General features: G+C 41.7%; 2 protein-coding genes, 1 long non-coding RNA gene and 1 other non-coding gene across 6 annotated transcripts; 1 reads left to right on the top strand and 3 right to left on the bottom strand.

Annotated features, from left to right (window-relative positions):
- Positions 1–27355: 27355 nt before the first annotated feature.
- On the bottom strand, positions 27356–28499 carry LOC133084576 (tropomyosin alpha-3 chain-like). Its single transcript, XM_061181409.1, has 2 exons — positions 27900–28499; positions 27356–27586 (listed from the first exon to the last, which is right to left on the bottom strand). The coding sequence occupies exons 1-2, from the start codon at positions 28455–28457 to the stop codon at positions 27356–27358; spliced, it is 789 nt and encodes a 262-aa protein (XP_061037392.1). The 5' UTR covers positions 28458–28499.
- Positions 28500–82896: 54397 nt separating this feature from the next.
- PRKCQ (protein kinase C theta) lies at positions 82897–228839 on the bottom strand. 3 transcript variants are annotated; one of them, XM_061181650.1, is made up of 18 exons: positions 228811–228839; positions 182024–182150; positions 178514–178713; positions 174909–174969; positions 164775–164937; positions 163295–163326; positions 163113–163198; positions 160178–160307; positions 156504–156613; positions 155605–155722; positions 153887–154047; positions 150115–150288; positions 117386–117477; positions 115406–115468; positions 107897–108035; positions 101470–101658; positions 86028–86156; positions 82897–83803 (listed from the first exon to the last, which is right to left on the bottom strand). In XM_061181650.1, the coding sequence occupies exons 2-18, from the start codon at positions 182139–182141 to the stop codon at positions 83648–83650; spliced, it is 2121 nt and encodes a 706-aa protein (XP_061037633.1). In that variant the 5' UTR covers positions 182142–182150; positions 228811–228839; the 3' UTR covers positions 82897–83647. The 3 variants fall into 3 exon arrangements, with proteins under 3 accessions (XP_061037633.1, XP_061037634.1, XP_061037635.1); XM_061181651.1 differs by lacking the exon at positions 228811–228839 and having other exon boundaries at positions 178514–178711; positions 182024–182128; XM_061181652.1 differs by lacking the exons at positions 182024–182150; positions 228811–228839 and having other exon boundaries at positions 174909–174965; positions 178514–178553.
- On the top strand, positions 97948–263546 carry LOC133084863 (uncharacterized). Its single transcript, XR_009699478.1, has 3 exons — positions 97948–98006; positions 131389–131500; positions 263504–263546. It is a non-coding gene; the product is annotated as an uncharacterized LOC133084863 (long non-coding RNA).
- On the bottom strand, positions 166062–166166 carry LOC133086104 (U6 spliceosomal RNA). The gene has a single exon (XR_009699881.1). It is a non-coding gene; the product is annotated as a U6 spliceosomal RNA (small nuclear RNA).
- Positions 263547–288358: the final 24812 nt, after the last annotated feature.

The raw sequence follows: 288358 nt of genomic DNA, 5'->3' as shown, positions 1-288358 counted from the left end.
GTGTCCTGGTGACCTTTGGTAGGATGGATTTTGAGAGATGCCAAGTGGGAGACTGGTCTGAGGTTATCGCGGTGATTCAGACAAGGCAACAATGAGGGTTTTAAAATCCCAGTGGACCCCAAACTCCCCTCTGTTTGGGGTTAGCAGATGCAAACTATTATATATTATATTATATAGGATGGATAAACAACAAGGTCCTACTGTATAGCACAGGGAACTCTACACAATTTCCTGTGATAAACCATAATGGAAAAGAATATGATAAAGAATATATATACGTATAACTGAGTCACTTTGCTGTACAGCAGAAACTAACACAGCATTGTAAATCCACTATACGTCAATAAAAAATTTAAAAAAAAATCCTACTGAAAGCACAGCTATGGTGAATGTGATGCTTCTGTGGGTGTGGGAACAGCTGTTGGAGTTGGGGGCATGCAGAGTATGTTGATGGTAAAAATAATGATTCCAAAGGTTTTCCAGGTCACAGGATACTTTCACGTAAATGATCTCAGAATGGCTATGAGAGGGCGGTTGTAATATCATCCACATTTTACAAATGTGTCCACAGAGGCTTGGCAAGGCCCAGGCAGTATGTGGCAGAGGCGGGACCCAGACGCCTGGGCTGTGAGACTGCAGCCTGGAGATGGTACGCAGGGTGTGCACACTGTTCACCCAGCAAACCCTTTTCCTGGAGCTGAACCAGGTGAGTTCACCATTTCCTTACAGTCCAGGTGGGGGGGGGGGGGATTCTTAAACTGTCCTCCAAAGCCATGTGTGAAATGGATGGAAATGCATCCCTCCAATTTGCTCTTCTTCTCTGCCCTTTTAAATAAAACTGTCCGCAGGGCAGTCTTAGTGATGACACACCTTGATGCCTTCTGAGCCAACCTTTAGCTGTCACAGGTGATCATCACTTTCCTTCCCACCTCAGACTTCTCTTTCCTCCTTCTTCCACACCCTCCTCACTCTCCCAGCTTCGTCTCAGTCCTCCTGAGGAATCTGTCCCCAGTGATGACAAGAATCCTTGTCAGGTGTTGCTGCTGGAACCCAGGCTCCTCACCAATTTGGCCTCAAGCCCCAGGAGCGCTGACGGCTGCAACAGCGCCCTCTGGTGGCTCCAGGGACTATGGTGGAGGCCAACCCTCCTCAGGGGCTGGGTTGGGGGTGGAGGGTAATGTCCTGGAGGAGGAGTGGTCTCTTAAAAGCTCAGGCTACTTCCCTTACGTTTTAAAATCTTTTTGAAAAATGCACTTTATTTTTTAGAGCAGTTTTGGTTTCACAGCAAAATTGAGGGGAAAGTATAGAGATTTCCTACGTACCCCCTGTCCCTACACATGCACTGCTTCCCCCCTTATCAACTTCCTCTACCGGGTGGTGCATCTGTTACAACTGATGAACCTACATGGACACGTCATCATCACCCGAAGTCTGTAGCTGACATTAGGGCTCACTTTTGCTGTTGTACATTCTGTGGGTTTGGACAAATATATAATGATATGTATCCACCATTATAACATCATATGGGTTAGCTTCACTGCCCTAAAAATCCTCTGTGCCCCACCTGTTCCTCTCTCTCCCCACCAGCCCCTGGCAACCACCGATCCTTTTACTGTCTCCATAGCTTTTCCCTTTCCAGCATGTTACATAGTTGGAATCATATAGTGTGTAGCATTTTCAGATTGGCTTCTTAAGTTTCCTCTATGTCTTTTCTTGTCTGATGGCTCATTTCTTTTTAGTGCTGAATAATATTCCATTGTCTGGATGCACCACAGTTTATTTATCCATCATCTACTGAAGGACATCTTGGCTGCTTCCAAGTTTTGGCAATTATGCATAAAGCTGCTATAAACATCTGTGTGCTGGTTTATGTGTGGACATAAGTTTTCAGCTCATTGGGGTAAATACCAAGGAGCACAATTACTGGATTGTATGGTAGGGGTGTGTTTAGTTTTGTAAGAAACTGGCAAACTGTCTTCCAAAGTGGCTGCACCATGTTGCATCCCCACCAGCCATGAAGGAGAATTCCTGTTGCTCAACGTCCTCACCAGCATTTAGTGTTACCAGTGTTGTGGATTTTGGCCATTTTAATGTGATGGTCTTTGTGCTAATTTTTTTTTTTTTAAAGACTTTTTCATGTGGACCATTTTTTTTAAGTCTTTATTGAATTTGTTACAATATTGCTTCTGTTTTATATTTTGGTTTTTTTGGCCACGAAGCATGTGGGATCTTAGCTTCCCAACCAAGGATCGAACCTGTACCCCCTGCATGGGAGGGTGAAGTCTTAACCACTGGACTGCCAGGGAAGTCCCTGTGCTAATTTTTAAACCATAATTTAAACCATAAAAAACAGAATTCCTCCGCTCACTATTTGTGTTATTGGGGAGAAGGAAGGGAATAAATAGTGCTTTTTAAGGAAGGAATTTCTCACCTGGGGGTGGTACTGATAAAGTACCACTGTAAACTCGGGGAAATTGACACTCTGCTTAGCATCTGAACTAAAGACAGATACACCCCCCCCCCCCGCCCCTTACAATTTGCGGACACGTAGAAGGTGTGGTTTTTCTGTGCAACTTCATTCAGTGTTCTTCTTCACATGTCAGATCTACCATGGGGGCTCCAAGGACGGGAAGGAAAGAAGAGAGAGGTGTCAGTCTTTTCTCCCCAGCTAAGCTGAGCTGCCCAGCTCCACGCTGATGATGCTGATGGCAATGTCTGCTCCACCCTCCCGTCCTTCCTCCCCACCCCTCCCCCCAACGCATCTGCCAAAGACCCATCTATTCTTTAAAGCCCAGTAGACTTTCCTGGGTAGCACAACAGATTGTATTGGTTTCCTTCTCTGAATCCCTAGAACTTTTTAAATGAGAAACTTCTGTGCCTCTACTTATGTTATGCTTTCTGGAATTGTTGTTCCTCTCTTGCTGCCTGGTGAAATCTTACTCAGCTTGAAATGCACAACCAGTACGCCATCTCCTATGTAAAAGCCTCACCCCATCCATTAAAGCAGAAAAATGTGCTCTCTGCTCTAGCCCTTCAATCGTGCCATCGATGCAGTGATGTTCTGGCTAACGACCTCAAACAAACACAAACAAAACACACAACAGAAACCGAAGGAGCAATAACAAAACCCTGAAGTGGTTGCCAATTTCTGGAGTGTAAATTCTCCCACATGGCTGATGTCAAGCTGCCAATGTGACAACTTCTGAATGCAGAGTTGGGAAGGGATGTAATAGTTGCTACCTAGACTGTCAGAGTCTTTAGGACACAGAGGCAGGGAGCACGTCTTGTTCTCTTTGGTGACTTGTGTCTGGTCCCGTGTTCGGCATACAGCCAGAGCTCAGTGTATATCTGCCAATAGATATTTATTGTGTGAATAAATGGGGGGTCACCACATCTCTCCATGGACCGGCTGGATGGCTGAATCTTTGGAGGGGGAGATCGTGACTGTCCTGTAGCAGTTGTTATGCAGAGAGAGCACCCGAAAGAAAGCCACTTCCCCAGTGAGATGCAGGACAAGTATTCTACACACGCCTGTCTTTATTCTGGAAGCAGGGACAGGGGTCTGCAGACTTCTACATCAGGACCCTCCCACGTCTCCACTAGTTTGCTTCTCAGGCTCTAAGATGAACATCCATCTGAAACATAGCTACAGCTGACACGGTGGGTGCAGGGAGGTGCCGTTGGCACCGTGGAAGTTTGTGCAAAGGAGGGGACAGGAAGGCAGTGGCCACAGCCGCAAAAATGAGTTGCCTAAAAACATATTAGGCCAAAACTAAGCTTTAGCTCTCCGTGGAGTTGATGTGACATTATTACCCTGCAGTGCAGCTGAAGATTATGGTTTTTTAATGGGAAGGCCCTCGGGGAATGGCACACACACCACATGTCAGCGCTTGTGGGCACGAGGAGGAAGGGCAGCAGACTGGGCCCCGCAGAGGATGTCCACACAGCTGCAGCCCATTTTGTTCTTCCCTATCCTTCGTTCCTTTCCATTCCTGTTTGGCTTTGGCTCTGGCTCTGGCTCAGGGTTTAGGGCTGGGACTAAGGTTTCATGGTGCTTGTCAGCTGAGCAGACATTAAACAATAAGCTGCTTCTCCCTGTGCACGTGGCTTTGCCTGAAGCTCTATTGAGGGCAAGTTGGCCTCGGGCTGTTGATTTTTTCTTCCCGGGGAACTCTGACTGGGGAGGACTTGGTCAGAATTGGTCACTAGGGACAAGGGGCTGCTTTGGACAAATGCCTCAAAGAGGATGAGGCTGGACATTCTGGCAGGTGAGGTAAGAAAAGAGACCTAGAATTAGGTCCTTGTAACTTGTCATGGGGCACAATGAACCTGACAGTCATTGAGGCTCTGTCTGCCTCTGTTTTCCTTTTTACCCTGAGCCCCTTTCCCTCCATCTCTGTCAACACATTTTTCTCCTGTGGCTTCAATCTCTCCTTATTTCAGGAGCCCAGTCCTCTCCAGATGTTCCCATGAAACTTCCTTTCTCTATCAACCATCTACATGCTAGTATGAATTGCAATCAGTCATCTACATGCTAGTATGAATTGCAGCTAATGTTCTACCTCCATATGTGACACTACATTGAAAATCTCCAAGCTGGGCACTTTTCCAGGTGCTTCCCTGGAAGCAACAAGATAAAACCCAGCCACGTGCAGGTTCTCTGACCCTGTCCCTATATAAACACAAGGGGTAGGAAGGTGTTATTTCCTGGTGACCATGTGAGACCCCTTGTTCCTTTTACATTATAGGAAGATACGTTATTCTCCAACTCCTACTCTTTGTAACTCAAAAAACACCAGCATCTTCTTCCTTGAACATTTGAGAGTCTGAGGAGTGGGAAGCTGGGATTTTAGCACAGATGTCTCTGCAGCTAGAACTAAGTTTCTAAAAATGTGCCATGTTATATAATCCAGGGGAAGGGACGGAAAAGTACCAGCTGGGGTGGGGCTGGAGACTTTCCTGCTTCTGACTCACTCAGGCAAAAGCTCTTGAATTAAGATGCATCTCAGAAAAGCCAAACAAAACCCATTCATTCTGCAGGGCGACTGTTGGGGGAACTGGAGTGTCACCAGGGGACGGAGCCCTCGGGCACAGCTCTGAACGTTTAGGAGGATTTTTCTCATGACCCTCCAGGTCCGCTCCCAGGGCCTCCTGCTCACTTTTGGATGTCAATACCCGACACCCCTACCAGCCCGACCTCCTCCAGCAGCCCCACCTGGCTGCCCTGGTCAGCCCTTGCCTCCTCTCTGTCCTGTGGCCTCAGGCCCCGCTCCGGGTCACACTCGGATGTGTTGTTATTCATTAAGCAGTTAGATGGATCCTTGCCAGTGTGTCAGCTCACCAAGTAGAGCACCTTTTAAAAAATAACGTTTTACTCTGTATGACAGACTCTACTCCATCCACCTCACTACAAATAACTCCATTTCGTTTCTTTTTTTTTTTTTTTAAATTATTTATTTATTTATTTTTATTTATGGCTGTGTTGGGTCTTCGTTTCTGTGCGAGGGCTTTCTCCAGTTGCGGCGAGCGGGGGCCACTCTTCATCGCGGTGCGCGGGCCTCTCACTATCGCGGCCTCTCTTGTTGCGGAGCACAGGCTCCAGACGCGCAGGCTCAGTAATTGTGGCTCACGGGCCTAGTTACTCCGCGGCATGTGGGATCTTCCCAGACCAGGGCTCGAACCCGTGTCCCCTGCATTGGCAGGCAGATTCTCAACCACTGCGCCACCAGGGAAGCCCCTCATTTCTTTTTATGGCTGAGTAATATTCCATTGTATATATGTGCCACATCTTCTTTATCCATTCATCTGTTGATGGACACTTAGGTTGCTTCCATGTCCTGGCTATTGTAAATAGAGCTGCAATGAACATTTTGGTACATGACTCTTTTTGAATTATGTAAGTCAGAAAGAGAAAAATAAATACAGTATGCTAACACATATATATGGAATCTAAGGAAAAAAAAAAAAAAAGGTCATGAAGAACCTAGTGGCAAGATGGGAATAAAGACACAGACCTACTAGAGAATGGACTTGAGGATATGGGGAGGGGGAAGGGTAAGATGTGACAAAGAGAGAGAGTGGCATGGACATATATACACTACCAAACGTAAAATAGATAGCTAGTGGGAAGCAACCGCATAGCACAGGGAGATCAGCTCTGTGCTTTGTGACCACCTAGAGGTGTGGGATAGGGAGGGCGGGAGGGAGGGAGATGCAAGAGGGAAGAGATATGGGAACATATGTATATGTATAACTGATGTACTTTGTTATAAAGCAGAAACTAACACACCATTGTAAAGCAATTATACTCCAATAAAGATGTTAAAAAAAAAAATAACGTTTTAGGTACTTCTGCAGTGACATCACTGAGAATCTAGCATTGTTTAATGAGACCCAGGTCTCATATTAGTTTATAACACAAATTCTTCAGTTTTATGTCATCTATAGAGACTGGTGAGTGTTTTGATTTGAAGAGCTATAGAGAACCGTGGGAAAGCTTTCCATGCTCACCTGTAAGAAAATCTAAGCTTTATCCAGGTTGCCTCTTTCCTTCAAGTTTGGCTGAGCCATTTATAGCTGGTACTATACTTAATACTTGCAAGACGGGACCTACCTTACATGGAAGTGAATGACATTTTAGTGACCAACCCTCCAAGTCCACATTTCCCGAATGGGATGGGCTTACATCTCCCAGATTTAGCATTCTGTTCCTTGCTAACGACTCCTGAATCTCAGGGGGGTGAACTCCATTTCCACGCTCTTTGCATCGCGTGTATCACATCCTGTCCTGTCCCTCCCACACGGCTCACAAGCCTACTTTTGTGCCTCTGGTCCATGCAGCCCAGGCTTCTCGTTCTTGTTTTATCTGATCTTTGATTCTTCCTGTTTGGTTGTGATGTTTTTCTTATGGTGAGCTGATGGGCTGAACTAGCAGAATTCCAGACATTTTAAGATGAACACTTTGTGGATACACATTTGAGGGGTAGCCCTCCCCTCCCCCAAGCCCCAGAGTCCCCCCTGGGAGGTTTCAGAAGGCACCATTCAGCCTGTTTTTAGACAGACAACCTGATGCCCAGAAGGCAGGAGGATTCCTGTGTTTCTGTGGGAAAAGCCAGTCCAGGTAACCAGACTTTCAGACTCTAATCACACGGCTATAGGAGTCGTTAGAATCAAAGGAAACTCCATATTATGATTGCCAAGCCCCCTGGACCCTGGTGAGAATGTTTTTTACTCTGTCGGAAAGAACAGAAGTGCTAGGCTCTATGCCTCTCAGTTTTGAACCTGAGGAGTCCTAGATTTTTTTTTTTTTATTAAGATTTTATTTTTTAGAGCAGTTTTAGGTTCACAGGAAAATCGAGCAGAAAGTACAGAGAGTCCCCCCTCCCCGTCCCCCCCATGCACATCCTCTCCCATGATCGGCATCTCCCACTGTTGTGGTACATTCGTTACAGCTGATGAATCTACACTGACACATCATTATCTCCTGGAGTTCATAGTTTACATTATGGTGCACCCTTGGTGTTGTACATTCTATGGGTTTTGACAAATACATAAAGACATGCATCTACAACTGTAGTATCATACAAAGTAGTTTCACCACCCTAAAAGTCCTCTGTGCTCTGCCTTTTCATCCCGCTCCACTCCAGCCCCTGGCAACCACTGATCTTTTTACTGTCTCCATAGTTTTTCCTCTTCCAGAGTGTCATTTGGTTGTAATTATACAGGATGTAGCCTTTTCAGATGGGCTTCTTTCACTTAGTAACATGTGTTTGTCTCCTCCATGTCTTTTCCTGGCTTGATAGCTCATTTCTTTTTAGCACTGAATAATATTCCATAGTCTCAGGTACCATAGTTTATTTATCCATTCACCTGCTGAAGGGCATCTTGGTGGATTCCAAGTTCTGGCAATTATGATAACAGATTGGAGTCCTAGATTTTTGAAAGTTGGAGTCATAGCCTTTGAAAATAAAGTGCTTTCTTTGGCTCAGTCGTGGTAAAATAGCATCACAGGAGGCTGGCACTGTGGAGATCTGTTCTTACTCCCTCCTCTCTGCAGGAGGATGCTCACGGGTACCTGCCACATCACACAGACTGTTAGTGCCCAAGCAGGACTAGAAACCAATCACCCTAACTTCTTGTGGAAATTTCCCCACCACACCACACAGCACATCCTCATGCGACTTGATGCAATGAAGTGTATTGTGTTTTATGTATCATTGCCCAAGATGCGTACTTTGAAGTATTAAAAAAGAAAGGGCATAATATAGATCGTGTAAACATCCCTCAACAACGATGTGAAGGTTCTGGGCTTGGGGAAATCTCTGCCTTTGGCAAACCGTAGTACTATGGTGCTAGCCGCCATATTTTCCAGATAAAATGATTGGGGCACATAGTTTCACCGTGAATGCTCTGCCTCTGGATGGAATATTCGGTCTTTGGCTGTGGAAATGTTGGATTAAGGGAAGTGTTGGTGCTATAATAAGACGACTTGAATCTGGGAGGTGTGAAGCTGTAATAGATTTCTACTTGAGCTGATTTGGGAAGTGATTGTAGCTGGTGCTGAGGAGAGGAGGCGTGAGGAGGGTGGCGCTAACACAGTGTAAATTTTGACTTAGGCTTTTTTTAACCGTAAGAAAGGAAAACTCATGACTCCAAAGGGGATGCACTGGGCTGAATGCAGGCACTCACCTCCCCAGTTTCACCTGGTCCCACCTGCCTTCCCCAGGGCCCTCAGCTGCTTGATCAGTCGGGGGGCGCTGCAGCCGCTCTGGCCCCTAACCACCCCCGTCCCAGCCCTGTGGTCTCGCGGTGGCCCTGGTTGCTCCCGACACATCCAGACCCAGATGGAGGGGCCAGACTGTGGGGTGTGAGATCTGGGTTCCCAGGTGCAACTGGACCGACTCAACTAGAAGTGTAGGTGAGTTCACACTCCACAGGGTGAAAACAGCCTGAAGGTGTCGGGGCGGGGGGGGGGGGCCGTGCTTAATGCCCCGTGTAATGAGCTCTGACCATTAGACAGGGGATGGGAAGCAGCTGGCACATAAACTCCTCTCCCTCCCTCCTGCCCTGTGCACAAGATGTCCAGGGGGCAGTGATGCCTTTTGACCTTCCCCGAAACGTCCCACGTGACTGAACCACCAGCTGTGTTTTCTTTTGAAGCCCTGACCACTGGGTAGCACACCCCTTGGGTGTATTTGCTTTTCCCACCTTCTCACTTACCTTTTCCCTCACTCTTGCTGCCCTGGGATTGCACCCACCTCTCCAAAAAGCATCACAGGTAAGATTTGCCTCAGGTTGTGTTTTTGAGGGAGCACAGCCCATGTAGGTGTTTATTGTAAAGTTTCTCAAGGTTTGTAAGTGTAACCAGGAAGCTGACCATGCCACACCCACTTTCTCTTTCCAACTCAGTTTGCTTATGAATATCCAAAGCGGCCTAGAGAGTGAATACTGATTTTCTTTAATGTGATGTATCTGCTTCTCTATATGTATTTGCTCTGGGTTCCTCTTCTTCCTGATTAGCCAATTATTCCCATATTATTCAGACCAGATCTCATAAGGAGCCAGGCTAATTGGTTTAGCCAATGACTGTCATACTTACTGGACAAATATTTTGTACTGAGTCAAGTCACTTCACGGGTTGCTGGCCAGCTGACAGCTAGGCGATCTTTGGGTTTGTGGCTCTCTCAGCCACAAAGAACAGCTGGTCCTGCTTCCTGAAATCAGACTCACAGATACAGAGAAAAATTAGTGGTTACCAGTGGGGAGAGGGGAGGGGGAAGGGGCATTATAGGGGCAGGGGATTAAGAGGTACAAACTATGAGGTATAAAATAAACTATAAGGATATACTGTACAACACAGGGAATATAGTCAACATTTTATAATAACTATAAATGGAGTATAACCTTTAAAAATTGTGAATCACTATATTGTACACCTGTAGCATATTGTACAGCAACTATACTTCAATTAAAAAATGCGTTTGACAATAAATGCTGGAGAGGGTGTGGAGAAAAGGGAACCCTCTCGCACTGTTGGTGGGAATGTAAATTGATACAGCCGCTATGGAGAACAGTATGGAGGTTCCTTAAAAAACTAAAAATAGAACTACCATATGACCCAGCAATCCCACTACTGGGCATATACCCTGAGAAAACCGTAATTCAAAAAGAGTCATGTACCACAATGTTCATTTCAGCTGTATCTACAATAGCCAGGACATGGAAGCAACCTAAGTGTCCATTGACAGATGAATGGATAAAGAAGATGTGGCACATATATAATGGAATATTACTCAGCCATAAAAAGAAACGAAATTGAGTTATTTGTAGTGAGGTGGAAGGACCTAGAGTCTGTCATACAGAGTGAAGTAAGTCAGAAAGAGAAAAACAAATACCATATGCTAACACATATATATGGAATCTAAAAAAAAAAAAAAAAAAGGTTCTGAAGAACCTAGGGGCAGGACAGGAATAAAGATGCAGATGTAGAGAAGGGACTTGAGGACACAGGGAGGGGGAAGGGTAAGCTGGGACGAAGTGAGACGTGGACATATATACACTACCAAACGTAAAATAGCTAGCTAGTGGGAAGCAGCCACATAGCACAGGGAGATCAGCTCGGTGCTTTGTGACCACCTAGAGGGGTGGGATAGGGAGGGTGGGAGGGAGACGCAAGAGGGAGGGGATATATGTATACGTATATTTGATTCATTCTGTTATACAGCAGAAACTAACACAACATTGTAAAGCAATTATACTCCAATAAAGATGTTAAAAAAAATGCATTTGAAAAAAAGCTAGAGTCTGTTGGAAGAACAGAGTCAGAGGAAAGGAGATGTTGGGTACAGCTTGTTCAGTAGAAATTCCGGTGAAACAAAGGCGTGGTTTCAGTTATCATGGACGAGCTTTTTGGGTGCCTTTCACAGGCTGGTGATGTGTGTCCTTAGCTACCTGGCCTCTCACTTAGCTCCCCTGTGGCTATTGTCCTGTGTGTGGTCCAGCCCCCCATCCTCAGGGACCATTTAGGCTCTTGCACTATGACGGGTGATGCACTTCAGTGATGGCTAAGGTGTGCTTTGTGTAGAGGAGAATAAGGACGCAGGTGAGAGGATGTCATCTGTCCTCTTCTTCAAGAATTTGATAGCAAATCAAGGGAGAACTTACACTCTCTGGACGCTGAGCCACGATGTCTCTAGGCAGGTGGTGACATGGAGGTAGTTTGGGGGGTTACCTGGCTAGTGAAAAAGAAGTTGTCTCAGAGCTGAGGAGCAAAGTGCAAAAGACAAAGGGGAAAAGATCACATGTTGGCAGGTAGAGCAATGAAGGAGGATGAAGAAAAGAGGAAGTGAATGCCGAGGAAACTGTTTAGGCGTGAGGCCCCGTGGCTGCGTTGCCCTGAAGTTCTAATTTGCAGCAGGGGGAAGGGGAGAGGTGATGCGGGGCCTTGGAGGACGCAGAGGAAGAAGCAAAGATGCCCACACTTAGAGTGCCTGCTCTATGTCAGACCTTGCCCTAAGGACTTCATTTGGATTCTTTTTGTTAAAAAAGTATAGTTAATTTACAATGTTGTGTTTCAGGTGTACAGCAAAATGATTCAGTTATACATACATATATATGTTCTTTTTCAGATTCTTTTCCATTATAGTTTATTACAGGATATAGTTTCCTGTGCTATTCAGTAGAACCTTGTTGTTTATCTATTTTATATATAGTCTTGTGTATCTGTTAATCCCAAACCCCTAACTTTTCGCCCTTCCCCACCCCCCTTTCCCCTTTGGTAACTGTAAGTTTGTTTTCTATGTCTGTGAGTCTGTTTCTGTTTCGTAAGTAAGTTCATTTGTGTCATATTTTAGGTTCCATATATAAGTGATATCAGCAACCTAATGAGGTTTTACAGATGAGGAAGCTGAGATATAAAAAGATGAAGTCATTTACCTAAGGTCTCACAGCTGGAGGGAGACAGGGTTAGGGTTCAAACTTTCTCAGGTGTACCCCTGCTCTCCCCTCCCAAACCTCCAAAGATGGGAGAATTCGACAGGTATTGAAAAGAACCCAGGTCACGCTAGAACATGTTTTTGGCAAACACTTTTATTGTTTCCACCATACTGAAGCCTGTTACTTTTGTGTCTAGAAACACAGTGATGACACAGTGATGACAATGACATTGCCCACTTACCAGATCTTGGTGAATCTGCTGGTCCATGTAGCCCATTTCACAGGTAGGACCCGAGGTTTAATGTTTTGTATCAACTATGCATTTGGAATCCCATTCATTCGTTCATCCATCCAATCATCCAGTACATACTTATTAAGCTCCTTCTGTATACCAGGTTCTATAATGACCTTGTGCTGGGCCCTGAGGTTACAACGGTGAACGGGCCAGACAAGATTCCTACCCTTTAGGGGCTCTTAGAGATGTGCTCTGGGGGCCACTGGCCACTTCTGGCTTTTGAGCGCTTGTTATGTGGTGAGTCCCTATTGAGACGGACTGGAGTATAAAATATACACCGATTTCAAAGACTTAGTACTAAAATAAAAGGTAAAATATCTCATCAATAATTTTTACATTGATTACTTGTTGGACCAATAGTAGAGTGGACATAATTGGTTACATAGAATGTATTATGGAAATTAATATTACTTGTTCTTTTTACTTTTATAACTATGGCTACTAGAAAATTTATGATTATAAATGTGCCTTGCATGATATTTCTATTGAACAACGCTGGTCTGGAGACAAAGCAAGGTCCCGGGCAAGCAATCAGAACCCTGTTCCCTCGAGGGGAGCAAATTGTGTTTCTGGGGCAGGGGACACTGGCATGGAATCGTCTACTCTAGACAGTCAAGGAAGGACGTGTGGAAAGACACTTGACACTTGTGTCTCCGATAAATGGTGGGTTTTGTTATTTTCAGTGTCATTCCTAAGAGCAGCAATCTTAATCGTGCAGCTCATGTAAGGTATAAAGCGTTCATTTGTTTAACTGCTAGACTCGGTCTTGCGTAGTGATTAGATGAGCTCAGCCCTTGTGTTAATCAGGGCCTGACTGCGTTTCGAGGGTAAGCTATGAATGGTGTTAACTCTGGGGGGTGTGTGTGTGTGTGTGTGTGTGTGCACGTGTGTGAAAGGGACAGCACCATTTTCAATAATGATAGTTAACATTTATGGAGAAATTACTTTGTGCCTGAGATATTCATCTAAGTGCTATTCCTGTATTAGCTCACCTCCTCCCAGGAATGACTCTCTGCATAGGTATCATGATTATCTCCTTCCGGATGGGGGGTAAGAGTCGGGGAGGGTGAGTGGCTGCTTTAGTTATATTACCAGTACGTGGTGGAATCCAGGATTCAAACCGAGAGGATCTGTCGGGAGTGTCACGTCTCTCCCCCTGTTTTGAATTCCAGTCCTGCCACCTACTGACTGAGATTTGGGTCAAACACTCAACTCCACTGAACCTGAGTTCCATCCTTTATAAAACGAGGGGGGTACCTTTCTTGCAGTGAGATTTAGAGATAACCCGTGTATGATACACACACCTAGCGCAGTACCTGGCATTTAGTATGTACTCAGTGAATTGTGCTTCTTATTCCATGAAGAGCCTCCTATTAGAGTGAATTGTTGCATTAAAATCTCCTATTTTTGTAAACCCCAGACTAGTTAGTTGGGTAGCCACGCAGAGCGTGACACACAGGGTCACGTCACAGTGTTGAAAGGAGGGGACACATCTACCTCCTATTCAGTCCCAAATGTGTACCAGGTGGACTACCTCACAGGGCGATCAGCCATTTGTTTACCAGCTTTTTTCTCTCCTGAGATCTCTCTCGGGGTCTGGCATCACAAGAATTGGACCAGTTTTCTTTAGGGTGGGCAGCTCAGGCTGGTGACAAACATAATTGATTTAATAACAGATGGAGTGCAGTTTCAGCCAACAGAGAGAAAACACAGAGGGATGTCCCCTGGGCTGGGGGGCACGACCCAGGACACACCGAGGCTTCAGTGGGAGGTGGTCCAGGGTGGAGGGTTTCACACTTCCAGCCTGAGTCATCTCCCAACATCGGATCCCATGGGGGAGGAGCCAAGGAACGCCGGAGCAAGGGAAATGAGGGAGGTTTTACTCTCTTCCTGTCAAAAATTAAGAAGACAGTCTTCTCCCAAACTCAAAACATCCAGCCAGGATTCCTACCAACAAACACAGATCAGCTTTTTTTTTTTTTTTTTTTCAGGAAATTATTTTTTATTTTATACTGGTATATAGTTGATTAACAATGTTGTGTTAGTTTCAGGTGTACAGCAAAGTGATTCAGTTATACGTATACATGTATCTATTCTTTTTCAAATTCTTTTCCCATTTAGGTTGTTACAGAATATTGAGCAGAGTTCCCTGTGCTTTCAACAAGGACTTACTGTATAGCACGGGTCAGTTTTGTGTTTGACTAATTTCTGTGGATTCTGCAGAGAAACAGAACCAGTACATACACACACACACACATATATTTATATTTATATATACACAGACTGATGGGGAGAGAGAGAGATTTATTATGAGGAATTGGCTCACACAGTCGGGGAGGCTGAGAAGTCGCATGATGGATGGATCTGTAAGTGGAGACCTGGGGAAGCCAGAGGTGTGATTCAGTCCAAGTCTGAAGGTCTGATGCCCAGGGGGCCTGATGGTGTTATCACCCAGTCTGAGGACCAGAGAGGATGAGATGAGAGGTCCCAGCTCAGTGAGGCAGGAAAATAAGGGTGAATTCGTCCTTCCTCCCCTGTTGTTCTATTCAGGCCCTCAATGGATTGGATGAGGCTCCCCACATTGGGCCCACTGATTCAAATGCTAATTTCATCCAGAAAGAGCCTCACAGACACACGCAGAAATAATGTTTGATCTGGGTGCCCTGTGGCCTGGCCAAGTGGACACATAAAATTAACCATCACAAGCTCTCAGGGATGCCATTCACTCATTCACTCATTCATTCATCCAATATCTACTGCTTATTATGTTCCAGACATAATCACCGAGTGTGATGTTCAGGATTCGATGGGGAGCAAAAGCAGACCAGCCTCTGCACCCCTGGGGCTTGTGGCTCAGCGGGACCAGCAAACATTAATCAAATAATCTGGTTTCTAAAATTAAATAGTTCTCTTCAGGCTCTGAACGTTGTAACTCATAAAGATGAGTCACCAGTTCCTGGTAGCCCAAGGGCCTGAGTCAACAGGAATCTGCCTGGCTTGCTGGGGGACTTCCCTTGACCTGGCTTTGATCAACAGCACCAGCCCAAGCAGAAGTCAACTCCTGTCGTGTGGGAGGCTCCTTCCTCCACACCATGGCTGCCCTCCCTCATCCTGGTTTGTTCTGTGTTGGTTTTGGGGAGTGGATTCCATCTTTAGTGATGAGCACTGCTCCCCCTGTGACACTGCGGAGCTGGTTACTGGCCTGTGTAGAACACGGCATCTCTTTGGGGGCAGCCCTGGCTCCTCTTCTGCTCTTTTTGGTCATCAGCTTGCTGTAACCTTGCTGCTGCCTGGTGCTGCCACTGAGCCACACCCTCATGGCCACAGCCCCTCACAGGGTGTGAGTGGGTTTCTGAGCCAAGGGCCTTCCCTCACCCCTTCTCTTTCAGCTCCACCAATTCTTGCATTTTCCAGGCCTTTTTGGTGGATTTAATGCTCAATTTGGAGTCTCATTTATTTACATAACATGTACCGGGTGCCTTCTATGTGCCAGGCACTGGCTAGATGCTGAGACTCTACAAATCCAACTGTGGGACTTTCTATTTCATTATGTAGAAGGAAAAAGTGGAAAGGACCCCTCACCCCTGACATACACATACACACACACATATACATACACACATATATGTACGCACATATATATACACACATATACACACACATATACTTACATACATATACACATATATACATAGACATAATACACATATACATACGCACATATACATACTCACATATACACACATATGCACATATACACACATAACACACCCACATATATACACATAATACACACATACACATGCATACACACATATATACATATACATACATACACACATAGACATAATACACATATACACACATACACATATACAACATACACACATATACACACATAACACATATACACACATATATACACAATACACGCATACACATGCATACACACATATATACATATACATACATACACACATAGACATGATACACATATACACACAAAACATTTACATGCACACATATATATATATACACATACATACACACATATATACACACATACACACATCATAAACACACAAAGAAAAGAAAAAACAGTGAAAGGATTAGGGATTTAGGGAAATAGAAGTTTTGATACTGAGTGAAAATATTTGAGGTTGTAAAAACTAGAAAAGACTGAATGAAGGCTCAAGGGTCAAAACATAGTATTAAGGACTACTTATTAGAGGAAAGCTGCCCGAGGCTTTTCACTCTGTGAAGGGCAGAAGAAAGGAGTTTAGGTGAGACAAAAAGAAAAAAAAAAAAGGAATCGCATCTGAATCGTGTGATGAGGAAATCGTTAAGCTTAAATTTTTATCAAAGTTACACGTGCACCAAGTTAAAAAAAGTCGCATAGTTATATAAGATTCATGATAAAACCAGCATTTCCCCATCCCAGCCTTCTCTCCTTCGCAGAGGCAATCACTTTTATTGCTTTTACTACTTATTTCTGCTTCTTTGTGTTTTAGGCATCAACCCCATTTTTTACTTCCTTCCTTAAAGCTGAGGCTTCAGCTGTCCTTCCCACCCATTCCCATCAGGCATTCACAGTCTCCTTGTCCTGTATCCTCTCAAGTTCTGGATGGATTAATTTTTACCGTTTACTAGGCTTGATACAGGTGACCCTGAATAACACAAGTTTGAATGGCACCAACTTGTACTCGGATCTCTTTCACTAAATGCATACAACAGTACTACACGATCCCTGATTGGTTGAATCCTTGGATGAGGAGCCATAGATGCAGAGGGCGGACTGTAAAGTTATACTTGGATTTTCCACTGTGAGGAGGGTTGGCGTCACTAACTCCCGAGTTCCGAGTTGTGTTCCGAGTTGTTCGGGGCAACTGTACATGCAGAGCCATGTAGTGTATCGATACTGTATAAGTTATCAATTTCTATGTAACCATTCTAGCCTAAATTTAGCAGCTGAAAACAATAAACGTTTATCCTCTCACCATTTCAGTGGTCAGGAGGCCAGGTGTGGCTTAGCTGGGACCTTTGGCTCAGGGTCTCTCAAGAAGGCCGTTGGCTGGAGCTGTGGTCATCTTGAGGATCAACTCAAGGTGGGGGGATCCCTTTCCAAACTCACTCATGTGGCTGTTGGCTGGAGAGGTCAACTCCCTGCCACCTGGGCCTCTCCATAGGGCAGCTCACAGCACGTAGCTGCTTTCCCTCAGAGAGCGAGGAGAGAACAAGACCATTTTAGAGACCGTCTGTTACATGCACCATGATTACTTTTTCTTCTAAATGGATTTTAGATGTATAAAAGAGTTGCAAAAATAGTACAGAACTCACATATACTCTTCCGCTAATGTTAAAGCTTAGGTATTTCTCCTTTTGACGCAACTTTTTGTTTCCTTTGAAGTTAAATCAAGCTTGTTATTTGCTTGGCTTTCTATGCACCTGTCACTAATAAAACTCCAAAGTCTTTCCTCGAAATCTCCCCTTAGGACATTGAAAGACTTCAGGTGTTCTATCTATTTCATCTTCCTAAAGAGCTCTCTCCTGGGGCTTTCTGATGACCTGCTCCACCCCCTTGACCAGCTGAACCCGATGCCTGGGGGACAGCAATCATCTTGCGATTTCTCTTCAACACTTCAGGGATTTTCTTACTCCCTTAAATGTAGGATCATCTGTTTCTTATTTTTCCTGATTTCCTGTTTCTCAGCTTTTCCTCTCAGTTTGGTGGAGTGTCTTCTGATGCTTTCTTGAGAACGGTGCCTGGGAGGTACGTTTCTTTTTTCTTTTTGTAACCTTGCATGTCCAAAAGTGAATGTATTCTATCCTAATAATTTGAATGATGTTTTATGTGGATATACTGGTCTAGTTGGGAATCTTTTCCCATCAGGAGTTTGAAGACATTGCTCTGTTGCTTTCTAGCTTCCAGGGATGTCAGTGAGAGATCTGACGCCATTCTGATTCCTGAGCCTTTGAAAATAACCTGTTCCCCACCCCACTTCAAAGGCTGTAGGATCTTCTCTTGTTCCTGGTGTTTTACAATGATGGGGTATTTCTTCGGCTGAGACTGTGTTCTTTCATCTTTCTGGATATTCATTGATACCTTTTAATCTTCAAATTTATGTCCTTCAGTTCTGATAAATGTCCTGGAATTACTTCACTGATGATTCCCCTCTGCTCCGTTTTTTCTGAGGTTGCTTTCTGTATTCCTATTATTCAGGTGTGGGACACCCTGGACTGATCTTCTAATTGTTTTCTCTCTTCTTTCCTATCATCCATCTCTTTATTTGCTGTACTTTGTAGAATGTTTCCTCAATTTTATGTTCTAATTCTTCTATTGTTTTTTAATTTCTGCACTCATGTTTTTAATTTTCAAGGATTCTTTTTTTTTTTTTTTGGTCATTCTTTAAGTGTATTTTTCACAGTACATTTTCTTGTTTCTTCTTTTAGCTCTCCAAATCTACTAGGGATAGCTTCTCTTCTGGAAGTTTATTTCCCCTTCCTATATAGACTCTGTTTTCTCAGATTACTTTCTTTCCCCTATTTATTTGATTTGGCCTCTTTCTCATCAGAGATTTTCTTCACTTGTCTGGTAATCTGTGGTTGTTTCCTCATATTTTAGAGTGGGCATCCGTAACGCTGGAGGAGGTGAGTGCACGTGGATGCAGTGTGCTAAGTGAGCTTTTTTATTTATTTAATTTACTTATTTAATTTATTTATTTTTGTCTGTGTTGGGTCTTCGTTGATGCGCGCGGGCTTTCTCTAGTTGCAGCGAGTGGGGGCTACTCTTCGTTGCAGTGAGCGGGCTTCTCATTGCGGTGGCTTCTCTTGTTGTGGAGCACGGGCTCTAGGCTCACGGGCTTCAGTAGTTGTGGCTTGTGGGCTTCAGTAGCTGTGGCTCGCGGGCTCTAGAGCGCAGGCTCAGTAGTTGTGGCGCACGGGCTTAGTTGCTCCGCGGCATGTGGGATCTTCCCGGACCAGGGCTCGAACCTGTGTCCCCTGCATTGGCAGGCGGATTCTTAACCACTGCGCCACCAGGGAAGCCTGGTGAGCTATTGCTGTTGGCTGAGCTGTTGAGTTTGGGAAGCCCCCTTGGCCGTCCTGCTCTCCTGCCTTCTTGGCTGGAGCAGAGCTGGGAAAACTCAACTGATCTCTTGCCTGTGCGGGGGACGGGTGGTTAAGGCCTGACTATGAGTTCTGAGAGCCAAATAGGGACAGAGGGCTGGGATGGGGGCGGGGAGGTGGCGCATGGGTATATATCCACTGAATCCCCTTCACCCACGCCTCTGTGTCCCCTACATACTAAGATGCAAGGAGAAGTGATTCCTTAGAATACATGTGAAAGGAAGCTGCTATTACCATGTGTGTGGGACTGTTAAGTCTGATTAGTTCATCTGTGAAGGCTCCTTTCCCTCTGGTCCTTATCTTTGGTGGTAGGTGGGGTTTAGCACAGACCTGAGTGATTTTGACTTTGACACTAGTCCTTCCCCCATCTGCCTCCTGTCTTACGTTTGGAGGCCTGATCTCCAGATAAGATGCACTGTGTCTCCATGCTCCAATTGCTGATTCACAGGGCAAACAGCATACCTTGGATGGCCTGGGGTCTTCAACTAGACCAGTCATTTTTCTAACCTGCCATTTGTCTCCTGGAGTAGAGGGGGGAAGAATTATGACACACATATGTAAAAATGCAGGAAGGACCTACCACGCCATCTGCATTCCGGTTGTCAGCTCCAATGAGCCATACCGTTCCTCTTTCTGACTATGGACACGGCTTGGCGATGCTGGTGGTTTGTACCAGGGAACTGCTTCCTCACACGCATGTTATAAATACACGCACCAGGTTGTTGCAACTGGAAAACACACTGGAGAGCGCTGAATTTGTTGAAGTAAATGACTTTAGCTCAACAGCTGATTCAGAAAAGAGGAAATTACAACTGAAAACGCAACAGGAGAAGGAGAATCCATGTTGCTTCCAAGAACATGGGCAATTTTATCAGCTGTTTTCTCAAAAACAGGTGATGAGTATGTCAGGATAAGGTTGGTTGAATACTTGAGAATTTTTTTTTTCTCCAGAAATACCTCTTTCATTTCATGAATATCTCCTGAAGGTCTTCCATGGGCCAGGTCAGTGCTGCTGTCAGTATTGTCAGCGTCCCTGAGATCCTGGCTGTCAGTGCGCTATGCTGAGTGTATTTTTCAGAAGTTGTCTTTTCGTTTCCCCTGCTCCTACTTTTTTTTCAGCTATCGTGACAGGTCTGAATAAACCACTGTGATGTTTCTGTAATTTTCTCTATCAGTAAGATACATGCAGAGTTAATGGAATCCCCAAGTAGTAAGACCTTCCAGATCAAGGGACAAAAAATTTAGCAGATATTGAAACTGCCCAATATCACATAGCCGTTGATAGTGATATCATTTTTGCTCTGGGAACGTAAATGCTAATGTCACACTTCAATGGATAGTACATTTAAAAAATCACCTCTAAGCGCTAGAGCTCCCAAATCAATCCCCCTTGTCATTTACTAGACTTTAACACCTTAGCTAAAAACAAGTCTATTGTCCATAAAAGTTATTTTTAAACAACCTTTATTGAGCTATAATTCATATACCATACAGTGTACCATTTTAAAGTATAAAGTTCAATTTTGGGGGTATATTCACAGAGTGGTGCAACCACAACCATAATATAATTTTAGGACGTTTTCATCACCCTCAAAAGAATCTCTGAATCCACTTGCTGTTACTCCCCATTCCCCCAATCCCTAGCCCTAGGCAACTGTTAATCTACTATCTGTTGCTATAGATTTGCTTAGGCTGGACATTTCCTAAGAATGGAATCATATAATAAGTGGTCTTTTGTGACTGGCTTCTTCCACTTAGCTTAGTGTGTTTGAGTTTCATCCGTATTGTAGCACGTATTAGCACGTCATTCCTTTTTATTGCTGAATGTTATTCTGTTGTACGGATAGACCATGTGGTATATCCATTCATCCTTGGATGAACATTTGGATTGTTTACGCTTTTTGGCTATTATGAACCACACTTTGTGTACAAATCTATGTGTGGACATATGTTTTCATTTCTTTTGGGTAGATACCTATGAGAGGGATTGAGTCATTTGGAAACTGTATGTTTAACATTTAACTGCCAATCTGTTTTACAAAGTCATTGCACCATCTTAAATTCATATCAACAGTGTATGGTGATTCTAGTTTCTCCACGTTCTTGTCAACATTTGTGACTGTCTATCTTTTTATTTATTTGGCTGCACTGGGTCTTAGTTGCAGCATGCAGGATCTAGTTCCCAGACCAGGGATCGAACCCAGGCTCCCTGAATTGGGAGCTCAGAGTCTTAACCACTGGACCACCAGCGAAGTGCCTGTCTATCTTTTTAATTTCAGCCATTCGAGTGTGAAGTAGCATCTCATTGTGGATGATTGAGCATCTTTTCATGTGCTTATTGACTGTGTATATTTTTTTAGAGAACTGTCTATTCAAATGCTTCACCCATTTTATTTTTTAATTATTTAATACATGTTTTTAAAAATTTTTTATTTATTTTAATAAAGGCTGTGTTGGGTCTTCGTTGCTGCCCACGGGCTTTCTCTAGTTGCCGAGAGCAGGGGCTACTCTTCGTTGTGGTGCGCGGGCTTCTCATTGTGGTGGCTTCTCTTGTTGCAGAGCATGGGTTCTAGGCGCATGGGCTTCAGTAGTTGTGGCATGTGGGCTCAATAGTTGTGGCTCGCAGGCTCTAGAGCCCAGGCTCAGTAGTTGTGGTGCATGGGCTTAGTTGTTCTGCGGCATGTGGAATCTTCCTGGACCAGGGCTTGAACCCGTGTTCCCTGCATTGGCAGGTGGATTCTTAACCACTGTGCCACCAGGGAAGTCCCCATCCATTTTAAAATTAGGTTATTTGTCTTTTTCTTGTTGAGTCATAACAGTTATTTATATATTCTGGATACTAGGCTCTTATTGGATATATGACTTGCAAATATTTTCTCCAAGTCTGCTTCTTGTTTTTTTTTTTTTTACTTTCTTGGTGATGTGGTTTGAAGTGCAAACATTTTTAATTTTGATGAAGTCCAGTTTATCTATTTTTTTCTTTCATCATCTGTGTTTTTGGTGTCATGTCTAAGAAATCATTGCTTAACTCAAGGTCATGAAGATTTACTCTCATGTTTCTTTCTGAGTTTTATAGTTTAATTTCTTTCATTTAGGTCTGTGATCATTTTGAGTTAATTTTTGTGTATGGTGTGAGGTGGGGGGTTCAGATTCATTCTTTTGCATGTTGGTATCCAGTTGTTTCCAACACCAGTTATTGAAAAGACTGTTCTTTCTGCATTGAATTACCTTGACATCTTTGCTGAAAATCAGTGACCACTAATGAAAGGCTTATGTCTGAATTCTCTATTCTGTTCCATTGATCTGTATGTCTATCTGGATGCTAGTACTGCACAGTTTGATGATTGTAGCCATGTAGTTAAGTTTTGAGATCGGGGAGTATAAGTCCTCTAACTTAGTAATTCTTCAAAACAATGATGCCTCTTTTTAAATAAAGGGTTGTTTGCCCTACAGTTGATTTTGAAGGGTTTGGAGAAATCAGTTGATATTCTTTAGTGGAAGTCAAGAGCTTTATGTGCCCAGATGTCCAACAGTAAGAATACTGTTGTATGACGTGTTTTCTCATACATCTGCGATAGCACATGAGTCAGCCTTTGGCTAGTCATGGAGACCTTCTTGAAGAGCCTTATTTCAGAAGTGTGATTTGTTCCACAGATATGTACCCAGCATCTCCCACACGTCATGGCCTGTGCTGGAAGCTGGGGAGAGAAAAGTAAACGGGGCTCAGTCCCTGCATTCAGAATGCTCACAATCTGGCAAAGAACTGGCCAGAATTTTATTGTTGCCTTTCTGGAGACTGCCAACTTAAACCCCTTTACTTTATAGGTATGAAAAGGAAGCCTAGAAAAGAGATTTGCATGAAAGCTACAGTGTCCACAAAAGTAAATAACTGTGAACACAGTGCCTTGCACATAGTAGGCTCTCAAAAAATATTTGCCATGATTTGCTTACTAGATGGTGTGAAGGCTGGTGTCTGGGACAGCTCACCACGGAGGGACAGACTCAGAAGGCTGAGAAAGTGCTCAAGCTCCTTCTGGGGTGGGGGGAACGTTCACATTTAAAGATTCCTTTGTGCTCACTGCCCGGCCTTGGGCTACTGACAGTACTCTTGGCAGCCAGCTTTGCCCTGGAGCCTGCACTTACCCTTTCTTTCTTTTTTGGCCCAGGGTGTCTGGAGACAGGTTGAATAACCACCCTGGAGTTCTGCCAGAGTCACAAGATGAGGAAGGGCAAGAAGCACAGCAGGAGACAGAGAGCAGGGTGGCGAGGTGGGGGTGGGGATGCAGAAGAAGTTCAGCATCATGTGGCTTCAATGGCTCAACTCTGCTCAGGGGCCAGAATTAGTTCAAGCAATTGAGACTCGTGGAAAACCTGACCCTTCCCCTCAGGGTTATTTGTTTCCTCCTGTCTGGTGGGTTTGTCTGGCTGTTTCCCCAAACCTACAAACACAGAGTTCTCTAGGCAGAGCCTTCATTCAGGTAGGCAATTCCAGGGGCCCCATGTGCAGTGTAAACTCAGCTGTGACCCAAACCAAGTCATCAGTCGTGGCCAATGTCTGGTATGGATGGGGGCTACCGAGCTGAGTTCCAGAGAAGGAGGACCAGATTTTGTGTGCTCCTCTCCACCACTTATGGAGGAAATAAATGTGAATGCAGAGCAAGGCTAGGGGCACATCAGAACTGAAAGAGAGAACAGCGCTGAGGTTGAAAGCAAGAACTGGAGACAGATTGCTTTAGGTGGAATTGTGACTACTTGTGTGATATTTCTGTACCCAAATGTTCTCATTCAAAACTCCCAAAATCTCTTTCTTTTATCCACAGCACTGTTACCTTCTAGTATGGCTGTAATGTATTTATTTATTACATTTATTGTTTACTGTCTTTCTCATCGCCCACCCATAAAGGACAGAAATCACTGCTTTTGTTGTGGTTGTCTTTTGATGTATCCTCAGAATCTAGAAGACTTGGGACATGTAGAAGGTACTCATTAAATATTTGTTGAATATGGTTAGTAATGGTACCAACCTCAATTGGATTGCTATGAAGTTAGATGAGAACATACTATAATATGTTCAGGGCAGTGTCCACCTCATAGTAAGTGTCACATAAGTAGAGTGACTGTGTGTCCCATGTCCAGTTGGCCCAGGGCAGACCTGCTTTTGACCTGTTTCCTGGAGAAATTACTAACAGTGCTCCCTTTCATAAGAAGAAGAAGAAAAAAGACTTGTTTTAGATGTTAAATTATATGGTTTTCCTACATGTAAGTGTTTTTACTCATTCATTTAAGAAGTTAAAAAAAATTATGTACTATTTACCAGGTACCATGTTAGATGCTAAGAGCAGTAGCCATAGTTCCTTTCCTTCTATTATAGAACTTAACAGTCTGTGGACTCTCACGGGGGAACTTTAAGAACAGGATTAGGTAGACAACCTCATGGCTTGAACACACGGGTCATAATAATAATTGGATCTACAGCCATGTAGTTCTTTGCTGTTTTATGAAGAAGTTTTTCATTTATCAGTTTTTACAGCAACCCAACAAGGCAGAAATGATGACTCTTACCCTTTTACTGATGAAAATCTGGGGCTCTGAGAAGACAAATAACTTGGTGAAGTTTGCATAACTAGAGAGCGCAGGTCCCAGGCTCTGATTCCTACACATTTTCCTGCTGCCTCGCATCAGCTGCTGAGAGGGTCAACAAGATCACCTGACAGCCCTTTTATGACATGAACTCAGTAATTCTGCATTGCTCTATGATATGTAGCTCTTTTCTTACTAATTCTTTAAAATTATATAGATTACACTGATTAAAGGTGGGATATACATTTTCAAGGCAGAAGAACCGATTCTTCTGATTTCTAATCTTGCCTGGTCCATGAAGTACCAAGTCTAAGACAGCCCTGTGTGTGGTGGCTAACTGCAGCTTTTCTCATGTTCCTCTGCCTCCCTCTAGAGACTCAAGTCCAGAATTACAATCATATATTTTATATATTATTATATATATATAAAAAATAGTAATATGTAATATAGTAATATATATTATATACATATATAAATAAAACAGTAATGTAAATATATATATTATATATATATATTCTTTGCAGTAGGGAGTTATTGTAAGAACACAGAAGCTACAAAAAAAGCCAAGTCTTATCTACTCCTTCCTTCCTTGTCTCCCTCATGCCTAATGCATGGGAAACTCTAGTAACTACCAAGGACGTGAAGATAAAAGCCTGGCTCAGGTTTTTACCTTTGTGTTCTTTTTTCCCATTTAGGACACTTTGGCAACCCCTCTTTGTACAAAAAAAAAAAAAAAAAATCAACCCCCCCCCAAAAAAACAAAAAAAAGAGGATTTAAAACATCAAAGGAAGAGTGGAAGTAAAATTTCAAAGGAAGGGGAATTCCCTGGTGGTTCAGTGGATAGGACTCCGTACTTTCATTGCAGGCAGCATGGGTTTGATCCCTGGTCGGGGAACTAACATCCTGCAAGCTGTGCGGTGTGGCAAAAAAAAAAAAAAAAAAAATCAAAGGAAGAGTGGAAGTAACCACTCTTTCCTTTTCCGACCTTTCTCATATGAGGTTAAGCATAGTGTGGTTTTGCACTTGAGACTCCTTTAAGGGGCTGGGACCACTTTTTGCTGTGTATCTGTACATTATATCCTGACCACTTTCACCCTACTTTTCTTCCCTCCTTCTGGCTCCTTCCCTTCCTCTCTCTAATCCTTCGCTATTGCTTTTGTATTTTGTGTTTTTTTTTTTTTTTGGAGGGACTGGTTCTTTATTTCAAAAAGACATTTATCAATGTTCAGTATCAAAACAGTTACACTGTTGTTTTTTCTTTCTCCCAATCAGCCCCCAAAGAGACCACACCAAAGGGGAGTACATTTTAAGCCAGTTAAGCTGTAGGATGCACACCTAACTGACCTCACTGAAACCTCACCAGAAAGGGGGGATTGCGTAGGGAAAGAAACTTTAAAAGATCAGCACACTGCCAGCCCAGACTGTAGAGAGCTCTCACAGCCAGATGGGGTGACCAGTGTGCCCCAACCCCAAAGAAGCGAAGTTTCAAAATAATATAAAATTTAAAAACAATTTTGTACATAAGCTATTCAGGATTTCTCCAGCACTCACTGATACAATGCACAATGAGACGGCACTTTTAGAGACAGCAGCTTCAGACCCAGAAAGGGTGATGAGATGAGTTTCATATGGCTAAATCAGTGGTAAAATATAATTTTCTTTCCTTTCTTTCAAGGAGGCGGGAGAGCAAATAAGTGGTCGCCTCAAAATAAGGGGCAGATGATCCATTCTGTGAGCGGCTGGGAACAGGGTAGAGCTGGGACAAGGATTTGGGCTCAGAGGTCTCACCATCTTGATTTCATCTGGTCACTTGTGGTGGAAAAAAAAGTTGCCCAAAGATACCGTAAAGCTGAAAACCTGAACAGCGCTTTTTTTTTTTTTTTTTTTTTTTTTGGCTAACTCCTTCTGGAATCACCTTTCTGGTTTGGCGGGGACTTTTTGCAGAGCAATGAGGTTTCCCAAAATGGAGTCCTTCTCCGGGCTGTTTGGCTCTCAGGAAGGCAGGCCCATACCTTTTCCCCTCCTCTACGGAGAGGGCAGTATGCATTAAGCTGAAAAGTTACCTTCCAAAAGTGAGAAAGGGATTAGACTGCTGCTTCAGAACTATGGAATTATCTGGAATGTTTTACATATGGCTGCTACATCAACAGCAACAGAAAAGGCAATTGCAAAATGTGTCCATCACAGCATGCTTTTCAAGACACCTGGCATTGTGCTCACGTTCCCTTAAATGTTGTTCCCAAAGATGCTCAGCCTCTAGCCCACATGGAATCTCTGGGGAGAGGCAGAGACAGTTTGGCGAAAAGGACCCAGGGGTGGGGATGGGAGAGGTGGCGAAAGGAGAAAGCAGCCGTCCAGTTAAAGATCAGCCCTCAGCTTAAAGATCAGCTTCAGGCAGGCTGGCCTCAGTGGAGTTGGGGTCAGAGGGAGGAGCGGCGGCAGGGTGGGCCTGGCGTGCTCTGCATCTCATCCAGGTCAAGCAGAGCCTGGTCCAGCAGCATCCTTTGTGTACAGAGGTGCTCCTCTTTGGTGCATTTCAGTCCATCTTCCAAATCATCAATTGTCTTTTCCAGCTTGGCTACCGATCTCTCAGCAAACTCAGCACGGGTCTCTGCCTCCTTGAGTGTATCAGTAAGAATCTTTATCTCCTTCTCATATCTGTCTTTTTTTTTTTTTTTAAAGATTGATTGATTGATTGATTGATTGCTATGTTGGGTCTTCGATTCTGTGCGAGGGCTTTCTCTAGTTGAGGCGAGCGGGGGCCACTCTTCATCACGGTGCGCGGGCCTCTCACTATCGCGGCCTCTCTTGTTGCGGAGCACAGGCTCCAGACGTGCAGGCTCAGTAGTTGTGGCTCACGGGCCTAGTTGCTCCGCGGCATGTGGGATCTTCCCAGACCAGGGCTCGAACCCGTGTCCCCTGCATTAGCAGGCAGATTCTCAACCACTGCGCCACCAGGGAAGCCCCATATCTGTCTGCTTTTTGAGAGTACTTTGCTTCAGCAGCGCTCAGACACTTCAGGTTCTGGTCCATCTGTCTGACCTGCTCATCCATCTCTTGGCACCGGGACTCTGCCAGCTCAGCTCGCTCCTCTGTGCGTTCCAAGTCTCCCTCAATAATCACCAACTTACGAGCCACCTCTTCATACTTCCTATCTGCCTCTTCTGCAATGTGCTTAGCTTCTTTGAGTTGGATTTCCTGGAGTTCCATTTTTTCTTCATCTTTTAAGGCTCGGTTTTCAATAACCTTCATACCTCTCTCGCTCTCATCAGCAGCTTTCTCAGCTTCCTCCAGCTTTTGCAGGGCAGTGGCCAGGCACTCTTGAGCGCGGTCCAGCTCCTCTTCAGCCAGCTGGATCCTGCGGTTCAAGGAGGCCACCTCAGCCTCAGCCTGTTCCCGGGCCCGCCTTTCTCCCTCCACTTCCCGCTGGAGGCGCTCGGCCCTCTCCTCTGCATCATCACCCTGCTGCTGCAGAACCTGGATCTTGTGCTTCACCGCCTCGATGGTGGCGATCCCGGCCATGGTCCCCACCCAGCCCCTGCTTGCCTTCGGGTTCCTGCCTCCTCCGCTCGGCGTTGCAGCCGCTTCTCCTGTATTTTGTGTTTTATCTGCTCTGCCAACCAATATTCTAGGCAAGGAAGCCAGGGACACCATCAGTATGGCTCAGCCCTGAGGGTTGCTCTCTCTCCTACGGAGATCACTCACCTCTGTGCTAGAACATTTTGTTTCTAGCAACTGGCAGACAGTAAACACTCAGAGGCAGGGTGGGGCGGGAGTCAGACTTCTCAATGATACTGTCACCAAACAAACACTAAGGAATTTGCTACCAGCCAAAATAAGGCAAGACTCAGTCTAGGTGATGCCTTCCACTTGGAAACCAGGAAAGGTGGGAAGGGGTTCTAGCATGTTCTCTTTACAGCAGGATCCAAGTAGCTTGATTCTACCATCTACTACCCGGAGTCTAGCTTAGCATCCAGGTCTCCATCACTGGCGTGTTGTCCCCCGGAGCTGCCCAGTGTCACTGCACCAAGAGTTCCTAGATCTTTCCTAGCTTACAGCTGACATTGGTGGGTCTCAGATGAGATGTTTGATAGCCACAGAAACAGTGCTTCTCCCCATGCTAGGGGCTTTAGGGGACTTGGGAAAGGTATTATATAGATGTTTCATATAGAATATGGGGTGATTTTTATCTGCGTACCTCTTGTGATTGTACCCAAGGACACTGTACTGCAATTCAGTGTTTCTGACTATAGCTACAGGGCTTGAATTATGTGAATTTATTTTTGTGTCCCCAATGCCTGGGGCATGGTTAATGCTCAATAATTGCTTATTTCAAGAATGAATGAATGTACTATAAAACTCTTACAGGAAAACACGGGCAGAACACTGACATAAATTGCAGCAATATATTTTTGGATCTGCCTCGTCTCCTAGAGTAATGGAAAATAAAGCAAAAATAAACAAATGGGACCTAATTAAACTTGAAAGCTTTTGCACAGCAAAGGAAATCATAAATAAAACAAAAGACAACCTAAGGACTGGAAGAAAATGTTTGCAAATGATGCAACCGATAAAGGCTTAATTTCCAAAATATACAAGCAGCTCATACAGCTCAGTATCAAAAAAACAAACGAACTGATCAAAAAATGGGCAGATCTAAATAGACACTTATCCAAAGAAGACATACAGATGGCCAAAAAGCACATGAAAAGATGCTCAACATCGCTAATTATCAGAGAAATGCAAATCCAAACTACAGTGAGGTGTGTCACCTCACACTGGTGAGAATGGCCATCATCAAAAAATCTACAACAGTATATGCTGGAGAGGGTATGGAGAAAAGGGAACCCTCCTACACTGTTGGTGGGAATGTAAATTGGTGCAGCCACAATGGAAAACACTATGGAGGATCCTTAAAAACTAAATATAGAACTACCAAATGATCCAGCAATCCCACTCCTGGGCATATATCTGGAGAAAACTCTAATTCAAAAAGATACATGCACCCCAATGTTCACAGCAGCACTATTTACAATAGCCAGGACATGGAAGCAACCTAAATGTCCTTGGACAGATGAATGAATAAAGAAGATGTGGTACATATATACAATGGAATATTACTCAGCCATAAAAAAGAATGAAATAATGCCATTTACAGCAACATGGATGGGCATATAAGTCAGAAAAAGACAAATATGATATCATTTATATGTGGAATCTAAAAAAATGATACAAATGAACTTATTTACAATATAGAAATAGACTCACAGATATAGAAAATGAACTTATGGTTACCAAAGGGGAGGGGGAAGGGATACATTAGGAATGAGATTAACAGATACACACTCCTATATATAAAATAGATAAACAACAAGGACCTATTGTATAGAACAGGAAACTATATTCAATATCTTATAATAACCCATAATGGAAAAGAATCTGAAAAAGAAGAAAAAAATGTATAACCGAATCACTTTGCTGTATACCTGAAACATTGTAAATCAACTATACTTCAATAAAAATTTTAAAAAAGAATGAATGAATAAGTAATGATTAGCCTGAGCATTACTTTGTTCTTAAAATCAGACACAAATATTTATTTTTTCCTGAGTAGAATTTCTAGGCCAACAGCTATGTGTAATATGAAGGCTTTTGAGAAAGGTCTTCATGATCTTATCATGTTCATGGTGAGAAGACATTAAGGTACATACGAAGAAAAGACAGAAGATACTAGGCTACAGGCAGGAAAAAAGAAAAAAACCCCAAAGTCAAACTTTCTAATAAAAAATACCCATGGATCTGATAGCCGAGAGACAGTTTTCAGCCGTTATGGTCATAGTTTTAGTAGTAAGAATAAAAAATAGAGAATTCGACTCTTTCTTTGCCAAGGTTAGTTAAAGGCAAAATCTTTACTATTATTAGGGAGAGAGAGCATGATACTGTAGGGAAACTGAGGCAGGAAATAGCTAGAGGACTTATGCAAATTCCCACATAAAATTTAGATTAAAAATTCCCTTTAGTGCCAGACTCTTTGACAATGGATTCCATTTGCCATATTTATACCTGAGTAATGAGCAGATCTGCTTGTTCTGGGCAGTAGTTTTCCTTCTGGCAACTCTGTGCGCTAGGCAATCCTGTGTTTGACATTTTCTCAATTGGGCTTTCACGAGCTGTTCTTCTTGTTTGTGTAGTGCTCACCCCACATCCCCCGGAGCCTGACCCAGGGCTTTGCCTGTTCTCTTTCTGGCAGGTCTTCCAATTACACGTGATTGGCATTTCAACCATGGGACTCCTGAGCGCTCAAATTCTTTCCGATCTAGGATGTTAACTAAACCATTGTGGTGATCATTTTGCAGTATACACACATATCAAGTTGTTATGCTGTACAACTAACATGGATACAATGTTATATGTCCATTATATCTCAGTAGAAAAAACAAACAAAAAAGATTTTTAATAGTAAAATGTTAACCTGGGTGGGTGGAAAGGCAGAAATTTTGGAGGAGGGAATTTTCCTGGTGTCTTCCAAACCGCTCCGAGTAGGTGACTCAGTTTTTTGTCCTGCTTTTTCCAGAAGGACATTTACATGATTCTGGATAAAGGGTTGGGGGCGAGGCAGACCCCTACTCCTGGGAGTACCAGGCTCTGAACTGAGTACCAGCTACTTCCCCAAACTGCCCATGTTCCCCATTGAGCCCACGGGAACAGTGACAGTCCCAACACCTAAGGCATCTGTTGCCAAGGAGACCATCTGGCTGGAATGATGATTTCAGCTTGGTGGAGTTCTAGGTCAGGCATGTTGGCTGGCTGGAGCTGGCACAGCCAGGGTCCATCTCTGAGGGCAGCTTGGCCATTTGTTTTGGGCCTGTGTCATAACCAACACTGTTCATATTTTATCAAAGTGGAGAAAAAGCATAATGAGAACCGTGCCCTTTGAAACTGAGACTGGTTTGTAAAAGAGCAAAGTCTAAAGCATGGTGTGGATTTAAAATGTGCAGCATTTCAGAAAATCCTTGGTTTAGAATTAATTTATGTTAGAACTGGAAAGACCTTAGAAGATACTTATATCAAACATCACCCTAAGATTATTCTTTTAAGACTCAGAATTGTGTTCTAGTTCAGTCTCCGCCACCCACTAAGCAGGTTATTATTATTATTATTATTATTATTATTATTATTATTATTATTATTTTGGCATCTCTAAAAGGAAAAGTTTGGGAGACAATGCTTTGGGAAATATCCTTGTTCTCCTTACTTGCTGCAAGTAATAAATGCTTCCTTCTCCCACGGGGGGAGAAAAAAGGGAAAAGTTTGCACAGTGGGGCCCCATGTTCTTTTCAGCACAAACCTGTGATTCCAGAATTTGGTTGTGAAATTAATGTTAATGTAAGTTGTCCCCTAGTGGCTAACATTAAAATTGCAGATTATATCAACGTGGAATTTCTGGATGCAATAAGAAACCTAAATTCTACAGTAACACAGTGATTACCCTTTTAAATGAAATAACAGGTACAACAATTGGCACCCAAGCTCTCAGTAAACGGTGGGGATTATTTCCATGTACAGCTCATGTTCACCGTGCTTCAGAGGAACTTTCACACGAGTGTGAAAAGAAACCTCGACCATTGTTGACTGCCATATCGTAATAGTAAAAATTAGAAACAGCCTAAATGCCTATCAGTAGGATGGTAGCATGCTTGCCCCGTGAAATACTATACAAAGTGAAAATTAGTTATCTAGAGTTACATCTGACCACCTAAGTCACAGCATAAGTACACCTTTAATGCAAATTACCCTCCTCAATAATTTTACCCATTTATACTCTTTGGAACAGTGTATGAGGGTTCCCATTTCCTCATATACTCACCAATACTCGTATTTGTCTGATTTAATTCTTTGGGGCAGTCTGATGTGAAATGATATTTTATTTTTTAAAATAAGTTTCCTCCTCCTTAGTAGAGAGGTTAAGCATGTTTTCATATTTCTGTCATTTGATTTTCCTCTCTGTGAATAGCTAGTTCAAATCATTGTTCTAGTTTTCTACTGATTTGAGAGTCTTTTTATTATTTATTTGTATGATTTCTTTACAATAGATAAGAACTTTTCAGTGACTGTACACTTTCCTCCAGTGTATGGCTTGTCTTTTCACTTTTAAAATATCCTTTTTTTCATATACAAGTTTTACATTTTAATGTAGTCAAATATGTATTATATATGTGTGTGTGTGTATATATATATATATATTTTTTTCCCTTTATGGCTTGTTTTATCTTGTGGTGTTGTGTTTAAGCAATCCTTTTTCACTCTTAAGACAAATATTCTACTATATGTTCTTGAAAGTTAAAAAGTTTTTCAACTAAGTCTTTAATTTACCTACAATTGATTTTTGTGTATGGTGTGAGGTAGGGAACTAATTACATTTTTATATGGATAATCAATTTTCCTAGCTCCATTTATTGAATAACAAATTCTTCCCTGTCTAAGGCAATGGACTGTGGGATCAGAGTGCCTGGGTTCAAATGACAGCTTCACTTTTGATTAGTGGTATGATCTTGAGACAGTTACTCAATCTCTCTGGGTTTCGATTTCTTCATCTGTAAAACGGAAATAATAATACTAGCAGCTGTTATAGGATTATTGGCGGTATTAAGCAAATTAAATCTAACAAAAATTATTTTTATTTTTTATTTTTGGTTGCATTGGGCCTTTGTTGCTGCGTGTGGGCTTTCTCTAGTTGCAGCGAGCGGGGGCTACTCTTCATTTTGGCGCACTGGCTTCTCATTGCGGTGGCTTGTCTTTTTGTGGAGCACGGGCTCTAGGTGCGCGGGCTTCAGTGGTTGTGGCACACAGGCTCAGTAGTTGTGGTGCATGGGCTTAGTTGCTCCACGAAATGTGGAATCTTCCCGCACTAGGGCTCAAACCAGTGTCCCCTGCATTGGCAGGTGGATTCTTAACCACTGTGCCAAAAGGGAAGTCCCAAACGAGTTAAATCTAAAACACTTAGGGCCTGTCACAAAGTTAAGACTCAATAAATGTGAGTTATTATTATTTTTATTGCGAATATATTATGCTGCCTCTGTCATAGACCCTCTACACAGTTGAAAATCCACGTATAACTTACCTCCATATATGTGAGTCCTCCATATCCGAGGTTCCTCCATATCTGTGGTTTGGCATCCATGTATTCCACCAACTGGGGTCATGTACTGTAGTATTTACTATTTACCCCAACTGGGGTCATGTATTATAGTATTTACTACTGAAAAAAATCTGCTTATATGTGGTCTCGCGAAATTCAAACCTGTGTTGTTTGAGGGTCAACTGTATACGGGAGGCTTTCCTGCTCTTTTGCAGATTGTGTAACTTTTCAGCTTCTATAATCTCATGAGCCAATCTCTTGTAATAAATCTCTTTCTGTATATCTGTACATATCCTATTGGTCCTGTTTCTCTGGAGAACCCTGGCTAATACAAGTGCAATGACACTAATAGATATCTCTGTGCAAGTCTAATAATAATATGTTCACCCTGAAGACCAACCATCCCAGGCATCATTATTAGAAAGGCTATTCATTCATCACTGCCAAAGCGATGAGAAACTAGAGGTTTTTTTTAACAGCACTTTTTTAGTACAATATGCAAATCGTTGGTTGACTTAGTATAAGATTAATGAGGATGTCTCATGTGAGTGGGGAGATATTCATTTTAGGTTTGATGATTTAATCACAGTTAATTACTTAATTAACATGTAAAACCCTGGTGCAACTAAAAGGTGGAATGAACAAGAAACTGGAATAATTGTTTTGCTGAGATGACAGTCATACAGTTGAAAGGGACTAATACACATTGAACATGCAAAATGGTGTAACTTTTATTTTCTTGGAGGTAAAATAAAAACCCTTTGAAAAGATAAATGAGCAAAGTTTAAAAACCACAGAAACCATTTCTTTTTTTCACAAGTCCAAAAAGCGTTATAATTTCTAGTAGATCGGTCTAAAGGATTTAAAATTCACCCATCCAACTGTTCATTCCACACATATTCACCGAGCACTCCATTGTATCAGGCATTCTGTTGATCCCCAAATGCATATGCATATTCAGGCCAAGAATGGCAAGACAAAATTAAAATTAAATAAAAGGACAGAGTGGGGCAAGGGATGATATTTGTGAAACTAGACATCAGGACACATTTATAAAAGTGTGTGTGTTTGTGTGTGTGTGAAAGAGAGAGAGAGAGAGAGAAACAAGGAACAAAGAAGAGAACTAGGATGGATCTGTGTATGTATGGAAACTTGGTAAATGATAGAATGGCATTATAAAGCAGTAGGGAAAGGACCATCCATTCAATAAATTGTCCTGATTCAATTGGTTATCCAAATAGAAAAAAGAAGTAAAATTATATCACTATATCACACAAAGTAAATTCCAGTTGGATAAGAATTTTGAAGTCAAAGTAAAATGTAGAAGCATATCATCATATCCTCAGCCATAAAAGAAAAGACTGGTAAATTTGGCTACACTAATATTAAAAATTTTTCTAAACAAAAGAGATCAGACAAATTTAAAAGCCAAGCTGTAAGATAGTAGATAATGTTTGTAACATACATACTTGACATGGGTATTGCATCAGAAGTATTGATCAAAGAGGGAAATCAATTGCATGGGAATAAGGAAAGGCACCACATACAAACACTAGAAATTGGGGTGAGGTATAAAGCAATGATAGAAAATAGGCAGAAGGATGGAATAGCTTATTTACTTCAAGCCACAAAAATGAAAGGACACAAGAACACATAAGAATCTGATCAAAGGCATCTGCCCTAGTTGTCCTTGCCCACTCCGTTGCCCACTGTTCACGCAGTGAGTCTTTCATGGTAATAGTATTAAAATGAGGAAACCACATGCAAATGAGGCAAACAGTAATTGAAGAAATATTGACCAACAATTTTCCCCAAATGGCAAAAAATATCAAATTACAGATTGAAGAAACTCAACAAACATCAAGCAGAATAAATTCAAAGAAAATCATACCAAGGCACAGGTAAAATTGCTGAAAGCCAAAGATAAAGTCTTAAATGTAGCCAGGAAAAACAAACACCCCCCAAAAAACACCCCAAAACAGAATACGTATAGGGAAAAACAATGATAACAGATGATTTTTCATCTGAAACAATGCAAGCTAGGAGACCATGGAAGGACATCTTTAAAATGTTAAAAGAAAACACAATCCTTGCACTTAGCCTCTTCCCTCCAACACCTTCTCTATAGGTTATATTATCCTTCCTGATGACTTCAGACAGTTTCCATATGCTCAGACTCCCAATTTTAAAATTTTCACCCCAAATCTTTAATCTCCAGGATCATATGCTAACTATCTATTAACACCACCACCTGGACATCTTGCTTTTCACCCCAGACCTCTTTTTTTCCCTATTTAAGTAATGATCCCTAACAGCTGCTCATGCCAGAAACTTGGGACTTGTTCATGGCACCTCTCTTTTCTGCCTTCGCATGTAATCTATCACCAAATTCTATTCTACATTTAAGACTTTATCCTTTATCTTTGGCTTTCAGCAATTTTACCTGTTCCTTGGTAACAAATTTGTTTCTTTCTATTTTTACAGTTGCCTCCCCTCTTGTCTGGAAATTTGCAGCAGCTTCCTGTCTGATTCCCCAGTTTCACTCCTCTCCACTCCAGACTATTCTCCCCATATCACATGGAGTGACCTTTTATATATAGATATAAATCTGATCACATTATTCCCATGTTAAAACTTTCAGTAGCTTCCCATTGCAATGAGAAACAATGTTAACTTAATACCACCTACAAGCCTCTACGTGGTATGCCCTATCTATATCTCTTAACTCAAGCTCCAGCCACACTGACCCTCCTCCAGATTCGTCAATGTGCCAAACTTTTTCCTACTTCAGTAGCTTTACATTTATTCTTTCTTCTGCTGGACAAACTGTTATTCTCTTTTTTAAAAAAATCTGATAAATGCCTACTTATTCATCAAGTCTCAGTTTAAATATCACTGACTTGGAGAAAATTTACTTGACCTGCTATCTAAAAATTTGTTTCTCTTGTTATTGCTTCTCATAAATCCCTCTTTCTTCTCCTCTTTTTCCTCCTTCTTTACAAAGCCCTTGACGTGATCACTCACTATACATTTGTCTGTTTACTTTATCAGACTGTAAGCTCCATACGGACAGAAACCGATGTCTGTTTTGTTTAAGGTGTGTCCCTAGCATAATGCCTCATTGTGGACACTTGTATTAGTTAGTGCTAGCTGTTGTAAGAGAAGAACTCTTAGTGCCAACATAATAGAACTTCATTTTTTGCTCATGTTAAGTTCAAAATGTATGTTCTTTGTTTAAAATTGAAGTATAGTTGATTTACAATGTTGTGTTAATTTCTGCTGTACAGCAAAGTGATTCAGTTATACGTATATACACATTCTTTTTTATATTCTTTTCCATTATGGTTTATCACAAAATATTGAATATAGTTCCCTGTGCTGTATAGTAGGACCTTTTGGTTTATCTATTCTATGTATAATAGTTTGCATCTGCTAACCCCAAACTCCCACTCCATCCCTCCCCCATCCGCCTCCTCCTTGGCAACCACAAGTCTGTTCTCTATGTCTGTGAATCTGTTTCTGTTTCATGGATAAGTTCATTTGTGTCATATTTTAGATTCCACATATAAGTGATGTCATATGGTATTTGTCCTTCTCTTTCTGACTTACTTCACTTAGTATGATAATCTCTCATTACATCCATGTTGCTGCAAATGGCATTATTTCATTCTTTTTTATTTATTTTTAAAATTTAAAATTTTATATTTAAAAAATTTTTGGCTTCATTGGGTGTTTGTTGCTGCTTGTGGGCTTTCTCTAGTTGCATTGAGCGGGGACTACTCTTCGTTGCGGTGCATGGGCTTCTCATTGAGGTGGCTTCTCTTGTTGCGGAGCATGGGCTCTAGGTGCATGGGCTTCAGTAGTTGTGGCACGCGGGCTCAGTAGTTGTGGCACACAGGCTTAGTTGCTCCCCAGCATGTGGGATCTTCCCAGACCAGGGATTGAACCCGTGTCCCCTGCATTGGCAGGTGGATTCTTAACCACTGCACCACCAGGGAAGTCCCTTCGTTCTTTTTTAATGTCTGAGTAGTATTCCATTGTGTGTTTGTGTGTGTGTGTGTGTGTGTGTGTGTATACACCACGTCTTCTTTATCCATTCGTCTGTCAGTGGACATTTAGGTTGTTTCCATGTCTTGGCTATTGTGAATAGTACTGCTATGAACATTAGGCTGCATGTATCTTTTTGAATTATAGTTCTGTCTATAAAATATGCCCAGGAGTGGGATTGCTGGATAATATGGTAACTATACAAAATGTATGTTCTTGATGGATAGTTGGGTGGCTGGAGAATTCTGCTCCATGCGGTATCCAAAGAACCAGGCCAACAGAGGCACTGCCACATTCAATATGTGACTTCCATAGTATCCCTAGATGTAAATATCCTGTTAGACAGAAAAAGGAGAGTGGAGAGTCTTATGGGAGGTTTTTATGAGCCAGGCTTAGAGGAAACTTGCATTATCTTCTCCCACATTTTATTGGCGAGGACTTAGGCACACGGCCCCATCTAACTGCAAGGAGCACTGTGAAATCCAGCCTAGTTGTGTGCTCAGGAATAAAGGAAAAAGGATATTGAAGAATGGATAGCCAGCCCTGCCATGACACTCACTACATTTTGTTGAATAAATTAGTAATCAAAACTTCACACATAAACATGGGATTTCTTTTCTTCTTTTGTTTTTTTAAATGAAGTTGAGAACTACCATGGGAGGCAGTAGTCTTTCAGTCAGTAATCCTCAGTGTAGACATGACTTATAATTCCTTTGGAAGTATCTTCATTCTGATGCTTACCCTGAGTCAGTAAGACAAACTGAATCTTAATTTAGGGAACTGCACAGTACAACTTACAGATATTTCTGTCAAAAACAATTATAATGTTTCTGGTACTTGTATAATTAACTCTCAGGAATCAGTAGGGCTCTGTTTACTGGTGCGAATTATTCCCTGAAGGTTCTGAATAGGATATGAATTGTAAACCATAAAAAAAAAAAAACCCCAAACCTAAGGATGCTAATCTTTAGGCAGTCTTATTTAAATTTGGCAAGCTATACACCTAGTTCTCAGTTAACATATGATGTTATAAGGCTACTAGTGTTGGTGATGTGTTGGTGGTAAAATATTTTCTTTAAAAATTTAAAAAAATATAGTATATATAACGAGGAGCATATAAACTGCAAATGTACAGTTTAGAGAAAAATAACAAAGTAAATATCCATGTATCCACAAAAAAGACCAATAAGTGAGGTATAACTGTATCTAAGGAACCCTCTGTGTCCCTCCCTACTCTCCCAGAGGTGACCACTATCTGAGTTTTGTTTTCATTTCTTTCCTTTCCTTTTATTTTTTAAATTAACTTTTTATTTCTTTTTACTTTTGTTTATGAGCTTTACATTTATGGAATCAAAGTGTATATATTCACCCACCCATAACTTAGTTCTTTAACTCATCTTTATGTCTTTGTGATTCAAACATGCTGATACATGAAATGTACGTCATTTTAGCTGCTATATTTATATTTCATTGAATGAATATACTATACATAATTGTCTGTTTCATGCAACCTTTTATTACATGGAGAATTCCAACCATACACACATGCAGAATGGTATAATGAATCTCCATGTACCCATTATCTAGATTCAATAATTACCATTTCATGGCCAATCCTGTTTCATCTATGTTCCCCCCTAATCCATTCTCACCAGTATTATTTTGAAGCAAATCCCATATATCATATCATTGCACTGTATCTCTAAATACATAAAATATTGTATATGTATTTCTAAATTTCTGTAAAGAATTAAAAAAAATAATGATACCATTATCATGCCAAGTTTAACAATAATTCTTTGTACCATCAGCTCTTCAGTGTTCAAATTTCCAATGACTCATGTCACTTTTGATTGTGTTTTTTATGGTTTAAAAAAAGTCAGTATCCAGATAAGATCCACACACTGTGATTAGTTGATGTCTTTTACATCTTCTTAAATCTATAGTTTTATCTCCACTCTGCCCCTTACAATTTATTTATTGAAGAAAAGTTTTGTTTTATAGAATTGCCCACTTTGGATCTTGCTGGTGATATCCATGGGGGTATACTTTGACACATTATTCTGTGTTCTGTATTTCCTATGAATTAGTACTTGGATATAGAGTTTCAACTAGACTCGGAATTACTTATTTATTTATTTTTGGCAAGGCTACGTTAGAGACAGTGTTATGTTTTGCATGACACAAATAAAATCTGGTGGTCTTTCCTGTGTAGATGTTAGAAGCTATTGCTTCTCAACACTTAGGTGTATTCATTCATTAGGTATTACTATATATTCATTCAAATGTTGATGTGTATTTAGGTTGTTTCTAGGTTTTTGCTATTATGAATGATTTTGCTATACTTACACTTTTTATAATATATATTACATATAATATATTGTTATATATTATATATATTCTTATAATATGAGATATATTCTTATTCTTTCTGGTTAATAACTTGAGCAAGAATTTCTCAAGAAATGGAATGGCTGAGTTGTAGGACATATTCAAGTTTAACTTTATAGCCAATGCTAAACTCTTTTCCAAAGCAATTGTTCTAATTTACACTCCCATCAAGAGTGGGCGAGAATTCTTGTAGCTTCATTGCCTTGTCCAACTTAATTTTTGTCCATCTGGTGGATGTGTAACAGAATTTCATTGTGGTTTTCATTTTCACGGTAATGGAGAGGGGTAAAAGGAAATTTGGTGTAAGGGTTTTACGTGACCAAGGACATTTCTCATCACACAGTCTGAGCTGGCTTGAAGAGGACTTATGGAAGAAAGATTAAATCCAGATGTTTGTTGCTTCTTAGAACCTCATAAAACAGGATTTAATACTGGTGTTCTCCACCCCTCCCCAGAAGCTGGAATATTTATTTCTTGTTCATTTTACATATGTTTTTGGAATTTCTAATTGGAATTCCACTTTAGCTATTCCTGAAAGAACTTTCCAACACCACAGTTTTGATAACTGTAATATATTCTCCTCCATTTAGGTTAAAGTGAGTAAACCTACAGAAGACTATTTCCAAGTTTGTAGCATGGAGGATATTATAGCAAGAATGTTAATCTACTGAAAAGCTATAATTTTCAAGGAAGGGGTGAAATAGCTAGGATTAAGGTAACAGAACAAGATGGAAGTTTCTTTGTTCATGCAGTTCCTCCAATGGAAAAATTACTAGTCTTTTGATGTAGAAAGGTTAGTTCATCATGCCTTCGGTGAAATGTGTTAAAAAGGCTGGGTGATGCCATGACAAACACAAAATTTGAGAGACCTCATTTAACTTCGGACTACTGTCCATTAGAAGAAGTCTGGCAGTAGCTCATTAACTGTATGGGAAAAGCTCGTGGGGACAGAGCACAGCCTGGCCCCTTAACACTTTTTGGGTACTCACTCCTCAATAAACGTCTTCATGTATGAATTGGTTGATTTTGAGATGATTTGCAGTTTGTTCTTATGAAGGGATATTTATGGGATTATTCAATATGTTACCACTTTGGCAGGATATGTGCTTTTAATTTTTATTTTTTTTAATTTTTTTAAATTTATGGCTGTGTTGGGTCCTCGTTTCTGTGCGAGGGCTTTCTCCAGTTGTGGCAAGTGGGGGCCACTCTTCATCGCAGCGTGCGGGCCTCTCACCACCGCGCCCTCACTTGTTGCGGAGCACAGGCTCCAGACGCGCAGGCTCAGTAACTGTGGCTCACGGGCCCAGCTGCTCTGCGGCATGTAGGATCCTCCCAGACCAGGGCTCGAACCCGTGTCCCCTGCATCGGCAGGCAGACTCTCAACCACTGCGCCACCAGGGAAGCCCATATGTGCTTTTAAAGTGATGTAAACCCTTAAGTAAATGAACAAAGCTCCTAAATTGGAATTTCAAGTGCCAGAGACCACAGCCGGTTCTCTGTTTGGGACTCTTCAGCATACTGTCTGAGTGAGGCCGACAAGAAAATACCTTTTTCTTCAATGCCTGTCGCCTTCATGGGATGAAATCTAGGGCAGAGGGTGGAGCTTTATTTCTAGGTCCACAGCTGCCAAGGTTGACCCCAAACAGCTTCACAACCAGGGCTTTAATTAGCAGTGGTATTTGGAAATGCGTAAGGGCATTTCTGGTTTTTGAAAATGGCCCTAGGAATGGTGGTCTTGGGCATTATTGGCACTTAGTGCTTGGGGGCCAGGGGGCAAAATGTCTTACAATAAGTTGAGCTGCTCTACCTATCAAATAATGGTCCTTCCCCAAAGGCCAATAACTCCTTTTGAGAAACATTACAGGCTTATTAGAGTAACTTTGGTCTTTGGTCTTTGCGTTTTATGGGAAAATCCAAAGGTTTTTAGGCAATAAGTACTGTTTTTTGTCTCTAGCATAGTGAGAGAGGAGTCTGGAGTTCATAGCCCAATTCTCTAAGAGTGATGTCACCTTGGCCTAGTTACTTAGCCTTTCTGTACTTCAATTTCTCATCAGTTAATTGAGGATAATCTTAGTACCTATCTTTTGTAGTAGTTGTGAAGATTAAATTAATTAATGCATTTAATGCATGTAGAAGGTTCCCTAGCCCATAAGAAGCACTCAAAGATGTTAGCTGTGGTTATTCTTTCTCTCATTCCTCTTGGGAAAACTTGCCATTGCCCAGAAGTTATTGCAGAAACATCACTCTGACATGGGAAATCTCTAAGAGCAATATTTTCCTGAGGGTGAAACAAATTCCTGTGATACAAAGTTGCTGCAAAAAACAGACAAAAGGGATCACTGTAAGACAATAGAGGGACATCATAAACAGACATAATTGACTTCCTGATTTTGTCTGCGGATTGGCAAATTCTAGTCTTGAGAGAAATTCTGTTTTGTAAATAAAGTTATAGTGGAACTCCTATTTGTTTTCATATTGGATATGACCGCTTTCCTACAGCAGAGTTGAGTAGCTGCCACAGAGACTCTATGGCCTGCAAAGACTAAAATATTTGCTATCTAGTCCTTTACAGAAAATGTTTCCTGACCTCCCTGGTCTAGCACATAATTTACCTTATGATATGGCTACTTATCAGTGTCACCCAGTGGCCATTTCTTAACATAGTGCAGAAAGATACAAACAAAGGATTTATATAGTGATAATAATACTGATGATAATAGCTAACATGTATTTGCTTACTATGGCCACACATGCTTCTAAGTACTTTACAGGTATTAACACTTTTAACTAAGCACCTACAATAATGCCTGGCATCTCAGTATCTTCCTCAAGTGTATTCAGTTAGTCACTGGCAAAATTGGCCTATGAACCCAGGCAATAGCTGGATGTTGAGGAGAGGCTTTTAAATGTGATAAACTTACGGTAAGAAGAATTTAAGAAGCCATGTTAGGTAAAGGAGAGTTTAGTCATCTTGGAATTTGCTTGACGATGTGAAAGAAATTCCCTATCCTCAAATCAGTTTATTTCAGTGCAATCCCAATAAAAGTGGCAGTTTGAAAAGGGCAGTTTAAGCTAATTTTAAAGTTAATTTGTAATGGAAAATGTGTAAGAATGGACAAGAAGTTTTTGAAAAAGAGTGATTGCCTTGCAAGATATCAGCATATTATAAAGTGACAATAATCAAAACAGTTGGTTCTTGGTAGAAGAATAAATAGCTCACTATACTACAACAGACAATATTCCAAGATACGTGTGGCAAGATAATACATGACACAGATAGACTTTTTTTGTTTGTTTTGTTTTGTTTTGTTTTGTTTTGTTTTTTAAACATCTTTATTGAAGTATAATTGCTTTACAATGGTGTGTTAGCTTCTGCTTTATAACAAAGTGAATCAGTTATACATATACATATGTTCCCATATCTCTTCCCTCTTGCATCTCCCTCCCTCCCACCCTCCCTATCCCACCCCTCTAGGTGGTCACAAAGCACCGAGCTGATCTCCCTGTGCTATGCGGCTGCTTCCCACTAGCTATTTTACATTTGGTAGTGTATATATGTCCATGACACTCTCTCACCCTGTCACATCTCACCCCTCCCCCTCCCCATATCCTCAAGTCCATTCTCTAGTAGGTCTGTGTCTTTATTCCCATCTTGCCACTAGGTTCTTCATGACCTTTTTTTTTTTTTTCTTAGATTCCATATATATGTGTTAGCATACTGTATTTCTTTTTCTCTTTCTGACTTACTTCACTCTGTATGACAGACTCTAACTCCATCCACCTCATTACAAATACCTCCATTTCATTTCTTTTTATGGCTGAGTAATATTCCATTGTATATATGTGCCACATCTTCTTTATCCATTCATCCGATGATGGACACCTAGGTTGCTTCCATGTCCTGGCTATTGTAAACAGAGCTGCAATGAATATTTTGGTACATGACTCTTTCTGAATTATGGTTTTCTCAGGGTATATGCCCAGTAGTGGGATTGCTGGGTCGTATGGTAGTTCTATTTTTAGTTTTTTAAGGAACCTCCATACTGTTCTCCATAGTGGCTGTATCCATTTACATTCCCACCAACAGTACAGGAGTGTTCCCTTTTCTCCACACCCTCTCCAGCATTTATTGTTTCTAGATTTTTTGATGATGGCCATTCTGACCGGTGTGAGATGATACCTCATTGTAGTTTTGATTTGCATTTCTCTAATGATTAATGATGTTGAGCATTCTTTCATGTGTCTGTTGGCAATCTGTATATCTTCTTTGGAGAAATGTCTGTTTAGGTCTTCTGCCCATTTTTGGATTGGGTTGTTTGTTTTTTTGTTATTGAGCTGCATGAGCTGCTTGTAAATCTTGGAGATTAATCCTTTGTCAGTTGCTTCATTTGCAAATATTTTCTCCCATTCTGAGGGTTGTCTTTTGGTCTTGTTTATGGTTTCCTTTGCTGTGCAAAAGCTTTTAAGTTTCATTAGGTCCCATTTGTTTATTTGTGTTTTTATTTCCATTTCTCTAGGAGCTGGGTCAAAAAGGATCTTGCTGTGATTTATGTCATAGAGTGTTCTGCCTATGTTTTCCTCTAAGAGTTTGATAGTGTCTGGCCTTACACTTAGGTCTTTAATCCATTTTGAGTTTATTTTTGTGTATGGTGTCAGGGAGTGTTCTAATTTCATACTTTTACATGTACCTGTCCAATTTTCCCAGCACCACTTATTGAAGAGGCTGTCTTTTCTCCACTGTATATGCTTGCCTCCTTTATCAAAGATAAGGTGACCATATGTGCGTGGGCTTATCTCTGGGCTTTCTATCCTGTTCCATTGATCTATATTTCTGTTTTTGTGCCAGTACCAAACTGTCTTGATTACTGTAGCTTTGTAATATAGTCTGAAGTCAGGGAGCCTGATTCCTCCAGCTCCATTTTTCGTTCTCAAGATTGCTTTGGCTATTTGGGGTCTTTTGTGTTTCCATACAAATTGTGAAATTTTTTGTTCTAGTTCTGTGAAAAATGCCAGTGGTAGTTTGATAGGGATTGCATTGAATCTGTAGATTGCTTTGTGTAGCAGAGTCATTTTCACAATGTTGATTCTTCCAATCCAAGAACATGGTATATCTCTCCATCTATTTGTATCATCTTAATTTCTTTCATCAGTGTCCTATAATTTTCTGCATACAGGTCTTTTGTCTCCTTAGGTAGGTTTATTCCTAGATATTTTATTCTTTTTTTGCAGTGGTAAACGGGAGTGTTTTCTTAATTTCACTTTCAGATTTTTCATCATTAGTATACAGGAATGCAAGAGATTTCTGTGCATTAATTGTATATCCTGCTACTTTACCAAATTCATTGATTAGCTCTAGTAGTTTTCTGGTAGCATCTTTTGGATTCTCTATGTATAGTATCATGTCATCTGCAAACAGTGACAGCTTTACTTCTTCTTTTCCGATTTGGATTCCTTTTATTTCTTTTTCTTCTCTGATTGCTGTGGCTAACACTTCCAAAACTATGTTGAATAATAGTGGTGAGAGTGGGCAACCTTGTCTTGTTCCTGATCTTAGTGGAAATGGTTTCAGTTTTTCACCATTGAGGACAATGTTGGCTGTGGGTTTGTCATATACGGCCTTTATTATGTTGAGGAAAGTTCCCTCTGTGCCTACTTTCTGCAGGACTTTTATCATAAATGGGTGTTGAATTTTGTCGAAAGCTTTCTCTGCATCTATTGAGATGATCATATGGTTTTTCTCCTTCAATTTGTTAATATGATGTATCACGTTGATTGATTTGCGTATATTGAAGAATCCTTGCATTCCTGGAATAAACCCCACTTGATCATGGTGTATAATCCTTTTAATGTGCTGTTGGATTCTGTTTGCTAGTATTTTGTTGAGGATTTTTGCATCTATGTTCATCAGTGATCTTGGCCTGTAGTTTTCTTTCTTTGTGACATCTTTGTCTGGTTTTGGTATCAGGGTGATGGTGGCCTCGTAGAATGAGTTGGGGAGTGTTCCTCCCTCTGCAATATTTTGGAAGAGTTTGAGAAGGATAGGTGTTAGCTCTTCTCTAAATGTTTGATAGAATTCGCCTGTGAAGCCATCTGGTCCTGGGCTTTTGTGTGTTGGAAGATTTTTAATCACAGTTTCAATTTCAGTGCTTGTGATTGGTCTGTTCATATTTTCTATTTCTTCCTGGTTCAGTCTTGGCAGGTTGTGCATTTCTAAGAATCTGTCCATTTCTTCCAGGTTGTCCATTTTATTGGCATATAGTTGCTTGTAGTAATCTCTCATGATCGTTTGTATTTCTGCAGTGTCAGTGGTTACTTCTCCTTTTTCATTTCTAATTCTATTAATTTGAGTCTTCTCCCTTTTTCTCTTGATGAGTCTGGCTAATGGTTTATCAATTTTGTTTATCTTCTCAAAGAACCAGCTTTTAGTTTCATTGATTTTTGCTATTGTTTCCTTCATTTCTTTTTCATTTATTTCTGATCTGATCTTTATGATTTCTTTCCTTCTGCTAGCTTTGGGGTTTTTTTGTTCTTCTTTCTCTAATTGCTTTAGGTGCAAGGTTAGGTTGTTTATTCGAGATGTTTCCTGTTTCTTGATGTAGGCTTGTATTGCTATAAACTTCCCTCTTAGAACTGCTTTTGCTGCATCCCATAAGTTTTGGATCGTCGTGTCTCCATTGTCATTTGTTTCTAGGTATTTTTTGATTTCCCCTTTGATTTCTTCAGTGATCACTTCGTTATTAAGTAGTGTATTGTGTAGCCTCCATGTGTTTGTATTTTTTACAGATCTTTTCCCGTAATTGATATCTAGTCTCATAGCGTTGTGGTCGGAAAAGATACTTGATACGATTTCAATTTTTTTAAATTTACCAAGGCTTGATTTGTGACCCAAGATATGATCTATCCTGGAGAATGTTCCATGAGCACTTGAGAAAAATGTGTATTCTGTTGTTTTTGGGTGGAATGTCCTATAAATATCAATTAAGTCCATCTTGTTTAATGTATCATTTAAAGCTTGTGTTTCCTTATTTATTTTCATTTTGGATGATCTGTCCATGGGTGAAAGTGGGGTGTTAAAGTCCCCTACTATGATTGTGTTACTGTCGATTTCCCCTTTTATGGCTGTTAGTATTTGCCTTATGTATTGAGGTGCTCCTATGTTGGGTGCATAAATATTTACAATTGTTATACCTTCCTCTTGGATCGATCCCTTGATCATTATATAGTGTCCTTCTTTGTCTCTTGTAATAGTCTTTATTTTAAAGTCTATTTTGTCTGATATGAGAATTGCTACTCCAGCTTTCTTTTGATTTCCATTTGCATGGAATATCTTTTTCCATCCCCTCACTTTCAGTCTGTATGTGTCCCTAGGTCTGAAGTGGGTCTCTTGTAGACAGCATATATACGGGTCTTGTTTTTGTGTCCATTCAGCCAGTCTATGTCTTTTGGTGGGAGCATTTAATCCATTTACATTTAAGGTAATTATCGATATGTATGTTCCTATTCCCATTTTCTTAAATGTTTTGGGTTTGTTATTGTAGGTGTTTTCCTTCTCTTGTGTTTCTTGCCTAGAGAAGTTCCTTTAGCATTTGGTGTAAAGCTGGTTTGGTGGTGCTGAACTCTCTCAGCTTTTGCTTGTCTGTAAAGGTTTTAATTTCTCCATCAAATCTGAATGAGATCCTTGCTGGGTAGAGTAATCTTGGTTGTAGGTTTTTCTCCTTCATCACTTTAAGTATATCCTGCCACTCCCTTCTGGCTTGCAGAGTTTCTGCTGAAAGATCAGCTGTTAACCTTATGGGGATTCCCTTGTATGTTATTTGTTGTTTTTCCCTTGCTGCTTTTAATATGTTTTCTTTATATTTAATTTTTGATAGTTTGATCAATATGTGTCTTGGTGTGTTTCTCCTTGGATTTATCCTGTATGGGACTCTCTGTGCTTCCAGGACTTGATTAACTATTTCCTTTCCCATATTAGGGAAGTTTTCAACTATAATCTCTTCAAATATTTTCTCAGTCCCTTTCTTTTTCTCTTCTTCTTCTGGGACCCCTATAATTCGAATGTTGGTGTGTTTAATGTTGTCCCAGAGGTCTCTGAGACTGTCCTCAGTTCTTTTCATTCTTTTTTCTTTATTCTGCTCTGCAGTAGTTATTTCCACGATTTTATCTTCCAGGTCACTTATCCGTTCTTCTGCCTCAGTTATTCTGCTATTGATCCCATCTAGAGTATTTTTTATTTCATTTATTGTGCTTTTCATCGTTGCTTGGTTCCTCTTTAGTTCTTCTACATCCTTGTTAAATGTTTCTTGCATTTTGTCTATTCTATTTCCAAGATTTTGGATCATCCTTACTATCATTATTCTGAATTCTTTTTCAGGTAGACTACCTATTTCCTCTTCATTTGTTAGGTCTGGTGTGTTTTGACCCTGCTCCTTCATCTGCTGTGTGTTTTTCTGTCTTCTCATTTTGCTTAACTTACTGTGTTTGGGGTCTCCTTTTCACAGGCTGCAGGTTCGTAGTTCCCGTTGTTTTTGGTATCTGTCCCCAGTGGCTAAGGTTGGTTCAGTGGGTTGTGTAGGTTTCCTGGTGGAGGGAACTAGTGCCTGTGTTCTGGTGGATGAGGCTGGATCTTGTCTTTCTGGTGGGCTCGTCCACGTCTGGTGGTGTGTTTTGGGGTGTCTGTGGCCTTATTATGAATTTAGGCAGCCTCTCTGTTAATGGATGGGGCTGTGTTCCTGTCTTGCTAGTTGTTTGGCATAGGGTGTCCAGCACTGTAGCTTGCTGGTCGTTGAGTGAAGCTGGGTCTTGATGTTGAGATGGAGATCTCTGAGAGATTTTCGCCGTTTGGTATTACGTGGAGCTGGGAGGTCTCTTGTGGACCAGTGTCCTGAAGTTGGCTCTCCCACCTCAGAGGCACAGCCCTGATGCCTGGCTGGAGCACCAAGAGCCTTTCATCCACATGGCTCAGAATAAAAGGGAGAAAAAATGGAAAGAAAGAAAGAAAGAGGATAAAATAAAATAAAATAAAGCAATTATAATAAAAAATAAGAAAAAAAATTATTAAGAAAAAAAATTTTTTTTAATTTTTAAAAATAGATTTATTAATTTTTTATACTAAAAATAATTAAAAAAATTATTAAGAAAAAATTTATTAAGAAAAAAAATTTTTTAATTTTTTAAAATAAAAAATATGAGAAAACTTATTAAAAAAATTTTTTTTAATTTTTTAAAAATAGAAAATAAGGAAAAAATTATTAAGAAAACATTTATTAGGGAAAAAAAATTTTTTTTTAAGTTAAAAAAAAAAACAAAACGGACGGACCTAACCCTAGGACTAATGGTGAGAGCAAAGCTATACAGACAAAATCTTACCCAGAAGCATACACATATACACTCACAAAAAAAGGAAAAGGGGAAAAGTTAATATATCCTGCTCCCAAAGTCCACCTCCTAAATTTGGGATGATTCGTTGTCTATTCAGGTATTCAACAGATGCAGGCACATCAAGTTGTTTGTGGAGCTTTAATCCGCTGCTTCTGAGGCTGCTGGGAGAGAGTTCCCTTTCTCTTCTTTGTTCGTACAGCTCCCGGGGTTCAGCTTTGGATTTGGACCCGCCTCTGCATGTAGGTCGCCTGAGGGCGTCTGTTCCCCGCCCAGACAGAACGGGGTTAAAGGAGCAGCTGATTCGGGGGCTCTGGCTCAGTCAGGCCGGGGGGAGGGAGCGGTACGGAGGAGGCGGGGCGAGCCTGCGGCGGCAGAAGCCGGCGTGACGTTGCAGCAGCCTGTAGGCGCGCCGTGCGCTCTCCTGGGGAAGTTGTCCCCAGTTTACGGGAGCCTGGCCGTGGCGGGCTGCACAGGCTCCCGGGAGGGGCGGTGTGGAGAGTGACCTGTGCTCGCCCACAGGCTTTTTGGTGGCGGCAGCAGCAGCCTTAGCGTCTCATGCCCGTCTCTGGGGTCCGCGCTGATAGCCGCGGCTCGCGCCTGTCTCTGGAGTTCGTTTAAGTGGCGCTCTGAATCCCCTCTCCTTGCACGCCGCGAAACAAAGAGGCAAGAAAAAGTCTCTTGCCTCTTCGGCAGCTGCAGACTTTTTCTCGGGCACCCTCCCAGCTAGTTGTGGTGCGCTAGACCCTTCAGGCTGTGTTCACGCAGCCAACCCCAGTCCTCTCCCTGGGATCCGACCGAAGCCCGAGCCTCAGCTCCCAGCCCCCGCCCGCCCCGGCGGGTGAGCAGACAAGCCTCTCGGGCTGGTGAGTGCTGCTCGGCGCCGAGGCTCTGTGCGGGAATCTCTCCGTTTTTCCCTCTGCGTCCCTGTTGCTGTGGGATCCGCGCTGATAGCCACGGCTCGCGCCCGTCTCTGGAGCTCGTTTAGGCGGCACTCTGAATCCCCTCTCCTTGCGCGCCGCAAAACAAAGAGGCAAGAAAAAGTCTCTTGCCTCTTCGGCAGCTGCAGTCTTTTTCCCGGACTCCCTCCCGGCTAGCACCGAAGCCCGAGCCCCAGCTCCCAGGCCCCGCCCGCCCCGGCGGCTGAGCAGACAAGCCTCTCGGGCTGGTGAGTGCTGGTCGGCACCGCTCCTCTGTGCGGGAATCTCCGCTTTGCCCTCCGCACCAATGTGGCTGCGCTCTCCTCCGTGGCTCCGAAGCTTCCCCCCTCTGCTACCCGCAGTCTCTGCCCACGAAGGGGCTTCCTAGTGTGTGGAAACCTTTCCTCCTTCACAGCTCCCTCCCACTGGTGCAGGTCCCGTCCCTATTCTTTTGTCTCTGTTATTTCTTTTTTCTTTTGCCCTACCCAAGTACGTGGGGATTTTCTTGCCTTTTGGGAGGTCTGACGTCTTCTGCCAGCGTTCAGTGGGTGTTCTGTAGGAGCAGTTCCACGTGTAGATGTATTTCTCATGTATCTGTGGGGAGGAAGGTGATCTCCGCGTCTTACTCTTCCGCCATCTTGCCCCCCCTCCCATAGATAGACTTTTAAGGCAGTAGGGAAAGGACAAATTATCCATTAAGTAGACAGTATTGAGTCCCTTGGTTACCCATTTGAAAATCTTGTACTGGGATTGGTGGGGTCACAGTATGGGTGGAGCTACGTTGTTGGCAGTTGTCTAATGTTTTTCTCTTTTGAAAAAGGATTGGACCAGTTTATAGTCTACTTGGCAAATATACCTTTTGGGGGAGTCAAATATTCACCATGATAAAGCAAGTTGGACTCTTGATATGGTTAACCAGACATATCATGAATGAAAAATATGAAAGATTCTTATTTTTATTCCACTCTGGGGTTCAGCCATTTTAGGATCAAATCCAGCTAGTAGAGTTAACTTTCCTCTTGATAAAATCACCATCACAAATGCCAACAGTGTAATTTATTTTTGGAGGAATTACAATCTGGGGACACCAGAGGTCTCCACCTTACCATACAACAAATGACATCTCAGAGGAAAACCTTAAAAATCACAATTTCTGTGGCAACATTGAGTCGGTATCTTGTCCCTGGTTGGGGGGGGGGGGGTTGGTGGGATGGGCAATCTGTGTGACCCGTGAGGGCAGTTCATAATGAGTAGTTTCTAGTTTCTCTTGGGTGGATATCATCTGTTGATGTTTTGAAATACTGACTGAAATCTGAGTGGGCTTTGCTGGACTTAGATTTTCCACTTGTTTTTCAGATTTATATCTTTGGTTGGGCACCCAAAGCTTCTTAAAGCCTGCAGCTCTGGAAAAAAACGTGTGGTCATTACTACGAACACTGGCAGGGAAATTCTCTCCCCTTTGGATTTTAAACAGACTTTTTCCAAATAACAACATCCCTGTTTTGAAATTAATTACATGCTGCTGTTTGCATTGTAAAGGACCACATGTGAATTCAGAGAAACTTTGGGTTTATTAAAAAGAAAGGAAAAGATGCAGCCCTACAATCTGTGAGGCATAATCAGACTTCAAGTATGAAAAATTTTTAGATTGGTAAAATTTCTTGATGTTTGTTTCTTGCTAGAGGATGCTACGACCTAAATAAAAGCTGACAGGGATGCGTAGAATACTGTCTGGTGTAAACCCCCATGTACTCCCTCCTCTCTGAGGTCAGTTGGGGCTTCGCTGACTCCCTCAAGGAGACAGGAAGAGAGCTAAGCGTGCTTCCTTCTTTGTTGCCACCCTCTCCTCCTCTTCTTTCCCCAGCCCCTGGGCTGCTACAGTCAGGGGGACGGGAACCTGTCTGCTCCTCCTTGTGGAACGCTCCCCACCGCTCACCCACTCTTGGCACTCAATCCAGGAACTGTCAATGGCCCTCTGCATCCAAACTCTGATGACTCCTTGTAGAATCTTAGAGGTTAGAGGGAGACGTGGTGACTGATTCCATTATAACTAGAATCTAATGTTTGAAAACCCTCTCAGTGCCTCTGACAAAGTGGTTATACATTCTGTGCTTGATTAGTTCCAGCTCCAGGGAACTTCCTACCTCCCAAGGAGCGTTCTTCCTGCCTTCCTCCCTTTCTCCCTTCCCTTCCCATCCCATTTTTTCTTCTTCCTTCTTTCTTTCATCTGTCTGTGATCTATCTATCTATCCATCCATCCATTATCTATCTATCCATATGCATCACATCTATCTATCTATCTATCTGGCATCTTTCTCTCTCCCCCTCCATCTGTATGTGTGTATATGTTAGATGTGTGTTCAGTGTAATAAATGCACATAATTTAAAAACTCTTCAGCTGTTTTTCCTTAATATATCTCAAGTAGATTTGTATGCTGATCCTTCTTAATTTAAAAATTTTGAGATTGTTTTTTGGCTTCCCACTGATAAAGGTGAGGATTTATTTCACCTACTCCCACATTCACAGACCCTCTGCTGCTGTCCCCCTGTTCTTCCAATTAGGTGATAACTCTCAGTTTGATTCATTTTGAATTTACATAATTATTGGCAAGTGACTATTAGTCACAGTGGATCTATTTAATGTGTTATGATTACCTTTGCATTTTTGAACACATTTTAATTTTATCTAGAATTGGTAATTACCTTGTTTATTGATAAGTTTCGTTTCCTCTGTATCCCTAATTCACCCTCAGATCGCGGACAGAACTGAATCTCTTTTTTTTTTCCGCCACACTGCGTGGCATGTGAGATCTTAGTTCCCTGACCAGGGATCAGAACCCACACCCTATGCAGTGGAAGCACGGAGTCTTAACCACTGGACCACCAGGGAAGTCCCAGAACTGAATCTCTTTTTAATGCACTTCAACACAGCAGGTATTCCACGTGTGTCCTTGGTTTTTTCCCTTCAGGATGAACCTTCCTGTAGCCCTCGTCGTCCTGCTGTGGTCGGAGCTGGCTACTCTCTGGGCCTGCACTACAGCATAGCTATGTGTCACGATTCTTTCTAGAATTACTCTGGGAATTCCCTTTCCTTCATGCTCTCTTCAGCTGGGCCCTCTGTTCCAAGTTCCTCCGTCTTTGTCTTCCTTGCTTAAGTTCCCTCCCCTGGCGTAAACCCCTCCCCACCCCCCAACCCCCCACATACCTATTTTGGGTGAGATAGGTCCTCTAGATAAAGGGTGCATGGGAGAGGAATTTTTTGAGAACTAAATTGTTGGGAAATTTTTTATTGTATCCTAACACCTGAATGATAGTTTGGTGAGTTATGGAATTTTATGTTCAAATTTGTTAATCTCCCACTTTTTGTTATAATGACTTATCTCTTTGGGTTTTGAAGACATTGTTCCATTGTCTTGCAGCTTTCAGTGTTATGATGGACAGTTGGCTATTGTAGGTGACCTCTTTTTTCTCTATGGAAGGTTTTTGGATCAACTTCTCTCTCTCTCTCTCTCTCTCAGTCACCAGTGTTGTGAAATTTCTTTATTATGTGCTTTGATGAGGATCTCTTTTTTCATTCATTTTACGGGGTGTCAAAATAGTCTGTTCGAACTGAAAACAGTATTTCAGTTCTGAGTCGTTTTCTTGCACTGTTTCTTTCAGAACTTCCTCCCGTTTGATCTCTTTATTTTTCCTTTTGAAACTCCTTTATTTGGACGTTGAACCTCAGGACTGAAACTTTTTTCTAACATTTTCTAAATTCTCCTTTTGACCTATTTTCTAGGAGATTTAACCTTATTTTTCAACCTATTGAGTTTTTTTACTTTTTTTTAATCAATGTTTTAAATTTCCCAATTAGTTTTTTCTTCTCTGAATGCCCTCTGCATTTTTATAGCATCCATGTCTTGTTCATGGATATAATATGGATGCAATGCTTCCTTTTGTGTTTCTGAAGATAATAATTATTTTTATTATTATTTAGTTTTCTTCTGTTCCTCATATTTTCTCTGTTGTTTTTGTTTTCTCTCAGTTCTTTTTTTTTCCCCACTGTGTTATTTTGGTTTCTGTGTTTTAGGCTAGAGCTTTTCTTCAAGTGCTTGGAGATTCTTGGTTATCTGTTTATATGTTGGTGAGACAGTAAGATGATGATTGGGAAGTTTGAGTTCTTGGAATGGGCTTACGTTGACACATTAGTGGGACTCACTTAAGGGTAAAGAGGTGGGAACCCAGCCATTTCCATGGAGGCCCCTAAATAACTGGGTCTCTTGGCCTTTTCTCTTGGGCTGACCAGCTTCCTCGGAAAGGAATCCTATAATCTCCAGCCATGGGAGAAATAATTATTCTGGAAATGAAGGGAGGGAAGGAGACTGGGGTGGGGGAAGGTCTCCCCATTAAATACGGGGACTTTAACTTTATCTCCCACTTTTTGTTATAATGACTTATCTGCACCCTCCACTGGGGGTTCCTGAGTCCAGCTCTTCTCAACCAAGGTTACCCTTTCTAGAGAGCAAATCTTTAGTTCTCTGCTGGCTATCAGGGTGGTATCTTGGCTGCATGGAGAAGCTCTCCAGAAAGTCTTACCTACCTCTAAAGAGTTTCAACCTGTCCCCCCAGCTTCAGCTCAACTGTACACCATTGCCTTCTAGGGTCTCTCATGCAACTCACATTTCTGTTCCTTTCTGAGATTCTAGGAAATAAATAGATCTCAGGCTTAGGATTGCTCTCTCCACTGTGCCAAGTCTTCTTCAACTGCTTTCCAGCTTCCAAATTTGTTAACATCTCTCACCTCTGTTGTCTCTTTCCTTGTTCACTTTGTTCTTTTAAATAATATATTTTTCTTAAAAAAATTAAGTGAGGTTGGGAAGGCAGTGGATGGAAGGCTGTGTTCAATGCACTGTTTCTTTATTCACTGAGACAACATGGTCGCTAGAAGAGTCTTTCTTTTTAATTTTGATTTAGATACAATTCACATGTGTCTTTCTTCTGTTAATGACAGTCAATCTCATTTTTTTCTTGTGCCAGTGTTCCGTTTTCTCTAACTTCAAGTGAATTGAAACAAGTGTCATCTCTCTTTCCCATAACTGCAGCCTCCAAATATTTGTCCACAGGACCATAGCTTCTCTTTTCCTTCTTTGTAGTGTCTTCTCCAAGACAAACATCGCCAATTCTTTTGACCATTATGGTCTGACTTAATTTGGTTTCCCTTTATTTTTTTGATAACCCTCCTCTCAAAGAGCTTTAGTTCTTTGAGGTCTCTTGTAAAATGTAACACCCAAACTCTTGGCATGGCCTGGTAGATGCAGAATATGGCAATATTATCCCTAGATTCTCTACCTTTTACCCACTACTAGGTCTGCTCTGGGGGCGTAGAGACCTTGGCATTTAGGACTGGACCTGAGTGAATCTTCCCAACAGAAAGAATGCAGTGTACTGTAATATAGTATCCCGCAAATTGTGAAATTATCAGTAGTCTGAAGATTCTTGCTACACATTTGAAAGTTTTGTGTCTATACACACACATATGCTTGTATGTTATTTTGGTATATATATATAATTTTTATGGATCATATAGATGACTGCCGATAACTGAGTACCATCCTGAGATTTCAAAGCTCTGCTATCCAACGTGGTAGCCATATGTGACTGTTTAATACTAAAATAAAGTAATTAATATGAAAAATATTTAAATCCAGTTTCTCAGTCTCAGTCACATTTCAAGCAATAGCCACTTATGGCTATTGGCTATCCTTTTGTACAGCACAGATATCGTACATTTCTAAGACTGCAGAAAGTTCTATTGGGTAGTGTTGAAGCGCAGATCTTGTGGTACATTTTGTTCATGGCTGTGTCGGCACTAGTGGAATTACTTTGTCATGTGCTATCAGAAGAGAGCTGAGGCATACTTAAGCATTTACGACAAATGAAGGTCAAATGCATCAAGACACATAACTGATTCCTCTTTGATAATTACAATAGAGAAAAGTAGTGGATGGGTTGAGTCATCACATTGTATGTACATTGAGTCATCACACTGTATGTACATGGTCATCTAACCACGATAAACTCAAAAGAATTTATACTGTGGTCATCAGGACACGTTTACACTGGGATTGCTGGCTTAATTTCAGCCTCTCAGTGTCATCGTCACATAAAATTAATATTGTTAATTTTAATGTTATTATTTTTGTAGTTTTATTGCATTAACTTTTTTAAAAAATTTATTTTATTTATTTATTTTTGGCTGCACTGGGTCTTCGTTGCTGTGCGCGGGCTTTCTCTAGCTGCGGTGAGTGGGGGCTACTCTTCATTGTGGTGCACAGGCTTCTCGTTGCGGTGGCTGCTCTTGTTGCGGAGCACAGGCTCTAAGTGCGCAGGCTTCAGTAGTTGTGGTGCGCAGGCTCAGTAGTTGTGGCGTGTGGACTCAGTAGTTGTGGCACATGGGCTTAGTTGCTCTGTGGCATGTGAGACCTTCCTGGACCAGGGCTCGAACCCGTGTCCCCTGCATTGGCAGGCGGATTCTCAACCACTGTGCCACCAGGGAAACCCTATTGCATTAACTTTTACAAACTATATCTATACTTTGGTTTTATAGCTGAATAAGATCAATGAGGTAGAGTTTATGTATTTTTTTCTGCTTGTTCGTATTTAAGTTTGGTCCCCTCCTTTGGTGATAGAATTCAGATAGAATCAATTCAGACAGAAATAATTCAGAAAGAATTATTTTTCCTATCAAAGAGGTCTCTAAATTATTTGTTGGGAATATTAGTATACTAACAATGCTGATAGGTTAGTGGGTGCCTGTTACACATTAGGTGGTCTTCTAAGTGCTTTGCATGTCATCCCTTATTTACTTCTCATAATGTCCCTATGAGCATTGGCCCTATTATTGTCCTCATTCTAGAACTGAGGGGACTGAGGCACAGTGTTTAAGTGACTAGTCCAAGGTCATGTAGTGGTGAAACTGGGCTGTGAATTGGACAGTCTAACTCCAGAACCCACCTGCTCAGCCGTGATGCTGTTTGCGACACAGGCATTGCAATCAAATGCTCTTTTTTTCTTAAAGACTCTGGGCAAGATATATAATCTTTCTAAGCCTCAGTGTCCTTGTTTATAAAAAGGGGGCAGTTATGCTGTCCTCAAAGGGTTGCTCTAAGGAATAAGTGAAAAAATATACATAAAGGCCCTAGCACAGTGCCAGTACTTGGCAAGGTTTTTCCCTAAGGAAACGTTTTACTCCCCGCTTGCCACCCAGGGGCTCACCCAGCAACCCCTTCAGTTAGAATGCATTCTAACAATGGATTCTATTCACGAAGCTTCATCAACAACAGAAGTGATACAGAAGGCAGAGGACTTTGAGGCAGAGAATAGGTTCTTTCCTGTCTCCCTGGGGGATATCACCCCACCTCCCAGATGGGTCCCGGGAGCAACTCCCACCCTCCAAGGGCCCTTCTCTGACAGTGAGTCAAGAGCTATACACAAAACACCTCAGGGGGTGCCTACTCCAGCTCCAAGCATCTTTGGGCTCTGGTTATTTGAGCCTGCTTTTAACTCCTGTATTTTATTTTATTATTATTTTAAAAATTTATTTATTATTTTTGGCTTCATTGGGTCTTCGTTGCTGCGCGCGGGCTTTCTCTAGTTGCGGCGAGAGGGGGCTGCTCTTCGTTGCGGTGCGCAGGCTTCTCATTGCGGTGGCTTCTCTTGTTGCGGAGCACAGGCTCTAGGCGCGCGGGCTTCAGTAGTTGTGGCTTGCGGGCTCTAGAGTGCAGGCTCAGCCGTTGTGGCTCACGGGCTTAGTTGCTCTGTGGCATGAGGGATCTTCCCGGACCAGGGCTTGAACCCGTGTACCCTGCATTGGCAGGCAGATTCTTAACCACTGCACCACCAGGGAAGCCTGAACACCTGTATTTTTAAAAGACAGGATGTGAAGGGAAGCATCCCTGAGCAGGGTCTCCTGACCCAGCCACAAAGGCCTCACGCAGGAGGTTGGAGGTTCAGCTGGGCCTTGGGGGGATTGGTTGGTTGGTTTTGGGGTTGTTTACAAGATATGGGAGGGCCTTTCAGGCTGGTAGGAGAACATGAGTCAAAGTTCTGGGACAGGAATACATATCAGGTATGCAGGGAACAATGAGTCAACCAGTCTGATGCCAATAGCTGTGCGGTATATTTTGTAATGATTTAGTCAATTTCTCTCTCTCTCTCTCTCTCTCACACACACACACACACACACACACACACACACACTCAAGACTCTTTGGGCTCAGGGCTTTGGGGGATCCATGGAGAAACAAGGCAGCCAGGATTCTGCCTCATTGCCAACCTTCATGGAGATTGGACAGCATCATTGCAGGAAAGGCTGCATCCAGGAGACTTAAGTTCCTGGGCCCTACTTCTGATCGGGGGGCTCCCACCTCTGTCAGGATGGCTCCCTGAGTGAATTAGAGTGAGTTCTGTGAGTTAGAGGACCGACACAGGGCTGACTTCAGGGTTGCCTACAAAACTCCCAGCAGCCTGTGGACCCCTCAGAAACTCCAGGATGTTAGAGCGACTCTAGGTACCCCCAGGACTGCTTAGCTCTTGGTCACTACTCTAGCGGTTCCTGGTTATAGTGACAGACTACGTACCCCATCACTGATTCTTCGGCTCTTCTCTGCCTCCTGGCTTCCGCTATTCATCCCCTTTGCTGCCTCATGGCCTCTGGTTTGATGCCGTCTCTCTTGGTCAACTTGTTTTTGCCTCTTCCTAAAACGCCCCAAGACAGAGAATCTGATACCATATTTTCGTCGATCACTGTTGGACAAAATACTTCCCACGAGGCCTTCTTATCAATCAGCCCCACGCACTGATGGATGATCATAGTTGGGCTTCTTACCCACAGTCCAATGCGTGCATTCATTCAACAAATATTTATCAAGCACCTGCCAGGGTGGCAGGGTCAGTGATATAAGGCAGGTGACCGATGCATCCGAAATCTCTCATGAATGCTGTGGCACCAAAATCTTGGCTCCAATACATGTTTGTGTGTAAACAAGCAGAACTCTTAGGGTACAACAAAACCAAACAAAAATGGTTATTATTTTTTTTACCTACTGTCCATTCAGACCTGCTTTGTGGGGCTAATTCTTCCAGCCTCTGAAATCTCATAGGTCCTGTGACTTTTCCGTTTATTTTTAGGTGATTGAATATGTCCTCCTGTCATTTCTAGTCTTCCCCTCAAGTCTCATTTCAGCAACTTAAATGTGCGTTGCATTGGAATTATCCAAAATCCATTCAGAGTAAGTCTTGTCCCCCCTCTGGTTCAGATGGGCTGCGTGCTGGCTGCTTGGGTGAGAAGGAGAGAAACAGACAGGCTTCCTCTTCAGGTTTCCTCACTTCCGCAGGCTCTAGTCTTCTCTTCTGGCTCGGTAACCGTGGTTTCTGCCCACTGCCCTCTCTCCCAAGTCAGGAGAGGAGAGGTAAAGAGGAAGGACTGGCCGGAGAAATCTTCCTTGTCTTGGACTGTTTGAATGGATTCTGGCGTTTTCTGGGCTTGGTAGGTGATGAGAGCTGTTGCTTCTTCTCATGAGGGTCTTTGGTGAGTCAGCTGAAGACAGACGCTCTGAATGCTGAGATCTATGTCTGTACTTTTTGGACACGTGCAAAGGCACCTCTCCTCTCGCTGGCTGTGTCTGGCTGCTCCCTCCACACCTAAGCATCGGTGGGCAAAGCCCCAGCAGAGCAGCTGCGCCAGGTGGTCTTGCTAACAAGCGAGTTCAGAAACTGGCACTACATCACCAGCCCTGGACCAAGATTCTTAAAGCACTTAACAAAAAATACCAAAGCTCCACAACTTCTAAAACCAAGGACCAAACCTTAAAGAGTAACTTCTTTAAGAACCGTTTCTCTTGGTGTACCACAGGTGTAAAGCTTTTTAAACTGAATGTTAATAAAACTTTCCACACTTAAAAAAAACAACCCTTAATGGCCCACATCTTGTGCCTGGGAAGTACTCATGCCTTCTCATTTGTCTGCACGTACAGTGAAGGGTCCATTAGAACAGCCAAACTCTGAGTTCACATCTTCCTAAATGAAACCCCGATCTCTCTTTTCCCAATACCTTCGACTGGGGCCTGAGGAAAGGCTCTCATTTCTATTGGCAAGATTGAGTCCAGGCAGAAGTACAGTGTGGGAGAGAATTGGGGGTGGTGGTGAGAGGGCCAGGCTTCCATGAGAATGTCTCCCTGTGCTGATTTCCCTAGAGATGGGACAGGTAAGGCCAGGTGTGAACCTGAACGGGTGAGTCAGTGTAAAAGTCTTTCTACCACTGTTGGGTAGATGCACCAGGGATGCTGTAGATAGTCTGGAACGAAGCAGGATCTGATGCTGAGAGATCTGGGTTCAGGTCTCCACTTGGTGACTTTCTGTGTCCCTGAGTTTCAGCTTCCTCACCTATTAAATAGATACATTCATAATCAAATTTCAGAAGGCCCCTGTAAGAATAGAGTTTGACGCGTAAGTACTCGGTACACTCTAAAATAGGAAGCTAATATTAATATTGTTAATCATCCAACAGATTCACATAGGCACCACTTATTAAAAGCCGATTACGAATTAAACATGATTTTGGGCACTGCGGAGGGGAATGCAGATTTGGATGTCATTATTTCTAAGAGCCAGCTCTCAGGAGTATCTCCTGCTGGGGGTCCTGGTGGGGTCTCGGGGCAGCATGAGAACACTGGGTGCCTGGGTGGGGTGTGTGTAGGGGCCCAGGACGAGGAAGAGGGGTGCTGAGAGGGGGCCCGCAGGTGCCCTCGGGTCTGCGAAGTGTGGAATCGGCGAGTGCCTGTGTGTGTGGAAAGTATTGCTCACCAAACTTTGCAGCTGCTCAGGACTTTGATTCAGATTAGAACCAGAAAATGCTCAGGCTAAAAGGGCCCCGAGATACCATCTTTGCTGACCCCTCCTTATTTTGTGGCCCCCAGAGACTAAATGACTTGTTCAGAGTTTCACAGTGAACCAGAGGCAGAGCCATTTCAGAACAAATGACCCGAACGCTTCCCATCCTCTGTCTGCAGCCCTTGCCTTCCCTCAGCTGTTCCCTGCAGGCCTCGCCCACCCTCTTCCTCCTTCAAGTGGGTGCGTTTGGTAAACGTCTGTGAGCTTTTCATCAGGAGTCAGGGAAGGAGCAGTGCTGCCTTTCCATAATCTAGAGATCTGTAGTCAATAATATTTTCAGAACAAACGACCCCGATGTCTGAATCAGTGCATCTGAGGATAGGCACCTATTTTTACCTTGTTAGGTGCGGTTCTCAGTGTTCCTTACAGCAGTGTCTATTTTTTAAAAAATACCACAATAGCCTCAATGTGGTCATGATCATTTCATAGCACACCTGTCAGACTGTCAACCTGCTTTTATTTATATTTTTATTATTTTTTTTAAAGATAAGTGCATATGTAGTTGTTTTTTTTAAATTATTAGCACCTTTAATTATAATTTATTTATTTATTTATTTTTGGCTGTGTTGGGTCTTCGTTTCTGTGCGAGGGCTTCCTCCAGTTGCGGCAAGCGGGGGACACTCCTCATTGCGGTGCGCGGGCCTCCCACTATCGTGGCCTCTCTTGCTGCGGAGCACAGGCTCCAGACGCGCAGGCTCAGTAGTTGTGGCTCACGGGCCCAGCTGCTCCACGGCATGTGGGATCCTCCCAGACCAGGGCTCGAACCCGTGTCCCCTGCATTAGCAGGCAGATTCCCAACCACTGCGCCACCAGGGAAGCCCAACCTGCTTTTATTATTGCCTTAAGGTAACACGCATCCCTAGCCCTTTGGACCACTACAATATTTTATTTTCCTCATCAGGCTTTTCATATCTGGAACAGTTCAGTTTCATGTGCATTTGTAGATTACTCTTTACGTAGGTCATTGTGGTACCAAAAATGAAAAAAATAAGAAAGCAGGCAAGCCAACAGAGAAGCTCCACTGTAGGTTAATTTGAAGCTTGAGACACTGACTTTACCTGGTTTTTCTTTCATGCTAAACACTTTTTTAGGTTTTGACCCCCACTGCAAAATTAACACGGCTTTCTCTACTTATTTTTTCCCCCGCCCAAGCTCAGACAGATTTCACACAGTTTCCCACCTCACTCCACCTTCCTGGCCGAGGAGGGGGCAGGAGCATCCAAGTCAGGGATAAACAAATGTTTTCAATGTCCTCTTTACTATTCTGAAATGAAACCGTAAATAAATAATTGATCCCCTGGAGACTTCCTCATTTCCTCCAATTTGATGGTCTGCCACTGTCTTGGCAAGTTATTTCACTTTTAATTAAGTTTATTTCCTTCTTTGTTTCATCATATTCAAGACTGGTCTGATTTAGAAATGTAAGATGCTGGACTTTATTTTTTTTATTTTATTTTTTTAATGTTTTTTGGGGGGGGATATTGTTGCTTTACAATGTTGTGTTAGTTTCTGCTGTACAGTGAAGTGAATCAGCTATACGTATACACATATCCCCTATTTTTGGATTTCCTTCCCATTTAGGTCACCCCAGAGCATTGAGTAGAGTTCCCTGTGCTATACAGCAGGTTCTCATTAGTTATCTATTTTATACATAGTAGTGTATATATGTCAATCCCAATCTCCCAATTCATCCCACCCTACCCCTCCCCCCTTGGTGTCCATATGTTTGTTCTCTACATTTGTGTCTCTATTTCTGCTTTGCAGATAGGTTCATCTGTACCATTTTTCTAGATTCCACATATACGTGTTAATATACGATATTTGTTTTTCTGACTTACTTCACTCTGTATGACAGTCTCTAGGTCTATCCTGGACCTTATTTTAAATAGAGTGTCAGAAGAATTTACAGTTGCATGATGAGTTAGGGTAGCAACTAAGAATCATGGGAAACACATCTTGTATCACAAAATCCTACCATGTATCTAGATGTACTTCACATTCTAAGACAACATAATTGGCAGGAAATAGAGACTTGATTGGTGAAAGAAATAGTGGTATAATAATATCTAGACTCCAATAAAGATGTTAAAAAAAATAAAATGGAATAAAGATAATTTAAAAGTGAAAAAAAATAATATCTAGAGAAATTGGGTGGTGGACTTCTGGTGGGAAAAAATCTGAGTGAAAACAATGTATAGACTCTCCACCCCACACTTGTAATGGATAATTTGGTGGCATCGGTTTTTATTATTGTGATGCACAAATTTTTATAACAAGACATGGGGCAGAATCATATGAAATATTTTGATAACAGCCAAGATAATGACATTGACTTCCTCCTCTACTGGTATACGTGTAAGCAGGTTCTTGATTCCATGTGTCGCCCTTTTGACGTGGCCTGTGTTTGGCAGGGCAGTGGTGTACCCTCTGAGTGGCATAGCACAGTGGTTTTGGAGGAGAATGGTAGAGTAGATTCAAAACAGGATTAGTAATTACAGGACTGCTGGTTCTATGCTCGTTTTTAAAAACAGCTATGTAATCTACTTTTACATGGTTTGTTAGATGCTGAATTTTAACGGTGGAAGAAAGGGAACGTACAGGTCTTTATTGCCAAGTAGGTATCATTTCCCCATCCCATTTACCCACATTTGGGATTGAGGTTCAAAATATCTAAACACCCTGATAGCGTTGGCACCAGCCAACCAGAACGGATGCCAGTTTGCAAACAGCCCTTGTGGACTTATGGGTAATTATCGACTGAGAACCAACCCCACACTAGGTAATGCGCTCCCCTCTGTAATAGATAAGCTTGGGTGCAAAAACCCCAAAAGACACATAAAATGGGGGACTGTCTTATTAGGCTCAGTTGCTGCCCGGAGCCATCTGTGGGCATGCGATCGGGTAAAAGTGAACAACAGCAAAACTAGCTTTCAAAGAACGTATAACAGTGTTATTGATTGGTTCTGCCCCTGGAGAGTTGGCTCTGACAGTGTATTGATGGTTGTATTGTTGAGTTTTTGGTTTTAGTGGGAGTAGCTGGTACTTCCCTCCTGCCTGGAGCACGTTTGGAGACCAGGACAAGCCCCCCCATATTTCATAGGGTAGCAGATGGTTCCCCTGAACCTGGGAGACACCTGGGCAGCATCTCTTCTCACTGCTCGGAGTTCAATTTGTGCATTTACAAGGAAGGCCAGGAGACTAAACCCATTTACAAAGCACAGATGGAGGTGTTCACACAGCCCGGCCACATGTGCCACTCAACCCAGGCCATTTGGCTTTTCAAAAGAGAGTGTTTTAAGTCATCCGTCTGTACTCTTTCCTACAAGACCCTCTGCCAACACAGTCCCCCGACAATTGTTTTAGATATCTGGGACTTCTTTTTCTTTTTAAAAAAAATTTTATTATTTTTTAAATTGAAGTATAGTTGATTTACAATGTGTTAATTACTTCTGTACAGCAAAGTGACTCACTTATACATATATATACATTCTTTTTCACAGGATATTGAATATAGTTCCCTGTGTTATACAGGAGGACCTTGATGCTTATCCATCCTGTATATACCAGTTTGCATCTGCTAATCCCAAACTCCCAATCCATCACTCTTCCACCCCCCTCCCCCTTGGCAACCACCAGTCTCTTCTCTATGTGGGACTTTTTCTTTTTTTTCTGGCCGCACCATGCGGCATGAGGCATCTTAGTTCCCCAATCAGGGATCGAACCTGTGCCCCCTGCAGTGGAAGTGCAGAGTCTTAACCACTGGACTGCCAGGCAAGTCCCGGGACTTCTTTTTCTTAATTCCAGTTGTTGCAGGAGCCAAAGGACCGTGGCGGCTACCTTGTTGAACCTTTGGAGCAAGTGTCAATCACAAGTGTTTTTTTGTGTCCCCTTTGACTCTGAAAACTTTTAAAGGGATTAGCCAATATATAGCCCAAGGAGTTGAATTCTGATAAAGGTATAAAAGCTTTAAAATAAATAAGCTTCTGATCTCATGCTGGACTTGAGCTCAAAAGAAATAGTGACTCTGAAACAGATGTCTTTTTCTTTTTAAGCCAGAAGGGAACAGCTAAGCCAGGCTCTGACTGCTTGCTGAACAGGGCACATGTGTCTAGGTTTTTTGCTGAATAAGTGCCAAGTGTCAAGAGATCTGGGTAAGTCCCTGAGGGCAGTAAGGATGGCTCTCCCATGTGCTGTGAAGGTACGATGGGCTGAGAAGGTGGGACGTAGGTTCAGGAAAGGAATATTGATGGTGTAGCATGGAGGCAGAGGGGAAATGCCTCCACGTGGAAAGAATATGTATACTACTCAGCCAGAAAAAAGAGCAAAATAATGCCATTTGCAGCAACATGGATGCAACTAGAGATTATCGTATCAAGTGAAGTAAGCCAGAAAGAGAAAGACAAATACCATATGATATCACTTATATGTGGAATCTAAAATATGACACAAATGAACTTATCTACGAAACAGAAACAGACTCACAGACATAGAGAACAGAGTGGTGGTTGCCAAGGGGGAGTGGGGGAGGGATGGAGTGGGAGTTTGGGATTAGCAGATGTAAACTATTGTATATAGAATGGATAAACAACAAGGTACTGCTGTATAGCGCAGGCAACTATATTCAGTATCCTGTGATAAACCATAATGCAGAAGAATATTAAAAAATGTATATATATGTGTAACTGAATTACTTTGCTGCACAGCAGTAATTAACACAACATTGTAAATCAACTAAATTTCAATTAAAGGTATTAAAACAAAAAAGAAGGAATATGTACAGTTCAACTTCAAAAGAGAGAGAATTGGGAAAAGCATATTGTCAGGGTAAAAGTTGGAGCTTTGGAATTAGAAAGACCTGGGTTCACGTTCTACCTTGGCTGATTGCTAGCGGTGTGACTTTGAGCTGTAAATTGGGGCAGTGAGATGGAAGCATAACACCCAGCTGGTGGGGTTGTTGAGTGTACCTACCTCCTTCTGGCACAAAAGGAGTTTGATAGGTGTTGGTTCTTTATTCAGCTTCCCATTTCTAGGGCAAAGCTCTGATATGGAACATTTGGAATCCTTAACTACTCTTAGTTGTCAAGGAAGCAATGAACTGAGTCATGAAGACCCATTAGGAGGAGCTCAGGAATGGGTTTCCCCCTCAGTCACTCTCCAGCTGTGACTTCACAGGAGCCACTTCTCCTCAGAAGCTTCTGTTTCCTCAAATGCAAACTGAGGGGTTTGAAAGTTAAGCATCTTCCAGGTTAGAAACTTAAAGGAGCATTACCTTTGTTATTTCAGGAGACCAGGGCCACTTGCCTTCATGTCTTTCTTTTGGGGAAGGTGATGGAAGACCCAGAGAAGAAGTGAAGCTCAGTGATCAAAGCTGGAAATTAGAATCTGTATAAAATTAGTAAAATACTTTCATCTCATTTAAAAATGAGACCATCGTACACTGCTATAGACTATAGACGTATATTTAAATTAATTTTTATTGGAGTATAGTTGATTTACGATGTGTTAGTTTCTGCTGTACAGCAAAGTGAATCAGTTATACATATACATATATCCACTCTTTTTTAGACTCTTTTCCCATATGACAATCTCTGGGTCCATCCATGTCACTGGAAATAGCATTATTTTGTTCTCTCTATGGCTGAGTAATATTCCATTGTATATATATACACCACATCTTCTTTATCCATTCCTCCATCGATGGACATTTAGTTTGCTTCCACGTCTTGGCGATTGTAAATAGTGCTGCTGTGAACATAGGGGTGCACGTATCTTTTCGAATTATGATATTGTCTGGGTATAAGCCCAGGTGTCACTCCATCTTCTTGGTCTTAGCATCTTCCATCAGTAAAAGGTGACTCGACCTTTCTAGCACTGGTGCCTCAGGGACCTGCTGGTGCAAAGAGTTTAGGAGATGCATGTGCTCCTTCATTCATTAAATAAAACTCGCTCACACAAAATAAGCAACCGTATGAAACATGTATAAGGCTAGTTTAATATATAGAGGTTATTGTAATTATACTTTGAGTTCTTTTTTTCAGATAAAAAAATTTCCCCTAGCTTTATGGAGGTATAATTGACAAATATTGTATATCTCTTGCGCGTACAACTTGATGTTTTGATACACATATACCTTGTGAAATTATCACCAGTTGAGCTAATTAACATCCATTTCCTCATTCTTTTTTTTGTGGCGAGAACACTTAAGATCTACTGTCTTGGCAAATTTCAAGTGTACAATATGGTATTGTTAACTATAGTCGCATTGCTGTACATTAGATTTCCAGAGTGTATTCATCTTGCGTACCTGCAACTCTGTACCCCATTCTGTATCTCCCCATTCCCCGCCCCCCACCCCAGCCCCCTGGCAACCATGCTACTCTCTGCTTCTATGAGTTTTGACTATTTTAGATTCCACAGCTAAGTGAGACCATGGAGTATTTGTCTTTGTCCGGCTTATTTCATTTATCATAATGTCCTCCAGCTTCATCCATGTTGTCTCAAATGGCAGGATTTCATTTTTTAAGGTTGACTAATATTCCCTTATATATTTACACCATACTTTCTTCATCCACTATGGGCATTTAGGTTGCTTCCATATCTAGGCCATCATCAACAGTGCTGCAATGAACACAGGAGTTCAAATATCTCTTCAAGATTCTGATTTCATTTCCTTTGGGTATATACCCAGAAGTGGAATTGCTGGATCACAGGGTAGTTCTATTTTTAATTTTTTGAGGAACCCCCATACTGTTTTCCATAGTGGCTGCACCAATTTACATTCCCACCAACAGTGTACAAGGGCTTCCTTTTCTCCACGTCCTCGCCAACATTTATTTCTTGTCTTTTTGATAATAGCCCTTCTCACAGGTGTGAGGTGGTATCTCATTGTGGTTTTGATTTGCATTTCCCTGATGATGAGTGATGTTGAGCATCTTTTCACGTACCTGTTGGCCATCTGTATGTCTTCTTCTGGGGAATGTCTATTTAGATACATTGCCCATTTAAAAATTGTTTTTGTTTGTTTTCTGGCTATTGAGTTGTATGAGTTCCTTACATACGTTGGATATTAACGCCTTATCCACCCCTGCAGTGGTGGAGTGGGCTGCTAGGGCCCTCCTGCTCTCCTTTTCCCCCACAGAGAGAATTTGTGGCCGAGGTGATTCCTCTTGGTGCTGAACTGTACCAGTCTGAAGGATGGGAGACACAGTTAAACACGTTCTATAGCTTTCTATGAGGCCTTCTTTGGTTTTTCCCCTCTACTGGGTTGTTACAGCTTCTTAACTGCACCCTGAGACTCTCCCAGAGCTATTTTCCTCCATGACTAGTTGTTAAATTATTGTTTTGTGGGGTACAAAGGCTGAGACCTCTCAGTTCTCCATCTTACTAATGCTCTCCAACTCGGTCATATGATCTTTTTAAAAAAATTTTTATTTTATTTTATTTATTTATTTCTTAACATCTTTATTGGAGTATAATTGCTTTACAATGGTGTGTTAGTTTCTGCTTTATAACAAAGTGAATCAGTTATACATATACATATATCCCCATATCTCTTTCCTCTTGTGTCTCCCTCCCTCCCACCCTCCCTATCCCACCCTTCTAGCTGGTCACAGAGCACAGAGCTGAACTCCCTGTGCTATGCAACTGCTTCCCACTAGCTATCTATTTTACATTTGGTAGTGTATAAATGTCCATATATACACTACCACTCTCACTTTGTCCCAGCTTACCCTTCCCCCTCCCCGTGTCCTCAAGTCCATTCTCTAGTAGGTCTGTGTCTTTATTCCCGTCTTGCCCCTAGGTTCTTCAGAACCTTTTTTTTTTTTTTAGATTCCATATATATGTGTTAGCATATGGTATTTGTTTTTCTCTTTCTGACTTACTTCACTCTGTATGACAGACTCTAACTCCATCCACCTCATTACAAACACCTCCATTTCATTTCTTTTTATGGCTGAGTAATATTCCATTGTATATATATGCCACATCTTCTTTATCCATTCATCTGTCGATGGACACTTAGGTTGCTTCTGTGTCCTGGCTATTGTAAATAGAGCTGCAGTGAACATTGTGGTACATGACTCTTTTTGAATTATGGTTTTCTCAGGGTATATGCCCAGTAGTGGGATTGCTCCATACTGTTCTCCATAGTGGCTGTATCAGTTTACATTCCCACCAACAGTGTATGAGGGTTCCCTTTTCTCCACACCCTCTCCAGCATTTATTGTTTGTAGATTTTGTGATGATGGCCATTCTGACTGGTGTGAGATGATATCGCACTGTAGTTTTGATTTGCATTTCTCTAATGATTAATGATGTTGAGCATTCTTTCATGTGTTTGTTGGCAATCTGTATATCTTCTTTGGAGAAATGTCTATTTAGGTCTTCTGCCCATTTTTGGATTGGGTTGTTTGTGTTTTGGATATTGAGCTGCATGAGTTTCTTGTATGTTTTGGAGATGAATCCTTTGTCAGTTGCTTCATGTGCAAATATTTTCTCCCATTCTGAGGGTTGCCTTTTCATCTTGTTTATGGTTTCCTTTGCTGTGCAAAAGCTTTTAAGTTTCATTAGGTCCCATTTGTTTATTTTTCTATTTATTTCCGTTTCTCTAGGACATGGGTCAAAAAGGATCTTGTGATTTATGTCATAGAGTGTTCTGCCTATGTTTTCCTCTAAGAGTTGGATGGTGTCTGGCCTTACATTTAGGTCTTTAATCCATTTTGAGTTTATTTTTGTGTATGGTGTCAGGGAGTGTTCTAATTTCCTTCTTTTACATGTAGCTGTCCAGTTTTCCTAGCACCACTTATTGAAGAGGCTGTCTTTTCTCCATTGTATATTCGTGCCTCCTTTATCAAAGATAAGGTGACCATATGTGTGTGGGTTTATCTCTGGGCTTTCTATCCTGTTCCATTGATCTGTATTTCTGTTTTTGTGCCAGTACCATACTGTCTTGATTACTGTAGCTTTGTAGTATAGTCTGAAGTCCTGGAGACTGATTCCTCCAGCTCCGTTTTTCTTTCTCAAGATTGCTTTGGCTATTCGGGGTCTTTTGTGTTTCCATACAAATTGTGCAATTTTTTGTTCTAGTTCTGTGAAAAATGCCAGTGGTAGTTTGATAGGGATTACATTGAATCTGTAGATTGCTTTGGGTAGTAGAGTCATTTTCACAGTATTGATTCTTCCAATCCAAGAACATGGCATATCTGTCCATCTATTTGTATCATCTTTAATTTCTTTCATCAGTGTCTTATAATTTTCTGCATACAGGTCTTTTGTCTCCTTAGGTAGGTTTATTCCTAGGTATTTTATTCTTTTTGTTGCAATGGTAAATGGGAGTGTTTTCTTAATTTCACTTTCAGATTTCTCATCATTAGTGTATAGGAATGCAGGAGATTTCTGTGCATTAATTTTGTATCCTGATACTTTACCAAATTCTTTGATTAGCTCTAGTAGTTTTCTGGTAGCATTTTTAGGATTCTCTACGTATAGTATCATGTCATCTGCAAACAGTGACAGTTTTACTTCTTCTTTTCCGATTTGGATTCCTTTTATTTCTTTTTCTTCTCTGATTGCTGTGGCTAAAACTTCCAAAACATGTTGAATAATAGTGGTGGGAATGAGCAACCTTGTCTTGTTCCTGATCTTAGTGGAAATGGTTTCAGTTTTTCACCATTGAGGACGATGTTGGCTGTGGGTTTGTCATATATGGCCTTTATTATGTTGAGGTAAGTTCCCTCTATGCCTACTTTCTGGAGGGTTTTTATCATAAATGGGTGTTGAATTTTGTCAAAAGCTTTCTCTGCATCTATTGAGATGATCATATGGTTTTTATTCTTCAATTTGTTAATATGGTGTATCACATTGATCGATTTGCGTATATTGAAGAATCCTTGCATTCCTGGGATAAACCCCACTTGATCATGGTGTATGATCCTTTTAATGTGCTTTGGATTCTGTTTGCTAGTATTTTATTGAGGATTTTTGCATCTATGTTCATCAGTGATATTGGTCTGTAGTTTTCTTTTTTGGGGACATCTTTGTCTGGTTTTGGTATCAGGGTGATGGTGGCCTCATAGAATGAGTTTGGGAGTGTTCCTCCCTCTGCTATATTTTGGAAGAATTTGAGAAGGATAGGCATTAGCTCTTCTCTAAATGTTTGATAGAATTCGCCTGTGAAGCCATCTGGTCCTGGGCTTTTGTTTGTTGGAAGATTTTAATCACAGTTTCAATTTCATTACTTGTGATTGGTCTGTTCATATTTTCTATTTCTTCCTGGTTCAGTCTTGGAAGGTTATACCTTTCTAAGAATTTGTCCATTTCTTCCAGGTTGTCCATTTTATTGGCATATAGTTGCTTGTAGTAATCTCTCATGATCCTTTGCATTTCTTCAGTGTCAGTTGTTACTTCCCCTTTTTCATTTCTAATTGTATTGATTTGAGTCTTCTCCCTTTTTTTTCTTGATGAGTCTGGCTAATGGTTTATCAATTTTGTTTATCTTCTCAAAGAACCAGCTTTTAGTTTTATTGATCTTTGCTATTGTTTCCTTCATTTCTTTTTCATTTATTTCTGATCTGATCTTTATGATTTCTTTCCTTCTGCTAACTTGGGGGTTTTTTTTTGTTCTTCTTTCTCTAATTGCTTTAGGTGTAAGGTTAGGTTGTTTATTTCAGATGTTTCTTGTTTCTTAAGGTAGGATTGTATTGCTATAAAGTTCCCTCTTAGAACTGCTTTTGCTGCATCCCATAGGTTTTGGGTCGTCGTGTTTTCATTGTCATTTGTTTCTAGGTATTTTTTGATTTCCTCTTTGATTTCTTCAGTGATCTCTTGGTTATTCAGTAGTGTATTGTTTAGCCTCCGTGTGCTTATACTTTTTACAGTTTTCTTCCTGTAACTGATATCTAGTCTCATAGTGTTGTGGTCAGAAAAGATACTTGATACGATTTCAGTTTTCTTAAATTTACCAAGGCTTGATTTGTGACCCAAGATATGATCTATCCTGGAGAATGTTCCATAAGCACTTGAGAAGAATGTGTGTTCTGTTGTTTTTGGAGGGAATGTCCTATAAATATCAATTAAGTTCATCTTGTTTAATGTATCATTTAAAGCTTGTGTTTCCTTATTTATTTTCATTTTTGATGATCTGTCCATTGGTGAAAGTGGGGTATTAAAGTCCCCTACTGTGATTGTGTTACTGTCGATTTCCCCTTTTATGGCTGTTAGTATTTGCCTTATGTATTGAGGTGCTCCTATGTTGGGTGCATAAATATTTACAATTGTTATATCTTCTTCTTGGATTGATCCCTTGATCATTATGTAGTGTCCTTCTTTGTCTCTTGTAATAGTCTTTGTTTTAAAGTCTATTTTGTCTGATATGAGAATTGCTACTCCAGCTTTCTTTTGATTTCCATTTGCATGGAATATCTTTTTCCATCCCCTCACTTTCAGTCTGTATGTGTCCCTAGGTCTGAAGTGGGTCTCTTGTAGACAGCATATATACGGGTCTTGTTTTTGTATCCATTCAGCCAGTCTACGTCTTTTGGTTGGAGCATTTAATCCATTTACATTTAAGGTAATTATCGATATGTATGTTCCTATTACCATTTTCTTAATTGTTTTGGGTTTGTTATTGTAGGTCTTTTCCTTCTCTCGTGTTTCCTGCCTAGAGACGTTCCTTTAGCATTTGTTGTAAAGCTGGTTTGGTGGTGCTGAATTCTCTTAGCTTTTGCTTGTCTGTAAAGGTTTTAATTTCTCCGTCGAATCTGAATGACATCTTGCTGGATAGAGTAACCTTGGTTGTAGGTTTTCCCCTTTCATCACTTTAAATATGTCCTGCCACTCCCTTCTGGCTTGCAGAGTTTCTGCTGAAAGATCAGTTGTTAACCTTATGGGGATTCCCTTGTATGTTATTTGTTGTTTTTCCCTTGATGCTTTTAATATTTTTTCTTTGTATTTAATTTTTGATAGTTTGATTAATATGTGTCTTGGTGTGTTTCTCCTTGGAATTATCCTGTATGGGAGTCTCTGTGCTTCCTGGACTTGATTGACTATTTCCTATTTCCTTACCCATATTAGGGAAGTTTTCAACTATAATCTCTTCAAATATTTTCTCAGTCCCTTTCTTTTTCTCTTCTTCTTCTGGGACCCCTATAATTTGAATGTTGGTGAGTTTAATATTGTCCCAGAGGTCTCTGAGACTGTCCTCAATTCTTTTCATTCTTTTTTCTTTATTCTGCTCTGCAGTAGTTATTTCCACCATTTTATCTTCCAGGTCACTTATCCGTTCTTCTGCCTCAGTTATTCTGCTATTGATCCCTTCTAGAGAATTTTTAATTTCATTTATTGTGTTGTTCATGATTGTTTGTTTGCTCTTTAGTTCTTCTACGTCCTTGTTAAACATTTCTTTTATTTTCTCCATTCTATTTCCAAGATTTTGGATCATCTTTACTATCATTATTCTGAATTCTTTTTCAGGTAGACTGCCTATTTCCTCTTCATTTGTTAGGTCTGGTGTGTTTTGACCCTGCTCCTTCATCTGCTGTGTGTTTTTCTGTCTTCTCATTTTGCTTAACTTACTGTGTTTGGGGTCTCCTTTTTGCAGGCTGCAGGTTCGTAGTTCCCATTGTTTTTGTTGTCTGCCCCCAGTGGCTAAGGTTGGTTCAGTGGGTTGTGTAGGCTTCTTGGTGGAGGGGACTAGTGCCTGTGTTCTGGTGGATGAGGCTGGATCTTGTCTTTCTGGTGGGCAGGTCCACGTCTGGTGGTGTGTTTTGGGGTGTCTGTGACCTTATTATGATCTTAGGCAGCCTCTCTGCTCATGGGTATGGTTGTGTTCCTGTCTTGCTAGTTGTTTGGCATAGGGTGTCCAGCACTGTAGCTTGCTGGTCATTGAGTGGAGCTGGGTCTTGGCGTTGAGATGGAGATCTCTGGGAGATTTTCACCGTTTGGTATTACATGGAACTGGGAGGTCTCTGGTGGATCAGTGTCCTGAAGTTGGCTCTCCCACCTCAGAGGCACAGCCCTGACGCCTGGCTGGAGCACCAAGAGCCTGTCATCCACACAGCTCAGAATAAAAGGGAGAAAAAAAGAAAGAAAGAAGGAGATAAAATAAATAAAATAAAAATGTTATTAAAATAAAAAATACTATTAAAAAATTGCAAAAAGTAATAAAAAAAAAGAAAGAAGAGAACAACCAAACCAAAAAACAAATCCACCAATGATACCAAACACTGAAAATTATACTAAAAAAAAAAAAAAGAAAGAAAAAACAAAAACGGACAGACAGAACACTAGGACAAATGCTAAAAGCAAAGCTATACAGACAAAATCACACACAGAAGCACACACATACACACTCACAAAAAGAGAAAAAGGGAAAAAAAAATATATATATATCGTTGCTCCCAAAGTCCTCCTCCTCAAATCATCCCACCTCCTCCTTGGGATGATTCGTTGTCTATTCAGGTATTCCACAGATGCAGGTACATCAAGTTGTTTGTGGAGCTTTAATCCGCTGCTTCTGAGGCTGCTGGGAGAGATTTCCCTTCCTCTTCTTTGTTTGCACAGCTCCCGGGGTTCAGCTTTGGATCTGGCCCCGCCTCTGTGTGTAGGTCGCCTGAGGGCGTCTGTTCTTCGCTCAGACAGGACGGGGTTAAAGGAGCAGCTGCTTCAGGGGCTCTGGCTCACTCAGGCTGGGGGGAGGGAGGGGTACGGATGCGGGGCGAGCCTGCGGCGGCAGAAGCCAGCGTGACGTTGCACCAGCCTGAGGCGCGCCGTGCGCTCTCCCGGGGAAGTTGTCCCTGGATCACGGGAGCCTGGCCGAGGCGGGCTGCACAGGCTCCCGGGCGGGGCGGTGTGGATAGTGACCTGTGCTCGCACAAAGGCTTGTTGGTGGCGGCAGCAGCAGCCTTACCGTCTAATGCCCGTCTCTGGGGTCCGCGCTGATAGCCGCGGCTTGCGCCCGTCTATGGAGCTCCTTTAAGCGGCGCTCTGAATCCCCTCTCCCCGCGCACCAGGAAACAAAAGACGCAAGAAAAAGTCTCTTGCCTGTTCCGCAGGTCCAGACTTTTTCCCGGACTCCCTCCCAGCTTGCTGTGGTGAGCTAACCCCTTCAGGCTGTGTTCACACCGCCAACCCCAGTCCTCTCCCTGCGATCCGACCGAAGCCCGAGCCTCAGCTCCCAGCCCCCGCCCGCCCCGGCGGGTGAGCAGACAAGCCTCTCGGGCTGGTGAGTGCTGCTCGGCACCGCTCCTCTGTGCGGGAATCTCTCCGCTTTGCCCTCCGCACCCCTGTGGCTGCGCTCTCCTCCGTGGCTCCGAAGCTTCCCCCCTCCGCCACCCGCAGTCTCCGCCCGCGAAGGGGCTTCCTAGTGTGTGGAAACCTTTCCTCCTTCACAGCTCCCTCCCACTGCTGCAGGTCCCGTCCCTATTCTTTTGTCTCTGTTTTTTCTTTTTTCTTTTGCCCTACCCAGGTACATGAGGAGTTTCTTGCCTTTTGGGAGGTCTGAGGTCTTCTGCCAGCGTTCAGTGGGTGTTCTGTAGGAGCAGTTCCACGTGTAGATGTATTTCTGCTGTATTTGTGGGGAGGAAGGTGATCTCCGCGTCTTACTCTTCCGCCCTCTTGAAGCTCCTCCGGTCATATGATCTTATATGTAGAAAACTCTGAGTGGGTCTTTGCTCCAGAAAATGCACTTCCCAGTTGGCATGAAACTCTTTTATTTGTTTTAATTAAAAAATTTGAAATGTATGCTTCTGGTGGTTAGGCTTTGAGGATTTTGTTGTACTTCGTTGGCAGAATTTGTGTCTTCACCTTGCCTATGGAATGACTTTCAAACTTTATCCAAATGTTTGCAGCAATGGAAATCTGGCTCTAATGTACTTTCCTGTCTGGAAACTTCTGTTCTCTGTGTACTTCAGCTAGTCCATTGATTTGCTTACTTTCCCCAGAAGGCCCAGCCCCAGGTGTGCAGTCTTTGCAGGAGTGTGGGATCTTGTCTCCAGGAAAAGGACAGCTGATTCTGAGTACAAACTAATCCACCACCTTGCCTTGAAGTGCCTTAGTCAGAACTCAGAGCAAAGGGTGCTCTCTGGAAGGAAACAGCAAGACTAGCCCTAAAGACAGATTCAGGGAGATGCTCAAGGAATGCTGTCCCCATTTAAGAGAAAAGGTTTTAGTCTGTGGGAGAGAAATTCATGAATTAAAAGAAATCAGTCACGTCTCATAACTGCAGTTACCAAATTTTGGCTGGTGTTTTGAGTAGCACACATCTTAGATGAAATAGGGAGCAGAGAGGAAAATTCACAAAGTTCTTTGGGAGAATCCCAAAAGACAAGCCAGGTACTTCTAGGCACATAGTAGGTGCACAATAAACACTGTTGAATGATTTTCTGATTGAGGAGCAAAAAAAGAAAAAAAAAAAGTCGAATGAATAATAGACTGAATGGTTTTCTAAGCTCTCATTACAGTGTTTTAGAAGGAAGCACAGAAGTGTGCCTTTAAATAGAGTATTAGAGTTGTTTTATGCCAGGCTATCTTTAGGAGAAATTGGGCTGACCAAGGCAGGGGTCAAAATAATGCTTGTATTTTCCCAAATCCCTTCCTTCTCTTGAGAGCTAGGAGAAGCTGGTGTTGGAGAAACATAATTTAAAAAACCCAAATCTTCCCTCAATCCAGAAAACCTCTCCACAAAGGTAGTAGAGAAAGAAAGCCATTGTATTTACTGTGGGAGGGCAGGGGCATTAAACCAGACTGTGATGTGTGTCACAGTCAACCCGCTGAGAGTTTGCAAAGACAGAAAGGAGTTTCACCCCCTTAGGTAGCCAAGCAGACACAACCTGTGAGAGACCTGTTCTCAAGAGAAACAATCACTGGTCCTCAAGTGAGGCAACTTTACATCGTCTATTCCCACACATAGTCCATCCTCACTTTCTCATGGTAACTGGGGCACCACCTGCATTGGCTTTATTTCCAAGGAGAAACAAAACTCTCATATATTTAAGACAGGAGGTAGTTCTGCAAATCGAAGCCAGGTGCCCATGAGGTCAGGCTCCTATGCTCCCAAGGGAACCGGGAGAGAGGAGCTCTATCTCCCTTGATGTGTGCGCTTCAAAAAGGTGGCTCCCAGGTCCCCGAGAAGACATTCCTGAGTGGTGAGACCTCCAAAAAAAAAAAAAAAAACGGTATGTAAAGTTTAACATACATTTGAGAAAGACAGAGAAAGAAATTTTGGAAGAAAAGGGAGAGGAGAGGGAGAAGTTTCTTCTCTCATTTTCAACAGGGAGAATTAGCCTCCTGTTTTCAATTGGTATTTGTCCTTACCCTGGCCAGGGCTGGAATCATTCTGGACCAGACATAGTCTGTTTCCAAAAATCTTCTTTTGTCAGGTAGCAGGATGGGAAACTAAATTGACTCTACCTAGAAGACATTCTGAACTTGAAGACCATATGTGAACTAGGAGATGTGCATTTAAAAAATAATTCCCTGCCACTAATGGTGCTCAGTCTTCTTTTGTCCACACTGTAAAGGCCCAGGTGGCTGGACACAGCACTCTCGGTTAATGTCAGAGAGGCTGTTTCTGAGCTACTTCTCAGAGACAATCAAGAATTATTCCTCTTGTTGCTGATTTGACTTATAAGACACACTAGACTACCTATCTGTCTATCTATCTACCCATCCATCTCCCTACCTACCCATCCATCATTATCTATCATCTATCTATCTATCTATCTATCATCTATCGATATATTGATATAGTTATATCAATAGCTAGAGATATAGATAGATATAGTTGATAGATAGATAGGTAGGTATGATGGATGGGTGGATATTTAGATAGATAGATAGATAAATAATCTTCCCTCAGGCTCATGATCAACTTGAAAATATCAAGTGACTCTCATTAGGAAGCATCCACTAATTCCCCGCACTGTGCTGGAGCATCTCTTATTCTCATAATGGACAATGGGCTCCATTTTATAGGTGAGAAAATCTCATCCAGGAAGGTAAGTGATGCTGCAAAGCTCATCATGGCTGAGCTGGGACTGGACCTCAGGTCTGTGGTTTCCAAACCCACAGTCTCTCCGCAGCTCCCCATGTCCCCAGGGCCCCAGCACATCTCAGCTTACATATGGGATCAAAGGAAGTGATTTTTTTCAACCAGTGTGTTCACAGTAGGGAGGACAGCAAGCTCTCAGGATTGTATGGAAGTAGTTCTGGCACCAAGAGGAAAGCTTAACTAGCTGTAATCCCAAAGCCCTCGCAATGCTGCAGCTGGGAGCTCTGTTCTAAATACTGTCAAAGATTCTCTCCTTGACCAAACTCTACTCAGCCTTCCTGAACTCTTTTTCAACTAAGCGTGACTTTTGGGCTTCTGTGTTTGTCTCTGCATTGTCCAATTTTAGCAAGAATCTTGCTAAGTCAGTTTAACCAGAACCCTCACTCTGGACACCTGATTGGTTTCCTCATCCCCCCAGGTGAGGTCCGATCACCTGGCTTGCCTTCAGCAAGAATCCTGATAGGTCGGTTCAGCCAGAATCCACCTTCCTGCTGCTGTTTCCTCTTAGTAATCTTCCCTCCACTGCCCTGCCCCTCACCGCCACCCCACACCCCGTCCCTTCTCTATAAACCCCCGCTTTCCCATCCAGACTCCCCCCTACTGCAATACCCATCGCCACGGTCCCCCTTGAATAGTCATCCTTCCTGTGCTTTCACAAGTGTCACTGGGTGTTTTCTTTAACCATGTTGACACGTTTATAAACCGCGGTGTGGGTGTTCCACTGGCAGGAAGAAACAGCTGCCAACTCACAAAGAGCCGGAGAGAGGCTTTCTTCCTGTGTGTGTGGAAAAACCGTGAGCTCTGCAGTCAGAGAGGATATTGAAGGCCGGTGAGGGAAGAAGCAGGCGAGGGAAATGAGGTGACAGGACAAAAATGGAGAGAAGAGTAAGAACCGCGATGGAGAATTCACGTGGACAAGAAACTGGGCGATGGTGGGAGGTTTGGCCACGGGAGGAGGGCGGTGAAGGCCTGGCAGGGATGGAATGGCCCGCCTGCACGTGTGGGGGCCGGATGGGCAGGACGGCACAAAGCTCACTGCCGCCTTCTCCTAGCGCACCGCTGGCTTCATAGAGTAGTGTGTATCAATTTCCCGAGGCTGCTGTCATAAATTCCCAGAAGCTGGATGACTTGAAAACAACAGAAACGTATTTTCTCTCAGTTTTGGAGGCCAGAAGTTCAAAGTCAAGGTGTTGGCAGGACCACGCTCCCTCTGCAGGCTCTAGGGGAGGACCCGTCCTGGCCTCTCCCAGCTTCTTCTGGCCCCAGGTGTTCCTGGGCTTGGGGCTGCCTCACTCCAATCTCGGTCTCCATTTTCACCTGGCCTTCTCTTCTCCCTGTTGTCTCTTGTAAGGACGCTCGAGGTTGGATTTAGGGTCCAGCCATAAAATCTAGGATGCTCTCACCTCTAGATCTTTAACTTAATGACATCTGCCGAGACCCCTTTACCAAATAAGGTCATATTCGCAGGTGCCAGGTGGACACACCTCTGGAGGGGCCACCATTTAAACACCTCACAGTGCATTCATTTACCTCCTCACCTGCCCAACGACTCATTTTGAGCCCGAATATACCAAGGAACCGTGGCAAGGACAGAGACAAACTAGAGAGTCTGCCCTCAGGGATTTACAGTCTAGAAAGAGGGGCAAAGCAGATGCTTGTAGAGCTTGATGAAAAAATGGTGAGTGCCGTGGGAGATGTACAGAGAAATACAATAGGATGGGAACTTAACAAGGTGAGAGATACATCAGCTCAAGTCGGGAGTATTTCGTGGCGGACTTGATATTTGAAGTGGATCTCGGGAGACGGGAAGACATGAACTTGTGGGAATGCGGCATCCTAGGCAGAAAAAGTAGCTTCCCGAAGGCCTGGAGGCAGGAAACGATGGGGGTTCACGGGCAGTGCTAAGAAATCCGGATCAGTGGGAGCACAGGTGAGTGAAAGGCAGAGATGAAAGGCGATGGTAGAGAGGTTGTCTGGGGACAAGATGGGGTGCCCTGGATGGGGTTCAGCCAGGGAAGATTACACAGCGTTTCGAACATGAGGGTGTGGGATAATAACCTTGATTTCTGAAGATAATATTTTTATATTTCATAAACAGTAAAAATTATTTTAAGCTAGAGATATTTGAGATTCAATAGATGCAGAGAGAGGCCTTCCTGGAGCTTTCTTTATCTAACTAAAAGCAGACACTTAAGAGAAATAAGGACCACCATGAATTCCTTCTTTGGGGTGGGTGTGATCCCAGGAGTGAGGCTAAGAGTAAACCTACTTCCATAAATCTCCATTTTGGGGCAGTTTTTGGCCCTGAAGCAAACAAGACAGGAAGACCACTCATACCTATGTGGACAAACATTATCACAAACTTTCTTGTCTCCTGAAACCCCTATTTGCTCTTTGCATTGGAGCCTTTTCTTTTTCCTCTCTTTCCTCTGGTAAGTTAGCTATTTAAGCCCCAAATTCTAACCACTCCTTTGAGTGCCTCATCACGTGTACGCATGTTGCATGTGTAGATAAAAGCATGCTTCTCTTGCTCATCGGTATTTTGTTAATTTAATTCACAGGCCCTCAGGTACTGAACCTAAGAGGTAGAGGAAAAGTTATTCACACTCTACAGTTTATATGTTGTATATGTGAATTAAAATGGAGAAGGAGACTTAAGATGGGGACACTGGTTCATCAGCTATTGAATAATCCAGGCACGATTAGCAGGAGAGAAAGTAGAGATAAGTATATAGTTTGGAGAAGTTGCAGAGGCAGAATCATAAGAATTTGGTAAGAGAGAAAGGGAGGTTAGAAAGGGGGAAGGGAGAGTCAACAAGGACTCTGTGGTTCTGAGCCTGGATGACCAGGTCCATGATGGTGCTGTTAATAGAATGAGGGACTACAAGAGAGATAAAGATCATAAGTGAACAGGATGAGTTAGTGGAACCTGTGTGAAGCCTGGCAGAGAGGCTAGAACTGGGGATGAGGATTGAGATTGTCTGAACTGCGCGTTCTTGAAGGCATGGCGTGGGAGGAGAAAACCAAGGAAAAGTGAAAGCAAGGAGGGAAGAGGGGACTTGGAGGTGATTTGGGGAAGGAGGGAACAGGGCCAGCCGGGGGTGGGGTGGGGGGTCGGTAATCAAAGGTGGAGGGGATGAAAGAGCAAAGGGCTGTGTCAGAACATCCGAGGGGCCGAGATCAAAGAGAGGGTCTTTCCTTGTATAAAAAGCTGCAGAAGGGTAGATGAGGATCTAGAACATTCCACATGAACTGCCAAGAGGGCGTCCTTGGGGGAAGCAGTGTCAGGAGAGAAGTTGGAGGGCAGAGCTGAGTTTGGGGGTTGGAGATCACTCCTTCAAGAATCTTGTGGGGGGAAGAGCATCCCAAGTACTGGGAGCAGGAAGTGCAAAGGCCCTGAGGCAGAACGGTGTCAGGGTGGTGGAGAAACCACTATGACTGAAGCCAGTGGAGCAAAGTTGAGAGTAGGAGGCTACAGACCTCATCCTGCAGGTCCTTTGAAGGCTGTGTAGGGAATCTGGAATAAAGTATGTTGGAAAGTGAGTGGAAAAAAAAAAAAAAAAGAAATCTTGTGGGGAAGGAAGAGAGGAATATAATACTAATAACTTAAAGGTTATCTGAGCTTCTCTCCTGTTGGGGATTTTTAATGATTCTCAAAATTTAAAACATTAACTCAATGCTAGCTACATTTTGATGATAACCAAAACAGAACCAAGTTCGGGGCAGGGGGGAGGGGCAAGTAGGGAATTAAACTATGAAGAGGCATCTTTCTTTCTTTTTTTTATTCCATTTTTACATATCCACCTCTTTGTCATTAAGTCACAACATTTTATCAAAATATACACACAGCACAGATATTTTAAACATGGATAGCTAGAATTCTTATTAAATAAGATCACTGCAAATAGCATGCATGGGTCTTTATCTTGAAGGATGTCTCTCTCAAGAGACTTAGGAGTCATCAAATCATCAGTAATGGTATAATAAAGGGATGGGTTATCTTTTCTCTAGAAGAATTACGCACTTCATTTTTTTTTTTCCTGTTCTAATGTGAGGATGGTAATGAGAAACTGCCACTGATACTGAAATCAACTGAGAATGGATGGATGGAAAGGTTTTATTGGCAGGAGTAAAATGACTCTATCTTTATTGGACTCTAAATTTAATTTCTACGTTGACAAGATAACCAGAGTAGGGGTCTAGTAAACATTGCACATGGATGACACGAACTCCCCCCACTTTCCTCTTGCCCGTGAATTTCATGGCTAAATCAGAATGAATGAATTTGTAAATCTCAAGTTACAAGCTATGTTTATTATGAAGAATTCCCATAAGAACCTATTCAGGGCTTCCCCTACCCCCTACCCTTTACACTCGCCCAGGTGTGAACAGAATAAAATGGGTTAGTGGTTACTTGTCTGCGGCCGAGTGGACGCCAGTGCTACGCCAGGCAACGTGCAGTTTCAGTCTTGAGAGGTCTGGACTCTGCTCCTTGAGTCAACACGTATGTCACTGATCAGCAGTTGGTGCCCAGGTGAAGAGCCATAACTTAGAGTGGAATTAAGTTTTCAAATCTTTCACAGTGCGGAGAGCCATCTTCAAGTAAATAACTACAGTGAGGAAGGACCTAACTTCAAGAGTGGCTGTGAGAGATGACAGGGGAGAATCCAAAGGGCATTGTCATTAGTGAAGCAGAGCTGGTTTCTGCTACAGATGCAAAGTCGGTGAGGAGCTCAAAGGGCTCAGCCTTTACTGTTGAGTGTTTCTTTTCTTTTCCAAGTTGAAAAGGAACCCAAGAAGTGTCACTTGAACCAGTTCACAGAGAGAAGGCAAATCCCTTCGTGTGTCTGGAGAAGCGAGTTCAGGATATCAGCTTCTCCATCCCTGGATTCATGAAGGAAAAGTTCCGGAACATGTTCTGGTCCATGCTGTTGATCAGCGCTCTGTCTGCAAATGACAGCCGGGGCTTCTCATTCAAGAATTCTTTGTCGAAATTGCTGCAGTCGTACGGTGATTTCTTGACCAGAGTTTAAGCGGTGGGGAGAAACAGAGAGGAAAATCAGCCACTGAATTCCTGATTCATTCAAGATATGGCTTTTGCCATCTAGGCTATAATCTGCATATGAAAACGCTGGCGTCTGCCAATAAACGAAAGTAATACTGATAGATGATTGTATAGGGCCTTTATTGAACACCTCTAAGATCCTGACTCATCAGCGTATTTAATTACAGCGTAGTGTAATTAAATTCGTATACAGGAGTTCCATGATGTGTACATTCAAAGAACTTTACATGAAGCAGGACTGGCAACCTTTGAAAAAGTGGTAAGCCCCAATTTGACCTCTGTCCTTTTAGTCTACAGGGGACAGTGGGGTGGGGGGAGTGGTAGGTGGAGGTGGGAGCAGAGGGGCTGGAGGATTGGAGAAGTTTTGCAGATTATATATCCCGGTTCTTCTATCAATATCCTTCACTACCATTGGTTCCCCTACCCACATGAATTTTATTCTTTTATTTTTAAAATTTTTACTGGTGTATAATTGATTTACAATGTTGTATTAGTTTCAGGTGTACAGCAAAGTGAATCAGTCATACATATACATGTATCCACTCTTTTTTAGATTCCTAATAAGGACCTACTGTATGGCACACGGAACTCTACTCAGTACTCTGTAATGGCCTATATGGGAAAAGAATCCTACATTAATTTTATTATTAAACATCTTGGACTGTCTTCCAGAGACAACACAGATTGGGATGAGCTCCCTTCTGGTCACCTGGTCCACTGGTGCCCATGACAAAAAAAGAGACCTATTTATAAATGCTGTTCAGTATGGTGTACACTTCAGCTTTCTAAGATTAAAAGCAACCATAATCGAATGTCACCCTTATGTGAGCGTGACTAAGATCCAGGCCCATCCCACCCTCAAGGGGGCCCCTGAGCTGCTGAGGCCAATGGTCTGTGGTCTCTGCCTACAAATAGCCACTCAGACCATGGGTCAGGGAAATTCCTTCCTATGGGAGGAGTCGGGAGTTGTCCCATAGGGAAAGCATAGCTGAAACGTCTGATTTTTATGTGGAAAATATCGAGTCCATTGTAGTCTACCATGGAAGCTGAAACATGAATGACATTGTTCTGATGAGCTGGAAAAAGGCAAAAATTCATCATATCATAAACAAATTATTAACCCATGTAGTAGAAATGGTGCTGTTACAAATAATAAGAGTGCTAGAGGCCAGCCGGTAGGACCCTTGGAACATCTCCAGAGCTTAGGACAAATGTTGACCATAAGTAACTCTTCCTGCCCTGGGGGCACAGTGCTGCTTCTGGCTACCCACTGGCATGACTAATACCAGAAGATACTTTCTGGAGTGAATGCTCTGCTTTGAAATCCACAAGCCTGTGCCACCTCCGTGCAAAGATAGTTCATGTCTACCCAGGTCATTGCTACCTTGTTCCCAGAATCGCCAGGAATGGGTAAAGCTGGCAAACCCACCCCTTTGCTGTACTCCTTAAAAAATTATTATTTACTCTTTAAGTTGTGGTAAAATGTACATAACACAAAAATGACCATTCTAACCATTTTAAGTGTACAGTTTAGGGGCATGAAGCACATTCACGTGTTGGGCCATCCATCTCCAGAACTTTTTTCGTCTCATCTTTGCTTCATTTTATGGTGACCCAGGAAGTTCTGCCTTTTCTCGGGGAGGTTGGTGACTCTTGCTGGTGGGTATATACATGGGAATTTAGAGACCTGTCTTTTTCTAAGTATCAGTTTATTCTTAAATGAAAAAACACCTGCCAATTACCATTAGGGTCTGTAGTTATATGAACAGATGACAAATGTCAGAGAAACTTTCATAAATATCACAGAAAACATGGATCCAAAACTCCTGTCAAAGGATGCAGCATTTATGCTCAGGTTTGGGTCATGCAGACTGTGACCCTGAAGCCTGGACACACCCTGTGCAAAGCTCCACATGGCATCTGAGGGTCATCCCCACATATACATGTTCAGTCTGAGGCATGTACACGTGGTGATCCGTTCTTCACACAAATACATTCGATCACACAGGTTAAATTCTGCCAGTGAGTAACATCCCCTCCCCGCCAGCCCAACAGCCTGATTAAAGAAGACTTTCTTCCAAGAACTGGAGGGTGGGTGGGAAGTCGAGGTCCCGGCAGCCTGGGTGTGATGTGAGGACTGTGCTGGCAGGACCACAGGGCCCCGGAGGCTCCTTACCACTTTAGGCCTGAACGGAGGGTCAATCTCCTTCCTTTCCAGCTCTTCCCAGTTGATCTCCCGAAACAAGGGGTGCTGGCGGATGTCTCCCCTCACCCCCAGGCGCTTTTCAGGTTCTCTTACGAAGAGCTGAAAGAGAGCAGAAGTGGAGCTGTTACTTCTCAAGGGATGAACCAGGCCCCTGGGAGGCAGGTGCACTTCTTAGCGTGGGAGCCAGGACCGCATGCACTTGACTCCACTAAGAGAAGGGCCCGGCTTTTGCCACCTGATTTCCGAACCTTCTTTTTCTACCAACCACCATAAACTATCGACCCAAGTCAAACCAGCAGCAACAAGTCTACTGAATATTCCAGAGTCTGGGCTTTGCTCTAGAAGTGCAATGTTTTGAGTTATCTAGACCTGGATTGAAATCAGCTTTGCCCTGTGTTGTTATTCATGGGACCTGGCAAGTTACAGAGTCAGTTCCCTCATCAGTAAGGTGAGGGAAGTACCCTCCTCACAGAGCTGTTTTGTGGGTTAAAACAACAACAACAATACACACACACACACTCACACACAGAGGTGTGTGCTAATTCCTGGTCTCTAGAACCCAACAGCAGAAAGTAAGTGACCAATGTATTTGTTGTTTGGTTTACTGTCCATTGATCAAGTTTGATTTCTTTAAAAGCTGCTTTCTTAGGATTACAGTCTTGCTCTAAAGAAAAGCTCACTTCAGGTGTGACATAAACTAGCCCCTGACAATCAGCTTTGTATTTTGTAAGGCATCTGAGTATCCGGAATCACTCTTCACTCCTGCAAACCTGCTGGACACTAATACTTTATTCATATCATCTTTAATCATCTCTGACCCATTACATATGTATTTCCTCTTTGTTCTCTCCCCTCTCCTATTACTTCCCCCCATGAGGTCAAAATGAACATTGGCCAGGACAGGAAAGAAACCTGGAAACTCTTCAAACTTAAATAAAACATGTCAAGGGCTTTAAGGAAGTAGAAGAGTCCTAGAATAGTCTCAGGTCCTGGGGGTCTGGAGTAGTTACCTCTTCTCTTACATCAGCTAGACGTTTATGTATCAAATAACTGCTTATTACAGGGTATCATACGGAGACTCTGAGTCTTGAAAACAGAATCCAAGTCAAGTGCAGTGATTTTCCATGAAGTTCTGGCAGGACTGGACCTCCATTTGCATCTACATTGCATGAACCTCTTGCTTATACCTCTTATAAGAAGAGTCAGTCTTACGTGTAGTCAAAATCTTCAAAAGCTCTAGTCTGTAATCACTAACTAATTAGCTACCATGCTGTAGCAAAGTGGAGATATTTTCTTTCTTTTTTTTTATAGACTTTTTTTTTTTTAAGTATTTATTTATTTATTTATGGTTGTGTTGGGTCTTCGTTTCTGTGCGAGGGCTTTCTCTAGTTGTGGCAAGCGGGGACCACTCTTCATCGCGGTGCACGGACCTCTCACTATCGCGGCCTCTCTTGTTGCGGAGCACAGGCTCCAGACGCGCAGGCTCAGTAACTGTGGCTCACGGGCCCAGCTGCTCCGCGGCATGTGGGATCTTCCCAGACCAGGGCTCGAACCCGTGTCCCCTGCATTGGCAGGCAGACTCTCAACCACTGCGCCACCAGGGAAGCCCCTTTCTTTTTTTTAATTAGGAGACTCCTCTTAAAGCCCTAGTGAGACCTCATGCAACCACCTAGTATATCCAAGTGGTAAATTGTTGGAATGGCCCCAGCTTCCTCTCCCCTTTTTCACATGGAGGCCGCTGAGGCCCCTCTGTGGAAACTTAGGGTTCCAAAGCACCCCATTAGAAAATCACTGCATAGTGGATATAACATGAGACTGTCATTCAAGAGGCTTACTACCGACATGGCCTGGGGCAAGTTTTCTGAGTCTCAGTTCCCTCACCCGTAACATGAAGGGTTAGACAAGGTGGTCCTTATGTCCCGTGAGTCCTAACATCCTCTGAACCCCTAGGCCAGTCTTCCAGGCTCCCTGCAATGCTGACACTCGTCCTCTGATTTCACTGTGACCTTCTCTTCCATCTGGACACATCTACTCATTGAATACACATCTGCCTTTCCTACCTCTGCCCTTCACCAATGACATTTCCGTCTTGCCAGGGTTTCCCTCTCCCCACATCCACTCCCATTTCTTCCTCTTCCTCTTTAAATCCTGACTCACCTGTCAGGATTCAGCTTACACCCCCTTTTCTCTGTGAAGCTTTCTTTGATTACCTCCACCCACGGTGAGCTCTCTCTCCTCGTCAAGTCATATTCACATGGTTGGTTACATCATTCATCCCACCCAATGTCCCTTGAGAGTCAGGTCTTGTGCTAGAGGCCTCATCGAGACCATCTTGACTTTAAAGGCAGATTCTAAAAGCAGAAAGCTTTTAGAAACCGAGGCTCAGAGTAGCTAAGTAACTTGCTCAAGACCACGGGTCTAGCCAGCAGTAGAGCCTAAATGATGAGCAACCCCTTCCTACTTCTGGTTTTGGATGGTCTCTCCTCTGTGGTCCATAGAACACCTCCCTTCCATTAAAGGAAATTAGCACACTGTGTGTGTGTGTGTGTGTGTGTGTGTGTGTATTTAAAGACTATCTTTCCTGCTGTAGTGTAAGCTCTGGAAGGCAGATATCATTTATGTTTCTGTTTCTTACAGAATCCAGCCCAGTGCCATGTACAAAGCAGACACTCAATAAATGTTTGTTGAATACATGAGTAAGCTGTCTTTCCACTTTTTTTCCAGATTATGTGTCTTGAAGTCTCTGTCTTCTGTTAGTCTCTTGGTTTCAGCATATAGAACAGCCTAGAGAAAAGTTCACAGTAAAGCACACTTTCCTATAGACTCAGACACCAGCAAGAGTCAAGAGAGGGAAAAGCAGATTGATGCTTTCAGGAGAAGAGGGAATAAGTGACTTGCCCCCCATCCCTTCCCTTGAAATGATCCTGATAAATGATCGACTTCCACTTCTTAAGGACATTTTGACGAAAGCAAGGTTAGAGAGAAGGTGTGAGTGCCCCATGAACAAGCCAAAACCCAGCCTCGTGTTGTTATAATTAAATGCTTCAGGGAATCGGGTTAGAAATAACTGCCTTAGGCCAAGTGTGCACATGCTAGGTTTCCTGTTAGTTTTCCCCAGTAACATGTGGCATTTGTTCCAAGAGGATCATGACAAAGAGCCTCCTGAGCCTCGTATATGTACCTGTGAAATTAAAAAAAATTTTTTTAAAGATAAAATGTATAATGAGTAGATAGTATGATCTCCAGCTTCGAGACTCAAAATCCTTTCCCGTTTTGCACAGACGAGTGAATTATCTTCTCTGCCCTGCAGCCAATCACCCCCCACCCTGGTCCTGAAGATGCTTATTGACCTTATGGGAGGTCATCGTCTCTGCCACCGGGAGCTGCACCGAAGAAATAAATGTTCATGAAAGAAAGACTTGATTTTGTCCATAAAAGCTGTCAGAAGTGTGGTTTACACTTACAGGAAAAAGCACATCTCTGACATAAATGGCCAGGATGCAGCTGGAGTTTGTTTAAATTTATTTGGCTATCTGGGCAAGAAAGCAGTGCTGGGTTGCTGGGGATGGACCCCCGCTTCCCCCGGGCTCAGCGCCTGCCACTGGAATCTCCCTCCCTCTTTAGTCCCTCTTCAGATGGCTCTTTCTACAAAAGGGAGCGGTATTTCTGTTTGTGATCATTCGTTTTCCATCATTTTCCAAACAAATGGACAGGACATCCTGGATGAATAAATGAGGAAGAAAGGGGCGTGTCTTTGACAATAGTCAACTGGACAGCAGTGTCCCAGCTGTAGTTCTTTAAAAAAAGTTTTTAAAAAATGTTATACAATTTTTAAAGGTTACTTTCCATTTATAGTTATTACAAAATATTGGCCATATTCCCCGTGCTGTACAATACATCCTTGAGTCTATCTTACACCAATAGTTTGTGTCTCCCACTCCCTCACCCCCTCCCCACTAGTAACCAGTAGTTTGTTCTTTATATCTGTGACTCTGCTTCTTTTTTGTTATATTCAATAGTTTTTTGTAATTTTAAGATTCCACATATAAGTGATATCATACAGTATTTGTCTTTCTCTGTCTGACTTCACTTAGCATAATGCCCTCCAAGTCCATCCATGTTGTTGCAAATGGCAAAATTTCATTCTTTTGCATGGCTGAGTAGTATTCCATTGTGCATGTGCGTGTGTGTGTGTGTGTGTGTGTGTGTGTGTGTATAAAATATATATATAATCTTGTTTATCATTCATCTATTGATGGACACTTAGGTTGCTTCCATGTCTTGGCTATTGTAAATAGTGCTGCTATGAACACTGGGCTGCATGTATCTTCTTGAAATCGTGTTTTCGTTTTTTTTTCGGATATATACCCAGGAGTGGAACTGCTGGCTCATATAGTAGTTCTATTTTTTGTTTTTTGAGAAACCTCCATACTGTTTTCCACAGTGGCTGCACCCATTTACATTCCCACCAACAGTATACTAGGGTTCCTTTTTCTCCACATGTTCGCCAACATTTGTTATTTGTGTTCTTTTTGATGATGGCCATTCTGACAGGTGTGAGGCGATATCTCATTGTGGTTTTGATTTGCAGTTCCTTGATTAGTTTGATTTGCAGTTCCTTGATTAGCACATTCTTTGAATGTGCTTGTTGGCCATCCTCATTTCCTCTTTGGAAAATGTCTTCTGCCCATTTTTTTAATCGGGTTGGTTTTTTTTTTTGGTTTTGTTTTGTTGTTTTTGATGTTAAGTTGTATGAGCTGTTTATACATGCTGGATATTAATCTCTCATTGGTCATACAACTTGCAAATATCTTCTCCCATTCGGTAGGCCGTCATTTCTTTTTGTCTACTGTTTCCTCTCCAGCTGTAATTCTTGACGGAGCACATCTCGTGATGTGCATGTGTTCAGCGCACTACGTGCATCCATGCCCTTTGAGGGCTAAAGAGGTTGAAGTCTGGTACTGACACCACTGCCGTTACAGAGGCTGCTGAATACTCTTTGCTTAGCGTTTCCAGAGGACCCGTTACTTCTGGCTTTCAGAACATTACGTAAAATTCCCTAGAGGAGGTTTCTCTAGAAATGATAGATCACCTTTGATTGTTGCAGAAAAGGGAGCTCAGGGCTGTGGGGGCTGTTGGATTAAAATCAGAGCACAAGAGGCACAGGGGCAACTAGAAGCCAGTCTCACAACCAGCACATTGCCGGGTGGCCATGAATCTTTATCAGCCCAGCTCCTGGAAAACGGACAGCTGTCTTCTTCATGGACAAGAACAGAGAATTTTTATTAACTCACAGGAGAAAGAATACGCCCAGACTCTTCCACGTGGGTTTAAAACCTCTTTCACCAGCGAGTCCTTTTTCTTCACCTTCTTTATCCTTAACTGTCTTGGTCTCTGCTCTAGTCACCAAATTCACTTTCTACTCTCACAGCAAATCTTCTTCCTGCCACTGAAACTGCAGCTGACGCTCTCTCTCTCTTCTTTTTTTTTTTTGCTTTTTTCGTATTTGCTGGAATTTAGCCTTAGATTTAGTTTTGTTTTTCAACTTTTCATTTTGAAATAATTATAGTGTCTCAGTCAGCTTGGGCTGAGACTGGGAGGCTTAAAGAGCACACATTTATTTCTCATGGTTCTGGGGGCGGGAAGTCCAAGATCAAGGTGCTGACATGGTCAGTTTCTGGTGAGACATCTCTCCCCAGCTTGTAGATGGCCGTCTTCTTGCTGAGTGCTGAGTGTATACATGTTAATCCCAATCTCCCAATTCATCACACCTGCCCCCCGTGGCTTCCCCCCCTTGGTGTCCATACGTTTTTTCTCTACATCTGTGTCTCTGTTTCTGCTCTGCAAACCGGTTCATCTGTACCATTTTCTAGGTTTCACATATATGCATTAAAATACGATATTTGTTTTTCTCTTTCTGACTTACTGCACTCTGTATGACAGTCTCTAGATCCATCCACGTCTCTACAAATGACCCAATTTCGTTCCTTTTTATGGCTGAGTAATATTCCATTGTATATATGTACCACATCTTCTTTATCCATTTGTCTGTCGATGGGCATTTAGGTTGCTTCCATGAACTGGCTATTGTAAATAGTGCTGCAATGAACATTGGGGTGCATGTGTCTTTTTGAATTATGGTTTTCTCAGGGTATATGCCCAGTAGTGGGATTGCTGGGTCATATGGTAGTTCTATTTTTAGTTCTTTAAGGAATCTCCATACTGTTCTCCATAGTGGCTGTATCAACTTACATTCCCACCAACAGTGCAAGAGGGTTCCCTTTTCTCCACACCCTCTCCAGCATTTGTTGTATGTAGATTTTCTGATGATGCCCATTCTAACTGGTGTGAGGTGATACCTCATTGTAGTTTTGATTTGCATTTTTCTAATAATTAGTGATGTTGAGCAGCTTTTCATGTGCTTCTTGGCCATCTGTATGTCTTCTTTGGAGAAATGTCTATTTAGGTCTTCCGCCCATTTTTGGATTGGGTTGTTTGTTTTTTTAATATTGAGCTGCATGAGCTGTTTATATATTTTGGAGATTAATCCTTTGTCCGATGATTCGTTTGCAAATATTTTCTCCCATTCTGAGGGTTGTCTTTTTGTCTTGTTTATGGTTTCCTTTGCTGTGCAAAAGCTTTTAAGTTTCATTAGGTCCCATTTGTTTATTTTTGTTCTTATTTCCATTACTCTAGGAGGTAGATCAAAAAATATCTTGCTGTGATTTATGTCAAAGAGTGTTCTTCCTATGTTTTCCTCTAAGAGTTTTATAGTGCCCGGTCTTATATTTAGGTCTCGAATCCATTTTGAGTTTATTTTTGTGTATGGTGTTAGGGAGTGTTCTAATTTCATTCTTTCACATGTAGCTGTCCAGTTTTCCCAGCACCACTTATTGAAGAGACTGTCTTTTCTCCACTGTATATCGTTGGCTCCTTTGTCATAGATTAGTTGACCATAGGTGTGTGGGTTTATCTCTGGGCTTTCTATCCTGTTCCATTGATCTATATTTCTGTTTTTGTGCCAGTACCATATTGTCTTGATTACTCTCGCTTTGTAGTATAGTCTGAAGTCAGGGAGTCTGATTCCTCCAGCTCCGTTTTTTTCCCTCAAGACTGCTTTGGCTATTTGGGGTATTTTGTGTCTCCATACAAATTTTAAGATTTTGTGTTCGAGTTCTGTAAAAAATGCCATTGGTAATTTGATAGGGATGGCACTGAATCTGTAGATTGCTTTGGGTAGTACAGTCATTTTCACAATATTGATTCTTCCAATCCAAGAACATGGTATATCTCTCCATCTGTTGGTATCATCTTTAATTTCTTTCATCAGTGTCTTATAGTTTTCTGCATACAGGTCTTTTGTCTCCCTAGGTAGGTTTATTCCTAGGTATTTTATTCTTTTTGTTGCAGTGGTAAATGGGAGTGTTTCCTTAATTTCTCTTTCAGATTTTTCATCATTAGTGTAGAGGAATGCAAGAAATTTCTGTGCATTAATTTTGTATCCTGCAACTTTACCAAATTCATTGATTAGTTCTAGTAGTTTTCTGGTAGCATCTTTAGGATTCTCTATGTATAGTATCATGTCATCTGCAAACAGTGACAGTTTTACTTCTTCTTTTCCAATTTGTATTCCTTTTATTTCTTTTTCTTCTCTGATTGCCATGGCTAGGACTTCCAAAACTATGCTGAATAATAGTGGTAAGAGTGGACATCCTTGTCTTGTTCCTGATCTTAGAGGAAATGCTTTCAGTTTTTCACCATTGAGAATGATGTTTGCTGTGGGTTTGTCATATATGGCCTTTATTATGTTGAGGTAGGTTCCCTCTATGCCCACTTTCTGGAGAGTTTTTATCATACATGGGTGTTGAATTTTGTCAAAAGCTTTTTCTGCATCTATTGAGATGATCATATAGTTTTTATTCTTCAATTTGTTAATATGGTGTATCACATTGATTGATTTGCGTATATTGAAGAATCCTTGCATCTCTGGGATAAATCCCACTTGATCATGGTGTATGATCCTTTTAATGTGTTGTTGGATTCTGTTTGCTAGTATTTTGTTGAGGATTTTTGCATCTGTATTCATCAGTGATACTGGTCTGTAATTTTCTTTTTTTGTAGTATCTTTGTCTGGTTTTGGTATCAGGGTGATGGTGGCCTCATAGAATGAGTTTGGGAGTGTTCCTTCCTCTGCAATTTTTTGGAAGAGTTTGAGAAGGATGGGTGTTAGCTCTTCTCTAAATGTTTGACAGAATTCACCTGTGAAGCCATCTGGTCCTGGACTTTTGTTTGTTGGAAGATTTTTAATCACAGTTTCAATTTCATTACTTGTGATTGGTCTGTTCATATTTTCTATTTCTTCCTGGTTCAGTCTTGGAAGGATATACCTTTCTAAGAATTTGTCCATTTCTTCCAGGTTGTCCATTTTATTGGCATAGAGTTGCCTGTTAGTAGTCTCTTAGGATGCTTTGTATTTCTGCAGTGTCTGTTGTAACTTCTCCTTTTTCATTTCTAGTTTTATTGATTTGAGTCCTCTCCCTCTTTTTCTTGATGAGTCTGGCTAATGGTTTATCAATTTTGTTTATCTTCTCAAAGAACCAGCTTTTAGTTTTATTGATCTTTGCTATTGTTTTCTTTGTTTCTGTTTCATTTATTTCTGCTCTGATCTTTATGATTTCTTTCCTTCTGCTAACTTTGGGTTTTGATTGTTCTTCTTTCTCTAGTTCCTTTGGGTGTAACATTAGATTGTTCGTTTGAGATTTTTCTTGTTTCTTGAGGTAGGCTTGGATAGCTATAAACTTCCCTCTTAGAACATCCCATAGGTTTTGGATCATCGTGTTTTCATTGTCATTTGTCTCTAGGTATTTTGTGATATCCACTTTGATTTCTTCAGTGATCTCTTGGTTATTTAGTAACGTATTGTTTAGCCTCCATGTGTTTGTGTTTTTTACGTTTTTTTTCCCTGTAATTGATTTCTAATCTCATAGCGTTGTGGTCATAAAAGATGGTTGATATGATTTCAATTTTCTTAAATTTACTGAGGCTTGATTTGTGACCCAGGATGTGATCTATCCTGGAGAATGTTCCGTGCGCACTTGAGAAGAAAGTGTAATCTGCTGTTTTTGGATGGAATGTCCTATAAATATCAATTAAATCTATCTGGTCTATTGTGTCATTTAAAGCTTGTGTTTCCTTATTAATTTTCTGTTTGGATGATCTGTCCATTGGTGTAAGTGAGGTGTTAAAGTCCCCCACTATTATTGTGTTACTGTCGATTTCCTCTTTTATAGCTGTTAGCAGTTGCCTTATGTATTGAGGTGTTCCTATGTTGGGTGCATATATATTTATAATTGTTATATCTTCTTCTTGGATTGATCCCTTGATAATTATGTAGTGTCCTTCCTCATCTCTTGTAACATTCTTTATTTTAAAGTCTATTTTATCTGATATGAGTATTGCTACTCCAGCTTTCTTTTGATTTCCATTTGCATGGAATATCTTTTTCCATCCCCTCACTTTCAGTCTGTATGTGTCCCTAGGTCTGAAGTGGGTCTCTTGTAGACAGCATATATATGGGTCTTGTTTTTGTATCCATTCAGTGAGCCTGTGTCTTTTGGTTGGAGCATTTAATCCATGCACGTTTAAGGTAATTATCGATAAGTATGTTCCTATTACCATTTTCTTAATTGTTATAGGTTTTTGTAGGTCCTTTTCTTCTCTTGTGTTTCCCACTTAGAGAAGTTCCTTTAGCACTTGTTGTAGAGCTGGTTTGGTGGTGCTGAATTCTCTTAGCTTTTGCTTGTCTGTAAAGCTTTTGATTTCTCCATCGAATCTGAATGAGATCCTTGCTGGGTAGAGTAATCTTGGTTGTAGGTTCTTCCCTTTCATCACTTTAAGTATATCATGCCACTCCCTTCTGGCTTGTAGAGTTTCTGCTGGGAAATCAGCTGTTAACCTTATGGGAGTTCCCTTGTATGTTATTTGTCGTTTTTCCCTTGCTGCTTTCAATAATTTTTCTGTCTTTAATTTTTGCCAATTTGATTACTATGTGTCTCAGCGTGTTTCTCCTTGGGTTTATCCTGTATGGGACTCTCTGTGCTTCCTGGACTTCGGTGGCTATTTCCTTTCCCATGTTAGGGAAATTTTCGACTATAATCTCTTCAAATATTTTCTCAGGTCCTTTCCTTCTCTCTTCTCCTTGTGGGACCCATATAATGTGAATGTTGTTGCATTTAATGTTGTCCCAGAGGTCTCTTAGGCTGTCTTCATTTCTTTTCATTCTTTTTTCTTTATTCTGTTCTGCAGCAGTGAATTCCACCATTCTGTCTTCCAGGTCATGTATCCGTTCTTCTGCTTTAGTTATTCTGCTATTGATTCCTTCTAGTGTGTCTTTCATTTCAGTTATTGTATTGTTCATCTCTGTTTGTTTGTTCTTTAATTCTTCTAGATCTTTGTTAAACATTTCTTGCATCTTCTTGATCTTTGCCTCCATTCTTTTTCTGAGGTCCTGGATCATCTTCACTATCATTATTCTGAATTCTTTTTCTGGAAGATTGCCTATCTCCATTTCATTTAGTTGTTTTTCTGGGGTTTTATCCTGTTCCTTCATCTGGTACATAGCCCTCTGCCTTTTCATCTTGTCTATCTTTCTGAAATGTGGTTTTTGTTCCACAGGCTGCAGGATTGTAGTTCTTCTTGCTTCTGCTGTCTGCCCTCTGGTGGATGAGGCTATCTAAGAGGCTTGTGGAAGTTTCCTGATGGGAGGGACTGGTGGTGGGTAGAGCTGGCTTTTGCTCTGGTGGGCAGAGGTCAGTAAAAACATGGCCTTTTCTTGGTGCATGTGTTTAGAGGGAGAGATCTCTCTCTCTCCCTCTTTTTATAAGGGCATTAATCCCATCATAGGGGCCTCACCCTCTTGACCTCATCTGCACCTAATTACCTCTAAAAGGCCTCACCTCCTATAACCATCACATTGGGGGTTAGAAGACTTCAACATATGATTTTCTGGGGGGACACAAACATTCAGACCATACATATAGATTCACAGGAAGTTGAAAAGATAGTACAGAGATGCCCTGTGTACCTTTTACCTAGCTTCCCCTAATGCTTACATCATATATGGTGATAGCACAGTATCAAAACCAGTACACTGCGTGTGTCTTGTTCTATGTCATTTTATCACATGCGTAGGCCTGGGTAACCACCAGGACAAAAAGGATACAGAAAAGTCCTATCACCACAAAGATCTCCCTTGGGGTTCCCCTTTACAGTCATTCCCCTGCCTCCATGATCCCTAACCCCCGGCAGCCACTGATCTGCTTTCCATCTCCACAGTGTTGTCCTTTCAAGAATGTTAATACATACATGGACTCATACAGTATGTGACCTTTTGAGATTGGCTTTTTTTTTTTCACTCTGCTTAATGCCCTTGTGATCCAAGTTGCTGTATGAGTCAATAGTTCCATCCTTTTAATTGCTGCATAATATTCCACACACATGACTTTGCAACTTTTCTCCTCCAACTGGAAGTAATCCTTTCCTCCTCCCCAGTCTTCCTCTCCTTTGGAAACCACCACTCCCAGCGTCTTTCCGTGGACTTATTTCCATTACCTTCACCTGGTCCCAGTTAAGCCTTCACCACATCCTTGCCAGGTGCTCTCCCTTTGCTGAGCTGGGAGGAGCTGGGTTTGGGAGGCACAGCTGTTCAGCTTTACGGTAAAGGTAGGTGCAGTGGAGGCTCCAGGGCCTCCAGACTCCTCAAGCTTTTTCCTTGTTTCCTTTTACCAGTGAGTTTTGATGGCCCAGGCCTTCTGAGTGCAGCCTTCATGCCATGGATTGAGCAGATGCCAGAGCTTTCACACCAGAAAGCAGCCGTATGCAAGCCAGAAGGACTCTCACCAGAAACCCACCCTGCTGGGCCTGGATCTTGGACTTCCAGCCTCCAGAACTGTGAGTAAACAAATTTCTGTTGTCCAAGCCGCCCAGTCTATGATATTTTGTTATGGCAGCTAGAGCCAACTAACATACCTCCATTAAGTCCTTCCAAGAGCCAGTTAAAAGAAACATAGCAACTGTAACAATGCCTGAAGTTGCCCTTATGGAAAGCAAAATTGTTTTACGTTCCAATCCTGCTAACTTATTTTTACTCTTGTCCTCTCTTTTTTTTAAAGTGGTTAATTATGAAATTAGCTTTCATTTTATAGATGTTTTGTCCAGTCATTAAAAGTGAATTTAATTGTCCGTTTGTGGAGTTTTCTAAGTTTATTGCTTGTTCGGATCAATCGGAAAGTGAAAACTGAGGGGTACTGTCTCAGATTTTTAAATACCATCAGCCTTGGGCTGGGTCTCCTCCTGGGGCTTTGTCAGCACTTCAGATTCAAGATCTTGATTCCTTAGGGAGAAGTCCACAGTTGCTGCAACATTTCAGATAACCCTAGACAAGCTGATAGCTGTATGAGAGAGGTAGAAGTGTATTATGCCCTTTAAATTTAATTTTGAGTTCTTCATGAGAAAAAAGACGGGCTGGGTAATCTTATAAGTTTGGATTTAAAATTCATTGATAGCGTCTGATGTTGAAATATCTTATCCTAGCCCCCTTTTCATTGTAAGAAGAGCAGGGCTAAAAATTATTTTCCTAAATGACTTTTTGTTTTTAGTCAGCTGATAAGAGCTGCCACAAATCAAAACCCTGTTTTGATCAAAACACCTGTATTCTCGGTCCACTTTAGATTTTCTGGGCTCTTGGTAACACTTGTAGGTCTTTTTGATCCACATAGTTGCTGGGACAGGTCAATAAATGTAGGTGCTTACTATGATATGTAATTAGCATGAGTTTTGTTTGTTTGTTTGTTTGTTTTTTTACAACTTGTTACAGTCACACTGTAGATGGCATTTTGCATCTTCAAAAAAGGTGAACTGGGACTTAAAGTGTAAATCTTTAATGATGGCTTTCAGGTGCTTCCTCTGTCTCTGTGTTGGTTTGCCCTGGGAGCTCCTGGTTTATGGCTAGTGATTCTTGGAGTCTGGTTTACATCTGTAGCTCTGGGTGCCGATTCTTAATTGATCCTGGGTTATCATGGGCGGTGGGTGACTCCGGCTTTGTTGGTAAATTCTGGAGATTGCTGCTAAGATGGTAACAGTCAAGGATTCAGGATGAAAAATACAACAGTGTTTCCCATGGATGCAGGTAGGGAACACGGCAGGAGAGCTGGTCTGCGTCCATTTGAAGGACTGCCTGTGAGATTGCCCACTCGGCAGGCAATGAGTCTCGTTGGGGTGGAGTGTTGCTGGCTTAGAGTTTGGTACAGAAGCTGGGCTGCGGAATGGATTGAGCAGCCTGTATGTCAAAAGCTTCAGCTAAAAATGTTCCCAGTTATAGGTATTTCCAAAACACCTGCTAGAATCCCATACAAAGCCTTGGCTTTATTTTATTTTATTATTATTTTTTTGGCCATGCTGAGCAGCTTGCAGGATCTTAGTTCCCTGACCAGGGATTGAACCCGGGCCACAACAGTGAAAAGTGCCGAGTCCTAACCACTGGACCACCAGGGAAGTCCCAAAGCCTTGGCTTTAAAACCCACCAGGTTCAAAGAGCAGGAAGCCCCTCAGCCATATAAGAGCAGTCCTTTCTCCTTATAATCCCTCCAGCCTCTCTGTGTGTTTGGTCTGAAACAGAAACCCAAGAGCTGGAAAGGAAGAGAACACACATGCGGTAGACACGCTATGACCATACTCCCTTCTCCAAAGGTGAGTGGCTGCCAGCCATGAACTTGGCCAGAGGAAAGGGAGCAGGAGTCTTTGCTTTTGAGTTAAGATTGATGTGATGACTTATATCTTGGACTGAACAGCTTTAATTTCTCAGCTGAGACAGTGTTTCATGACTTAGGAGTGACAAGAAGTTTGTCTTTTACCCAAGAGTGAGCAGAAAGTTACACATCCTATCCAAGTCTTCATCCAGGGGCAGGGGAAGATTTTGAATAAGTTTCAGGTGTGCAGCACTGTAATCACTACAGAGTAATCACCACCAAAGTCTAGTTACCATCCATCACCATAGCATTGACCCCCTTCACCCATTCTTTGCCCAATCTCCCCAAACCCCTAGTCGTCTGGGAACCACTAATCTGTTCTCTGTATATATGAGCTTGTTTTTATTTTATTGTGTTTGTTTCCTGTTTTTTTTTTTTAGATTCCACATGAGTGAAATCACATGGTATTTGTCTCTGTCTGACTTATTTCACTAACTTTAACACCCTCTAGGCCATCCATGGTGTTGTAAATGGCAAGATTTCATTTTTATGGCTGAGTAATATTCCATTGTGTATATATACCACATTTTCATCTATCCATCCATTGATAAACACTTAGGTGGTTTCCATATCTTGTCTATTGTAAATAATGCTGCAATGAATATAGGGGTACATATATCTTTTCCAACTCCTGTTTTCATGTTCTTTGAATAAATACCCAGAAGTGGAATACCATATGAGTGTATGGTAGTTCTATTCTTAACTTTCTGAGGAATCTCCATACTGTTTTCCATAGTGGTTCTACTGATTTACATTCCCACCAACAGTGCACGAGGGTTCCCTTTTCTCCACCTTCTCATCAGCACTTATTATCTCTTGTCTTCTTGATAAGAGCCATTCTCACAGGTGTGAGGTGATAGCTCATTGTGGTTTTGATTTGCATTTCCCTGATGAGTGATATTGAGCACATTTTCATGTGCCTATTAGCCATCTGTATGTCTTTGAGAATTGTTTATTCAGATCCTCTTTTGTCTATTTTAAAATTGGGTTGTTTTTGTTGTTGAGTTGTATGAGTTCTTTATATATTTTGAATATTAATCCCTTATCAGATATATGATTTGCAAGTATCTTGTCCCATACAAAGTTTTCATTTTGATGATTTCATTTGCTGTGCAGAAGCTTTTTAGTTTGATGTAGTCCCATATGTTTATTTTTGCTTTTATTTCCCTTGCTTGTGGAGTCGGATACCCGACTGCTAAGACTGATGCTGATGAAGTTACGGTCTATGTTTTCTTCTAGGAATTTTACAGTTTCAGGTGGACTGAATAGGTTGAATAGGGACTATGGGAAACAAATTTTAAGCCCAAAATTGTTTGTTCAATAGACCAATTACATCTCAAAGCAAGGCCATTCAAGAGTCATGGAACTGGTTTCTGGGCATTTCTTTTGTAAATTATGCACGTGAGGGTCTATCTTATACTCGTTTTGATTTCTGATGTTCATCCTATTGGTGCCTCAGTTAAAACAGATGGTGAGCATCCCCTTTAAATCTTGTTTGACACAATTACTGTTTACAATGTATAAATCAGAATTTAGAAATGAATGGGAGCACTGATCAGAAAACCTAATACTAATCATATGAAGGTCTCCTTGACTTCACTTCTTACCTTCACTAAAAGGTCCTTAGCCTCCTTCTCGAGCCATCGTGGGTAAAAGGGGCTGTCCATGCGGATGGAGTGGAAGAGTTCCTCTTCATCTTGCCCATGGAAAGGTGACTGACCTATTAGCATCTCATAGAGAAGGACGCCAAAGGACCACCAGTCCACAGAATGGTTGTACTTCTGACCCAGCAGGATCTGTGTGACCAAAAGGCAGAGACATAATGAATCAAAACGAGGTTGGGCTTCCCTGGTGGTGCAGTGGTTGAGAATCTGCCTGCCAATGCGGGGGACACGGGTTCGAGCCCTGGTCTGGGAAGATCCCACATGCTGCGGAGAAGCTGGGCCCATGAGCCACAATTACTGAGCCTGCGCATCTGGAGCCTGTGCTCTGCAACAAGAGAGGCCGCGCTAGTGAGAGGCCCGCGCACCACGATGAAGAGTGGCCCCCACTTGCCACGACTAGAGAAAGCCCTCACACAGAAACGAAGACCCAACACAGCCATAAATAAATAAATTTAAAAAAAACCAAAAAACAAAAACAGACTTACTAAAAAAAAAAAAAAAGAAAGAAATGGGCTTTAAAAAAAAAACAAACAAAAAACGAGGTTGACTTGAAAACCCTGCATGGACTTTTCAAGGCCACCCAGGACATAACTGATGAAGACAGTGCATGGTTTTAGCAAAGATTACACTGAAAACTGTAGCTTTTGTGAAGTTAATGATTGGATAGAAATAAGTGGGCAGTACCAAAGCTAAGCAAACATTTTTGAATTTCAACATCTTTCTTCCGCCTTCTGACCTTAAGCAAAACAACTAAATTGTACCATCAGCTCTTCATTTTCCCATCTGTGATGGGAGCCCATGGGTGGTAGATTCAGACCTAAGAGAGCTGATGTGTATCTAAGCCCTTCAGTGCCTCTGAGGTGAATATCTAAACCAAACCCATGTGTTTTATGGACTTCTATGGTCTTGAGTCTTTGCATAAAGTTCTGTAGCTAATCAAGCAACCAACGAGGTCGTCTGACCAAGTCCACCCCTTAAACCTAACTAGTCGCGGTTACAAAGAGTCAAATTTTGTGACTATGCCAAGAGAGACTAGGATAACAAGCTGATAGATATTTGTGAAAATAAAGATCAAGTTGTAAACAGAATTTTGCAGTCTGCCGCTGACTTCCAGTATAAAAATGCTATCTACCGGCCTTAACTCAATATTTGAATACTGAGGTTAATTTTAAAGTTAAAAATATAAACTTAGCCTTAAGGAATAGTGTAAAAGTAGACCCAGGGAGAATGATAAAGAAAATGAAGATGCACACACAGCGCAATCTTAGTTCAGGTACATTTGCCTTAAGTGGGGCCCGGTTCACACGCAATTCCCAGGATGTGCCACAAGGGGGAGCCCAAGGCAACCAGAAGCTGCTCTGAGCATCGCATCTTGGTAAGCAATTTCGTTTGGCGGATTAATGGGAAGAAATTTGGAAGGACAAGAGACAGCTGAGGTGGAAATTAAGTCTTCCAAGGCTAGGGGATGTTAGTAAAGAATTTCAGTCTTAAGTTAGGAGAAAGAAGCAAAATGCCAATTCACACTCAGTTATACACTGTATGAACAGAATGTCTGCAAATGCCTGCTGATGTGTATTGGGTGTTTCCCATACTTTGTGTTTATTTATAAGGACCTCTGGGGTAGGTCCTGTTATCCCTATTTAACAAAGGAGGGTGGCTGGACCTCGGGAGGTTATGTGTCTTCTTTAAGGTTGCCTGGTTAGTGAATTGAAAGCTATGTTCCGGACCCTGGTCTTTTGGAATTTTACTACATAATGTTCCTTTTCTATTATAATGTTTCCAGGATTTAAACTTCGATCTAATTCATGCTCAAATTAGTCTATATTTTAAAAGAAGTTGGTGTAGAAACAATGGCTGGAGTGGCTATTTTTCTATCTCAGCCCCTGGTGCCTTCTTATGGCCATGCTGTCTTTTGTCCTGTTCTCTCCCCATCTTTACTCAAATAATTCAGATAATAATGATATTACCACTTCACGTCAGAGTCCCTCTTGCTCTCTTAGAGCAAGAGAAAGCTACAATTCCATCCACCTCTTGGAGCTAGTGATTTGAGGTCTGTACACGGCTCACCACATGATGTGCACAGCGGGGAAAGCGTCCTTAGAAACCAAGTGACCACCAATGCCTCTATGGCTCTGGTTTCCGAGTGACTCCTGCTTTCTCCAAGGAGCTGCTTCTATGTATTGAAATTCCATCTGGACTTACTAAGTGGCTAGTAGATGTTGGAAAGTAGGGTGTCTCTCTATTTAACTATTTTCTATTCTTTGTCAAAATGAGTGTGGACCTCCAATTATACGTTAGACCCTCGGTCCTATAACCGTGACATAGGGAACCACAGAGCTATGGGGAAGGTCTCAGGAGACATGGGCTGGTGAGGCTATTCCCTGGTTTGAGGGAGCACAGTCTGCTTTTTCATGCATCATTCCTCATGCTGCCCTGAATGCACTTATTTTTTGTGTTCCGGGCCCTCCGCCCATATCGTTGAGGTCCCCGGGGAGAGGGCAATGGGTCAGTGAGTGAGATAAAGGAAAAACTTCACAACGGAGATGACATGTGAGTGGAGCTTTGGAAAATGGGTAGGATTTTGATGGAAAAGGGAGAGGCTAGAGACAAGAGGCCCCATCTCCAGCACATGTTCAGAGATGGGCATTTGGGGTGCATGTCTTGGTGTGGTCATTCAGGCAACAGGTGATGGGTGCTCTGAGCTGTGGAGGAGGAGACTAGACACTAAGGTGGATGAATCATGGTCCTTAGCTGTGAGAAATTCAGTTTACTGGCAAATGGGATTACACTTGGGCTGTGGTTGCACGGAGGAGGAAACAACTGACTATTCCAAGAAGCCAGAGGCACCTTCAGGGAGAAGATGACTTTGGAGGTGGGAGTAAATCAGACCAAGGATTCCGAAGGCATGGCTAAGGGATATGAGAGAGAAGGAAACGGATGTCTCAAGACATATTAAGGAACTTCTCTTGGGATTTTGGCTTGTACCCAGCTGACAATGGGGACTTCCTGAATATTTTTAAAGTCGTGGCATGACAGGTCTTCCCATTACAAAGGTAGATCTGGTGACGTGGTGGAGCAGTGGCCCTCAGAACAGTGCATGCACCCCAGGGACCACCCAGACGGTGTAACGCCGAGACACGGGAAGAAAATATTAGAACTTGTATTTATGCGAGTTTAAAAAATTCCAGTAGTGGCACTGATGCCCTCATTTAGAAATTTGAACAGTGACTAGGTTTCCCGAGGGAGGAACGGGAAGCCTCATCTCGGGAGGAGTTGGTGGTGGCTTGGCTAGAGCATTTGTCTTCAGCACGTCGTAAGGTGCATCACTATTACGATTACTTATTATCCTAAGGTGCGTCATTTGCGTTGCATGCCCAATTAAGGGGATCGGTGGGTTCTGTTTGAACTAAACTCATTTTCACAAAATGGAAAGTCCTTAAAAAGTTATCTGCAAAAGAGACTTGGATTGAAGACCATGCTAGTGATGCAAAGTAGAAAACGGCAAGTGCAGAGATCTTATTTACTCCTAGTACCAGCTCTTTGTCACATTATAACGAAGCTTAAAACAGTGACCATTTCATTAGTTATGACAGGAAGCTGGCTAAATCAGAAAACACTGTTGTGCATTCTGGACTTATATCCACTGTCTTCAACCATGAACCTTGCCTTATGTACATACTGTAGCATCTATCTTACAGTGTGCCTTTGTGAGGCACAAAGCAGCTATGAGCCAATAAAACCAGAAATTGAAAGAAACCAAGCAGCCTTCTGAGTGCCAGAATCATAAAGTGTTAAACCAAGATTTTACAAAGTTATTTAGCCTCATTATTTTAATAAAGCATAAAATGTACTATTAATAGAATACAACTTAGTTATTTAAAACTTTATTTCATCTTAAGTTCAGCCTGTTCCTTCTTCTGCATGTTTTATAACAGACTATATTAGTTGGTGATAATGTATAACAAATATACCTATGCTGGTGATGCTTTTTTAACTGATGAGGGAGCATGATCAAAAAGTTTGAAAAGGGCTTCCCTGGTGGCGCAGTGGTTGAGAATCCGCCTGCCAATGCAGGGGACACGGGTTCGAGCCCTGGTCTGGGAAGATCCCACATGCCGCGGAGCGGCTGGGCCCGTGAGCCACAACTACTGAGCCTGCGCGTCTGGAGCCTGTGCTCCGCAACAAGAGAGGCCGCGACAGTGAGAGGCCCGTGCACCATGATGAAGAGTGGCCCCTGCTTGCCGCAACTAGAGAAAGCCCTCGCACAGAAACGAAGACCCAACACAGCCAAAAATAAATATAAAAATAAATAAATAAATAAAAGATTACTATTAAAAAAAAAAAGTTTGAAAATATGTAAAGACGATGCACTGCCAGTTGGGTGGTTACAGAGAGGAAAGTCTGGGTAAAAAGGCATCACCAGGATCCAGACCAGAGGTGCCGAGGGCCTGGAGCAGAGCAGCAACTGTAAGATGGGGCGGGATTGGAGAAGCTTGATTTAATCCCCAAAGGGATTCATTTTGAGGATCAAAAAAGAATCAAGGGAGATTCTTAGTACCACAAGATTGGGGAGGGATGAAAACAGATGTGTGAACCCGAGGTCTATATTTAGAAGGTCTTGGTGTTTGGATTTGGGAGGGGTAAGAAGGAAGGAGAAGACTTGGAGGATTCCAGTTTTCTGGCTAGGTGGCTGGCTGGATGGATGTGTATGTCATTCACCCAGAAAGGGATAAAGGAGAAGGGTGTGTGCATGTGTGTGGGGGGGCAATTTCAACAGAGAGTGGGTTTGGGATCTGTTATGTTTGAATGGCCCGTGACAGTTAGTTGGAGATCTCAGCAGGAAAACAGACATACAGGTCTGAAGCAAGAAGTCTGGGCTGGTCATACTGATTTTGCAGTTGAAACCATAGTCATAAATATAGCTGTTCATGGAGAATGTACAGGGAGAAAAAAGGACCAGGAGTGGAATTGTGTGAAGACAAGCAGGCTTGAAGATGAGAGGATGAGATTGAAGTTGCAGAGAGAAGCCAGTCTCTGAAGGTAAATTCTGGAAGATGCCAAAGGAAACAGAATTGGGAAGGAAGGATCGCCTGGGAAAGGGTATGGCGTAAGGCATGTATAGACAGGACAGGTAAAAGCCATAATTTCTTGCTGACCAGAGGCCAAGCTTGAATTTAAACAAGGTGAAATCTAAATTAAGTACATATGTACAGGGCAGAGTCTCCTGTTTCTTAGACCGAGGATGCCACAGTTACTTTGGCTATGACAGGGATTTGCTGCTAAATTTGTTTTGCCCAGGAAGCCAGAGGCCCATCACTGTCTATCCATCAGACAGCCGTCACCACTCACACACTTATCAATCGTTGTTCGTTCATTCTTTGAAAAGCTATCTATTAGCACCTTAACGTGCCGAGCCTTGAGCTCCGTCCTTGGCTATAAAAGTGGGTAAGATCACACTGATCTACACATACGATAAGTGGGGCAAAACTTTACACACCTTGTACCAACAGCCGTGTCCTGGTTCTGATATTGTACCATAGTTACGTAAGCTGGAACCAGTAGGGGAAGGGTAGATATGGGTGACATTTCTGTACTACTTTTGGCAACTTCTTGTGAATTTATAATTATTTCAAAAGAAAGTTTTTAAAAAGCGAATAAGAAACAGCCCCTGACTTTAGAGCAATCACCCAGTAGTTCAGAGAGATCCAAAGATAGAAAAGCCGTGATAAGTTTATGCTGCGGGAAGGACCAAGGGGTAAGGCAGTGTCTCATCTCCCTGGGGTGGGCAGCTGGCATTGATGGATGCCTTCTGAGCAAACGCTGATCTTCCAGGGGCTCAGAATATGAGAGCAATGGCTTATTTTGTTTTCGTTGTTGTTGTCCTTAAACGTTCATAGGCTCTCCCACGGGACCCGATAACAGGAGAGGGAAGTGGGACCTCTCCAGGCTCACACAGTAGCAGCTTGGAAACCACAATTTAGGTTTCTCTGGTCCCAAAATGAAACCACTGGACTTAGGTGGATGCCCATGAACCTGTTCAGTGTCTACCTGGCTCTTCACCAGTTGCTTCTTCTGCTTGGTCTGAGCAGAATGAATATATTTTAAGGCTGGGGTGGGAGAGCCAGGATGGGAAGGGCCTGCTGGGTCTCTCACGCCTTGGCAAGGTGCGGAAGTTAGCGGGGGTACCGCGCCCAGGGCGACACTAGCGGCGCCTAGGTGCAGCTGCATTTGTCAAATGCTCCAAAAAACAAATACACATCCTGAACAAAAATAGTTTAAAGTCTTCTGATTTTCAGGGGAGGAGGAAGCAGTGGTGCTGGCCCCAGGGAGGCAGAGTTGTACGGGTGGGTTGCAGAGCGGCGCGTCCTACCTCCGGGGCGATGTAGTCGGGGGTCCCACAGAAGGTGTTGGTCCTGGTGTCCCCCAGCATGTTCTCCTTGCACATCCCAAAGTCCGCTATTTTGATGTGTCCATCTTTGTCTAACAGGATGTTATCAAGCTTCAGGTCCCTGAAAAACAAAGCAGATTCTCACTTTAATAACACACGGTTTTGTTAACATGGACCTGCCCTGTGACGGGGGCTTGCACGTCCCATCACAGCCTGAAGGGCAATGAGTAGGTACTTTGCTGGTCCTCCTCTCTCCTTTCAACCCCGACCCTCCATCTACAACGCTCCAGGGTCACTGCTTCTCGTCCTTGGTGTTTCCTCCCTGACCAGCGTCTCTTGCCCAGGACTGGACGTACAGCCCCTCGTGGTCCAGGTCGGCTTTCTCTGGGCCTGGCTCTGACCGAGTTCTGTATCTTCTGTATCAATACCTGGCCCATCTCCAGAGCTCCCTCCATACTTCATGTATGAATGGCTGAGCAGGTGCCGAGATGGGGCCACATAAAGGTCATGCGTTATCTCTGCAAAGCAGCATCCCTCAATGTTAAGAGGGGCCCTCAAGAAACAAAGCCTGGATGGAAAGGAATAAGCTGGTGGTGAAATGTCATGGGGGCTGGTGTTTGGTGATGTGTCTGGTGTAGGGTGGTCTTTAGTACTACACAACATATACACCCATCCACTTCCATCCAAGGTAGGGGTGTAGATAAAACTGAATCTTCAAGGCAATGGCTGGTTGCTACTGATTCCCCTTTCTGACTTGCCAAGGAGTACAGCTAATATACCATGGACAAGACACAGACCTGAGGCTCTTTATCCCAGTACCTTTCCTGGGGGTAACGGAAAAGGAAGAAAGGCCTAGAAATATACTCATTTTATGCCATTTTCTAAGTATCTGTGTTTGTGGATAAATTATCCTGCACCTAATTCTAAGACCAATTAATAAGGAAAGCTGTTCCTAATCCAGATTAATTCTAGAATCAGAATTCATCTGATACCAGAACACCATGTCAATGACTTCCTCTGTCCTTAGAGAACCAGTATCCTTGTAGGGCAGCCCACTTCATTTTTAGGGATATGTAAGTGGTGACAACATTTTAAAAAAACGGGCCAAACTATGCCTCCCTGTGCCTTTACCTGTTGGCCCGAGGATGCTTTCTTTACCACACATGATCGCCTGGATATTTGGAAAGTGACACCAAGCTTTCTCTTGTCTTTCCTTGACCAAGTTGAGGACCTTTATTCCTCCATACAGCATGGTATTCAGACTCTGCAACATTCTGGCCCCTACCCTGCAAATATCTTGAATTTGTCAATTTTCGTCTTAAAAGATGGTTCTCAGAATGAAACCGGTATCTTCCGGGTACATGATCTCACAGATGATGGTGGCACCCTTAGCTTCTGGTCTAGTCCTCTTGCCTCTGAGCACCGTGGCTGCACTAGTTATTTTAGAAGCTCCATCACAACAACGCTTAATATGGAACTCACTGTAAACTAAAACCTCCAGGTGTCCTTTTTTTTTTTTCCCCCACACAAACTACCATTATACCATTTTCCTGTCATCCTGTACCTGCGAAATGGATTTTTTAAAAAGATAATCCAGGAATGACACTTGACATCAGTTTCTTTAAACTTTTATCGACTTTAGTCAGTGGCATTTTATGAATTCTAGTCAGTTATATAACATCCAGCTTTCTCTTCCTTTATCTGCCGTGAATTTCTGAGCTTTGTGAAAACTCCTTTAAGTCAAGGATATGTGGTGGGTGGTGGCTACCACTGCCTTCCTTAATGAGCTAAGACGCCTTGGGAGAGAGTAGGGAGAGCTATTGCTCTTGCCTTTTTCTGTACCTCCTCTAAGAGAAGATGCTCACAATCTCCTTCTCAAAGATTCTGCTCCCAAAGGGCCTGGCAAGTAGCTCTGTCTCCTCCGCCCCTGTTGATTGAGCCACAGGTGGAGGCCTGACACAGTGGATCAGCTTTTCTTCTTGGGGAAGACTTGCTGAGGTTGCAACATGATGGCACTAGTCCGTCTCGGCTGGGTGTCTGACGCGTAGGGCTGCTGTGGCGCGCCCTCCGCCATGCCCTTGGAGGGACAGAAAACCAGCCTGTAGAAGAAGAGACTGAAGTGGCTCGGCCAAGAGGAGAGACAGAGGCCCCAGGAACCCGAAGAACAACCCAGCCAATGAGAGAGGAGCCACTTTGGTTCTGATGGGTCTGCATCCTTGGTTCTGCTTTCTCAGTGAGGCTTAGCTTCTGCTTAAGCAAAGATTTCGGTGGTTGTATGATGCTTGTAATCAATACCCATATCCTAAAGTCCCGTCACTATTTGTTTTATCTCCTTTGTTAAACTCTAAGCTTCACGAGGGTGGAATGTGTATTGCTTGGTACTTGCTGTGCTGTGATGCTCTGACGAGAGTGTAGCATGTGTTACTGTCATTCCATAACCATTTGAGTGAATTCATCACCAACCAGCGACCACCTCACCACCAGTGAGTATCGGCTACAATTAAGTCCCAAGTAATGGTTCCCTTTTGTTGCTTTCTCACCTTCTGTGAGTAAATTAGCCAGAGAACGTGAGCATGGGATGCAGTTCTGTTTTGGTGCAGAGATGCTGCTAGCAGGTGTTCCCCAGAGCTGACCTCTTGCATCTGGGCCAGCTTGCTGACCTATGTCACTAATGCATCAGCGATGGTTTCTGTCTGACCAGGTGCATGGATACCTCCAGGATACGTGAATGTGTGTCTCACATTCAGATCAGTTTCGGTTCTGTTTCTCCTATCCTAACTCAAATGCTGTCGCACTTTCATTATTAGGACTGAAGACTTCCAATATGTCCAAGTCTTCTCCGTAGGCAGGCCTTCTGCCTTGTTCCTTCATTTCAATTAAATCCACTTTCATTGTGACTTATGGATTATATTCCAGTAAGTGCAATTATAGGTCATATTTAACTCCTTATGCTAAAACGGCAGGTTCATTTCCTAATCCACACTCTATGCAATAGTGATATCATTTTGAGTTTCTGCTATAGGAAACATATTTGTATCATTTACAGCCACATATGTATGTTCCTAGAAATTTGGCTGAAGGATGGTTTTAGGGTCATCACTAGGGAGCCAGATATCCAGCTGCAGTACTGTACATAGCTCAGAAGGATAATGAACATAATATCTAATACTGGAATTTCTTTCACATGCATTTTATCATTTGATTCTCACAACAGCCCTTTGATCTGAAATCACTATTTTTATGCATATTTATCTAATGGAAAACAAAGGCTCTTAAAATTATACACTCTATCCCAGCAAATCCAGGCTTTACCCTCTTTTACATCCCCTTAAACCAAGCTCACCCGGTCTTTCGCATTGAACTGGTCTTGCTCAGATACCTCGAGTCTTCTGTGATTGCAAGGGTACATTTTAGTCAATTCTAAAAATGAATGTTCTTTAGGCCTCAAGCTAGGAAAGCTTCATGTTCAATTTTCAATCCACCCTCTAAAGTGGGCAGGGTGTCTACAGGGTTGGGAGAGAGGAGGTCATTGAAGCTTTGAGAGATCTAAGTCAGAAGGGGAAAGGTCCAGAAGGCCTGCCATGCAGAGCCAGACACCCTGAGGGGCAGGAAGGGATGAAGGCAGAGGAAGACTAACTGGAGAAGCCACAGGACCCAAAGGCCAGAGCGTTCACAGGTACCTCACAGGGCACCAGGACCCAGAAAGAACCTTCAGGGTCCAGGTCACCTGGCATGGCTCTTGGAAGCACCCATATGCCCAAAGGGCTGCACATCAGGGCATCAGGTACAACCGAGAATTCAGTGGAAGCCTTTCTTTCCATTGTGTTGTCAACATAAGCAAAGCTTCTCCATTTGGGAGAGGCAAAGTGGGAGCCAGAAGAAACAGCTTCCAAATCCAAGTTTTATTACTAAGTAGCTCAGCCAAGCCATGTCTCCTCTCTGATCCTTTAATGACTCATCCATAAAATGGGTACAGTGATGCCTGCCTTGCTTATCCCACAGACTTGTAAGCATCCAATGAGATCATCCACATGAAAGCATTTGTAAGTAGTTTCAAATATATGGGTTGGGTCCAGTGTCATCGATCAAAGATCATCTTAAGGTCCCTTTCAGTTCTAATATTTCTAAGACTTGAGATTCTAGATTCTGCTTCTTCTATGTTTGCATATTTTCCAGCTCCTTGGTTTTACATTTAACCTAAGCCAGGGCTGAGGCATCTTTTAAGATGCCACCACTTTTACGATTCCACCAGTAATGGTAGATGATTGATGTTCCCACCTGCTTCTCTACATCTCTTGGCCTCAATTCTTGTGACTGCCAACAACAGCCTTTCGAGAAAAGCTGGACACAATTTGTTTAATATTCCTCCACTAGACCTCCTTACCCCTATTTCTGTGCCTTTTCTGGAGTCATTTCTTCCATTTATAAAGCCTCTCCCCCTTAAAAAAAAAAATCCTCTTTCTGATAGGAACTTTTTGTTGGCATACCCTCACCCATTTCTGATGATACCTTCATTTTTCTTCCCTTTGGCACTTACTTTTTTTTTTTTTTTTAATAAACTTATTTTATTTATTTATGTTTGGCTGCATTGGGTCTTCGTTGCTGCATGTGAGTTTTCTCTAGTTGCGGTGAGCGGGGGCTACTCTTCGTTGTGGTGTGCAGGCTTCTCATTGTGGTGGCTTCTCTTGTTGCAGAGCATGGGCTCTAGGTGTGCGGGCTTCAGTAGTTGTGGCTCATGGGCTTCAGTAGTTGTGGCTCATGGGCTCTAGAGCGCAGGCTCAGTAGTTGTGGCACGCGGGCTCGGTAGTTGTGGCTCGTGGGCTCTAGAGCGCAGGCTCAGTAGTTGTGGCGCATGGGCTTAGTTGCTCCGCGGCATGTGGGATCTTCCCGGACCAGGGCTCGAACCCGTGTCCCCTGCATTGGCAGGCGGATTCTTAACCACTGTGCTACCAGGGAAGTCCTGGCACTTACTTTTAATTAGAATCTTATTCACTTAGACTTTTTTTAGAGTATGCTGTTTGTGGCTTTTCATGTACTTATATTTTACCTCCAAAAAAACCCAAAATAAAAATCCAGAAAGTGGTTTAATTATGGATCCAGAGGTTCGGACTTCTATAGCTTTTGCATCCACCACAATGCTTAACCAAGGCTGTGTGTTTAGTGGCTGGTCCATCTTCGTTACCAGTTGTAGTGGGTTTAATGGCGCCCCCCCCCCAAAAGATATTTATGTCCTAGTCCCTGGAATCTTGTGAGTGAGACCTTATTTGGAAAAAGGGTATTTGTAGATGTAATCAAGTTAAGGATCTTGAAATTAGATCATCTTGGATTATCTGGGTGGTCCCTAAATCCAATGTCAAGTGTCTTTGTAAGAGACATACAGGGAAGACACAGGGAGAAGAGAAGGCCCTGTGAAGACTGAGGCAGAGACTGGAGTGATCCCAAGCCCAGGAACACCTGGGGCCACCAAAAACTGGAGGGGGCAAGGAAGGATCCTCCCCTAGAGCCTGCAGAGGGAGCGTGGCCCTGCTGACACCTTGATTTTGGACCTCTGGACTCCAGAGCTGTGAGGGAATAAATTCTATTGGCTTAAGCCATCAGGTTTGTGCTAATTTCATACGGCAACCCTTCAAAACTAATATGATAATCATTAGTGGTCAGAAAAAGGAAACTAATAGAATCCCCTTGTTAATTCAGTGGCCCAATGAAAAGTTTAGGCCAGTAAAGTTACAATGGGCAGTTGAATAATGTCTTAAGGCCAATCTCAGTGTCAGTGTACCTGCTGGATGACCTCCCCCAGTTTTAATTATTCCATGTCTTTCAAGGATCTCCTACAACCTCAGTGAGTACACTGCTAAATAAACCCAGGATTCTTTCTTTGTGGTGCATAAGAAGCCTTAGAAAATATTTGTCATGGGTGTAGTAAGAGCTGTAAAATGGGTACAATTATGATATTAAAGACACTTATGGACCCTCATTGGTCTTTGTCCTGAGTGTCAATAATTTACAAGATGAAATAATAGACACATCGTGATGTGGAAAAAGAGACTATACTGGGGCATGTGGGGTTTGGTTGCATGAGGTCCCTTTCAGCCCTAAGATCTCTCTTCTCTCCGATCTTCCTAACTTTTCCTCCCTCTTTCCTATCCATCCATCCCACACAATCTACTGAGTGTCTCAGTATAGGTATATCTTAGGGATATTGCAGGCATTACAGATATAAAGAGGAAAACAACCATGGAATCTGATCAGGGTTTTCAGTGTACTGGTGAGTATTTCTCACTTTCCTGAAGATTAAAGAATGGTATAAAACAGATATTTAATCTATTGTTTTGTAGATAGCCCCCGCTCCCCCAAATACAAAAGTATATCCAAAGGATGCCAAAGAGACGGCTTAAGAAAAATGAGTTCCAAAACCTCCCCTAAGTCTTTAGTTCTGGGCTCTAAATGGGGCAGCCCTCACTTGGCTGTACCCTCTGGAAACGGAGAGGTTTCCCTAAGTGAATTTTCAGCCTATTCTGTAAGCACCAAAGCCCAGTACTGGCCATCCCGGACGGAATGCTTCTGGACTGTATTATACACAGTTTGCCATCTTCAACAATCTGTGTAGAGCATCACTTAGCCTGTACTGATGACTCCGGTCATTCCTGTGAGCATCTGCTGCAGAAAAGCATTTGACCCCACTGTCTTGGGGCCTTGAGGTTGTCCTGCATCTTCCCTTTATGTCGGTTCTCAGCTTCCCTTGTCACCAGTGGCCACTGTGTAGGCCTCCAGCTTCTCAGCCAGTATCCTGTCCAGCTCCTTCCTTCCTTTTTTTTTTTTTTCTTCAATATACTCCCCCCACCCCACCCAATCTGCAGTGAGTTGGAAATGAAACAACTAAGCCTTTGAAGATCTGTATGATAAGTAAGTGTCAACTGTGCTTTGAGAGAAGTAAGGAGACTGAAGTACATTAGCTTTCATCCAAGAAGGATGTGAAATGATGGTGTCCAATAGATTCTGGACAGACATCCACTCAAGAAAGAGGGTACACACGGCATCCTGGGCATGCGGACAAGCTGTAGGCTTGTAGGTTTTTGCAGGTGTGTTTGTTCAAGGAAGGCCTCCCCTCCTCCCTCGCCCGAAAGGAGGACATTCAATATGCAAATACAGGCAAGAAGGAGAGATACAAAAGACAGAAGAAAGCAAGCAACAATAAGAGGCCAAAGAGAAAGAAACGGAAGGAAATGAGACAAAAGGTAGGAGACAGGGAGAACAACAGGACTGGAATAAAGAACAAAGTGAGATCAGAGCCTTATTGCTTTTGAGAGCGGAATTTCTTACTTGGTTGTTAAATCACCATCCGTGCTGTCACTCTGGGCAGGAAGCCCGGGTGTGGAACTTTCTGCCACAAAAGCACACTGACCACTTCATGTCATTCAAGCACAGTGATGAAATCACCTGGACCAGAAAATCCAGTTATCCCAGTACTTGTTTCCAAAGAGTAAAATTTACCTGTAGACTATTCCTTTGGAATGAAGGAACTGCAGACCGAGAATGATTTCGGCAGCATAGAACCTGAGGGAAGGAAAATCAAGGCTCAACATGAATGTTTACTAGGAAAAAAAATTCCCCTTTTTATATAGTGAGTGTGCAGCGCTCTGCTAAATGTGTGCACGGAATTTTGTTTTAATCACAACAAAAGGAAGATATCATCCATTCTACGCATCCAGCTTCAGCCCCGAGAGAATGAAATGGAGCTGGTATATTTAGCCCTACCCGCATCTAGGGCTTATTCTTATATTGTAAACTATAATGCTCAAACTGTCATTTTTTTTTTTTGCTAATAGAACATTCAAAAACACTAAATGTAATAATAGGAAAATAATTTTCCCTTTTATTTTAAAACCTACTTGGACCCCTCAGACCTGTCTGCAGGTCATTCCACATAGACCTGACTTCTTCCTGTGTAAGAAGTGCAGCCTGAGAGGAGGAGGAACGCACACAGGCAGACCTCAGGGATCTCACGGGTTCGGTTCCAGACCACCGCAATACAGCGAGTCACACGAGTTTTTTTGGTTTCCCAGTGCATATAAAATTATGTTGACACTACAGTCTCGCCTATGAAGCACGCAATAGTATTATGTCTAAAAAAAATGTACATATCTTAATTAAATACTTGTGAACTATACTTCAGTTAAAAAAATATGGCGAAAAGATGCTAACCATCATCTGGTAATGCAGAGCTGCCACAAACCTTCCTTTATAAAAAAACAAAGTATCTGCAAAGCACGATAAAGTGAAGTGCAATCAAACGAGATACGCCTGTATTAGAAGCTGGGAGGTGATACCTTGCTCTCCACCTTCAAAGATGACAGACTCAAAGGAGGTGAGTTCACAGGAGGATTAAAGTTAGAGATAAGGGAGAACTTCCCACAAGTGAGGTCTGCTGGATCTTGGAGAAGAACGCAGAAACCCCTTCCTGGGAGGCAGTGAGGACAGATAGATAGCATGTGTCTGCGATGGTTTTCATGCCTTACACACCTGGAAGGGACCCCGAGAATCCTTTCTAGCAGAAAAATACCCGATGATTTCTGTGCTGCAGGAATCTCATAAAATTATCTCCGGGCACTTGGCCGATGGTTCCTGGAAGCAACGAGATCGGCGGCGTGCTACCCACTGGATTTGACAAAGCAGCCACTTCAGCCGGGGTTTCTGTAGGAGCTCGTGGAAAAGTCTGTCTCTCAACGCAGCTCGACCTGAACCCCTCCGAGTGTTCATTAGGGGTGAGTGAGATTACTGAGCGCACAGCAAGCAAGGCTAGTGTGCACCCACCCTTTTAAGTGGAGCCAGGGGCACAGTTTTCTTGTGTTTGACCGTCTCAGTGGTTTGATGACTCAGGAAAGAGGGCTTGAGGGAGGAAGGGTGCGGGGCTTCTGTGGGACTCAGCTGCAGTCCCACCTAGTAAACCCACCCTGCTCGATTTCGCCAGCGCCTAGAGTGGCTTGATGCCAAAGAAGGAGAACGTATTCTCGAGAGAGAGCAAATGTCTCTTCCTATTTCCTAATTCTCCTGCCCCCAGAGCTGACTGCTTGGTGCCTTCACACTGAGCTTCCCTTGAAAGGCCTCCACGAAGCCCCATCCAGTGACCGCCTTGCCCATCTGTGCTCCATTTGACTTCTATTCAAGGGGCAAATATTGCTTCTGGGTTCAGATGATTTAGAAGCCTGATGAAGTGGGGTGGCTCCTTAAGAAACTAAGTAGTGGATCTCGCGGCAGAGAAATGAAATAAAAGCGACTGGAATTTAAGCTTCACAAGCTGGGAAAACAGTTGCCTCATTGGATGTGTTCCGGGGGTCACCTCACCCTGGGGTTTAGGCCCACTGAGTGAGAAACAGGAAAAGTGCCACGTGGGGAAAAGCATGGTGCGGGCACAGTGGACCCCAGTCCCTGACAAGACCAGTGGGAACCCCCCAACCCTACAAGGGCTCTTACGTGGCTCTGCAAAGATCGAACTTGTGGCAGCTCTGGATGTGGTACATTAAGTCTCCTCCGTTGAGATACTCCATCACAAAAAAGAGGTTTTCCTGTGGAAAGACACAACGATCCCAACTGTGAGCTTCTTGAAAATAAGAAAACAAGGATTACTTTTTAAATGGATTTCATTATTTCAGAGGAACCAATTCTGTCTTGAAATCCCTTATAAAAAGGCTGGCAAGACAATTTAGTGGATCTGTATAGCATTTCTGAACCCCAAGAAACCTGGGGAATCCAGGAGGAATACGTGTGATGTTTGCTAGGATGCCTGGATGCTAGCATGCAGCAGATGGGGCACAGCACGAGGGAGGGTCCACCCGGACTTGACCGCCCGACAGTGGGATGGTCTTGGGCACTTAATGGGTGCTGGCTGTATACCTACTGAAATTGACAGTGTGTAGGATGGTAAAGAGTACAAACCGGGGGCTCTGACTACAGGGGCAGGGCTTGAAAGCGTTCACCCGTTCAACACTCAGTAAGTAGTTCTGAATGTATTCTTCAGGCATGGCCAGAGTGAGAGTGGGCATGCTCATGCCTGCCTCATCCATCCAAGATGGAGACAGCCCTGCCTTCAGGGAGCTCACAGTCAAGTCTGGGCTTACTTCCCTCCAGTCCTGACTTCACCTGTTGCAAGTCACAGCTTATAAGCTGTGTTGCTCCTAACAGGACGCCATGCATGTTGTTAGAGCCGCTGCCCCTGAATGGCAGCTGTCAAAAGCAAGGCTGAGTGGTCTTCGGACCGTGGTCGAAGTATCAGAGGTGGCTGATTCCAGGGAGCCTGAGCTCCTCCATGGTGTGAGACAAGAGTTCCTCAATACGTATATTTATGACCCTTGGAGCACCCTGATTTTGAGAGTCCTCGTGAACCACAGAATTAGTAATCTGCTCAGTGTGGAGACAGTTGGCGTGTCTGTGCATGAATTTGCACCTGGAAATCTCACCTGGGTGATTTTTTTTTTTTTTTTTAAAAGGATTAACCTTTAAGTCTTGATGTGAGACTAACCGAGGCCCCGGGGCATCTGAGGTGCCGTGGAAACCGTGTTCTGGTCTGACAGTGGCACACACTGCCTGCCATGGGTACTAAGGCTGTATCCCCACAGAACCGGGAAACCACGATGGTGGCGATTCTCTCAATAAGTCAGGTAAAGGTAAACGTCCTGCTTTTTCCAAAGATGACCTCAGATCTAGTTTTCTGTGCCATGTATCCTTACCTGGAGCCCACCCTTTCTCTTGGGGACAGGCCCAAATCCTCTGCTGACAGAAATCCTAACTTAACATTGATATTTTGGACATGGTTTGAGATTCATCACTTGCCCCATCTGTACACACCTGCTTCCTCATTAGCACACCTTCCTGCTGGCTCTTGTTCCCATAAGTACCATATGAACAGCTTCTCACCTTTACCTTTGTACCCGAAACTAGGGTGGCCTGTACACACAGCGGTGGCATCTCTTAAGTACTCAGGAGAATGAGAGGTATACAAGCTTAAAATAAGACCGTTTATCATAGACCTCAGATGGAAGGTTCCTTTGAAACGTTAGGATGCTTACAAATTCCTATAAAGGTTGAAATTTCGGAATTTACAATTTGTCAGTTTGGACTTGGAGAAAGTGGGGGAAGGTGACTGGAGGCAAAAGGTCGATCTTAACTTCTACACGTCCCTGGGATGGTGGTCCCATAGTTCTCGTGTCTGAATCAGACTCCGCACCTAGTGGTGAGGGTTGGGCATTGAATTTGTGCAGTGGATGGGGATATAAGCAAGCGCGGGGTGTGGTTAATGTGTACTACCGCGGGCAATCTAAGAAGACCATAGTGATTATTAACTAAATAGTAGTGGAGATTTATAGCATGTCAGATGCCACACTTAATTCTACTAAAAGATTTTATGGCTCCACAATAAATCTTTCAAGAATCTGTTCAAGTTCTCATCTCTATATTAAGCCAGGGCACTGGAAAAAGTCCTTTGATTGTCTTCAGTTATTTATGATGGCATTTTGCTTCAGTTTAAACCTTTGGTTTGGGTGAATACCAGCTAAAACGTGGGCTTCTTAAAGGGGATGAGGGCAGTCCATGCCTGGAAGTCCAGCGTGGGTGGGCAGGATGGGGAGACCTGCTATCCCTCTAGGGGATGCTGTTCTGAGGATCTTTGCCTTCTTTTAGAACATTCTGACAGCTGTTTGGAAGTCTTGAGAATCCATTCATGCAGGGAACTGTTGGGTCCACTCTGAGCCCAGCGAGGCGGCTCTGTGATGAAAGTAGCATAAATGTCTGCACATGCAAACCATGCGGTCCTGGGGTTTGGGTTTTGAGGATCACATTTTGAAGGATGGATAAACCTCTTAAAAGTTGAATCCCAAATCCCAGTCATAAAGAGTAAATACAAATATAATAGACTCAAACTTTCATAAATGGCTGGGGAAGGACTATTCAGAACCAAAGGAATCCTGCAGGGGTTCAAAAAGGGTATCAGAAAGAGAAGTCTGCCCACTGGAGAAACTCTGAATTGGGTCAGGAAGAACCAAATCCAGAGGGACGGGACTCAAGGCAACTGTTAGGATAATGGGCTTTGCCCGTACTCAGACCCGAGTTCAGATTTCCTCTATTTGTGATCTTGAAGTTACTTAACCTCTCCTGAGCCTCATATTTTTCATCTGCAAAATGGAAGGAGTAATATTCCTACTTCATAGGGTTGTCGTGAGTGGTAAATGAGATGACCTATGTAGAAAGCTAGCTGAGCGTTGGCACTCAGCCTGCACTTCAGAACTGGTAGCTGTTGTCATGGTAAAACAATTTAAAAGCCAGTCAAAAAAACAGATCACAAGAACTAAACAAATGGAGAGAGATTCCACGTTCATAAATAGGAAGACAATATTGCCAAGATGTCAGTGCTTCCGAACTTGACCTACAGATTCTCTACAATCCCAGTCAAAATCCCAGTGAGTTACCTCGTGGGTATCGACAAACTGACTCTAAAGGTTACATGGAGGAGAGGCAAAAGATCCAGGATAGCCAAGATGCTGAAGAAGAACAAAACTGGAGGACTGACCTTACCCGACTTCAAGACTTACTATAAAACTACAGTAATCAAGATGGTGGTATCGGTGAAAGACCAGACCAATAGATCAATGGAACAGAAAAACCTAGAAACAGACCCATGTAATTATAGTCAACTGATCGTTGACAAAGGAGCAAATGCAATACAATGGAGCAAAGACGGTCTCTTCAAGAAATGGTGCTGATCATCACTATATATTATCGTATTTCCACATTTCTTAATTTTCATTTGCACAACGTCAGAAAAAGAAACACCCAGCAGATACTTCTCAGAGAAAGGAACCGCACAGTCCTGTGGATCTTGAAAGAAGGAGGAAAACAGGGAGTTAGATCTCCTCCAACAAGTTAAATCTCCTCCAGCGCTATCTTTCTGTTCCAGTCAGAGCTGGGAGAAAATGCCAAGCAGGCAAAGCGAGGGGAATGTGGGCTTGTGACACGTGTTATTCCAGCAAAGACCCTCTTCTTAATGTCGGTGATACATTAACTGATGCAAATGATTCTTCTGGGTGGAGTGAGAGTTAAAGTTGTGATGCTGGTCGGGGGTGGGTAGGGTGGGGATGGGATGGTCCAAAACTGCCCTGGACTTAGAATTTGTCAACAGCTCCTGGCACAGCATCTGCGGAGAGGAAATTCTCATCTCTGTGTGTCTCTAACCAGCTGTGTGATCAGGTAAATCATACCATCCCTGGGCCTCAGTCTCAACCTCTGAAAAATGAGAAGTATTGGTGAGACCCTTTGACCGAATTCCTCTTTACTAGCCTAAAGATGCCCTGATTTTCACCTTAATTTCTTTTCCTTTTTCTTGGAGGAAAATATGAAATTCACAAACTTTGGTTATTGAGCACATGACAAGACCTATGTAGTGCTTCCCAGATGATAAAACACATGTTGGTAAGAAGGTGTTATGCTGCAAAATTCTTAAGAGAAATCTTTGTCCAGAAACAGTGTGTATTTGAAGTAAACTGAAGGGTATAGAGATGAGCCTTCTCTCTGAACCTTCTTCCACGGAGGTCAGCGTTATGGCTGGGTTCGTTATGACCTACCATGATGCCCCAAAGAAGGTCACAAAATAGAGGTCAGAGGGCTTCCTCCCGTTTAATTAGTCTCCTGGTTGTGCTAATAGAGTTTGGCTAGTTGGGGGCAAATACCTCTGTGTGTCACGGTCCTGACCGCTTTAATGTCTAAATGAATCCCGCCATGCACCGAGGGCTGAAAAGCAGAATGGGTTAGGACAGAATGGGTTAGCGCTGTTTTGTAGACCAGAGTGTCAGGTGAATCACTTTTTGATTGGTCTTTGTATTCTGTTTCTGAATCGTGTGTTTCTTTCTCTGAGAAAGATCTCGAGCACCCCTGCTCAGAGAAGAGTATGTATTATTTCTGATTTCAGAAAAGAGTCCAAACAAAGGATTAGAACTCAGTAACCTCTAGGATTTACCCTCTCAGTCCAAGCACTTGGTGAGTTTTTCACTTTGCCTACTTGGGCGGCAAAAACATAGCATTTTGTCAAGTAGCTCCATGAAAAGTGAATTTTAAAAGAGGAAGGTTGCCTTACTCAGGGTGTTCCCTCCTGCAGGGAAATGGCTAAGGTTCTTATTAATGAAACAATAAAACACTGAGCTTATTTCCATCCTGTCCATGAAGTCAGTTTTACTTGGGGTTTGACAGTACAGTGATTACAGCCACTGGAAGAAGTGATTCACTGAATAACGCTGAAGAACCTCTTGCTAACAAGCAAGCATTTGATACAATATTTATTTATCTCTCAGCTCTCCAGTTTGCAAATATACCTATGGCATACATGCCATTCTGTATGCCAGATCCATAAAAACAAGAGAGTCAGAGTTAGTTATTGCTTTGCTGTGATTTTCTGGCAGCCGAAGGAAATAATCAATGCTGATATTCTGGAGATAGATGGGTATTCAAAGCTCTGTGGCTCTTTTTTTTTTTCCTTTAAAAAAGGTATTTATTCTTGCAAAGTCATTTAAATATATATACTGAGTACTTTCAAAAATTGAAAATAGCAAAGGATTCTGTGTGTTTGTGTACAAAGTACTGTATTTTCCAAAGCATCTACAAATATCTTTCATCACTTGGCTGATAGAATGGTATATTTTCTTCTCCTGTGTACTTACAAAAATATGACAGACCACTTTAGGGGGCCTCTAACATCTAAATTGCTTTGTATTCATTTTCTTTGTAAAATCTCTGTATCAAATTTAGCCATGAAAGCGATTTATACTGGTAAAAAGGAGGAAGCAGGTAAAAGCTATATACAGAAATACAAATACTTAGTTTGCCAATCTAAGAGCTGGAAAAAAAATCATCTTTCAGATGACAGATATGTACTAATCTCAGTGGTTTTCAAGGCCAAATGCTTTAAATCATTGTGGTCTAAATTCAACCAAGATATTCCCTTTGAATCTCTACCTTTGTGGATCCCACCCTTGTTACTAACACTACCGATGTCCTGAGTCCGGACTAGTGTCAGACTGGAGGTGACTCTCCTTCAGATTGACGACTACCTCCAAGGAGGTTTACATCTTTACTTCTACTTATTGTCCCCCGCCAAGCAAAGGTTTAGTTTGGAATTGCAAATTGTGAGAGCTGCATTCTTGACATCCATAGCTCTGTGGTGGGGATGCATTACAGGGGCTTCCTGTGTAGAGGAAGAGCACAGAGCTGGGGTCCAGGCTGCCCAAGCCAGGAGCTTACAGAACCAGCCAGGGCCCCACGTGGGGACGGAGCTTGCACCCGGATGGCACACCTGCAGGGCACCTGGACACGGGCTCACCCAAACCCCCTGCTGCTACATGCACACAGCCTGCGTCAGTGTGGTCATTGACACTCAATGTCTTAGGTATGCTTATAATTTAGAAGGCTGGAGCCACTCCAAATCTGGAGTACTTGATCTATTCCTTCCTTGTTTAGTGAGCTATAAGCTAAAACACCACCCTAGAAAACAGGTTTATTTCCTTTTTCATAAAGAATAAGCCATCAGACTTGAGGACACGGGGAGGGGGAAGGGTAAGCTGGGATGAAATGAGGGAGTGGCATGGACATATATTTACTACCAAATGTAAAATAGATAGCTAGTGGGAAGCAGCCGCATAGCGCAGGGAGATCAGCTCGGTGCTTTGTGACCACCTAGAGGGGTGGGATAGGGAGGGTGGGAGGGAGACGCAAGAGGGAGGAGATACGGGGATATATGTATGCATATAGCTGATACACTTTGTTATACAGCAGAAACTAACACACCATTGTAAAGCAATTATACTCCAATAAAGATGTTAAAAAAAAAAAAAGCCATCAAAAAAAAAAGAACAGATAATCACATGTATACTTTTGATATCTAAGCGTTGCATGTGTATGTGTGTGAAGGAAGGAGGGAGGAAAGGCTCTCTGCAGACCAGCAAACTCATTCATTACGGCCTGTTTATATTTCTACTGTAAGTCTAATTAGTAAAACTCACTGCCTTTGATAGATTCATTAGTACCTGTCAGAAATAATGTGCCTGAGTTTCTAGAGGTTTGTACCTGCACCGGGAACTTGGGCTCAGTTGGTATTTTCTGGTTTAACTGTCCCACGGGGTCATCTTGCATTAACTAGCAAATTATTTTCTTCCATAACGGAAGTACAAACAGGGGTCCATTTCACGAATTTTAAAATTGTTTTCCCTGATACGATTGGGTCTCTACTAAGAGGCAATAGAGCAGTTAGGCTGATGGACTTTGCTACCAAACTGCCCAAGGGTGAATCCTGGCTCCCTTGCCTGACAGCTGTTTGACCTGTGGTGCCTTTGACCCCTGTAGGGGCCACCTCGATTTCCTTGTCTGTAAAATGGGGATAATAATAGTCTCTACTTCAGAAGGTTGCTATGAAGATTAAATGAGCTAAAATACGCAACGTGCCTAGAACATGGACTGGCACATAGTAAATGCTTTATAAACATCAGCTGTTATTATATTTATGACCATAGTTATTGTATACAATATACACACAATGCATGTTGAGAAATATATATTCCCAAACACAGAGGGGTCCCTGGAACAGACTAGGTTTTAACATAAAAGGCAAGTTTTAAGGAATACGGTTTTGATGTGAAAATGACCCTACTCTGCTGAAGATTTTAAAGTTACTAAATTATCACTACGACAAAGAGAAAAAAGATACACAAGAAAGATGAAATATTCAAAAATCCTACCTCTGGGTGCCTTTGAATGATATAACTAGAAACGACTCTTTTCTTCTTATAATGCTTTTGTGTATTTTCCAATTTTTAAAGTATGTTTTGGTGTAATTACTTTTATAATTAGGGAAAATATTAAAGAATTTTCCTGAAGAATTTATAAGTGAGTGAGTTTGTATGGTGTAGATTCTCAGTATTTGCCATGGGGGTTTGCTATCTGGCATGGAAATGTCGATTCAGTGTCTGATGTAAAGTAAGATGCTATCTTTTTTAGCTCACCGAAGTTGAAACTGGCAGGCTTAAGTATTATGAAGCAAGCATGACCAGGTACAGGGGAGTAGAGTCATGTGATAAAATACTTTCAAAATCACTTTTAATCACAATAATACAAATAGAGTAATTCTTTTTAAAAAGAATAACAAAAATCTAAAAACGGAAGCATCATTAAAGTAAAATTTTACATTTACAATATGAAAGATGATTAATACAAGATTAAAGTGATAGATTTAACAAAATCAGTGGTGTGATTCTCACAGGGCTGTGTTTGCATATACGAATGTCCTAGAGAAATTAAAAGTCCTAAGGCTGTCAAAATATATCAGTATTTAAAACATGAGATCATTCTTTAGAAGGACATTTTGTGAATGGATATTCTAGTAAAGGGGAAATGTAAAGAGGACTCAGTTATTCTAATATGATGTAGCTTCTACCCTGATTTCTCCTTAGTATGATTACATTTGCTTTTAATAAGAGAATGAAAATAACATGGAAAATTATTTAGTAACGATGAATATTCAGTATAGCTAGTCAAGTACTGAACCAATAAGGGAACTGTTGCCAAATGTGCATACATTATTGGATAAGTGAGAACTTTGTAGCATTAAAGATTTTATAATTTTATCAAACCTATAACAATTAATTTTGAAAATACATGGAGAACTTAGTAAATATCATGCACATGAGGTCATGAATATAGATTCCCTCTCCAGAAAAAATAAGAAATGGTGGAAAAGAATAATTATAGTCATTTCTTTCAGGTTTTTCCCCCAAGGCTAGTAAATTAATAAATTTTATATGAGAAGATTTGCAGGTCTGAAGAAATAAAATTAGAATACCAATATTTATTAAAAATATCCAAGTATACCAGTATCCTTTTCAGAGTATCATATGTTAAGCATATGTAATAAATGCTGTAACATCCAAGATGACAGTATTGATATAACAATATGGAAACTGGAGAGTACACGTCAACTCAGCTTCGGGGTATATCCTATTTTAGCCAGTGGAAAGTGCGGGAAGGTGTGCCCTGAAGAATGAAGGGGAGCTGGTCCATATCTAAAGTTAATGGAAATAATCCACATCAAGTATTTAGCCCTGTGCCTGACATAGAGTAAGAACTCCATACATATTAACCTTTATCATGTGTATTGTTATTATTTTCTTAGAACAAGTTAAATATGTTTTATATTCCAATATGTTCTCTCTCTATATATATCTTGAGAAATATACCTTCATAATGACCAAGAAGGTATGTGATGAATTTAGAATTCTTCCAAATCTTGTACTAGTGAAGTTGCTGAATGGGGAAAGCATCCTACCCCCTCCAGCCCCTAGCCTCCACAACAGGGAAATGCACATGTTTTGAGCTATTGGGGCATGGAATTCTGGGGTCCTAGAGATGGGATGGGGATGAGGGATGAGGGGCCATGGTCCCTTGCTTCATGGGGGAGATGCTTGGTTCTACGGTTGAGGACATGCAATAGATAACTGTCCAATTAAATGAGTTGGATTTGGTGTCTAGGTACCTTGAAATCTCAACTTTACTAACAGTTTTGGATTGACAGTATGATCTAGAAGAGAGACTAGACTGTGATCAGCTAGGCTGATCATGATTGGATCTCAGTTTCCTTAGCTGCAGAATGAGAGTATCTGATGTGACAACCTCTACAACCCCTTCCTGCTCTTAAACATTTCATATAGTCTGTCATTACAATAGAAAAAAAAAAAAGAGTATAACAAATCAAATTCGTAGCTATAAGCAACCAAGATGTCTCTCAATAGGTGAGGGATAAATTACAGTACATCCAGACAATGGAATACTATTCAGTAATAAAAAAAATGAACTATTAAGCCATGAAAAGACATGGAGGAATCCCAAATGCATGTCGCTTAGTGAAAGAAGCCAACGAGAAGGCTATATACACTGTGTGATTTTTAACTATATGACATGGAAAAGGCCAAACTATGGAGACAGAAAAAAATCAGTGGTTGCCATGGGCTGGGGGGTAGGGGGTGGGAGGGGTGAATAGGTAGAGCACAGAGGATTTTTAGGACAGTGAAACTATTCTGTATGATGCTGTAATGGTGAATGCATGTCAGACATTTGTCAAAACCCATAGAATGTTCAATACAAAACCCCTAATATAAACTATGGACTTTAGGTAATAATAATATATAAATATGACACATCAGTTATAACAAACACACTAGACTAAAGCAAGATGTTAATGGGGATTCCCTGGTGGTCCAGCGGTTAGGACTCCAAGCTCTCACTGCCGAGGGCCAGGGTTCGATCCCTGGTCCGGGAACTACGATCCCACAAGCTGCACTGCACGGCCAAAAATAAATAAATAAAGTGTTAAAAATAGGGGAATGTGTGAGGTGTGGAGAGAGGAAGGAGATACATGAGAAGTCTCTGTACTTTCCACTCAGTTTTTCTGTGAACCTAAATCTGGTCTAAAAAATAGTCTATTAAAAAAAAACCAAAAAACGCTAGTAGCTATAGACCAGCTAATGCATTAAAATACAAATGTACAAGAAGAAAAACCTTCTTTAGAGTCTTCCTCATATGGAGTTCATAAAAATATTAATAAAATAACGGCTGAAGAAGATGGAGACTATTAAGTTCTACTAAATTCTAATGTTTAGTCACCCTATCAAGGTAGAAATTACACAAAGAAGGTAGCACTGCAGTTTCTATTTAAAATCTGAAAAATATGACTTCTAAAAACACATCTTTATTTTGGTTGATAGTGTCCACTTAAAATATTTGTAAGTGCTCTTCTAGAAATATTTTTTTTCATAGTTTCTTGGAGAATTACTGTTTCTTTCTTTTAACCTATTGAACACCTAGGATTTAAGAGCTCATTCACATTCTGGATAAATACAAATCATTATAAAATGGTGGTAGAAGTTACACAGTAAGTTTTATTTCAACTTATTTGTGTTGAAGATTGTTTTCACTTTGCGTTTTCCATCCCTGGGAAATTTCCTTCATGTACTTTGTCTCCAAACTCTGGCCCTTAGATGGTCACTTGCAATTTGTGCTTCTGTGTGTTACTCAGCCTTTACTGGAGCCCCTACTGCTGACGTGTCAAGCCCTTTCTTCTGTCTCCACGGTCCCGTTCCTGTCCCTCTCATTTCCAGCCTGGAGACACTTCCTACTTTACTTATTGCAGTGATCACCACCACGGTGAGCCCTCCCGGATTTCCTCCTCTTCTTAGTCTCTCTCTCTCCCGCCTCTTCCTCACACGTCCTCCTTCAGAAGTGACCCCTCTCCTTGTGTTTGCTGTATCCTAACCCCTTCCTCTTCCAGAATCTTCCACCACAAATTCCTCCCGTTTTGGAGCATTCTCCATTACTCGTAACCCTTGAACCCTGTGATCATAACAAGCTTCCACCTTCGGAAACACGCTTTCTGAAAGACTGCCGTGTAACCACCAAGTTCACCCACCCGCCAGCCACCCCTCTGTCACCTGACATATGTCCTCAGCCTCCCAGTAGGATGCTTCCTTCTGTTCCCCCTAAATGACCGTCAACAGGTGGGCTCCTCACCAGTCTGACCCCATGGGCCCCTCTTTCCTGACATCCTTCTCTCTCCTGGCTTCCACTGACCCTACTCCCCTGGTCCTCCCCTCACCTCCCTGAGGGATCTGCGCTGTCACTTTCCCTCTTCTTCCCCCTCCTCCTTACGAGGGGGCTTTGCTTTGGTTTGGTCCTTGAACCACGTCCGTGGGTTTATCCCAACTCTCACGTATTCCCACAGTGTCAACTACTGCCTGTTTGCAGAGTCCTGCATTTATCCTTCCCTTGAGGTGTGTGCTGTGTCCCCTCCAATGCACGTGGTCTTTGGTTGAATAGGGGGATGCACCTCCAGGTGCCCTGTTGTAAGAACGCTGGGAATGACACGTATTAGGCTGCCGTTTGCTATTGATCGTGTATTTTCTCTAAGAGTGTCAGCTGAGAAAAGGACACATAAGTGACCTAAGTTTTAATGTGGAGAGATGAGAGATAGATAAGAATGATTTTGAGGTCAAGGTAGAGAGTCCACAAGGCTGCTAGGGGCACAAGATCAAGGGAACTTGGGTCGAGGGGGAGATAATGGACTTGAAGGGCACAGAGGGGTGGAAGGGTGGATACCAAGGGTGGACGTCCTCTCCTCTCGGCCAGCCTTTCTGGAACCTGAGGATGCTGGCAGACGTGTCACAGTCAGCCAATGTAATTTACCAGAAGACCATTTCTTTCTATTTTTCTTCCCCTACAGCTCCCTACCCCAAGAACATTATCTAGAATGCTGTGGGATAATTTTTTAAAAAGAGAGAAAACATGCTTCTTGATATCAAGGGAAAGTACTATTTAAATGGAGAAACCAAATACATGCATCTGAAAGCAGTCACAGAAAGGGGCAAACTACAGGAACAAAACCACCTTTCTGGGTCTTGTCAGCTGAGAAGCCTGAGGAGGTGAAAGATAATGGTCACTAAGTAGGATTTGGTGAATCTGAAAGATATTTAGGGAGGAGATCCTCTCTGACCCGTCAAAGGAGGGCCAGTAGCTTCGCAGACAAGAGAGGTTACTTTCCAGGATACCGTGGAAGGAGATGCAAAATGTCCGTGTTTTGAGGGAAGCTGGTGTTCTGCGGCTTTGGGAGAACAGCTGATGGAGGAACAGACGAACGGTATGGGCACACGAGCCTTGAAGAAACAAATCACATAGAGGTGAGAAAATATCTGTGAGCTTAAAAGCAGGTGTGCGGAAAGGGCACGGCATTTCAGACGCAGCAGGCAACATGTGTAGTCACAGAATTCCTACATATTTGTTCATTGATTGCCTATTATCACCAGTGTCTTGTGAGGGGCGGGTGGGTAAGGCAAGCTTTTTGAGTACAACAGCAATTTACCACGCGTCTACTGTGAATTGACTCTTTTGGGTACGTTTACTGTGAATCTAACATCTGCTGAATCATACTTGAGTTGCACAGAAAGGACATCTGAAGCACATCAAAGTGATGTGTCATTTCTGAAATAACAATTTTCAAGCAATCTTCGTATCAGAAAACTGCCAGAGTCCTGTAAAGAGAAGACACTTCTCCGTTACTTACAAATGGGGACAACACAAAAAGTTAATTCTTGTCTTAGTTCGTTCGTGGATAAGTGTTTTTGAGGATGTGGGTTTTCTTTTCCTGTTAAAATTGTGATAGTTGCTAGCGCTCCTAACTCAGCTGGAGGGTTTGTGGATTAAAGCGTTTTTTGAAAGCTTCAGACGAGGTAGTTTCTGAATCAAATGCTTGACATGAAAAACCTTCTGGCAATCTCAGATGGATTTTACCTTCAAACTATGGGAATTCCAGAATGACATACTTTTAAAAAAACTGCCATGCTGAAGTCATTTTTCTTCTATTTCAAATAATAACGAATTGCAGTTCCTATGGCACTTTCTCCATGAAGGATTCAAACTTCTCCGCAAATGCTATTTTCTTTTTTAAACGTTATCCCTTTGGAGGCTAAAAGGGGACAACCAAGGTTACAAAGAAAGGTTCGGTGACCTGTTGAAAGTCACGTGAAGCGTCAGGCGTCAACTCCTGCTCTGAAATCATGAGCAGAGGGGTGACCATGGTGAGGCCACCCTGGAAGTTAAGCCTCGTGTGTTCTATAAAGGGAAAGTGAAACTCAGTTTTCTTTTTCAGAAAGGAGACGTTGCACAGTAATGCTGACACACAAGGGTCACCTGGTTCAGACAGGGCGTGTGGAAGTTGAGGGCAGTGGTGCAAATACATGAATTAACACTACCATCCTCACTCCTGACGTTCGGAAGCCTGCAAAACCTTTGGGCCTTCACTCACATTCAGCCTGGGGGGAGAGGCCTGGAGATGTGCTCATATCATCTAAAACGTCTTGTAGGTGTGAAATTGTAAGGCTACTGAAACTACCTGAACACAGACGGGCCTTTCAGGATTCAAAGGAGACACAGATGAAAGCAGGCCACAGTCCACTTTTCATTTCTAAGGAAAAATTAGTTCCTTAAAAAAAAACCCAAAGAAGTGTTAGCTGTATCTTTTCCTTAAAGAGATAATAGTCCCCAAATGGAGTCACTTGTGTTAAGCACACATCGCCAAACTGAGACTTAATACCTAACCTATTTGCAGTTCCAACCTTCCCCAGCGATGTAATCTTAAGCGGTCAGTCTGGATCTTTCTGGTCAGTGCAAGACGGGTAATGCCCCTGATAGAACCCCTTCTTCCCTAAGGGAAGGTGATCCTGCCTGAAACATTCTGCCCTTTTCCTTGTCCCTCCCCCATTTCTGCCTATAAAGTCTTCATTTCATGCAACTCCCCAGACCTCCCTGTCAGTTGCTAGAAGGGATGCTGCCCAATTCGTTAGTCACTGAATAAAGCCAATTAGAGTTCTAAATTTACTCAGTTCAATTTTGTGTCTTAACAGATTTAGTGATGGTGACGGGATCCGAAGGAAACATCTGATGGCTCTGAGGACAACACGAGACACAGGGAAGGACACTTTGAGAGCATCTTTCCCGCCGTCGCAAGGGCCGTGGGTAAGTTCCCCTCGGTTTTGAGCTCTGCTCTTTGCGTCGGGCTCCTGATCTAATTTAATTGGCTATCCAGTCCGCCATTTGATTGGAACCCCTAGTTCCATGCTGGGAGCTGCTGGTGGTTTAGTCTGCAGTTCCCCATCTGTTTGGAATCCTCCTCCAGATTCCATGCTGGGAGCTGCTGGTGGCAGCTGTGGTTCCCCATTCTTTGGGGTTTGCTGGTTCGGTCCTTCGCCCAGTCCCTGGTTCCATGTTGGGAATTGTTGGTGTGCAAGGTCTTTGCCTCGGCCGGGCTGCAGTGACATCTCTTGGTTACTGCTGGTGTGTTAAGGTGCATGTTTGTTTGTCTTGTGTAGATAAAGGCTATTGTGGATGGGAATTTCAGAAGCAAGAAAAGCCACAAAATTGGTGGGCATGGATCAAGCATTTAAAAGCTGTCAGAATGCTCACCACCTAACCCAGAGACTTCTGTGTTAGGACCAGTTGGTCATGGAATGGGTTAGAGGGACACTAGGTCAGCTGCCAACCTCAAAATTTCCATGCAATGAGGCACACTATAAAACACCGCACAACCTCCAACCCCGCAGCATATATCCCTCTTAGTTATTCACCTGGCTCCGAGAGACCCAAAGGCGTAGCCCGACAAAATGAGACCTTTAAATTCTAAAGAGTTAAGTGTGCCACGTGCTTGTTGCATATCTAAGAACTATAATTCCAGAAGCTGCAGATATCTACAAAAATGGCAAAAATCTTACTAAAAATAACTTACGATTGTTGTTTGGGGTTCTGAGAACTTAGCCTGGCAACTGTCAGGATGGGGTCTCCAAAATACGGCTGGACAGAAACGTGGTTGAACTACCTTTGTGGCTAAGGGTCCTACCAAACGCTGCCGGCCCTTGGAGAGATGGCAACGGCCATTATGAGGAAAGTTCCAGTTAGTTGAGATCATTTGAGAAGTGCCCTTGAAAGTAAGGGCTCCCAAATCAAACAAACAGAATGGGGATACTTATTTTAACTGGCATGCAGAAGCCTTCAAAAGGCTTCAAGATGCCAAGATAGCTTCATTGAAAAATTTGTTGCAAAAGGCTAATGAAAAATTAAAGGCACAACAGGTACCTAAAAGAGACGGTAAAATGAACGTTATATAACCTTCTGTCCTCCTTTATTTGAATACTCATTCTAGTAATCCGGTCTTAAGTGTCTTTCTACTCTAAAGAGGCAACAGGACCAGAAAATCCACCAAGTTAGTGGCTTTACAGACAGCCCCGTATCTACCCTTAAAGGAGGGCCCCCAAAAGGGTGCTTCCCAGGATGGTCGAGACTCTGAGGGATTTTCTGGTAAACTGCTACATTATTCCCTTAAGCAGCTAAGGCAAACTAAAATTAAAATGAATGATAAACAATTACCGAGTTTTGGTAGATACCAGAGCTATACTGTCTGCATTAAACCCCACTCAGAGCCTGCAGATGTGATCCCAGGAAAACTGGCAGAAGCCAGCTAAGGTGAGGGTCAGCTCCCCTGGATCTCTAGTAGTACATGATAAAGAGAGGAAAATATAATAACTTTTGTACCCCCTTTGGGGACATCAAGTACAAGGGGTTGTTCAATACTGCAAGAAATATCTGCTGTTTGTCCCGATTGAAAACTGGCAAGATATTTATAAGGATTTCTTTAAAAAGTAGCTCAGTGGTAAGAAGTTGGTCAGAAATTGGAAGCTCATAGGAATTTTTTTTTTTAGGCCTCTTCCCCTAAGCCAAAATAAAACTATGTACACCCCAGAGGGAAAGAAAAACCTTCTAAAGCCTTTGTGAAAGGATTTACTAAAACATTCCAAAGGCAAACAGCTCTAAATCCAGAACATAGAGATCTTTTGATTTCCATCTTAGTTAGAAATCTTCTCCCTGATATAAAAGAAAAAAAAAAAAAGCGAATTAAGGATAATTTAGTTGGATGGGGTGAATCAATTTATGATGTCGTTTAGGCTGCAACCCAATTCTTTGAGGAATTGGGAGCTACTGTCATGATCTTAAAAATTTTGCAAAACTAGAAATTCAGCTCTAGAGGCAGTTCAAAAATCGAACTATTCCTTTCACCAATCCCACAACCTCCCCTATTTATCTCAAAAGGTGTGTATGTATTGTAAAAATTCTGGCCTTAGGAAACCAAAGTCCTTCTTGGAGGAATTTACATTCTATCCCTGTGCCTTTGAGATGTAAACGTTATATAAACTTTAGGGAGGTAATTCTTATCAGAAGGAAAACGAAAGGGGGAAGGTCATTTGAAACTTAGGTGAACAAAACATCTTATAAGTGTCTTCCCCACAAACATTAGTGAAAAAGCTTTAGCCGTCTGAGCGGGTAACCTTAACTTATTCCCTCCACCAGGTAAACAACTTAGATTCAGCTGCTTTTATAAGTAGTGAATCTTGTATTATTGTAGCTGATTCATGGTAGTAATTTTAAAATGAAAGCTATAAGGTCTCTGTTTGCACCTCTCTCTGTTTATGTGTCTGTGTATATGTGTTGTATGTGTATGGTAGTTTTCACCTCCTACTGGTATTACTAAAATTGTAAAAAAAAAAAAAAAGCTCAATTTAATTGGTTTGAAGAAAATTAAGCACTTATATGAATTAAGTATTCCTAAAACTCCCAGAAATATACCTGCATCCCTTGGTGATATTGCAGGTTGAGCTCCAGACCCTCACAATAAGGCTAATATCATAATAAAGCAAGTCACACAAACTTTTTGATTTCCTAGTGCATATAAAGGTTATGTTTACACTATACTGTAGGTTATTAAGTGTGCAATAGCATTATGCCTTGAAAAATTCATATATATACCTTAATTAAAAATACTTTATTGCTAAAAAATGCTAATCATCCTCTGAGCCTTCATCAAGTCATAATCTTTTTGCTGGTGGAGGGTCTTACCTCAGTGCTGGTGACTGTTGACTAATCAGAGCGGTGGTCGTCGCTGAAGGTGGGTGTAACTATGGTAATTTCTTAAAATAAGACAACAATGAGGTTTGCTCTATTGATTGACACTTCCTTTCATGAATGATTTCTCCATAGCAGGCAATGCTGTTTGATAGCATTTTACCCATAGAACTTTCAGAACTGGAGTCAATCCTCTCAAACCCTGCCACTGCTCTATCAGCTAAGTTTATATAACAGTCTTCACAGCATATTTACCAGAGGTAGATTCTAAACCAAGAAACCACTTTCTTTGCTCATCCATAGAAGTAACTCCTCATCCATTAAAATTTGATCATGGGATTGCATCAATTCAGTCACATCTTCGGCCTCCACTTCTAATTCTAGTTCTCCTGCTGTTTCCACCACATCTGCAGTTACTGCCTCCACTGAAGGCTTGGATGCCGAAAAGCCATCCATGAGGGCTGGAATCAAATATTTTGATTTCTTCCCGTGAATCACAAATGTTCTTAACAGCATCTAGAATGGTGAATTCTTTCCACAAGGTTTTCGATTTACTTTGCCCAGATCCATCAGAGGAATCACCATTTATGGCAGATTTAGTCTTATAAAATGTATTTCTTAAATAATAAGACTTGGAAGTTGAATTCACACCTTGATCTATGGGCTGCAGAATGGATGCTGTGCTAGCAAGCATGAAAACAATAGTAATCTCATTTTATATCTCGATCAGGGCTCTTGGGTGACCAGGCGCATTGCAAAGAGCAGTAATATTTTGAAAGGAACCTTTTTTTTTTTTTTCTGAGCAGTAGATCTCAACAGTGAACTTAAAATATTCAGTAAACCATGTAATAAACAGATGTACTGTCATCCAGGCTTCGTTGTTCCATTCATAGAGCCAGGCAGGGTAGATTTAGCATAGTTCTTAAGGGTCCTAGGATTTTTGGAATGGTAAATGAGCATTGGCTTCAACTTAAAGTCACAGCTGCATTTGCCCCTAACAAGAGAGTCAGTCTGCCCTTTGAAGCTTTGAAGCCAGGCACCAACTTCTCTCTAGCTATGGAAGTCCTAGATGGCATCTTCTTCCATTATAAGGCTCTATCATCTACATTGAAAATTTGTTGTTAGTGGAGCCACTTTGGTTAATTATCTTCGCTAAAGCTTGTAGATAATTTGTAGCAGCTTCTACATCAGCACTTGCTGCTTCACCTTGCACTTTGATGTTATGTATATGGCTTCTTTCCTTCAACCTCATGAACCAACCTCTGCTAGCTTCAGACTTCTCTTCTGCAGCTTCCTCACCTCTCTCAGCCTTCATAGAGTTGGACATAGAGTTGGAGAGAGTAGGGCCTTGCTCTGGGTTAGGCTTTGGCTTAAGGGAATATGTGGCTGATTTGAGTTATCCAGACTATCCACAATAAGACTGTATCATTTTCTTATCATTCCTGTGTTCACTGGAATAGCACTTTTCATTTCCTTCAAGAACTTTTCCTTTGCATTTACACCTTGGCTAATGGTTGGTGCAAGAGGCCTACCTTTCGACTTATCTTAGGTTTCAACATGCCTTCCTCACTAAGCCTAATAATTTCTAGCTTTTGATTTGAAGCGAGAGATGTGTGACTCTTCCTTTCACTAAACACTTAGAGGCCATTGTAGGGTTATTAACTGGTCTTACTTTCAATATTGTGTCTCAGGGACTAGGGGGGAACCCAAAGAGAGGGAGAGAGACAGAGAAACAGCTGGTCAGTAGAGCAATCAGAACACACATAACATTTGCCAGTTAAGTTTGCTGTCTTACATGGCCATAATTCATGGTGCAACAAAGCAATTATAGTAGTAACATCAAAGATCACTAATCACAGACCACCATAACAAATATAATATTAAAAAGTTTGAAATACTGCAAGAATTAACAAAATGTGACACAGACACAGTGAGAAAACGCTGTTGGAAAAATGGCACCGGCAGACTTGCTCAATGCAGGGTTGCCATAAAGCTTTGATTTATAAAAAATGCAGTATTTGTGAAGTGCAATAAAGCAAGGTATGCTGGTAATAGAAACTAACCTAAATGCTTCTCAAATTCACACGGTCTGAGATAATCCTTGGTAAATAAAAGCTAGTTGAAGTTTGTTGGATTTTAATTAAAATGTGTCTTAAGAATTATTAGCATTGAAAATAATGCAGATGTACAACTTTGTTTTACTGCTCAAATTAGTTCATGTTATCTCTGTTACAACGTTTTCAGCAAGAAAAATAGCTCGGGGGTGATGGTTGACTTTGTCTAATGTCTCACAAAGTTTTTGTGGGTAGTCTAAACATAATTATTGAGAACAAGTGAATTAAATAGATGTAAATGGGATAAAAGGTTTTAGGTAACTTTTAAAATAGTTTCCTCAAAACTTTGTGGTAACCTGAAACAAAGTTTTGCTAAGTTAAATGATGGATAGGCATTAAATATCTAGATAATTTCCAAATAAGATAAAATATTGAAACACTAATTACTGAACACAGGTTTATCTACTTTTGGCTTCCTACAGAGCAACTAAAGATATTTGGGTCTATTAGTAAACACTTTTTTGTGCCATACTGAAATATTTACTATCAGAAAGGATATGTTTCCAAAAATTTTAAAAACTATATTAAGCCACAGAATGCTAACGTAAAACACAGTTTACAGTTGTTTACTTCTTTATTTTCACTAAAATTAAGTATTTTTAGGGTTAAACATTCTAATATATACAATTAAAGCTATTGGAAATAATAAGGTGGATATCTCTGTATGCAAGGAAAGTAGGATGTGTGATTTTGACAAAGGAAGGTATGAGGAATAGAGATGTATTTTTGTTGAGGAAAAAGAAAGTAATTTTGTTCTAAATGGAGAGTGGTTATTTCAGAATGGGAAAAAGGGAAAACATTGGAAAAAACTGTAGAGAGTTGTGGGAAAAAGAATCTTGGGAACTAAATTTTATGCATGGTTAAGCTATCTAAGATTGGAATGAATTTATTTAAGTTAAAAAAAAGTTTTAGTCGAAATTAAAATTGGTTTTCTCTTTCTTAAAAGGAAAAGTTCTTTTGCACTATTGGTCTACTTCTGATAAGCTACTGTGAAAGGTTTTGCAAAATAACTTCCTGTGATTCCCATTATCTTTATCAGATCTTTGATTACTTAAAACTGAGTCTTCTCTATTAAAAGAGATAAGATATTTTAAACAATTACTTAACTTTCTATATTTACCTGCGAAGTCTTCAATTTATCAAATGAATAACTACTATTTCACAGTGTTCCATGTCCTATTTGACCAAGTATTTTTAAACCTTTTGATGTTTTTGACAAACTTCCCACAAATCAAATTCTAAATGAAATCTTTTTGACCTCAAACCAACTTTGAGATTTTCCAGAGAGCCCCAGGAACATTTCAAAAGATTAGTTTAACATCTCTCTTTTTATAAGGAGAGAAAACAAACTAGGTTTATTTGTCATGCTAAATTGCATGGGAAGTACTGTCAGAAAGTAACACTAAGCCTCCTTTATGTTGTATTTGTATAGATATATAAGTATTCCCAAAATTGATATGCCCTGGTATAACATAATCAGCCATACTTCCAGCTATTATTTTAAAATGTGTATCACAGAAACTACTACATTTCCTTATCAAATGAACTCTCATTAGATCTTTAACCATATTCTTTTTTAAGTCTTTGTCATTACAGAGAGTTATTGTTTAACTCACATGCTTTTGCAAAAGTATTTATTCAAAAGTGCCTCATCTTTGGAGGAGCCTCAAGATGGCAGAAGAGTAAGACGTGGAGATCACCTTCCTCCCCACAAATACATCAGAAATCTACATGTGGAACAACTCCTACAGGACACCTACTGAACGCTGGCAGAAGACCTCCCAAAAGGCAAGAAACTCCCCACATACCTGGGTAGGGCAAAAGAAAAAAGGAAAAACAGAGACAAAAGAATAGGGATGGGACCTGCAGCAGTGGGAGGGAGCTGTGAAGGAGGAAAGGTTTCCACACACTAGGAAGCCCCTTCGCGGGCAGAGACTGCGGGTGGCAGAGGGGGGAAGCTTCGGAGCCACGGAGGAGAGTGCAGCCACAGGGGTGCGGAGGGCAAAGCGGAGAGATTCCCGCACAGAGGCTCGGTGCCGAGCAGCACTCACCAGCCCGAGAGGCTTGTCTGCTCACCTGCCAGGGCAGGTGGGGGCTGCGAGCTGAGGCTCGGGCTTCGGTGGGATCGCAGGGAGAGGACTGGGGTTGGCTGTGAGAACAAAGCCTGAAGGGGGCTAATGCGCCACAGCTAGCCGGGAGGGAGTCCGGGGAAAGTCTGGACCTGCCTAAGAGGCAAGAGACCACTGTTTCGGGGTGCGCCAGGAGAGAGGATTCAGAGCACCGGCTAAACAAGCTCCAGAGACGGGCGCGAGCCGCGGCTACCAGCGCGGACCCCAGAGACGGGCATGAGACACTAAGGCTGTGGCTGCGCCACCAAGAAGCCTGTGTGCAAGCACAGGTCACTATCCACACTGCCCCTCCCGGGAGGCTGTGCCGCCCGCCACTGCCAGGGTCCCATGATCCAGGGGCAACTTCCCCACGAGAACGCACAGTGCGCCTCAGGCTGGTGCAACGTCACGCTGGCCTCTGCCGCTGCAGGCTCGCCCCGCATCCGTACCCCTCCCTCACCCCGGCCTGAGTGAGCCAGAGCCCCCGAATCAGCTGCTCCTTTAACCCCGTCCTGTGTGAGCCAAGAACAGACGCCCTCAGGCGACCTACACACAGAGGCGGGGCCAAATCCAAAGCTGAACCCCGGGAGCTGTGCGAACAAAGAAGAGAAAGGGAAATCTCTCCCAGCAGCCTCAGAAGCAGCGGATTAAAGCTCCACAATCAACTTGATGTACCTGCATCTGTGGAATACCGGAATAGACAATGAATCATCCCAAAAAGAGGAGGTGGACTTCGGGAGCAACGATATATATATATTTTTCCCTTCTTCTCTTTTTGTGAGTGCGTATGCTTCTGTGTGTGATTTTGTCTGTATAGCTTTGCTTTTACCATTTGTCCTACAGTTCTGTCTGTCCAGTTTTTTTAATTAAAAAAATTTTTTTCTTAATATTTTTTATTTTAATAACTATTTTATTTTATCTTCTTTCTTTCCTTCTTTCTTTTCTCCCTTCTATTCTGAGCTGTGTGGCTGACAGGCTCTTGGTGCTCCAGCCAGGCGTCAGGGCTGTGCCTCTGAGGTGGGAGAGCCAAGTTCAGGACACTGGTCCACCAGAGACCTCCCAGCTCCACATAATATCAAATGGCAAAAATCTCCCAGAGATCTCCATCTCAACGCCAAGACCCAGCTCCACTCAACGACCAGCAAGCTACAGTGCAGGACACCCTATGCCAAACAAACAACTAGCAACACAGGAACACAACCCCATCCATTAGCACAGAGGCTGCCTAAAATCATAATAAGGCCACAGACACCCCAAAACACACCACCAGATGTGGACCTGCCTACCAGAAAGACAAGATCCAACCTCATCCACCAGAACACAGGCACTAGTCCCCTCCACCAGGAAGCCTACACAACCCACTGAACCAACCTTAGCCACTGGGAGCAGACACCAAAAACAATGGGAACTATGAACCTGCAGCCTGTGAAAAGGAGACCCCAAACAAACACAGTAAGTTAAGCAAAATGAGAAGACAGAAAAACACACAGCAGATGAAGGAGCAAGGCAAAAACCCACCAGACCTAACAAATGAAGAGGAAATAGGCACTCTACCTGAAAAAGAATTCAGAATAATGATAGTAAAGATGATCCAAAATCTTGGAAACAGAATGCAGAAAATACAAGAAACATTTAACAAGGACCTAGAAGAACTAAAGAGCAAACAAACAGAGATGAACAACACAATAAATGAAATTAAAAATTCTCTAGGAGGGATCAATAGCAGAATAACGGAGGCAGAAGAACGGATAAGTGACCTGGAAGATAAAATAGTGGAAATAACTACTGCAGAGCAGAATAAAGAATGAAAACAATTGAGGACAGTCTCAGAAACCTCTGGGACAACATTAAATGCACCAACATTCGAATTATAGGGGTCCCAGAAGAAGAAGAGAGAAAGAAAGGGACTGAGAAAATATTTGAAGAGATTATAGTTGAAAACTTCCCTAATATGGGAAAGGAAATAGTCAATCAAGTCCAGGAAGCACAGAGAGTCCCATACAGGATAATTCCAAGGAGAAACACGCCAAGACACATATTAATCAAACTATCAAAAATTAAATACAAAGAACAAATATTAAAAGCAGCAAGGGAAAAACAACAAATAACACATAAGGGAATCCCCATAAGGTTAACAGCTGATCTTTCAGCAGAAACTCTACAAGCCAGAAGGAAGTGGCAGGACATATTTAAAGTGATGAAGGAGAAAAACCTACAACCAAGATTACTCTGCCCAGCAAGGATCTCATTCAGATTTGATGGGGAAATTAAAAGCTTTACAGACAAGCAAAAGCTAAGAGAATTCAGCACCACCAAACCAGCTTTACAACAAATGTTAAAGGAACTTCTCTAGGCAGGAAACACAAGAGAAGGAAAAGACCTACAATAATAAACCCAAAACACTTAAGAAAATGGTAATAGGAACATACATATCAATAATTACCTTAACTGTAAATGAATTAAATGCTCCAATCAAAAGACACAGGCTCACTGAATGGATACAAAAACAAGACCCATATATATGCTGTCTACAAGAGAGCCACTTCAGACCTAGGGACACATACAGACTGAAAGTGAGGGGATGGAAAAAGATATTCCATGCAATTGGAAAACAAAAGAAAGCTGGAGTAGCAATTCTCATATCAGACAAAATAGACTTTAAAACAAAGACTATTACAAGAGACAAAGAAGGACACTACATAATGATCAAGGGATCAATCCAAGAAGATATAACAATTGTAAATATTTATGCACCCAACATAGGAGCACCTCAATACATAAGGCAAATACTAACAGCCATAAAAGGGGAAATCGACAGTAACACAATCATAGTAGGGGACTTTATCACCCCACTTTCACCAATGGACAGATCATCAAAAATGAAAACAAATAAGGAAACACAAGCTTTAAATGATACATTAAACAAGGTGGACTTAATTGATATTTATAGGACAGTCCCTCCAAAAACAACAGAATACACATTCTTCTCAAGTGCTCATGGAACATTCTCCAGGATAGATCATATCTTGGGTCACAAATCAAGCCTTGGTAAATTTAAGAAAATTGAAATCATATCAAGTATCTTTTCTGACCACAACACTATGAGACTAGATATCAATTACAGGAAAAAATCTGTAAGAAATACAAACACATGGAGGCTAAACAACACACTACTTAATAACCAAGAGATCACTGAAGAAATCAAAGAGGAAATCAAAAAATACCTAGAAACAAATGACAATGAAAACACAATGACCCAAAACCTATGGGTTGCAGCAAAAGCAGGGAAGTTTATAGCAGTACAATACTACCTTAACAAGAAACATCTCAAACAACCTAACCTTACACCTAAAGCAATTAGAGAAAGAAGCACAAAAAACCCCCAAAGTTAGCAGAAGGAAAGAAATCATAAAGATCAGATCAGAAATAAATGAAAAAGAAATGAAGGAAACAAAAGCAAAGATCAATTGAGGGTTGATTAAGTTGAGGGTCTGATCAAAAGAGGCGGTGTGATTGTTAGAAAAGAGACAACAGTCCCCAAATGGAATCACTTGTGCTAAGCCCATCTCCAAACCGGCACTTAATACGTAAGCTAACTGCAATTCCAAACATCCCCAGGAATGTAATCTTAACCAGTCAGTCTGGAACTTCCTGATCAGCACCAGTAAGGACATCCATCTAAGGAAGGTGACCTTGACTGAAACAATCTGCTCCTTCCTTGTCGCTCCCTACTTTCTGCCTATAAAAGTCTTCCATTTCATACAGGTCCTCAGAGCTCCTTTCTGTTTGCTAGATGGATGCTGCTCAATTCATGAATTGTTGAAAAAAAGATAATTAGATCTCTAAATTTACTCAGTTGAATTTTGTGTTTTCTTTCCAAACCCTCTTATTTTCACCTAGGTTTATCAGAGATAGATCAGAGAAACTTTGTGTACTTGAGTTATTGAACTTTTAATCTAGCATAATTAAAAAGAGAGGAAAACTATTTTTCTGTGTTTTTTCCCCTGTAGGTGAACATTTAGATACTACAGAGATGACATGTCACTAAGACACATGGTATGAATATATAGGAGGCCCATATCTGGACAAAGACATATGGTAAGATTGAATGCTGTTTCCAGCTGAGTGGCCTTAAGGCAAGGTTCATCTTTCTTAGCTTCAGTTTTCTCATAGGTAAAATGAAATAATAATATCTACTTCATTGGGTTTACAGAATTAAATGAGATAATATATTTAAAGTTCCTAGGAAACAATCTGGCACAAAATAGGCTTCAGTAAACCTAGTTTTAATCATATTTTCTTTATTTTAATATATATGTTGGAGCAGAAATGGCTGGTTGCCTCCCTTTCTTTCTTAGTAAAAAAAAAAAAAAAAAAATTCTGGATGACAATGTGCTTAAGATTCAACTTTCCAGCTTTCCTTACATCTACAGAAGAGTCAGAGAGAGGTAAGCAGCAATTTTTTGTGGGCCTTTTGGAAAAGCGACTTAAGAAAGAAGACTAAGCTGGCATGGGGTTGTTCTTTCCTCACTAGAATGTGGCTGTGAGGGCTGGGCTCTAGCAGCCATGTTGGACTGAGGAGTACCCTTGAGGATGGGAACTCAGTACAGTAGATGATGGAACAGGGAGCAGATGGTTCCTGGATCTCTGACACCATGGAACTGTTATACTTGCTTTGAACCATGTATGTAACTCCTTTTATATGAAGAGAAAAACACTTCTATCTCATGTAAGTCATTGTTATTTTCTATCCCTGTTACTAGCAGCCAATGCAATTTCTAATTGACATACATATTAATTCACATTTAGACAATTCTGAAATTGGGAGATGGCTTCTAGTTTTTAAAATAATTTTGTGTATCAAGAAAATAGGGCATCTAATTATTGATGGTATCTTAAACTCAAGAAAGCAGAATACTATTCTTCTAAGCTAGAACTTGTTTTTTTCTATTTACTACTTAGAATTAGGTAGCAAAAGGAAATAGTTTTCTAATTTAATCCCCATATAGTTTGAGTCTTGCCTCTGTTGGGGAAACATAGAACTTAGCAGGTCAACAAGAAACATTTGTTGAATTAATTTAACAGCAACTTTCTAAAGTAATTTATGACATGTATTTTCAAGGTTTTATGATTAATTTGTTTCTAATAGATTTTAATTTGTTAGTGAGTACAGTTAAAAGATTCCTCCCATGCACACACTGATGTTACACCTACACAGAAAGCAATTCCTCCTGAAGAACTAAGAGCTGACTGAACAGCTTCTGCACAAGAAATGATAGAGGGACCAAGACCCAGCATCAACAGGAAACACCCCTGACACAGAGATCTGCAGTAGAGAGGGATACCACTGAGAGGCCTGTGCACAGACTTGCCCACCTTGATGCACAGTGAGAAAAAAAAACCCCCAGCAATTTAAAGGACACTTTAGACCATACTTGAAGGAAATCCATTTACTAACCTTAGAGCATCTGCCAAACACATGGGGAACTGCTGGAACTCTCTCCAGGGTTGGAGGTGCTGTGCATGGATGGGAACACAGTCCAGACGCTGTAGCCAGCCTGCCAAGGCCACCGTAGCACGCCCCAGGCCTGCACTAGCTACAGCCATGCTACCAGGGTGGCTTTGGTGTGGTATATATCCTAGGCCGCTCTGGCTCATGTTGCTCCAGCCATCCTGCCAGGGTGGCCACAGGACACCCTGCCCAGGGACCCCCCCCACCCCCCCCACCCCCCCAGGCCCATACCTGTTCCAGTTCCAGCCACTCTCACCCCTACGCTGAGCCTGACCCAACCAGCCTGCCAAAGCTGCCCAGCCCACACAGGGGATGCTCCTTACACAAGGCCACCTTTAAAACCAGGAGACGTAGCTGTCTTACCTAATTCATAGAAACAAACCAGAAAGTCAAACAAAATGAGGAGACAGAGGAATATGTTCCAAATGAAAGAACAAGATAAAACCCTGGGAAAAACACCCTAATGAAATAGAGATAAGTAACTTACCTGGATTTAAGAGTTCAAAGTAATGGTCATAAAGATACTCACTGAACTCAAGAGAAGAATAAAGGAACACAATGAGAACTTCAACAATGAGTCAGAAAATATAAGAAAGAACCAATCAGAACTGAAGACTACAATAACAAATGAAAAATACACTACAGGGAATCAACAGCAGATTAGATGATACAGAAGAATGGATCAGCAATCTGGAAGACAGAAGAGTGGAAATCACCCAATCAGAACAGCAAAAAGAAAAAAATTTTAAAAATGATAGTTTGAGGTACCTCTGGCACAACATCAAGCCTACTAACATTCACATTATAGGGGTCCCAGGAGGAGAAAAGAAAAGGGCTGAAAGCTTCCCTAACTTGGTGAAGGAAACAGATATCCAGGCCCAGGAAGCAGAGAGTCCCAAACAAGACTAACCCAAAGAGATACACCCCAATACACATTGCAATGAAAATGGCAAAAATTAAAGATAAGAATATTAAAAGCAGCAAGAGGAAAGCAACTAGTCACCTACAAGTGAACCCTTATAAGACTGTCAGCTGAATTTTCATCAAAAACTTTGCAGGCCAGAGGCAGTGGCATGATAAAGTGCTGAAAGGAAAGAACTTAAAAGGAAAAAAACTTATAACCAAGAATACTCTACCTGGCAAAGTTATCATTCAGAATTGAAGACAAGATCAAGAGTTTCCCAGACAAGTGAAAACTAATGTAGTTCATCACCACTAAACTGGCCTTAAAGAAGACCCTTTAACATTTTTTGTAAGTGAAATGAAAAGGCCATAAACAGAAATAGGAAAATATATGAAAGAAAAAAATCTCACTGGTAAAGGCAAATATATAGGAAAGGCTGTGGAACAGCCACTTAAACTAGTATGAAGGCTAAAAGACAAAAGTAGTAAAATCAACTATAACAATAGAAGTGAAGGGATACACAAAAAGATGTAAAATATGACATAAAAACCAAAATGTTGCAGAGGGAAGTACGAATGTAGTGCTTTTAGAATGCATTCTAACTTAAGTGACTTTGAGCTTTAAATAAACTCATATACATACATGAGAGAGAGAGAGAGATGAACTTCATGGTAGCTGCAAATCAAACACCTATGATGTACAAAAAATAAAGAGAAAGGAACACAAACATCACACTAGAGAAAATGATTAAACCACAAGGAAAGAGGCAAAGAGAATATAAGAAAGGAACAGAGAAGGGATACAAAAACAACCAGAAAACAATTAACAAAATGGCATTAAGTACATATCTATCAATAATCACTTTAAATGTAAATGGACTAAATGCTCCAATCAAAAGACACACAGTGGCTGAATGGATTAAAAACAAAAAACAAGACCCAACTATATGCTGCCTCCAAGAGACTCACTTCAGACCTAAAGACACACACAGAGTGAAAGTAAAGGGATAGAAAAAGATACTCCATGAAAATGGAAATGAAAAGAAAGCTGGGGTAGCAATATTCATAGCCAAAAAAATAGACTTTAAAACAATACTGTAACAAATGACCAAGAAGGACATTACATAATAATAAAGGGGTCAATCCAAGAACAGGATTTAACATTTGTAAATATTTATGCACCCAACATAGAAGCACCTAAATATTAACAGACATAAAGGTAGAAATTGAAAGTAATACAATAATAATAGGGGACTTTAATGCCACTTTCAACAATGGATAGATCATCCAATCAGAAAAATCAATAAAGAAACACTGGCCTTAAATGACATATAGAACATTCCATCCAAAAACAGAATTCAGATTCTTTTCAAGTGCACATGGAACATTCTCCAGGTAAGTTATGTTAGGCCACCAAACAAGTCTCAATAAATTTAAGAAGACTGACATCATACCAAGCATCTTCTCTGACCACAGTGGTATGAAACTAGAAATCAAAAGAAGAAAACTGCAAAAGACACAAACAAATGGAGGCTAAACAACATATCATCTCAATAGATACAGAAAAAGCATCTGAAAAAATTTAACATCCATTCATGATAAAAACTCTTATCAAAGTGGGTATAGAAGGAATACACTTCAACATATTTAGTGAAGGCCATATATGACAAACCCAAAGCTAACAACTTATTCCACAGTGAAGAGCTGAAAGCTTTTCTTCTAATATCAGGAAAAAGACAAGGATGCCAACTCTTACCACTTATATTCAAGATAGTATTGGAAGTCCTAGCCATAGCAATCAGACAAGAAAACGAAAGATATCCAAATTGGAAAGGAGAAAGTAAAACTGTCACTATTTGCAGATGACATGATACTATACATAGAAAACCATAAAGATACCGTGAAAAAACTAATATTAGAGCTTATAAATAAAGTTGCAGGATACAAAATTTATATGCAGAAATGTGTTGCATTTCTGTATACTGTGTAAAGAGAAGGTAAGAAAACAATCCCATTTACAGTTGCATCAAAAAAGAATAAAATACCTAGGAATTAATTTAACTAAAGACGTGAAAGACCTGTAGTCTGAAAACTAAAAGATACTGATGTAGAAGATTCAAGATTATACAAAGAAATGTGGAAAGATATCCTGTGTTCATGAATTAGAATACTTAATATTGTTAAAATGTCCATACTACGGAAAACAATCTACAGATTTAATGCAATACCTAGCACAATACCCATGGCATTTTTCACAGAACTAGAACAAATAATCCTAAAATTTGTATGGAACCACAAAAGACCCCAAAGAGCCAAAGCAATCTTTGCTTTGTTAAGCAAGTCACATATGCTTGCAATCCTCGTTGTTATATAAGTTAAACCAAATTCTAAAATTTAAGCAAGCAGACAAAATAACCAGAAGTAAGGCCCTTTCCCAACTGACTACATTAAAAAATTACCCAGAGGAAATCATGATTCAAATCGATTGCTGCTGTTTACACTCACTTGTGGCATTTGGTTATTTTGTTTGACATACAATGTTTGAAGAAGAAATCAGTACTATTAAGTATAAAATAAGTTACAAGGATATATTGTACAACACAGGGAATCTAGCCAATGTTTTATAAAAACTATAAATGGAGTATAACCTTTAAAAATTATGAATCACTATATTGTACACCTATAACATAATATTGTACAGCAACTATACTTCAATAAAAAGTGAATAAAATTTAAAAATCAGGACATCTCAAATCAGGGTCCTTCAGAAAGTATAATGTAAGCTTCGCCTCTCCCCGCCCCGCCCCCACCCCACATCTCTTATTTCTAAAAGGACTCAATTCCTTGAAATCTAAGTAGTGAGACAGTCATTTTTACATTTGATATGTACATTCTCTGACACTTTTTCTCATGCATTTACTTTTCTGGTTTTGGTAAATCATTACATAGGCTTGGAATCTTAAGAGCATTTCCTGTAACAGGGAAAGAAGCAAACTCTGCCTGAGGCTCTAACTGACAATCAGAGAAGGAAACATACCTATTTTCTGCAAAGTGGGATTCATAACAGCCTTCCCTACACGGTACAAAAACAATCATACAAACAAATATATAAAAACAGCAGGGAAAGGTGCCGAGTGAAACTTGATTACATAATGCCCCTAGAAGCCTGGTCTGAGGTGTATTTAGGATTTTGATAAAAGTCCCACAATATTTCAAGAGGAAAAATGAGATTGTAAGTAACCCCTAGGGTGCACAGCAAATCTAGAACACAGACCGGGAGAGTGGGACAGAGTTCCTTACTTTGTCTTCTGGTAAAATATCTGCACCATCCCAGACCAACAGATATTTATGATCTCTCCAGGAGGAAATTTCTAGCAGGAAATCTTTCTAACCCTCATTATCAGAAATTCCAAACTCCTTCCTGCTGTAAAACATAAGCCGACTTTTAAACAGCTTATCATAATCCCTTTATTCCTTCATGCCTTCTTATAGCCCCTACACCTCTGCTGTCCAAGACCCTTTCTGCCTATTCTGATTTCTGTTCAAATTCTAATTTCTAGTTTTCTCAGCTCTGGTGCTTAGAGTCTGCATTCTGCAATTAATATTACTCACCACTGTTAGAAGTGTCATTCTTGCCTCTTTAATTTTTTATAGTATGAAATTCTCCAGGTCAGGAACTGTATTAGTTCTATATCCTTCACAATGCTTTGAGTACAGTATATGATCATTGAGTGCTTTTTCATGGTCTGGTTTCTCTTTATTTTAGCTAAGTATATTTATTCATTTATTCCCTAATTAAACACTTGTTGAGAATCTACTGGGAGCTGGAGAAGTGGTGGTGAAATCCCTAGTGACCGTCCACATTTTCTGGCTGATTCCGAGTTTCCCCACTAACACCTTCTGTGGCTGGAGGCATCTTGAGGTCCTCGGTTACTTGTCCTAAGGCAGGACATTATCATCAAGGCTTGAAACAGAACAAGAGAAAAACTCCTCATGTTCTTTGGACCTTAACCACACGGCTCCACACGGGTCTGTTTATTATTCTAGGCTACATACATAGGGACAGGGTCAAGTAGGGTAGAAAAATAAAAAGAGAAAATCATTATGTTTGTGCAGGAAGACTGACCTACAGGGATGTTCATTTCAGTGTTATTCAAATCAGAACAAAATTTAGAAGTAGCCTAATTAGATAAATTGTAGAAGAATATCCACAGATGTGAGGAAATGTAGAGAGTGTTGAAAATGCAAGTTACAGAACAGGAGGTATTTACAGTAGGTCATTATTTTTACCTTTAAAAATCTAATGGGGGAAAAATCTAGAAGGATAAACTTAGAAGTATTAACGGTGAGTATACCCAAGTGATGGGATTACATATGATTTTCTTCTCTGAGCATATAAGCACTTTCCAAATTTTCTAAAATCAATTTTCTAAAATGATTTCTTCTCTGAGCATATAAGCACTTTCCAAATTTTCTAAAATGAGTCAAAAAAGAAATTCTTTTTTTAAATTTTAAGGAAAAAGGAGATCAGGAGGAGAATTCTCCCAGAACAGAATAGACACTTCTGACAAAATTCACCCTTTTACCACAATGCTCAGGGCCTCACTGATGAAGCCTGCTCTAAAGGATGATCTTCTACTGGCCTTATAAAGGAAAACAACAGTGCACACACGTTTTGATCTATTTTTCCAAATTTCGTCTCTTCAAATACACGTATGGTAGATGAATAAACAGATGTCACTTTTTCCCTCTCACAAAGCACTGCTTTGTTAAGCAAGTCACATACTGCTTATAAAAGTTAAACCAAATTCTAAAAAACAAACAAATCCAGAAGTAAGGCCCTTTCCCAATCAACTACATTAAAAAATTCTAAGTAATTTTTCAATGGTGTTTAGAGCAGAAGAAACTTATTTGGATGGATGGAAGGTGGACTCAAAGGTAAAGAAGAAATATACGAAGAGAGTACCCCATGTCTCCAAACGAGGGCTGCCAGGAGCACCCAGATTTACTGGGGTGAGAGGCAGAGATGAAGGATAGCCTTACCTTGGTCTGGAACGTGCAGAACATGTGCGTTAAGAACGGATGCTCCCAGGCCAAGGAGAGAACTCTCTTCTCTACCATTGTACACTCCACATCGTCGTCCATCAAAACCACATCTTTCTTTAAGGCTTTTATTGCGAAAAATTGATTGCTTTTCTTGAACTCTGCTAGGAAGACCTAGAGGGAAGGGGAAGACACTTTATTTTAGAATTTGGATTCACGCTCATTAAAGAAGAGTCACGAAGTCCTGAGAGAGATGTATTGGGTGAGAAAAGACTACGTCTCCAATCCTCCTCCACCCCGTTTATGGAGACAAATAGAGCTTCACAGGTGTGGGATGATACGGAACGGTTTCATCCTCTCTCTACCTTTCAAAGGGTTTCACAAAACTACGGTGCAATTGGATGGGTTATTCTCAGCCCCTGAAAAATTCTATTTAAAAAAGTGTGCCCTGTCTACCCAGGGACCTGAGTAAGTTTATAAAAAAAATTCAGAGGCAAATATGTATTGAAGGAAGCAGCAGCAAGTAGTGGAAGGAAGACTTGATTGTTCTTGAAATATCACTGAAAATGAGCATAAAACCTTACTCTAAGTTTTACCCACTTTTTCAAGGCAAAAAAAATATGTGAGGAATTGAGCTTTGCACAGCAAAAGCTGTGCATTGAGGAAATGCACAGCGTTTCCTCTGATGGCACAGACACTAGTATTATCTTCAAGACCTACTATGTGTCAGATATTCTATGTGCTTTACATGTGCTATCTAATTTTAGTATCTATTTAATTCTTAGCTCAGAACACTCTGCAACACAGATAGATAGTAATAATTTAAAAAAACTAGGCTCAAAGGGTAACTTTCCCAAATTCATAGAGCTACTCAGTGGGAAATCTGACTCCAAAGTTTACTTTTTCCACTTGATTTCATGAATCTTATAAGAAAGGACACCAGATGGCATGTAATGGAGAGTTTCACCAACTTTCACTTTTGCAAATGATGCAGCCACAGACGATTGACAGGAGTGAGGACATGGCATTTGGAGACAGAAAACCCCAGCTCAGGCCTCATTTCACAGATAGATACTTACTAGCTGTGGGAACGTGGGCAAACAAATTAACCTCCCTGGGCTGCTTCAGTTCCCGAATGTGTAAAAGCAGTTAACTATCAACATACTGCTGACTTACAGGACTGTTGTGAAAATCAAATACCAGGTGGGAGAGTGATTTGTGAACTGTAAAATGCTTTCTAAATGACAGTTACTGGAATCTAAAAAACAAAACAAATGGAAGTCTATAACAAAACAGAAAGTGACTCACAGATATAGAGAACAAACTAGTGGTTACCAGTGGGAAGAGGGGGAGGGGCAATACAGGGGTATAGGATTAAGAGATACAAACTACTATGCATAAAATAAGTAAGCAACAGGGATATATTGTACAGCACAGGGAAATACAGCCATTATTTTTTAATAACTTTAAATGGAGTATAATCTATAAAACTATTGAATCATTATGTTATACATCTGACACTAATATTGTAAATCAGCTATACTTAAAAGAAAAAACACTTGCCATTTGCTTCTTTTAGTGACTTTTAGGGAATGTTGACGTTAATGATGTTACACCAATAGTGAAAATGCACGTGTCTATGTTTAAAATAATACAGTGCAGACACATAGCTTTGGGGTAGCTGGCTTGATAGAGGGGGTAGAGCTTAGATGAGAATTCAGGCAAATGAATGATGTACATACATATCCCCAGAAAACATGCAATTTGTTCTCCTGGGCCTAAAATCGATGGAGAACCGGAATATAGAGGCTACCATTTTGATGAGGAACCATACTTCCTATATAGAGTGAAAAGAAAAAAGAAAAACAAGTTTCAGAGTATTCTTAGTGTTGGAAGAAAAGGAAACACGGCTGCCCCGTTTTGCTCTGGTGCTTCATCCCCCTCTCCTTGGGCCCCACAGTGCAGTCCCCTCAGAGGGCAGGGATCCGGGGTCCTGATGGTGAGGAGCTTACTGCTTTGGACACAGAGCAGAGGATACCTATAGCTCTCAGCTGTCCCTTGCGTTATTTACTAAGGCATATAGGTTTAACTTAATGTCTTCTTCACCTTATTGAAAAGTAAAATCCACACGGGAACAAAGAAAAACTTTTCTTTAACAATTAAAAGTCCTCTTTTGGTAATTGCTTCTTTCAATAAAACATCCCCAAACCAGCCATAAACTAAGAAGCTGAAAAAAAAAAGCAATTTCCATCTCTATAATGTGCTTTCAATTTTTGGAAACAGGTTATAACTGCACGTTAATTGATGCTAAATTTTAATGAAGACTGGCTGTAAAATTGCCTATTACACTCAGATTAACACCAGATGAGCCTGCTATGGTTCATGTTATTGTGGAAACAAAATAAACGAATTAATGGATATCAGCTACAGTTTGTAGGGCAGAGTGGGTTTTGCCAAAGGCAATGCCTTGGTATTATATAGAAACCCCAACTGCAGCACAGTGTCATTCAGCTATGGCAATACCCAGTTACATGATTATTAAATAAACTGGGTAAGTTTTGCAGCCAAAGTCTAGCGAGCAGGTGCTGAGCATAATGCTGGTCTTGGTTGCACAAATTCATGGAACAGTAGTCTTTGGCTAAAACTTTCCTAGATGTTGCATCCAATATAAATATAAAACAACTGAGAGTTCCATTAATACATGTGATATCCTTAATATCCAAAGTAACCTAAAAGCCTATATTCCATGACATCCCTCTTTACAATCACTGGCTTGAAAATCTCCTCTTGTCGCTGATAGTTGATTATAATTTCTTCCATTATGTCTCCTTCCTCCTCTCCTTGCCCTCTGTGACTGACTAATGGCCCATAACCTGAGCGAGTGGCAGAAAGAATTTAGAGGAGGGACTTCCTCCATGGAACTTTTCCTAAGACGCTCAAGCTAGGGCCGTGTTCTGGGCTCAATTGTGTCCCTTCCAAATAATTCATATGTTGGAGTGTGACCATATTTGGAGACAGGGTGCTTACAGAGGTAATTATGTTAAAATGAGGTCATTAGGGTGGGTCCTAATCCAATATGACTGGTGTCCTTATAAGCAGAGGGGGTTAGGACACAGACATGCACACAGGAATGGCCATGTGAGGACATAGGGAGAAGACAGCGTCGACACCCAGGAGAGAGGCCTCAGGAGAAACAGCCCTGTCCACACCTTGATCTTGGACTTCCAGCCTCTAGAACTGGAAGAAATAAATTTCTGTTGTTCTGTTGTTGAAGTCTCCCCATCTGTGGTATTTTGTTACAGTAGCCCTAGCAAACTAAAACAAGGCTGAGGACATTTGGTAGAGAAGAAATCATACAGAAGGTAAAACCACACTCCAGGTTTGAGAAAGGAACAAAACAACAACAACAAAAACCACCAAAGAAACAAAAATATCTGTGAAACAGGAACTGGCTGAGGCACCTTCTCATTTCTTTAGTGTCCAAAGATATCAAACACACAAGCTCGTGGGACGAACACCTTCCAAGTGAAATGGCTTGAATCGTTGTTCCGAGGAAGCAGAGGCTGCTATTCCCCAGAGCTCCCCGGGTCCCTATTTATTCGGATGTCCCTCTGTCCTCTAACATATATCACATCACATGACAGTTCCTGACCAGGAATGTGCTCTCTGCACACCCATGAGTGGTTCAGTTCCACCAGTTCAGTTCCACTGGCCAGATTTGCTCTTCAATTTCTGGAAGTTGGGCCACAGAATTCTACATACAATATCATACCTTGCCAAAACTTCCTTTCCCCAACATTTTGTGCAAGGTAAAATCCTCGATTTTTAATTTCATATGTAGAGATGGTCTTTCTACGTTAAGTTCAGGTTCTGGACGATGGCCTACTTTCTCCATCTCATCCAAGGGAGACTCCCAGGAGATCCCCTGAGGCTCTGAAAATGGCAAATCAGTGGTTAAAAGGAAATAAGGAACAGCGGAAGGTCGTTCTAGCTACTTTGAGAACACGCTTTCTTTTCCACATCCCATTCTGAAGCTCCAGTCACAACGATGCAGAAAGGGGTTCCTGCAGGGCAAAAGCAGCACCTCCTGCCTGGGAGCCTGGCATCTGGGGGGTGGACTGTGTCTCTTTATGCAACAGACTGGGAAAAATGTCAAGTTAAGAAACATTCCAATCAGCAAAAGACCACCTATGCAACAGGAATGAGCATAATGCCGAATCACGGACAAATAGGGATTTTAACCAAATTGGAGGAAAAATGATTCTCCGTTGCTTGCGTGGCTCACAGGCACAGTGGCATCAATTTTTGTGACCGACCATGTAGGGACAAAGAAATGGATAGCAGATCGTTAAAGATCTGAAATGCATCATTCGCCACAGTCTTTGAGTCAAGATGCTACCTACCTTGATCATGTCTGAGACACATGGTCTACTCCTCTGCCCAGAGACCCTTCCCAAATCTAATCCAAACCCTTCTTTAAAAAATTTTCAGGACAATTTATTCCTCACCCCCTGCCAGAGAAGGTGTAGAAAAACTTTTCTGGAGCCTTCCTCTGAACCCCTTATAACATTTCTTTTTTTAAAATTGAAATACATTGACATATCACACTGTGCTAATTTAAGGTGCATAACATGTTGATTGACACATTTATCTACTGTGATACCACTAGATAGTTAGCACCTGTATCACATCACATATTTATCATGTCTTTTTTTGTGGTTGGAATAATGACATTTATTTTCCAATCTCTAGGTTTATCTTTCATATTCTAAGTCCAAGGAAAATAAGTATTTTATAATGTATGCTGAAACTATTCAGAATCACATGGTCATATCCTCTCATGAAGGACCTTCAAACAGGAGGCTGGATAAACTTCCATAACATCAAAATTGTTAAGGACGTTAGGCTATTCTTCCCCTTTCTAATCTTTTTTTTTTTGAGTTTATTTATTTATTTTATATAGCAGGTTCTTATTAGTTATCTATTTTATACGTATCAGTGTATAGATGTCAATCCCAATCTCCCAATGCATCCCACCATGCCCCCGCTTTCCCCCCTTGGTGTCCATAATCCCCTTTCTAATCTTAAACTTTCCAGAAAAGTCTCAAAGGTGCAGAATAAGATGGTCTGTGGTATTCCTACCATAGAGCTCTATGGAGGATTTATTTCTCTAAAACTGTTTAACCACGGCAGGCATGGTCTAAAATTCTAAGGAAAAGTTTGCAATTGTTTCCTCCAGAGATGCCGCATTTTCTTCTCCCACCTCAACCTCTCACCACCACCACCTGCTTATAAAGGTTTTCTAGTGGGGTATATTTTGGTTTTACAATACTTCTAAGAAGTAGGAGACTCTTTGTTGGTGGCTAGGTCTGTAATCTCTAACTAGAAAAGAATCATTTATCAGGCCAGGTACGTGGAGAATTAAATCCAGAGGACTCAGGTTAATCAAGATGAATTACTGACAATTCTACGGTGGATCAGGATAGCTACCTTTTTTCCCCGGTGCTGGTCCATACGGCAGCTTTGCTTCACCTTTTATGGAGCATGGGAGACCAATTTCAACTGGACCTTCTCTGAAGATGTGTTCAGAGTCTCTTAAGCAGCGAGCCTGGGTTACAAACAAAGAGTCAGACTACCCACCTACCCACCCACCATTAACGGGACAGTGCAGCCTGCTGTCCATGGGCATGAAAGCCATTTCAGATCCCTAAATGTGTAGGATAACCGAATCTCTCCCTCCCCTCGGCACTCTCTTAGGGATCCCATATTCTGTGGATGTCTATCATATTTCACGTACCAGCAGAACGTATTCGCTTCCTGCATACTTTTCTGGGGGCTAACTGGTTTATGCCATGCTATCCACATTATTCGGTCATAAATAAGAATCATTTCCATCCAAGCCAATGGATGGAAAAATAGCTTACGTGGGCAATGCCAAGTCTTAAAGAGGGTTTGTCCTTGGATGTGAGCATTCGGCATGCTAGTAAGTAGCAAGGCAAAAGTTGCCTTGGACTCAGTGTTTTGAAGGCATTCTAGGGATGATTCTAGCAAATAAATGTTTTTTTCCCCAGGCTATTATATAGTTGTCATACATAGATATAAAGTTGGCAATGAATCCTCAATAATTTTAATGAATTTGTTTCTGCCCCTGCTCATTCCATGAAGAATTTAAGATCTTATAAAGATCCACACAATCCAAATGCATTAAATAAATAAGTATCTCAAACGGGGGATGTGGACATGAAGATGAAAGTCAGTGTCAAGGCAAGTACTCAGAAACAGAGTACACGTTGCCCTGTAGAGTTGCTACAGATCACAGAGCGAAGGGACTGGAATAGTCCTAGTTGAGCTGAAATTGTGGGAAGTTGTCCCCTAAAAGCCGTTCCTACCTGTTGAGTGCTCTCAATCATTGCCAGTGCTTCAGCCATTAGCTTCTGGTTTATGCCACAAAGGTTGGCGACCTTTGTCTGGCATCTGTGATGTACGTTCATGCCACATGCTGAAAGGCAGAAAGCGACACCTTGAGCAAGGGCAACAGAACCAACTTCCACGGACTTTGCACGTCATCTGTTTTAGGTGCATGTATGTCCAAGGAATCACTGGCAAATCCCTGGCGCCATCTTCCCAGCAGAGGGAGGCACTGAAAGCAAACAGACTAGGGCAGTGCTTTTACGATGCCACCGCACATTCACCTCCGATTCCCTGAGACCTTCACGCGCACACCAGATGCACCTCAGCATGCTGCTAGGAAGTGACTCCCGTTCAAGGCGGAACCAGAGCCTGTGGATGGGGAGGAAGGCTGCTCCCAGAATGCATTTCCACTGTGCCATCGCTGAGAGTGAAAAACTGAGGTTGGCTCTTTTATTCCAGGGATGATCCCAGCAAATAAGTTGGTGGTAATGTGGAATGCTGGCTGGAAGGTCATTCACTGCCACTTAGATGCTTAGGGAGTCCAAGCATCCCCTTTCCCACGTGGGCTACGCGAGGCTTCTCCACCCTCTAGGCTGAAGCCTAGGGTACAACCTCAATCGAAATGGAAATTGAGACGGTGGGGTGGTCTGTGCATATGTGAGAGGCGGGGGTGGAAGGAAGGAAAGTGTCCAGAGACCGTGTTCTCACCACATGGGAGAGTTGGGCTACTTGAACTAAATGATCTGTATAGGCTTCTAGCTCTGAGACCTACGATGCTGGAGGATTATCTAGATCCATTAGTCCTAAAAACAGCACGACCGTGCTGTGACTGTGGGAGCCTTCTTGTACTGGGGGTCGGGCACCTGTGTGTCTGTGTAAAGACAATATCGCTTCATGTCATTAGTCTTAGAAAATGCAAATTCTGCTTATGAAACATCACCGTTATGCCAAAAAAAAAGCTAACAAAGATTTCCCAACACCAGCAGATAGAACTCTGATCTCACGTCCTGCTAGGTTCTATAAAGGTATATCAACAGGGATTGTTACAGTGGAATTAGGCAGGAGAAGCTATAAATTCAGGCCATTTTAATCTTCTTACCTTATTACTTGCCCATTTGTGTGCAAAAACTTAGCACAGTGACTGGCCTCCAACAGGTGTTCATGAAAGACAACTTTTCTTTCATCTTTATTATTTACTACAATAAAATATTCTTGAAATATTTAGGTGAAATTTTAGCCGTCTTCACCTTTAGTTTTCACTAAACAGTTCATAACAAGACAAAACAGCATTTTCTAGTAAGTAAGCATAAACTATTACTCATCCCAGTATAAAGTCATAAAAATCCACCTGAAGTAGAACCTTTAATATAGTAAACATGCTGCTCATAATGGCTTCTGCCCTCTGAATTCTGCCTTGTTAGCTTGACTCCTCCTGGGCTCCCGGATGCAGGTTTTACGCTGGGCGGACCCATTTCCTACTTATTTCCTGCAAGGTAAAGGGAGGCACGTAGCGAGCATCGAGCACCTTGCTCTTTAAAACTGTAGCGGATCTAAGCTCCTCTCTGATGTGCCGTGAAGAGAGGCCCCGTGCCCACTAGGATCACAACGTCCTAAGTCTGTTACTAACCTAGTAGGTGATAACTGGACCTCGGTAAGTGCAAACAGTCCCTTCCCATGACTAATTTCATGGGAATTTCAGTGGCGAGAGAAAGGAGACAGGGTCAGGAGGACCGGGGGCCCTACTTAGGAAGGAGGCTTACAGGAGAGTAAGAAGAAGAGAGAGTGAGGAAGGGGGGGGGAGAGACCCAGGGGAGAGAGTGAGCAGAGATGCAGATGAGGGCATGAGCGGGGGGCAGACAGCGCCCAGCCTCTCGGGGTTCCAGCAGGAACAGAGAGTGACTTGGGGAAGGAGAGGGGGGAGGAGAGGGGAGAGGAAGGGGACGAGAGGAGAGAGGGAGTAGGGTTAAGGAAGCACAGGAGGACAGGGAAGGAGGAAAGAGAATGGGATGAAGAAGGAATGTTCGAAAAGGACAGAACCCAGCAGGGCGTGGGAGCCGTGGAACAATGCCAAGGAATCCTCCTGGAAGTTCTGAGCTCAGAGGCACAATCGTGCTGTTGGGACCAGCTCGGCCTCTGCAGGTGGGGCGCCTGGGCTCCAGGGAAAGAAAACCCGACGAGTGAGAGCATCACAGGAACAGGGGCGCCACCAGACGGGGATTTTGATTATTCCTGTCCGTTTGTCCCAGCAGAACACTCCAATATTACCTGTTGCCTACGACTCTTAAAGACACTCTATACAACGCCCGGCCCACCCACCCATGGACTCTTACTAAACAGGTGTAGAGAGGAAAGTGCGTGGTGGTACTTTGGGTGATGGAGGGATTGTTCAGGTGAATTTTGACTACCTGTGGGTTTGCCTTCGGTAATGATTTGGAGACCTAACCCCTCCCGCCTCCATTAAGATGTCACTCTGGGCTCCACCAGACACGTGGATGCAACTGGGATGAGGACAAGGAGGCAGCTAAGGGTGATCTTCCTCCTTAGGTCAGCACCCTTTATCACTTAAAAGATAGAACACGCATTAGCCAGTGGCATAAGTTAAAATGGGGCTGCCCAGAAAAAATAAAGTGGCTTCTGTGTTTAATCAATATCCTATGATAAACCATAATGGAAAAGAATATATAGTAAAAAAGAATGTATATATATGTATATAATATATATATACACACATATACAATGTATATATATGTGTATAACTGAATCACTTTGCTGTACAGCAATAATTAACACAGCATTGTAAATCAACTATACTTCATTAAAAAATTTTTTTTAAATAAAATAAAATACAAAGGTCCCTGCTGAGCGAGGCACCTCTGTTTTGAATGTTATCTGGGCTCTGTCCTCCCCTCAGCTGCACTCCAACGGCAGAAGTACTTTGTTAGTTCTTGCTGGAATTTTTCCTCCCTACCCCCTAATCCTGGCATAACAGCATCTCAGTTTCTGAAGGTTATTGCCTTCGCAGCCTGGACTTTCAGAGAGAGAAAGCTCTTGTGCTTTTTCTCAGGGTCCGGCTGAATACCTCCATGGTGGAGGGCGGCAGGCTTGGGCTCCGCTCTCAGGCCATCAGAATCAGAGCTGGGCCTCTTCTTGTGCACGTGGAGTTCAGAGCACGCTTTGGGGACAGGCTCTCCAGCTTAAGGCAGGCAGTTTTCTGCGCAGGACTATCCAGCAGCGAAACGGACATGCCAGGCTCGCTCCCTGATGGAGCCACAGACAGAATAGTACTTGCTGGTGCTAAGGAGAGCGGCAGGGCTGGGGCTGCGGAGGTCAGGAAGGGGCAGGTCCAGGGGAGGGAGCCCGTCAGAGGAGAATCAGGCAGGTACCACAGAAGGCATCGGGCCAGGGGCTGTGACATTTGACCTGCATGACTGGGCACTTCTCTGGGAAACAAGGCATGGGGTGGGGACAGGTGGAAGGAAAAGAACAGCAGTGGCTTGTTATCGGGGAACTTCTCATTCAGGATCACGGGGCTCTTCCGGGCTGGACGGAGAAGGCAGTCACCTCTGTCCTCCCCCCGCTCCCTGGTTCTCTCCATCAAAGCTGCAAATCCAGCCGCTGGGGGTTCCAGGGGGGCCACGCTCGTTAGACTCACCGTCACACTTGAGGCCTTGCCTCGCCAGGCCCCAGAGCAGGGTCCCACAGTGCTCACAGAAGGTGGGGCTCTTGTAATTGTAGACCTTAAATCTGTGCGGCATGTCGATTTTGAACCTCTCCTTGTGGAACTGAAAGGGAAAAAGAATGCGTGATGGTCGGTGTGTCCCCGCTTCCCCACTTTTCACGTCTTAGCAGATACTTTAGCACAGTGAACAGAATAATAAAAACACTGCAGTGATGTTTATTAGAACCCATAATTTTTACTTGTCAAGCCTTATAGTCGTGTCCAAAGAAGACAAGGAGCCGTTAGCTCTTCTAGGTCAAGGGCAAGGGGGCAAGATACACATATCAAGTAAGCTGGAGATGGCTGAAGTCTACGGCCTTCCCACAGACGGGCTAAGATTTCAGGGAGGAGACCAGGGTTATTTATTTAAATGGGAGCTAAGTAAACGTACTTCCCTTCCTATTTTAATATAAATATTTCCTTTTCTCTTTCAACCTAGCACTAGTGCTTTAACCTTTGAAAGATGTTATATAATGCCTCCTCTAGAGACATCGGTGTATTAGTGCGGGAGCCCAAGGTGGGAAGCCTTTTCACACTTCTAATACATGAACTGAAAAGACAAGAGGTAGATAACATTTCTGCCAGGTGCTGTGATAGACACGTCACATGTGTTATCTTTTACATGTGTGATATCTCATACAACCCTCAAAATACCTCTTTTGAAGCAGCCTCTGTTAGTATCCTGCTTTGATAGGTGGGGAGATTCAGCACAGATAGGGCCAGACACTTGTCTAGGACACACAGCCATCAACTGAGCTGGGATATCTATGAGCCTGACAATCCGAATCTGAGCCCATCCCCTCTTTCACCATTACTCTTCGCTCTCTCAAAATAACTGTGATGGTTTAAGGGATGGAGAGAAGGGAGATGACAGAGGGATGCTGATAGTAGATATAGTGAAGATTTTTTTAAAAAAGTGTTCTAGAGTTTAAATTCTCCCCTTTAATCAAACTTATTACATTAACAACAACAAAAAATCAGGCACTTTGATTCCTGGCAAGAATACCAATATTCTTGTGCAGTATAAAAAGTTTTATTTACTTGAGACTTAAAATCTCTACAGAATTTTTTAATTAAACAATTTCTTTGAGAACATGTACAGTAAAGTGGCCTTATTTGTTAAAGGAATACATGTTCTCATGGCTTTTGGTCAGCATTTAGTCTTTAGAATGGCTATTTAGAATGGCTTAAAAGCTGCCCAGCACTTACTCGAGATATTTTCAACCAAGAAAAAATGCCTTTCAGAACTCCTATTTTGTAGAAACTTTTCCACATAAATATGAACAAGTGATGTCAAGGTCCAGGCTAGGAGACTTCTACAAATCCTGAACCCAAGTCCAAATGGTTCAAGATGTGTCTGGGAAAGACTACAGATCTGTACTTTCCAACATGACAGTCACTCACCCACATGGGCCAAGGGAACACTTACAAGGTGGTGGAAAGATGTGCTGTAAGTGTAAAATATGTACTGGATTATGACAACTTTGTATGAAAAAAACATAATGTAAAATATCTCAATTTTGTATATTGATTCTATCTTGAAATGATAATATTGGAGCAGACTGGGTTACATAAAGTATATCGTTAAGATGAATTCCACCTGTTGCTTTTTCCTGTCTTTAATGTGGCTACTTGAAAGTTTAAAATTTTACCTGTGGCTCTCATTCTAGTCCTACTGGACGTTAGCCATTGAAGTTAACAATCATGCTTACAATTTGTGATTTTTCCAGGAAAGCTGAAGGCATCAGGTAAAGGGAGCAGGAGGGCGGGATGAAAAGAGGTATTGTGATTTCAACGAACAAAAGCCTTAGTCTGGGAGGCCGAGATCCGAATTCTAGTCCCAGCTCTGCCAGGTGGAAATGGTTGACCTTGGACAAACTACTCCAACCTCTTTGAGGCTTAGCAGAGTCACTCATAACAGGAGATTATCCCCTTCTGGCTCTGAATTTTAAAAGAAATTCTACTCTGGAAAAACCCAACCGATCTGCTGTCTCTTTGCCTGCCCCTTTGCTGGAGAAAATCACACACCCGGGAGATGGCTGCCCTCAAACTCAAATGGACTTGCAACTGTGCTTGGCAATCCTGCTGCTTTTCTCGAATCCCCTTGCCTTGCCATCTCTGAGATAATTATTTTGCAGCTCCTTCTTCCTCCTCAAAGACACCTGTTGCCTTCTTTCTTCCCCTAGTCCTCAGACTTCATTGAGGACCTAAGCCGTCTAAGGGAAGCTCCCTCATCTGTCCTTCCCCAAATCTACAAACCTACCTTCATCTACAACCATCTCTCCAACTCTTTCCTGTCCGTCAGAGTTTCATGTCCATGTGGCTTTGGACCTCTCCCCTTCTTGCCAAGACTGACTGCTCTGGTTGCCCCTCTCTCTCTGCAGCTTCATCTGCCTCCCTCTCCCACAGAGTAAAGTCTAACTTGCCCCCAGATGACACATCTCAAAGTTCATTCTGAAAGAAATATTTGCCTCTCAATATAAGAATTACCCATCCGTTACCCTCCCTTGTAAATGCTCACATCTGCATTTTATAACCATTGCCTCTACTCTTTAACTGTCACTTCTAGCTGTAGATGCCACAGGCGTCGTTCTCACATAATTGATCAGAACTATGCTTTCTGGCCACCTTTCTGTGATGTTTTTCTGGAAAAGGTAGAATCATTAAAATTCTTCTTGTGCTCTCTTATTCATCCCCTAGTTTTGGATCTCAGTAACCATCACCACTGGAGAGGAAAGGGTTTTAGGGTGTGCAAGGAAACATTTAAGCATTCAAATTCAGGCATTAGGAACAAGAATTAGTGGGCTGTAAAATTTAATGTCAGGATAAAATCATCGTATTTCAGACAGAGAGGAATCTCAATCCGTACCATGGTTTCTCGGCTGTTGATAGCTGATCCTGTGCACTTCGCTATAACTTTATCGATACACTTCTTGTGAATTGCTGCATTACATTCTGAAAAGAAATGACCACAGCTTGAGATTTTCAGAAGTTAAGGGGCAACTAAACGAAAAGAATGACGATAATACAACAGAAATCCTTCTGACTTACGTCGACACTGGTAGCCCTGTTTGTTCAGACCCCTGCAATAAAGCACATGTTTGAATATTTATATGGACCTTTGAGTCAACAGTAGTAGCAAAAACATTTAAAAGATGAACAAGATCTCATAGCTTTCTGCTATCACAGAGCATTTTCTGATCTGCAGCACTGTTCTATTATTAGCCAAGAGTGTTAACATGTGCTTTTATTTTAACCTGCTTTGTGAAAAGTCTGATAATTAGATAAATGAGGAGTTGTTGATTTCCCTCCCATTTGCATATTTTCCAAAGAAACATGTAGAGATAAAAATGCCTGACCAAAAATGGATAAAGGGGGGACTTCCCTGGTGGTCCAGTGGTAAAGAATCCGCCTTCCCATACAGGGGACGCGAGTTTGATCCCTGGTTGGGGAACTAAGATCCCACATGCCGCGGGGCAACTAAGCCCGCGCGCCACAACTAGAGAAGAGAAAACCCGCATGCCACAGCTAGAGAGAAGCCCGCACACTGCTGCAACTAGAGAAGCCCGTGTGCCACAACGGAAGACCCCGCGTGCCACAACTAAGACCCGATGCAGCCAAAAAAAGAAAAAATTTTTTAAATAAATAAATAAATATTTTAAAAAAAGGATCATGGGCTCGTGGTAGCAAATTTCCACGTCTACGCTTAAAAATTCAATGTCTCACTAAGCTCAGTACAGATAAGCAAAGATATCTACATTTATAACATTTTATTTTATAACATTTTATTTCCTCTTTCTGAGTATCTGAGAATATTTGCAACTAATGAATTCTCAAGCTTAAGACCAATGCCTGAGTAACATTCACTATTAGAAAGGAAGGAGGTTCAAGTCATTAGATGAAGACAGTTGATGGAAATCCACCAAAAGTCTACTTGACCTCTGGATACCCTGGTTAAACGGGGGTTAAGGAAAGAACACCCCAGAAGAGGCGAGGAGGCTGAGGCCAGAGATAGGAGTCGTTTCAAGTCTCCACTCCACCATAGCCTTTGCTGTGTGTTTACCAATCTCTCTGTTCGAGGGCTCTTAAGACACCCAAGAGCCTTGTGAACATTGAAACCCATTAGCTCCAATGGGCAAGTGTTGCCTTTCGCAGACATTAGTAGCAGCACAGTTGGGCTGTTGAGCTGGTGGCAGTTTTGACTGTAAAACTGTGCTTACGATAAAGATCTCTCCTTCTTCTTTCCCTTCCCACTCACCCCCGTAAGCCTCCCATTTAATTGGAAACTGAAGTCCTTGGAACCTTTCCTAAGGAGGCTGGTTTCCTTGCTCTACAGGAGTTATATTATGAAAATGTTCTATAGAGTCACACCCTTTGAGCCTTCTCAATCCAGGTGAGGCCACTGGAAACTCTCAGGTGGTACCTATTCCGGCACACTTCCCCAAGGTAGGGCATGCCAGACCTGGTGGGTCAAGAAGATGCGACAGAATGCATAACCTGAAGCTTGGAGTGAACTGCTGAGTTACCATACCAGACAAACTCATGGCAGACGGAGCAAAACGTGGGTTGTGGGAAAAAGGTAGCCGTGAACTCATGGCACTTGACGTGGTGGACTTTGGCCTGTTTGATGGCTCCTCGGCGCTGATGCAGAGCAAAGAAGCCTTCGTTCTCGAATTCACTCATGTCCTTTGTGTCTGCAGGAAGAGGACAGGGGACAGAGTGACATTCTGCCATATGGCTGTCAGAGCTGGGGGCGGCGGGGGTGGGGGAGATGGGGAAGGGACAGAGACTGACGAGGAATGAGACAAGCATCGAGACCAGCAAACCCCAAGTACTTCTTTTTTTTTTTGAATTTCTGAATTTTATTTTATTTATTTTTTATACAGCACGTTCTTATTAGTTATCTATTTTATACGTATTAGTGTATACACGTCAATCTCAATCTCCCAATTCATCCCACCCCACCCCTCACTTTCCCCACTTGGTGTCCATACGTTTGTTCTCTACATCTGTGTCTCTATTTCGGCTTTGCAGATAGGTTAATCTGTACCATTTTTCTAGATTCCACACATATACGTTAATATACGATATCTGTTTTTCTCTTTCTGACTTACTTGACTCTGTAAGACAGTCTCTAGGTCCATCCACATCTCTAGAAATGACCCAATTTTGTTCCTTTTTACAGCTGAGTAATATTCCACTGTATGTATGTGCCACATCTTCTTTACCCATTCGTCTGTCAATGGGCATTTAGGTTGTTTCCATGACCTGGCTATTGTAAATAGTGCTGCAATGAACACTGGGGTACATGTGTTTTTTTGAATTATGGTTTTCTCTGGATATATGCCCAGTAGTGGGATTGCTGGGTCATATGGTAATTCTATTTTTAGTTTTTTAAGGAACCTCCATAGTGGCTGTATCAATTTACAGTCCCACCACAGTGCAAGAGGGTTCCCTTTTCTCCACACCCTCTCCAGCATTTGCTGTTTGTAGATTTTTTTAAAAATTTTTTTGCTGATTTTTTTTTTTTTAACAACTTTATTGGAGTATAATTGCTCTACAATGGTGTTAGTTTCTGCTTTATAACAAAGTGAATCAGCTATACATATACATATATCCCCATATCTCTTCCCTCTTGTGTCTCCCTCCCTCCATCCTCCCTATCCCACCCCTCTAGGTGGTCACAAAGCACCAAGCTGATCTCCCTGTGCTATGCAGCTGCTTCCCACTAGCTATTTTACATTTGGTAGTGTATATACGTCCATGCCACTCTATCACTTTGTCCCAGCTTACCGTTCCCCCTCCCTGTGTCCTCAAGTCCATTCTCTAGTAGGTCTGCATCTTTATTCATCATCCTTGCGCAGGGGCCATGCTAATCTCTGTATCGTTCCAATTTTAGTATATGTGCTGCCGAAGTGAGCACTGTTGTTTGTAGATTTTCTGATGATGGCCATTCTAAGTGGTGTGAGGTGATACCTCATTATAGTTTTGACTTGCATTCCGAATAATTAGTGATGTTGAGCAGCTCTTCATGTGCCTCTTGGCCATCTGTATGTCTTCTTTGGAGAGATGCCTATTTAGGTCTTCTGCCCATTTTTGGATTGGGTTGTTTGTTTTTTTAATATTGAGCTGCATGAATTGTTTATATATTTTGGAGATTAATCCTGTGTCCTTTGATTTGTTTGCAAATATTTTCTCCCATTCTGAGGGTTCTCTTTTCGTTTTGTTTATAGTTTCCTTTGCTATGCAAAAGCTTTTAAGTTTCATTAGGTCCCATTTGTTTATTTTTGTTTTTTATTTCCATTATTCTAGGAGGTGGATCAAAAAAGATCTTACTGTGATCTATGTCAAAGAGCGTTCTTCGTATGTTTTCCTCTAACAGTTTTATAGTGTCTGGTCTTACATTTAGGTCTTTAATCCATTTTGAGTTTATTTTTGTTTATGGTGTCAGGGAGTGTTCTAATTTCATTTACATGTAGCTATCCAGTTTTCCCAGCACCACTTATTGAGGAGACTGTCTTTTCTCCATTGTATATCCTTGCCTCCTTTGTCATAGATTAGTTGACAGTAGGTGCGTGGGTTTATCTCTGGGCTTTCTATCCTGTTCCATTGATCTATTTCTGTTTTTGTGCCAGCACCATATTGTCTTGATTACTGTAGCTTTGTAGTATAGTCTGAAGTCAGGGAGTCTGATTCCTCCAGCTCCGTTTTCTTCCCTCAGGACTGCTTTGGCTATTCGGGGTCTTTTGTGTCTCCATACAAATTTTAAGATATTTTTTCTAGTTCTGTAAAAAATGCCACTGGTAATTTGACAGGGATTGCATTGAATCTGTAGATTGCTTTGGGTAGTATAGTCATTTTCACAATATTGATTCTTCCAATCCAAGAACATGGTATATCTCTCCAACTGTCTGTGTCATCTTTGATTTCTTTCATCAGTGTCTTATACTTTTCTGAGTACAGGTCTTTTACCTCCTTAGGTAGGTTTATTCCTAGGTATTTTATTCTTTTTGTTGCAAAGGTGAATGGGATTGTTTCCTTAATTTCTCTTTCTGATCTTTTGTTGTTAGTGTATAGGAATGCAAGAGATTTCTGTGCATTAATTTTGTATCCTGCAACTTTACCAAATTCATTGATTAGCTCTAGTAGTTTTCTGGTGGCATCTTTAGCATTCTCTATGTATAGTATCATGTCATCTGCAAACAGTGACAGTTTTACTTCTTCTTTTCTTTACAAATTTTCTTCAATTTGTAATCCTTTTATTTCTTTTTCTTCTCTGATTGCTGTGCCTAGGACTTCCAAAAATATATTGAATAACAGTGGCGAGAGTGGACATCCTTGTCTTGCTCCTGATATTAGAGGAAATACTTTGTTCTTCGCCATCGAGAATGATGTTGGCTGTGGGTTTGTCATATACAGCCTTTATTATGTTGAGGTAGGTTCCCTCTATGCCCACTTTCTGGAGAGTTTTAATCATAAATCGGTGTTGAATTTTGTCAAAAGCTTTTTCTGCATCTATTGAGATGATCATATGGTTTTTATTCTTCAGTTTGTTAATATGGTGTATCACTGATGAATTTGCGTATGTTGAAGAATCCTTGCCTCCCTGGGATAAATCCCACTTGATCATGGTGTATGATCCTTCTAATGTGTTGCTGGATTCTGTCTGCTAGTATTTTGTTGAGGATTTTTGCATCTATATTCATCAGTGATATGGGTCTGTAATTTTCTTTTTCTGTAGTATCTCTGTCTGGTTTTGGTATCAGGGTGATGGTGGCCTTGTAGAATGAGTTTAGGAGTGTTCCTTCCTCTGCAATTTTTTGGAAGAGTTTGAGAAGGATAGGTGTTAGCTCTTCTCTAAATGGTTGACAGAATTCACCTGTGAAGCCATCTGGTCCTGGGCTATTGTTTGTTGGAAGATTTTTAATCACAGTTTCAATTTCATTACTTGTGATTAGTCTGTTCATATTTTCTATTTCTTCCTGGTTCAGTCTTGGACGGTTATACCTTTCTAAGAATTTGTCCATTTTTTCCAGGTCGTCCATTATATTGGCATAGAGTTGCTTGTAGTAGTCTTTTATGATGCTTTGTATTTCTGTGGTGTCTGTTGTAACTTCTCCTTTTTCATTTCTAGTTTTATTGATTTGAGTCCTCTCCCTCTTTTTCTTGATGAGTCTGGCTAAAGGTTTATCAATTTTGTTTATCTTCTCAGAGAATCAGCTTTCAGTTTTATTGATCTTTTCTATTGTTTTCTTTGTTTCTATTTCATTTATTTCTGCTCTGATCTTTATGATTTCTTTCCTTCTGCTAACTTTGGGTTTTGTTCTTCTTTCTCTAGTTCCTTTAGGTGTAAGGTTAGATTGTTTATTTGAGATTTTTCTTGTTTCTTGAGGTAGGCTTATATAGCTATAAACTTCCCTCTTAGAACTGCTTTTGCTGCATCCCATAGGTTTTGGATCATCGTGTTTTCATTGTCATTTGTCTCTAGGTATCTTTTGATTTCCTCTTTGATTTCTTCAGTGATCTCTTGGTTATTTAGTAATGTATTGTTTTGCCTCCAAGTGTTTGTGTTTTTTATGTTTTTTTCCCTGTAATTCATTTCTAATCTCATAGTGCTGTGGTCAGAAAAGATGGTTGATATGACTTCAATTTTCTTAAATTTACTGAGGCTTGATTTGTGACCCAAGATATGATCTAACCTGGAGAATGTTCCGTGTGCACTTGAGAAGAAAGTGTAATCTGCTGCTTTTGGATGGAATGGCCTATAAATATCAATTAAATCTACCTGGTCTATTGTGTCATTTAAAGTTTCTGTTTCGTTATTAATTTTCTGTTTGGATGATCTGTCCATTGGTGTAAGTGAGGTATTAAAGTCCTCCACTATTATTGTGTTACTGTCGATTTCCTCTTTTACAGCAGTTAGCAGTTGCCTTATGTATTGAGGTGCTCCTATGTTGGGTGCATACATATTTATAATGGTTATATCTTCTTCTTGGATTGATCCCTTGATCATTATGTAGTGTGCTTCCTTGCCTCTTGTAACATTCTTTATTTTAAAGTCTATTTTATCTGATATGGGTATTGCTACTCCAGCTTTCTTTTGATTTCCATTTGCATGGAATACCTTTTTCCATCCCCTCACTTTCAGTCTGTGTGTGTCCCTAGGTCTGAAGTGGGTCTCTTGTAGACAGCATATATATGGGTCTTGTTTTTGTATCCATTCAGTGAGCCTGTGTCTTTTGGTTGGAGCATTTAATCCATTCATGTTTAAGGTAATTATTGATATGTATGTTCCTATGACCATTTTCTTAATTGTTATGGGTTTGTTTTTGTAGGTCCTTTTCTTCTCTTGTGTTTCCCACTTAGAGAAGTTCCTTTAGCATTTGTTGTAGAGCTGGTTTGGTGGTACTGAATTCTCTTAGCTTTTGCTCGTCTGTAAAGCTTTTGAGTTCTCCATCAAATCTGAACGAGATCCTTGCTGGGTAGAGTAATCTTGGTTGTAGGTTCTTCCCTTTCATCACTTTAAATATATCTTGCCACTCCCTTCTGGCTTGTAGAGTTTCTGCTGAGAAATCAGCTATTAACCTTATGGGAGTTCCCTTGTATGTTATTTGTCATTTTTCCCTTGTTGCTTTCAATAATTTTTGTCTTTAATTTTTGCCACTTTGATTACTATGTGTCTCAGCGTGTTTCTCCTTGGGTTTATCTGGCCTGGGACTCTCTGTGCTTCCTGCACTTGGGTGGCGATTTCCTTTCCCATGTTAGGGAAATTTTCGACTATAATCTCTTCAAATATTTTCTCGGGTCCTTTCTGTCTTCTCTGTCTGGGACCCCTATAATGCAAATGCTGTTTCGTTTAATGTTGTCCCAGAGGTCTCTCAGGCTGTCTTCATTTCTTTTCATTTTTTCTTTATTCTGTTCCGTGGCAGTGAATTCTACCATTCTGTCTTCCAGGTCACTTATCTGTTCTTATGCCTCAGTTATTCTGCTATTGATTCCTGCTAGTTTATTTTTCATTTCAGTTATTGTATTGTTCATCTGTTTGTTTGTTCTTTAATTCTTCTAGGTGTTTGTTCCTTAATTCTTCTAGGTCTTTGTTAAACATCTCTTGCATCTTCTTGATCTTTGCCTCCATTCTTTTTCTGAGGTCCTGGATTATCTTCACTATCATTATTCTGAATTCCTTTTCTGGAAGGTTGGCTACCTCCACTTCATTTAGTTGTTTTTCTGGGGTTTTATCTTGTTCCTTCATCTGGTACATAGTCCTCTGTCTTTTCATTTTGTCTATCTTTCTGTGAATGTGGTTTTCGTTCCACAGGCTGCAGAATTGTAGTTCTTCTTGCTTCTGCTGTCTGCCCTCTACTAAGTACTTCTTAAGGTTGGTACAATACGAAGTGTCTTTCCTTAATTCCATAACAGGATTATCAGAGGGTGTATTGTTATAGGATTGAAACAATGAGGCTGGATTACTGGCTTGACCCTTCACTCCTCTTTCATGACGCTGAGCTATATCTTCTTTCAATTTTTAAAACCAAAAGTCGGAACATTCAAGGTATTTAGCAGCCTCTCGTATTCACTGTCAATGATGATTCAGCCAGAAAAGGCAGGAAGCAGCAAATAACTTGCCTGTAATTCTAGAGAATAATGTGGTTACTGACAGTAAGTTGGAAACGACATTTTTTTTTAGGTTCCAGGATGCTTTATATCTGGTTGTTTATGGACAAGAAAAAGTAGGAGGGAGCTGGCCAGACTTCTGAAGACAAAAGAACTTTGGGAAGTTGTTTATGCTTTGGTTCCTGAGGCCCACAGTAATCAGAGGCACCAGCCATAGATTACACAGGTCAAAGTGGAAAGGGCCAGAGATGAACAGATCACTGCAATTAGAAAAAAAATGTAATCCTGGATGTTACCTAGTCACCTACATCAAATCATCACATTCACATTTCTTCAGTTCGCCCTGGGCTCTGGATATTGGTGAAGGTACTCTGGGTAGTAACTGTCCACAGTGCCCAATGCCCAAATGATATCTTCCCAAAAGGCTGGTAGAATTCTGAGAATACCAGTGAGACTATCAGCCCTGGCTGAAGCCCAGGCCCAAAGAAAACACACAACAGCAAGGCAATCGTGGTTTAACAGCATGATGGAAACTCTAGCATGTGATAGAGTGTGACATGGTAAACAAGAAAGAAATAACAAAAATAATCATCATCACTAAAACAAGGGTAATGAATTTAATGATTATAGTTCCTACAACCACGATTTTAAGTAGCTTGAAGATTCCTGGATGACTTATTCTATTTATTTTTTCCAAATACAAAAAATGGAGGTTTAGCGAGAATAAGGGGCTCATGTTTCACAAATGAAAAGAGTTCACAATATTTAAACTAAATTATTTCCATCCTGGCTAAGCCATGGCAGAGACTGGACAACACACTTAAGGCAAATGTTCCTGCCAAAGTACCTTAATTTCCCCACCCCTTAGAGTGGCCAGGCTAGAAACACACTGGGTGGACAAAGGTGGGGCATGGAGGTGGAGACCTCTCCCCCAGGATCCAGCCTAGTCTCAGGACTCATTTTAGGATGAAAGTCTTCTCCACAGGGCTCCACTGGTCTGTTTTATGGAAACTCCAAACTTGCAGATAAAAACCTTCCTGATAAAGAGCTCCTTAGATAGGGCTGAATATTTTGCCTAATACTTCATTAGGCAATTTAAGTCTTTTTATTAGGAACTGGGTCAGAAATAAACTAGGCTTGGTGAATAAGGGATTAAATTTAGGGTCACTAAGGCAATTGCCTTCTTCCTCAAGTTCTGGTTTAAGTGCAGATATCAATTTACAACTTGGGACTGGCATAGTAGGCCATTTGTCAGTAAGATTTGACTCATTTTTATTTTGGTCCAGATGTAATGAAATGAAATAAAGCATAAAATTACTTTTAAATTCAGGGATGGAAATGAATTATTCTGGGAACCCTATCTGTATTACTGTAAAAATTTATATATATATATAATTATGTAAAAATTATATATAGTCTAATACATAAACTATTATATAATAGTACAGACTACATATAACTATATATTTATAAATATAAAATAGTCTCTGTATTAGAATATAATGCTGTACATTTAAAAAATGCCAGAGAGTATTAAGAAGGAATTCATTCCCTTGCTCCTTCCTGTGATTTCCTTTATCCTCTGACCATTTCAATCATTACAAGAAAGTAAATGTATAAAAGCTCAGAATTTTAAAAATTCTCCTTGTATTTACCGTTTATTTCTGAAGTAATTTGGTCTTCTTTTTGTTTACTGGCTTGAATAAGTGCATTGGTTTTTGTATGTTTGGTTATTTCTTTTATGGTAATGGCGCCCAATCTATTTATTTAATCTGTCATCTGTTTGTAGTCAGTTAAATCACAAATATTTCCTGGCCAGCTATGAGCAAATTGTTATGCTGAATGTTCTAAAGAACTATGAGACATTACCCCTAAGTCTGAATGGCTAACAGCCCAGTCAGGAAGACATGGCACTCACACAAAGAATAGACTTGGAGATAAGTACACACCCATACTTTTTAGGAGGTAGGAAAAGGAATTACAAAAGAGGCCATGAAGAGGCAGCTGAAAAATTATGAGGAAAACTTGAATAATATTACATCAAGCAATCCAAGAAAGAATGGGTTTCTCAGCATTGACTGAAACAGAGATGTCAAGGGAATTGAAGGTTAAGACACATGCATTTGTTTCGAGGATTTGTTCTCTTGGAGAAAGCCATTTAGCAGATTGTTTGAAATATAAGCCAGACTCTTAGGGTTTAAGAATTGACAGAGTAGTGAAGAAACAGGGACTGATACATTAAACTACTTTCTCAAGAAATGTGTCAGGGAAGGAAAGGAAAGAAAAACTCATGGAGGTTAAAACGTTTAAAAAAATTTTCTTTTCAGGTTGGAGAAGATAGCTTAATTATGTATGTCTTGGCAATGAGGTAGAAACCACAGAAAGACAGAAAAGTTGAAGGTGCCAGAGAGGAAGTGTGACTGATATTACAGAGCTGCTAGGGGTGAGAACCAGGAGACCAAGAAAGGGAGGGGCTTTCTCCGAGGCAGAAGAGCAGTAAGAGATGCAGGACGAAGCAGCTGAATCCTAAAGTGCAGAGACGGACAGAAGACATAGTCTCTCCCAATTACACTGGAGGTAAAGCCAACCTCCAAGAGTAAGAGAAGATCAAGACACCATCAGCAACCAAGGAGTATGGGCATGTTTGGAATAGCCATTGTGTGGGAACCAAAAGAAAATAAAAGGAATTTCTAAATTCAGAGTGAGTCCAACTGAACAGTTCAACAAACATTGAGTACCTCCTACGTACTCAATGAAATAGGGATATGAATGAAATCATGCCATTTGCAGCAACATGGCCAGACCTAGAGATGATCATATTAAGAGAAGCCAGACAGAGAAAAGACAAATATCATATGATATCACTTATATGTGGAATCTAAAGAAAAAGAAAGACACAAATGAACTTATTTACAAAACAGAAATAGACCCACAGACATAGAAAACAAACTTATGATTACCAAAGGGGAAGGGGGTGGAGGGATAAAAATAGGAATTTGTGCTTAACATATACACACTATTATATATAAAATAGATAATCCACAAGGACCTACTGTACAACAGAGGGAACTATACCCAATATTTTGTAATAACCTATAAGGGAAAAAGATCTGAAAAAGAAAGTATATATTGGGTTGGCCAAAAAGTTCATTTGGGTTTTTCTGCAACACCTTACGGAAAAACCCGAACGAACTTTTTGGCCAATCGTGTGTGTGTGTGTGTGTGTGTGTGTGTGTGTGTGTGTCTGTGTGTGTGTGTGTGTGTCTGTGTGTGTGTCTCTGTGTGTGTCTCTGTGTGTGTGTATGTGTGTATGTATATAAAATAGATATATATATCTGAATAACCGTAATATACACCTGAAACTAACACAACATCGCAAATCAACTATACTTTAATAAAAAAAGATTTTAGGAGTAGTAGCATTTGATTCATTGACACAGCACTTTGACAACAGGATATAAACGCAACAGGAAGAACTGACGGGCTGTCACAGGCACCAAGCACACTGCCTGTAAATGTGACTTCTGTGAACGGCATCTGTGTGTGAGATGGAAGTGAAACTCTTTAGTGATGCAATTTTTCCCTCCTTGTTCCTAAAAGGATTTGAGGTGACTAACTTGAAGCATTAGTATTTTGCTACTATAGTGTTATAGAAAATATCGGTTTCTTATTTATTTTGTATCCTACTGATGGTGTGACAACTTGTTATATCACATCATTTATACACAGTGTGTACACACAGAGCAACACAGTAGCAGAGCCTTTGGTGTTTACACTAAATTCCCAAATGAAAATACAGACAGACTAGAAAAGCACTAGGCATATGAATTCATACCATTTAAAAACGAATGCTATAAATGTTTTCTATTTCTGTGTGGATCTGGCCCCATAGAGTGTATACTCAACTCATGCTTGAGCACCACTGGGAATTTTAAGAAAATTCCTCATGCTTCCATCTTCTTTGCTCTCAGAAAAGCCAAGTGAAATAAGTTGCACAGGAGAGGAGACATGCCCGCCACACCCCCCAACAGGAATAAGAAATGCCACTTGCCACTCATTTCCAGAAAGTATCTTGCGTTCATTAGCATTCGGCCTTGAGGTTTCAGCTCTAACTGGTGGAAGGAAGGAAAGAAACAAGGGTCAGAATGTGAGACAAGTGCTGAGTTGAATGACATCACAACTGGCGAGTTTGGTGATGGCAGGAGATCCCCACCGCAGGGCCCACCCCTGTTCCCTTTCACTTAACTTACCCCTATTATCATCAGACTAGCACAGCATCCGTGAACATAGGCTTTCTTTTATTAAAACACCTCAGCAGCTACCTAATTTGACTTGGAGATCAAAACTTCCTTAAGGAAGAAACCAAATTCTAAAACAGATTCTATCTGACTTCCTTGCCCTGTGCTACTGCTTATCTGAAGAGTTGTAATAGGGTAGATTCATATCTTGATGGTGACAAAAGAATCATGGAGGCTGGGGACTAGCTCACTTGGAGAACAAGTAGGTTCCCTTTGGAAAGAAAGAGAAATCCTGCTTTGAGGATGCCTGAATACACTTGCCTCTAGGTTAATTGGGTATTAAATGGGAGTGGCCTTTTTCTTTCACACAGAGAGCCTGTTTCCTTTGGAAAGTGCTGGATAGTCTGCTAAGGGAAATTTTAATTAGATTGGTCGAGGAAGGGATTTAAAAAACATTATTTCAGGACTTCCCTGGTGGCACTGCGGTTAAGAATCCACCTGCCAAGGCAGCAGACACGAGTTCGATCCCTGGTCCGGGAAGATCTCACATGCCATGGAGCAACTAAGCCCGTGTGCCACAACTACTGAGCCTGCGTTCTGTAGCCCGTGACCCACAACTACTGAGCCCGTGTGCTGCAACTACTGAAGCCCGCGTGCCTAGAGCCTGTGCTCCGCAACAAGAGAAGCCAACGCACTGAGCAGCCTGCCCACTGCACCGAAGAGTAGCCCCTGCACACTGCAACTACAGAAAGCCCGCGCACAGCAACGAAGACCCAACACAGCCAAAAATAAAATATAAACAAATGAATAAATTTAAAAATATATATACATATATATATTTCAGTATCATTATGTAGAAGGGATGATGCAGGAAATCATGTGATGTGACATAAGGGGGAAAATGGCAAATCTGACACGACCTGACCACTACTGATTATATACTAAACTGTAACACTGTACTGTAAATATGCTAAAAAGAATACGAAGGTGAACTGCAGGGCATTGCTGATCATTACATCCATGGGTAACTAGAATAACTGAAAAATAGTAAGAAGGGTCTGGTCGAACTCAGGATTGAGTATGAATCACGGCTAAATAATTCAAGGTCATGGGGACCTTGTGCCTGTCACCAGACCTTTAAAGATCTCGGAGAACTGACATAATAGTGATGCCAATGTTACAGCACCACTACTATTAGAATTTTATGATGTGACAAGCTTGTACTGCTTGGTTATCTACACATTCTCATGCAAGCTTAAATAGATTAATGAAAAGAGAAGTGCTTTTGACAACAAGTATACACACCATTATTTTCTGGTTTATGGAATAATAAATAAGGAGGCAAAAATAAAGCTAGAAGAGCAAGGGAACAGGGGGTCAGTCCCAAAGGAAGTGGGAAAAATTGGAACCAGGTGACTGCAACCAATATTACCAATATTCGGTACCGATATTCAGGAATTAGTGGTGATGGAGGAAATTAACATTCCTCCTCTTGGTGCTGGAAGAACAACATTCACAGAATTTCACAGTCCATCATGTTTTTGAGAGTGAACAGGAGATAACCGCACCAACAGGGAAAATCTTGGGAAAGCAGAAGGAAAATCTTAATGTTTGGAAACCGGATGGTGTTTATGGAAGTGAGAGGCAACTCTGAGAAAATCATTTTTGTTTTTTTTTAAATAGAGAAGCTAATTTTAAGAAAGCAGATTGCAATAGAAGCAAGGGAAACTGTAAGTCCAAAGCAACCTGTTGACCTTTAAACATTATAAATAAAAGTGAACTAACAAATAACCCTGAAAACAGCAAAGGTGGAAAATGTAAGAAGGTTGCTAGTAGTTAAATGAGGATCCAAGGGCTCATGTCTCAAAAATCCCAATATGCAAAAAGTGTAAAAAGTCTGAGAAGGATAAAATCAGAGGAAGTCGAGGCAAGAAATCAAATGCAACTTTAAGAGATACAAACAGAAAAGCAACTTGTTTGTCAGTGATGCTTAACAAAAGAATTTTTAAAATAGTTATCCTCTCATTAATTGAAAAGGAAATCAAATAGCCTGCTACTTAAAAAATGAGAGATTTGGTGACTCTTCCCTTTTTTAAAAAAAATGGGGCAGAAAGTGGAAAATAAATGGGAATGGGGGAAAAACTTTCTCCAGTTTCTCTCTTCTTTCTCTGAGCCTAGCCAAATGCTCCCATGATTCAGTTGTACCTATGGCCTCACCCCCTCACCTACCGGGTTTGTATAAACCTTTAACACTAAGTCACATACCTGTGACATTATCCACTTATTTAAACTCTTCCTACTTGTATAACCAGCTGCCCAAGAGGAATTCTGTTTCCGAGATCCTCTCCCCAGGCTGAATGTGGAAGTGCTCAACAGATACACAGAATTAAGGTATCTAAACACATCTAAGCATGGGGAACTTTAAGAAAAAATCTTGATACATCTTTATCTTTAAAGATTACTTTAGTGATACAAGCAAAGATACATGTACTTTCCTAAAAAGTACCTTTTTTTTTCAGGTCAAAAATACATAATTGACACAAAAATCTAGGTTTTAGGCTTGTATCATTCCCATTTTGAAACCTGTGACTTGAAGATCTTTTGGCTGGAGTTCTTAAGAATCTGTACAAAGCAGAAAGGTAAGAATCTCCTTTGCATAAATGACACATGTGAAAACACTTTCTGGGTTTCAGATCATGTAAAAGCAGTTTTTACTAGTATATTTTCTTCAATTTTTGTACCCCAGAAATTTTCATTCGAATTTTTTATGCTTTCATATTTTACTTCTCCCTTTAACTTTCTAGACATTTGCTACCAAAATAGTTATAATCTAAGTTTTCAAAAACTTGGTGTGCTAACATGGATTGTGTATAATGTACTTTTTAGAGTAAAGTAAGCTAAGTGAACACGTTATGGCTAAAAAAAAAAATTATAGGGATTGAGATATCAAACATTAAATGGATCTTTGCTCTCTCTTCTCACTTATCCACCCATCATCTTATCTAAAATATTTTATCAAGATATCACATAGGTACCTAGATATCTTGCTATCTATGTGATATCTTGATAAATAGGCCACAGGTAGGTTCCCAAGTTATGGAAGATTTGTGATATTTCCAAGTTTACTTTAACAGTTATAAATAAATCAATAACAGTTCTTCATAGCCTAAGAGACCTTCTTCCCCTTACATAAGAATCAAAGAGATTTGAGTATACCAGTACGTTCTAAGACTGCAATGAATAATCATCATCATTATCAAGCCACCAATGAGTCAGTGGTAGGGAGTCAGTTTACTTAAGGCCAGTGTATCATACCTTCAGGATGACACTGAAATCTTGAACTAGTCTTCAACTACTATGGTTCTTATCACTTAATGGAATATACACTTAAAATAAAGCTCACAGCTTGGCTATTTACCCATATTTCTGTCTTCCCATTGTTTTTCCTACATCTCTCGGCCAGGGAGTAGAGCTCCACAGTTGTTTCGGATATTAGGTCCACATTTTTGCCCTTTACGATGATCTGCATTACTCTTCCCTTGTTGATATGGGCGTCAAAAGTGCTGTCCCAGGGAGGGTACATGGTTGGCTTTTTCTGGATGTACATCTGCCCATTCTCTAGGAACAGAAAGATATGTTCTCATTACTCCCTTAACCAGCCCTGGGAAATAATTCAACTCAACAGTGGCACCTATGTCCTCTGCTCTCCGGGATATATCAGTCTGTTGGGAGAACAAAAATAACACGTAAAGGAATTAGAGATTGATCCGAAAGATACAGTGGCATAATTTCAGGCTTACAATGAGTGCTCCTTTAGAAAGATATTTAAAACTTTTTCATTTGACATAAATACACTAAGAGGCAAAACCTTTAAAACATCATGAGCCATTATTTCCTTCCCTAATTTGCAAATGAGGATATATTTTACATAAACCATGCACCCTAAGCAAAAATTAACAAGTATTCCAGAGAGGTGGTGGTCATCATCCCCAGAGCCAGTGAAGCCGGCTGTAGACCTGCAGGCAGGTGGGGGTCCTGGAAATGGTTAGTAACAGGAGCCAAGGTCAGGATGATATAGTTTAAGGGAACTTCCCCAGAACCACCAGGCGACTGGGCTTACTCGTGGGATTAAGCAGTGTTGTCATATCTTTCATCCATATTGGATTTTCCATAGTATTTGTTCTTTAATCGTTTCAGGAGCAGAAAACTGCAGCTGTATTTCAGTGTTTGTTTCTTGTGATCATAAGCACACAAAGTGGCAGATTTAGCAATTCAGAGATGTTGATAAAGCAAAAGGAAAAATTCACTTAAAACAGGGAAACAAAGCAGTTCTGAATCCTGATTCTCTCCAGCACATGATGCTAAAAGCAGAACAGGCATTTAGCATTTGCTAAATTATTCTTTGGGAGGCATACAAGGATTTGAAGAAGCAGAGACTTCAAATTTTAGGTAAACCTGGCTATGAGAGGTATAAACTCTGACAGTGCTGAGCGTGGAATAGGAAGGGGAAGATTTTTATGTCTTGTTTAAAAGAAGTTTAACTCAGGATCGGACTTTAAGAAAAAGCAACGGCAATATTAGTGATCAGAGTAACGTTTTACTTCCACAGGCTTGAAGCCACCCCTCATAATTCCTTTAATTCCTCCCAACCATAACCATTCTCCACACCCCGAAAAAGGACAGAAATTCCCATGGCAAGGCATTTTTTACACCTTCATTCAGTAATGTTTGCAATCACTTAAAAAGAGAACCAGAACTCAAGATCCTATCTATTTAAAGTGGGTTTTGCCATTTTCAAAGGCTCCCAGACCGACAGCACTGTGTCCTGTTTGTCCCTGTCCTACTGCTTTACGTAAAATGCAGCCTCACACCCCCGAGACTGAAATGTGCTTAAACTCTAGAGAAGTAATATTTGAATGATCATGTTCAGAGTGATTTCTTGTCAGAACAAAACTAAAACAAAATCGACACCCCCAAACCTCCAAACTCCACAGCCTAACCTTTTGGAAAAACAAAGTCTTTTTCGACACGTTCTCTGGATCCACACGGCTGATTAGACTAAGTTCAAAGGCAAGGCCAAAAGAAGAAGAAATTTTAAAAAGGCTCTCAAGAGGCAAATGTCAGTGAGAGCTGTGGCTGTAAAGGGAACTGGATCCCGGGGACCCATTAAGTCGAAAGCAGCTTTGAAAAACTCAGACATTGCACACTTCAAAGATTTTGGTGACCTCTGAAAGGTTTTAGATTGGGAACAAGTGCCATTCTCACTTTTAACTAAACAGGAGAGAAATCTGGGCAGAAGGGAAATCGAGATCATCAGACAGTCTCCCCCGCTTTGATGTGCTCGCAGGGTCTGGAAGGCTGAAGTCAGTGAACCACAGCGCAGAAGTCTTATAAGGGAGAGAAAAGCCCACACACCAGGATTTGGAACCCCAGGGTTCTGAGCTGGAAACATCTAGCTGGAGGTTCTCAACTGCAAAATCAGGTTCCTCTTGCACCTGTGAATGTCACCCCCTTAAAGGACTATTTTTTCAGGACTTTTGTCTCTCTCCATCTGTCTCTCCGGCCCCAATCCTTCTCTCTCCCCACTACCCTGCTTTAATGTCTTCACTTCACATGACTTACTACATGATATTTTTGTTTCTTGCCTATCTTCCTCTGCTAGGAAAGAAGCTCTAGAGGAAAGGCACGTATTCTGACCCAGTATATAGTAGGTGCTCCATAAATACTTTCTCTGTAAATGAACTATAATGGCTCCTATTGTTACTGGGACTCTGCATTGGTGGCAATCAGACTTCCCTACGAAGTCTCTGTGAAAACCAGAATGTGTGTAGGAAGGCAGTGAAGCTGGAAAAATCATGGGATGTAAACTTCCTCCTGCCCTTTTTTTTTTTTAAAGAAAGTCCATGAGAGGTCTTCCCTGGTGGCGCAGTGGTTGAGAATCTGCCTGCTGGTGCAGGGGACACGGGTTCGAGCCCTGGTCTGGGAGGATCCCACATGCCGCGGAGTGGCTGGGCCGGTGGGCCACAGCTGCTGAGCCTGCGCGTCTGGAGCCTGTGCTCCGCAGCAAGAGAGGCCACGGTGGTGAGAGGCCCGCGCACCGCGATGAAGAGTGGCCCCCGCTGGCCGCAGCTAGAGAAAGCCCTCGTGCAGAAACGAAGACCCAACACAGCCAAAATAAATAAATAATTTAAAAAAAAAAAAAAGTCCATGAGACTCTTAAAATACAGAGGCAGGGATCAGGGAGGGTGGGAACAGTTGAAGTGATCATGGAGAGATTCCAGACAGAATAGATTATTTTAATGGAATGATTTAAACCCACAAAGGAATCCGGAAAGACTGTCACACTTTCCCCCTCACCATGAACTTCTCATAAATATTTAAATTTGACAGAACATGACTATTCTTTCACTCAACCAGGGTTTTAGTAAACACAAAAGTAAGTTTTCTGTCATTTGGACTCTAAGCGCTAATCGTATATTCTTTGTACTATTCATCTGAGCTTGGCCAAGAAGCAGTAAACCATCTTTGGAGTTAATTCTAAGATTATGCAGACTTTATCTATGATCACTGACAACAACCAGACTTAACACCACCATGTTCTACTTCAGCTCATTAAAGTAGATTTTTTCCCCCGTTAACTCTTCACATAATGTCCTCAACTCATTTCTCCTTTCCTTTGTTTATGTGGAAAGTGGGACCATGAAATATCGTAGAACATGAGGCAAGGGACCAGGTCTAGTTCAGAGGCTGTTACTAAGCCCATATGCCTTTGAGAAAGCACTTGGCTTCCCTGGGCATCAGTTTCCTGAACTGGAAAATTAGGTTGTGCCAGATGACCTGGAAGATCCCGGAAGACCTTGCTTCCCAGTTCATAGTAGGGTCTTCCTCCTCCTCCCCCACCCCACCTACACCACCCACTCAAGCTTACCTGATTCAACATATTCTTTGACAAGCACAGCACAGTAAGGGTTAACGGCCTCTCCCTGGCACGGCTGGCAGGAGCCACAGTCAAAGTTGGACAAACCAATTCGAAGAAATGGTGACATGGTCGCTCCCTGAAAAGCGACAAGAGACAAATGCTGTTTGGGGGCTGTAAAATATATTATTGTGGGTGTCCCATCCCCACTTAACCAGTGCTTTATCTCTGAGAGCCAGAGCCTCAAATGGCTCAACTATCCATTCAAACAAATGTTTTACTTCCCCTTCTGCACAGTACATTATTGGGCTCACCCCAAACCACAGGCTGACTAGCCAAAGAAAGTGGCATTCTGGACTTCAGCGTTATTGAACCTTGTCAGTTAGACCTAAGTTCCACTCTTAATCGAATGGAGTTTTATTTAATAGTTGCAGAGAGAAGCAGAGGCTTTCCCACATTTTATTTCTTCTATCAATATTATTCAAGAAGGTACCCAGGAAACAACACACAGTAATAAGAAAATGAGTTTACAAACAGTGAGTCTATTTTAGTCACACCAGTTGAACATGACACCACGAAATTCTTACATGGGCTATTTATGCGTGTGATGGAATTGGCTCTGGATATTTATTCAGCAGCTGATCTCTGTTTACTTTAGACACACATACACACATATACATATAGATATATATAAATTAAGCTTTTGAATATTACGAACCACTTAAAAACCCTAAATCACTGACCACTGTAAAATACCACTTCATTGTGGAAGGATCAACAAAGTACTTCGTAAAAGCCAAAGAACTAGTAATTACACTTTCCTGGAGATATCGGTGAAAATCATCGTAGTGTTGGCTACAAATTCCAGGATTCCAGTCTGAGTCTTCATCTGTTGTTCCTTCCTTGTCTTTGTTTTGTCCATTTACTTCAACCCTTTTTTAAACCTACTTTTCCATGAGGTTCCATTAATCTGAAACTATTATCTGGTATTTAGTGATAAAGTTACGTCTTTGCTTCCTCTTTCTCTTGAACCGATTTTGCCTCACGAATTTTCCCAAACATTCTTAAGCAAGCCAAAGATATCAAGAAGAAGGCATTAGCCATCTTTTCATCCTTCTGTGAAGGAAGAAAACTACTCAGAGTAACAGGATACCAGATGTGAGAATCAATGACACAACTGGAAATCTTGGGCCCGTAACCCTGAATCCGACAGAGCCATAAAAGATTGCCAGTCCTCTGGAATGCCGGCAGCCTGGGTATTTTTTGAACAAACAGAGAGACAAATTAGGGGCTCTTGATCACTGCTGTTAATTTCATGGAGGTTAAGAGAGTCCCAATTTCCTGCAGTTCAGCAGGTTTAACTAAAGGAGATGGTTATGGAATCACCATGATTTGTCAGGAGTTCTTAGCCTTGGAAACACATTCTGTATATGTCACTCTGCTGAATTAACAGCTAGATGACTTCCAGATTTGTCCTTAGGGGGCCCCTTTCACCCTCTGAGCTTAGAACTCTTGGGCAGAAGCCTGGCTAAGAACTGAGAATTCTCCAGAGAAAACTTCTTTGAGACCCCCATTCCTGGACCATGTAGATCTTTCAGACAAATCTATATTCCTCCACTAATCGGGAACAATCACCAAGAACTAGCATCATTTATTTGAGTATTTACCATGTGTGGACTTTTTGAAGATTTCCTTAACACAAGTGAAGGTAAGTAATTAATTCTGACTTGAGCCTCGAGGGATCACTGACTCATAAAGTCCGAGTTACAACCACTCTGACCTTTACTGATAGATGTGTCACTCTGCTATTTCCAGGCTGGGTTCAGAATTAGGCAACAGCAGCTCAACATGCACCTGGGAAAATCTGTCTGGGGAACAGACCGAGAGGTCTAGTGTCCCCAGTGGTTCTATCACAGTAAGGAACAGAGTTACTGCAAAACCCCCTCCCCCAACAGGGCTGGCTCAGACATCAACTGACTTCCTATCCACAGCCATCCTGATTCCCTCCCCAGTTCGCCAGACTCGCCTGCCCTATCCCCTCACCCAATAGCATTTTGATGATTTGCCCAATGCATGCATCTGTCTGGTAGCCAAGCCACTGTCTCTCTTTCTAAAGGTCTAGTCACAGTGACGGGATCTCACATTTTGACATTTAGAAAGCAGAACTGGCATTTGTGTGCTTAACCTCACACGTTGTTCAATAAAGCCTCAAGCTCAGGGGGTGCCTTTTAAAGGCAAAAGGTAGCATTTTATTGCTGAGCTGCCCAGAATCTTTTCCCCTTCTGTAACAGTAATAGGCAATCATCATGAAATGAAGAAAATACACAAAAATGGTAAAACACTCCTCGTAGTTCCACCGATAGAAGCAAATCGCGGTTACTATTTTGATGGATTTTCTCTAGTCTATTTTAATTAATGGGTTTTGTGGTTTTGTTTTATATGCTGTGCTCATACTGTGTGTATGAGATTGTATCTGACTTTTAATTTAGCATTTTACCAAAAAAATTGTCCAAGCTACTATGTCATCTCTGTAAGCATCCTTTTAATTCTTGCATGATAGCCCACTGAGGGACAGCTCCATTATCTGCTTTACTAAAGTCTTACAGTTCCACATTTAGATTGTGTCCAGTTTTTCCATAATAGAAATAATGTTGTGATAAGCTCCTTTTACATTTTTTTTTTAATTTAGGAAGATTGCATCAAACTAGATCACCAGAGAATTCCAATATTACTAGATCAAACAATATTACTATTTGTAAGGTCATACACACCTAAAGAAAATAACAAAATGCAAAGGCAAAGACTTAAGGAAAATATCTATGGTAAATGCAACAGAAAATAAGTTAGCATCATTCTTATATAATAAGCATACACAAATGTGTAGAAAAAAAAACCCCCAAAACCACTACCCATGACCCAACTAAATAAGTGGCAATGACACAAACTATACAAAATACAAAAAACATACTTGTAACTAGTTTGTAGGAAAATATTCAGCCTTGTGAGCAATTTAAGATATGCAAAACAAAGCAGGATACTATATGATTGCATTTATATGACATTCTTGAAAAGACAAAACTATATGGAGAAAAAAATCAGTGGTTACCAGTGGTTTGGGTAGGGGACAGGGTATGATTATAAAAGGGTGACATGGGCAGGTTTTGGGGGAAGATCTAACTGTTCTATAGCCTGATTGCTGTGGTAGTCACCGAAATCTAGACTTAAATTCACAGAATGATACACCCAAAACAAAGGTCAATTTTGCCATGTGATAATTTAAAAACCAAAATAAAGAAATATGCCATTGGCATTTCAAGGCATAAATTATAAATTCAGAGGTTATATAAAGAATATACATTAGGAAACTGAGAATTCATATAATAAAATATTAAACTAAAATCTGAAGTAATCCAGCACAGTTTCAATTTACTAAAGGGAAATGGTTAGAGCCTTAAGAAAACATCTTTTACTCTGTAGTGTTTAAGCTCTCCTGAGATTTTGCATTTTGGTGCAAATAGCTGAGAAAAAAATAACATTGGAACTTGATAATGCATTTTCTTTGAGGATCCATTAATATTCAATTTAAAGTATAATAAAATATTTAAAATAAAACACAATAATATTATTTTACCTGTGCAATTAGCAAATATTTTAGAAATGCTCTTACCTAACAATGGCAAGGACAACATGAATCATACACTTCCATACAATGCTGTTGTGAGCGTAAATTTGTTGAACACTCATATGTGTATGTATCAATATATGTATGTGTATATATGCACATCTCAAGAGCCAAGAAGATGTGTAACAGGCACATGAGGATGAAATTAACATAATAGATTTTTGTGTGCTGGTTTTTTGTGCGCAGAGCTGATGGTAAAGGAGAAGGGGTGCTAAAATAGAAAGGAATCGCATCTATCAGGACTGTCTTCCCCCAGTCTCTCTGTGGAGTGTAAATTTCATAATCTCTTTATTGCCAATCACAGTAGTCTTGCCCTCTACAACAAACAATGTGTGCAGTAAGACTGACTGGCCAGCTCAGGCTGTTCTAACAACACACGGGTCCCTCCACGGACCGCTCGTCTGAGGAATAAAAGCACACATCCAGTCTCTCCTGGACAGCTCCCGGGGACCCCCCAACCTGCCAGGTGTGAAAGGAACTCACTGTCTTGCCTTTGGAATCTTCCTCTTCTTCTGTTTTACCAGCTGAGTGACTGGTACCATGACTCCCAGCCTAGCACCCTGCTTAGACATCACCCTTCCTCTCATCCACCGCAACCAACCTGTCCTTCTCCTTCCCCATCTCCTCTCCTCCTTCCCTGGGGTCTTGGCTGGATTCTGCATCATCCCTCGTGGGACCCATCATAGCAGCTTACCTGTCTCTCTCCCCAGTCCTGTCACCTCTCACTCCCAGTCCCAAAGGATCTTCCCTAGGATCATGCAGAGCTACTGCCATGTCTCCAACTTGTCGTCATGCTGTTTCGGAGCTCCAGGCTCTTAGCAATACTGCTGCCTCTCCCTGGACCGCCGTCCTATCTCACTCCATCCTCCACCTGCCCCACCCCCGCTTCCTCATCTTCCACGCTCCTGCTCAGTCTGTACCTCCTCTGTGAAGCTCTTCTTCCCTCACCTCCATCAGCCTCCCTCGATGCATCTTGGTGGAATTTACTCAGCGCCCCCCCAGCCCCCCATGGCTCCCCGGGTACCCTGCGAGACAGCACCTGTCATATTTGTTCGCCTCACCTTTGCCATTTCAAAAGTCTGAGTGGGGTAGATCCTGTACCTCCCATTCTCTGTCTTTGTCTTCAGCTCTTAGCCCCCAAATCTGGGGGACATAGTAGGGCCCCACCAGGATCTCTCCTACATAATCCTTGAAGAGGGTGGGATCTACTCATATCCCCAGAAGACGGGTGGGACTCAACCTATAGAAGTCCCTCTGGTTTCATCTGCAGTATGTCTAGCAAAAACCCTCCAGAGTGAGTGCATGCAGGTGCCTTACTTACTGGGCTCTAGCTGTGATGAGGGGTCTCCTCTATTACCACGTTCCTCTGGGGAATGTGGGGCTGGGGAGGAGACCAAATGCTCACACAGCCGTATTTCCCTATAACGCTTTAGTCGATGTATTAGTTCCTGTTGGTCTTCCCAAACAAGACTTCGGGCTCTGAGAGCAGAGACCATGTCTTAATCATCTATGTACCTCCAGGGTTAATCCCTCTGTCTGATACTGAGCTCATGCTCAATGCCTTTTTGCTAAGGAACTTAATTTTCAAAAGCAACATTTTATATCATCTTTTAATCTTCATGCATTTCTTTTACCTGCAAGGGTATTCTATGGTCCGATTAGGTGGCAGACAGTTACAGAGGAAATCAATACAAAGGAAACATCCCAGGCATTGTTACAGGCAGAGAATCGATGCCATTATGAGCTCAACTGCAGGAATTATTTAACCTCTCTGCTTTCTCACTTGGAAAATGGTGATAATACTATTACTTGTCTCAAAGGGCTATGAGGATGAAATGGGAAAACACATGGAGGTGCTTAGAACAGGGCTGGCACATAGTAAACTCTCAAAGTAATGTTAGTTATTATTATTATTATTATTGCAACTGATATACTTTCTAGTGTACTTCATGGTCATTATTAGTATGTACCAAAAAAGGGTGGGAAGAGAATGGAAATAGTCTTTTAGGAGCATATCTGGACTGAATTATGTGACCTTCCTCTGTGCTCTGCCACCGAGCTCCCATAAAACCCTCCACGTATCTCTCCTATAGCACTTATTTTCCCCTAATGGAGTCATCACGATGCTGGCACTCATCACAATGAACTATCAGTGTGTCCATCCAATCTTCTGCGCTTCTGCCATCCCAACTGCGAAATACCATCCTAATGTGTACTTTAAATTTGTGGAGGATCTTTACCCTTACAGCTCAATGTTTTCACCTTTAAGTGTGATCTCATTTCTCTTCGGCAGGTAGTGACAATGCAGGGAGATGGTCAAGTAGGGGGACATAGTAGGGCCCCACCAGGATTTCTCCTACATAATCACTGCTCAGTGGCATGCTTGAGGTCATATGCCATTAAGTACTGAATGGAGAATTCTGGTCTCTTGCCTCCCTGGTGCTGACTGACCTACTTATCTAGACTGACTCACCTGCCACAATTCAAAGCCACCAAATACTTTCATGGTGACCTGAAGGATTGCCACCACCTAACAAAAGCGGATGGGGGAAAATTCCATAGAAACAGAAAGCAAGAGAAGTTCTCTATACTCTCATCAGCTAAAACATATCACAACTTCTCTTCCTCTGCAGCAAGTGAACTGAGAATGAGCATACTTCTTTATTCTAAAAAAATCTGGATGGCATTTTTACCGCTATAATTTAGCTGGAGATGTCTTAGGGACACAGGGAGAGTCTCAAAGAAAATATAGAAAACACAAATGAATCAACAGTAAGCTTGGGGATGAGGGAAAAAAACATTCAATGGGTTCCAAACGCATCAGCTCAGCCAAAATTTGGTAAATCAAACATCAGGCAAATTTTGGCAAATTAAGCTTATAGCTTTCACATTTAAGAGATGGAAAGGTTTCTTAGGTAAAAGTGGCAGCTGAATAAAATGACTTACTGCTGTAGAAAAAAAGCGATAATAAAAAAACTAATTTGCCTTGCAATGTGCACGGAAGAAAGACTGTAACTAGTTGGGAAGTGTTTTATCCCCTTGCTAAGATGTCTACAAAGTAGTACAATAAAAAGAGTCAGACTAAATATTAGCCTCTCACCCCTAAATATGGTCTCAAAAGCGAATTAAAATAATAAGTATGAAATGAAGATCATATTTTAAAATAACCCTGACCATATATGCTACATGACAAAAGGAAAGAGGCCTAACCTTCGACTAGTAAGGGAGGGGGATTTGTGACAGTGCTAGTAATGCCCTCCTACCTGCGAACGTCAACAAGACTCCCCCCAACCCCAGTTATGGACTGAATTGTGTCCCCAGCAATTCATATGTTCAGGCCGTAAGCCCCCATGGGACTGTATTTGGAGGTGGAGCCTTTAGGGAGGTAATTACGGTTAAATGAGGTCATAAGGGTGGGGCCCTGATCCATTAGGACAGTGTCCTTATAAGAAGAGGAAGAGACACCAGAGCTCTCTTTCTTTCTTTGCCACATGAAGACACGGTGGGAAGATGCCACTGACACACCTGGAAGAGGGCTTTCATCAGAAACCAGCCTTGAAGGCACCTTGATCTCAGCCTTCCAGCCTCCAGAACAGGGAGAAAACAAACTTCTGTCATTTAAGCCCCTCAGTCTGTGGTATTCTGTTCTGGCAGCCTGAGCAGACTAGTAGAACATATCCCTTCTCCCACCAAGAAAAAGTGTAGAAATAAAACAAATATTGAAATATAGGGAAGAAAGAACCTGGGATGGCATTATTAATATTCTGACACTAATTTTAATGTGTGATATGAATAGACAGTCCCACGAAAACACAGCTCTGATCACATTATACAAAGACTCAGCTGTCCACATCCTTGAATTAAATCATGACTCAATCTGTTATTTAAAAGCCTCCATGTGTTGGCATCAACGTACCGACCGCACACCACACACCACACAACTTAGCCTGTTTTCTGAATACACCCCAACAATCCATCTCGATGGCTCTGTTTACACCTTCCTTCTGCTTGGATGCTCTACCAGCTCCACGCATACACAGTTGCCATCCCTCAATCTTTCTCATCTTTCAAGGACCTCACTTCTGTACTACCTCATCCAGAAATCCTTTCCTGCTCCCCATGAGAAGAGGAGCGATTTATCTGACGGATGAGTTTTAGAAGAATAAACTATGCTTGCCCAGTCCAGCCCCCTCCTCTCTTTTGGGGGGATCTACCGACTTTCAGAGACCATGTTTCTCCACTCCCCTCTGCCACGCCATAAGCAGGGCGGGGCTAATCTGCCAGTCCTGGGAGGCCAGCCTTTGTCCAGTACTGCCTATGACACTATGAACAACGACCAACGGATTTGCTTAGACACTTTGGCCATATCCACCAATCCAGCCTTTATCACTAGTCAAGTTGATTTTTTTCTTCTCCATCTCCCTGACTCCTGATCTATCTGTCCATTTGTTCCAAGCACATGCATAGCCTAGATGGTTATTTATTAGGTCTCCTACAGTTCACAAAACTTTGCAAAAAGCTTTCCGTAGCTTGTGTTATTCAACCTCACCAAGCCCGTGAGATAGGCATAATTAGCTCCATTCTACAGATAAGAAAGCTGAGGCCTAAGTGGGTAAGCAGCTTGCTGAAGGTCACACAGCTAGTAAGCAATAGAACCTGGAATCCAGCCTTGGTTGTTAAGTGCCTCCACTCAAACTAGTCAATGATTCCTTGTTAGAAAACAGCTTTTTAAGGTTAGGCCAGGGAGGAAGTGAAAGCATGGAGAGTTCTCCATAGATTGTTTCCATCTGTTCAACCAGTTACTAATTAGCAAGGACCCATGACAGCTGTCAGACAGGCTTTCCCAGCAGCCTCTGTACTGCCGACTTGCTCAGTTACCTTGGGTACCAATTTGACGTTTCTTTCTGTCAGAACCTGTGGTTTAATGATCTTTCTACTCCATGGCTATAATTTGAAGAGTTCAAGAGTGGGTAATATAAACGGAGTTGAAGTTTCTTGGAAGAGCTTAAGCTCTCTTTCAGAAGTGAGGTCAAAGCTGCTGACCTGGGTAATTTTCCCAGGGGGTCATAAGTGTGTACTGTCTACCTCTGCGCCTTCTCCATTCATGCCTTTACTAGTGGCTGGCTGGTATCAGTTAGGATTCCTGGGGCCAAAGTCTAGAGCAGACAATGCTCACTGCTTTGTACGAAGTCGGTCTCCTCAGCACTACTTTCTACCCAGGGTAGGGTAACCACTTACCGAGTCCAAAGATGCTGCCTGGTACAGGAAGCAAATTTAATGATGGGTCTGTTCACTGTGTCAAATTTTACTCTTAAAAGACACTCTTCACCACACAAAAAAAGGTGACTATGTGAAATGACGGATATGTTAATTAGCTTGAGTGTGGTGATTATTTCAGTGTATACGTTTATCAAGTCATCCAATCGTACACCTTAAATATATATCCAACTTTTAATTGTCAATTATATCTCAATAAAGTTGGGGGGAAAGAGACAATCTTCTCAGTGACTCTACCATCTTATTAACTCAGTAGCTCTCATGAGACACAGGATACTTTGGAATCTTCCTAATGCATCAGAGGAAGAGTTCTGCCTGTCAGGTGCTCAGGTAGGAAAAACACCCCACCTGAATGGATGTGGGGCGTCCAATCAGAGGCAGGGCCCAGTGTGCCCCGGTCAAAGGACATCTTGACTGAGACGGTCAAGTTGAAGTCCCTGGCCACATGGTCCCTTTTCCCTTGCCTGGCATGGCAGTATACCATGAGGAAGGAGAGGACACAGGCAGGCGCTCACAGGCGTGTCAACGAGCCAGCCGCGGTACAAACGCCAGCTTTCCCCAACTGCATAGTCATAGACAAGTGACCTAATCTCTGTGCAACTATGTTCCTATTTCTGCAACATGGGGAAAATAACAGACCCACTTCATAGAGTTGTCGGGAGGATTAAATGAATTAACCATTAAATGAAATGCTTACAACAGTGTTTGGTGGAAAAGGTAGCTGTAACATCATATAGGACTTTTCCAAAGTAACCTCGGAAATTCTCCCCGATGAAATTAACTACTGATGATGATAACTGACTCAGTGGATGATCTGACATGGCCTAGAACTCACCTTAACTACTGGCTAAGGAAATGAAGTGACATGTACATTTGTTTTTTGCCATCGCTCGCTAAGTATTTGCTAAACCTGCCTCCTAGGTATAAAGCCTGGTGCTGGATGCAAAAATGTGACAGGGTCCCTGTTCTAAATAAGCCTTTGGACCTCAGAATGAAGCAGACCCCTGCCTAGAGGGGAACAGAGAAGAGGTTCTGACAGCCCAGACTCCACTTTCTCGCTGTTCATCCTGCGAGTAAAATGACGTGGCCCGTCAGTGTGGACTCAACATTAAGAGACAGAGAAAACAAGAATTGCAAAGCGGGCTGTCACTTGTGGGTACGGCGGGAGCGAAACACCCCTGTCCCCCCAGTGGTGTTCAAACACCACACCCCACTTCCTCCCGAGGGCGTGTGACACTTTTCAAAGAAAATACAGTATTTGGTAGTATCACCATAGCAAGTGGAAATAGCAATGTTCAGTCCAAAGATGAACTAATAGTTTTGTGAAGAATAACACACACACAGCCCTGCGTGTGCCAGCACGACAGGCACTGCTGTCGAAGTTACTGCTGGAGATAAAGGGAAAGGGAGACCAGGGGCGGGGACCAGGAGGAGGAGGCCGAGCGGGGCTCAGACGCTCCAGGATGGATGTGTGTGCGCAGGTCTAGGTGAACCACCCATGTCTCTCGTTGTCCACGAATGTCCCCACCTTAGAAATGAGTGATTTGTAAAAGCCTGTTTGCGATCAGAGCTTAGAATCCATGGAAACTGAAATTAGATACTATTTAGGTACCTAGACAAGCCCATGAACAACCCATTCATCTGTTAATCCGGAATGAAATCAAGAGGATGAAACTAAGCACCTTTTCGTCACTGTTCCGGCTTAGGAGGTCCTCCCCTGGTTTTTCTTCCTGTGACCTTTCAGGTTTATTGTGGGTTTAGTAGCCCATCTGGGGTCTAATTTCTCAATTTAAAGACCACAGATTACTCTGAATCTCAGGAAACACTGGTTGAATGGGTGAGGCGAGAACATGTATATTCTCGGCCACAACTGCAGTGGACACCCGTCACCTGCGAGATGGGAACCCCCGAGCCCAACGGTTCTCAAAGTGTCGTCCTGGGGGACCACCAGCATCACACCAGCACTGCTTTAGACATGCAAACCCGCCAGCCCCACCCGGACCCGCTGAATTAGAAATTATGGAAGCGGGTGTCTGCAATCTGGGTTTCAATAGGCCCTCCACTGACTCGCTGCCCATCTAAGTTCTAGAAGCACTGCCCTGGAATAAAGGCCTCAAGACCAGCCTGTGTATTTCTCATCTTTATTTGCCTGGTGTCTAGCACAGTGCCTGGCACTGAGGGGGTTCTAAATCACTGGTTCTCAACCAGGGCAACCTTGCCTCTAGGGGACATTTGGCAATGTCTGGAGACATCGTTGGTTGTCACAAATGGGTGGAGAGGGTGGGACCAGCATTGGGTAGATTGAGGCCAGAAATACTGCAAACAACCTACAATGCACAGGACAGCTGCCCACAACGAACACATCAATGGTGCTGAGGCTGCGAAGCTCTGTTCTACATAAATACATTAAATGTGGTGATGCCAAGAGAATTCCCCCCTATTCATTCTTCCCTGTCTCTCATCATTTCCCCATGCTTAGTGAATTCTAGCGCCGCAACAAGAAGGGAATTCGGAGACTTGGGGGAACGCGTCTCTCTTTTCCATACTGCTTTCTCATTTGGCCGCCACGATTAGCACAGTAACTGACATGTAATATGTTCACTGCAGGTGTCTTTTGAATACGTACACGGATACATCGGTTATGAATGAATCAATCTGTGAACAAATCAGTTAGTTGATCTGTTCATTTTTCTTTTTTCTTTTTGAGAGCTGAAAGTGCCTTTAGTGATCAAACTGTCTGCTGTCTCTTGTAACAGCTGAGGAAACTGAGGGTCAGAGAAATTAAAGCAAGTGATCAAATCTACCTAATTGGTGGAAGAAATGTTACTAGGACTCAGGTCTCCTAGGTCCTTATTTATTCATCTTTCCACTGTGCTCTTGATTGTAGATATCCCTCAGTGAGGAATATGATTTGAACAAATGACTAGATTTTCTCCTACACAAAATATTAGTACTGCCTACACCACCCGATGCCAGACCCTCGGCCCGATCGGACTTAATATTTGTGACGTGTCCTAATTTTGCTAATTTTGGACAGTGCAGCATCCTCACATGCAGTAGCGAGCATTCAGTTAGTGAGTGCAACTAGCTAACTGCTGATTATTCATATTCCAAGGGGGGCTTTTCTGTATTCATCACACACACAAAATATGAAGACATTAAAAACTTTGTTTCTTTGAAGAAAAAGAATGGTAAAAAGAAAAAGAAGTACTTGATTATGCAGCAGACCTATTGAAAATGCCAAGCTTTGGGCTTCCCTGGTGGCGCAGTGGTTAAGAATCCGCCTGCCAATGCAGGGGACAAGGGTTCAAGCCCTGGTCCGGGAAGATCCCACACGCGGCGGAGCAGTGAAGCCCGTGCGCCACAACTACTGAGCCTGCGCTCTGGAGCCCGCGAGCCACAACTACGGACGCCCGGGTGCCTAGAGCCCGTGCTCCGCAACAAGAGAAGCCACCGCAATGAGAAGCCCGCGCACCACAACGAAGAGTAGCCCTCGCTCGCCGCAACTGGAGAAAGCCCGCCCGCAGCAACGAAGACCCAACATAGCCAAAAATAAATAAATAAAATAAATAAATGAAAATGCCAAGCTTTGACTTTACTTGGTGAATTTTCAGTGAGCTAACAAGATTATTTTGTGATCAGAGCTATTGTGTGAAATGTGCTTCAGCCTATTCTTACAACAGTCTCTTAAGAGGACAGCACAGTATTTCATAAATACACTTTCACTGTTCTGCAGAGTAGAAGGTAGGTGGACTGAATAAGTATCTTCATTTTGACAAAGAATCCACTACAGATTAGTGGCAAATAACTAATAGGCATAGAGCACTGACAGTTTACACACAGCTTTTCAAAGATGAGGTTAAGAAAGAGGTTGCTAGTCTTAAAAGATATTGGAAATTGTTTTTTTTAAATTGGTCCTTCATCACAGTTTTTTTTTGGGGGGGGGGGTGTAAATTTATTTATTTATTTATTTATTTTTGGCTGCGTTGGGTCTTCGATGCTGCGCAGGGGCTTTCTCTAGTTGCAGCGAGCAGGGGCTATTCTTCGTTGCAGTGTGCGGGCTTCTCTTTGCAGTGGCTTCTCTTGTTGCGGAGCACAGGCTCTAGGCGCGCGGGCTTCAGTAGTTGTGGCTGGCGGGCTCTAGAGCGCAGGCTCAGTAGTTGTGGCGCACGGGCTTAGTTGCTCCGCAGCATGTGGGCTCTTCCTGGACCAGGACTCGAACCCATGTCCCCTGCACTGGCAGGCGGATTCTTAACCACTGTGCCACCAGGGAAGACCCCTTCATCACAGTTTGAGAAGCACTGTTCTCTGGTGCCTATTTGTAACACAATATTTGAGAAATGCAATCTCTTCTAGTTTTCTATTTAGCTTTTTATAGTCTCCCCTTGGAGGTAAGCTCTGCGATTTCAGGAGTATTGTCTAGTTTTTGTTTTTTTAATAGACTTCATTTTTTTCAACAGCAGTCTTAGAGCCACAGCAAAATTCAGTAGACGGGACAGAGATTTCCCATACACTTGCTGTCCCACCCGTGCACAACATCCCCCGTCATCAACAGCCCCAATGAGATGGTACATTTGTTACCTACAATGACACGTCACCATCACCCAGAGTCTACAGTTTACACGAGGGTTCACTCTTGGTGCTGTCATTCTGAGTTTGGACAAATACATAATGACATGTATCCACCACTCTTGTATCAGACTAAATATAGTTTCACTGCTCTAAAAATCCTGTGCTCCACCCATTCATCCTTCCCCCACCCCAGCCCTACTAGATATGAAAATAAAGATGTAATAATGGAAATAGTGTGGTGCTGGCAGCAGCAGAGTTGGATAGATCACCAGAACAAAATCAAATGTTTTGAAACAGGTCCAAATACTTATGAAAGCTTATGTACAAAGATGACAGTAAAGTCCAGGGAAAAGGAAAGATTGTTTAATAAACGGACTGTGCCCATCGGCTAAAACTTACATTAAAGCTGACATCAAAATACAATTCAGATAGATTGATGATATTAACATAGAAATAAAAACCTCTAAACTACTAAAGGTACTAGATATGTAGATTAATGATGATATCCTTTTGGAATTAGGAAAGATTTCTCAAATATACCATAGACAAGTTCCATAAAGGAACACATTTCTAGTCTATTTTACTAAAAACTTGTGTTAAACATTATCAAAGTATAAGACAAATGACAAACTAGGAGACATGATTGTAAAGTATGTGGCAAAATAGTTGACAAATATGTGAAAAGCTCTTAAATATCAATAAGGTCAAGCCTAATAGTTAAATATTATTTGCCCAATTAAAAAATAGGCAAAGGCTAAGAGCACGCCTTTTACAAAATGAATATTATAAAGGCAAAAAAAACCCATGAAAAAAGTTCAATTTCACTAGAACGCAAAGAAATGTAAATTAGCCAGTTCCATAATCCCTTTTCTGCAATTCCAAAATCCAAAAGCTCTGAAAATAGAAAAAAAAATGGTTCTGTAGTGCAAACTAATTTTGTAGCAAAATCTGATGTGGGCTATTTATGGTCTATTTAATCCCACTGAACATAACTGTTAATACCTCATCCCCCAATGCATAGCTTACTAGGAATATTTTGTACTATACAGTGTATAACTTTATTACCTTTATAAAATATGAATTATAAAATAGATTTGGCTGTAATAGTTTGGATAAGGGACCTATACAGTCTTTATGGAAGAAAATATGGATTAAATGACTTTAAAATAATAAGGCAAGTATATGAAGGTATATAAACAAGAATGCCCACTGCAGCACTGGTTAATAATAGCAAAATTGGAAACAGCCTCAATGTCCCAAAATAAGGTATTATTTAAATATATTATGACATATAACTACAGTGGAATATTTTACAACCAGTAGATTATTATTCACTCAATTTACAGGATACAGTTAAGTTAAAAAGAGATACTAACCATAGTGTATATAATAGGCGCTCATTTAAAAAGATAAATTTACATGCATAATTTCTTTTTTTAATTTATTTATTTTATTTATTTATTTTTGGCTGTGTTGGGTCTTCGTTTCTGTGCGAGGGCTTTCTCTAGTTGCGGCAAGCGGGGGCCACTCTTCATCGTGGTGCGCGGGCCTCTTACTATCGCGGCCTCTCTTGTTGCGGAGCACAGGCTCCAGACGCACAGGCTCAGTAGTTGTGGCTCACGGGCCTAGTTGCTCCGCGGCATGTGGGATCTTCCCAGACCAGGGCTCGAACCCGTGTCCCCTGCATTGGCAGGCAGATTCTCAACCACTTCGCCACCAGGGAAGCCCCTACATGCGTAAATTTTAATGGGAAAAACTTTGGATCAAAAGTGCTATCTCTGGGTGGACTGGATCTTAGGTAATTCTATTTTATTAAAAACAATTTTTTAAATTATTTATTTCTATTTTTTATTTATTTTTGGCTGCGTTGGGTCTTTGTTGCTGCATGCGGGCTTCCTCTAGTTGCGGTGAGCGGGGGCTACTCTTCTTGCGGTGCGCGGGCTTCTCATTGCGGTGGCTTCTCTTGTTGCGGAGCATGGGCTCTAGGCACGTGGGCTTCAGTAGTTGTGGCACATGGGCTTCAGTAGTTGTGGCTCACGGGATCTACAGCGCAGGCTCAGTAGTTGTGGTGCACGGGCTTAGTTGCTCCGCAGCATGTGGGATCTTCCCAGACCAGGGCTTGAACACATGTCCCCTGCATTGGCAGGCGGATTCTTAACCACTGCACCACCAGGGAAGCCCTTAGGTGATTTTAAATGGTTATTTTTTCAGAGGTTTACAATACTAATTTTTTAAAAAAATGATCCTATATAACAAAAAGGAGAAAATGCTTTTCCTATATCAATTCATTTTTCACACCTAACAGTTTTGTGCAGTAGGATGGACAGTTCCCATTATAGTGAAAGGAGAAATGGATGCCTGCAGCAGTGGGGACTTTTCTCAAGGCTATAGAACTTGTAAGTGACACAGCCTTAGTCTCCTGATTCTAAATCTAGTCCCTTTCCACTGCAAGGCCACTGCGTGCCAGGCCCCGGAGTACCACCTAGCACGCATTCAGCTGCCTAGCTTTGATAACACATTTGGTAATTTAACAAGTCACTCTTAATATCAATTCCTGGGAGTTTAGTATGTGGAAAGTACTGGGGGGGTGGTTCTTAGACATCGAAGCCACAGTTCTTGATTTCAAGAATCCTCCAATCCTTATCATAGGAGATTCCGATTTAGGAAACAGCAGCGGTCCACAACTTCACTAACAGGTAGTTTAGATCAGAGCATATTTTTTTTCCATAGAAATGTTACCCATGATGTTGAATCAACATATGCACATTTTGGGAAGAACTAAATGGTACTATGAAACCACCTACAATGGATTTATAATAGATTTACTAGGAACTGCTTCCCAAAGTCCCATTTGGGACACCCCCTGGGACACTGGAGTCAGAGATTCCTCCTCCTATGGAGTCGTGGGATCAGATCAGGTCCTCCCCCAGCTCCAGGTCACGCGAGGGGCTTCCATGGCCAAGGGTAGTGGGAAGTAAGGGCCTGGGGGAAAGGGCTCTGGGGAGGGAGGCAGGAGTGGGGGAGATACGCCCACCGGTGATGCTGAGCATGGAGAGTAGAGGTGAAGCAGGAAAAGGTGACAGAGGGCAACAGAGACTGGGGCGGGTGGGGCGGTGGAGACACAGGTATGGATGGAGAGTGATGCCAGGGAAGGTGAAGCAGGAGAACAAGGAGGATGAGGGGGAGAAGAGGAAGCGTGCAACTGGTGGTCTCCAACAGAGGGCATCTGAAGGTCGGGGCAGCCTATGGCAGACACCTCACCACTGGCGCAACTTCCTGCAGGTGGATGTGGCCAATGGCCGGTGAGCCCAGCTGATGAGTAACCTCCAGGTTGGGCCCACCTGCCTCCTGCCACCGGCTAGAACCTGGAGGTGGTGGCAATGAATCACCTTGACGATGCCCTGGACCACCTGAGCCTGGATGTGCAGGCAGAAGAGGGCTGGAGGCCTGTGACCGCAGCCGAACACATAGACTAACGGGTACCACACTTCACAAGACTAGTAAGGAACAAATAAGAATATAACTGATGAGGTTTCCTGAATGATAGAAGGATTGTCCTGATAACAAAATAGAATTTTTAAATTCTACTCTAAAAAGTCCTCCTCCTCCTCCCCTCCCCCTTCTTCCGGCCCCTGCCCCTGCCCCCCAGACTGACCAGCCAATTCTCCCTGTCCTGTTCACAGGAAAAAAGAAAAAAGAGGTTGTGACAATGGTAACCAAATGGGGCATCCGGTGTCAATGTCCTGCTCTTATCCCGCATCTGACAGCACAAAACAAACCCGAACCATCTTCTGAACACAGATATTTTCCTGAGGTTTAAAAATTTGAAATTCAAATTTGCCCAGGTAAAAACTCCGGGAGAGAAAGAGGAAGGAAACGTGTAGTGTCCCTAAGTCCCTCTGTCATGCTCTTGGGCTGCAAGAAGGAAAAGGCTGAACTCAGGCACCAACTTGCCCTCCTTGAAACAAAACCTACAATATCTTGGAAAAATACGCCCGTCCCTAATTCTCAACATCTCCCAAGCTGACCACTCTGAGGGGAGTGAGCCCTGGTCAGGCTGCTGCTGGAACAAGCTCGTGATGCCTAAGAGACAGAGAAAGGCAAGGGCTGAAGTTCCTGGGCGTGGACCAGTGGACATGGGAGAATAGGACCAAGTGCTCTCCCTGGGTCTTCACTGTGGACATTTATGATTGGCTGGACGGAAGTGGGAGATTCCCTTTCTTACTTTTGTTCGTGTTTAAAAGTAACATTTCGGGGCTTCCCTGGTGGCGCAGTGGTTGGGAGTCTGCCTGCCAATGCAGGGGACACGGGTTCGAGCCCTGGTCTGGGAAGATCCCACATGCCGCGGAGCAGCTGGGCCCGTGAGCCACAATTACTGAGCCTGCGCGTCTGGAGCCTGTGCTCCGCAACAAGAGAGGCCACGATAGTGAGAGGCCTGCGCACCGCGATGAAGAGTGGCCCCCGCTTGCTACAACTAGGGAAAGCCCTCGCACAGAAACGAAGACCCAACACAGCCATAAAAATAAATTAATTAATTAATTAAAAAAAAATTTTTTTTTAAAGTAACATTTCATCTTGTTCTAAAAAGAATGCAGAGCAATAAGCTATTTTGTTAGTCTGTGCCTCAGTTTACCTCTTAGGAAAATCAATGAGAAGAAGGAATAGCAAAATCTGACATTAATTAGAAGTCCTTTTTACATATGTTTCCTCCATTTTCATGCCATGGTCTTGTGACATATCCAAGGTGATACTCTCATCCATATTTTACAGGTAGGGAAACAGGCTCAGACAGGTGAGGACATGCATCCAAGGTTGCACAGCTAATGGTGGTGGAGCGGGGACCAGACTCCAGTGCCACAGATACCAACCTGTGGGTTCTCTGCTGTAACATTCTCTTCCTTTCTGGGGTCTGGAGTCTGTTCTGAAAGCACACAGAGCACTTTGATCTCCTGTATGGCAAGTTCTGTCCTGTAAGTAATTATTTTTAATTATGTCTGACTGGGTGACTTATACTGACATCTTTGTCGAGAACACTTTGGGTTCCCACTGAGTTCCTTGCAGCTGGTTCTTTACTGCAGAGACGGGATGATTAAAAGGTACTATTCATCCCATGCTTCTCTAGGGCTCTCAAAAGACACTTGTACCCCAGTTGCTCCCAACAATGAAGCTACACTTCTTGTCTTTGCAAACTCGGGTCAGGGAGGGCTGGAGGAACACTGCCTTTTTCTGGTTCCTCATCCACAGTGCCACCCTTCCCCACATTTCCTCCTCTGGGACTGCTGCAGTTCAGGGCTTCCTCCCTGGTGATGGAACAGGAATAAAAGCCAAGTGATGGAACAGGACATCTGGTCTCCAGGCAAAGAGGAAAGAAGAAGAGGAAGGTGGGGGGGTGGTTTCTTCCCTGCACCATCTCTCACACATCATCTCCAGGAGCAAAGAGAATGGAACCATGGCTCCCACCAGGATCTACCTTCAGTTCCTGCCTGAAACGCCCTTCATCTTGCTCACCTGCTTAGACTCTGAAGCAAGAGTTGCTTCTCTAGGGTGTAGGTCCACTGTGCTATGCTCTGGCGTCCAACCTCTGGGGCTGCCATGACTGGGGCCTGGGGATGGTTGACTTTGGGGCAGCAGGAGATGGATATGTACATCTAGCCCGACCTGTCTCCACTGATTCCAGGTGTTTCCTTGCTGGACTTTCGGTAAATTAAGGAAGCCAGGCTGGTTCTGATCGGAGGTAGAAGGCATTCTAACAGGAATGACCTCTTAGCAGAGAGAGAAGAAACATCTTATAAAAGCTGCTCCACTGGGAAACGTTTAAGTTCTGGGTTTCCAGTCTACAGTTGGCAGGACTGGCTTTGAAGGGAACATGGAATGGCTCTACAGAGCCAAGGCTCCCCTCACTGGTTCCTTCTGCTTTCAGAAAATCTAGGCAGCACTAAAGGAGCTAGGAATTTCCTTGCTTAGCAGTAATGTCATGGTGATGTCACCGAGGTGACACAGGTCCGGCATTACAGTTCTCTCCCCACAACTCTGGAGAGGCTGAGTTGGAGTCAGACTAAACCTCCTAGTTGAGGTTCTAGGCTGCCAACTTTTAACTCTATTTCCAAATGACTTGAAAAGGAAGTACTTTTAGATTATTTTTAGTAATTGAAAGTGACGTGGTTAAGTATCAAGTTATGGTTCTCTGGGACTGGGGAAGAAATATTAGTGAATTTAATCATGAGAGCCCCAGTCTCCTTTCTGTTGATCCAAATTATTTTGTCTTGCTATAACTTCAGGGCTCATCGGTGAATGAAAGTAACATATGTTAGAACTCAGAGGAAGTTGAGTTTTCTAAATTTACATATATTGACCCTTTGTCAATTTGGCCTGACTTCTAAGCCTTCACTAAGGTCATTTATTTCTATAAATACTGATGACTAGGATAGACGACTTCTATGACCCGCCACTAAAGACGCCTCTTTCTTGCATTCGAAATGAATTGTTGTTCCCTAGGTGTTTTTCATATTTTGAACAGGAGTGTTATGAGACATCCTATTAAATATCTTATTGACATAAAAATGCTCTCTCACTTTTCTCGTATTTCACCCGTCTGGTAACTCCACAAAAATGGAATTAGGTGAGTTTGGCACGAAGCTTAGTAAGTTTATGCTAAGTCCTTCTGATTAACCCTCCCCTTTTTTTTTTTTTTTAACAACTAAACAGAAAATTTCCTGCTCTATTACAAGCCTATTTCTCTCTTTTAAATGAAGATCAGAAATTGCTAGTTAGGACTCTTTTTTCAATGGTCCCTCTTATATTGATCTACATATTAAAATCACCTCCAAGCCTTGTCTCTTCCATGTGAAGTAACAGCTTCTCTTCATTCTTTCCCCCAAAAGTATTTTTATTAAAATTTCAAATGCTTCTCCCCCTGCTCTTTAAAGAGTATCTGATTTCTATACGAAATACTGAACTCAAGGGCATTTCTGTACAATTAAGTTTAAGTTCCAGGGAAGAAACTACACCTTTTCAACATGTTCCTGACTCCCCGTCAGAGACAGGAGCTGGGGCCATGCAAGGGGACCACAGTTCTAACTGTGGCCAGCTCTTGGGTTCTCACTAAGAATGAAAAGGCCAGGGCAAAGCTCGATGGGGTAAACGTGGGGAGATCTCCTCCTCTCTGTGGGTCTCAGCTTCTTCGTCTATAAGATGAGGGAGTAGAGATTCAGCTCCCTGGTCTGAGTCTCCAACACGCTACAGTGCATGACGGCTTCCCGGCTTGCTTGCTGTGCTCCCCATTTTGCTGAGGCGAATGCGTTTACAGGCAGAAACCTGCCGTTCTGGAGAAATATCCTTGCATTCTGACATTATGGGAATAACATATAAATGATCTGTTCAATAGTAACATTCATACAATAAATACTCATGGAGCATGGATGATAGGTACTTCATCCGCGAAATACTTGCATTTTAGTGGAAGCAATAAAACATGAATACAACAGCCCTGATAGAAACCATGGGGATCAATAACCTGGCATCTCTAACTTCAGGGTTAACAGCTCTCACTCTAAGACAAGAGCAGCATTTGAGTGTAATTCAACAACAGGATTGTCTGGTGTGCTGTCCTACCCATTTTTAGACGTTCGATTGTAGCACATAAGGGCATATATGAGAAAGTTGCCATATGATCCAGCAATCCCACTCCTGGGCATATACCCAGATGAAACTATACTTTGAAAAGATACATGCACCACTATGTTCACAGCAGCACTGTTTACAATAGCCAAGACGTGGAAGCAACCTAAATGTCCATCAACAGATGAATGGATAAAGAAGATGTGGTACATATACACATACAATGGAATATTACTCAGCCATCAAAAAGAATGAAATAAGGCCATTTGCAGCAACACGGACCTAGAGATTATCATACTAAGTGAAGTAAGTCAAAAAGAGAAAGACAAATACCATATGATATCACTTATATGTGGAATCTAAAATACAATACAAATCAACATATCTACAAAACAAAAACGGACTCCCAGCTATAGAGAACAGACTGTGGTTCCCAAGGGGGAGGATAGGTAGGGGAGGGAAGGGATGGGAGTTTGGGAGGCAAACTATTGTAAATAGGATGGATAAACAGCAAGGTCCTACTATATAGCACAGGGAACTATATTCAATATCCAGTGATAAACCATAATGGAAAAGAATATGAAAAAGTATATATATATGTATATATATGTGTATGTATATATGTATATATATGTGTGTGTATATATATGCATATATATGTGTGTATATATATGTATAACAGAGTCGCTTTGCTGTACAGAGGAAATTAACACATTGTAAATCAACTATACTTCAATAAAATTTTTTTAAAAAGAGAAAGAAGATCAGCTTAACGTTGAAGCATTTGATGTTATAAGGTCACTTGCCTGCTTTGTGCTTCAAAGTGCTTATCTAAAAAGAATGGAGGTAATAAAGGCTACCTACATCATAGCTTCCTTAGGTATTCCTAGGAATACACTGGAAAAATGTATAACCCACAGGTGTAAGGTATTCAAAGTCAAGTTCACATTCTTTTCATTGTTTTTGCCAAGTACAATAAAATAAAAATGTTTTAAGATTTCTTTTTTTTTTTTGCTTGGGTGCAGAAGGTCCCAAAGTTAGTGGGAAACCCATTGCCAACATGTCCTTTCCCTATGCAGAGCTCCTTCTGCGGGGCTCTAGGAAAAGTCCCAGGTTAGGATGTCAGCTCTTCTCCCCAGGAGAGCACAGCCCTTTAAATGCCCGGCAGGGAGGCAGCCAGCTCCTGCCACAGTCCTTTGAAAGTTGTTCCTTCAATATAGCAGTGCCCGGGTTTTTGTGTGCTCAGTAATTGGTGTGCACACATCCTGCTGTGTTTAGTTTTAAAAAGAAAAGAGGGCTCCACACAGGTGGAGCCCAGGCATCTAAAGCTGCTGCCAGCCTGGCATGTGCTTCCCTGCTCTGCTTTCTTTCTATCCCCAAACGGAGGAGTAAAACGACATGGGGAAGGGTGGTGCTGGGAAAAGGTGAGAGAGGAAAAAGTAAGAACTAGGTCTGTCGTGACTAAACTCACCAAGTTCATTCTCGGAATAAGACTGCATGCATCATTTTAAAGGCAACAGCAACTTCTGTCACTCTTATCTATTAGAGAGAAACTAACCGCTGTTTTGTGGTTACATAAGAAAAGCAAACACACACCTCCAGACACTGAAAACACTGTCATTGATGATGAAATAAACTCACTCCTAACGGAGAAGGTGTCTGACAAGGCCACCCTCTGGCCGGTGGGGCTGTCCTCCAGAGAAAACCACGCCTGTGTTGGAACGAAGACCAGCCTGGCCAAATCTGGGAAGCGCCATACTCTTTCCCCTCATGGCCCTCCTGTCCTTTATTCTTTCTTTGTTTTTTTTTTTTTTTTTTTGGAGTAGAGTTGACTTACAATGTTGTGTTAGTTTCAGGTGTAAAGCAAAGTGAATCAGTTATACATATATACACTCTTTTTTAGATGATTGTCCAATATAGGTCATTACAGAGTACTGAGTAGAGTTCCCTGTGCTATACAGCAGGTCCTTATTAGTTATCTTCAAGGGCATCCTTCCTGGTTGAGACGACAGACCTTGTTTGTCTTATGCTTTGTGTAGGCAGCTGTCAAGACTGGAAACCAGAGTGCCAATCCGCCCCATTATGGGAAGGGGAAAAGTCATCTCTAGCCCCATAATGCTAAGAGGGTTACCATTTTTTCAGGTGGTTTGCATGTAGCTTCAAAGCAAGTTTCCATTTTTCCCTTAAGTGAGTAAAATTGATTTTACCATTTATTACTTTATCTTCCTACAGTGAACCAAACACCTCATTAATACAGTCTGTCCCTCATCCCTGACTAATTTGGGATGTGTGTAAAACTCCACAAGGAAGTGAGAGATTGAAATTTACCTTTGGGAAACATATTTTGGTGAACGTTTGCTATATGTCGAGACTATTTTAAGTCTTTAATGGGTGTGTTTAAGTGTGTGACAGATTTTTACAATGGAAATATGAGTTAGACATATTAGGATGAGTTACTATTGATTGAGCACCTACTGTGTGCTAGACTGAGTGCTTTACACTCATCTAAAAGAATGCCCACGGCAGCTCTGCAAGGTAGAAATTGTCATCCCTACTTTACAGATGAAGAAACTGGGCAAAAAGGTTAAACAACCCACACAAGGATTTGCAGCTAAAAAGGAAAAGAGCCAGGATTCAGCATCTGAGTGCCCTTCCCACTATACCAGGCAGTCAGAGTTTCTAGTTTTAAAGGTGAATGCCCTCAGACAACCTATTTTTAACTATTTAAATTATTTTACATACCCCCCAATTAATCAAATGTAATTAAAACTATTTATTCTGACATTTCACTACTTCACATTTTCCTTTCAATTAGAAGTACAAAGGAGTCACAATGTCTGTATATCTCAGAAGAAATGCAAGACAGCAAATGTCCGTATCAGATTAATTTCTATTTTTATCATCATGTGCAGGACAGATCTAAAGATCTGAGGCACTTCTGCGCCCCCTACCCGCCTCACCCATGGCCAGAGCACCTAGCACTGCGTATCTCTCTCCAAAGCAAATGCTGCCTAATTGCTAACCTACTCTGTCCTTCAGGAAGGTCCTTTGTAACCGTTAAGGATGAGATCCTGGGAAAAAAAAGGAAGAATATATTTGTTTGCATAATACTATGTTTCACCTTTTATTTTTAGACAGACTCCCAAGTCTGCAAGTCCTACAAATTATTTTGCTCTCTGGGTTCAGTGTAGCATAAAGAATGCATCCGTTTATTTTCCAATCAATTACGGGGTTGGCCTCCCTGAACCATGTTGTGTTTGTTTCTAAAACATGCAGAAGCCTGTTCTGTAACACAGATCACACGTTTACTTTCAGAAAATTGGGAGAGTTATATTATTTCAGGTGCCTAATAAAATAGTCACAAACTTTTACCATTTATCTAATTTCTCTTGAGACAATAAAATAAACAGACATTTTCTATGTAATAAACTTATACTCATGGCTTTCTCAGTCTAGATAGGCAAGATTCTTTTAAGAAAATGAAGGATTTCAAAAGACTTGAGATTTCTCCCTGAGTATACTTCTATTATGAATTGGGGGTAGAGTCATTAATTCATATTAAAGAAAAAAGAAATTCTCAGAACAAACAATTTATGTATTAAAGTTACCCTTTGGGGAGAGCTTCAGAGAGAGAGAGGTTTGGAGAAAACAGTGGGGGAAAAATAATCTGAAAGAAGTTAAACTGTTTGTCATAGTTGCAGTTTTGAGTTGAATTCCTGCATCTATTTGACATCTTTTCCAGAAAATTTGTGGATGGCTGGATGTTTCCAAGGAAATCAACCCCACTCAAGGTTCTTCTTCAGATTTGCCTCTTTAATGACCCAATCATACAGTCAACTTAAGTACCAATTTGCCCATCTAATCATGCAATGACCACAGAATACACTGGTAACAGCAAGGAGTGACAGTATAATTAACTCCACACTGATTAACTTTTATTGATTCAGGCAAAGGACGATACAAATTAAGATAACTGGAAACTAGGTCCTGACTTGTGATTTGATGCTTTCAGCTTGTCCTCAATACCTGCATTTATCAGACAACTGTTCAACATTCTCTCTTACATAAGAGAGATCCAATCCCACAAACGTATTACATCAGCTTTGTTTTTCTGAGTGACAGGTCTGCTATTATTTTCCTCACCTTATTGATTTATAGGTGGCAGGGACTGTGGGGAGAGCAGCAGGAAAGGGTGAGACAATCACTATTACAATGCTGGGGGCAGATCTCTAACTTACTATGTAAGGAGATTCTCTAATTCAAGCAAACATGATAATCATTACTGCGCTCTCACTCATGTGTCACACAAGGAACTAGGAAAATGAGAAAGGCATATTTCTTGTACCTGGTCCTCAATGAAATTTATAATTTAGCAAGGGGGGACTTCCCTGGTGGCACAGTGGTTAAGAGTCCACCTGCCAACGCAGGGGACACAGGTTCAATCCCTGGTCCAGGAGGATCCCGCATGCCACGGAGCACCTAAGCCCACAACTACTGAGCCTGCGAGCCACAGTTACTGAGCCCGCGTGCTGCAACTACTGAAGCCCACACGCCTAGAGCCCGTGCTTCGCCACAAGAGAAGCCACCACAATGAGAAGCCCGTGCACCACAATGAAGAGTAGTCCCCACTCGCCACAACTAGGGAAAGCCCGCGTGCAGCAACGAAGACCCAACGCAGCCAAAAATTAAAAAATTAAATCAAAAAAAAAATTTAGCAAAGGAAGAGAAGGAAAGGAACATATATCATGGGCCGAAGCACTGTGCGAGGCACTGGCCATCATTTTTCATGTTCTCGTTAAATCCTCACATCAACCTTTGAAGAATGGGCTACTGATCCCATTTTACAGAGGAGACAACTGAAGTCTAAAAAGATTAAAGTAGAATATTATTCAACTCCACGTTATAGCATATGTCAGAATATCCTTCCTTTTTTATTGAAGCATTTCCTTCCTTTTTAAGGCTGAATAATACTCCATTTTTTGTACATGCCACATTACGTTTATCCATTCATCCGTCAGTGGATATTTGGGTTGTTTCCACCTATTGGCTATTGTGAATAATGCTGCTATGAACACAGGTGTGCAAATATCTTTTTGAGATGCTGCTTTCAATTCTTTTGGATGAATACCCACAAGGGGGACTATTGGATTATACAGTAACTCTATTCTTAATTTTTTTGAGGACCTGCCATATTGTTTTCCATAGTGGCTGTACCATTTTGCATTCCCAACAACAGTGTAGAAGGGTTCCAGTTTCTCCACATCCTCACCAAAACTTGTTATTTTGTGTTTTTGATAGCAGCCATCCTAATGGGTGTGAGGTGATATCTCACTGTGGCATTAATTTGCAATGATGTTGAGCATCTTTTCATATACTCCTTGGCCATTTGTGTATCATCCTTGGAAAAATGTCTATTCAAGTCCTTTGTCCATTTTTTAAGTTGGACTCTTTTTTGTTGTTGAGTTGTATATAGCTACTAGTTTTTAAATTGTATTATAAAACATTTCAGGCATACAAAATATAAAAAATAACTTGATGAACACCCTATACCTAGAATCCAACCTAAAATAGAAAATCTAACTGATATATTTGAAGTTTCCAATGTCCTTCTCCGGATTGAATTCCCTTTCATACTTTCACTACCCACCAAGAGAACTACTATCCAGACTCTGGAATTTATTATTTCCACCATTTTTTATACATGTAACAAATATCTGTATATCTGTATCTATTCTAATATAGCATATTTTACTGGCTTTAAAACTCAATATAAATTGTTGTTTATAATATTCTTCTGCAGCTCCATTTATCAGGTTTGTGAGATTCATTCTTCTTGATACATGTAATCTCAATTTATTCATTTTCATTGCTCTGTAGCTGTAGCTCTCAAATTTTTGGTCTTAGGATTCCTTTACCTTCTTAAAAAATCACTGAGGATGCCGAAGAGGTTTAAGTGGATTAATCAATATTTGCCATATCAGAAAATAACAATGAGAAGATTTTTAAACACATATATTAATTTTAGATAATAAAAACCCATTACATATAACATGTTAGCATAAGCAACATATTTTACGATTAAATAATATTTTTCAATGCAAAAAAGCAATGAGAAAAGTGGCACTGTTTTACATTTTTGCAAATCTTTTTAAGGTCTGGCTTAATAGAAGACATTTGGCCTATTATACCTATTTCTGCATTTAGTCTGTTGCTATCGTAACACACAGCCTCTGGAAAACTCAGAGAATGAGAGTGAAAATGTGAAAAAGGTCTTAGTCATGCTGTGAAATGAGTTTTGACCTGGGAACACCCTCAAAGTCTACAGGATCTCTAGGGGTCTCTGGACCACACTTTGAGAATCATTGCTCCTTAGAATTTCATTGAAATAAATATATTACAATTTTTTTATCTGTTCTTCTGTCAATGCTCTTTTTCTTTTTGCTTTTATTAATCATACAGTCATGAACATTCTTGCAGGTATCTCCTCGGGTACATGTTTCTACAGAATATGCGCAAAGTAGTAGAACTGCAGGGTTTTGGTGTATACACATCTTCAACTACAGTAGTTATTGTCAAATTGCTCTCTAAAATTCGAAATCTGTAAATGTGTCACTAGTCTTCAGCACCTAAAACTTTAATCAAGGTTATCTCTGGGAGGCAGGAAATGTGATGATAATTTTTTACAACTTGAAATATAACTAATAGTATGGAATTGTATCTTATATCTGGAGGAAGGTCTCCAGAACAAAAAGGTGCTTGTTAGCAACAGAAATAGCAAAAACAAAAAAACCAGCCTCAAAAACAAACTCTGGCAGAGCTCATTCAAGTAATTCTAGGGAAGAAACACACCCATCTTTCTCTCCATCCTTTTCAACGCCCAATTCAACCATCTGTTGTTGAATTCAGCTCTGTGACCTTAGGCCAAGTTATATCACCTCCCTGGGTCCAATGTCCTCATGTGTAAAATGGTGATATTTCATGATTCTATGGATTAAAACACATTATCTTCAAGAAGATGATAGTGTCCCTGGGATACATGACTCACACACAAAGCAACAAAGGCCAGTAGGTGAAGTCCACACCGTTTCCAAAGGAACTGCAAAGGCCAGTAGGTGAAGTCCACACAGATTTCTGAAGAGAGAAAACTCCACAGTGGCAGCTTTAGGAGAGAAATGGGGCTCAGAGCTGGGAATTAAAGGGCTAGAATTGGAATGAGGGGAGGTAAGATTGGGGTAGGCACACATATGAAAATAGTTCCCCTTTTTGACAGCTTGGTCAGTGATATTTAGAGGCGGTGGCTAGATTCAGGGCCCGGGGAAATGCTGTGGCTGATGACATTTCTCTTGACAGCCCTAAATTTAGAAGGAACCTGGTAAGGCCACATCCACTATGTGACTTTGCTTCTCCTGCAGATGTGGCTCCACCTCCCCTCCTCCACCAGCAAGCTTCCTGTCTCCACCTTCCATTAGCTGCTCTACCCTCCGCCCTTTGGCTTCTGCCGCCCACCACTCTGCTGACCTCGCTCTCCCAAAGGGCATCAGTGATGTCAATTTCCAGATCCACCAGCTCATCCTTGGTCTTCTTCCGCGATATTAAACAGCACTGCTGTCTCCCCTCCTTCCCTCCTTCTGTCCTTCCATCTCTTTGGTCACTCTTCAGGCTACTCTTGGTTCAGCTTCCTTTACCTAAACTTCTGAAATATGTCCAGGTTTTGACTTCACTTCTTTCTGGCTTATCTCACCCACGTTGATGGCTTCACTGATTCTCTACTTAGTGGTAACTTCAAAAAGGACATTTCTTCTTAAACTACACTTGCACGCCCTTCAGTCCTATACTTTTAACTACATACTGGACACCTCCACCAGCTCAAGCACAGCCAAAATATATACTAATTCTACCTTTTCTTCAATGCCCAAGACTCTCCTCTCTCTCCTCTCTTGATCAATGGAATTAGCATCTACTGAATCTTCCAACGTGGAAATACTGGAATTAACTGTGAGTACTCTTCTTTTCATCTCTTACATCCAACTGTGCAACAAGACCTACCAATTTCATCTGGTTATTTCTTTTGTATTTGATCCTTACTCTTTAATCTTTTAGCTTGAGAACTTCAGACGTTTTCCTTAGATTATTACAATAGATTCCTAATTAGTACCAACCCCTTGTCTTCGCATGCTGTCTATTCCTCCTCCACCTTCGCCATAAGATCTGCCTTTCCAAATCTCTTCCATGTTGAAAATCATGAAACACCTTCTCTTTGCCTAAAGTATAAAGTCCAGACTCAAAAGCCACACGATTTCTTCATTACGGACAAACTTCCAAACTTTAAGGAAATTCAACTTTGGTTAAAGATGTCGATTAAACAAGACATTTAAAAGTATTTTGGTTTCTTAAAAATGTGTTCTTCTAAATAGTTCTGAATTTGTTTCAAAGAACCTTCAGCAAAGCAAATCTTCCCTCACACAACTAGTAAGATGAAAACAGACATATAATGTGAGTTAAAAAAAAAAAAAGCTTAGTAAACACAGGGAGGGGATATATGCAGAAACCCACAGCTGATTTAATTTGCAAAACCACAGCTTTAGCTCAACTAAAGTAAAGATGACTTAGATAAAATATAACCAGAAAACTGAGATAAAAGATATGGGGTAAATAAGTTAAGCTGATGATTTAGCAAGCAAATGTCATGCATGTATAGCATGAAAGTCTGAGAAAGCGCTTTGGACAAGAAAGCTGATGGACTGACTCCAGGGAGCCCCTGGGAGCATAAAGTTCTTAGGGGACTCCCTGCCTGCTGGAAGAGCATCATTTCCCGGACCACGTCCTTTCGCTTGTGAGGATATGGTCACTTAGTTTCAGGAGGAGAAAGAAGATTTTTTAGGTTGAAGTTGAATTTTGAGATTGGCGTGGGAGACCATTGGTATTTCTTAAGGCTGTTTTGGAGCCAGAGTTATATAGTGGAAGTCCCAAGGGCTTCAGTGTGGTCTTGACTCCACCACCAACCAGCTGCGACACCCTGAATAGCTCATCTGAGCCCCAGTTTCCTCGCCTTTAAAATGAGGGGTCTAGAAAGAAAAACTCATATTTGTACTTGCTAAAATTCTATACTTCACTATTTTTATCTCAATATTATTAAGATCAGAAAATGCTAAGAGACAGTGTTTATCCTTAGGATGAAACAACAGGGGCAAGACTATTTAAAAATTGACTAGTGGTATTCCTTTTTCAGTAAACCATTTAGACAGTACCAAGTGCATTCTCAAGCACAGCGAGGCATGTTTCCTCGGATGTGGCATGTGTGGAGGTTAAAAGGAGGAAAGGGAGTGACAGCTTGGGGGCCTGGGCTGCAGGGGTGGGAAGTAATTAGATAGCCCTTTAGTTTCCTTCTACTCATTTGCCCACCTGCTGAAACTGCAGCAAGAAGCAATAAAAAGTTGTGGATTTTTTTTAAAGGTACAGACCCTCAGTACTCATCAGAATCATAACAGTCAGATTTCATATATCTATTTAGACAACAAATATAACGACCACCTACAAAGTCCCAGGCATTTACCAGTAAAGAAACCCAGTGGTGACAAAGGAGCCAGTGATGACAAAGGGCCTCACGGAGGAACAAAGAAGACAAGGGTTATGTATCCCTTGGGACCAGGGAGGGACAGAACATGCTTTTTCCATATCTCCTGACGACTTGTCTGCACCCTCCTTTTTTACTTTTTTTTCTAACCATGATTTTATGGCAGTGAGTGCCTATCAGATGTTTTTCCTCTCCCTCCCTCTCCATAGAAAGAAAGCACTTAGTAATCTAAGAACAGGCCAAGGTTCCAGAAATTCGTCTCTTTAGTTCTTCACTCTCTTTACTGTAATTTCACAGCACTGCCATGATCTAAATTATCTTAATTACATACTGTTTATTTTTTATCTTACTCCTCCGCGAGGGCTGAGACCTTGGCCCTCTTTTCTCCGCTGTATTGCCAACACCTGGATCAATCGCTGATAACGATCAGTGAAGGGCTTGATCAATTAACACGTGTGGACTGCATGAATCCCCGCCCGCTCCATCTTGTAAAAGTTCCCATTTTCTCTAAGTTACTGATTAAGCCACTCTAACGTGTGAAGGAAATCTCAGTAGTACTTGCATTTTTAAGAGGATCTGTGTTTCTTAAACTTCTAGTTGGCAGAATTTCAGGTACTGGAATAAAGTGAAGTGAGGACTTTCTCGGGCGGTGTGTACTGGAGGGTATTTTGACATCAGGTGGGAAGTAGCATTCCAAAGGCGGTCACCCTTTGATTTGCTGGGACGTCTGTTCCAAGAAAAAACAAATTCCTCTGTATTTGTCACGGCTTCCTCCCTCCCTCTATGGCCAAACCCATAAATCCTCTAAAAGTGCTGGCTGGGGAGGGCTGCACAGCAGGGGTCCACGAAGGTCAGAAGGATAAGGTTAAAACAGAAGCCGCAGAAAGCATAGATACGTTATATTTCTGCCCCCAAGACGATGCGTCATGGGTGTTATGTGCCTCGGTGGCTACTATAATTTTCCTACTTATTTATTTTCAGGACTAATATTTATATTCAACCTCTGAAAATTGCCCATTTGCTCAAATATGAAATATCTATGATATTTCTAGTTGTTATTTTGCAAACCAACCAGAAAAATAATCAAGTACAGAGTTCTTGAGATTTTAAAAAATTATTCTTTGGAAAATATTGGCAAAAGAAATGTTTTCTTGAATAAGGATATCACTTTGAACTTTTTGGAATCTTGTGCTTCAGAAACTTGTCAAATAACAACAATTAATAAGCAATAGACATAAAAGGGATCAGAAAATTAATTTGAATCTTACCAGTGATTTCATAGATATACTGACTAAAGAGCAAATTACAAAGTTACCTCAGGTATATACTGAGAAACAATTTAATATATCTCACAGCATAAGAATATGTCCTTCTTCTCATTTCCAGAACTGCCTTACAAAGTCAAAGTTCAAACTTCAAAGTTATCACCAAAGAAGGTTAATCTGGCTGCATTTCGCACTCATTTTTAATTAAACACACTTTCTTCTGAACAGCTCTTTGCAAATTACGGCAGTCAGAGTGTGTGTGTGTGTGCGCGCGTGTGTGTGTGTGTCCAGAGCTGATAGAATTTGCCATTTTAAAATGTGTCCCAAACCTTAATTGAGATATACAGAGGAAAAGGAGTCTCAAAACTCATTTCTTAGAATTAATACCACTGTCAGGTAGTATTTTAAAAAAATGAGTCAGTAGATACAGTATATTGCCATATTCAGCCTAAGCCAAGTAGAGCATTAGGAAGATGGACTACGGCATCAAACTGCCTGCGTTCAAATCCCAGCTCTGCAGTTTAGCAGCTCGGTGACTTTGAACAGGCTGTTTAACTGGTTTCCTCACCTGTAAAATGGGGACAATCACAGGACCCACCTCAAGTGAGTTAATAGATGTAAACGGATCAGAGCAGCTCCTGGATGCAGAAAAAGCTCTATCCAAGTTAGTTATAAGTATTAGTACTGAGTTTACACACTCAACAGAGTCCAAGGAAGGATGGTCATATTTTCTTCTTCCACCATTTAGCAGAAAACATATTTTCTCACGACAATTACTTCCTTTAGGGTTGTTTTGTCAAAAGGCGGCTCCTGCTCTTTCAAGGTGGGTCTTCCTCGCTGGGGATTAGCTACATCCTCCCTCCCCTGAGTCACACCACTTCCCCTGAACCTTGTCACCAGCGTCAAGTACAACAGTTTCACTTTGACGTTATTCGGTCAATTTGGCTCAGGAGGAAAGCTATTCAGCCAAGCGAAGTAAGCACCACCGTAGACTGAGGAGTGATGGTCCCACAGGTTTTCCCAGAAGCAGCAACTCTTCTTCCCTTTGCCCAACTTCTCTCCCGCCCTCTTGGTCGGGCAGTCACCTGTTGAGAAGGTGTGCAGAGGAGTGAGGCTGTGTATTGTTTGGCATCGGGGTGCCCCGCCTTTTAACTGCACATCCGGGATGCCCCGACGGGGCGCGGTTCCCGCATCTCTGTGGATGCACATGGCTGGGTCCGATGTCAGCCTTCTGCTTCTTCCTTCTTCCCCATGACACTACGCTCTCATTGAATACTCTGTTTCAGCTCGTCTCTCGTCCTCTGTGTGTCTAGCGTGTTCCCTTTCTCTCTCTGCACGTTGGCGGTTCTGCATCCACCTCCGGTTCCGTCGCTCGGCTCACTCTTCACGGCTCTGACCTCCTCCTCACACCGCCTTCTTCCTGTTTGGGGTTTTCTGGTCTTCCCTCCAGGCACCCCGCCACTCTACCCTGTGCGTAGACTACGCTGACTTTAATGCCTGAGCGCTTGCTCTGTGGGGGACAAGGCCAGGGCTGGACTGGAGAGAGAGACTCGGATCCCTGCACTCCCCCGGGGGGAAGGATGCTTTCATACAGCAGGGGGTGGGGGAGCCTTCGCAGAGGCAGTGATGTCTGAGGGGTCAGCCAAGTGAGGATGCGATGGGAAGAAGTGCATCCCAAGCACGTGGTCCCACGTGGAGCTGTGCTAACCAAGAGGCGGTTGAAGAGCGACTGGTGCTCGGGGCCTTGTGAGAGCGAGGCTGAGAGGCAGGCAGGGGACAGACAGGGAAGGACCTGGCAAGCCGTGTGAAGGGTCTGGATCTTATTTTGTAGGTGACACAGAGCAAGGCGGAGAATGGCAATCAGATTTTTGTTTTCGTCGGGTCCTTCTGTCAGGAGAGTGAAGAGGCTCCATCTCAGAAAATAAACGTGAGGTCACTTTTATGAAATGTTATCCTATAACAGCCTAAATGTTTGTGCTAGACTGTGTTTCCAAAGATGGCTGCAAGAGCATCTCCCATTCCAAAGCTATTCTGCAATGCCACTTGGCCGGGCCCCTCCCCGTGATCTTGGCTGGCCTGGGACTTGCTTGGACCAGTAGAACTCCGTGATGCTCTGTGTCTTCTTAGTGTGGCCCTTAAGAGATGCGAGCCTTTGTGTGTTGGGAACACTCACTCTGAGGATCTAATTACCATGAAAGGAAGCCCAAGGTAGCCGCACAGACAGAGAGAGAGGGAGCGGGATGTCCCAGTCTTCGAGCCATACCTACCAAGTGCCATATAATATATGAGTGGTCCCATCTCAGATCTGTGCACAACCTCACGAGAGACGCCAGGTGAATCCATCAGGAGCAGAACCAGCCCACATTCCTGAGCCACAGAATCACGAGCAAATAAAATGGTGCTGTTTTAAGCCACTAAGTGTCGGGGAAGTCTGTTACACAGTGACTGATATCCAAAGCAATATTCTAGGTCAAATAAATAGTACACCACAGCCTTGACAAGTTCAGGACAATCGCATTGGTCCACTGTCAACATGTGCTGAGTTGTACTTCACGTAATTACTTATCACCAACTCTTATTTCAAGCCTATGTCACACTTAACTGATGAGTGCTCAAGCTTTTTAAAAAAATGGTCCTTAGAAAATGTAATCCTCTGATTCCATCTTGCAAAAAGGCTAAGAAAATGCAGTGTGTGGATTAAAATTCCCTGGAATTCAGTCTGAACTTTCCTAATGGTAGTTTTTAGACAAATATCCAAACAAACACGTGTCTCACTTTTTGGACCTGCAGAATGTTTGTTGGTTCTTTATAATTGGCTTTCTTAGCTATATTGCTAAATGTCTTGAGATAGACCAGTACTTGAATAAATGGTGTGATCTCTCTCTGGGTCTAGATATTTAGACCTAGAGGTCTAGACTATTTTTCCATGAGAAAGTATCTACAATATTTTTTCAGGAGAAAACTGATTTTGTATATTTAAAGGAAGATATATTCTCTCTGTTCTGAATACCTCTAGTCTGTTCTCAAAAGAGAAAGGCTTGCCCTTGTTTCTTTCATTTCAACTTAAATAATAAAACTCAAATATGATGTTATGTGATGACATTTCTCTCTACCAGCTCCACCTGTGGGAAACTGTTAACGGATAACTTTGCCTTCATTAATTTCTAAAATCATGTGCTAGTTTATGCTCAGCAATATTGGCAATTTGGGGTCAAGTAAGTTGCATTTTATTTTAATAAGTAATGCAAAGCCTTTCCTACTGCTCACGTGGCTTTCTTTCCTTCCTAAAGCACTTTTCATCAAAGTTCCCAAGTGTGCTATAAATAATAACAAATCTCAATGCCCAGGAACTAGGAAAGAAGTTCTGTTGTAAAATCCTTCTTTTTATTGGAATGGAGGAAGGTTAAAGTATTTTGTGCTGAACCTTTGGCAAATATTCAGGCTGCCTCTGCTCCAGAACTTGGAATTATGCATTTTATTTCTCCCTGAATTATTTCAACATTAAAAGGATTTTTACAAAACTATCTAGGACTGGCTCAGCTGCATGTAAGAATTACTCTGATGAAAGAGTTTATTTATGGCTACTGTGAATATCACTCCATCTGTACAGCCTAAATATGTCCTTAAAAATACATGCTAATTTATTTTTCTTTTCCAATGACTGATGCAGAAGAATGAAAACAGTTCCCATTCTTAGAGGGGAGAAGATGCTATCTGGCTGCTATTCCTCACGATCCTATCTTCCAGAAACAAAGTCCACTGAGGAAATCAAGTTGTTCTTTTTGGAGAATCGGCATTTTGAGAAAACCTGGTTGTTATTAGATTTCTTGTGCTACTGTCATCACTGACACAGTAGAAGAAAAAATGTGTTGTTGTTATCATGTGAAGTTTTAATTTGCCAAGTCTAAACGACAGTGGAATGATTTCAGTGTTTGGGTGACTGCACTCCCATTTACTGGTGAAGGGTTACACTACTGGTTATATTCTCTATTCTACACCCGTGCTTACGAGCGGGCTAACTACTGACTGGGAGCCATGAAATGTATCCACTACTGCACCACGGCAGGTGCCTGGGTGAAATCCTGGTGTGACTAGAATGTGTAGATATCAAAAGAACCCCCCGCCCCCCAAACAGCTACAAAATATTAGGATCAGGAGGGATCCTACAGACTCCTCATCCGACTCACTCATCTTATGGTCAATATGACAAAGCAGGAATGAGAACGTGGGGCTCCTAGCCCCCATTTCTGTGACTTTTCCATCTGCCTTCACTGTTGGATGGCTCGGGAAGACTGGCAAGGCCATGGAAAAGCTGGACAAAGGCAGGGGGAAGGATGCCCCAAGATCCTATAGCCTCTCTCCAGTCTCTGCTACTGAAAAAGACAATCTAATCTGGATTAATACCCTTGTGTGCCAACTCCCATGTGTCTTCATTTATTGCAAGGGACCTGGAAAGCAAGGTGGAGGGACTGGCACAATGGAACTGGGCAAGGGAGGGGAGGAAGGCAAACAGCTGACAGGGTATAGAGTCTGGCCAAACAGACGTCAATGCACCAAACTGTAACGATGTACTTGGCCCTATGCACCACTTCTCAGCCAGACCCTTAACATTCACCTTAAGCAGACAGGCCAACATTGCAGGGCTTAGGGCTCTTAGCACTAATGATTAGGCCCTGAAAAATGTGACATTCAAAGTCAGAATCCTTCTTGTTAGCGATGAGAGAAAAATAGAATCTATTCCCAGACTAGGAGAGGTTTCATGAGCTTCCTCCAGTCAAGATGTGGTCTGAGCTCTGTGCCAAGAGTTTAAGAAAGAGAAGGAAATAGAAGACCTGGAATAGGTGAGCTTCCTCAGGAAATACTAATTGAATTAGAATATCATTATTGAGCTCTGCTTATGAGCTAGACAGAATCTCAAGTCCCCAGAGACATGAGAAAGCATAAGAGGGAGGGTAACACATTACAAGCTACACAGAAAAGGTACAACACACAAAGACACTTTCTTGGGTAACTGCCAAAGGGACTCTGGTTGAGAAGAGGCTCCATGAACAAGGTGAGGAATGCACTTAGGGGGCCACCTGATTTTCTTATTTCCCAAAGGAAAGCAGGATACACAGGATGGAGAAGCCATTAGGTTCTGGAAGGAAGGGATGCTGAGTCTCACACAGCTAGAAGTGTCTCCCTTGTTCTGCAGTCAAAGATGAGCGTAACTCTTTGGTTGCCCTTGTGTGACCCCCCCGCCCCCCCCCCCCCAGGGAAATGTCACAGTGGAACTCACAGAGCATTTCCCCTGAAACATGATGGCATTCACACAGCAAGTATGCTAAAAACTGCCTCTGAAATCCCACTGAGGTGACACGGGCTTTTGAGGTTAAAACCCTAAGCTCCAGTTTTCACACTGTTTTAGCTGTGGCTCACTTGCCATTAGGAACCCATGCTAGTGCTCATCTTATTATTGCTGGGATTTATTTTTAATCTTCTTTAAAAGATTATGGTTTTTTCCCCCTCTGGTTCCATATTTTTGGTTACACTTTCAGTGAGTCCCCTAAATAATTTATTACTCTTTAAGATATTTTTCTTTGAATACTCTCAATTATTTAATCTTTGGCATGCCTTTATTGTCCTAATTCTCAAATTTAGTCTTTTGCTTTTTACCTTTCTTAATGAAGTTTAAGATCACGATGATTTTGTTCTGAAGAATCCTTAAAGTCTCTTATCGTTTCATTAAATTTTTTAACCTCTTTTACCCTTTGATAATTTCTTTTTATTAAAATAATTTTGAGTTCGCTGTATATTTGCATTTAATGTTTACCTACTGCCTCAACCTTGTAGGATATTTCAGAATATTTCAATATTACTTTTTATTTCCTGATCATTCTTAATCTTTTTTCCTTTTATTATTGGCATTTCCCAGCAAAGTGAGAAACTATGAGGATGACAGAGGGAGAAAATCATACCACAGAGATGGGGAGATGGAGTTTTTCCCTTGTAGCAAGATGCCTCTTTGCATTTTTAAATGTTTCCCATCACCTTCAACTCTGACTTTGTAGTAGAATGTATCTAGATAATTCCAGAGACCCACAGGCAAAAATTGCTGAAGATGATAATGATTCTATTTGTGCAGACATTTGAACTACTAGATTGGGATTAGCACACAGTCCCTTAGACATTAAAGGTTCTAAAATGTGTGGCTCATTTATTTATTCCACTAACATTTACTGAGCACCTACTATGCATCAGAAACAGTGCTAGATACCAGGGATTCAATCAAGAATAAGAGAATGTGCCTTCTGCCCTCAGAGAGTTTACAATCTATTTGGAACATCTAAAGGTAAAGAAACCAGTATATACTAAGTGCCGTGCCAGCTAACGTGTATTGACTGGTTGCCACGCATGGGGCTAAGTGCTGTATGTAGATGATCTCGTACGTGCTTTAAGGACATGTGGGAGGAAACAAAATCCTAATTTGAAGGAAGAGTTTTCCAGAGGAAAACTGTCTAAGTTAGGCCCTGAAAACGTAGAGAATAGCCAAAGGAAGGAGGGGCTAGAGGTAGGGCAGAAAGTTCCATGAGGCAATGGGACGCATGGGACCGCTACGGAACCCAAAGAGGCTTGGACTTGGAGGAAAGTGATGTGTGTGGTGCTGGAGAGATGAGGCTGGAGAGGACAGGGGAGTGCAGACCAACTAGAACCTTCTATTTCACGTTACAGGGTCCAGCTTTCATTCCAAGTACACTGGGTAGCCACTGGAGAGTTTAAAGCAAGGAGTGACAAGCTCAGATCTGGGTTCTAGAAGGATCCTCCCAGCTGCAGCATGGAGGACAGTCCATAGTAACAGAGACCAGTGAGGAGTTTCTGGCAGTGATCCAGAAGAGAAATGGTGGTGACCTGCAAATAGAGTGGGGGCTGGAGAAGGTGGATGGAATAAAAAGATAAGCAGGGGGTGCAACTAACAGAACTTGGTTTGGGGGGAGCTGCAGAGGTGAGGAGTCAAGGAAAACGTCCAGATTTCTGCTCGTGCAAGGACAGGTGATGCCAGTGCCAGATATAGAAAAGAATGGGAGGCGGGTCTGTAGAAAGAGAAAGGGGAAGACGACGCCTGCAGTTTGGGGCAGGGGGTGTTGGATGCGCCCATCAAGCAGCAGCAAAAGAGGACTCTGGATAGGTCATGGTGGCGCGGTGGGGCAGTGGTCAGCCAGGAAGCAGCTGTTAAGGTCAGTGAGGGATGAGGTTACCCACGGGGTGAGAACACTGAGGAACATCAACCTTCCAGGGGACGGAAAGGAGAGGCGTAGCTTGCAAAGCACAGGAGAGGAAGGAAGGAGGACGGGAAGGGGGGATGGGAGGACGACGTTGCTCGGAGAATCCAGAGGTGCTCAGTACCCGGTCTGCTGCAGAGAAGTCAAGGAAGACCGGGAGCGGAATTTAGCAAGAATCAGCAAAAGGGAACAGGAATGGGATACATTCCCAGGGGCAGCAGAGGCGACGCCAGATGTCTGTGGCCAAGACATGGAGGGAGGACAGAGCAGCAGGTGCAGAGGACAATGTAAGGAGTCTGGTTGTGAAGAGGAGGAAAGAGAGAAGTAGCTGGAGGAAGGCACAGAAGGATGGCCTTTCTCTTCAAAGAAGGGAGGGATTTCAGCATGTCTGTGCAGTGAGAATGGGGCCAGGCATGAGGGAGGGAAGGAAAATACAGGTGCAAGAGGACATAATCAAGAGAATGAGATTCTCAAGGAGGAAGAAGAAATGGATTCCAGAGCTTCAATGGAGGATGAACATTAGACAGGTGAGGCTTTTTTTTTTCTTCATTGTAAAAGACAGGGAGGATGGGAGGGTGGATCCAGAGAGAGTTGGGCTTGTAGCCCTGTGATCTCAGGGTAAGGTGGTTTTCATCAGGAAAACTTCCATTTTCTCAGCGAAGCAGGCTGAGGGGGTGACAGTGGCAGGAGATGGTCTGAAATAGCTGCTGTAGAAAGGGAAAGAGAGTTGACCAGGCAAAGTCTGAAAGCCTGGCAGATGCTGGAAATCATGGAATCACGCACCAGGAATTTGCATAATTGCATAATTTTGTCCAGTAGAAACTCATCAGCCTCTGGATACACACTGGGAAAAGTAGACAGTGGGACTCAGCTATGGCCCCAGGGATCCCAGCTTTAGAAAGGAAAGCACGTCACCTCACATGGCTCCACTGAGGCTGCTTCTCCCAGCAGCAGGGGGAAAGCTTCAGGGGGAGGAAAGAGTGGCCCTTTTCATCTTTGTCAACAGCCCTGGTCTGTTTAATCAATACTACTTCTTCTTATGTGACTTAGTTCCTTAAGAAGTTGATGGGGTATATCCCAAAGTCCATATTCCTCTTAACTAATGTGGAATATGGTTATAACACGTTCCCTGAGAAGATGTCTTCAAATTTTGGGAATACAATCTATGGAGGCCTGAAAGGAAGATTAAATTGTGAGCCAAGAGATCAGGGTTCACAGCTAGTCATTTGTCATGTAACCCTTGATCAAATTTCTTAACCTCTACAAGCCTCAGCGTCTCCTCTGTAAACTGTGGATGATCCATCCAATGAGCAGGACTTCAGGAGTAAATAATCCCATGTATCCAGGCACCTGCACGATGATCACTCAACTAATGTCCCTTTCTCCTGCCCTCCCTCCAGGCCTGCGCTTGTGCGATTCTATAACTTAAAAGGAACATTATAGAAAACTAAATGTCATGGGTCTATCATTTTCAAGCTTTTGGGTAAGACACATGTCCCAAACTCCAGGACCCAAAATTTCATGAATTACTCTTGCTACATGAAATGCATGCTAGTCTTTTCTGTTCTATTCGATTTCATGTTTAAAGATACGCTTGTTCCAACACAATAAGTTAATTTCATAATCCAATAATGGATTGCGTCTTGCAGTTTAAAAAACACTGGGTGAGGGGCCTGTTTTTGTATCACTGAAAACATTAACGGACCACAGAATGGAAAATGCTGAAGACGACTGCTCTAAAAGCGCTACACACACAGCTGACGTGAATTTCTCCCCAAACTGAAAGAAAGACAGGTCAGCTGACTTGCATGAAAGACTTGGCTTCTTGCTCACCTGGGCTGAGAAGAGTTGTCTTATCTGACCATGGACTCACAGCACTTGGCTTGCTTTGGAAACTCACCCATATCTTGGCAACACTCTACTTGCTAGATGCTTATTTTAGCATCTACTCAGTGTGAACAACTCAGAGGACTGAGATGGGAAGGAGGGTAAGATAGCCAAGGGCAACTAAGGGTCTGCTCTTTGTACTTTCAACTAGAGAGTGTAGTTGATGCCAGTAGCACACTTTGAGGGGGAACTCTGGGCTCAGCCCCTCTACTCATTCACCCGCTGTGCTCAATCCAGACTGTCTTCCTTTCCCTCGCTAGGACGTCATGCTCACAGCAATCCTAAAACGCCGTTCCCACCTTCCAGAACATCCTCAGGTTTCAGCTGAGCCGCTGCTTTCTCTGGGACATCTTCTCAGACACCCCAGATCTAGTGCTCTCATGGCACCACGTATGCCCCTAGTACCGCGCTTACACACTCATTCTGCACTCATTTACTCACTACGTGCCAGCACTACTGTAGGAGCTGGGAATACGGCTACGGACAAATGCCAGCCCTCAGGGAGTTTACGCTCTAGAGCAAGAAACAGACAAAATAAACATATAACATTGTCATGCACCGTCATATTATAAACTGACATATAACAATACAAATATTGGGCTGGCCAAAAAGTTCATTGGGTTTTTCCATAAGACGTTATAAAAAAAAAAAAAACCCCAAACGAACTCTTTGGCCAACCCAATACATGATGAAATCATCACACTTATAATTTCCCCTTCATCTGGCTGCATCTCCGCCCCCCGGGTGGGTTATACAGCACAGCGTGCGGCTCTGAGCCTCCCAACAAGAGCTTGATGGATGAAACCACAGCCATCAGCTTTTTGGTTCTCTCCACTGTCCTAAGAATTTGTCTTGTTTTGGTCACATATAAGAGATAACTCAACCTTTACCTAATCTTCTGCAAAGGGTCTGTTCTGCACATTTAGTGTCATTAATACTAATGCCACGCTTAGTTGATTCTCGACAACTATTCATTGCTAAAGCACGAGGTCCTTCACATAAGCAGGGACAGCCCTCCCTAGAGAGACCCGGTGTTCATCTGTCAGGAGCCCTCCTGCCCATGGGTTCCCTAGTCCTCCAGGAGGTGCTGGAGTAGTAAGTCCTCCAATTATTCTTCGCTAGAAAAAGGGACATAAGCAGGAGGTGAGATAGGAAAAAACAAATTCAGGAGCAGCATCGGCCCAGAGAACCCGCACGTCGTGCACCAAATGATTTGGTAAAAAGCTAACTGGTTAACTGGTTAACCTCACACCCATTAGGATGCCAACTATCAAAAAACAGAAAATAACGGGTGTCGAGTATTGGCGAGGACAGGAGACACTGACACCCTCGTGCGCTGTTGGTGGGAGTGTAACATGGTGCAGCCGCCATAGAAAACAGTGTGGTGGCTCCTCAAAAAACTAAACCCGAAATTATCATTTAATCCAGCAATTCCACTTCTGGGTATACAGCCAAAAGAATTTAAAGCAGAAATTTGAAGAGATACACCCATATTCATAGCAGCACTACTCGTAAGCCAAAATGTGGAAGCAGCCCAAGCGTCCATGAACAGATGAATGGATAAACAAAATGTGGTAGATACATACAATGGAATATTATTCAGCCTTAAAAAAGGAAGGCAATTCTGACATGGGCTACAACATAGATGAACCTGAAGGACATTAAGCTAAGTGAAGTAAGCAATTCACAAAAAGACAAATACTGTCTGATTCCATTTATATGAGGTCCCTAGAGCAGTCAAATTCAAAGATGGAAAGTAGAAGGGAGGTTTTAAGGGGCTGGAGGAAGGGATGGATGGGGAGTTATTGTTTAATAGGTACATAGTTTCAGTTTTGCAAGATGAAAAGAGCTCTGTAGATGGATGGTGGTGATAGTTGCATGACAGCGTGAATGTACTTAATGCCGCTGAACTGCACATTTAAAAATGATTACGATGGGAAATTTTGTTATGTGTATTTTATCACAACTTAAAATATTTAATTGGTAGGTCATCTAGCTCTGTGGTTTATGGCAATGCTTGGCGATCACACACACCTGATTCTAACAGTTACCAGCTGGAAGAGCTGGCAAGTGACAACCTCCCTGAGCCTCCGTTTCCCCATCTGCAGAATTTGGATGGTGATGGTGGTGGTGATGGTGATATCAAATTTATATAAGCTTCGCAAAGATTAAACATTACAAACAGTAATGTCCGTCAAATACAAATAAAATTGAGTATAATATGTGGCACATAAATTATAAGTAATAATACATCAATAAAACCATGCCTTATTGCTTTTACTGGCTCTGATTACCATCAATAGTATTAGCTTAATTCAAAAGTTATCATAATTTTTTAAAAAATGATATAAATGAACTCACTTATGAAACAGACTCACAGATTTTGAAAACAAACCTATGGTTACCAAAGGGGAAATGTGTGTGTGTTTGGGGGGGGATAAATTAGGAGCTTGGGATTAACATACACACACTACTAAATATAAAATAGAAAACCAACAAGGACCTACTGTATAGCACAGGGAACTCTACGCAATATTCTGTAATAACCTATATGGGGAAAGAATCTGAAAAAGGATATATGTATAACTGAACCACTTTTGCTGTACACCTGAAACTAACATTGTAAATCAACTATGCTCCAATAAAATTGAAAAAACAAAAGTTAACATCAATCTGTAGAAGTATGTGCTGCCAGCGTGAGTGGCTTTGAATATCTGCTAATTTAATCCCAGAGCAGAAATCTATGACTGTAGGCTTAGGATGTGCTATTCCTAATTTCAGAAACCTCTGGTTCTCATTTTGCACCAAGGATATCTTTAGATGACAGAGCAATGTGAATTTGTGTATAAGTGCTTGACAGGTTAAAATAATGAAAGATGTTTCCATTATTGCAAGGAAACACCTTTTATCTTTTTTGCCTCGACATCATGTTTTCCTATGAGTTTCTCCTAATTTCTGCCTTAACAGTTAAAATACATATTAGAAAGCAAACCTGAATGATTTGCTGCTTGAAAACGAGACACTTAAAGTTTTAAAATAGACAGAAAGAATGAGTTTAATGCTATGTCATGTCACCACAAGACTAATTTCCTTACTTTTTAATTACAATCTGATTTTGGGCAACAAAATTACGTAAATATGAAACCACATTATATATCGGTATTCTCTAGGACTTATAACCATTTTTTATTTTTATGAAATGATTTGTGAAAATTACTTGAAAAACAGATAAAAGATTGAACCCTCTAAAATGGAAGTCACCTGAAATCAAAAATACCCTTATTAACAAACAATCACATTTGATTACTATATCAGCAATAGTTTCAAGGGCCAACAACATAATCAGTAACTCTAAAACATGAAATGCACTAAGAACAGGAAGTACTAATTCCAATTCCTATTTTAAAGGAAGGCAAATGTCCTATCATCAAATTCTGCATTATAAGGAGATTTGTGGAGCTTTACTCCTGAATCTCCTGGTAGATTTCTACCAGAAGCCCACACTCTCAAAAGAAAATCCTGAACCCAGTCTACGTGGAATATTAGATAAAACACCAAATTCATGACACAAAAGAATTTCGTCTTTTCCACAGAAGAGAGACAATATATTACAATGGCATGAGGGACCTTTATAGAAATGGCCAAAGACAAATGGGCTATTCGAGGGAGCCTCCAGGACCTGCTGTGAACAAGAGAAATCTCATCTCGGTGTTGAGAGCGATCTTTGAGATTTGAAAAAGGACCACGGTGTGACTTACTGAACAATATCCCTGCATACCCGAAAGACAAGTGACACATCGGCAAAAGAAAGTTCCAGGGTTGACCTATGCATCTTCCAAACAGACTCAATAGGGAATGTCTGTTGGAGGGAGGAGGGTCTGGGAGAAGGAAAGCAGCTCAAGCTCGCCTGAGAGCCACCTGCCATCCTGAGCAACCATCACACAAGACAGTGGCGGAAGTGAACAACTGATAAGGCGGAGGGGGTGACAAGAGTCTTCCCTGGAAGTTTACATTTTAAAAGTTTACAAGAAAAATCACAGAGTCTGAAACAAAGGCTGGTGATGCCGACAGGTTACTCTTGAAATCAGAGAGAAAAGTTTACGAGGTGGGGGGGGGGAAAACCCCAAAACAAACCAACTTAATTTCGACTTAATTGCTAACTTGGAGGAGCTCCACAGCTGGGGCTTTGAAGGTTTTAGAAGCTCTTCCCATGTTGCGTCTTTAAATATATATATGTTCAATCAGCACAAGAAAGACTAACCAGATCAGTCTGTGGCAGACACCTGCCTCAAACAATGGCACTGATCTCCGAGGGATTTTAAACAGCTGTGCATAAACTTCAAAAGTAATTTGCAACCAAATTAGTAAATGTCACCCTCCTTCCCACCAGACACAGCATTTTTTAAAAGACATTAAGCATCCACCGTGAGACTGCCATTTTACAAGAGTTAACAAAGATAAGTTAGGGGGGAAACGAAGATGGTGATTCACAAGTTTGGGTGTGGGGTAGGAGTGGGGGGACCCACACCTTACGAACAGGGTTTGTCTATCAAGTATCCCCATCAGGAAAGGACGGTGGTGGTCACAGCTTCTAGAGAACAACGTAAGGAGAGCAACAACCAGACTCGTGTTCAGAAAGGGCAGGGCACCTGCGGGACCCGCACGTTACCGCTACCTAGGGATGGATCATCCTTGGTTGGGTCATTCCCTCCACGGACACAGAGCGATGTCCTCTCCTTCTTCTCCCCGTGTCACCACCCCCCTCCTTGGCAGCTTGGTCCATCACTGAATCATCTTTTCTTAGCACCACTCTGATCAGGACAACCCCGAAGGACAAGGCAGCTCAGCAGTGCTGTCCCTGCAGAAACCCCAGCATCTCCCAGGTGAGGCCGCCTCGGGCCTCTCTTCATTGACCCCGTGGGGAGTGCCCAGCCGTTAGCATGAAAGGTCCATTTCACACTGATAACCGGGGCTCTTAAAAACCCAATAAAATGAAGATACTGACTCTACTTTCTTAACATGTGGCCCTCAAAGCCGAAAAACATTCTCACCAAGGTTACAGGATTGAGCACCAAGAAAAAAACCACTCTCACCCACAATTACGGCATGAAGCACCACTTTTTTTTTCTTCTTTGTATCTATCAAAACCGGCCTCACCCTGACGACAGCCCCTGGAAACAAACCAAGTTTGTTTATAGGCGAGTGTTAGCAGCCCTATCCGATCCTCTAACAAATGCCAAGAAAACTGAAATTATTTTCCTCTGCGGACAGGTTGCCACCGCATCAAACACCTCTCCTTCCCAATACGTGCCGAGAACACAAAACTTTCCGCCGCCCTCCTCCCTCCCTCCCACCCAAGCCGTTCGTTCAGGTGAAAGAAAACCCCAGAAGCAAGAGGAGGCGGCCCGGCCCCTTCCCCGGTGGCCTCCTACCGGCCAAGGTCCGCGCATCCCGGGCACCCCGCGCGCGAGAAACCACGGAAACTAGACCCAAAGTTTGCGGCTCGAGTGGCCGTTTCCGAGTTCGCCATCAGCCTACTCGCGCCTTCCTGGACCGGCTCGGAGCCGGAGCCCGAGCTGGGTGGCCACCCACCGCCCCTTGCAGGGCGCACGGCCCCGGCCCCGCGGCCCCTGCCCTCCCGGTCGGCGCCCGGCGCAGGGACCTACCTGCGGGCGACGGCGGTCCAAGCGCGCGGCTGGGCGGCGGCGGCGGCGGCGGCGGCGGCGCGGGAGCGGGCTGCCGGCGCGGTGGGTGCGCCCGCGGGCGGCGCCGGCCAGGGGGCGCTAGTCACCCCGAGGCCCCGCCGCCGAGCCTGCTCCCCCGACGCCCTCCCCGGAGCCGCGGCCCGCGCACCACCCGCCGCGCGCCGCTCTCCCCGAGGGCCCGCCCCGCGCTCCTCCCCGCGCTCCTCCCCGCGCTTCCGCTCGCGGCGGCTTCGGCCCTGAGACCAGGACCCATCCCCGCGCTGGGGATGCTGAGCCAGGCGCCGCGCGCGGGCAGAGGGGCCCCGAGTCCACGTGACTCTCCATCCAACCAAACCGAAAAGCGAAACGAGCCTTCCCACGGGAATGCTCAAGGTCATTAGGTAAAAAGAACTTCAGCTGTTTGGCCAGCTTTTCCACTAGAAAGGGCTAGAACCCTGTTCTTTTAAAACGACCCACCTGAGAAGGATTTGGTGCCGTTCTGTCCGCTAGATAATCTTTCCTCGGTTGTGTCCTACCTCTGACTTTGTTTCTGCACAGTCGTTTTATATATCATTTCCAAGTTGCATTGCTTTGAACTTGACAGCCCTTGAAGCTGTAGTGCAATGTCTTATCAGTGCATTTGTCATTGGAAGATTTTACGCCTGGTTTGTGGTACTGATGATCGTGATGAGGATAGTTGGGGTGCTTTTTCCTGTGGTCTGTAGAACTAACTTTTCATTCAGTTTAGAAAATCTATATACTGGTTACCAGTACTGCAGGGCCGTTCCCTCTCAATTAGGCCACGAAATGATTAAAATGTACTTGGTGTAGGCTTTTGTTGCTATAATATGCTAAGCCCAGGTTAGTTTAAGAAATAAAACAATAGTCCTTTGTTTTGTCTTTTGTTTTTTCTTTTCTTTTTTTTCTTTTTTCTTTTTTTGTAGAGAGGGAGATTAAAAATGTATGGAAGAGCCTAACCTTGGATCAGCGCGCTTCCGTCAACTGACGACAGCTCAGACTACAGCTAGTCCCAAACTTATAAAGATGAAAAACTGAGGCCCAGAAGGGTTTACTGACTTAATTCACATAGCTGCCTTGTGGCAGGCCTGTGCTGGGAAGCCAGATATGCTGACTTTTCCACCTAATCTGTATGAATTCAGCAAAGCAAACGCACACACCTTTTACAGATAAAAATATATTCCCTGAAAAGTATGCTGTCTCTCACATTTATCAATATGTAACAGCACTGCATAGACCCTGAAGCCAGGATCATCCAACAGAGAGGCTGCCACCTCTTGGAAGATAGTAGCCAGGAGGTGTGAGGGTGGACACACCTTGGCTGTGTGGGCTCACTGTGACGTCACCAGAGCCTGGCACACAGTAGGCGCTCACTGTATATTTGCTATTGAGATTTGGTGGGAAAATGCATCTATGGCTGAGAACAAGGTGGCAGAGCTAGAGAAACGACCCCCACTAAGAGGCCCAGCTTCTCTCTGGGAAACCTCCTGGTTCAAGATGCCTTCCTCCTGGCTCTCCACAGCCATCCTTAAACAGAGCCTGTCACATGGAAGAGAGATGGCAGACTGCCAGAGGCTGCAGGGCCTGGGAGACAGCAAACCCACTCATTCCTCATTGCTGGGGTTTTCAATGACTATTTGAGAAGGAGGTTAAATATGAATCACATGTAGGGGCTCAAGGGAAAGTCATATGTCCTTTTAATTTAGTCAGTAGTCAGTGGCTTTTAAAAAGTTTCAAATAATGATGATGATGATCATCATCATATACTGAGGACCTATCTACCAGTGGCTGTAATGAGCACTTTTCATTTTTTTAATTAGTTATTTTTGTGATGAGCACGTTTGATGCACTATTCATTTAATCCTCACAACAATCTTAAGAGGTGGATATTATATCCTCATTATCATCACTATCATCACCATCATCATCTCTATTTTAGAGATGAGAATAATGCAGCTTAGAAGGATTATGCAGCCTGCCCACAATCGTACAGTTAATAAAGTACCACAACCAGGATTCAAACTCAGGCCAGTCTGAAACAGCTCCCTTAGGCACTGTTGAATACTGCCTCCCTTCTGTAGCCATACCCTCCTTTTTCTCCTTCTCTCTCTTTTGGACAATGGTCCCTGGAGACCCGTGCTACTCTACTATATATCCATATAGTCCTACGATTGGAAACCCATTAATCTGAAGACTGGATCTTTTAAAACAATATTCAACAAATGTCTAGAAAGGCGTTGTTGTTGTTGTTGTGTTGAATCTCATCTAAAAGAAAGAAAAAAAAAATCCCTATTTGTTCTTCTTCCATGTAGGCGTTAGGGATACCTGTAGACCTTTCTGACCCCAGCATCCTGTATAGCCAGCCTTCCCTTCCCCAGGCTACAAGGCATTTCTGTTTTGTGTCAGACTTTGTCTCATTGTTTTATAAACATGGCTGCTGCTCAGAAGTTCTCCACACCTTTATTTCCTGGAAGAGGAAATTGCATTTCCTGGAGGGGCTTACATGTGGGTGGTGAGGTTCCACTCATTACGTTAAACACACCCGAACTTTCAGTTCTGTACTTCTTTCTCCGCTTCACCTTCTGCCCTGAACTTTCCTGGAATCGTGCTGAGAATAAGACTGTGGGACAGCTATTTCAGTTTCCTTTAGCTGGGAAAGACATGATTCCTGCTCTGGATCCAGAGCTAAGGAATAAATGACTCTCTTGAATCTTATCTCTGGGGACATCTCAATCCATCTTCCTACTACTTGGGATTTGCAAAAGGGAGCTGAAGACATCTCTTTGCTTTTAATTTGGACCTGGTGGCTGATTAAGCTCTATCTCCCAAACAGGCCAGCTCTGACACCCTTCTGTGAAACTGACCTTGGGATTGAAATTAAAAAGAAAACATTCTTATTATGAGCCTCAATTTGGAGAAGGACGGTATTAGGGAGAAGTAGCATATGATCCCACAGACAGTTTGAACAGAGGATAATTTCACAAGGACCCTTCTGTCTGTGCAGAAAGTCACCACTCGGAGGAAACCAGTTCAGACAATTTCATGAGGAGTTTATAAAGTGGTCCACCTCAATACCCAGAAGAACCAGCAATGGAATTGGAAGACAATGATCTACCCTGACCGAAGATTTGATAAACATGTTGTGTCTAGTGTAAATTTATTCAGAAAATGTCAAAATTATTCTAGGAGCTATGGGTGAAAGAGGCACAGACAAAAAACAGATATTTTCTTGTACAACACAGGGACTATAGCCATTATTCTATAATAATTATAAATTGAGTATAACCTATAAAAATTTAGAATCAGTGTGTTGTACACCTGAAAATAACATTATCAATCAACTATACCTCAGTAAAAATACCACTGCCTCTAATAAAAACAGGTATTTTAAATCCACAGCTTGGACAAGGGAAAGGGAGATTTTTTTCCCCTTTCACTCCAACTTTAGACATTCAAGTGGGAAAAAAGGTTAATTAGAAATTAGAAATTTTTATTGCCAGAGGAGAGCTCTAAACCCTGAAGCAAAAATTGGTCCTCCCCTTAGGGAGTAAGTAAACCTTGATTACTGTTGATAGTAAGATTGATATCAACTCTTCCAAACCATGAGGGGGAATGGTGAAAGGTGAATGCAAATTTTATCCTGAAATAAAAAAGGAACAATGTTCATAATCTGGTATGTTTGAGAGTTCTGTTGTTATTATACATGCTTAGTAATGTTAAGCTAATTTTAAAATCTTAGACAAGGTAGGGGAGGTAGGTGTTACGTCTCCATTTAACAAGGAGATGATGAGTGCACCTAACATAAACTAAAACTTATTGTGCATTTATGGCGTGTGTCTAGGCATGGTGCCCAGCACTTTGTTTAAGTTATTTAATTTGATACTTACAAGTCCCTTGAGATGAGTAATATCCACTTCATTTTCTAGATAGGACAGCTGAGCTTCAGAGGTCAAATAAATGATTTGCCAGCTTCATTGAGCCAATACGTGTGGGGTACGGCTTGACTCCCAGTCTGTTGACCCCCAAAGCCATGATGTTTGCCGTCATGCACAGAGACGAGAGCTGAAATTATAGCCTGATTCTCGAAACACTAAACGAATTGTGTATGTTTACGGATGTCCTGATGAATACAGTATTCTAAGAAGAATTAACACATGTGTAGATGGCCAATTGTAAATTAGAATGTATCAAAATTCCCACTTAATACAGCCATAGAAAATAAAACAAATAAAAATTTTAATCTTTAATGATGCAGAACGCTTAGAGTAAATCATTTTTCCTGAGCATCAAATATTGTTACATTATAAAGAAATTGAGCATGAAAGTGTTTCTTTTTTTTTTTTAAGGTAGAGAGTTATAAAAACACAATATTGCTGTCTTTTTTTTTTTAACATCTTTATTGGAGTATAATTGCTTTACAATGGTGTGTTAGTTTCTGCTGCATAACAAAGTGAATCAGCCATACATATACATACATCCCCATATCTCCTCCCTGTCCCACCCCTCTAGGTGGTCACAAAGCACGGAGCTGATCTCCCTGTGCTATGCAGCTGCTTTCTACTAGCTATTTTACATTTGGTAGTGTATATATGTCAATGCTACTCTCTCACTTCATCCCAGCTTACCCTTCCCCCTCCCTGTGTCCTCAAGTCCATCTCTACGTCTGTGTCTTTATTCCTGTCCTGCCCTTAGGTTCTTCATAACCTTTTTTTTTTTTTTTTTTTTAGATTCCATATATATGTGTTAGCATACGGTATTTGTTTTTCTCTTTCTGACTTACTTTACTCTGTATGTGCTATCTTGTTTTAGTTGTGGCTTCTGAAGTCCTTAGACACCATGTTTTAAAAGTCATCCCTGCCCCTAAAGAGACTCCAATTGTAACATAAGTATCTGAATCAGATAGTGAATGGTAACGTTTTCAATGTTTTAATATGGATACAAGTTAACACAATAAACTTCTGGTGTGTTTGTAAGGTCTAAGGATAGAATCAGGGCGAAAGGAAAGGTCCAGAATCTCTGAGGATCCACAGATACATTTTGGATTTGGTGAGTCCAGGTATATCAGCAAAATGAGTATGGCCCAAATGGATATAAAACTTTGTCTGAAATTAAAGGGAGATTGACTAGATAGAATCATCTATACAGAGCACCTGTTTTAGTGATTCTCTTCCACCAGTGGAAAAACAACAGCAAACTGAAAAGTCCAAAAGACCATACATTTTGATGAGAAATCCTCCCCAGGGAGGATTAATAAGTCTGAGAATTAATCTGTGAATTCTGGAGGAAGAAATTAAGATGAAACTTTGGTCATATTTATAAATTTGATTATTGCAATTCTACAATTTGACACAGCACAATTACCCTTAGATCTGGAAATCAGTGAAGGCACATTAGAGTAAAGCACTTTGTTTCTCAGTCTCCTTTTTGAAAAAGCAAATAACACACCTGCCCCTCATTACTCCCTTTTTCTTCAATCCACACCTCTCAAACACGTATTGTTTATGGTTTTATTCTGCCATTAAAACATACACACACACACACACAGAGATGGAGGGAGGGGATTTATGTTGGACTACATGGGGTTATTCTGTCAGGTTTCTTTGAGCTATAAAAGGCCAAGAATAAATGCCAATTAAAAGGAAGTTCTAATTGTTAGTGATGGGGAATGTAATATAATTTGCTTCTAGTACTCCTTGCTGATTTAATATAGTCATTGGTATAAAAAATTCAAATATTCTCAAGGAAGTCATACACTGATGGCACAGGAAAACGCTGACAATCAAGAATTTCTTCTTTGTGTTCAACTTTCCTGACTACACGATAGTTTCAACCATTCACTTTAAAGTAAATATTTTGTGAAATGAAAATATAAGTAATTTTTTTCCTCAGTGGTTAGAATAGTGGCCTAATGAGGCTAAATTGACCATATTTGGCTGTGCTGTGAGTCAGAGGTGCTCTGTTGCATGCTCCCACTTCATCCCCCAACCCCAGCATCTCACCTCTGAAATGTTTGTTTTTAGCCCCAAATGGTGATGCTCAAGACCGGTTATTTCTTTTCTTTCTTTCTTTTTTTTTTTAACATCTTTATTGGAGCATAATTGCTTTACAATGGTGTGTTAGTTTCTGCTTTATAACAAAGTGAACCAGTCATACATATACATATGTTCCCATATCTCTTCCCTCTTGCATCTCCCTCCCTCCCACCCTCCCTATCCCACCCCTCTAGGTGAAGACCTGTTATTTCTTTAAAATTACATTGGCTCATATGTTGTAAGTAGATCCAAGCTGATATTTCCTTCCTTCCTTCCTTTCTTTTCTTCCTTCCTTCCTTCCTTTCCTTCCTTCCTTTTCCTTCTTTCCTTTCCTTCCCTTCCTTCTTTCCTTCCTTCCTTTTCTTCCTTCCTTTCCTTTCCTTCCTTCTTTCCTTCCTTCCTTTCCTTTCCTTCTTTCCTTCTCTCTTTCTCTCTTTCTTTCCCTCTTTTTCTTTCCCCACTCTCCCTCCCTCCCTTCCTTCCTTTCTTTTTCGTTTTTTCCTGTCTTTTCTTTTTCTGCTTGTATACTAGGCAGAGTCAGCAAACAAAAGAAGTAAAGCTCTACATTTGGGATTCAGCATATCACTCAGAGAGCAGATGCTTTATCTCCATTTTACACATAAAACACACATACACACACGTACCACACACACAAACCATAAACCTGAATTGCCCAGGACTTGAATAAAATGTACTCTGATGATAAAAGAAAAATCTGTAATATTTAAGTAAACATATCAATAGGTTGTATTTGTACATTTATGCAACAATAAAAATAATGAAAAATAAATTAATCTTTCTATACCTCATATTAGAACTTGATGGAGATATGCCCCAAAATCAAATATATGCAGTATCTTAAGTTGGAAGATAAGCTTTTTTTCTAAATAGATTACAAATATCATGCATTATTTCACAAATACTTCTGTTTGTTTTAAAATTAAATAAAGGAGGGATATGAGAGATACTACATCTTGCCAATTTCATAAGGAAGCTTGAGTAGGTCAAACCTCTAAAGTACTTTGGTCCCTATAAACCTTAAGAAGAGAATGTTGTACTTTGAATGATCAACTACCCTTTATAAAGCATTTGTACCATGGTATTTTACATGTATTATCTGTTTAGCCTGCATAACAAACCTATAATATGGGTGGTGTTATTTACAATTTACCAATGAGACCAATGAGGCTCAGAGAGGGTAAGGAACTTATCCAAGATCACACAGCAAGTGAGTGGCAGAGCCAGACTCAGAACACAGGAAGGGATCATTTGGACCTATGCCAGACTATATCTAGAGAATTCTAGCCACCGACTAAAGAGGCTAAAAATAGGGGTCATAGTCTGCATGCAGATTTTGAAAAATAATGTTTATTATTTTTCCCATGATAAAAGTTATGCATTTATTTGCATACACACATATTTAGAAATTAGAGAAAAGAAAAAAGAGAAAAAAGATTACCCATAGTTGCACAACCAAAGACAATAAACATTTTGATATATTTCCTTACATGCTTTTATCTATAATTCTGGGGATTATTTTATTTTAAAAATAACTTTTACGTGTTGCCTAATTGTAAAGTAATGAATATTCGTTATAGAAAATTTGAAAAATATTAAAATATATATAAAAGAAGTTGTAAAACCCTCGTATACTCAAAGTATAAAGATGACTGTTAATCCTTTGGTATCTTATCCTAGTCACGGCTGAGAGCACAAATCTTGAGACTGAAGCTGAAACTGTCTGCATCACACAATTTGTAGTTTACGGTTCACAATACCTTTTTAAAAATTTGTTTGTTTGATTTTTACTTGATTTGTTAATGTTTTATTTGTCAAGAAATTGCAAATGTGATTTTTAGGCAGATGATTGGAATGCTTTGGTTACTCTAAACAGGACCAGCTACTTGGCTTTTTCCTAAACAACAAAAATTACTCTCCCCACACACAAATATCTTAAAGAATGAATAATGATACTGTTTAAACCTGCCCTTATAACTCCACAGAATGGCTTAAAGTTTTTTCCTCAAATGTCACTTGTTTTAAGTAGTTTCTACTGTGCAGAAAAGAAAACCAGCAACTCCCTGTTTACTAATTGGAACATGCACTTTTAACCAGAGGGAAAAGCTTCTGGTCAGGCGAAAGCAATTAATACTGAATTTCCAGATTAAGTAAATAACTTTGAGTGTTACATAAATTGGGGAGGGCTGCAGAAATTCGGATTGAATTGTAATCACACTAAGAAAGTTTCTCTCCAAGCAAAAAACAAGAAAGCTGTTGCTTGAGAACCTGTCATGTGACCTGATGTGCCAAGCAAACTTAAAAAGACTTAAAAACTTAAGAACTTAAAAAGGGTTCTGAGTGAAACAGCAAAAGGTGCCCCACATTCCAGCTGCTACATTATTACCAAGTTTTCACTTCTCCTGGGAAGGTAGTGAGGACCAGCGCCAATGAGACCAAACAATTAATCAACGGAAATTCTTTAAACAGGTTCTTGAGGTTATTATGGCCTTTTTTCACGTTCCATAGAGTATCAAAGCACTGAAAAGAGTTTTTAAATAACTATTGTACATGTATTTGTTTTTCCAAACCTCTATTTACTTACCTTTTGCAGATTCATACTTTCTCTTTTCCTTGTGATTTCATTCAGATAGAATGGAGACCTCTTCCATGGTTCCAAACTTAAATTCTTCCTTTTATTTCTCAGCTAAGAAAGAAAATTCCAAAAATTCCATGATCTACTTTGTAACTCTGGACATAGTGACTCCATTATGTACATTATGGGGAAGATGTGGAGAAAGTGGAATTCTCATGCAAATGAGTACAACCTGGGGAAACTGTTTGGCCGTATTAACTAAAGCTGAGCATGTGCAGACTCCGTGACCCAGGCATTCCTTGAGTATATAACCCATAGACACGTATACACACACGCACTAAAAGATGTGAACAACATATTTGCATCACGTGTACAATCATGATGTACCACATTTCATGATGCAGCAGTGAAGTTCAACAAACTACTGCTATAGCATGAACAAATCTCAGAAATTGTCCTGCTGAGTGAAAGAAGCCAGGCCTAAAAGAATACATACTGTGTGATTTCATTTACATAAAGCTCAAAAATGGGTATAATGAATTTATTCCATGAAAAGTCAAGATATTAGTTATTAGATTTAGGGATTTGGATGATGTAGTTTCTGGAAACGGGCATTAGAATGGCTTATGCTATTAGAATGGCTTATGGCTTGGTGATATTTTATCACTTGATGTGGGAGCTGGTTACATAGATATGTCCACTCTGCATAAATTCATCTCATGGCACATATATGGCTTATGTACTTTTCTCTATGTGTCAACCCCAATAAAAAGGTTCCTATCTGAAAGAGACTAGAAATAAGTGTTGGCAAGGATGTGGAGAAAAGGGAGCACTTGCACTCTCTGGTGGGAACGTAAATTGGTGCTATGGAAAACAGAAGTTCCTCAAAAAAATTAAAACTAGAATTACCATACTATCCAGCAGTTCCACTTCTGGATATTTATCCAAAGAAAATGAAAACACTAATTCAAAAGGATACATGTACCTGCATGTTCATTGCAGCATTATTTACAATAGCCAAGATATGGGAAAAACCTATATGCCCATCAATGGATAAATGGATAAAGAAATTGTGATAGATAGATAGATAGATATAATGTTATATATATATAAAATGGAATAATATGAACTATTATTCAGCCATAAAAAAGAAGGAAGTCTTGCCATTTGTGACAACATGGATGGACTTCAAAGGCATTAAGCTAAGTGAAATAAGTCAAAGGCAAATACCATATGATCTCTCATATATGGAACCTAAAAAACAAAAAATACTAAGCTCCAAAATAGAGAACAGATTGACATTTGCAGGGGGTGGAAGGAGAAATGGGTAAACTGGTTTTTTTGTTTGTTTCAGTTTAGAAAAACTGACTTAAAAAGGGTTATTTGCGAATGGAATATAATATTATCATATCCATAAAGCCCTTTCTCTGTAGCCTGAAACAGGATTGGTGTCCCAGGTAACGGTGAGTTCACAAACTCAGCGAGTGAGACTGCAGGGCAGATGGGTGAGTTCTCTCCTCGTTCTATCTCTGCCTCTGTCTCTGTTTTTCTTTGTCTCTCTCTATTTCTCTGGGTCTGTCACTCTGTCTCCCTAACCCTCTCTGTCCCCACCTCTCTTTCTCTCTCTCTCTCTGTGTGACTCAATATGCCACAAGTTAAGCTCAATGACAGCGTGACCTCAAACAAGTCACTGATAGCTTCTGAGTCCTTTTTCCTTGTTTGATGATGAGGGAGTTAACCAAGATGGTGCTTCCACTCCTTTTGGACCCTCGCTGCTGTGATTCTAGGCTCCTTTTCCTCTGTGAGGCTTCCCCGACCTCTTGATTTCACAGTAGTCTCTCTCTCTCTCTCTCTCTCTGAAATCCACCTGCCGCCCCTCTCCAGGGTAGCACACTGACATCTCAGACCCAGATTTGTGCTTGTGTCTTTGTCTCTGTTCCCCCCACCGCCCCTGCCCAGTTTCCTACCACTGCACCTTGTACAGAGTAAATAATACACAATGTTTGTCCTATAAAGGCAAAAATTCAGTAAAAAATAGTTTGAAGTCCACACTACAGTCAGTGGGTAAATGCCTAAAAAATTTTTTTTAAAATTAGAATATTTCCCAACTTGGGTGAAAGGCAGTTTGTGCCAAATTTCTAAATGGACTTTAATCACGAATGTAAAGTACAAATGGGAGTAGTTATGACCCATCAATGTTGCTTTTTGGGTGGTAACATGTCTATGAGATTAAAGCATCATGAAATAACTGGCATAAAATATAAATACAGACAAAAATATAAAGACAATAAAGAATCATCTGGAAGATTTTTACTTGAGGTAATTAAAGATAAGGTTTATAATGATAGAGATCCTGAGAGGTGATAAAGAATATGAAAAAGGAGGGCTGGTTGATAAAAATTTGTCTGTCTTCTGAATTGTTCAATTGTACTTAATCATACGCTTAAGGAGCTGAAAATGTTTATTTCAAAAGCTATGTTGCTAAACTGAAATTTTAAGGAGCTGAAAACATTTATTTCAAAAGATAATGTTGCTAAACTGCAGAAGGACAAGTTTTATATCCTTTTGAAAACACCTACTTTCCTATATTATCGTTTTTTCGAATATTTCTTTGCTCGTGAAGAACTGATTTGATCTGTGGTTTAATCTCCTGATTAACTGAATACTAGTTATCTTGTGGGGTGGACCCTCCATGATGGATAGTGCATGCTCTTTCATCAGGTATGGATTACAAAATTGTTTCTGCAACTGCCAAATCCAGGACCAGGTGTGGGAATGGAATCTTTTAAGGAGCAGCCACCCTGAGGCACCATCTGGGCTGAGAGGCAGAGAGGGGTGTGGTATGAAAAAGGTCCATGTGGTCCAGGTTCAAATGGACTGCATGCTCCTGGCCAACCAGCCTACCCTCAGCCTTCATCCCTCATGCAAACCTGTGAGCGTTAGGATTCGTCTTGTGACAGAGGGTCAGCATGGTCCTGTGGGTATTTCTGGAGTTGTTGAGGAAGCCAGAGAAATAGATGGAATTTTCAAGCCACGCATTTAGAAAAGTATAAATGTCAACATATTTGATTTCTGACTCTCAGCCTTAAAGAAGCATCATCACCTTTTTCTTTACCTTCAATAGCAGCTAAATCCTGATTATCAAAGTCTTTCTAGGACACTGAAAGTTCCTGCTCATATAGTAGGTATTCAATACATTTTAAACACTTCTCTGCTTCCGCTTACCTACCTTGTAGGGATGAGTTCATTTCAATAAAGCATGTGGAAATTTCACCGTAAGCACTCAATATATTCCCAAACCTTTCTAATAGTATCTGCTATATTAAGAAGAGAGACAGGGCTTCCCTGGTGGCGCAGTGGTTGAGAATCTTCCTGCCAATGCAGGGGACACGGGTTCAAGCCCTGGTCTGGGAAGATCCCACATGCCGCGGAGCAACTGGGCCCGTGAGCCACAACTACTGAGCCTGCGCGTCTGGAGCCTGTGCTCTGCAACAAGAGAGGCCGCAATAGTGAGAGGCCCGCGCGCCGCGATGAAGAGTGGCTCCCGCTCGCCGCAACTAGAGAAAGCCCTCGCACAGAAACGAAGACCCAACACAGCCAAAAATGAATAATAAATAAATAATAAATAAATTAAAAAAAAAAAAAAGAAGAGAGACAGGGTGGTGTGTGTAAAGCTTATGGATTTCAGAGAAATAAAACTCCAGATTCACGTCTGGGCTTCACCGTTGGCAAGCCAGTGGATAAGGGGGAGTCCCACCATCTCTCTGGGCCTCAGTTTCCCCAGCTGTGAAATGCAGTGATGGACTAGATAACGTTCCTTTCAATTTAAAAAATCTGTAAGGTACAAAATAACCTAATTCTGACAAGTAATATTACTTTTTTTTTTTACTCTGGATAATCAAATGTAATTTGTATTCAGCTGAGATTGATGGACTCAAAGCTCCATTTTCAACTTACTAGGATTTCTTGCAGCAGAGGAAGCCGTCAGTGAAAAGACATTTTCATTTCCAGCGACAGGTACCTAGTATTTTTAAGTCTTCCATTTCATTATTCACCTTCATGTTTTCACTCAAACACATGTGGTTTTCAAACACAGGAAAGAAAACATGGTAACCTGTGGTTATAATTTCCACTAGAAAATAGAAAAAGTGTAGCTCAGTAAGAGTGTTTAACTGTGAAAAGCCGTGTTGTAAGTTTTTTTCTTGAGATGAACACTGTTAGTTATTGCACATTTCAAAAGTTGTTGGAAAATGGAGCCTGACTGCATCTGTTGTCACCATGAGAATATAGTTGTGGACACACAACTGCGGAGGTGTCAGTGTCTTGGACATTTTCCATCCTCCAGTATGTTTTCAAGCAGCCACTCTTTTAATTCAAATTCTGGGAAATTTGGAGAAAATGTCTTTCTAGGTGACCCTTCCCATTTCCCAAGTAACTCTAAGTGTGCGTTATCAGAGCCCATCTTGAAGCAAGTTGGCCTCACAGTAGCTCTTCCTCTATCCATCATTTTATCTTCATGGTTATTTTCAACAAGGGTTCTGTCTTCCACTGTGATCAGTTGAGTTTACTCTATATCTGAAATTAATGAATTCTTTAGTAAACATGTAAAAAGCACCAGCTAAGTTCATGATGTGAGCCCATGTCTGAATTTCACAGTGAATCAGAAGGAAATGCAAGCAACAAACCAAAGCAAACAAACGGAAACAAATAACAGAAACAAACAAAAAACCCCCCAAAAAACCAAAAACCAAAAAACAAACTCTGAAGTTTCTGAAATGGAACCATCAAAAACTATTAGAAGGCTTCCCTGGTGGCGCAGTGGTTGGGAGTCTGCCTGCCAATGCAGGAGACGTGGGTTCGAGCCCTGGTCTGGGAGGATCCCACATGCCGCGGAGCAACTGGGCCCGTGAGCCACAACTACTGAGCCTGCGCATCTGGAGCCTGTGCTCCGCAACAAGAGAGGCCGCGACAGTGAGAGGCCCGCGCACCGCGATGAAGAGTGGCCCCCGCTCACCGGAACTGGAGAAAGCCCTCACACAGAAAACGAAGACCCAACACAGCCAAAAATAAATAAATAAATAAATAAAATTAAAAAAAAAAAAAAAACTATTAGAGATGCCAAGTAAGTTTTATGTAGATTCTATTTTCATAAGACACTGTCATTTTGACCTTGGAAATCCTCTTTTCAGATGTTTGGGTTACCTAGCAGTGAGGGGAAAACCACCCTTGACTAAATCTTATGCGTTGGTTCAAGAAGCCGTCTGCTAAATCTGCCAGGGAAAGCTGTATAAGTGGAGAAAGAAGTACACGACAGTTTAAATTTTTTCTTCTGGTTGCCTTACCCTTCACAGTCAAATAAGAATATGATACGTAAAACTCTGTAGTGTGTCAAGAGGAACAGATACAACTGATTTTCACATGTGGGTTTAGCCTTGGAGGGAACAGCAACATAGTAGAACAAGAAAGGTAGAGTGGGCTGTTCTACATCTGTCAGGCTCTTATCTGCCACCGAGCAAGATGGTATCAGCGTGTTCGTGTTTATACACAAGCACAGATGTCTGCGGCATCTGTGTCAATGCAAGACAGCCTTGGGGAGACCCTTCTCTGCAGCCTGTCCTCTGCACGCAGCCCAAGGACCCTGTTAATGCCCACGTCACGTGCAACGCTCCTCTGCCCCGGCCCTGCAGGGGTTCCCTTCTCTGACATCTGCCCCAGCCCCGCTCCCCAGCACACCTCTGAGTCACCTTCCTCACTCAGCACCGGCCACACCAGCGGCTTCCTCACGCTCCCTTGCATGCCAGACAAGCCTCTGCTCCAGACATTTGCACAAGACCTCCTTCGGGGCTGGGTCTTGACATCAGTTTCTCAGCGAGTATTTCCCTGATCACTCTGTTTAAAATCGCAGCCCCTAAGAGCACCCCCCGCCATCCATCCATACACACTATTCCCTACGTGTCCCCGTGCCCCGCACCCCTCCCTATCCCCCTTCCCAGTTAGTTTCATTTTTCTGGAACATAAACTCCATGGCAGCAGGGATCCTTTTTTTCCTGTTTTGTGTTCTATCACATCCCCAACAAAATGGTACATAGAAATCACTCAAACAAGATTTGTATCTAGATGAATTAATTAAAAGTAGCTAATCACAATACGTTTACGCATGTGAAATACATTCGCTTATATATTTACATGAAAGAATTGAATGGCTGCAGCTTTAATGAATCCTTTCATATCATAAGTAGTTAATCCACTTACAAATAAAAACAAAGAGCAAATGTTTTATTTTTTATTTATGTATTTTCTTTTCCCCCCGACTTTATTGAGGTAGCGTTGACGATTAAAAACTGTGTGTAAACTACTGAGCCTGTGCTCTAGAGCCCGCGAGCCACAACTACTGAAGCCCATGCGCCTAGAGCTCGTGCTCCGCAACAAGAGAAGCCATGGCAATGAGAAGCCCGCGCACAGCAATAAAGAGTAGAGAAAGCCCTCGCAGCAACGGAGACCCAACACACCAAAAATAAATTAATTAATTAATTTAAAAAAAAACCAAAAAACAAAACTGTGTGTATGTAAGGTATACAATATGACGGTTTGATATATATTTGATATACAATACCATATTGTTAACTATAGTCACATTGTTGATTACAGTAGATATTGAAATGCTGGATTTAATTAGTCCTCTCACATCATAAGAACTATATAATATGTTTACAAATAAAAACAAAGAGCACCTTCTTTACTTTAAAGGGATCATCTGCCCTCAGAAAATTGGAATCCAATCACCTCCATAAAAACGAGTAATAAGTCAATGTGGGGATATGAGGGGAAGAAGAACAGTAAAGATGGTGGTATGATAGGTGGATTGAAGGTCCAATGTTGGCAGGGTTTGAAAGGTTGGTTGGAGCAAGAATACTAGAAGGAGTGATCTAGAAAGACAGAAGATGGTGGTCAAGGAATGCAAGGTTTGCAGTTATTTGTAATGACAAGGTCAAGGGAAGGACCATGGGAATGAGTTCATTTAAAGGACGAGAAAATAGGAGGAGAAGGTCAAGGAACTGAGAGCACATTAGAAGGATCACTTATGTGTATCTGGAATTATGATGGAAATAGTGTCACAGAAATGACCGCAAGAGAGGAGATAAAAAATCCAAGGGGTTTGGGAGAGTGTCCCTGGGAAAATGGATAAAGGCAACAAGGAGGAGAAATTGGGTCAGGGTATTAATCTGCTGCCCTAAAATTCAAATGGAGGGAGTTTCAGGAAGGCAGAAGTTTCAGGAAGCAAACGTGAGGAGTAAGAGAGCATGCCCCAGCCTCCAGACCCCGTGGCATGAAGGGTATCAAAGATAACGCAGCAACTGCTCGAGAAGGCTTCCGGTAAGGCAGGTCCTCGGAAGAGAGCCAGGAGGTGAAAAACGCATGCCCAGAAGTGGTCAAAGAGTGAGGGGAATTTTCTCATGATTGACTGGAGTTCCAGTGGACACAACTAGGCAAGCCTTGGCATGGGGGAGGTTTAAAAATAATCTTGGAAAGAGAAGAACATTCCAAAGTAAGACTCAAACCCACACACGGGGCTGATGCATTTGATGTAGGGAATGAGTGAACGAGAGGACCAAGGTGAGTCTTGTAGGCTTTGTTCTGCAACTGGATGAATGATGGTGCCCCTTGACGCTGATGGGAATGAAATTCAGAGCTCTGTTGTGGTCATGTTACATTGGAGAAGCCTTAGATATACATTTGTAGTTGTCAAGTGGGCAGTTGCATAGATTTATTCCTTAAGGTCAAGGCAAAGTTTAAGAATATAAACTTACTCTGGGAAATATTATTGCCAAGACCATTAGGATTAGGGTCATTAGCTGGTTATCTCATCCTCTTACCAGTAGGAAAGTTTCTAGGGAAATGCAACCAAGGTCAGCTATTTACTCAGTGAATGGAGGTGAGAGTAAATTCAGCACAGGCATACAATTCCTTAACCACAGCTTTAAAAACCCCTGATGCTGAAAGCTCAGCTTCTCTGTACACCAGTGCCGAATCAAATCTTGGAGACAGAGTTTTGGGTGAAGTAGAAAAGGATAGCTTTATTACTTGCCATTCAAAGTGGGGACACAGCAGGCTCCTGCCTTGAAAAACTATGTGCCCCCAGTTGGAGGAGGTAGTGAGAAGTTCTATAGTAATGGTTCAAAGAGGGCGTGATCAGCTGGTGGACATTCTTTTGATTGGTTGGTGGGAAGGTAAGTGGGAGTCAGCAGCATCGACCTTCTGGTTCCAACCGGTCTGGGGTCTACGTGCTTGTGGGCAGCACACAGTTAACTTCTCCCACCTGGTGGGGGCTTCAGTGTCTGCAAAACAGCTCAAAGGTATTGTTATGTGTATCCCTTGAGGGGGAATCAGGACCCTGCCCCAAGGACGCACTATTGTTTCTCTTGACTGTTTGTTTCTCCAAGGTCTCACATCCCCTCCCTTCCCTAATTAGCAACTGCTTGAATCTGTCCATTAGAACTCAGGGAAGGTCATGGAGGCTGAATGAAGCCTATTTCCTGTAATCAAAGAAATGGGGGACACAGAAAGGCTTTGTGCCCAGGAGCCCCACAGGGCCCTGCTCAGTATCATCCCCAAACCTCAGAAAACTGCAAGTATTTTTCATCAGTTTGATGCCAAAACTCATTTAGTAAACGGACATGAGTCTATTTGTAATCTTTATTCCATTTAGTGTGAATATTCAATTATAGAATGTTGCCCCAGACCCCACGGTAGGCACAGTATAATATGTGGCATATGCACCATACTAGCTTTCTAAAATAAACGAAGAAAATCTGGATTCTGAAGTATCTGTCTGAACAGTGTCAACTACAAATTGGCATTTTCCATGGCACTTGCCATTTCCCTCTATGAGGATTAAATCACGGGCTGCTGCAGCTGCTGACTTCCAACGCCCCCTGAAAGGAGTTCAGGTGGAGAGCAGAAATGAGGCCCTTTGTGCTCTGGGAAAAACTGGCAGAACAGGTCTTCAGATAATTAGGTTTTTTCAGGAGCCAATTTTATGAGTCCAATTCTTGTATCTCCTCATATCTAGAAAAACACTAAAATCCTTCATGGTGACGACTGCTCCTCGTGACTAGCAGAAACCTTCCGCAAAAAAAAATATGTGCTCGATTGCATGTATTCCTCCTTCACCAAAATCACATATATACTGACCTTCCCCCTTACCTCTTTGGAGCAGTTTCTCAGAGCTATCTGGGATGCTGTCTGCCGGGCTGCAGTCCTCATTTTGTCCCAAATAAAACTTAACTCAGAACTCTCAAATTGTGCATTTTTTTAAGTCGACAAGAGCTTTGGAAAAGAATTCATAAAACTGTACCACAATGATGGTAACTGCTTTACCCATTCTTTACAAGCACATATGCCTCTCAAGACCACTGGAAGACTTCTATTGTTATTGCAGGCACTCTCTCCCTAAGACAAGATACTTGACTACTCTTGAGCTCTGTCTTTTCCCCCTAAAATCCTCCACGACTTTTTCTAGAATCAGTGTAACTCACCATTCATCTGTTCTAGCTAGAGTGACCATACTTTTGCAGCTCCAAATTATCATATCATCTGACTCACAGGGTACTGGTGAGGGCTCTCAATTACAAAATTAACTAGAGCTAATTTAAGCAGAAAAGACATTTGTTGAAGGTTATTTTTTAGCTCACGTATTTTCCAGGAAGGCCATGGAATCAAGCATGGAGACCACGCAGCCAGGAACAAATGCACACATTATCCTTCACGACTGGAGACCCTGCTATTGTTACTGCTGGTATACAAACCCACAGCTTACCCTGTGCCCAGGATTCTGCTGAGGGAGTCTTAAGGTGGCCTGGTAAATATTATTGCCTTTTCCCATCTGAGTTCTGAACAAATAAGACAAATAAGTGGTGAGAAATGGAATATTTCCTGCCATATCAGTAAACAAAGGATGTCACAGTCATCAGCGATTGCAGCCACAACCTATAGTGAGCTGGTGAGCCCTGAGGGAACTCAGGGAGGAAACAGAATACCTGCCATCTAGCAGCCATCAGACTGCAGCCACTCCCTAAGGTGAGCCCTGAGGAAACTCAGGAGGTGAAAATACAGGACACTGGCTCCAGATAGCTAAGGTGCATATCAAAGGAATGATTTCAGTGTGCCCAGACTCTTGCATCTTCCCATACATAGAAAAGCACTAAATTCCTTAACTTGAGATATCTGGTTTTCTTTAATAACAAAAATCTTTTGACGTTCACACTACCTGCCCTTTGTTGTAAAACTCAGATATCCTAGCTATCCCCCCCGCCCCACGCTTGCCTCCTCGGAGCAGTTTTCTCACAGTTACTTGAGATGCTGTCTCCCGGGCTTGAAGTCCTAAAAATTTCCACCGAATAAAACACAACTCACAACTTTTAGGTTGTGAATAATTTTTTTAGTCGGCAGTGGCAACTGGAGAACAAATATCTTTATTCCTAATGACAGCTAAGTTAAAATACTAAGGTTAGTATTAGAGTCAAATGAGCTTGCTAATTAAACCTCAGAATTGGGAAGATTTACCCACCTCACAGCCATGTCATTAAACCAGGGCAGGCCTCCCCAAAAGGGGTAGTCTCCCCAAGGTGATGCCCACAGGACTCACAGGACCTGTGGACAGGCTCAATTCCAAGAGGGAAGGAGGAACTCAGTCGGCTTGCCTACTTAATCCTTCACCAATTTAATAGTCAGAATAGACATTCCACCTCCCTAGGATAGAGGCAGTGAAGGAGCAGAGAGAAGCCAGAAGTGTGATATTAATCACACTTGGAAAGATACATGAGGAGCAGGAAATATATGCCCCCCCCATCAATTATATGCACCGTACAACTGGTACTACCACACTTTTTTTTTTTTTTTTTTTTGGTCAGTTTTTTTTGTGTTGGCTGCCCTGTGAGGCATGAGGGATCTTAGCTCCCTAACCAGGGATCAAACCCACACCCCCCACCCCCCCAGTGGATGCAGTGGAAGTGCGGAGTCTTAACCACTGGACCACCAGGGAAGTCCCGGAGCTACCACTCCTGCCGGAACAGATTCTGCGAGGTGCTTTCTTCTTTTCTCTTTCTTGAAAATCTAAGTGTCCTGCAGGAGCGTCTGATGCATACCTTCTTTTTTTTTTTTTAACATCTTTATTGGAGTATAATTGCTTTACAATGGTGTGTTAGTTTCTGCTGTATAACAAAGTGAATCCGCTATACGTATGCATATATCCCCATATCCCCTCCCTCTTGTGTCTCCCTCCCACCCTCCCTATCCCACCCCTCTAGGTGGTCACAAAGCACCGAGCTGATCTCCCTGATGCATAGCTTCTTGTCCTCTAGATGCCATAGAGTTTGCAAAAAGCACATTATTGGTTTCTAAATGTCTAGCTCTTAACTGGACTGGCCCATCTGAACACCTGTAGGCACCTGAAATCTAACACACCTACATAGATCTCAGTGTCCTCGTACCTCCTGCCTGCAAGTCTGACTCTCTTCCTGTACATCTGTCTTGATTAGTTGACTCACCACCCACCCAGGCTTCCAAGCTGGAAACCTCAGAGTACTTTTTGGTTCCCCTGTTTCTTTTTTCTCCTTCACTCCTTCTATTCAAGGGGTCGAGCTCTGTGGGTTCTGCCCCTGGTTGTCTTTTGCATGCACATGCATTCCTTCTTTTCCTTTCCTCCTGTGCTGCTCGGGCTCAGCCTCTTCATCCTTCGACCAGACAATGGCAAAGGCCTCCCAGCTCTTTGGCTCCACCCTTAATTTTGCCCTTAAGTGACTTATTGGTCTAAACCAAAATCTGATCATATCTCAGATAAAGCCTCCTGTGATTCCCTCAGCAGTTAGTAGCCTTCACAATCCAAGCCTAACTTCCCTTCCAGCTATACCACCTGTCATTTTTGGCTATAATGAACTTTAACTAAAATTACCAGTACTTATAGGGTATATATTGTGGGGATGAGGCATAGTCCCTGATCTTGGGAACTTAAATTCTAGTGGGAGGAGCTAGAAAGAAGTAGTAGCTTGCTGGGCGTATTAAAGTATCACACATGGGGCACCTTAAACAACAGAAATGTATTTGTCACAGTTCTGGAGACTGAAAGTCCAAGATCATGGTATCAGTAGGGCTGGTTTCTCTCCTTGGCTTGCAGACACCCACTTTCTCCCTGTTTCTTCACATGGTCTGTGCTTGTCTGTCCTAATCCCCTCTTTTTATAAGGACACCAGTCATATGGGAGTAGAGCCTACTTCACTGACCTCATTTAACCTGAATCACCTCTTTAAAGACTGTCTCCAAATGCAATTACATTCTGAGGCACTGGGGGTTAGGACTCCAGCATATGAATTATGGAGAGGGGAGACACAATTAAGCCTATAACACAAGGTAAATTACTGTTCTATAACGTGCCTCTGGGAGAAAGGCTGAGTAGAAAGCCTTCCGAGGGGAGGTGATAATGCTGTGAACGAGATCTCGGAGAATAAGTAGGCTTTCTCCAAGGGGAGAAATAAACACAAGTCATTCCAGGAAGAGGTAATGGCACGAGCAAAGATACAAAGCTGGGAAAGTTTATAATGTGCTTGGGAAACGTGGAGATGTTCTCTTTGAATGGAGTAGCAGATGGGTGGTTGGAAGTAGGGGACATTCAGACCCAGGGGGTAATAGCGGCAGCCACAATACTTGGTACTACATTTGGGGAAGAAACTGCAAACTCAGTGGGACAGCCTGAGCGATTTGATCGCATCGGCATCCATAGCCCATCCTATATAAAGGAGTTCTCTGTAGAGTCATTTACTTTATTTGGTTGTTAAATTACTGCCTGTCTCCTGCTGATGGGTTTGCAGAGAAATTCACAGATGTTGCTGTTATTTTCAACCTAGCCATGTTGGTTTTGAACAGTGACTGCTTTCATCTTTGTGAAGAAAATACCTGCTTGCACAGCATCCTTGGAAGGAGACTCTATAAGGCCAAAATCTTTTTGCTGAATGACTCAAGCTACTGACTGAAATCACATTTTGCTATGTACCTTGCCCTCCTTTCTAACTGATAGAGACACGTCAACTATGGGTAAATATGGTAGAATTTCTTCCATCTCCAGACAGAAACAACTCTTGAAACTAAGGCTATCATGTTTCTGATGTGCTTTCTTGTTTTTCTGGGGTTTTTTTGGTTAAAAAAATGACACCTGATAATGTCACTTTTAAGTATTTTTCCAACTTGCACAAAGCTTTTTACTCAATAGAAATATCACCACAATACTATCAAAGATAACAGGCTTATTAATAAGTGTTGGGAATTTTACTAATTTCTGGAATTTTTATCAATTGCATTATCTCTGCCTAAGGAAATCTAAGTATTAAAATGCTTTTTTCAATGATTAGTTGTAGAAAATTTTAGGATGAGTTGCTGATGTAATAGAATCATAACGATCATTTACTAAAAGCTTAAATAACTGAATCTCAAAGAATGGGAAGAGCAAGCTAAAAGTTACTGTATATTTCAGGGACTTCCCTTGTGGTCCAGTGGTAAAGAATCCGCCTTCCAATGCAGGGGATGCGGGTTCGATCCCTGGTCGGGGAACTAAGAGCCTACATGCTACGGGGCAACTAAGCCCGCGTGCCACAAACTACAGAGCCCATGCTCCCTGGAGTCTGTGTGCCACAACTAGAGAAGAGATAACCCACACGCCACAACTAGAGAGAAGCCCGCGCGCCTGCGTGCTGCAACTAAGACCTGACGCAGCCAAAAAATAAAAAATAAATAAAATTTTAAAAATCATTTAAAAAAGTTACTGTATATTCCAAAATGCTTGAAAGAATTTTTAAATCATTGGGAAACTGGAAAGCAGACGTCCCAAGTGATTTGAGTAGAATCACATGAAACAAATAACTTTCAGCTTATTCTTTTAGAGTCAGAAGGGAGCAGTGAAACTAAATCCATGGAGATTGATTTGGCCATCCCTAAATGAATTATAAGTTAGAATTTATGTTTCCTACAGAAGTTTAAAGATTTAATGGAGACATTTAAATTATAACCAGTTACTTCTATAGGCAGAGCCCATGATAATTGCTGAAATTATAGCTAGGAGATTAGCTAATGTCCTATCATATGGTACTAATCCTTTAATATTTTTTGGATAATATGGAAAATGAAACTTCAAAAATTTTAAGCTGCCTTTAATTGTTCACTTACTATAGGCATTTTATAAATGTAATTCTTATAATAGACTATTAGGTGGGTATTATTTCTCCCATTTTACATAAAGAAAAATTGAGGGCCAGAAATTAGACACAATTTGCCAAAATCCCATGGTCAGAAAATGAGTTTAGATGCAGCTTTGACACCAAGCCTGTGTTCTGATAACCTTCCAGGGTACATAATAAGCAAAGAATATTTGTTGAGTGAATGAATTTTTAGTAGAATTAAAAATATAAATAATAAGAAAAAATAAATAAAATTAAATTTACAAGGAGGCAGCTGAGCCCATCCTCTCACTGCGGATTTTAAAGCCTTTTTCCTGCTCCATCCTGCCTGCCTAATTATTTTATCATTTAAAGTCTTTGAGTATATTAGGTGGTTAAAATTTTAATGCCTTGTAAACATTCTTTCTTAGAAGCATCTTCTAAGTCAGAATCTGGAGGTGATGATTTCTGTAAAAATCAGTGACTTTGTTCAGAAAAGCCACTGGTATCGAGGCTGGAAGCTTCAGGCTCAAACTCTAAGGTCTTGCCTCTTGCCTCTTGCCTCCCCTGTGTTCAAGCATTATTCAAAATTTCCACATTCACTTCTTACTCTTCCCAAGATTTGTGTGGTTCAAGAGCAGACTGTGGTCTCCTTCTTTGTGTTCTACCCTGTGGCCTGAGATATTTTCTTATTGCTCCTGGTCTAAAAGGTTCAAGCATAATTGGCAGCTGTTTGAATCAACAAATCGTCAAAAAGACTCTAGTGCTTGTGGAATAAGCAACCAGATTTCTTATTCTGATCTTTATGTTTCTCCATAGTCTAGTACCAACCTATCTCTCCAGATTTCTTCATTTCCATAAATGTCCTCTCCCCTATACTAGTTGACTAATTGTTTCTTGACCACGCCATGGACATCCCATGCTGCACTCTTGCTCAAACCAGTCCTCAGCCTGGAATTCTCCATCTACTCCTCTGCCTGTTCAGACCTTTGGACATCCAACTCAATCAAGTTCCACCTCTTCCCCGAGGAGTCACTCTAAAGCTAACAATCTTTTCTTTGTGCCATTTATTTAGTTTTTAGAATATGCTATTTCATAGTATTAACTTTTGCCCTTGGGTCTTTTCTTTCTCGTTTACATTTTAGTCTTGCAAGCTTGATTCCCCACCAACACTTAGATCATATTTTTAAAATGTACACACGTAGAAGAAACACTCAGATAAGTTGTTGATGTTGTGGATGATGAGGAGAATGAGCAATTTGTCTTGATTTTTAGAGATAATGAACCAAAGATTGAACTTCAATGTAAAACACATGGTTGGTTTCAAACTTTACAGGATGACAACAATTTTCAACTGACCAGTCATCTCAGTGGAGTTGCTCTGTTACTGATTAGAGTTTAAATCATTATAAAGGGCGGAAGGGACCAGGTGTGGCAACTATGTGGCTTAGAGCTTAGCTCCCTAAGAACTCTTTACTCAGGGCTAACCCCAATAATTTAGCATGGCATTTTTCCTCAGCTTGGATTTCCCCCCAAAAGCAGAACTAGAAATAAGAATTCTTATGGAAATAATTTACTTTGAGATGTGGTTTCAGAGGACAGCAGTGGGGAGTTGAGGAGAAAGCGAGAGGGAAGGTGGGGAAGCCAACCTATGGATGCCCCACGGTGCTGGTTACTGCTGTGGGCAACTGAGGCTCAGCCCTAAGGACCACCTGAGCAATGGTGTAGAATGCTCCTCGGAGTTGCCTGTCCAAGACAAAAATGGAGTACTTAGTCACTGGCTCCCAGCCCAAGGTCAAGGGTTGTCCCAGCAATTTGCCCACTGGCAGAAGGGCCAACCCAGTCCCTGCAGACATCCCTCACGAAATGGGCAAAGGTGTCCCTGGACAAAAGACAAAAGGTGCACAAGGCGGCTGAAGTGAGGTCCTATCAGCCCTCACCTGTGCACAGGTGCTGCTGAGGCATTGGCCAGAGCAAAAGACGTGAGCAAGATGAGGCAGAGATGATGTCTGACACACAGGTTCTTTCCTAGTAAGCTCAGACACGACCTCAGAATCCTCTCAACCTAGTGTTCCAGGGAGCTACTGTTAGTTCATTGGAGATGGCATATGAAATAAACCATCGTGCCCTCTCCAGAATAGATGATCAAAAATAGCATGGGAGCAAGTTTTCCCACGTGCTTATATGAAAGCTACCAAACATGGTTGATTAATCTGGTCCTTAAGAACGTGTAGATTTCCTACGTGCGTTCTCACTGGAGTCAGTTCTTATTCTGGGAAGATAGAGAAACACTGCCCTTCTTACCTGGCACTGCCTTCCTGCCAGGTAAGGAAGCCAGGCCAAGGAAGGTGTTCTTGTTATGGAGATAGATGCTATTTGCAACTGAAGATGTTGATGCCCCCAGGAGCCCCTTGATATATTTTCAGGGAGGCACTGAATGATAACCGTCTGAGAACATGAAACATCTGAATGAGTTTGAATAGTTTATAAGAATCAATAAAATATTTAGTTTAGTCAGTTCCAATATATATCAACTCCCCTTAGTCTTAGGAAATGTTTTTCCCCCAATTACACACTACAAGCACATGTGACTAATTCCTTGATGATATAAGAGAAATTATCCAGTTGATAAATATTGTCTGTGAAAGATATGAGAAGAGAGAAGCAGATGAATAATAAAACTGATTATTCAGCATCACATCTGTTCTCCAAAAAGTAGTTAAGATGTACCATTGTACTTTAAATTATCATCGAGGAGGTGTTTCATGGAGAGTTCCTCTCTGGGACTGTGTCTTAGGTAGTAAACATAATATGCTAACAGATGACAAATTAATCAATAGCACAGCACTGAAGAAGAAAGCCTTTAAATGGAGAAAGTTACATATTCAGCCACAGATGCTAATCTTGTAATTCTCAGAAAGTCTCAGGTCAATCACCCAATGTTTAAGACCCAGAGGAACAATGTGGTTTGTGGCTGGACCTGCATAATTGAGAGAAAAGTTGGATACATTTTTGTTTAACAGAATTATCCATGTTGGATTTCTACCAATGCCCAAGGTTACTTTCAGAGCATATTTGGCTTCCAGACCGAGTAATTGGGTAAAAAAGGGAGATGGTTTCTTACCATGGATTTGGGTTTGGAGGCTTAGAGCCAGTTTCTCTTTTAAGAGGTGCAAACCTCCAATATACATTCAAATAAATGATAGCAAACCAGTCTTGTTGTGAGCTGAGAAAAACTTGCAAGTGGAGCCAATGGTTTCTGGTGGCAGAGTGTGGGAGATGTTAAAACAGCTTATGCAGCTGTTTCAGCTGTGATTCAATAATGGCCTTTCTCTGACTTTATTGCAAAATTCTGAGGTAATTTGATGACTTCAGTGTAGAAAAACAGTACAGTTTAAAAATGCTTATGGGAAAGTGGAAAAAGGTGCAGAGAAAACAAGGACAGTCTTATTCATGGAGGAGACTCTTGCCAATGTGAGCTGCTCGGGGTTCTCAGGGATTATTGCTCTTATATAAATCAAAAGGCTCCATAAACTCCATTTATTAGAAGCACACACATTCTCAAGCTCGTTCACATATGTGCATCCCAGTTTAAATGTTTTGTTATTTGATTCCCTATTAAATGATTATTCTTCATAAGACCTCTTAAGGATTAACTGGGCAATTCTAGGAGTTAAAGGTAGACGTAAATGAAAGTCAGATCTCCTCATTTGCAGATGCTAATCAATTCTGCATAACTAAGCATTATCATGTGAAGATTGACGGAAACTTCATAAAGCAGACATTTTTCATGCAGCTGTGATCAGTGAGTTTCTCGTAGTGGAGAAAAACACCATTTGCATATGCAAACCAGTACAGCTTGAACAATGTCTTAATTGTTGTTATTTAAACGAGGAGTAATTAATCAGCATTCATATAACATGCTAGCTTTCACTTAGTTAATTGTATAGATCCAAATTTCAAAATAAAAACCACACATCTTTGGCTCCCATTTGCCAAATTCAACATAAGCTGCGAAGTGTTAAAGAGAGAAGCTTGTCAGAGGGAATTCCCCTCTGGTAGGAACCATTCCTCTCTCACTATTGCTCCGGCTATATATCTTGAATAATATTTTTTCTCTTTCTTTCTGAAATAAAACTAGAGAACTTAAAAAAATAAGATAAAAGTAACTATGAAGAGAAATCCAAAACACAAAAAGATAGCAATGGAACACAATTCAGAGTTCAAATTTCTGAACCAAGATTACTTGCACTGAGGTTGAATTGCCTTCCTCACTTGCGAGACAACTGGTTCTCCTTCCTTGCTCTGACTCCCAGCTCCTTTGCCAAGAAGAGATTCTTGGCATGTCCCAAACTCAGTGCAGCCACTTGCCTCAGGTTACTGGCATCGCAAAATTTTCCTTGATGGTTCTTTTTTTTTTTAAGATTTTTTTTTTTTATGTGGACCATTTTTAAAGTCTTTATTGAATTTGTTACAATATGGTTTCTGTTACATGCTTTGGTTTTTTTGGCCTTGGGGCATGTGGGATCTTAGCTCCCCGATCAAACCCGCACCCCCTGCACTGGAAAGCGAAGTCTTAATCACTGGACCGTCAGGGAAGTCCCTCCTTGATGGTTCTTGATGGTACTTCACCTAGGAATCCTCAAGGAAAGTGAGCAAACGCTATGGATTGGTTTCTTCACCTGCCTTCCTAGAGCGGAGGCTGGGATGCTAAAGATTACATCTCCTAGAACTCCCTTGCACTTAGGTTTTCTGGATGCGATGTAGGTCTGCTGAGCATAAACATTTGCTTGGGACTTGAATGTGATATGGACAACGAGCCTCCTTTCTGTCTGTTTGGGTCCTAGCAGAGCTAGTGTGGTTCTGGGACCAGTGAGCGTGCAGGCAGCCTTCATCCCTGGGCTGGCAGCCTCCTGACATCGGACTGTGGCAGAGGCAAGAGCTGCCAGATATTGCAGTGTAATTTAAAAGTTGTTCTTAGAAGTACAGCCCGGAGTTTGTTTCTGCAGCTTTCCTAATGATTCTGGAATGTGTTTAATAGCCCGTGATAAAGGCCTTTTCTTACTTAAACCCGCTAGCGTGGAGTCTATTCTCTGCAACTGAACTTTTACCCTAATAATAATTAGTATCAGTACTCCCAGAAAAGTGGGGAATTTGGAGACGGTGGTCTTATCTGGTTGGATTTGAAAGCAACAGGGATATCCTACCTAGAGAATATGAGCTATGTTTTTTACTCTGCCAGAAAGCTTAATGAAAAAAATATACGATGAGCTCAGGGTTTAAAATCTATTTTTAAGAACCGGAGAACCAAGGAACGTCTACGGATGTTCTAAAAACCTCTCGTGTCTTATAGCCACAGGCTGATGCAACTAGAAATCAGATGAGGTCTGCCTTCGTGGGTTGCTGAGTTACATCAAAGGTTGTCCTCTCCGGCCTCACACTATCTTCTTCTGTGAAAGTAGGACAACATTGGGAGAGAGAGGATTGGAAGGAGGATATTTGGGCAGATTCCAACCTTAAATGAAGCTTCCTCACCTGCAAAGCAGATCCTCCTCCCCCGTTGCTTTATGTCACGCGAGCACCTGGGGTGGTGACATAACGGGGGATTCCTGGTTTCTCTATTCTGACAACGCTAGAATCAGGCTCCCCAGCAAGACTCAGGGAGGGAGTTTCAAGCCTGACCTGGGAGGAGAAGTCTCACACACTTCAGGAATTGCAAGACTTGCTCATTATATCAGCAGAAACCAGGGGAGAAGGGGTGGGAGTGGATTCTAAATGGCATAACCCAGGAAGAAAGGAGCGCCATTTTAGATTAGGCTGAATTTATCAAACAGGGCACTTACTGGAGGTTCTGGAGTCAGTGTGTGAGTTCGCATAGCTGAGAATGGTTCTCCATATTTGCTTGGAGGAATGGCTGAAACGCAGACTCAGACGAAAGGACTTTGAGACGCCAGAACGCCTTGGCTTAAGGCAGACGAAGGAATCAAAAGATTTACGGAGATAGAAATGCTGCAGTGGATTTATTATGTTGAATGTGCTCACTGTATTAGTTACCCTTTGCTACTGTAACATATCACCATGAACTTAGTGGTCGAAAACAACACAAAGGTATCTCATCGCAGTTCTGGAAGTCAGGGGTCCTAAAATCAAGGTGTTGGCAGGCTGTGTTTCCTCTGGAAGCCCCAGGGGTTGGGGGGGGGCACTGTGTTCTTACCTCTTCCACCGTATTCCTTGATTCACGGCTCCTTCCTCCACCTTAAGAGCCAGCAGGGTTGCATCTTCAAATCCGCCTCACACACACCCATATCTCTGCTCTCATCCTCACAGCCCCTTTCCTAACGCTGACTAGTCTGTTTCCCACTTACAAGGACTCTTGTGATTACATTGGGCCCCCCTGACAATTCAGAATCATCTCCCCATCTCAAAATCCTTAACTTGATTACCCCTGCAAAGTCCCTCTTGCCAGGTGAGGTAACAAGTTCACAGTCTGGGGATTCGGATGTGGACATCTTTGTTGGCAAAGATTCTGTCTACCATACTCCCTAACTGTCCCCTAAGAGGCGCCAGAGGGTTTGTCCTTCCCCAAGGCATTGAGAAGTATGTACACGAGGGAAAGGTAAGTGTCTTTAAAAAGCGCTGAAGGTCAGGCCTCTGTAGGCTGGAGGTGGAAATGCTCTTCTGAAAAGGGCTTCCTGGAATCTGGAGCAGCAGGTAGAGGCTAGAGGCAGCTCCTAACTGGCCAGAGCCAAGGTGGGCATGGCTACCAGGCTTCCTGAGGAACCCAACAGCTTCCTGGGAAAGAACTCATCTTAAGAGATGAGAGTAAAGAACATAAGATCTAGAAACAAAACTAACCTTTGCTGGGAGACGGAGGGGCAAAGTTCTGCCACTCCGACTCGTTGCCCAGCCCGACTTCCATGAGTGCTCAGAAAAAAAGGGTTTGAAAATAAACAACAACAATTGATTGAAAAGCCAAAAGGAAACAATAAGGACTGGGAGAGGTTTTTGTCTGTTTGTTTTTAATTCAGGGAAGTGTGATAAGAAAGGTAGTGCATGCACTGCTGGTGGCCCAGGCACTGGGGGCTGCCTCCATGGTGTCAGAACCAGCAGAGCTCCAGCTGCGGCAGGTGGAGGTCTCGGTGCCATCATGGTCACATTGATGGATTCAGGTGCTTAATCTGTAGCAGGAGATGGAAGACATCCTCTGAAGGCTCACAGAAGTAGGTACGGGGCAGACTTGCAGAAGGACTGAGATTACATTAAAGAATGAGAAAAGATCATCCCCAGAGAAATATTACTAACACTGTGTGACATTGATCACTCTTCACATGCCAGCCTGGACTAAGCCCTTTACATGCATTATATAAATGAATCGTTATTTTCTCAATTTGTGGGGAGGAGGTAAATGAGGCTTAGAAAAGTTAAGTGCTTTGCCTGATTACCCCCAACTGGGAAGTGATTATCACTTGGTCCTTCTGTACAAAGTTCAACCATTTCACCGCATCCTACCTTATAAACGTTTCCCCCAGACCTGTACAGCTTATGGAAGTCAAGTTACGCTCTATGTGGGAACTGAGGTTTGGGAAGGTGAGTAACTTGCCAGGGGTCCCATGGGCTTTTATGGCAGAACAGGGACCAGAATCGAGGTTTCTGACTGCCAGCCTACTGTTCTTCTGGCAATAATAGACTATTGGATTATAGACTCACATGTGAACAAAGCTTAGGAAATGACATCAGCCTCGTCTACATGTGATAAAACAGACCACAGATACCCCCAGCCCTGTGACATCCGGTTACAAGTTCACCCTGAGATGAGAAGCAGCAAAGACCTGTGTGTGATGTGTCCTCTGCTTTCCCATTCCACCAGGCTCACACGTGTGACCCAGCAGCTGTGCCATGTGATACTCACCTGAGGGAGCTGATGCTCGCTCAGAGCTGCAAACATCCGTGTGCGTAAGTTTGACAATATCATATTGAAAAAAACACAAGTAGGTTAAAGATGAATCCATACAACATGATATAACATATAACGTTGAAAAATGTAAAGCAACGCTATGTAGCTCTAAGAATCTGTGCATCTATAATTTAAGTACAAAGAAAGGCCTAGAGATGAAAACCCTCAACTCGAAGAGGGTGGTTCTCTTGGATGGAAGCGGATTGGAGGAATGGAAGCATAAAGGGACAAGATGGATAGAACAGTGCCTTGAAATCATGGCTGCAAATCTGATGAAGAGTTTGGCTTTTTCTAGACAATTTTATCCAGGGTTCCAAGAGCCATTTTCAGTGTTGGGACCAGTAGGGGTGGGGAGAGGGGAGGAAAATCTTGGCCGTGACCCAGCTATGTCTAGAAAAACGGGAAATTTGCCCTGACAGTTTTTTCCTCTATTGTGCAAGGCAGGGCCAAGTGATGTCATTGGGACACGCAGATGTCTCTGACCTCTTCTTTGACTAGTGCCAAGAAAAATGATCTTTGCAATCGAGTGACGTTCCTTCCCCCAACCCAGATTCAGCCCTCTACCATTTCTGTGCCTGTGGCCACAAGCCAGATTCCTGGAAACTCAAGAAACCTTTTTATTTAGAGAAATTGTGTCCTGTTGATTTCAGCATTAAAATGGAATGCTGGCTTATCTCCAGGATATTATAAAGGCTTGTTTGCATCTCACTTCTGTTACCAGGGGGCACATACACACACATAGCAAATTAATGAATTTCTCCTTACCTTTTTAAACTCATTTGTTTATTCATTCATTGAAGGAGCAAATATTTGCTGAGTAACTACTCAGAGACCACAGAAACAGAGATTAAAGACACAGCTCCTGCCCTATAGGTCAGTATAGACAACAGAGATGACAAAGTAGGGACCAGACAGCTATAGCTCAACATTGTGCAACCATGGAGATAAGAAGAGAGGAAGATGGGAGCCCAAGAAGGATCACCTGACATAGGAGGGCTGTTCTGGGAAAGTTTCAGAAAAAGGGCCACATGAGATGAGTCTGAAGGAGGAGTGGGAGTTAGCCAGATGGAACACAGCAGCAGCAATTTTTGATAGAACAGCAGGTGGGAAGCCAAAGGACTGGGAGAGAGCAAGGTGCATTCTGGGAACTGCCAGAGCCAGGTCTCAGCCAGGATGATGTGAGATGGGTCCTAATCAGGACCATGCTTGTCCTTAATTCCCCCAGGGAAGCATGCATACAACAAAAGCTCCTTGTATATGTAACATAATATGTATGTTACATGCCGGGCATTGTACTTGCAGTTTACACATATTCATGTTAAATTTCTACAGAACTCCATTTTATAGACAAGGAAGTGGTTTAGACAAGATTTGACCCTGATTTGCCTGCCTTCCCATATCTGCTCTTTACCCTGTTGCCACACGGGATTATAAGGTCCACCCCACCTACCGCACAGATACTGTGACGATCAGATGATACACGGTGGGTGAAAACACTTGGAGAACTAGAACTATACAAACCTTTAAGAAGAAAACTAAGATTGGTAATAATGCACTGATAGTTCACACTGTTTCCAGCTGGTTTGAGGCAAGGGGTCTGAGGTAATAGAGAAAGGAAAGAGGCAGCTTCCATTAAAGTACATCTTCTTAAATGTCCCCAAAGCAGAGGCTGCCTCTGCTCTCATTTACTTACATGCAAAATCATCTCTAGAGGATTTATTAGTTTGTGAGCGTTATCTTGGGGCATTCAAGCTAGTGTGATTTCCCGTCTGTGCTTATTGTGTAGCAGTACTGACATCACCCGTAGCGAGGGGCAGGGGTGGAAATCTCAGGAATTGGAAGGGTGATTGGACACAGCACCTTCTGAATTCATATTAATAAAATGAGGTTTTCAAATGAAACCCAGGGTTGGGAAGAAATGGATATTGTTTCAGCATAACATGGCCCGGAACTTACACTGGGAGCAAGACCGGCTTTGTAATTTGCAGGGTCTGATGCAAAATAAAAATGCAGGATCCCTTGTTCCAAAATTATTTGAATTTCAAGGTAGAGACAGGAGAACATTCCATCACGTGTGTTGTCCTGCTGAGCCTGGGGTCCATGAAGCCATTCCCACTATAAATTATCAACTTCCCACGTAATCTGGTGAAGGGTGTTGGTAGACACTAATCCTTGTAGTGAAAATGATTTGTTTGGAGGCAGTTAGGATGGGCCAGTGATAAACAAGAAGAAAAGGGGCCACCTGTATGGGAATTTGAGAAACCTCACTCCCTCATTCTTCTTCTTTACTTTCAGGTTGCAAATTTTCCCTTCCCTCTACTAAGTGGCTATGTTACCAGCCCCTTTGTTAATCCATTCCAATGACACACAGCTTTTATTGGAAGAACTTCCTAATGGCTAAACTAGATTAGTGCCACTGCAACAGAAGGTGAATCCTTTTTGCCTGGTTCTTAGAGGAAATCAAAGAGCTACGTATTCTGTGCTTAGCTTTCAAAGTGTTCATAATCTGAACTTACCTTTCCCAATTTCCAGTTCTTCCAGGTGTGCATTTTGTCCCCCCGCCCAGGTGATTATGACTGTTTCTTGAATTTGTTTTTTTTAATGCAACTTTGGTTTTGGTGCACTATGCTTACCATGGGGGTGAGAAAACCATCCTCCCCACTAGGCTTCTCACACCCACCCACCCCCTTTACTGACCCAACACTTACCCAACCCAAAATGTATTATTTTCTGGGTGAATATGATCGCTCTGGTAACACAGTGAATTGGTTCAGTATGGTATCCATCCAACCCGTAGTTATTCGGCATTATTAAATGTCAGCAGCTGTGCTAGGTGTTATATAAGAAGTGATGAACAAAGGAAGTTTGAAACTTACATTCTATTGATGGCGACAGACGTAAAACAAATAGTCACAGGAATAAACATATAATGAAAATATACAGTAAGTGCAATGAGGGAAAAGAACAAAGTGCTGTGAACAAAGGTCAGTTGATACTTTGACTGCATGGTCTAGGAAGCCCATTATTTATAGGAGATAATTTAGCCAAGACTTAAAAATAAGAAGGAACTAGCTAGACAAAAATCTGGCATGGGAATAAAGAGCGGTCTGGGCAAAGTGTGATGATCCCAAGGCACGAATTTATTTTGTGAATCTGAGGATCTGAAAGAAAGTTAGAATGCCCAAAGCACTGAGAATTGGGGATCAAATTTAGAGAGGCAAGTAGGGTCCAGAGAACATAGGTGGAAACAATAGGATGTATGGGTGCTGAGTAATCAAAATAGTGGACTGTGCCGGTTATTAAGCTATTGTTTCTTAGCTCCAAAGCCACCCTTACACACTTGATTTTTTTTTTTTTTGATGCTAAGATGGAGACTCTTCAAAACCATATTTCTGCTTTGTCAGCTCCCAACCTGTTAGGCTCTGGCAAAAGGAGACATTAAAGGAATATTGGAAAGCTGGAGGGTAAGAAGAGACCTGTTCTTTCTTTTTCCTGCCAGCATTAATTCAGCAAAGGTTCTACATCTAGTATGTGACAGTGAATTTCAGTTTGCAGTTTTCCTAACAATCTCAGATTCAGCTTCATTTCCACCTCACCCCCAGCCTGAGATACCAGTAACAGCTAGCTGAGGACTCCTCCTTAGAGGCCTAAGTCCCTGCTCCATGGAATATCCCATCCAAGCTTCTCATAATCTGAAACTTTTAGTAATTCCAACCATATCCTTGTACTTAGCCCTAGAGCAGTAGCTGTTTCCTTCACTTACAATCTTTGTGATATCTCTGTGTTTCCTTTCCAGATTATCTAACATTTGGTTAATATTTTTTATATTAAATTCTTTCTGTTAGAATAACTAATGTGGTTTCTGTCTTTTGACTAGATCCTAACTGACACAGATGAAGTTAGGAAAAAGAGACAAGAATGATTTTCATCTTTCTAACTTAAGCTGGGTGAATGAAAATGCCATTTATTATGATGGGAAGACTTGCATAAGAAAGCTTTGATATGTGGGAAAAGCAAAGGTTCAGTTTTGGACATAAGAAGTGTGAAATGCCTAGGAGACATCTAAGTGAACATGTCACATTAGCAGGTGAATAGACAAATTTAAATCCTGGATGTATGGCTGGTAGAAGCAGATGAACCTACATGGGAAACAGAAAGTTTGGAGAAAAACCAGGAAATTGTTATGGTCTGGAAGCCAAGAGAACAAGGTGTTATGAGAAAAAGATTAACAGAATAGATTTGGGAACCCAGAAATAAACTCTCACATTTATGGTCAGTTGGTTTTTAACAAGATTGCCAAAACTACTAACTCAATGGGGAAATAATAGGCTTTTCAACAAATAATGATGGGACTACTGGATATTTACCTGCAAAAAAATGGAGTTGGACCTCTATCTCACACCATATATACTAATTAACTCAAAATGGACCTAAATGCAAGAGTTAAGACTTAAAACTCTTAGAAGAAAACACAGGAGTAAATCTTTGTAACTTTGGATTAGGCAATGGTTTCTTAAAAATGACACCAAAAGTATAGGCAACAAAAGAAAAAAATAAATTGAACTTCATCAGAATTAACAACTTTTGTATTTGAAAGGACACCATGAAGAAAGTGAGAAAATAACCCACATACTGGAAGAAAATATTTGCAAGTCATATATCTATTAAGGACTTGTATCTAGAATATATAAATAACACAACTCAACCATAAAAAGACAAGTAACTCACTTTAAGAAATGGGCAAAGGATTTCAATAGACATTTCCCCAAAGTAGATCTAAACTTGACCTATAAATGCATGAAAAATGCTTATTCGTCATCAGGGAAATGCCAATCAAAACCACAATGACATAAAACTTCACATCCACGAGGATGGCTATAACCAAAAAGATGGAAGATGACAAGTGCTGGTGAGGATGTGGAGAAACTGGAACCTTTATTCATTGCCAGTGGGAACATAAAATGGTACAACCACTTTGGAAAACAGTCTGGCAGTTCCTCAAAAGATAAAACATAGAGTTAGCATTTGACCCAGTAATTCCACCCCTAGGTATATACCCAATAGATATGAAAAGATAAATAAAACATGGTATGTCCACTCAATGGAATATTATTTGGCAATAAAAAGGAATGAAATACTGATATAAGCTACAGCATGGATAAACTTTGAAATCATGTTATGCAAAAGAAGCTAGTCACAAAAGATCAAATATTGTATAATTTTATTTAAATGACCTGTCTAGAATAGATAAATCTATGGAGACAGGAAGTAGATTATTGGCTGCCTCAGGTTGGGAGGAGGGCTGGGGAGATTAGGGAGTGATGGCTAGAGTATAGGATTTATTTTTGGGGTGACAAAATGTTTTAAAACTTGTGGTGATGGTTGCACAGGTCTGTAAATATTCTAAAGAACATTGAATTACATGCTTTAAATGAACTATTTGTATGGTATGTAAATTGTATCTCAATAAAGCTGTTACAAAAATCAATATTCTTGCAACAAAAAATAAAGATGGGATGGTGAATTGCAGAAAATGCTGCTCAAAGGGTAGAAAATAGTCAACATCTTTGGTAACCTGGAAGACAGTGGCCACTGGGACAACATCAGGCTCAGTGAAGTGACAGACATGAAAATCAGTTTGGGGTAAACTGAAGAGTGAGGAAGTGGAAACAGTTTGTGGAAAGAGTCTATTTCAAGTGGTTTTTCTGTGAAAAGGGTCAAAGAGATGCTTAACATCTGGAAGGAGCTATGAGGTCAAGAGTTTATTTTTCATTTTGTCTTTAAGATGAGAGATACTAGAACACGTTTTCATACTGATGGAAGTGACCTGGTTGAGAGAGAAGTTGATGATGCAAGAGAAAGGGGATAAAGGACATAAAGGATTGAAGTCTGTAAGGGATAAGCCTAGAGGGATCCAGGCCACAAGCACAGAGGTTGCCAGTGATAAAAGAAGGGTGCTTCTTTCATGTTAACAGAAGGCAAGAAAGGAAAGTTCAGTTCAGTTGCAAATAGGTTTATAGATTCGGCGATGGGGATGTGAGGGAGTTCCTGAAGTATGAGGGGAGTCATCCAAAAGTGAGAGCATTAGGGAGAAGGCACGGAGGGATAGTCAGTGTATGGTTTGAGGAGAGAGGAAAAGGTATGAACCCATTCTTAGGGGAAGCTGGTAGAGCAAGCTCACAAGAGACGCCTCTTAGGGTTCCCATGCCATGATGAGCGTTTATTTGAGTTTATGATCGTGAGTTCAAAATGAGGCCAGTTGAACTTGGCCAGACCCCAAATGTTGGTCTGGGTTGAAAAGTTGGTGAAAATAATGATTTGGACTTGCCTAAGGTCATTTTCACTTCGTTTTATTATTTCCTCACCAAAAAAGAAAAGTAAAGGAGACTTTTTAAAAGATAAACATTTTTATAATGGGGAAAGTGATCATAGCTCCCTGGGGTTTCACAGAGATGAACTCAAGATTCAGGGGTACCCAGGAATAAAGATCCTCCAGGTAAGAGAATCCTTTCTCCCTTCTTTGTACTTGGAGAGGCAGGTGGGGAGTGGTGGTGATGTCAGCCCATGTCACTGGGACCCAGAATCTGGGTTCTGAGCTCATAATTCCTTGCTGGGTCCAGTTACAAAACCAAGTTCTCCCATGTTTTATTTCTTGCCTCACCTTTGGGTCTACTTAATGTTTTATGGCATTAGATATGTCCCTACTGAAGTCCGGTCATGTGAATTTCTTCAGAAACACTCAGATGCCTAAGGACGACAGTGAGGGGAGAGGATGATCACCAGGCTGATCTCTGTTCTTTTACTTTAAAAACACTTTAGCATAAACAGTAAGATGCATGTGTGTGTTCGTTGAAGCTACACTCTAGGACCGAGTTTCTCAAATGGAATCCTGTGGGCGTGTTTAGCTAGTGATTTTGTGAGAGATGGTGAATGCAGCAGTAACCACCATTCTCTGAACTCGGCATGCCATTGAATGCTGGTGTTCCTAGTGACCTAGCAGCCCTGGAAGAATTTCCTTCAGCCCTATTGTACGGCAGTAACAGTGGGGTTGTGTTTATTCGCTTGCGTCCATTCTTATTTTCTATGCAAATTGGAGAGGCTGTTGATAATTGGTTAGTGCCATATTGCATGTAGTGGAGGACCCTATACTGGAGATATCAGCCTCTCCCTCAGGAATCACCTCTCCTACTCCCGATTGATGTACTGGAGCAAACAAATTGTACCCAGTGTAGAAACAGGAAATTGGATGGACTTTTCACTGCAAAGAAGGAATTGTTATGTGTTGCCACCCAGGTTCCCCTCCTGCCATCTTGCTGTTGTAAACACTGTGAGATGTGGATTATGCGGGTTAGAAGAGAATTTTATTGTGACATTTTTGTAATTTTTGCAATTTTGGTTCAGCTTTTCATCATGCACCCTGTGTTATAATTTATTGCGTGTATATTTTCAAACACGTCTGAGGTATCATGTGGTGATTTTTGAAAATGACATGTGAGATGCAAGAGATTTCCAGATCTAGACCTAGACAATTCCGATAAAGTGATGAAGTGATGAATTACAATCTTCTGAGTCATTTCATCGCATCAAAGGGCACAGAGGAAGTCTGTCTGTTCGTGTGTACAATGAAAACTGCTTATCAATGGATTTTACGGGTCATCCAAGGTGTCCCGGCCCATTTTGTGTTCTCTGTGGCAAAGAACTGATGAAGGCAGAAATGACTCGAGCAAAATTGAAACATACTTTATGTGAAATCTGAAAAGTAAAGGTACTATTTAAACAGCCTTCAGAATCTCAAAACAAGCAGTGTAAGACATTCATGAAGAAGAGTTTCTTTCAGTAAGATGGCTCAGGAAGCAGTTTTTTAGAAGCAGAACTTAATGCCCCCAAAAGGATGAATTATGCCTTTGGTGAGAACCAGCACATAAAATTATACTGAGTTAAATGCTAGGACAATTTACAGTGTAAGAAATGGAAAAGCTTCCAATCTCAGACAATATGAGCAGTTGACATATTGGTGACAAGCTACTGGATGCTGAAAAGGTTTTGTATAATAAACTGATGAAAACAGCATCTTCATCTAGCTTGACACCAATCGTGTCATTCATAAGGTTTGTAAATAATGACGAAATTCAGGAAACCTTGTCAGCTACAAAAACCTGCTCAAAACAAGCCAAGGCCAGGATATATTTTCTGTTTTGTCTTCATATCTTGAAACAAAGCATCTAATTTGGAAGAATTGTGTTAGAGTCTGTACTGAAAGTACCTTATTCATGGTTCACCCTGTGAGAGGCTTCCCTCTTTAGGAAAACAAGAATACCCTGACATCGTCATAACACATTGATTTGTTGGTAAACAGGTGCTTGGGTCAAAAACTACTGGAGGGGAAATGGAAAAAGTTTTGGATGATGATACAAATATGATTAGTTTGATTAAGCAAAGATCAATTCAATTGGAGATTTTTTTAAAAAAAATGAGTGAAAACTCCAATTAAAAAATGTATCTCCTACAAACAGAAATTTCACTAGTGTGTTTTAGGGGTAATCTGAAGAATACAGAAGACCAGATTTTGCAGAATGCTTCGAAGATGAAGGATGGCTACTGACACTCGCCAAATTGGAAGATGTTTTTCATCATATGAATCAGCTGAACAAGTCTTTGAAAAACCCTGGAGATAATGTTTTCACTCCAAATTTTGGGATTTAGAAGAAAACTGAATTTTTGGAAAAATAATGTTGTAAAAGAAAATCTTGAGATGTTTTCCTTGCTCCTTGGGCCTAAGGCTATCAACAAATGTCAATCTTGCTGAAAAGGACCTGGAAGAATGAAGAATAAAATTGACCCCTATTTTCCCTGTCTTAAACACAAGTGCATGACCAGGCGAGGGAGCATTTCTCTAACTCTTGCTGGGGTGAGGACACAGTTCTGAGGGAAGAAAGAATTCCGTGCATTGCAGCCCGATTGCATATTCTAGGTGAGGTTTCCTGATCTCTCCTTTTCTGTGTAAGAAGCGTGTCACAGGGAAACAATGGATATTTTGCTGCAGTTTTCAACTCCTCACATAGAAGAGAAAGCTTTGTTTTGTATCACAAGCACCAAGGGCAAAAAATCATTGCATTTCAGTTGAAAATGAAATTTGATTCGGCTCAGAATTGAATTTTCATGAAGCACCAAACAAACACAGGTTTCACTTTAAAGAAGTAAATTTCATTCTTTATTTTCAGTTTCAAAAATAACACTTTGTAAATGCATGTATAGGCCTAACAAAGAGACGAAAAAATCAACACATAACTTTGTAACTGCTGGGTCTGTATTTGAGCCTGACTGTATCACTCAGTAAGAAAGTCTTTTTTTCAAAGTGTTACCTCAAATCATTTCTTGAGCTATACTTTTTATTCCTATTGCTTTGGTTTGTGGTTTCAGAAGCTTTGCTATTAATTGTTTGTCAATAAATGTTCATGCTGTAGATAACCTTTACTAAAGTAAATCGGTAATCTTGGAATAAAATCTATCGAACCATCAAATTTAGAAAAATTAAATTCTATTTTGGATTAATTCATTAGATTTGCTTTATGAGGGTTTAATTTTTTTTGAAAAGGAAAGGAAGAGCTTCATTTTGAGAAAGGTTAAAAACTAAGCATAACTTGTCTGTCTTGCCTTTTTTTCCAGCAAAGATTGGTTAAAAAGTCATTTTTAGTTTTAAACAAGGGAAACAAATTTCCATGTGCATGTACCATATGACACATATATCATACCTCTTTCACATCTTGTATCCTGGAAATCATTTAAAGGGTTCCTCCAGATTCAAAAGATTGACAAAGTCTGCTCTGGTTGGGGGGTAGTCAGTTGTCATCTTAGAAATTCACCTTTCAGGGGTGTCAAAAAGGCCACATTTCATAACATTAATACCACAAGGAATTTCACTCTTTTTAATCCCTGATCAACACTAGGCTTTTTCTCTAATTAACATAATAAATGTTAAGGACACATTTTTATTTGTAAATTTAAAGGCTTATGAATTAACATCATTGTTGGAAATGGGCTCTCAGTGTTGAGATCAGTGGTATTCAAGATATATGGTTGGCCTAAAATATTCTGGAGACATCACGAACACTTACAGGGGCGAAATATATCTCTAAGTGGACCTGGGTCTAGACATTGGTCAAGGGTTTTCGGATTGTCTGACAAACGTAAGGGTGACAGAATCCTGTTTCTGCAATGTTTTGTCTGCATCAAGTTAGTTTCATGCAAGATGGGGACAGACCTTTAAAAGGTCAGAGAGCTGAACTTACAGAACTCTTCCCACCTGCTTGCTAATAAGTGCTTGTATACAAAATGTCCACATGTGCCGAGGTCTTTGATCTGTGACCTGATTTTATTATAACCAAGTGGTAGATTTGGGAGGAAGTAGCCAACACTCACCCACTTCAAACTTTCCCTACTACTGTTATCTATCAAAAATAACCAACAATTTTGCACGGTTAAGTTTAGGTGAACATGGCTCTCTATTTGCAATAGTTGAGTTCATCAACGGATGGTGTTTTGCAAGGTCAGTGGGGCGTAGGAAGAAAGGGCCATGAGATTTGAAGTGTTAGCAGTGGGACTGATTGTGCTATGGATCTAGAGAATATAAATTAAAGGAGGGATGGGAAGCCAGGAGGGTCCTTACCTGCTGAGAAAATACGGTGGAATCAGGTGATTGATAAGGAGAAAAAATTGGTGCCATGTTCTCTTTAATGCATTTCCCATTCAGAAAAAAAAAAAAAAAAAAAGAATTTCAGTAGTGTGACCCCAGATTAAACCTCAAGAATGTCCTAAATAAAGGGACCAGAACCTTTGATGTAATCCTTTCTTGTTCATTATGGTAACTTGCTTATCCATCCTGCAAATAGGGATTCTCTGAAAAGAAATTGTAGTCTAAGGCCAATTTTTTTCCTTCATGGTTCCTTTTCTTCCATGCATAGATGGGAAGTACTAAGTGAATACAAAGATGTTTAGCAGAACTTTTTAGAAAATAAAATTTGAAATTTGAGATTTGCTATAAAAATTAATCATAGGAAAGTTTCCATGGAAATGAATTTTGGGTTAACTCTATTTTATTTTACATTGAAAATGGAAATCCACACAGCTTATCATCCACATTAATGTGACTTTGTTATTCCAATCTTTTCATTTACATAATTTTGCTATTCCGGGAAACTCTCACTCAGAAAAGTAAAAGTTGAAATAAACTTATTGCTCATTTCAAGAATTTCCATAGACTACTCTGAGAAAACATCGGACTACAGTTTATACCCCAAGACTATTTGAACCTCTTGCCTGGAAATTCTTGCATTGCTATAGTCTCCAATCCTGGACTATCGTATCTTGGTTTTTGCCTACTCCTAATTAAGCCCCACATTGAAAGATCTACCTTAATTCAGACTTCAAAATCTCAGAAATGTCCCAAGTGCCTCTTCTGAGATGCTAAGACTGTAGTAAGAATAAATATAAGTATAACCATTTATATTAATGTTCACTTTTTTACATCAGATTATCATTTTCCTCTTTGTAAAACCGTAAGCTTTTACTGGCCATTAGTAACCATTGTGGCCGAGCACTTTATAAGCACTGAGTTCTCAAAACATTATGTGATAGGTACTATTACTATACCCATTTCACAGAATGGGAAGATGAGGCTTAAAAGGATCAAATATCTAAAATAGATAACCAACAAGGACCTACTGTATAGCACAGGGAATGCTGCTCAATATTCTGTATTAACCTAAATGGAAAAAGAATTTGAAAAAGAATAGATACATGTATATATATAACTGAATCACTTTGCTGTACACCTGAAACTAACACGACAATGAAAATCAACTATACTCCAATATAAAATAAAAGTTAAAAAAAAAGGATCAAATATCCATTCATCTGGTGACGGGCACTTAGGCTGCTTCCATATTTTGGCTATTGTGAATAATGCTGCTGTGAACATTGGGGTACAAGCATCTTTTTGAATTAGTGTTTTCGTTTTCTTTGGCTATATACCCAGGAGTGGAATTGCTGGGTCATATGGTAGTTTTATTTTTAGTTTTTTGAGGAACCTCCGTACTGTTTTCCATAGTGGCTACACCACTTTACATCCCCACCAACAGTGTAGGAGGGTTTCCTTTTCTCCACATCCTCACCAGCATTCATTATTTGTAGTCTTTCTGATGATGGTCATTCTGGCAGGTGTGAGGCAATGTCTCACAGTAGTTTTGATTTGTATTTCTCTGATGATTAGTGATGCTGAACATTTTTTCATATGCCTGTTGGCCATCTATACATCTTCTTTGGGAAAATGTCTATTCAGCTCTATTTTAAAATTGGGTTCTTTGTTTTTTTGACACTGAGTTGTATGAGCTATTTATAAAATTTAGCTATTAACCCCTTATTGGTCATATCATTTGCAAATATTTTTTCCTGTTCAGTAGGTAGTCTTTTCCTTTTGTTGATAGTTTCCTTTGATGCAGATAAATGGATAAAGAAGATGTGATACAATGGAATATTACTCAGCCATCACAAAGAATGAAATGGCTGAGTAATATTTGCAAAAACGTAGATGAACCTAGAGAGTATTATACTTATTGAAATAAGTCAAACAGAGAAAGACAAATACTCTAAGTTATCACTTATATGTGAAGTCTAAAAAATAAAACAAACACATGTATATAACAGAACAGAAACAGACTCACAGATTTAGAGAACAAACTAGTGGTTACCAGCAGGGAGAAGGAAGCGGGGAGTAGTGAGATAGGGGTATGGAATTAAGAGACACAACTACTGTGTATAAAAGAAATAAGCAACATGGATATATTGTACAGCACAGGGAAATATAGCTATTATTTAGTAATAACTTTAAATGGAGTATAATCTATGAAAATATTGAATCACTATGTTGTATACCTGAAACTATACTGTAAATCAACTATACCTCAATATTAAAAAAATATATTTTTTTAAAAAGGATAAAATAATTTCCCTAAGGTTATACAACTAAGAAGGAGAAGGGCTAGGATCTGAACCCTGGTGATTTATCCTTAGCGCCTACCTTTGAAACCACTAAAGTCTTCTTTCTAATCCTTTTAGACATGGATGGTTATCAACCATGGGAGGTACATTTTGCTTATGTCTCTTCTTCTAATCTATACCGGGAGAAGACCTAATATAATATCCAGTGTCCTGACCTGGTCCAAATGCTCACTGCTGTAAAGCTGAAAATGGATCCAACGCTGTGTCAGAGAGTTAATTCCCAAGGGCTGTGAGTCATCCACTCTCCTTTTAGAGCATGCAATCACTAGGAGGAAAAGAGAGAGACTTTTACCGTGATCTAGTCTGTCATTAGGGATGAGCTTGCTTTGATTTCAAGCAATTTACAAAGGGATTTGTACACCTCATTTCAAGTGTTTCACCAAGATATTGACTCATTGCTGCAGTTTGTAGAATTACTCATGTTAATCTAGAAAATGACGGCAAAATGCTTAGTAATGATGTCTAACTGGGGCATTTCTAGGGAACTTTGCTGTTTAATTAGGAGATAATGATAAGAGTGTGGAGAGAAAAAGGGTATAAAAGGTGTTTGCGTGTCAATGTGTTTATGCCTAGTTCAATATGGTGGCTTTTTAAGCCAACTATTCAAATAAATTGCCGTCATTATGGTACATGAATTTAAAAGGGATCATCATTCACTAACTAACTGTATTTTAACGTATACTTAGGAATAACCAACTATTGATGCCAGGGCATAATAAAAGGTGCCCAGGGAGCAACAGCACTGAGTACAAAGGATGTGGTCTGGGGCTTCCCTGGTGGCGCAGTGGTTGAGAATCTGCCTGCCAATGCAGGGGACACGGGTTCGAGCCCTGGTCTGGGAAGGTCCCACGTGCCGCGGAGCGACTGGGCCCGTGAGCCACAACTACTGAGCCTGCGCGTCTGGAGCCTGTGCCCCGCAACAAGAGAGGCCGCGATAGTGAGAGGCCCGCGCACCGCGATGAAGAGTGGCCCCCGCTCGCCGCAACTAGAGAAAGCCCTTGCACAGAAACGAAAACCCAACACAGCCAAATATAAATAAATAAATAAATAAACTTCTAAAAAAAAAGGATGTGGTCTGTGATCATTACTTGGCCTCCACTTACACACCATCTTTCCCCGTGGAGTAATAGGCTTGGAAATTTCCCTCTTCTTACATATGAAACACCAAACCATTAAATTGCAAAAACAATTCTGAATTTATTATTTCTAGTAGCAGGCCCTTTGAACACAAATGAAGAGTTTATCCTCTGATTGTGGTTGTACTATTTTTTCCCCCAAAGAGCATATTCAAATTTACATTTCAGTTTGGATGCTTTTAGTTGAAAGTAGTACATAGAAAAGCAAAAACCCAGAGTGTCGTAAACTAAAAGGGAGATTTATTGGCTAGAGGCAGCGCAGGCTCAACTGTCCAATCAGAGCTCTGGTTCTAGTTCCAGATGTTTCTCTCCACTCTGCCTTGCTCTGTATATCAGTTCATCCTCAGCCTGATCGCTCTCACAGGAGGGAGCTGGTAACAATTATAGCTGAGCCACACTGTTGCCCGAGACTGGGGCCGAGAGAACGGTCATGTCCCAGGTCTCCAGCGAGCTGCTGGGACGGGCCTCCAAGTGAGGGTCCTAGGCTTTGTGCAGGAAAGAATTCAAGAGCGAGCCCTAGTAAAGTGAAAGCAGGTTTATTTAGAGAGATACACATTCCATACAGAGAATGTGAACCCTCTCAGAAAGTGAGAGGGGCTCTAGTATATGGGGTGGTTAGTTTTTATGGGCTGGGTGATTTCATAGGCTAACAAGTGGGAGGATTACTCCAACTATTTTGGGGATGGGGCGGGGATTTCCAGGAATGGGGCCACTGCCCACTTTTTGGCCTTTTATAATCAGCCTCGGAACTGTCATGGTGCCTGAGGGCGTGTCATTTAGCTAATGTATTAAAATGAGGGTATAATGAGGCTCAAGGTCCACTGGAAGTTGAGTCTTCTGCCATCTTGGACCAGTTGGTTCTAACCAGTTTATGTCGTATCCAACGGCTGTCATTCTTTTAAAGGTTGTACGCTGCCCCCTTCCCTCCTGTCTCAACATCACTCCTGCAAAGATAGTGGTGACCCCTCACCACTGTCCAGCAGAAGTAGTGAGCCTCTCACAAATTGGCCCACACTTGTGAATCCATGTGACTATGGGCATGGTGTGTGCCCTCTGGCTAAGCCCCAGGGCGCTCGAATCAAGAGCGCAGAGACTTTCCTGACCAGCTCAGACCCACCAACCTCCCCATCACCCACCCCCCTGCCCCCATAAGCTGGGAATGGGGTCAGACACTCAAACCATCTGGATGCTACACATAGAGGGAGGGTCGTGTGGAAGTCATGGAAGTTCAGCCTCTCCTGCCGTCCACACCAGTAACCTATTTACCATGTTGGCAAAAGCCATATATGATAGTTGTGTGGGGACACAGAGCTCCAGACTAGCTCCATCAATCTTACCCTTGACAAAGGCCCTCTTCTTGACCAATCATATTGGCCAACCCTCTTCCCTCTTTTTGTAAATTTCCACTTCCCTAACACTGCTACAACCCCATTCCTCCCCGCCTCTACTCCTGCATTCTGCTTTAAAATGCCCAGTCATCTCTGCACAGATGGAAGATAAACATCAGTATATGCTGGACTCACTTCTCTATTGCAAAAGACCAAATAAAATTTGTTTTCATCACCTTTATGTACTGTCCAGGCATTTATCTTGGACGCCATGTTCTTCAAGAATGACTTCCAAATCCTTACTCCTTCCCTGTCCTCCCTTTATTGTAATTTCTCTGGGTTTATATAACACAGATTTTTATAGTGATACTTATTACTTTGTACTTCAAAGAATTGCTGAGGTCTATTGATACCTTGGAAGAGTAACTGGCTACAGATCAGAGATATAATTGGAATTTGTTGGTTTTATAAGTCATGACACTGTGGTTGTGAATAAATACACAACATATGTGTAACATACCTGATTTTATAATTTAAAATGATCACTTAAAAATGATCCATAAAGGCTTTCACATCCCTCATCCTTGATTTATGGGTTTACTTTTAGATCACCAAATCCTATTGAAATACGTCTCCTGAGGTTTTCCTGCAGACGGGAGAATGGCTTTTCTGCTGGAGAAGAAGTGGGGTGAAACTCTTTTCCTTTTAATGGCTTCAGGAAGTTGTAAAGTTTAAGATATTAAGGAATCCCTAGGCAGGTAGCTTATGAAATGTTTGCATCAATTAATTCATTTATTCTGTCAATGCTTTTCAGCTAAATGCTACCAAAAATACACCAGTAGTTAAACAAGTTGGACTAATTACTTATTGCATCAAGTGAGGACACACATTATGCAGGAAAATGGGGTGTTCCAGTAAGAAGGTATTAAAAAGAACAAATTATAGGATTAGGATGAGTTGGGGGAGGATCTAAGGAAATAGAGGTTTTCTCTAGATTGAATAATGTCTGTGAGTATCTCAATAAATCTTGGAAGAAAGGGAGGGGAGAGTGAAATGAGAATAAAGCTGTAAATGGTAAAGAAATAGCATCACCCATTTCGACCAAGAGATGGGGCAGGGGTGTTTTGGTATTTGTAAATGGCATAGTGACCTTGTTTTTGTCTGTACTTAGACAAAATTATGAAGTTGCTTCATCTGATTTTATCATGGTCTCAGAGTAGCCTTGTTTGAGGTTGGTATTCTGTGAGATTGTTTATGTTTAGTAGGATAATAACACGGCCTAGATGTTCAGAAGTGTCAGGCCAGCTTCTGAATGTCAGGGGCTGTTCTTTTTTCCTTTCTCAACTCATTCAACATTGTTAAGTGCTTGTTGTTTGCTGGGATATCATTACAAATTAGAGATGGTTCCTGTCATCAAGGAACTTACAATGTAGTGAAAAAACAGATAAGAAATAGACAGTTGGCATTTATTCAATTAACAAATATGGATTGCATGCCTGATGTGTGTCAGTCCCTGTTTTGGATGTGGAATATATTAGTGAAAAAATAGTAGAGATCTCTGCTCTTGTGGTGTCCTCATTCTAGCAGGGGAAGACACAATAAATAATAAAATGAAGAAGTATACCTTTGATTTCTTTCAACGGTAATTATAGGAAAAAGGAAAAGTAGACAGGGTTAGAGGATTGAGACCAGTGAGAAGGTAGACTGTGGTATTAAATTGGATGAGAAAGAGAACGTGCTAGGGACATCCCTGGTGGTCCAGTGGTTAAGACTCAGCACTTCCAGTGCAGGGGGCGTGGGTTCGATCCCTGGTTGGTGAACTAAGATCCTGCATGCCACACGGTGCGGCCAAAAAATAAATAAACAAATGGAGAAAGAATGTGCTGTGTTAGAAGAACATGGAACCATTAGGTAAGGGAAATATATGACCACTCAGGCATAATTTCAGGATATTTTACTCATTTTTCTTTGACGATCTATGAACCAGAGAAAAATAAGATTTGGGTTGTTTTATTTATTTTAAACTGGAGGTCAAGTTGGGTATGTTGAATCAACATGGCTTTATAGAATATTACCTGTGCTTATTACAGAAATGGAAAATAATTTTGAGCATGTTTCTCATTTATCTACATTTCACAAAAATTTAAAACTGCAAACAAACTTTCATACCACAGAAAAGGAGGAAGAGACTCCATTGGTCTCTATTTGTTTATTTACTGTAACTCCAGTTGACCCTTTTTAAAAGTTATGGATGTTGGACTTTGAAATGGATGGGAACATTTCCACCAAACTCATCTAGTTCTTTGCCAGCTTTAATGTCGACTTCTTAAACTAGCCGAGTGTTGCATTTTCTTTTTTGTTCACCTACTACCTTCCTGTCAATGAAGACTTTTTCTCCTATCAGGTCGTCTCTGGAGTGAGGAATGAGCCAATTTTATGTTTTTCTTAGGAGTGCAGTGGGTCATGGAAGGGAAGTCTGGGGAGACAGAACCCCAATCAAAAGGCATACACATATGAAAGAGGTACTGGAAAGGTTGTCTTCCACAAGCCAAGAAGAGGAGTCTTCTACTTGCTCATTGTTTTCTTCCCTGCATCCACTTCAGTTTTTAAGGAGGTTTCTTGGGGATGACAACTACTCGACTTTGTTTTCTTCTTCTGATTGGTGTCTCTGTGTCTTTGAGACGTTGCTTGTTTTTTAGATTTCATCACAAACAGACCTAGCCCTGGTGAAATAGTGATGAGGTGAAGTCTGTCTTCTGTCTTCCTAGTTTCAACGCTCTTTCCTTAAGAATCAGAGTCTTGGGACTTCCCTGGTGGTGCAGTGGTTAAGACTCTGCCCTCCCAATGCAGGGGGCCTGGGTTCGATCCCAGGTCAGGGAACTAGATCCCACGTGCATGCCGCAACTCACAGTGTGCATGCTGCAACTAACATTTCGCATGCCACAACTAAGGAGCCTATGTGTGGCAACTAAAGGAGCCCACCTGCTGCAACTAAGACCTAGTACAACCAAATAAATAAATATTAAAAAAAAAAAAAAGAATCCGAGTGTCAAATCAGGAAGAGATATTAAAGGTCTTCTGGTCTACCCTTCCTGTCTACACCCAAGACCCAAACTAGCATTCTATGTTGAAATGCCCCCAATGAAAGGAAATTAATTTCTACACAAGGTAGCTCATTATTTCTTGCCACAACTTTGATTTTTTGTTTGTGTAGCTTCTAACCATTAATTGCAGCTCTAGCACTTGGGGGTATGAAGAAAAAAACATTCGCTATTTTGGACAACAATCTTTTAAATAATTTAAGATTCTTTTGATGTGTTTCTTTAATTCTTTACCTTTAATTTTCTTCCTTCCAGGATAAACATTATCAGTTCTGCTTTTTTTTTTTTTTTAATCTTCTTAACAGCTCTCAAATGTACTCCAGTGCTTCACAAACTTGAGAAAATGCAGATCCCTTAAAAGAAAACACAATACATTATATACTGTTGACTTAAATTAATTTTAATTTAAACCCATGTAAATATAAAAATATAAATGGGTATAAAGCCCTTATGTTAATGATTCTTAAACATGCAACTTGGAATTTAAAAATAAGCAAAAGTGTAAAACTGATAAAAATTAGCAACATTAACAAAACGTGACAGATTAAACTTGAATTTTACTGAAACCAAATTGTTTTCAATATGAAGATGATAATGCTATGATGCAAATTCTTTTGTTTCAGCATGTATATATACCTTGATGCCTTGTGATAACACAATTCTCCTACCACTTTCTCTGTATATAAAATAAGGATACAAAAAAAATTGGTCTCACAGGATTACCGTAAGAATTGCACAAAATTATGTATGTTAACAGTTCTTGGTGCAGAACAGTCAAAAATGGCAGGTATTATTATTACTATAATTGTTATTGCTGGTGCTAAGTGTAAACTGGTGTGTAATAGCTGCTTACAGATTTGAATGGAATATAATAAAACGCTGGCTGATAAACATCTTCCAAATTTAGGGCTCGTTTCCATTCCCCAACATGGCTTTTGAAATTTGCTCGTAATTTCTAAATTAAACAGACTTGCCAGATGCTTGCTGGAAAGTGGGTCATCTCTGACAAGCAAAGCCAGGGGAGAGTCACAATAACATATAGAGGATATTCCTTGCTACATTTCACTCAGTGAGCTACGGTCCTTGTATCAAAGAGCTGAAATGTTATGTCGGAATCAAGAAAATATTATTGACCTGTCTTCATTACCTCGGCTGCCCCTGAGATGGATTAAGTTTTGATTTTCTCTGTCTTTAGATATAATAAATGGCAGTTCCCTGAAGGTTAATGAATTGCTCACAGAGTTTAGGTGCAGCGAAACTCTGCAAACCCTTCTTTTCATCTATACCACCACAAAGAGTAGATGTATAACTTCACTTTGGATCCTGAAAATGTATTACCTACCTACTGACATGCACCAAAACCTGACTTTAATCACATTGTAAGTCAAAGAACAAAATGAAATGGACAAAGATGTTAATTGTTACTTTTAAAGACCTTATCAAAATAGAGGTCATCTCTTTGGATTCATTTGTCTTCTGGATGATGATACTTTGAGTGATAAAGTAATATGAAACTTTATGCTCAGGTTTTTACTATGGGGCAATGGGATATTTTGAATGAACACCATCCCTGAGCTGGGTCTTTGTGCCTGGATGCCCCAGTTTAGCTATCATATTAGATAAGACTTGACTAATGCAAAAATATTCACAGTTGTATTATCAGTTCAAGTTGCTAGGTTTTCAGAATATGTGTTATAGAGACACACTGAAGAAAACACACACACACCCCCCACATGGCTTTCTGGAGTGTAGCCAAAATGAAACTAAAAGACCTTGGTTGTTTTGAATCAAGTTTTCTTGCAGTAATTTCCAGTAATTGTTTTTTTAAAAATGTCTGTTCCAAGTCAAGAGAACTGGAGAAGACCTGTTTTGCTCTGGTCCATACTTTTGGAAGTCATACTCCTAGACATTTTATTCTGGAATATTTGAATTTGCAATTTCCAAACTAAGTAATAAGGGCTACATGAAAACTTTCCAGGTGGTACATGGACCAGGTAGTTTTTAAAAAATCAGCTTCCAGATATTTGACTTCCATGTATCTGTTTTCCTAAAAACCATCTGTATGACAGTGCTCTTGGGGCAACATCTGAAGCTCTTCTCCTTGGCCTTATCCCCTTCACAATTCTCCTTCTCTTACTTTATCAGAGACACCTCTCACCCACCTGGGATCCTAATATGATGTGTTCCCCTGGGGTCCAAAATCTCCTATGCCTTCAATCAAACAGTCACTTAAAATACTGGTGTCTGGTGTCATCTCTTTTTTTTTTTTTAATTTTTAAAAAAAATTATTTATTTATTTATGGCTGTGTTGGGTCTTCGTTTCTGTGCAAGGGCTTTCTCTAATTGCGGCAAGTGGGGCCCACTCTTCATCGCGGTGCACGGGCCTCTCACTATCGCGGCCTCTCTTGTTGTGGAGCACAGGCTCCAGACGCGCAGGCTCAGTAGTTGTGGCTCACGGGCCTAGTTGCTCCGTGGCATGTGGGATCTTCCCAGACCAGGGCTCGAACCCATGTCCGCTGCATTAGCAGGCAGATTCTCAACCACTGCGCCACCAGGGAAGCCCTGGTGTCATCTCTTAATCGAGGCGTCATAAACCCATGGGGGTGGCCCCTGTGGGTGAAGCCAGGCATTAGAATGATGATATTTTGGTCCAAAGGATATTCAGAACCCACATGTATCATAAAAAATGGGGTTGCCGCAGCGGTGACACTTTTTTAATATTATTACTTCACCTTTTCCATTCCCTGAACATTGTCAAAGAATGCATCACTTCGGACGGAAAATTTGAAAAGAATGAAGTGGAGAATCTGATATGTCTGAAGTAGAGAACAACGGTGAAAATACTGTGGGTAGCAGCACGTCAGTTCAATCTGGGGGGAAACTCTGGGCAGACATTTGTGCCTCCCTTACCTGTCCTTTCCTCCATCTGTTTATCTTAAAATATTAGAATTTCAAAATTTGGTAAAAGGCTACTCTGCACACCAGCTCTGCATGTTCACCGTTCTCAGTAATGAGTCAATGCTTGTAAAGAACCTCATTCATCTCTGTCTCAGTCTGAGTCTCAGTTGCATGTTTTGTGTGATTTCAGGGAAGAAGGAAGCGGTTCCATATTTTTTTTTTAAAGAGCATCTCTTTAGGAAAAATATCTTCGTTTTCTATGCTGTATAACAAATTGCTGTAAAACTTACTAGCTTAAAACAACACAATTTTGTTGTCTCACAGTGTCCCTGGGTCAGGAGGATGGGTACAACTTAACTGGGCTCTTTGCTTTGGGTCCCACCAGGCTGAAATGAAGGTGTTGGCTGGGGCTGCTACTCTCACCTGAGGTTTAGAGTCGTCCTATCAGCTCACCGGTTGTTGGGAAAATTCCTTGCCTTATGGTGGTTTGACTGGGGTCCCCTTTTCCTGCTAGCTGTTACCAGGGACCACTCTCAGCTTCCAGAGGCCACCCACAGTTCCTTGTCATGTGGCCCCAATAGGTAGCTCTAGTTCACAACATGGACATTTGTTTGCTTCCCCCCAGGTCAGCAAGATCATAGTTACTGCTGCTTCCTTTCTCTGTAAGTGTTCCTGATTAGATTAGCCCCTCCCTTTTGTTGAACTCAAGGTGAGCTGATTTGTAACCTAATCATGGGAGCATATCAGCTCATATTCACAGTTCGAGCCCACAAGCAAGGAGAGGGCATTATACAAGGTGTGTCCAACACGGGATGGTATCTTGGGGACCATGTCAGATTTCTGCCAACCACAGCCCCCCTCTGTCTCTCCATCACTTACGTCCCTCCCAAATGTAAAATATGAATATATCTACACCCTCTGAAGGTTCCCAAGAGTCTCATCCCACTACAGCAACAATTCAAAGTCTAAAATCTCGTCTAAATGTCATCAGCTCAAATCCAGAATCTAAATCAGCGCCAGGTAGGAATGAGGCTACTAGATGAAATTCATTGAGCATAGCTGCTGGGCCACAATGTCTCGCCATCTGTGGATACTCGAAACCAACGACACAAACCATTTGTTCCCAACATACAATGGTGGGACAGGCACAGAATAACAGATGCAGATATCGTGGTTCAAAAAATGGGAAAATGGCAGGTAAAAACCTACCTATCTCTTAAAGGCAGTTCTGAAATCCAGCTGAGCAAATGGGAATTTCCTGATTAGATTTCAAGGCCTGGGAATAATTCTCCCCGCTTCATGGATCCACCTTCTGGGCTCTTGGTTCCACCCCCTGAATCATCCTTCCTTTTCTATGAAAGGTGGCTCCTGTTTGCAGCTGAGTAGTTTTATTAGCCTGCTTCCTGCCAGAGAATCTGGGGAGTGCAACAGCCTCATTTTATTCCCTGATATCTTTGTCCCTTTTAGCCCAAGCTGGCAACGTTTCTGCTGAAACAATTTTCTTAAGAAGTTTGTGGATCTTCCGTGAATTTTACTGGATTCCATTCCGCTTGATAAAAGCCACACCTACCAATGTTTTCAGGATAATCATTTCAGTCTCTTAGGTGGTTGGTGAGATGGCAGAAGGACATCACCCTAAAGCATCCTAGAGGCCCTCTGGTTTGATCGAAGCACACCTTGTCTCTTGAAACGGTTCTTTGTGTGATTGAATACACTAACCTTTTAATCTTGCTGAGGTTTATTTACTCCTCAGCTGATGGACATTTGGGTTGTTTCCAGTTTGGGGCTATTATGAATAAAGCTTCTATAAACACTTGTTTACAAGTCTTTGTGTGGGCATATGTTTTCATTTCTCTTGAGTAAATACGTAGGAGCAGAATTGCTGGGTAATAGGGTAGAAACATGATGAGAAACTGCTAAACATTTTCCAAAGAAGTTGTACCATTTTACACAGCTACCAACAATACATGCAGTTTCTGATTGCCCGGTATATTGAATTTTAGCCATTTTCAGTGGGTGTCTAGTAATATCTCTTCATGACTTTAATTTGCACTTCCCCAATGACAACATGGTGAGCATTTTTCATATGCTTACTGGCTATTCACGCAAATTCCTTTGCGAGGTGTCCCTTCACATTGCCTTGCCCATGTTTTTATGAGATGGTCTTTTAATAATTGAATTAGAGGGATTCTTTACATATTCTGGATAGAGGCTCTTTTCCAGATATAACTATTACAAATACTCCCAGTCTGTGACTTGCCCTTTTATATTCTTATCTGTGTTTTTAATAAGTTTTAAATTTTGATGAAATATAATTAATCAATATTTCTTTGATACTTAGTAATTTCTGGGTCCTGTCTAATAAATATTACTTTATCCCCAGGTCATGAGATAGTCTCTGATGACTCTTCTAGAAGTTTTATAGTTGTAATTTTTACAGTTAGTTCTCTAATCCACCTTGGATGAACTTTGCGTGCAGAGTGAGGTAGATATCAAGATAAATTTTATTCCATGTGGATACCCAATTGCTCCATCACCATTTGTTAAAAGACCTACTTTTCAATCTGTCCTGAGCCTATTGATGGCAGTGCCCTTGGCTAGGAAGGCCTATGGTGCCCACCCAGCACATGTTACACATAGGGAGCACCACTGACATTTCTTCCACTGGGGCCACTATTTATGGCTGGGCCAACTCTTGAGGTTTTTATGATCAAAGGATGCACTTCAGCAAGAAATTATTAGGGGGCTTTGAGCAACAAGATTTACTACTCACAGGTCCTGGAGGGTATAGGTCATGCTGGAGAGACCACACAGTGAGGTCACAGGCAGAGACAGTGTGGACCTGGGACTCTGCCTTTATTAGGGTCAAAAAGTGGGGTGTCTAGGGTTTGGGGGTTCATTCTTTATTGGCTAATTTAAAGCATGAAAGTGAGAATTAGGGTGTGAGAAGGGAGAAGTAGGGTCACTCAAGTGGTCAGTTATCTAGGTCTTTCTGAAAGAGGGAACATCTTGGGGGGGAGCAGTCTAGTTCCTTATCTGGTTGTTTTGCCAGTAGCTGTGTCATACAGCTGGCAATATGTTTATTCACGATGGATGTCTTTTGAAATGGATGCTTTGGCAGTCAAAAGCTTAATGTCAGGCACTTACACTACACTCATATTTTCCCTTAAGTTGCTTTAGTGTCGATGCAAGAGGGAGGAGATACGGGGATATATGTATACATATAGCTGATTTACTTTGTTATAGAGCAGAAACTAGCACGCTACTGTAGAGCAATTATACTCCAATAAAGATGTTAAAAAAAAAAGAAAAGCAAAACAAAAAAATTAAAATATATTTATAGGAAGCAAGATGATTTTTAATATATAAGTGTAAAAGCCAAAATGTGAAACGGATTTGGGGCAACCAAGAAGAATTTAATTGTTCATATGAGGTAACAAGAGAAAGACTTTCTGTGAGCTGATCATTATAAATCCATTATAAGTCAAAAGAGTAGAAAAGATTAACTTAGGGATTTGTGGGGCCATTTCTCAAATTAAAAAAAAAATTGCTTTAGTGTCTCTGTTGAAAATCAATTGACTATATAGGGTTGGGTGTAATTCTGGACTCTCTACTCTGCTTCATTGACCTATTTGTCTATACTCATGTCAATATCCAGTCTCTTGTCTGTTGTTGCTCTATAAAGAATTAAAGCAAGAAAGGTAGATTCTCTAACTCTATTATTCTTTTTCAAGATTGTTTTCCCTATTATAGGTCCTTTGAATTTCCATATACATCTTAGAATCTGTTTGTCAATGTCTACAAAAAATACTGCAATTCTGATAAGATTCATGGCATCTAGAAATCAATTAGGGATAAATGAACATCTTAACAGTGTATGTCTTCCAATTCATAAACATAGTGTATTTCTCCCTTTATTTAAGCTTTCTTCAATTTCTCTCAACAGTTCTTTGTAGTTTTCAGTACATAGTTGCTGCATATCTTTTGTTAAATTTATTCCTAAATATTTAATATTTTTTGACACTAATGTAAGCAGAAACATTTTTTTAAAATTTCATTTCTGGTGGTATAAAGAAACAACTAATTTTTGTTACACATTGACCGTGTGTTCTATAACCTCGATAAACACACTTATTAGTTCTAGTAGTTTCACTGAAGATTCTTTAAGATTTTTTTTTGAAGAATAGCTTATATTTTTAGAGCAGTTTTAGGTTCACAGCAAAACTGAGCAGAAGATACAGAGGTTTCCCATGTACTCTCTGCCCCAACACATGCATATCCTCTCTCATTACTAACATCCCCACTGAGGCAGTACATTTGTTACAATTGATGATCCTACACTTAAGCATCATTATCACTCAGAGTTCCTTGTGGACATTAAGGTTCACTCTTAGTGTTGTACATTCTACGGGTTTGAGCTGTACAGCTTTTCAACACTTTTGGGGAAATACCAAGGAATGTGATTGCTGGCTCAAATGGTAAGAGTATGTTTAGTTTTATAAGAAACCACCAAACTGTCTTCCAAAGTGGCTGTGTCATTTTGCATTCACGTCAGCAACAAATGAGGGTTCCTGTTGATCTACATTCTTGCCAGCGTTTGATGTTACTGGTGTTCTGGATTTTGGCCCTTCTAACACGTGTATCGAGGTAACTTGTTTGAATTTGCCTGATGACATGTGATGTGGAGCACCTTTTCATATGCTTATTTTCCATCTGATATCTTCTTTTCCCCCGGCTTTATTGAGATATAATTGACATAGAACATTGTGTAAGTGTGTGATTTGATATATGTATATATTGTGAAATGATTACCACAATAAGATTAGTTGACACATCTATCACCTCACATAGTTGTCTTTCTTTATGGTGAGAACTTTTCAGATCTACTCTCTTGGCAACTTTCAAGTATACAACACTGTTGTTAACTACAGTCATTATGCTGTAATTAGATCCTCAGAACTTATTCATCTTGTAACTGGAAGTTTGTCCCCTTTGACCACCTTCACCCATTTTCCACACCGTTTTGCCCTTGGCAACCACCAGTCTACTCTCTGTTTCTATGAGTTCAGGCTTTTTTTTTAAGATTCCACATATAAGTGAGATCATACAGTATTTGTCTTTCTCTGTCTGACTTAGTTCACTTAACATAATGGCCTCGAGTTTCATTCATGTTCTTGCAAATAGAATTTTCTTTTTTATAGATGAATAATATTCCATTGTATATATACCATTGTATATACATATATATATATATCTCCAAAACTGAGTTTTATAAAATGCAGAATTTATTGAAATTATCTTTTACAAATTAAAAACTCAACGAATGAGAAAATAAAATGTATTGTAAATCAGAGGTACTGTCCATTCAGATTTAGTGTGACAGGAGAAGAGACAAGAACATTGATATTAATAAGAGAAAACTACCTGTGGTTCCATTTTGAACTTCATAATCAAGCATTCTCTCTTCTATGATTAATCTTTGGCAGCCTTCTTTGTTTTGGACCATCTTTCCTCTCCCTTCACACCCCTCATCACCAATGTACTTATCCTCAGAGCATCTCTAAGTCTGTGCTGTTCCTCTACCTGTTACCTGAAGATCCATTCCTCACCCTGTCCATGCTCTGCTCAGTACTTGTTGGGTGCAGCTAATTGATAAGAAATTGGGGGGCTGGGGACTGGAGAAGACGGGGCATTTCTTTCCTCCCCCACAGTCTTAGGTAGTGTTTCTTGTAGCGGCCGCACCTCCTTGAGACTCCAACTCCTACCAGACACACCCAAGGTGGTCCCAGCTTCCATTAGGTGGTGCTGGTCTCAGGTCTCAGTTGGCGTTGCTTTTTCCCTTTGTCCCCAGCCTAAGGGCAGTCCTGGCTTCCTGCTGTTGCTAATCTCTGGGTTATCTGATGCCTTTTGCCAGCCATGTAACCACTTCTCTGAAATAAATTCCCTTGTTGTAAATATTTGAGGAGCCTTTTTTTTCTTGGTTAAACACTAATGGATACAATCACTTAAAAATTGCCTTATTCTACAATCTTAAGATAGTGCCTAATATCATAACCGTGATTCTCAATGGTGGGCTAGTGACCAATATAGAAATTCAAGGTTTTCTTTCCGTTCTTACAGAAAATGAAATGCAAGTCCACAGAATCATTTTTATGTATATTAAGAACTACTTATTAGTAATCCATTAAGTGGATTATTAAAGGTCACAAATATTTACTATACATATAGCAAAATGCTTTTAATAGATTTGGTGAAAAATATTTTGAAATATTGTAGGTATTAATTTATAGTGGTTTGCCTATATATGTTGAGTTATCAATACAGTTATTTACAACATGGGATAACATCTCCCTGATCAGCTTGTGAACTTCAAATCTAACCACGTATTACATTTTAAATTTAAAAAGTAAAATTTTTAATGTTTTTGAAAAATACAGGTTCCTGGAACCTAATCCAGACTTGTCAGTTAACTTCTCATTTTCATTATGGGTGTTTGGGAAGACAGTGTGGCAAGAAATTTGAACACGTAAAACAGGTAGCTAGTGGGAAGCAGCCGCATAGCATAGGGAGACCAGCTCGGTGCTTTGTGACCACCTAGAGGGGTGGGATAGGGAGGGTGGGAGGGAGACCCAAGAGGGAGGGGATATGGGGATATATGTTTATGTATAGCTGATTCACCTTGTTATACAGCAGAAACTAACACACCATTGTAAAGCAATTATACTCCAATAAAGATGTTAAAAAAAGAATAAAAAATAAATAAATAAAATCTAAAACCATAAAAAAAGAAGTTTGAACACAAATACTATTTTCCAGAGCCCAAATTGATCGACTTTTTGATTATTGCTTTTACCTCTGAGAAACTTACAGGAACTGGAGATTAAACATTGGACCTGGTATTAAAAGCATCCAAATCCACGTCAGACATTTATGGTGCACAGAGAGGGGCCCCAACTATTTCCTTGAAGCTATTATCTTCTGAGGTTGACTACAAAAACACTTAGTCATCCTGAGGTGTGACTATGTCTGTCTGATGGACAGGAAAGGGGGAAAATTTTACTCATATCAATTAATAGAGGAGTTCTGGAAAGATCTTATATTTCCAGAAAATAAGCCAACCCAGTAACACCACTAGTCCTCTTTGCACTTGTTTTGAACTACCTGCAAGTCAGAGTTAGTCTGGGTGAGAAACAGGGTCACAAAACAGTATTTT

Source organism: Eubalaena glacialis, chromosome 2 (assembly GCF_028564815.1).
Source record: "Eubalaena glacialis isolate mEubGla1 chromosome 2, mEubGla1.1.hap2.+ XY, whole genome shotgun sequence".
In the NCBI taxonomy this organism is placed as follows: Eukaryota; Metazoa; Chordata; class Mammalia; order Artiodactyla; family Balaenidae; genus Eubalaena; species Eubalaena glacialis.
Note: the sequence above shows the minus strand (reverse complement) of the source record. Positions and strands in the feature narration are given on the sequence as shown.

Bases quoted from the DNA above. Each gene is read 5' to 3' on its own strand.
- LOC133084576 (XM_061181409.1), bottom strand. From the start codon at position 28,457: ATGGCCGGGATCGCCACCATCGAGGCGGTGAAGCACAAGATCCAGGTT. The intron at 27,587-27,899 runs GCTTCCCTGGTG...GACAGATATGAG, and splicing joins AAAAAGCAGACAGATATGGG to AAGGAGATAAAGATTCTTAC.
- PRKCQ (XM_061181650.1), bottom strand. From the start codon at position 182,141: ATGTCACCATTTCTTCGAATTGGTTTGTCCAACTTTGACTGTGGCTCC. The intron at 150,289-153,886 runs GTATGATATTGT...CCTTCCCTCTAG, and splicing joins GGAAAGGAAGTTTTGGCAAG to GTCTTCCTAGCAGAGTTCAA. The intron at 83,804-86,027 runs GTAAGGAGCCTC...ACTCTGGTCAAG, and splicing joins CTCCGTTCAGGCCTAAAGTG to AAATCACCGTACGACTGCAG.